Here is a 288,358-nt window from a genome sequence, read left to right on the forward strand (position 1 = left end):
GGTGGTGTGGGTGCCGATGTGGTCACCTGCGACTCCGGGAGCGTGTTGTCCTCTCCTTCGTCACCCCTTAGTGGATCTAGTGGGGGGACGGATCCTGCTGGGATGGGGTACGCAGTGAGGTTCGCTAGTGGGAGGGTGGGTGGCGCAGGGGTGAACGAGGCAACCCGGGGGGGGGGGGAGCGGTGTCAGGTCGGGGGTTGTGGGTGGGGACCCAGCGGGTACCATGTCCCGGAGGCAAACTGTGTCCGGCATTGCAGGTCTGCATGGACGAGGTGGACTTTTTCAACCAAGGGATCCGATTTATGGCTCCGCACAGGCTTCCGGAGGAGGACGGGTCGGGGAACTGTCAGCGATGTTGGAAGCTAGACCCTGGAGATGGACTTCCTAGGGAAGGCAAACACTCGTGTGTGAGGGGTCTCATTAGTAGCGGTGCACAGGAGCGACCGGATGGAGTGGAGCACGTCGGGGAGGACTTCCTGCCAGCTTGAGACCGGGAGATTTCTAGACAGAAGGGCCAGCTGTACGGCCTTCCAGAACGTCCTGTTCTCCCTCTTCACCTGCCCGTTACCCCGGGAGTTGTAGCTGGTCGTCCTGCTCGAGGCGTTGCCCTTGCTGAGCAGGAACTGATGCAGCTCATCACTCATGAAGGAGGATCCCTGATCGCTGTGGATATAGGTGGGGAAACCGAACAGGGTGAAGATGCTGTGCAGTGCCTTGATGACCATGGCAGAAGTCATGTCGGGGCATGGGATGGCGAAAGGCAACAGGGAGGACTCATCAATTACATTGAGGAATTACACGTTGCGGTCAGTGGAGGGGAGGGGCCCTTTGAAGTTCATGCTGACACGCTCAAAGGGGCGGGAGGCCTTCACCAGGTGCACTCTATCTGGCCGGTAGAAGTGCGGCTTGCACTCTGCGCAGACTTGGCAGTCTCTGGTTATGGTCCAGACCACCTCAATGGAGTAAGGCAGGTTGCGGGCCTTGATAAAATAGAAGAACCGGGTGACCCCCGGTTGGCAGAAGTCATTGTGGAGAGGCCGGAGTCGGTCCACTTGTGTGCTGGCACATGTACCGCGGGACAGGGCATCTGGGGGCTCATTGAGCTTCCCAGGGCGATACAAGCTCTCATAGTTATAGGTGGAGAGCTTGATCCGCCACCTCAAGATCTTGTCGTTTTTGATCTTGCCCCGCTGCGTATTGTTAAACATGAAGGCAACCGACCGTTGGTCAGTGAGGAGAGTGAATCTCCTGCCAGCCAGGTAATGCCGCCAATATCACACAGCTTCCACAATGGCTTGGGCCTCCTTTTCGACAGAGGAGTGCCGAATTTCAGAGGTATAGAGGGTGCAGGAAAAGAAAGCCACGTGTCTGCCCGCCTATTTGAGGGTGGCGGCCCGAACTATGTCTGATGTATCGCTCTCCACCTGAAAGGGGAGGGTCTTGTCTACTGCCTTGCATCGTGGCCTTGGCGATGTCCACCATGATGTGGTTGAAGGCCTGGTGGGCCTCAGCCATCAGGGGAAAAACTGTGGACTTGATGAGTGGGCAGGCTTTGTCCACATAATTAGGTACCCACTGGCTGTAATATGAGAAAAACCCCAGGCATCGTTTTAGGGCCTTGGGGCAGTGGGGGAGAGGGAGTTCCAGGAGGGGGCACATGTGGTCGGCGTCGGGTCCTAGGACTCCATTTTCCACTATGTAGCCAAGGATGGCTAAGCGGTTGGTGCGGAACACGCATTTCTCCTTATTGTAGGTGAGGTTAAGGAGTTTGGCAGTATGGAGGAATTGTTGGAGGTTTGCGTCGTGTTCCTGCTGGTTGTGGCCGCAGATGGTGACATTATCTAGGTGCAGGAAGGTGGCCCGCAGCCCGTACTGGTCAACCATTCAGTCCATCCCTCGCTGGAAGACCGAGACCCCATTGGTGACGCCGAAGGGAACTCTAAGGAAATGATAGAGGCGGCCATCTGCTTCGAACGCAGTGTATTGGCGGTCCACCGGGTGGATGGGGAGCTGGTGGTAGGCGGACTTCAAGTCTACTGTGGAGAAGACTCGATACTGCGCATTCTGATTGACCATGTGAGATATGCGTGGGAGGGAGTACGCGTCGAGCTGCATGTACCGGTTGATAGTCTGACTGTAGTCAATGACCAGCCTGTGCTTCTCCCCAGTCTTCACTACCAGCACTTGAGCTCTCAGGGGCTGTTGTTGGCCTCACTGATCCCCTCCCACAGAAGCCGTTTGACCTCCAACCTGATGAAGGTTCTGTCCTGGGCACTGTACCATCTGCTTCTAGTGGCGACAGGCTTACAGTCCGGGGTGAGGTTTGCAAAAAGTTAAGGTGGATCGACCTTAAGGGTCGTGAGGCCGCATGTGGTGAGGGGGGGCAGGGGTCAACTGAATTTCAAAGTAAGGCTTTGGAGGTGGCATTGAAAATCAAGACCTAGTAACAGGACCGCGCAGAGATGGGGGAGGGCGTAGAGCCTGAAGTTGCTGTACTCTATGCCTTGAACGGTGAGGGTTGCGAAACAGTACCCCCGGATTTGCACAGTATGGGATCCGGAGGCCAGGGAGATTTTCTGGGTGACGGGAAGTGCCGGGAGGGAGCAGCGCCTTACCGTAGCAGGGTGGATGAAACTCTCTGTGCTCCCGGAGTCAAAGAGGCAGGTAATCTCGTGCCCGTTGATCTTTACCATGGTCGCGAGGTTGCGGGGCCGAGACTGATCAAGAGTGATGGAGGGATGCTGCAGAAGATGTTGAGTGGTCCTGGGCTGATCAGCGGTGGCGGAGGTATCAGCGAATTGCGGCGAAGATGGCGGCGCCCTTGGGGTGCACATGCCGGGCGGCATCAAAGATGGCGGCGCCCACGGGCCGCACGTGGCCTGTGGTGGAGAAGATGGTGGTGCCCCTGGATCGCACGTGGGGGGTATAGCAATGCCAGGCCTGGAAACAGCGGCGACCAACCTGGCCTGGCAAACGGAAACAAAGCGGCCCTTCTTCCCGCACCCGTTGCAGGTCGTGCTCCGCGCCGGGCAACGCTGCCTGGGATGTTTGCTCTGGCCACAAAAATCACATTTCGGCCCTCCGGAGTTGGCTGGTTGCCGCGTGGCGCAGGCTTGCGGTGTACTCGAGTCGGCAGCTGGTGGGGCCCACGATGCTCACGAGGGTGCCACGCACTCGGAGGTGTAGGACTCCAGATTATGGGAGGCCACTTCTAGGAAATTAGCAAGCTGCACATTCCCTGCAAGTTCGAGCGTACCACCTTCCAATAGTCGCTGACGAACGTACGTAGACTTAATGCCCGTGACATAACCGTCTCTGATTAGTAGTTCAATGTGTTGGACTGCCGAAACTGCTTGGCAGTCACAGTTCCTACCGAGAATATCTTCCTACCGCAAGAAATCATCCAGAATCTCCCCCGAGAGTTGCCGTCTCGTGGCCAGGAGGTGCCTAGTGTACACTTGATTAATCGACTTAATGTAGTATCCCTTTAGTAGCGTCATCGCTTCTGTGTAGGAGGCCACATCCCGGATGAGGGGAAAAACTTGAAGGCTCACCTGTGAGTAGAGGACTTGGAGCTTCTGTGGGTCTGAGAGTTCTTCAATGGATGCTCTGAGGTAGCCTTCAATGCAGGCTAGCCAGTGCTCGAAGATGGACGTGGCGTTGGCTGCGTGAGGGCTCAGCTCCAGGCGATCAGACTTGATTAAGATGTTCATCTTTTAAAATCTTGTGCAATAAGTTGATGTACCGTCAATTACCACGAGACGAGAATGGTGAAACAATCGAGGCTTTCTTGCACAAGATGTTGTGCCTCCTGCAGCTGGAACCAGAATGGGAGCAGCGCAGGAAAGCATACACTTTTATACGTCGCCTGCTGGGAGGAGCCAGCAGGCTGGGATTTACTGTGGTACCTGTAATACAGTGGCAGTACCGTAATACATGCAATGTGTTACCAGTGGTGTTAACCACACTTTACTTTATATGCAAATCTCCTTGTGGAAAATTACATTTTAATTCATGTCAGTACCTGCAGCTTGGTTTTATGGGTGGCACAGTAGCGCAGTCGTATTTATTATTGCTTCACAGCGCTAGGGACTCAGTTTCGATTTCCGGCTTGGGTCACTGTCTCTGCGGAGACTGCAAATTCTCCCCGTCTCTATGTGGATTTCCTCCGGGCACTCTAATTTCCTCCCGAAAGACAAGCTTGTTAGATGAATTGGACATTCTGAATTCTCCCCCAGTGTACCGGAATAGGTGCTATAGTGCGGTGACTAGGGGATATTCACAGGAACATTATTGCAGTGTGAATGTAAGCCTACTTGTGATGCTGTTATTTTTTTCTTTCGCTGCTGCAAAATAAATGAAATTGCTCTCATTTTATTTCTACCATCGTCATCCTTAAATCGCAGTTCCATTGCAAGATTAAGTGTGATACCCAGCAGATGGTAAGTGTCGAACTGCCCAAATCGCAAAGGGAAACTTGAAACAGCTGCAAGAATGGTTTGGCAATTTGTGTATCATAAAGAGGTTTTTTTGAAATCAGAAAGTAACTTCTCAGAACAAATGTGATGATTTAATATTAAAGGAAAACATTTATTCTGAATATCATGACACAGTTAGCAGTACTTCTTGAACCTTTTGGAACAGACCTTGGCTTAAACAACTCGATTAAACCACCCTTTAAATGGCAACAATCCTCATAAATTGTCCTCATAAATGTATAAAATGCCAGTAACTTTAGCACTCAATGCTCTGCGGCTCTTCGGGCTCTCTGAGAGTGACAATAAATTAGCTCTCCCGGTTTGGCCTTTTCCACACTCTGGGAGGAATTCTCAATTTTGGGGACTAAATGCGGTGGCGGGCAACTCTGGCAGCGTCTTTCCCACTCACTAGAATGATAGGATTCCACAACGGATTCTATTCCTGGAATCTGATCAATTATGCACAGTTGGGTTCCCTCTCTGAAACACCTCGCAGGCCGTCAGTTGATGCATCCGCACAGCGCCGATGGTGGATTCGAAGGTCTTGGCACGATATTTAAATACCAGACGAGCGCACTCGTATCACTCACTCCTGCTCACCTGTCTTCAACAGGCCATGCAGGATGTCCAGAACCCAAAGGGAAAAGGCTAGCTGCCTCATGAAGAAGGCAGCAGGAGCCGCACGGTAGCACAGTGGTTAGTATTGTTGCTTCACAGTGCCAGGGAACTGGGGTCGATTCCCGGCTTGGGTCACTGACTGTGCAGCATCTGCACATTCTCCCCGTGTCTGCGTGGGCTTTCTCCAGGTGCATTAGTTTCCTCCCACAAGTCCTGAAAAACGTGCTTGTTAGGTGAATTGGACATTCTGAATTCTCCCTCTGTGTATCCGAACAGGCGCCGGAGTGTGCAGGCTAGGGGATTTTCATAGTAACTTCATTGTCGTGTTAATATAAGCCTACTTGTTACACTAGTCAAGATTATGATTATTTAAATGCCAGAGAGAGACCTCAAGACCCTCATTCGGGGAGTTGAGGCTCACTGGCATGTGCTCTACACCTGGGATTGCTCAAAGAAGCACATCAGCCGCACCTCTCCAGCCTGGGAGGCCATTTCCCTGGAGGTCAGCGTGCTTGCCACCTCTCCAAGATGTACCATCAAGTGCAGGAAGCTGATGAATAATCTCAACTGTGCTGCCAGGGTAATTCCACTCTTAGCTCCTTCCACAAGCAAACTCTCAGCATGGCATCATGTACTCAAATGGCTACTCTCTTCCCGGATCTCACACATTCAGTCGTGGGTGACACATACCAACAAGACTTTCAATGTGTAACCATCCCATCGGCGTATTGCTCACACTCTATTCTCTGTTCCTTCTGGGGAGGGTGCACGGCACACAGGGGACATGCATTTTACCCAGCCTCTGTGTTGTCCTGTGATGGGGATGATCCTGTAATTGCTGGACATGATGCACATAAGGAACTACGTATCCCAACTGACAAGAGCCTTCCCAATTCTCTGGTAACCAAGGATACACCTTACAGCCACAGATAAAATACGTGCCGTTATATGCGTGTCATAATGTACACTGGTATATCATGGTGCAGACACACACACTGATGGACACACAGCAAGACCAATCAACACATACAACACCGCAGCCAATCACCAGTTGGAGCACACTCACTATATAGACAGAGAGCATCAGAGTTCCCGCTCATTCGGGGCGCAGCCTCTCAGAAGGACAGAGCTTACAGCTTACAGCACAGATCTTCACTATGTGCTGAGTGCATAGACTGGTTCGGACAGGCATAGGTCTTTAGTTTAATCTAACATCGTGTTAACCCACATTGAAAGTATGTTCAACAGTTTCCAACTTAATAAAATAGTGTTGTACTATTTTAAATGTTGGTAGCCTGTATGTGTTACACGGATCCAGAGCACTAACACATCAATGCGGTCAGTTCTTCTTTTCTATCAGTCACCATTATTCTACTTGGTACTCCTTCCCAGAAGCCTCCATGAGTTTGGTTTTCAACTCCTGACCAAGCAAAGGGGAATAGTCCTTTAGCTGTGAGGTGGTTTATGGGAGGTTGCCAATTCAGGGTCTCTCTTCCCGGATCACACTGACTCACGCCTACTTGGACTGGTCCCATTTGTTTTCTGCTTCTTAAAGCATATACCTCGTTTTGGGACTCTAGCGTGATTGGGAAGGTTCAAACAGAGAGGTTGATGTGTTACATTAAACCTCGGCCACCACCATCCCTCAAACCTATTCATATCGTACCAGCTGATTTCCATTCTAACATATCCTGTGTACCTTCATACGTGCTGTACTATTTCTTCTTCGAGCCCAATCTGCTATCTCGTTTCTGGTGAATGGGATAGGTCGCACAGGGATGCCCTCCCCGAGCATCTAGGAATTTGTGTACAAACCCAACAACTGGATTTATTTACCCACTCGGCGTATGAGTGAGAAATGTTTTTTAAGGTGTTAGCATTCAGTTCACTTCCTACATGATGTTTGTATAGTATGATAATACATAAGAACAGTAGCACCTTCATTCCCTTCAGGTCAGCATTTCTCTAGTATTCTCACAGTTCCATATGATGTGATTTACACCGAGTTGCTTGTATCCAATCTGGCTTATCTATTACTTTAATGGTTGTTTGGGTTTTCAGCATGACCTGGTAGGGTCCTTTCCACCCAGGAGAAAAATAATCTTTGTTAATGCTTTCACATATACAAGGGGTGGGATTCTCCGATCCAGGGGCTAAGTGTTGATGCTGTCATAAACGCTGGAGCTACAGTCTCTCTACAGTCAGGTATCCACTGCCTGCAATATCCCACCATCCCGAGGAAGGTAAGGATTTCCTTTTTCGTGTGTGGAGTTGGAACCTTTGCTACAGGCTGTACTCTTTCAGACCCAAGCTTCCACTGCCCTTGCTGCAGCTGAAATCCCAAATACTGAACTGTCTCCTGACAGAATTGCAATTTTTCCATTGAGACTCTATGCCCTCTCTCTGCCAGATGTGAAAATAACAGCAGGGTATCCTGTTGACAAACTAGCCCCCCCTCTGAGGCTAACAATTAAATCGTCAGCATTCCGAAGGAGTGTTGAGCCCTCAGACAACTGGCACCCGTCCAAGTCTCTTTTAACTGCTGCAGCTTGCACTGCTGAGCTTTCCGTATCGCCTTGTGACAGGTGCGTCCAGGTGTACTGTTGTTTCCAATGTATGAAAGCAAATAGATATTGACTGTCCGGGTGCAATGGTATGGAGAAAAAGGCTGAGCAGAAGTTTATGACGGAGAAAGTATCCACTGTTACTGGTATAGATGACAAAATGACATTTGTGTCAGGCACCAACAGAGCCTTCGGGATGACTATTTTATTGATGGCTCTGAGATCTTGCATAAACCGCCACTCATTGGGCCTTCATTCTTTTGGAATAGGGAGTATCGGGGTATTACAGGGATTTTGTGTTTTCTTCAGTCCCCTTGCTGTAACAGTGCATTGATCACTTCCTCAATCCCTTTTTCTGCTTCCGGTGCCAACTGTATTGTTTTAAGCAGGGCAGGGTAACGTTCTTATGTAACTGCACCCAATGCGCTGGGCAGAATGACATTTTCCAACATGATTTTTATGTTGGGTCCGTGGATGTGCCGGGAGCTGGGCCAGGACAGAAGGGAGCAACTGGCGGTTCTTTCGGGGCAGCTGTTGTCTTTCAAATATAGCGGGCCATTGCTCCTCTTTCCAGGCCACTTGTTCCTCCTTTTTACTGTAAAATTCTATCAGGCAATTTTTTCCATCCATTTCAATACAAAGCTCATGGGCTACTTGTTTGCCTTTGGCTTCTTTGATCATTTCTCCTATTTGCTTTGCCTTAGCGGGATGTCTTACGGCCAATGTTAAATGGTGTCATGAAGTCAAACCCATCCTAAACAGGTCCCTCTGGATATGGGTTAATTCCTACTCCCACAACACCGAAAAATAAATAGGAAGTGACTTGCAATGAAGTCTGCTGTCCCGTGACATTGCGCATGTTCCTTGTATGCTTGCTCATCCTCACGAGCATACCAAGCCATGCAATGAGTCACTATATTTTCTCAGTTGGATTCTATCAGGTGTTTTAACAGTTGTGCCCAAGGTTCATGAACCTGGTGTAGGATTTCCTGCATTTCCTTAACAAATTTACTATAGGGGTTATCGTTCAGCTGTCAGCAATACAACACAGGCACAGAATGATCAGGCGCAGCCTCTGAATTTATTTTTGTAGCAACTGATGAGTTCGTATTTGAGGTATTTTCATAAACATTCCCTTATTTGTGCAAGGAATTACCCCTCCTAATTTGCAGAGTGCCTGTCTTCCTAATATGGGAAGGGGCAATGTTTTTGAAACATTATAGTATCTACAGGGGGACATTGTCTCTTTCCATGTTTGTTGGGCATGATAATGGCTGCATCATGGGAATACCGGCTACCCCTATAGTGACAATCGAGGATTCACCAGGTGTTTATTTCCATGGAGGAGGGTACAGAGGTCATAGCAGCACAGGTATCGATAAGAAGGTCCACATACTGATCTCCTATTTTTATCAGTGTGATGGGTCCATCTCTCATTGATTTAGACAGTCTGATCATGGTCGCCTGTACCACCTTTTCTCCGTGGCACCCCTATTGGTTTGATTAGGATTGGGGTCAGAGAACATAGAAGGAGGTGGGGGAGGAGGGATGCTGCCAGATGGGATACATCCTTCTTGGGGGTCAAAATTGACAATCGCGAGCCCAATGCCCTTTTCTCCCACATCTTCTACATTGATTCTGTGATCTATCTCTCATCTGCCATTGTCCTCTACCTCTTCCTCCTCCATTATAACGTTCTTTTCCTCTGCTTGACTGTTGACCAGGGCCCTTTCCTCCCTTTCCCTGGTAATACTGCCCTGTGACTTTAAACTTTTGATTTTTGGGGGCCACGAACCGTCCTTCTCGGTTCAAATTTCACATGACCTGTGGGGCAGCACGGTAGCCTAGTGGTTAGCACTATTGCTTCACAGCTCCAGGGTCCCAGGTTCGATTCCTGGCTTCGTTCATTGTCTGTGTGGAGTCTGCACGTTCTCCCTGTGAGTGCGTGGGTTTCTCCAGGTGCTCTGATTTTGTCCCACAGTCCAAAGATGTGTGGGTTAGGTGGATTGCCCATGCTAAATTGACCTTAGTGTCCAAAAAAGATCTCCAGACGCAATTCTGCAACTCATCCGCTTCATTCTGGATCACAACGTCTTCACCTTCGACAAGTTCTTCATCCAGACGCACGGAACAGCCATGGGGACCAAATTCGCACCCCAATACGCCAACATCTTCATGCACAAGTTTGAACAGGACCTACTCACCGCACAGGACCTTCAACCGATGTTATACACCAGATACATCGATGACATTTTTTTCCTTTGGACCCACGGCGAAGAATCACTGAAACGACTACACAATGACATTAATAAGTTCCATCCAACCATCAGACTCACCATGGACTTCTCTCCAAAATCAGTTGCATTCTTGGACACACTCGTCTCCATCAAGGACGGTCACCTCAGCACTTCGCTTTACCGCAAACCCACGGATAACCTCATGATGCTCCACTTCTCCAGCTTCCACCCTAAACACATTAAAGAACCCATCCCCTATGGAAAAGCGCTCCTTATACACAGGATCTGCTCAGACGAGGAGGAGCGTAACAGACATCTACAGACGTTGAAAGATGCCCTCGTACGAACGGGATATGGCACTCGACTCATCGATCGACAGTTCCAACGCGCCACAGCGAAAAACCGGAGCGACCTCCTCAGAAGACAAACATGGGACACAACCGACAGAATACCCTTCGTCGTCCAGTACTTCCCCGGAGCGGAGAAACTACGTCATCTTCTTCACAGCCTTCAACACGTCATTGATGATGATGAACATCTTGCCAAGGTCATCCCCACACCCCCACTACTTGCCTTCAAACAACCGCGCAACCTCAAACGAACCATTGTTTGCAGCAAACTACCCAGTCTTCAGAACAGTGACCACGACACCACACAACCCTGTCATGGCAATCTCTGCAAGACGTGCCAGATCATCGACATGGATACCACTATTACACGTGAGAACACCACCCACCAGGTACGCGGTACATACTCGTGCGACTCGGCCAACGTTGTCTACCTCATACGCTGCAGGAAAGGATGTCCCGAAGCGTGGTACATTGGCGAGACCATGCAGACGCTGCGACAACGAATGAACGGACATCGCGCAACAATCACCAGGCAGGAATGTTCCCTTCCAGTCGGGGAACACTTCAGCAGTCAAGGGCATTCAGCCTCTGATCTCCGGGTAAGCGTTCTCCAAGGCGGCCTTCAGGACCCGCGACAACGCAGAATCGCCGAGCAGAAACTTATAGCCAAGTTCTGCACACATGAGTGCGGCCTCAACTGGGACCTGGGATTCATGTCACATTACATTCATCCCCCACCATCTGGCCTGCAAAATCCAACTGTCCTGGCTTGAGACAATTCACACCTCTTTAACCTGGGGTTACCCCATCTCTGGATCTGTAAAGATTTAATCACCTGCTAATGCCCGCATTCCTAGCATTGTTTGGCATCTTTGAATTTGTCTATATATGTGTTTCTGGAACAGACCTCTTCATTCACCTGAGGAAGGAGCAGCGCTCCGAAAGCTAGTGACATCGAAACAAACCTGTTGGACTTTAACCTGGTGTTGTAAGACTTCGTACTGTCCAAAAAAGAAGGTTAGGCGGGGTTATTGGGTTACGGGGATAAAGGGGAATAGAGTGGAGGCGTGGGGCTTAGGTAGCGTGCTCTTACCAAGGGCCGGTGCACACTCGATGGGCTGAGTGGCCTCCTTCTGCACTATAAAATCTCTGATTCTATGATTCTATATTAACCAAGGAGGTAACTACTTCTGTCCATGGCTGCGTTTGCCAGGTGAGATTCATCAATTTGTAACTTTGCGCATGCTCTGGCAGCATACAATTTATCAATGTCTGAACAGCTAAGGGTCCATTTTCACCCAAGTGTTTAAGTGGTGCTGAAAAATGTGTGGACTACTCGTGGTCCCCAAAGATCAAAAGTCTAAAGTCACAGGGCAGTATTACCAAGGAAAGAGAGGAAAGGGCCATGGTCAACAGTCAAGCAGAGGAAAGTTAGAGACCTACAGGAGAACAAAGAACAATACAGCACAGGAACAGGCCCTTCAGCCCTCCAAGCCAGCGCCGATCATGTGTCCTATCTAGACCAACCTCTTGCATCCTTCGATATCAAGTCTGTTCATCTGCCTATCCAGATAACTCTTAAAGGTCACCAACGTATCTGTCTTAACCACCTCACTTGGCAATGCATTCAGGCCACATCCATCCTCTGTGTAAAAAGAACTTTCCCCACACATCTCCACTGAACCCTTCCCCCCTAACCTTGAACCTGTGCCCCCTTTTAATTGCCATTTCTGCACTGGGAAAAAGCCTCCAACTGTTCACCCTATCTGTAGCCCTAATAATTTTAGAAAGTTCTATCAGGTCGCCCCTCAGCCTCCATCTCTCCAGGGAGATCACTCCCAGTTTATTCAATCCTTCCTCATAGCTAATTCTCTCCAGGCAACATCCTGGTAAACCTTTTCTGTCCTCTCCCCAAAGCTTCCACGTCCTGTGGACCTGCACGCCCAGATCTTTCTGTGCCTCTGTGCTCCTGAAGGTTCTGCCATTGATTTGAAAGCTCCCACCAGAATTGGATCTGGCAAAATGCTTCAGCTCGCATTTGTCTGGGTTAAACTCCATCTGCCGTTTCTTTGCCCAATTTTGCAGCCTATCTAGATCCTGTTGTTGGCGGAAGAAATTGTTATATGTGTCAGGATTGGTATAATAAAGATGTCTCAAAGTATTGTAATAGCACAGGTCAAGAGCAAACCAACAGGCAAGGGGTTAAACATATACCAAGGGAAAACCAGCAAGCAAGGGGTTAAAGTCACCCACATTGGAAATGATTTAATCATCTCACAGAGCATTTGAAGATGAAAAGGGAAACACCAGGAGGGCCGAGTAAGTCTAAGGGATCCATTGTCCAACACATTCGCACCTCTTCTAGAAGTTAAATATGTTAAGCACAAACCCATGAGATTGTAAGAAAACATTGTATCCTTTAATCGTTTTCGCAATTGACGGTATCAAAGCTGACATCACAGACTTACGATTTGGATCCATCCCGCGGCATCTGTTCACCTCTCTACACAGGCTAAGTCTCTTAAATTTACAAAGGGACAGGCATGAGCTTGTGGTCACCAGGCCAGGCGACGAACCAATTGAAGGAGGGATGAGATTAATAATGGTGGTCCCTCTGGAAAATCAAACAAAGGGCACCTTTGAGGACAGTTACAGGTTCGAATCCCTGGGGACAGTACAGAAGGGCTGGGTCTATCGAACTGGATCCAGGGAGCACATTGCACACGGCGAAGGTTTGGCATAGATGAGCACTGTGGAGCGCTGTACAGAATCAATACGTTATCGTGTGTGCATGTAAAACCCTCGAGCCCCTGTCTAATACCAGCAAAGTGATGGACAACATACTGCCTTTACGGAAAGCCTTCAAAGCTATACAGGTGGGGCCGACACAGTGTTGCGCACAATGCTGGAGACGGAGATCATCTCGGGGGTTTACTCTGTGGTAGCAGCCATAGCTTCTGTTTGCACGTCACAGACTCATTGACAGTGGGAGAATTTCACCTACCAGGGAGAACATCAGGTTATTTATTCGGAGCCTGGTGGGACGATGAAATGAAATGAAATGAAAATCGCTTATTATCACAAGTAGGCTTCAAATGAAATTACTGTGAAAAGCCCCTAGTCGCCAAATTCTGGTGCCTGTTCGGGGAGGCTGTTATGGGAATCGAACCGTGCTGCTGGCCTGCCTCGGTCTACTTTCAAAGCCAGTGATTTAGCCCTGTGCTAAATAGCCCCTATTCGCACATTCGCACCTCTTCTAGAAGTTAAATATGTTAAGCACAAACCCATGAGATTGTAAGGAAACATTGTATCCTTTAATCGTTTTCCCATTACGGGGACCAGAAAATATGCATAATGATCACTTTGTATTGTTCCGAATGATTCAGTGACGTCAATACCTGCTTGTGACTCAAAAGAACTTGAAATATATATGCATGTATTTCTGAGGACAGGCAGAGCGGACAATTGGGAGCTAAAGCTAGCAGCAGAACCTGCCTCTCCTGTGTGCACAGTTTTTCCGAATTAAACAAAGTTTTACCAACACCACTTCCCTCCAACACTGTTGTATTCTCTGGCAATCTTCTTCACTATCCGCAACTCCTGTAATCTTGGTATCATCCACAAACTTGCAAATCAGACCCGCTACGTTTTCTTCTAAGTCATTTATATATATTACAAAGAGAAGTGGTCCCAAAACTGATCCCTGCGGATCACTAGTTGCAGACCTCCATTCGGAAAAACACCCCTTCACTGCTACCCTCTGTCTTCGATGGCCAAACCGGTTCTGGATCCATCCAGCTAATTCACTCCTAATCCCATGTGATCTAACCTTTTGCACCAGCCTGCCACGAGGGAACTTATCTATGAAATGCTTCACTAAGGTCACTGTTCCCCATTGCAACTTTGATGACTTGGCCGGGCTCATTCCCTAGTACTAGGTCCAATATCGCCCCCTCTCTAGTCGGACTATCCACATATTGTTTCAAAAAACCTTCTTGGACACACTTATCCAATTTCTCACCTTCCAGACACCGAGCCCTGAGAGATTTCCAGTCAATTTGAGGAAAATTAAAGTCTCCCACTACAACAAGCCTATTATTTCTACATCTATCCAGAATTTGCTTACATATCTGTTCTTCAACTTCCCATGGACTGTGCAGAGTAGTACACCCCCATCATAGTGACTGCCCCCTTCCTGTTACTGAGCTATACACACAGTGCCTTGTTACTTGATTTTTACATGGTGTCCTCCCTATGTACAGCTGCAATATGTTCCCTAACAAGTATTGCAACTCCCCACCTCTTTTACCTTCCTCCCTGTCTCGCCTAAAACACGTAAATCCTGGAATATACAGCTGTCAGTCCTGTCCTTTTTTTAACCAAGTCTCCGTTACAGCATCCACATCCAGGTTCCGCGCGTGAATCAAGGCTTTAACTTCATTTGTCTTACCTGTTATACTCCATGCATTGAAGCAGATAGACTCCAGACCTCCAGGCCCACTGAGCTCAACCTCCCACAGCCTTCCTTTCCTCTCCAGCTTGGCTCTGGTACCATGCTCATCCCCACTCTCTACACTTGCTGGCTTACAGTTCCGATTATCACCCCCACCACTGACAACTTAGTTTAAACTGTATTGGGAGTGTCCCTTTAAGAAATGTATTATCTTCTCAAATGGCTTCAGTGATGTCATTGTGTGGGTTGAGCTGGGCTGTGGCACTGGGCTTTACTTTCATTTTGAGCTGGGAGCTGGCTGTGGCTCTGAGTTTTAATTTCTTTTTACACAGTGGGAAGCTAGATTCAGACAAAGAAGGCTTCTCCTCTCTCTCTCTGAATGTTAAAAGGTGGCCAGATCACTTGATAATTATAAGTTTTAACTGTTTTCTGGAAAGAATTCAAACCTACTGTTTTGGTAAAAGTGTTTTTGTAGTTTATTGGATGCTGTTATGAAATTGAAATGGTTGAGAGTGAAGTTATTAAGGGTTATATATATATATATATATATAGAGAGAACTGTAGTTGTGTGGGGTATTTATGTTTGTCATTGATAAAAATGCTTACCGTGTGAGTTAATAGAAATTTTAACTCTATTTGTAGAATAAACTTTGTTTTGATTAACAATGTCCAAAGACAGGTTAGGTGGATTGGCCATGATAAATTGCCCTTAGTGTGCAAAATGTTAGGAGGGGTAGGAAGGGTAGCAGGACTTATTGGGTTACGGGGATAGGGTGGAAGTGAGAGCTTAAGTGGGTCGGTTCAGACTCGATGGGCCGAATGGCCTCCTTCTGCACTGTATGTTCTATGTTAATGCTTAAAGGCTCTGTTGAATAACACGTGAAAGGTAGGCGCTTATGCTCCTCATAAGCAAAATCTATAAACAGTTGGGGGTCAGGTGAACTCCATGATATACTTTTGTGTTTTCTAAATCCCTGGCCCATAACAATTTGGAGTCTCATGTGATAAAAGTCTATCTTTTGCGATTGGGTTGGCTTAGCGACCTTAAAGACAATGACGGGTGAGCATATTTGTGTTTGCTTTTCAGATGTGGTATTCCAGTTTCAGTAGGGAATGTGTTGTGGACAATGGCTATTTCAGAGGCGCAGACGTTTTTGGGGGTGGAGAAGGCCACACACAGTACCTTATAAACCAAGACAAAAAAAAGGCCTTTGGATTTGGCAAAAACGTTGCAGTTAATATTACCTGACAAAATACAAAAAGAAGAGGCAATTACGGCGGTAGCTGAGCATTTAAAATTGCCTGAGACACGGTCAGAATTATTGGAAATGGCAAGAATTCAATTACAGTTCAAGCAGCTTGAACATAAAAAAGAATAAAAGCAGTTTGAATACGAAATGAGGAGAAAAGAAGAAGAGAGAGAATTAAGGGAAAAAGAAAGAATAGCCCTCGTAGAACAAAAAGAAAGGGAAAGGGAGGTACAGATCTTGGAAAGGGAAAATGAGAGAGACTTTGAACTTCAGAAAACAGCCATGAAACATGACAGTCAGTTAAAATTGGCAGATGTAAAGAGAAACGTACAGTCTGAGGATAGTGATGAGGATAGTGAGCATGTGCGTCATAGTCGAAGGCTTGGTGGGGATCTATTTAAAAATGTCCAAGCATTGCCAAGGTTTGATGCGAAGGAGGTAGAATCCTTTTTCATTACATTTGAGAAGGTACCTATACAAATGAAATGGCCACAGGACATGTGGGTATGACTGATTCAAACAAAGTTGGTAGGTCGAGCTAGTGAGGTGTTTGCATCATTATCAGAGGAGGTATCTGGGATGTAAGAGGAGGTGAAAAAAATCCATCTTGGGTGCATATGAACTAGTGCCTGAAGCCTTCAGACAAATGTTTAGAAATGTAAGGAAAGAACCTGGTCAAACATACATGGAGTTTGGAAGTATCAAAGAGAGTAATTTTATTTGGCGGATAAGGGCTTTGAAAATAGACCAAACGTATGACGTTCTTAGAGAAATGATAATTTTGGAGGAGTTTAAAAATTCAATTCCTGATGTAATGAGAACTCATGTGGAAGAGCAGAGGGTTAAAACTGCAAGATTAGCAGGCTATATGGCAGATGATTACGAATTAGTTCATGAATCAAAGTTTGGTTTCTGACATCAGTTTCAGCCTGTGAGGGATAGAAACTCGGGAAAAGAAAAATATTCACGTGGTAAAGGTAAAGGAAATCTGATGGGAGATAATGAGGAGAGTGTACCTCAGATTAAAAAGAAATCCAGGAGGGTGGAAGAGAAATGAAAAGTTTATGATGTTTTTATTGTAATAAACTAGGCCATGTAAAGTCACAGTGTTGGGGGTTGAAGAAAAGCACTGGGAAGGCTGATGTAGTAAAACAGGATAAGCCAGTGGGGTTTGTTAAAGTGGTAAAAGAAAGCCCAAGTAAAGCGAAGGAAGTGCAAAAGATTGGAGACCCTGATCCAGAGGTAATTGATAAGAAGGTGCCAGATCTCTTTAAAGAATTTACTTGTGTGGGTACAGTTTAATCATGTGTACCAGGAGGAGTTGGGAAAGAAGTCATAATTTTAAGTGTTGCGGGAGCTAGTCAATCTTTGATGGTAAGAGATGAGCAGTTATGTAGTTTGGGAGGAATATTGCCAGAAAAGGTGGTAATATGTGGAATTCAGGATGAGAAGAGTAGTGTTTGATTATATAAGGTAAGGTTAGAAAGTCCAGTGAAGAGTGGTGCTGCTGCTTTCACGAATAGGCCCCCAAAAAATTTAGTGTGTCTCCTGGTTACTACAGGTTGTTATTCAATATTAAATCTAGCTTGCTACCCTCAAGTAGGTGCGAGAAGAAAAACACTTACCTTAGAAAATGTAACTCAGAATCTACTCCGGAATGAAAGGGATAAGGACACGAATTACCTGAATTATTGTGAACCAATCAGGAGCCACTCTCTCTTTTGCAAGTGTGATTGTCACCTGGAGCTCAATTTAAACACTTACCGATCGCTCGGCTCCACCCTCCAGACACTGCTCCCATGATTCCCAGCTGCTCCTGGAGTTCCTGTGAAGGTAAGTTCCCGTGCAACACTAAGTTACTTCCCAGAAGATAAACCCTAGCAGAGATATATGAACATCCACAAACCAAACATACAGATTCACACAGCTCGTGACTATCACAGTTAACTATTAACCTTTTCTTACAGCTACAGATTCTTAAAGAGACAGCAATTTCACAATCGCTTCATTAAAATACTAAACAAGATTCTCCATTCGCCTTCATCATAAAACTTTTATTTATTTTATTCCATATAAGTCAATTTCCAATAATTGATTTTATCGGCAATAGATATTCTTAGAGACGTAAATTCTTTTGGGGACAATTTAGAATTTCTGCTGAAATGGTTAATTTTCCTACAGAATCTAAAGTGACGCAGAGTGGGCAAAGATACTTGGAACTCCATTGCTTCCCTTCACATAATACTTTTTTGATCTTTCCTTTAATTTTACTTAAATTTCTTTCTTGTTCTTTAAACTGATTTCAATTTCCAATGTTCGCTACTTAACCAGTGTTTGAAAGAAAACTTACTCGTTTTTCTTTACTCAAATGAATTGGATTACTGCCAAGTTTATCTCGGCGGCACTGTCCTGGACGACTTGAATGCCTTAATCTCAAACTCAAATATTGCAAATTTGAAGCAATCTGAATTTCAACTTCGACAGGAACCCATTTGTTACGTTTCAAACCTTAATCTTCTGTTTGCTTAACTCCCTTTTTTGAGAGGGGGTCAGCTGCGGTGTCCAGCGTACACCAAGGGGGAGCTGTCATCCCCAGATATTTCTGGAAAAGCTTACTGAGCTTTCCAAACCTTTTTACTGTGCAGCAGAGTTTCTATTGAAATCCAGCCGGCTTCCACATTTGATCAATCGGGTGGCAATGCATCTGGGTGAGGAAAAGGGACATTGTACCTTCTCTTCCTTCCTCAATGAACCCGAGGTCTGTCTTTTAGTTTTAGTTTTATTTGATTTTTCTTTTTCTTTTTGACAAGTCAATTTAATCTAAATGGTGAATTTGGGGCGTCCCCCTCGCAGGAAACCTCCCCACTCAATAAAGTTCAAATCCGATTTAATCATCTTATCGATAAACTTTGTTCTCGCTGCCAAATGACGCATAGAGGATCATTCTTGTCTCCACTCGAGATCTATGTTTTACTTGCCATGACTGAGTGGAGCTAAAACCATAAGGAATCTACTCTCAGAGGTCCGCTTTTCATCAAGTGCAACTTGTAGTAGACATGTCTCTTGGCTTGTTGTCAGATCACAAGTCAGTCACTTATTCTTTTCACACACCTAAGCACTTTCAGACAATACCTGACAACGTCTACGTTCCTTGACTAACTACCCACCACCGTTTGACTGCTGGCCAGACCCTGTTCATGGGTTCGGAATTCGTCAGCCGCCGAATACCAGCCGGTCCCCGGGATAAGTTTATACCTATAATAAGTAAATGTACTCACCCAGGTCTCTGACGGTATCGGTCGACTGAAGAATCCGATTCATGACACCAAACTGTTAGCGGGAGAGAATCTCGAAGAAATCACTCAACGCTCAGGGCTGGTCCTCGCATCAAACACTTATTTCGCCGGCGGGGAGATGAGTCTGTTAAAGAACCAGACTGTCTGAACAAACACAGGACATCCTGATGGGGAGGCTGAACAGCCAGAGGTCGTGGTACACATAGGAACTAACGACACAGGCAGGAAGAGTGATGAGGTTGTGCAGAAGGAATTCAGAGAGTTGGGAATTAAGCTGAAAAGCAGGACCTCTGGGTTCTAATCCCAAGATTACTCCCTGTGGCACGTGCTAGTGAGGCTAGAATAAGGAGGATAGTGCAGCTAAACACATGGTTAAACTGGTGGCGTAGGAGGGAGGGTTTCAGATTTGGTTGGTTGGTTTGGTTTATTGACACCTGTACCGAGGTACAGTGAAAAAGTATTTTTGTGCTAGCAGCACAACAGATCATTAAGTACAGGAAAAGAAAAGAAAAAGAAAACACATAATAGGGCAATACAAGCTACATAATGTAACTGCATAAACACCGGCATCGGGTGAAGCGTACAGGGGTGTTGTGTAATCAGGTCAGTACATAGGAGGGTCATTTAGGAGTCTGGTAATAGCGGGGAAGAAGCTGTTTTTGAGTCTGTTCGTGCGTGTTCGCAGACTTTTGTATCTCCTGTCCGATGGAAGAGTTGGACGAGTGAGTGAGCCGGGTTGGAGGGGTCTTTGATTATGCTGCCCGCTTTCCCCAGGCAGTGGAAGGTGTAGATGGAGTCAATAGATGGGAGACAGCTTTATGTGATGTACTGGGCTGTGCTCACGACTCTCTGAAGTTTCTTGCGGTCTTGGGTCGAGCAGTTGCCATACCAGGCTGTGATGCAGCCAGATTGGATGCATTCTATGGTGCATTTGTAAAAGATGGTAAGAGTTAATGTGGACATGCTGAATTTGCTTTGTTTCCTGAGGAAGTATAGGCGCTGTTGTGCTTTCTTGGTGGTAGCGTCGACAATGGTGGACCAGGACTAATTTTTGGTGATGTGTAACCCTAGGAATTTGAAGCTGCTAACCATCTCATCTCGGCTCCGTGGATGCTGACAGGGTTGTGCACAGCTGATGTCAATGACCAGCTCTTTAGTTTTGCTGGCATTGCATGATAGATTTTTGTCGCTGCACCACTCCAATGGGTTCTCTATCTCCCTCCTGTAGTCTGACTCGTCATTGGTTCATTGGTTGAGATCCAGCCCAATACGGTCGTATCGTTAGCAAACTTGTGGATGGAGTTGGAATCAAATTTTGGCACATAGTCGTCTGTGTACAGGGAGTATAGTCGGGGGCTAAGTACGCAGCCTTGCGGGGCCTCAGTATTGAGGACTATTGTGGAGGAGATGATGTTGTTTATTCTTGCTGATTGTGGTCTGTGGGTCAGAAAGTCCAGGATCCAGTTGCGGACTGAGTAGCCAAGTTCTGGGACCTCTTCCGGGGCAGGTGGGATCTGTACAACAATGGTGAGTTGCATCTAAACTGGAGGGGCACCAATATCCTGGCTGGGGGGTTTGCTAGAGTCACTCAGGAGGATTTAAACTAGAATGCCAGGGGGGATGGGAACCAGAGCGTTAGCTGAGAAGGGATAATAATTGAAGGGGAAATAGAGAACAAAAATAAGAGAACAGCATCACCCTCAGGCAGAGCAAATAAGTGTGAGAAGGGAGGTGGTCAATGCAGGACTCAGAGTGTTGTACCAAAATGCACGCAGTGTACGGAACAAGGTAATTGAGCTTGTTGCGCACATAGAAATTGGCCGGTATGATGTAGTGGACATTACAGAGACATGGCTGCAAGGGGATCAGTTCTGGGATCTACATATCTCAGGATATTTGTTCTATCGAAAGGACAGGCAGGTAGGCAAAGTGGGGCATGGTTGCATTGTTATGAAGGATGAAGTCAAATTGATAGCAAGAAGCAATATAGGATCAGAAGGCATAGAGTTGAGGAATCGCAAAAGTAAAAAGGCCCTTTTGGAAATTATGTACACGCCCCGCAGCAGTTGACAAGATGTGGGGCAGAACATAAATCAGGTGATAGAACAGGCATGTACAAAAGTCAACATGACAATAATCATGGGGGACTTCAATATGCAGGTGGACTGGGAATATTAGGTTGGTAGTGGATCCCAAGAAAAGGAATTTGTGGAAAGTCTAAGAGATGTATTTTTGGAGCAGCTTGTGACAGAGCCTACAGGGAACAGACAATTCTGGATTTGGTGATATGTGATGAGGCAGACTTGATTAGGGAACTTAAGGTGAAGGAACCCTTAGGGAACACTGACCACAATATGATAGAATTTACCCTGAAGTTTGAGAGGGAGAAGCTACAATCAGATGTAACGATACTACAATTAAATAAGGGTAACTACAAATGCATGAGGGAGGAGCTGGCCAGAGTTGATTGGAAAAGGAGTCTCGCATGGAAGACAATGGAACAGCAATGTCAGGAATTTTTCGGAGTTATTCGGGTGGCACAACAGAATTTAATTCCAAGGAGGAGGACACATGCTAAGGGGAGGACAAGTCATCCATGGCTGACGAAGGAAGTCAAGGACAGCATAAAAGCAAAAGAAAAAGCATACAAAGTGGCGAGCATTATTGGGAAGCCAGGGGATTGGGAAGCCTTTAAAAGCGAGCAGTGGACAACTAAAAAAGCAATGAGGGGGGAGAAGATGAAATATGAGTGCAAGCTCGCTAGTAATATAATGGAAGCTTTTTTTCTATGTATAAAAGGTAAGAGAGAGGCAAAAATAGACATTGGACCACTGGAAAACGTGGCTGGAGAAGTAATAATAGAAAACAAAGAATTGCAGAGGAACTGAATAGTTACTTTGCATCAGTCTTGATGGTGGAAGACATCAGTGGGATGCCAGAGCTCGTGGAAATCAGGAGGCAGAGGTGAGTTCAGTGACGATCACTAAGGAGAAGTTTCTGGGGAAACTGAAATGTCTGAAGGTGGATAAATCACCTGGACCGGATGGACTACACCCCAGGGTTCTAAAAGAGATAGCTGAGGAGAGTGTGGAGGCATTGGTGATGATCTTTCAGGAATCACTGGAGGCAGGAAGGGTCCCAGAGGACTGGAAAGTAGCTGATGTCCCACCGCTGTTTAAGAAGGGAGGTAGGCAGAAGACGGGAAATTATAGGCTGGTTAGCCTGACTTCGGTCATTCGTAAGATTTTAGAGTCCATTATTAAAGATGATATTGCGGAGTGCTTGGAAGTGCATGATAAAATAGGACTGAGTCAGCATGGCTTCGTCAAGGGGAGGTCATGTCTGACAAATCTGGTCTTATAGGAGACTGTTAAATAAGTTAAAAGCCCATGGTGTTAAGGGTAAGATCCTTGCATGGATAGAGGATTGGCTGACTGGCAGGAGGCAGAGCGTGGAGAAAAAGGGATCTTTTTCAGGATGGCAGCTGTTGACTAGTGGTATGCCTCAGGGGTCTGTGCTGGAGCCTCAACTTTTCACAAAATACATTAATGATCTGGAAGAAGAAACTAAAGGCACTGTTGCTAAGTTTGCAGATGATACAAAGATCTGTAGAGCGGCTGTTGGTTTGAGGGAGCAGGCGGGCTGCAGAAGGATTTGGACAAGTTAGGAGAGTGGGCAAAGAAGTGGCAGACGGAATACAATGTGGAAAAGTGTGAGGTTATGCACTTTGGAAGGAGAAATGGAGGCATAGACTATTTTCTAAATGGGGAGATGCTTAAGAAATCAGCATTCTGAATTCTCCCTCTGTGTACCCGAACAGGCGCCGGTGTGTGGTGACGAGGGAATTTTCACAGTGTTAGCAGGAGAGAATCTCGAAGAAATCACTCAACCCTCAGTTCAACTATCCCAACTTCCAATGAACCCTATCAAATTAATGTTTTCTTATTCTTACACACGTGAGTTTGTATCCTGATTAAAATTCCTCATGTGTATCAAAAATACCCTGGAAACGTAAGTAATCATGGATCTAGGTTGATAACTTTTGAAAAGAAAGACTTGTTAATTACATTTCAGTTTGTTAGCGGTTTTACTCAAACCACTCAAACTATGATCTCAATGTCACAATATCAGACGACAACAAATATCACCACACTCACAAAGGAACCTAGCACTTCAGTGCTTTGACCAAAATTAATTCGGGAAACGTCCTTGTGGTTTCTGTTCTAAACTTCCAAATTATAAACTCACGGTTACTTCCCAGAAGGAGAAACACGAAGCGCAATTTAGCATGGCCAATCCACCTAACCTGCACATCTTTGGACTGTGGGAGGAAATCGTAGCACCCAGAGGAAACCCATGCAGACATGGGAGAACATGTAGACTCCACACAGTGACCCAAGCCAGGAATTGTACCTGCGATCCTGGAGCTGTGAAGCAACTGTGCTAACCACTATGTTACCGTGCTGCCCGAAACATGTTTTTTAATAATAATCTTCATTGTCACAAGTAGGCTTAGGCTTACATTAACACTGCAATGAAGTTACTGTGAAAAGCCCCTAGTCGACACATTCCGGCACCTGTTCGGGTACACTGAGGGACAATTCAGAATGTCCAAATTACCTAACAGCAGGTCTTTCGGGACTTGCGGGAGGAAACCGGAGCACCCGAAGAAAACCCACGCAGACATGGGGAGAACGTGCCGACTCCACACAGACAGTGATCCAAGCCGGGAATTGAACTTGGGACCCTGGAGCTGTGAAGCAACACTGCTACCCACTGTGCTACTGTGCTGCCCTTTTTGAGTGGCTTTGTTTAATTGTGTGTCTGTCCTCTCTGATATTTGTAATTATTAGGTTATAAAATTACACGCATTGTTTATACACTGTCTAGTCCCACAAATTGCCTCGTATACAAGCATCAAAGCCAGTGCACACCTTTTGTCAAAAAACCTTCTTTTTAAATCTGACTTCAACAACAGTAACTTCATTGCAGTGTTAACGTAAGTCTACTTGTGACAATAGTAAAGATTATTAGGTGCGGGCGCTGGGTTTGTCGTAACAGCGGGTCTGGGCCATGGAATGGAGGATGATGACGACCCGCTCTGAATAAAAGGGAGTCACTTTAGAACAGAGATGAGGAGAAATTTCTTCAGCCAGAGAGTGGTAGGTCTGTGGAATTCATTGCCACAGAGGGCGGTGGAGGCCAGGATGTTGAGTGTCTTTAAGACAGAAGTTGATAAATTCTTGATTTGTCGAGGAATTAAGGGCTATGGCGAGAGAACGGGTAAATGGAGTTGAAATCAGCCATGATTGAATGGTGGAGTGGACTCGATGGGCCGAATGGCCTTACTTCCGCTCCTATGTCTTATGGTCTTATGGTCTTACGGCATGGCCGCCTGACCCTGCAGGTGGTTGGACTCCTCCAGATTCACCTGCAGGCGCTGGATGATTGCTGACAGCCCCTCTTGTAGTCTCTGGCTCTGTGTCTGCATCTCCATTATCGATGGGACCGCTATTTGCAGAATGCCGAGTCCCACATGGTTGGCCTCTAGTCCTTGGACAGGCCGTCCTCTGACAGTCCGCCCCCTCGGGGATGCCTACCTCCACATGATGTACGTTAGCACATGTGTGGGTCGCACCAGATAGTGCCCAGCCGAGGTGAGTGCCTCTGGGATGGTGGAGGCTGTTGGAGACAGCTGAGATGGGAAGTCGGTATCGACCCCTGGACTGGTGCTCCAAAGTGTCTCAGGCTGGCGTTTGGAGCTTTCTTTCCTACCCGGACATCCTTGTTGTTGGAATCGACTTGGGGTTGGGGGCGGGGGACACCAGTAGGGCCCGCCTCACCAGGTGATCCTGCCGGACACAAGACATGATTGAAGTGGTGGTGAGGGGTTTCTGAGCGGGTGGCGTGGGGGTAGTGCAAAGGTGGTGAGCGGTGGCGTGGGATGTTGAGGTGGTGGTGTGGGGTATGTTGGGAGTGGGTGGAAGCCGTGCCACTCATGACATGGGAAACAGCAACACAGCGGGGCCTCACTTGATTACCCGATGCTGAGCTCCGCCTTGGCAACTGCCCTCTCCCTAGGCCTACCGACCAGGTACAGTGCCCGCCGTTATTTGCGATGAGGGGTCGCAGGTCTGGCGGCCTCCCTCCGATCTTCTCTTTCTCTCTCGGCGATTGTGGGCCGCATTCACCTGTGGGTGGGGGACAGACGATGCACAGTGTGAGACACTCAGAAGCGGGCAGCACAGTGGGTGGGCAGCTGATGGCCTTCGTGAGCAGGGCACCCGGCCATGGCGGCCGGTATGGGTGCTGGCACATAGTGCAGGGTAGGGAGTGAGGACCCTGCCGCGGGGGAGGTGGGGTTCATTCGCCCTCCTGGTTGGGCAGTGTGCGGGTGCGTGGGATGAGGGTTGGTGCCAGGAGCGCCATGTTGTTTTCTCACCTTGGCTGTTCTGAGGAGGAGGTGCAGCTTCTTTCGGCGCTCACAGCTTCTGCCTCCTGTGCTCAGGATTGGTGTACGGCGCAGGTTGCAGCCTCCCTCCCACCTCGGGGAACAGGGTGGCCCCCCTCTCCTCCACGGCGTCCAGCAGGATCTCCAGCTTGGTGTCTGCCGCTCTTCATGCTACCATCTTGTTGGCTGTGATGAGTGTGTGGCGAGAGGAGTGTTAATATGTGGCTACAGCTTGTCTGCCTCTCGCGTGGCAATCCCGACCCCAGAGAATCGGAGACCATTTTTCATTGTAATCAATCGTGTTCAATGTGGCGCCGGTGCTAGCCCATTAACAGTTCAAGAATTGCTCTGAGACCGCCACTAATTTAATTGGGGGGGGGTGCGGCAGAGCCGTTCCGCTGGCAAGGGAGTTGTGTTATGTACTCTGGGATAACACAGGCCGCAACTGGATGCAGCTTTAACCAAAAGATACTCCAGACCTTGAAGTTAGTTCAATCTGATTTATTGAACCAGGAGCACAGTTAACACAGTTCTCTATGAGTTCGACTCTGCTATCCAAAGTGTGGTTAGTCTGTCTGACTGAACCAAACTAGCTCTTAGCCACGTGCTGGAGGTGTGATACTGTACATACACCCTGACTCACTTTGTAGATGTTCATCAGTGGAAAGAGGCGGAGTGTGAGTGCCTCGTGCCTTTTATAATGAGATACCACCCCTGAGTGTCCTGCCTGCTCATTGGTCATGTCCTATTCTTTGTGTTCATTAGCTGCCTGTCTGTGCCTGTCTGTATATCATTATCTGCATGTCTGCGTATCATGACATCTCCCATTTTTAAAATGTTTTGTTGGCACATGGGAAAACAGAACATAGCAGACAAAACAAATAAGTCCAATCTCTGGGGCTTGCGTCTGATCCTGGGCGACCGCCGGAGAGGTGGTGGTGGTGGGAACGGCGCCTTGACAGGCGGGATGCAAGCCTGACTGGTAGCCTCGTAGTTTGAGGTATCAGGAGGTGGCAAAACAACGGACTGAAATGGCGAAGAAAGCGGTTGCGGGCAGGCAACCTTGTGCAGTGCCCGTCTGTTTTGTCGTACAACAGAACCATCAGCCATACGTACAACATACGAGCGGGGCGCAGCCTGTCGAACAACGACAGCTGGAGCAGACCAGCCACCATCCGGTATCTTGATCCTGACAGTGTCTGCCGGGGATAACACGGACAAATTGGTGGCATGAGCATCATAGCCCTGCTTTTGCTGGTTTCGGAGCTGCTGCACCTTCTGCAGGACCGGGAGGTGATCCAGGTGGGCAAGTGTGTGGCTGGAAGTGTCGTCCGCAGGTCCCTGTTCATCAGGAGTTGAGCCAGCGACAGGCCAGTGGAAAGTGGGGTCGCCCTGTACGCAAGCAGCGCGAGGTAGATGTCAGAAGCAGAGTCCGCGGCCTTGCAGATGAGCTGTTTCACAATGTGCATCCCATTTCAACCTTCCCATTGGACTGCGGATAGTGTGGGCTGGAAGTGACATGTTTGAAATGGTATGATTTGGCAAACATAGACCACTCGTGGCTGTTGAAGAACGGGCCATTGTCACTTATGACAGTGAGTGGGATACCATGCCTGGAGAACATCTCCTTACAGGCATTGATGACGGTCTGAGATGTGGGGCGTCACTCTCCGACCCCCCGCCGGGTCAGAGATTGGCCGTTGGCCGCCGTGAATCCCGCCCCCGCCGAAGTCTCCGGCACCGGAGACTGGGCGGGGGCGGGATTCGGGCCGCGCCGGTTAGCGGGACCCCCCGCTCAATTCTCCGGCCCGGATGGGCCGAAGTCCCGCCCAGAAATTGCCTGTCCCGCCGGCGTAAATCAAACCTGGTATTTACCGGCGGGACCAGGCGGCGTGGGCGAGCTCCGGGGTCCTGGGGGAGGGGGGCCCGGGGCGATCTGACCCCGGGGGGTGCCCACACGGTGCACAGGCCCGCCCACACGATCCGCGGGCGGGCCTGTGCCGTTGGGGCACTCTTTCCCTTCCGCCTCCGCCACGGCCTCCATCATGGTGGAGGTGGAAGAGACTCTCCCCACTGCGCATGCGCGGGAAACTGCCGGCGCCCGCTGATGCTCCCGCGCATGCACCGGGGAACTGTCAGCGGCCGCTGACGCTCCCGCGCATGCGCCACATTTCCGCGCCAGCTGGCGGGGCAACAAACGCCATTTCCGCCAACTGGCGGGGCGGAAATCCCTCCGGCGTCGGCCTCACCCCTCAATGTTGGGGCTAGGCCGCCAAAGATGCGGAGCCTTCCGCACCTTTGGGCCGGCGTGATGCCCGTCTGATTGGCGCTGATTTTGGCGCCAGTCGGCGGACATCGCGCCGTTGGTGGAGAATTTCACCCGTGATGTCTGAGAGCTTCACGACTTCAGGGTAATTGGAGAAATAGTCAATAATCAACACGTAGTCACGACCATTCGCACAAAAGAGGTCGATGCCAACCTTGGACCACAGGGAGGTCGTGATTTCACGCTGCTGGAATGTCTCCTTGCTGTGGGCTGGCTGGAAGCGTGACATCGCACAGTTGAGGACCATGTTCGAGTTGTCCTGGCTAATACCGGGCCAATAGACAGCCTTCCTGGCTCTGCGTCTGCACTTCTCGACGCCCAGGTGTCCCTCGTGGATTTGGCGGAGCACCAAGTTCAGCAGACTGAGTGGAATGACAATCCGCTCCAGCTTGAGGAGGATACCATCAATCACCGTAACGTCGTACTTTACATTGTAAAATTGAGGGCACTGCCCTTTCTGCCAGCCATTGGCGAGGTGGTGCATGACACACTGCAAGAGGGCGTCTTTGGCTGTCTCCTCGCGGATACGAACCACCTTCTCACCAGACGCCGGGAGGTTGCTAGCACACAGCTGCACCTGTGATTCAATCTGCCAGATGTTTTCCAGCGGTTCACTAGGCAATGTGATGGAGCGGGACGATGCATCAGCGATGATGAGCTCCTTGCCAGGGGTGTACACTAAGTCAAAGTCTTACCTTCTGAGTTTGAAGAGGATGCGCTGCAACCGAGGTGTCATGTCATTCAGGTCCTTGTGGATAATGTGGACCAGAGGTCTATGATACGTCTCGACAGTGAATGTCGGCAGGCCGTAGACATAGTCGTGAAACTTGAGAATGCCAGTGAGAAGACCCAGGCATTCCTTTTCTATTTGCGCATACCTTGTTTCGGTGGGCATCATGGCCCTCGATGCGTAGGCTACCGGTGCCCAGGATGAAGTGTCATCACGTTGAAGCAGCACCACACCAATACCGTTCTGGCTCGCATCTGTCGAGATCTTCATCTCACTGTCTGGGTCGAAAAATGCCAAGATGGGTGCAGTGGTGAGCTTGGCTTTCAGCTCCAACCACTCTGCCTGATGTGCTGCCTTCCACTCAAAGGCAGTGGACTTTCTCACCAGGTTTTGTAGGGCCGTGTCGTGTGAGGCCAGGTTTGGGATGAACTTGCCCAGAAAATTGACAATGCCCACGAAGCGCAACACCGCCTTCTTGTATTCAGGGTCCTTCATGGCTTCGATGGCCTTGATCTTGTCTGTGTCCGGGCGCACGCCCTGCTGAGAGATCTGGTCACTGAGGAACTTGAGTGTCAACATGCCAAAGCAACATTTGGACATATTCAGTTTCAGACCATTGGCATGGACACGGCAGAATACCTGCTGGAGACGGGAAACATGCTCTTCAGGGGTCGTGGCCCATATGATGATGTCGTCCACGTACACACGAACGACGGTTCCTTTAAGTCGGCGTTGCCTCATTTCGAGCACGTCATGACGTCGGCGTCCTTACGTTCCGTGCGTTGTCGCACATGCGCAGTGTGGGTGTTGGCCGCTTCGTTATCCCGTTCGCATCACACATGCGTGGGGCCCCAGGAAAGCAATGCAAAATGGCCGCATTCATCAATGCTGAGGCGCTGCATCCGGGAGATGGCCTGCACACTCACTGCCTCGTGGGAGGCAAGTTTCTCATTTTCAGCCGATTTTTACTGGACATAGTGATTTTTGCCGTGCTCATGCACTGTGCATGTTTCAATCGTGACTGGCAGGGTCATATGCTTGATTTTCAGTAGCTGCTCTCTGAGAGGATCAGTGTGAACTCCAAAAACGATTTGGTCTCTGATCATGGAGTCAGCAATATCACCAAAGTTGCAGGACAACGCTAGCAGGCGGAGGTTAGTTAAGAAGGAGTTGAAAGATTCATCTTTACCTTGTAGACGCTGTTTGAATATGTAGCGCTCGAAGATTTCATCGGTGTCCACTTCACAGTGACTGTCAAACTTGTCCAGGATGGTCTGAAACTTTGTCTTGTCCTGGCCTTCGGTGAAGTGAAAAGAGTTGAAGAGTTCGATGGCTTGATCACCCACTGTTGAGAGGAGAAGCGCGATCATCCTTGCATCAGACGCACCCACGAGGTCTGAAGGTTCATTGTACAGCAGAAACTTTTGCTTGAATGTCCGCCAGTTGGCACTGAGATTGCCGGAGGTCCTGAGCTGGTGAGGAGCCTGAATCTTCTCCATGGTGCCGGGATACATTCGCTGGTCGTCACGGAAAGGACTGAGGTAAACCATCTAGATTAAGCAGTCTCCTGGTAGCATGTTGTGTTATGTACTCTGGGATAACACAGGCTGCAACTGGATGCAGCTTTAACCAAAAGGTACTCCAGACCTTGAAGTTAGTTCAATCTGATTTATTGAACCAGTAGCACAGTTAGCACAGTTCTCTATGAGTTCGACTCTGCTATCCGAAGTGTGGTTACTCTGTCTGACTGAACCAGACTAGCTCTTAGCCACATGCTGGAGGTGTGATACTGTAAATACACCCTGACTCACTCTGTAGATGATCATCAGTGGAAAGAGGCGGAGTGTGAGTGCCTCCTGCCTTTTATAATGAGATACCACCCCTGAGTGTCCTGCCTGCTCATTGGTCATGTCCTGTTCTCTGTGTTCATTAGCTGCCTCTCTGTGCCTGTCTGTATATCATTATCTCCATGTCTGCATATCATGACAGGGGGCTTCGGCGAGTGCTGGGGGGACTGGCAGGGGGTGGTCCGGGGGTTTGGCGAGAGGGGCTATGAGGGGCACTATGTGACAGGCTGGGTTTGTGCGCAGGCAGTGCCATGTTGTACGGCGCGATCGCTGGAGGTCACCGCCAGGAATATCCACTGCCACGGACCCCGCAATTCTGCGGCCGTATCTGCAGGGAAAGCCGGGGGTTTTACGTGGCGCGGTTGCCAGCCCTCGAGGCGGAGCATCAGTGGTGGGGCGGTGCCCACCTTTTGGTCGTAATGCTAGACACATGTTCCGGACATAGTCTCAAAATCGGAGAATCCAGCCCATAGTTTCTGAAATGGGGATCCCGCCCCTTATATTTTCAATAGCAAACAATCCGAACGCCTGGTTTTACTCAGAGCTGACTGAGGGACCTGAAACAGGCTTTTGGTTCTGTACAATGATAATGTTTCTTCACAAATATGGTGGGTGATAGGCTTTTGGCAGAAAGTGTGCGTGCTCTTGCTGCCTGTTGTATTGCTTATATGGGTTATATATTTTTAAAATTCATTTATGGGATGTGGGCATCGCTGGTTAGGCCACCATTTATTGCCCATTCCTAGTTGCCCTTCAGAAGGTGGTGATCAGTTGCCTTTTTGAATCGCTGCAGTCCTTCAGGTGTAGGTACACCCACCATGCTGTTGGGGAGGCAGTTCCAGGATTTTACCACAACGACAATGAAGGAGAGGCAATATATTTCCAAGTCGAGGTGTTGAGTGACTTGGAGGGGAACCTCCAGCTGGTGGGGTTCCCAGCAATCTGCTGTTCTTGTCGTTCTAGATGGTAGTGGTCGTGGGTTTGGAAGATGCTGCCTAAGGAACCTTGGTGAGTTACTGAAGTGCATCTTGTAGATGGTACACAAGGCTGCACTGTTCATCACTGATGGAAGGTTTGAATTTTTGTGGAAGGAGCAGCAATCAGTGGGCTGCTTTGTCCTAGATGGTGTCAAGCTTCTTGAGTATTGTTGGAGCTGCATTCAATCAGTCAAGTGGAGAATATTCCATTACACTCCTGACTTCTGCCTTGTAGATGGTGGACAGGCTTCGGGGGTCAGAAGGTGAGTTACTCGCCGTAGGATTCCTAACCTTTGACCTGCCCTGGTAGCCATAGTATTGATATGGTTGGACCAGTTCAGTGTCTGATCAATGGTAACCCCCAGGATGTTGATTATGGGTGATTCAGCGAAGGTAATGCCATTGAATGTCAAGGGACGATGGTTAGACCCTCTCATTTAGGAGATCGTCATTGCCTGGCACTTGTGTGGTGCGAGTGTAATTTGCCACTGGATATTGTCCAGGTCTTGTTGCATTTTAACATGGACTGCTTCATTATTTGAGGAGTTATGAATGGTGGTGAACATTGTGCAGTCATTCGCAAATATCCTGGTTCAGTGCCGGGCAGTCCATCCAGTTCCATTTCTTTTTGTAGCGGTTGAATACAACTGAGTGGCTTGTTAGGCCATTTCAGAGGGCAATTAGGAGTCAACCACATTGATGTGGGTCTGGAGTCACATGCAGGCCGGACAAAGGGTCATCTGGACTCGAAATGTTGGCTCTTTTCTCTCCTTACAGATTTTCCAGCATTTTCTCTTTTGGTTCTGTCATCTCTCTAATCCCCCTCTCCTGCCATCCCCGGAATTTCACTTTCATTCTCTTTGGCTCGAATCTGTGATTCCCCCTGATTGGTATCACCCTCGAGCCCGCTCCAAACCAAACGTGCGGCTGGATTTGCCTCCAAATCTTCAGCAATGCCACCACCCCACTGGACATCCTGAATACTTCCCTTTACCAACGGAAATGGTGCCATTGCCAGCATCCGCACACTGGCCCCTTATGCGAACCCACCTCCATCATTACCCACAAAGCCTCCGCTTTCTATTACAAACCCACATCTTCTCTGTGTTCATCAGCCAGTCATAATACATCACATAGGGGAGGCCTAACCCCCACCCCCCGACTGCCGTCTCCACTGAAGTATGACCTCAATAAACCTGCCAACTTTCCCTGCCTCAATGAATGAAGTACAGTAAGAAGTCTTACAACACCAGTTTAAAGTCCAACAGGTTTGTTTCAAACACTAGCTTTCGGAGCACTGCTCCTTCCTCAGGTAGAAGTCTTACAACACCAGGTTAAAGTCCAACAGGTTTGTTTCAAATCACGAGCTTTCGGAGCATTCTTCCTTCCTCAGGTAATCTTTCGGGAGATTAAACTGCAACCTCAGGTTGCTGGGGGAATGGAAGCTGATTGAAACTGAAAGCAAACAGATCTCTCTCAGAGATCCACTTACAACATTGTCGGATGCTTTGGAGAGTCTTGTGTCTGTGAGGTAGCTAAATGATGGAAACCTGAAGACAGTGCTGAGCAGCAGGGATAGTAAAATAAAGTTACTGCCGCTCCTTCAGTTATTTTACCAGAGTCGTTGACGCAGTGCACATGTTACCGATTGGTCAGATGGAGGTGAATCTGGGAAATCCACACCAGCAAACCTGGTGTGAACTAAATTAAAGAAATTCTTCAGAAGTGCACATTTTTGGTGATGATCCCAACCATGAAACATGGATGGAGTAAAGCTGCTGTGTCAGAGGTGACTCAATTAACAAATGCTGCATGAAGAAAAGGAATTGATCTTTACCTGTAGAAATTAAAGTTGGGAAGGACTTGGTGACTGGATGTGGTGCCAGATGTACTTGGGGAATGGCTGGTAAATCTTTGAAATCTATCTTTGTGATATTGGTTATTCAAAGTGGTTTATTGCATTTGTTGAGTACAATTTGCCTGTTAATTAATGTTTAATTTATGTTTCTTTTAGTTTGATTGTTAAAGTATCATTTATATGAAGTGAAATCTTGTCCATTGATTTCTTCCAGTTGTTTTTCTTTTCGTTAGTTTGGTTCTTTTAGTTTATCCACAGGGAATATAACAAAATCCAGAGCTCATGTGGGATCTGATCTGTAGTCAGCAGACAGATAAAAAGTGATGTGCATTTTTTGGATGTTATTTCTCAGGGACAGCATGTAGATAAGAAACAGGAGGGGCCAAAGGTCAGATCCTGGGAGGACATCAGAGGTAACTGTGCAGCCATTTCAAATGATCACCTGGCTATGAATGTTTAGATAAAAGGGGAGTGAGTGGCTAAACCACTTGTCTGCACTTTCATTTCAAGTCTACATCCCTTGGGCATCAGGATTTTGACATGAACCAGAAAATCATAAAATGGCTACAGTACAGAAGGAGGTTATGAGGCCCATCATTGCCTTAACAGGGTGAAAAAGAGTAATGGTTTCATTGGAGACAATGGTATGAAAGGTGAATGTTCACGTGCAGTTGACCAAACCAGTAGATTCATAAATGTGGTGATGGAAGGAGGGGGAAAGACCCGACTGTGGTGTTGGGTGTTCTGACACACAGATGAGCCAACACGGTTGTATATGGTACAACGCTATTTTATTTAAACTTACTATGTACAGTTTTGTCTTGATACTCTGCACGTGGGGATTCCCTGTTTGTGATTTTGTAACAGCTCTTCTCCGTGTCTTTGTCCCCAGACCTACTGACCACCAGGTGTCGTGCTCGTGCTTTTTATGTGGTTGGTGTTCTTGTGTGTGATTGGTTGTGGTGTTGTGTGCTCTGGTTTGCCTGTTGGTGTGTCCATCATGATGTGTGTGTTTGAATATCATGACATCCCCCCTTTTTACAAAGATATGTGCCTACGTGGTAATAAATATGATCGTGTCGTGAGTGCATCTAAGAGTGTGTGTGTGTCGTGTACAGCATGTGCATATGACGGAACTATTTACATGGGGCGATGTCGGGTGCGTCACATGAACCAAGTTGTACCATAACATAACATGAATGCGAACGAGAGAAAAAAAAAAAAAACTTGAACAGTTGTCCAGTCAGACGATATCTGGAACGATAAACAACAACAGGTTATCATGTAAAATTGTGTAACTTGTTAGACATATGAACGGTATTATAAGTCCAGTCTAATGGGCTTGTGACGAGTTCGGGTTGACCGCCTCAAGGGTGGATCAAGAACCACCGGCTGCTGTGCAGGCATGGCCATGGGTGGCGATGGAAAGGGCGTGATGTGCGGCAGCTCCACAAAGTCATCCTCGGAAGCCTGTTGAGGATCTGGCGTGTGCGTACTGTGTGGCTGTGAGCGTGGAAGTCGGCGAAGGGCGCGCCGATTGCGGCGACGCACTGAACCATCCGGCATGCGAACCAGGAACGAGCGGGGAGCCACTTGTCGGAGGACTTCGGCCGATGCTGACCAGCCACCATACGGTTGATGGACGCGTACTTTGTCTCCGGAGGACAGGGGGGGCAGGTCCGTCGCTCGTGTGTCGTACCGACTTTTCTGGCGATCACGCTGCATTTGCATGTTCCGAAGAACCGTCTCATGGTCTGTTGTTGGTGCCAGGATGGAAGGTACCGTCGTCCTGAGGGAGCGACCCAGTAGTAGCTGCGCTGGCGAGAGACCCGTGGATAGCGGGGCCGATCGATAGGCCAGCAAGGCGAGGTTAAAGTCCGATCCGGCAGCAGCCGCCTTGCACAGGAGCCGCTTGGCGATGTGGACACCCTTTTCAGCCTTCCCGTTCGATTGTGGATGTAGAGGGCTGGATGTCACATGAGTGAAACCATATGCTGCGGCAAAGGACGACCATTCACGGCTGGCGAAACAGGGTCCATTGTCTGACATGACAGTCCTTGGAATGCCATGGCGAGCAAATGTTTCCTTGCAGGCCCCAATGACTGCGGACGACGTCAGATCATGGAGAGGCATGACTTCCGGGTAGTTTGAGAAGTAGTCTATAATAACGATGTAATCTCTGCCGAGCGCGTGAAATAGGTCAACACCCACCTTCGCCCAGGGGGACGTCACCATCTCGTGTGGTAGAAGCGTCTCCGGAGGATGCGCCGGCTGAAACCTCTGACAGGTTGTGCAGTTGAGCACCATGTTGGCTATGTCTTCATTAATACCCGGCCAATATACCGCCTCTCGGGCCCTTCGTCTGCATTTTTCGACGCCCAAGTGGCCTTCGTGTAGTTGATGAAGAATCATCTGGCGCATGCTGTGCGGAATAACGATCCTGTCTAATTTCATAAGGACCCCGTCTATGTTGGTAAGGTCATCTCGCACATTATAAAACTGGGGGCACTGCCCTTTGAGCCACCCTTCCGTCATGTGGCGCATCACTCGCTGCAGAAGGGGGTCAGTCGCCGTCTCTGCGCGTATGTGGGCCAGACTAGGATCATCAGCTGGCAGATTTGCTGCTGTCAGAGTTACGTGTGCCTCAATTTGACGCACGAACCCCTCCGCATCTGGTGGTGTGCTCACTGCTCGGGAGAGAGTGTCCGCCACGATGAGATCCTTCCCCGGAGTGTAGATCAGTTCGAAATCATACCTCCTGAGTTTAAGTAAGATGCACTGGAGGCGAGGGGTCATGTCGTTCAAGTCTTTGTTAATGATGTTGACCAGGGGGCGGTGGTCAGTTTCAACCGTAAATCGTGGCAGGCCATACACATAGTCGTGGAACTTGTCCAGTCCAGTTAACAAGCCCAGGCATTCTTTTTCTATTTGCGCGTAGCGCTGTTCGGTAGGGGTCATGGCTCGTGAAGCATATGCAACCGGGGCCCATGACGACGTGCTGTCTTTTTGCAGGAGTACCGCTCCAATACCAGATTGGCTGGCGTCTGTTGAGATCTTTGTAGGGCGAGTCGTGTCAAAGAACGCCAGCACTGGTGCCGTGACCAGTTTGTGCTTGAGCTCCTCCCATTCCCGCTGATGCGATTGGTGCCAGTTGAATTCTGTCGATTTTTTTACGAGATGGCGCATATTCGTTGTATGAGAAGCCAGGTTGGGAATGAACTTCCCAAGGAAGTTGACCATGCCCAGGAATCTTAGGACAGCCTTCTTGTCAGCCGGCCGTGGCATGGCTGTGATGGCGCTAACTTTGTCTGCATCGGGACGGACCCCTGACCGTGAGATGTGGTCCCCGAGGAATTTCAGCTCTGTCTGGCCGAAGGCACACTTCGCACGGTTGAGACGCAGGCCATTTTGTCGTATGCGGGTGAAGACACGTCGTAGACGATGCATGTGTTCCTGCGGAGTGGTGGACCAAATGATGATATCGTCCACATATACACGTACCCCTTCGATGCCTTCCATCATCTGCTCCATAATGCGGTGGAAAACTTCAGATGCTGAAATGATGCCGAATGGCATCCGGTTGTAGCAGAATCTGCCAAAAGGGGTGTTGAATGTGCATAGTCTTCGGCTGGCCGGGTCCAATTGGATCTGCCAAAATCCTTTGGACGCATCCAATTTGGTGAATATTTTGGCTTGCGCCATCTCGCTGGTGAGGTCCTCTCGTTTCGGGATGGGATAGTGTTCCCGCATGATGTTGTTATTCAGATCTTTAGGATCTATACATATGCGGAGCTCGCCAGAGGGCTTCTTTACACAGACCACGGAGCTGACCCATGGCGTGGGCTCCGTGACCCTGGATAGGACCCCTTGGTCCTGAAGATCCTGCAGTTGTAACTTGAGGCGGTCTTTGAGTGGCGCAGGAACCCTGCGAGGTGCGTGAACGACAGGGATGGCGTCCGGTTTGAGTCGAATCTTGTACGTGTATGGCAATGTCCCCATGCCTTCAAAAACCTCCTGGTTGTGAGCAAGGAGGGAATGGAGATTTGCGTGGAACTCAGCATCCGGGAAGTCGGATATCTCATCTGGAGAGAGAGACATAATGCGCTGTACCAGGTGAAGGACCTTACACGCCTGTGCGCCCAGTAACGAGTCTTTTGATGAGCCGACAACTTCGAAGGGGAGTGTGGCCATGTGCATCTTGTGAGTTACCTGTAGCTGGCAAGATCCTATGGACGGGATGACGTTCCCGTTATAGTCAACCATCTTGAGCCGGAATGGCGTGATGGGTGGTTTGACCTTCTTGGCCTGGACTGCAGAATATGCAATCAGGTTGGCGGATGCGCCGGTGTCCAGACGGAAGGTGACGCGCGATCGGTTGACCGTCAGGGTGGCACGCCACTCATCGGCTGGATTGATGGCATTGACCTTGTTGACATCGATGACGGAAACGCGGAAGGCATCCTGGTCATCTGCATCACTTAACTGGAAGTCTTGATGCGTGGGCTGGACGGTCCTGACTTGTCTGCGAGATTGTCGGGGATGTGCCGGATCCATGGGTTGAGCCGAACGACAGTGGGCAGCGTAGTGGCCCATCTTGCCACATCTGAGGCACTGTCGGTTTTTTGCAGGACATTGCCCTTTTAAGTGTAGAGCTCCACAATTGCCGCACGTCATGACGTCACGGCGTTCGTTGCGCCACTGCGCATGCGCAGTGCAATCTTGCGGTGGGCGCGCCTGCGCAGTGCGTCCCTCGATGTGGCCGTTATTTTTGGCGCGCACCAGCGCGGGAGACCGCGAAAAGCGCGGGAAGCGGCCGCTGTCGTCCGGGCCGTGGGTCGGGAAGTAATCGACGGCCTGGATGCGTTCGACGTCGTGGGCGGCCTGGCTTGCCGATTCGACGGCTGGGGACCCCCTCCGTGCCAACTCGGACGCCTGAAATCGGGCAAAACGGCAGGTAGCATTTTCGTGGAGGACACAGGCTTCCACAGCAGATGCTAAGGTGAGGCTTTTTATTTTAAGAAGCTGCTGGCGTAGGCCACTAGAGGCAACGCCAAAAACAATCTGGTCCCTGATCATGGACTCTGTGGTGGTGCCGTAACCGCAGGACTGCGCTAGAATCCGGAGGTGCGTCAAAAAGGGTTGAAAAAGCTCCTCCTTACCTTGCAGGCGTTGCTGAAAGAGGTATCTTTCAAAACTTTCATTTACTTCAACTTTAAAGTGCTGGTCCAGTTTGAGGATGACCGTGTCATATTTGGATTGGTTTTCGCCTTCTTCGAACACCAGTGAGTTGAAGACGTCGAGGGCGTGCTGACCTGCGTAGAAGAGGAGCATTGCAATCTTCGTTTCATCCGAGGCACTCTGTTTTTCGGTGGCTCGGATGTACAGGTCAAATCGCTGCCTGAAGAGCTTCCAATTGGTACCTAGGTTCCCCGCGACTTGCAACGGCTGCGGTTTGTCGGTGCGGTCCATGTCCAGAATGGCAGGTTAGTTGGCAGGTATCGATCCACTCCTGTACCATGTGGTGTTGGGTGTTCTGACACACAGATGAGCCAACACGGTTGTATATGGTACAACGCTATTTTATTTAAACTTACTATGTACAGTTTTGTCTTGACACTCTGCACGTGGGGATTCCCTGTTTGTGATTTTGTAACAGCTCTTCTCCGTGTCTTTGTCCCCAGACCTACTGACCACCAGGTGTCGTGCTCGTGCTTTTTATGTGGTTGGTGTTCTTGTGTGTGATTGGTTGTGGTGTTGTGTGCTCTGATTTGCCTGTTGGTGTGTCCATCATGATGTGTGTGTTTGAATATCATGACATCCCCCCTTTTTACAAAGATATGTGCCTACGTGGTAATAAATATGATCGTGTCGTGAGTGCATCTAAGAGTGTGTGTGTGTCGTGTACAGCATGTGCATATGACGGAACTATTTACATGGGGCGATGTCGGGTGCGTCACATGAACCAAGTTGTACCATAACATAACATGAATGCGAACGAGAGAAAAAAAAAAAAAACTTGAACAGTTGTCCAGTCAGATGATATCTGGAACGATAAACAACAACAGGTTATCATGTAAAATTGTGCAACTTGTTAGACATATGAACGGTATTATAAGTCCAGTCTAATGGGCTTGTGACGAGTTCGGGTTGACCGCCTCAAGGGTGGATCAAGAACCACCGGCTGCTGTGCAGGCATGGCCATGGGTGGCGATGGAAAGGGCGTGATGTGCGGCAGCTCCACAAAGTCATCCTCGGAAGCCTGTTGAGGATCTGGCGTGTGCGTACTGTGTGGCTGTGAGCGTGGAAGTCGGCGAAGGGCGCGCCGATTGCGGCGACGCACTGAACCATCCGGCATGCGAACCAGGAACGAGCGGGGAGCCACTTGTCGGAGGACTTCGACCGATGCTGACCAGCCACCATACGGTTGATGGACGCGTACTTTGTCTCCGGAGGACAGGGGGGGCAGGTCCGTCGCTCGTGTGTCGTACCGACTTTTCTGGCGATCACGCTGCATTTGCATGTTCCGAAGAACCGTCTCATGGTCTGTTGTTGGTGCCAGGATGGAAGGTACCGTCGTCCTGAGGGAGCGACCCAGTAGTAGCTGCGCTGGCGAGAGACCCGTGGATAGCGGGGCCGATCGATAGGCCAGCAAGGCGAGGTTAAAGTCCGATCCGGCAGCAGCCGCCTTGCACAGGAGCCGCTTGGCGATGTGGACACCCTTTTCAGCCTTCCCGTTCGATTGTGGATGTAGAGGGCTGGATGTCACATGAGTGAAACCATATGCTGCGGCAAAGGACGACCATTCACGGCTGGCGAAACAGGGTCCATTGTCTGACATGACAGTCCTTGGAATGCCATGGCGAGCAAATGTTTCCTTGCAGGCCCCAATGACTGCGGACGACGTCAGATCATGGAGAGGCATGACTTCCGGGTAGTTTGAGAAGTAGTCTATAATAACGATGTAATCTCTGCCGAGCGCGTGAAATAGGTCAACACCCACCTTCGCCCAGGGGGACGTCACCATCTCGTGTGGTAGAAGCGTCTCCGGAGGATGCGCCGGCTGAAACCTCTGACAGGTTGTGCAGTTGAGCACCATGTTGGCTATGTCTTCATTAATACCCGGCCAATATACCGCCTCTCGGGCCCTTCGTCTGCATTTTTCGACGCCCAAGTGGCCTTCGTGTAGTTGATGAAGAATCATCTGGCGCATGCTGTGCGGAATAACGATCCTGTCTAATTTCATAAGGACCCCGTCTATGTTGGTAAGGTCATCTCGCACATTATAAAACTGGGGGCACTGCCCTTTGAGCCACCCTTCCGTCATGTGGCGCATCACTCGCTGCAGAAGGGGGTCAGTCGCCGTCTCTGCGCGTATGTGGGCCAGACTAGGATCATCAGCTGGCAGATTTGCTGCTGTCAGAGTTACGTGTGCCTCAATTTGACGCACGAACCCCTCCGCATCTGGTGGTGTGCTCACTGCTCGGGAGAGAGTGTCCGCCACGATGAGATCCTTCCCCGGAGTGTAGATCAGTTCGAAATCATACCTCCTGAGTTTAAGTAAGATGCACTGGAGGCGAGGGGTCATGTCGTTCAAGTCTTTGTTAATGATGTTGACCAGGGGGCGGTGGTCAGTTTCAACCGTAAATCGTGGCAGGCCATACACATAGTCGTGGAACTTGTCCAGTCCAGTTAACAAGCCCAGGCATTCTTTTTCTATTTGCGCGTAGCGCTGTTCGGTAGGGGTCATGGCTCGTGAAGCATATGCAACCGGGGCCCATGACGACGTGCTGTCTTTTTGCAGGAGTACCGCTCCAATACCAGATTGGCTGGCGTCTGTTGAGATCTTTGTAGGGCGAGTCGTGTCAAAGAACGCCAGCACTGGTGCCGTGACCAGTTTGTGCTTGAGCTCCTCCCATTCCCGCTGATGCGATTGGTGCCAGTTGAATTCTGTCGATTTTTTTACGAGATGGCGCATATTCGTTGTATGAGAAGCCAGGTTGGGAATGAACTTCCCAAGGAAGTTGACCATGCCCAGGAATCTTAGGACAGCCTTCTTGTCAGCCGGCCGTGGCATGGCTGTGATGGCGCTAACTTTGTCTGCATCGGGACGGACCCCTGACCGTGAGATGTGGTCCCCGAGGAATTTCAGCTCTGTCTGGCCGAAGGCACACTTCGCACGGTTGAGACGCAGGCCATTTTGTCGTATGCGGGTGAAGACACGTCGTAGACGATGCATGTGTTCCTGCGGAGTGGTGGACCAAATGATGATATCGTCCACATATACACGTACCCCTTCGATGCCTTCCATCATCTGCTCCATAATGCGGTGGAAAACTTCAGATGCTGAAATGATGCCGAATGGCATCCGGTTGTAGCAGAATCTGCCAAAAGGGGTGTTGAATGTGCATAGTCTTCGGCTGGCCGGGTCCAATTGGATCTGCCAAAATCCTTTGGACGCATCCAATTTGGTGAATATTTTGGCTTGCGCCATCTCGCTGGTGAGGTCCTCTCGTTTCGGGATGGGATAGTGTTCCCGCATGATGTTGTTATTCAGATCTTTAGGATCTATACATATGCGGAGCTCGCCAGAGGGCTTCTTTACACAGACCACGGAGCTGACCCATGGCGTGGGCTCCGTGACCCTGGATAGGACCCCTTGGTCCTGAAGATCCTGCAGTTGTAACTTGAGGCGGTCTTTGAGTGGCGCAGGAACCCTGCGAGGTGCGTGAACGACAGGGATGGCGTCCGGTTTGAGTCGAATCTTGTACGTGTATGGCAATGTCCCCATGCCTTCAAAAACCTCCTGGTTGTGAGCAAGGAGGGAATGGAGATTTGCGTGGAACTCAGCATCCGGGAAGTCGGATATCTCATCTGGAGAGAGAGACATAATGCGCTGTACCAGGTGAAGGACCTTACACGCCTGTGCGCCCAGTAACGAGTCTTTTGATGAGCCGACAACTTCGAAGGGGAGTGTGGCCATGTGCATCTTGTGAGTTACCTGTAGCTGGCAAGATCCTATGGACGGGATGACGTTCCCGTTATAGTCAACCATCTTGAGCCGGGATGGCGTGATGGGTGGTTTGACCTTCTTGGCCTGGACTGCAGAATATGCAATCAGGTTGGCGGATGCGCCGGTGTCCAGACGGAAGGTGACGCGCGATCGGTTGACCGTCAGGGTGGCACGCCACTCATCGGCTGGATTGATGGCATTGACCTTGTTGACATCGATGACGGAAACGCGGAAGGCATCCTGGTCATCTGCATCACTTAACTGGAATTCTTGATGCGTGGGCTGGACGGTCCTGACTTGTCTGCGAGATTGTCGGGGATGTGCCGGATCCATGGGTTGAGCCGAACGACAGTGGGCAGCGTAGTGGCCCATCTTGCCACATCTGAGGCACTGTCGGTTTTTTGCAGGACATTGCCCTTTTAAGTGTAGAGCTCCACAATTGCCGCACGTCATGACGTCACGGCGTTCGTTGCGCCACTGCGCATGCGCAGTGCGATCTTGCGGTGGGCGCGCCTGCGCAGTGCGTCCCTCGATGTGGCCGTTATTTTTGGCGCGCACCAGCGCGGGAGACCGCGAAAAGCGCGGGAAGCGGCCGCTGTCGTCCGGGCCGTGGGTCGGGAAGTAATCGACGGCCTGGATGCGTTCGACGTCGTGGGCGGCCTGGCTTGCCGATTCGACGGCTGGGGACCCCCTCCGTGCCAACTCGGACGCCTGAAATCGGGCAAAACGGCAGGTAGCATTTTCGTGGAGGACACAGGCTTCCACAGCAGATGCTAAGGTGAGGCTTTTTATTTTAAGAAGCTGCTGGCGTAGGCCACTAGAGGCAACGCCAAAAACAATCTGGTCCCTGATCATGGACTCTGTGGTGGTGCCGTAACCGCAGGACTGCGCTAGAATCCGGAGGTGCGTCAAAAAGGGTTGAAAAAGCTCCTCCTTACCTTGCAGGCGTTGCTGAAAGAGGTATCTTTCAAAACTTTCATTTACTTCAACTTTAAAGTGCTGGTCCAGTTTGAGGATGACCGTGTCATATTTGGATTGGTTTTCGCCTTCTTCGAACACCAGTGAGTTGAAGACGTCGAGGGCGTGCTGACCTGCGTAGAAGAGGAGCATTGCAATCTTCGTTTCATCCGAGGCACTCTGTTTTTCGGTGGCTCGGATGTACAGGTCAAATCGCTGCCTGAAGAGCTTCCAATTGGTACCTAGGTTCCCCGCGACTTGCAACGGCTGCGGTTTGTCGGTGCGGTCCATGTCCAGAATGGCAGGTTAGTTGGCAGGTATCGATCCACTCCTGTACCATGTGGTGTTGGGTGTTCTGACACACAGATGAGCCAACACGGTTGTATATGGTACAACGCTATTTTATTTAAACTTACTATGTACAGTTTTGTCTTGACACTCTGCACGTGGGGATTCCCTGTTTGTGATTTTGTAACAGCTCTTCTCCGTGTCTTTGTCCCCAGACCTACTGACCACCAGGTGTCGTGCTCGTGCTTTTTATGTGGTTGGTGTTCTTGTGTGTGATTGGTTGTGGTGTTGTGTGCTCTGATTTGCCTGTTGGTGTGTCCATCATGATGTGTGTGTTTGAATATCATGACATCCCCCCTTTTTACAAAGATATGTGCCTACGTGGTAATAAATATGATCGTGTCGTGAGTGCATCTAAGAGTGTGTGTGTGTCGTGTACAGCATGTGCATATGACGGAACTATTTACATGGGGCGATGTCGGGTGCGTCACATGAACCAAGTTGTACCATAACATAACATGAATGCGAACGAGAGAAAAAAAAAAAAAACTTGAACAGTTGTCCAGTCAGATGATATCTGGAACGATAAACAACAACAGGTTATCATGTAAAATTGTGCAACTTGTTAGACATATGAACGGTATTATAAGTCCAGTCTAATGGGCTTGTGACGAGTTCGGGTTGACCGCCTCAAGGGTGGATCAAGAACCACCGGCTGCTGTGCAGGCATGGCCATGGGTGGCGATGGAAAGGGCGTGATGTGCGGCAGCTCCACAAAGTCATCCTCGGAAGCCTGTTGAGGATCTGGCGTGTGCGTACTGTGTGGCTGTGAGCGTGGAAGTCGGCGAAGGGCGCGCCGATTGCGGCGACGCACTGAACCATCCGGCATGCGAACCAGGAACGAGCGGGGAGCCACTTGTCGGAGGACTTCGACCGATGCTGACCAGCCACCATACGGTTGATGGACGCGTACTTTGTCTCCGGAGGACAGGGGGGGCAGGTCCGTCGCTCGTGTGTCGTACCGACTTTTCTGGCGATCACGCTGCATTTGCATGTTCCGAAGAACCGTCTCATGGTCTGTTGTTGGTGCCAGGATGGAAGGTACCGTCGTCCTGAGGGAGCGACCCAGTAGTAGCTGCGCTGGCGAGAGACCCGTGGATAGCGGGGCCGATCGATAGGCCAGCAAGGCGAGGTTAAAGTCCGATCCGGCAGCAGCCGCCTTGCACAGGAGCCGCTTGGCGATGTGGACACCCTTTTCAGCCTTCCCGTTCGATTGTGGATGTAGAGGGCTGGATGTCACATGAGTGAAACCATATGCTGCGGCAAAGGACGACCATTCACGGCTGGCGAAACAGGGTCCATTGTCTGACATGACAGTCCTTGGAATGCCATGGCGAGCAAATGTTTCCTTGCAGGCCCCAATGACTGCGGACGACGTCAGATCATGGAGAGGCATGACTTCCGGGTAGTTTGAGAAGTAGTCTATAATAACGATGTAATCTCTGCCGAGCGCGTGAAATAGGTCAACACCCACCTTCGCCCAGGGGGACGTCACCATCTCGTGTGGTAGAAGCGTCTCCGGAGGATGCGCCGGCTGAAACCTCTGACAGGTTGTGCAGTTGAGCACCATGTTGGCTATGTCTTCATTAATACCCGGCCAATATACCGCCTCTCGGGCCCTTCGTCTGCATTTTTCGACGCCCAAGTGGCCTTCGTGTAGTTGATGAAGAATCATCTGGCGCATGCTGTGCGGAATAACGATCCTGTCTAATTTCATAAGGACCCCGTCTATGTTGGTAAGGTCATCTCGCACATTATAAAACTGGGGGCACTGCCCTTTGAGCCACCCTTCCGTCATGTGGCGCATCACTCGCTGCAGAAGGGGGTCAGTCGCCGTCTCTGCGCGTATGTGGGCCAGACTAGGATCATCAGCTGGCAGATTTGCTGCTGTCAGAGTTACGTGTGCCTCAATTTGACGCACGAACCCCTCCGCATCTGGTGGTGTGCTCACTGCTCGGGAGAGAGTGTCCGCCACGATGAGATCCTTCCCCGGAGTGTAGATCAGTTTGAAATCATACCTCCTGAGTTTAAGTAAGATGCACTGGAGGCGAGGGGTCATGTCGTTCAAGTCTTTGTTAATGATGTTGACCAGGGGGCGGTGGTCAGTTTCAACCGTAAATCGTGGCAGGCCATACACATAGTCGTGGAACTTGTCCAGTCCAGTTAACAAGCCCAGGCATTCTTTTTCTATTTGCGCGTAGCGCTGTTCGGTAGGGGTCATGGCTCGTGAAGCATATGCAACCGGGGCCCATGACGACGTGCTGTCTTTTTGCAGGAGTACCGCTCCAATACCAGATTGGCTGGCGTCTGTTGAGATCTTTGTAGGGCGAGTCGTGTCAAAGAACGCCAGCACTGGTGCCGTGACCAGTTTGTGCTTGAGCTCCTCCCATTCCCGCTGATGCGATTGGTGCCAGTTGAATTCTGTCGATTTTTTTACGAGATGGCGCATATTCGTTGTATGAGAAGCCAGGTTGGGAATGAACTTCCCAAGGAAGTTGACCATGCCCAGGAATCTTAGGACAGCCTTCTTGTCAGCCGGCCGTGGCATGGCTGTGATGGCGCTAACTTTGTCTGCATCGGGACGGACCCCTGACCGTGAGATGTGGTCCCCGAGGAATTTCAGCTCTGTCTGGCCGAAGGCACACTTCGCACGGTTGAGACGCAGGCCATTTTGTCGTATGCGGGTGAAGACACGTCGTAGACGATGCATGTGTTCCTGCGGAGTGGTGGACCAAATGATGATATCGTCCACATATACACGTACCCCTTCGATGCCTTCCATCATCTGCTCCATAATGCGGTGGAAAACTTCAGATGCTGAAATGATGCCGAATGGCATCCGGTTGTAGCAGAATCTGCCAAAAGGGGTGTTGAATGTGCATAGTCTTCGGCTGGCCGGGTCCAATTGGATCTGCCAAAATCCTTTGGACGCATCCAATTTGGTGAATATTTTGGCTTGCGCCATCTCGCTGGTGAGGTCCTCTCGTTTCGGGATGGGATAGTGTTCCCGCATGATGTTGTTATTCAGATCTTTAGGATCTATACATATGCGGAGCTCGCCAGAGGGCTTCTTTACACAGACCACGGAGCTGACCCATGGCGTGGGCTCCGTGACCCTGGATAGGACCCCTTGGTCCTGAAGATCCTGCAGTTGTAACTTGAGGCGGTCTTTGAGTGGCGCAGGAACCCTGCGAGGTGCGTGAACGACAGGGATGGCGTCCGGTTTGAGTCGAATCTTGTACGTGTATGGCAATGTCCCCATGCCTTCAAAAACCTCCTGGTTGTGAGCAAGGAGGGAATGGAGATTTGCGTGGAACTCAGCATCCGGGAAGTCGGATATCTCATCTGGAGAGAGAGACATAATGCGCTGTACCAGGTGAAGGACCTTACACGCCTGTGCGCCCAGTAACGAGTCTTTTGATGAGCCGACAACTTCGAAGGGGAGTGTGGCCATGTGCATCTTGTGAGTTACCTGTAGCTGGCAAGATCCTATGGACGGGATGACGTTCCCGTTATAGTCAACCATCTTGAGCCGGGATGGCGTGATGGGTGGTTTGACCTTCTTGGCCTGGACTGCAGAATATGCAATCAGGTTGGCGGATGCGCCGGTGTCCAGACGGAAGGTGACGCGCGATCGGTTGACCGTCAGGGTGGCACGCCACTCATCGGCTGGATTGATGGCATTGACCTTGTTGACATCGATGACGGAAACGCGGAAGGCATCCTGGTCATCTGCATCACTTAACTGGAATTCTTGATGCGTGGGCTGGACGGTCCTGACTTGTCTGCGAGATTGTCGGGGATGTGCCGGATCCATGGGTTGAGCCGAACGACAGTGGGCAGCGTAGTGGCCCATCTTGCCACATCTGAGGCACTGTCGGTTTTTTGCAGGACATTGCCCTTTTAAGTGTAGAGCTCCACAATTGCCGCACGTCATGACGTCACGGCGTTCGTTGCGCCACTGCGCATGCGCAGTGCGATCTTGCGGTGGGCGCGCCTGCGCAGTGCGTCCCTCGATGTGGCCGTTATTTTTGGCGCGCACCAGCGCGGGAGACCGCGAAAAGCGCGGGAAGCGGCCGCTGTCGTCCGGGCCGTGGGTCGGGAAGTAATCGACGGCCTGGATGCGTTCGACGTCGTGGGCGGCCTGGCTTGCCGATTCGACGGCTGGGGACCCCCTCCGTGCCAACTCGGACGCCTGAAATCGGGCAAAACGGCAGGTAGCATTTTCGTGGAGGACACAGGCTTCCACAGCAGATGCTAAGGTGAGGCTTTTTATTTTAAGAAGCTGCTGGCGTAGGCCACTAGAGGCAACGCCAAAAACAATCTGGTCCCTGATCATGGACTCTGTGGTGGTGCCGTAACCGCAGGACTGCGCTAGAATCCGGAGGTGCGTCAAAAAGGGTTGAAAAAGCTCCTCCTTACCTTGCAGGCGTTGCTGAAAGAGGTATCTTTCAAAACTTTCATTTACTTCAACTTTAAAGTGCTGGTCCAGTTTGAGGATGACCGTGTCATATTTGGATTGGTTTTCGCCTTCTTCGAACACCAGTGAGTTGAAGACGTCGAGGGCGTGCTGACCTGCGTAGAAGAGGAGCATTGCAATCTTCGTTTCATCCGAGGCACTCTGTTTTTCAGTGGCTCGGATGTACAGGTCAAATCGCTGCCTGAAGAGCTTCCAATTGGTACCTAGGTTCCCCGCGACTTGCAACGGCTGCGGTTTGTCGGTGCGGTCCATGTCCAGAATGGCAGGTTAGTTGGCAGGTATCGATCCACTCCTGTACCATGTGGTGTTGGGTGTTCTGACACACAGATGAGCCAACACGGTTGTATATGGTACAACGCTATTTTATTTAAACTTACTATGTACAGTTTTGTCTTGACACTCTGCACGTGGGGATTCCCTGTTTGTGATTTTGTAACAGCTCTTCTCCGTGTCTTTGTCCCCAGACCTACTGACCACCAGGTGTCGTGCTCGTGCTTTTTATGTGGTTGGTGTTCTTGTGTGTGATTGGTTGTGGTGTTGTGTGCTCTGATTTGCCTGTTGGTGTGTCCATCATGATGTGTGTGTTTGAATATCATGACACCGACAATTGGAATTTTGAAAGCCAAAGTTTGAACTGAATTGGGGATATTTTCCCACAAGGACCAATCCAGAAGGTGCTACGTTTGGGGTGTGGAACAGGGGTGTGGTGCCCAGAAGGAAAAATAAACAGTAAAACAGGAAATAAGAATACTGGTCTGAACTGATTTTTCCTTCTGGGCGGACAGTGATACAAGGAAGTGGTCAGGGATGGCCTTATCTGTGATTGGTATACTCGGAGTAGCAAGACCCTGTGAGATGACAAGGTCAAGGGGTGGCTGTGAATATGGGTTGGAGAGTTTACATTGAGGGAGAGATTAAGGCCGGACAAGAGGACAGTGCGAGTAAATTATGAGCTGGGTGCAAACAAAGATAGGAGGCTAAAGGTCAGGATAATATTGGAACAGAGCATACACTGTGGGAGTTAATATTTGCCAAAAGCAGGCAGTAAAGAAATTTTCCAAATTTTGTGATCAAGGTCCAGTCAAGCCAAGGCAAAGGACATATCCTGATTATGAAATTCAGACTGAACCGAACTGTTACCTTTCTTTAACAGCAGGGAACAAAAGATGGCGTCTTCTATGAAACTCCTCTCCTCAGACGTTGGTCTGTATTTTAAGTCATTTAAGCTCTTCATAGAACGTTCCACGGAACATCAGTGTATGGAAAAGTTCATTGACGAGAATCTGCCAGATGTAGTGACCAGGTAAAGCTTGTTTAAGGTCGTGTTCAAAACTGGGGATTCAGAAAAGAATATGAGCCAGATAGTCTCTTACTTATTCAGTGGAAATCTTTCTTTAAATCCTGTGTTAAGTTACCTCTAAATGTTTTCTTCTATTTACACAATGGCTTGCAACAGTGGGTAACATTCTTACTGATAGTTGAAAATTTCAGATATACAGCTGTTTTTGGGATCTAACTGACTTACTAACCGATGTTGCAAGCAGGAAGAGTGCATTCATTCCCATTTATCAGTACATCACCCGGTAAATTGGGAAAGAAAAAAACAAAGCATTGTACAGGGTTGTGGACCTGTTCGACTTCTCCTCATACAGATTAGTGTATCTTGCAGTAAATCCAGACCTTAAAATCGCCAGCCACTGATAAAGGTGAATACTGGTTGGAAATGTGCTCACCTGAAAATGGTACCTCAGGCATTGGGGATGAGGGTAGTGAGGAGAGAGGAGTTCAATTTTAAGTTTCATGTTACATTTTCGAGCAACGTCAATATCTGGAAATTTGTCCGCCATGTCACAAAGGAGATGGCTAACGGAGGGGCTGGAATTCTCTGTTTGGGAGGCCAGTGTAGCTCGAGGGACTGAATTACATGTGATTCTCACTTCCATTGGGGGCGCTATTTGGTCAGCGAGTCAGGGCATGCTAATAGGCTGGCACTCTGCTGGCTCCAATTGAGAACAATCCCTGGCCCAGTGAGCGTTCGAACGACTGGGGTCTGTGTTAGCGTCAAACAGCCTGACAGCTGGAGCTGTTTTAAGTGCTCCACTTACCGCACACTCACTGCAGCCAGGAAGCTGGCTCACAGAAGATCTGCCCTCCGAGTTCGGGAATTTGAGGTGGACCCACAGCTCAATGCCAGTGAGGAGAAGACGGACACCTCGCCCCCAGGGTGGGCCGCAGACTCAAACCGACCCTCCTGAACGCCACCTGGGAGGTGGTGGAAGCGACAGTCCGTGCTGCCAGCCTCACCAAGAGGAGACAGCTGGTGTAAGCTTTGCAGATGTGAAGCAGAGACAACCTGAGTGAGAGAGCCTGAGTGAGAATTGAAATTTGGTAATTTAGAGAAGTGTGGTAATTGAAGAGTTAAGTGTTGAATTTAATTTTCCTGGTTTTCAGTGAAACGTTTAGTGGCCTAGTTAGCTGGAGCTGCCTCCACCCTAATTGCTGAGTGGCAGTTATCTGTCAATCACCTGTCGCCTGATTAGAGGCAAAGGTGAAATTGCATTCTTCTGATTGAAGCATAAATTGTGTGAGTCATCTCAGTTGAGCTGGGTTCTATGTAAGAGAGAGGCATAAAGTGCACACTCAGTGAGCTTTGTGCACGTGAAGTTAGAGACAGCCTGAGTGAGGGAGCCTGATTGAGGATTGAAATTTGGTAATTCGGAGCATTGTGCTATTCAGTGCCGAGTTTGAGGAGTTGCTTTTTCCCTTTTGTTTTGTTTTTGTTCTTCTTGTTTTGTAACTGTTAATCTGCAGGGAGAGATCCAGAGAGCATCCTGGGAAGGTAAGTGATATAAAGACCTTTTCAAATTGTGGGGGGGAAAAGTGATATCACAGTAAAGCTGTGACCTGATTGGCTGTTGAGAATCTGTTAAATTCTAATGAAAAATAACATTGAAAAAACAAATTAAAAATAATTAATTAACTGGGTAGAGGAGTAACTAAACCTGAGGGCAGAGGTTAGTATTTAGCATTTAATTTTGCATTAAAAATCTTGCGCCAGGACCATGTAGTTAATTGTGATTTAATCTGATAACAATTTTAGTATTTATTTTGAATTAATTAACGAGTGCATGAATGTCACTCAGCGGGGTGCAGTGCTCTAACTGTGAGATGTGGCAGATCTATGAAGCTTCCAACGTTCCGGTTGACTACATCTGCAGGATGTGAAACCAATGGCAGCTCCTCACAGACCGCGTGGTTCGTTTGCAGCAGCAGTTGGATGCAATTCGGAGCAAACAGGTGGTAGAACCTGTCATAGATAGGAGTTATAGAGACGTGGTCACACTCAAGGTGCAGGCAGACAGATAGGTGACTGCTAGAAAGGGCAGACAGTCAGTGCAGGAATCCCCTGTGGCTGTCCCCCTCTCTAACAGGTTTACCATTTTGGATACAATTGGGGTGGATAGCCTCTCAGGGGAAAACAACTGCAGCCAGAAAAGTGGCACGACAGCTGGCTCTGTTGCTCAGCAGCGAGGGCAAAGTGCAGGAGAGCGATAGTTTTAGTGGACTCTCTAGTAAGGGGCACAGATAGGTGCTTCAGTGGACATTAAAGAGACTCCAGAATGGTATGTTGCCTTCCTGGTGCCAGGGTAAAGGATGTCTCTGAACGAACACAGGACGCCGAGGGGGGAGGGTGAACAGCCAGATATCATAGTACACATAGATACTAACGATATAGGCAGGAAGAATGATGAGGTCCTACAGAAGGAGTTCAGGGAGTTAGGCAGCAAGCTAAAAAGCAACACCTCTAGGGTTGTAATCTCAGGATTACTTCCTATGCCACGTGCCAGTTCGGCTAGAAATAGAAGGATAGTGCAGCTAAGCACATGGCTAAACTGATGGTGTAGGAGGAAGGGTTTCGGATTTCTGGACCATTGGGATCTCTTCCAGGGAAGGTGTGACCTGTACAAGAAGGACGGGTTGCATCTAAACTGGAGGAGCAACAATATCCAGGCTGGGAATTTTGCTCGAGTCACTCGGGAGGATTTAAATGAGAATGGCAGGGAAGTGGGAAACAGAGCGTGAGCTTAGAAGGTGTAATAACTGAAGGGGAAATAGAGAAAAAAAATAAGAGAACATCACCCTCAGGCAGAGGAAAAATGGTGACAAGTGTGAGAAGGGAGGTGGTCAATGGAGGACTGAGGATGTTGTACCTAAATGCCTGCAGTACACGGAACAAGGTCAATAAGCTTGTTGTGCACATTGAAATTGGCCAATGCTATGTTGTGGGCATCACAGAGATGTGGCTGCAAGGGGATCAGGGCAGGGATCTAAATGTACGAGGATATGTATCCTATCGAAAGGATAGGCAGATGGGCAAAGGATGCGGGGTTGCATTGCTAATAAAGAATTAAGTTAAATGGATCACAAGGTGTAATAGAGGATCAGAAGGCATAGAATCTCTGTTTGTAGAGTTGAGGAATCGCAAAGGTAAAAAGACCATGATGGGAGTTATGTACCGGCCCCCTAGCAGTAGTCAGAATGTGGGGCAGAAAATAAATTAGGAGATAGAAAAGGCATGCAAAAAAGGCAATATTACAAGAACATGGGGGACTTCAATATGCAGATGGATGGAAAAAATCAGGTTGGTTGTGGATCCCAAGAAAACAAATTTGTGGAATGCCTAAGAGATGATTATTTGGAGCAGCTTGTGACAGAGCCTACTAGGTAACAGACAATTCTGGATTTGGTGATGTGTAATGAGGCAGACTTAATTTGGGAACTTAAGGTGGGAACCCTTAGGAAGCAGTGGTCATAATATGATAGAATTTACCCTGCAGTCTGAGAGGGAAAAGCTGCAATCAGATGTAACAGTATTACAATTAAATAAGGGTAACTACAAAGACATGAAGGAGGAGCTGGCCAGAGTTGATTGGAAAAGGATCCCAGCAGGGTAGATAGTGGAACAGCAATGGCAGGAATCTTTGGGAGTTATTCGGAACAGATATTCATCCCAAGGAGGAGGAAACATGCTGAGGGGAGGACAAGTCATTCATGGCTGACGAGGGAAGCCAAGGACAGCATAAAAGCAAAAGAAAAAGCATACAAAGTGGTGAGGTTTAGTGGGAAGCCAGAGGATTGGGAATCCTTTTGTAGAATCATATAATTTACAGTGCAGAACGAGTCCATTCGGTACATCGGGTGTGCGCCGACACTTGGAAAGAGCACCCCATCCAAGCCTACGCCTCCACCCTATCCCCGTAACCCAGTAACCCCACCTAATCTTTTTTTGGGACAATATGGGACATTTTTCATGGCCAATCCACTTAACCTGCACATCTTTGGACTGTGCGAGGAAACCGGAGCAAACGAAGGAAACCTACGCAGACATGGGAAGAATGTGCAGACTCCGCACATACAGTGACCCAAGCCGGGAATCGAATCTGGGACCCTGGAGCCGTGAAGCAACTGTGCTAACCCATGTGCTATCGTGCTGCCTTTATAAGCGAGCAGAGGACAACTAAAAAAGCAATAAGGGGGGAGAGTATGAAATATGAGTGCCAGCTTGCTAGTAGTATAAAAGAAGATCGGTAGAGTTTTCTTTCAATATATAAAAGATAAGAGAAATGCAAAAATAGACATTGGACCACTGAAAATTGTGGCTGGAGAAGTAAGAATAGGAAACATAGAAATGGCAGAGGAACTGAATAGTTACTTTGCATCAGTCTTCACGGTGGAAGACACCAGTGGGATTCCAGAGCTACAGGAGCATCAGGGGGCACAGGTGAGAGTAGTGGCCATCACTAAGGAGAAGGTTCTGGGGAAACTGAAAGGTCTGAAGGTGGGTAAATCACCTGGACCGGATGGACTACACCCAGGATTCTAAAAGAGATAGCTGAGGAGATTGTGGATGCATTGGTGGTGATCTTTCAGGAATCACTGGAGGCAGGAAGGGTCCCAGAGGACAGGAAGGTGGCTACTGCAACACCATTGTTTAAGAAGGGAGGGAGGCAGAAGACGGGAAATTATAGGCTGGTTCGCCTGACTTCGGTCATTGGTAAGATTTTAGAGTCCATTATTAAAGATGAAACCGCGGAGTACTTGGAAGTGCATGATAAAATAGGACTGAGTCAGCACGGCTTTGTCAAGGGGAGGTCATGTCTAACAAACCTGTTAGAGTTCTTTGAGGAGGTAACAAGTAAATTAGACAAAGGAGAACCAATGGACGTGATTTATTTAGATTTCCAGAAGGCTTTTGACAAGGTTTATCATAGGAAACTGTTAAATACGTTAAGAGGCCATGGTGTTAAGGATAAAATCCTGGCATAGATAGAGGATTGGCTGACTGGCAGAAGGCAGAGAATGGGGATAAAGGGGTATTTTTCAGGATGGCAGCTGGTGACTAGTGGTGTGCCTCAGGGGTCTTTGCTGGGACCACAACTTTTTACAATATACATTAATGATCTTGAATACAGAACTGAAGGCACTGTTGCTAAATTTGCAGATGATCCAAAGATCTGTAGAGGGACATGTAGTATGCCGAAGGACTTGGACAGGCTAGGGGAGTGGGCAAATAAGTGGCGGATGGAATACAATGTGGAAAAGTGTGAGGTTATGCACTTTGGAAGGAGTGATTGAAGCAAAGACTATTTTCTAAATGGGGAAATGCTTAGGAAATCAGGCGCACAAAGAGATTTGGGAGTCCTTGTTCACAATTCTCTTAAGGTTAACGTGCAAGTTCAATCGGCAATTAAGAAGGCAAATGCAATGTTAACATTCATTTTGAGAGGACTAGAATACAAGACCAGGGATGTACTTTTGAGGCTGTATAAGGCTCTGGTCAGACCCCATTTGGAATATTTTCAACAGTTTTGGGCCCCATATCAAAGGAAGGATGTGCTGTTCTTGGAAAGGGTCCAGAGGAGGTTTACAAGAATGGTTCCCGGAATGAAGAGCTTGTCTATGTGGAACGATTGAGGACTCCGGGTCTGTACTCATTGGAGTTTAGGAGGATGAGGGGGGATCTAATTGCAACTCACAGCATAATTCGAGGCCTGGATAGAGTGGATGTAGAGAGGATGTTTCCACTTCTAGGAAAAACTAGAACCAGAGGACACAATCTCAGACTAAAAGGACGATTATTTAAAACGGAGATGAGGGAGAATTTCTTCAGCCAGAGGGTGTTGAACCTGTGGAATTTTTTGCCTCAAAAGGCTGTGGAGGCCAAATCACTGAGTGTGTTTAAGACAGAGACAGATTGGTTCTTGATTAATATGGGTATCAGGTGTTATAGGGAGAAGGCAGCAGAATGGGGATGAGAAAAATATCAGCCATGCTTGAATGGTGGAACAGATAGTGGCCTAATTCTGCTCCTGTGTCTTATGGTCTTATGATTCGGAAGGGTGCCACGGTTACTGGTGAGGCCACTGCCCTGAGAGGGGCAGAGAACCAGCGTGTGTTCCAAAGGCTACGGTGCTGGTGTCCTTTGGGTGGGATTGTGACAGTTGAGGAGTATTTATCTACGATCTGCCTGAGTAGTCAAGGTTGTAAGCTACTAGACAAGGTCTTGTTTATATCTAAAGTAAGACTCGCTATATGGAAGATCTAATTATAGTATACACAATGTGCCTTGCGTTCACTACCTTCAGTGTACAGGAGAGACCGTGCCTTAGATGACTATCTTATCCTGAACGTGACTGAATATTTCTAATTCCTGAGAGCTAGGCATGGGCACGTGACCCTCCAGATAGCCTCAGAGGGTGAGAATATGATGAGTCTTAGTTAAATGTCATTCTTATTCATTGAAATAGACATGGGTCTGTTTGGTAAAATATATCCGCAATTTATTTAAAGAAAAAAGGGTAATACAAGTGTTTTGATAAATCATACAGTTTGACAGATACAGGATACGTGATGAGTTAGCCTCTGAGCTTCTTTAACTACATATTTGCTTAAACTAATAACATCTCATACTCACATCGACTGGTAATTCTCGGAGTTCGATACTCAATCAAGGGCAGAGCTCAACGAGTGGAGATTGCAGTTTAAACACCCAGTATTATCCTAAACAGCTCTCCAAGCGAAACTCTAACTTTCGCAGCTTTTGCTTGAATATTTATATTGTTTTTACACTCAGGGAGAACTAGGGAGTTCGAGGGGAGTTTTAGCATAGCCCTTTCTTTTGAAAAACAAGTTAGCTCCCCACAGTTATTTCGAGACAAAGAACCGTCTCTCTCTTGGTTGGCAAGGCCTTAATTTCAGGGAGGCCTATCAGGGCACCTGTTTCTAAAGATACGAGGTTGATACCTCCGGTAGCTATCTCCAGAAAAACACCAGCCTCCCTCCTTGGCAGGGTCTCTTGCCAAGCAGTCGCCTCCCTTAGTGGCAAGGCCACTAGACAAGCAATAACCTCCCTTAGTGGCAAGGCCACTAGACTTAATGAGTTCACTGCATCGAGACCTTACAAAGATAATACATATTAAAAAAAACATTATTGCAATAAGTAATGGTGTACATTGATAATGGACTCATCAGCCATCAATTTTTAATATCGGGTTAAATACATGATTTAATATAGCATCAGCTCTGATCAGCTTTTAATATAAAGTGAATATATGATTTAATATTAAATCAGTTCTGGTCAGCCTTTAATATAGGTGGATACCGCCACAGGATGTACTCTGCTGATCCCCTGTTTCCTCTGCAGTGTGGCAGCACTTCTGAGGAGTGGCAACACCTGGTGGGCACCTGATTGAGTTTGACCATTTCCAGCCAGTTGACAAAACAGCTGGGGCTCCATGGTGTCCAGAGCTGTGGCCTTTGTGAGCTCCCAGATGACCAGAGGTTCTCTGAGCATTCAAAGGATAGAGGCAGCACTCAGCAGTGAGAGTAGCCTGGAACCTGTAACTAGGGTCAGAGAGCTACATTTAAAACACATACTTTAGCAATGACGGTCTGAACCAGGCCACTCTCATCCCAAGGGGGACACCGCGTGTCCATGGACTTGGCTCCAAGTTACTTCCCGCTACCGTCCCTGACCCAGTCATCAATTCCCCAGCAAGCCTGATAATATTTTAGGCTTTTTCAGAGTTTGTTTCACCTCCCGCTCCCCCTCCACAGTCATGGCACCCAGGCCCTGCTTGTAAATACTTGCACCAATTCGCCCAGTGAGATTAAGAGGGGCAGAGCATCGCGGAGGGGTGGAGCATGAAGTGTTCAAGCTAAGATTCTCTGTCCGATCACGATTCCCGCTTCCGGTGTCGGGGAATGGACAATTCAGCCCAGGATCATCACATAATCATGCTGTTTGCTAATATTTATCAGCATTGATGCACGATCAATGACCACTAATGCGAGGTTGTAGTCCAACTGAAGGCTTTAATAAGCTAGATATTCCCCCCAGCAGCTCAGGTACAGAATGAAGGCTGCTGGGGTGGCATGGGCTATTATACCCCGCCTAGCAGGGCGGAGCTACCATACAGCTTGATCAATAGGAAGCATACAATATCTACCAATGGTGTTCCAGCATTACCAGGTACCGTAATACCTTGACGCAGACTACCACATTCACCCCCTGTTAAAAAAGTGTCCGGCGGGGGTGGTGGCCTGATACTACAAACATGGCAACGTGGTAGAATTAGTTATGGAGGTGCCATAATACCTCCGTACAGGATTTTGTAACTATTTACAATTCTATTAACTATTTACAATTTATGATTTAAATTTACAATTTAAAATGAAGCAAACAGTCGATCGGGGGCCCTGGACGTCCTCTGTGATTGTCGGAGCTTCGGTGGTGACTCCGGTGGAGGCTCGGGCGTCTGTGACTCGGGGAGAGTGGCCTCAGTCTCTGTGACAGCTTCGACAACCCTCGACGGCGCTGATGGGGAAAACGGTTGACCTGGGAAGGGAGCACCTGCAGGGTGCGTCGGTGGGTGGGGGGCCTAGACGGGGCCGGCGGAAGGACCGATCCTCCTGTAAGGTTCCCTGGTGGGGGGGGGGGGGGGAGGAGTGTGGGACTGGTGTGGGGTGTGCGTGCAGCTCCGGCGGGCACCAGGTCTCGTAGGGAGACTGTATCTTGTCGGCTGTCGGGGTACGCCACGTAGGCGTACTGGGGGTTAGCGTGGCGAAGATGGACCCCCTCGACCAACGGGTCCGACTTGTGTGCCCTCACGTGTTTTCAGAGCAGGGTGGGTCCGGGAGCTGCCAGCCAGGTCAGGAGCGAGGTCCCAGAGGAGGACATTCGTGAGGTGTCTGGTTGGTTGTGGTACAAAGCAGTGATCGGTAGGGAGTAGGGAGCATCCCGGAGGACTTCCTGCCAGCGGGAGACTGGGAGATTCCTGGACCGTAGGGCCAGTAGGACTCTCTTTCAGACCATTCCGTTCTCTCTCTCTCTACCTGTCCGTTATCCCGGGGGTTGTAACTGGTCGTCCTGCTCGAGGCGATGCCCTTGCTGAGCAGGAATTGAGGCAGTTCGTCGCTCATAAAGGAGGATCCCCTATCACTATGTATGTCGGCGGGGAACCCGAACAAGGCAACGATGCTATCCAGGGCCTTGATTACGGTTTACCAGGTTGGATATGCGGGGGAGAGGGTACGCGTCCAGCTGCGTAAACCTGTTGAAGGTCTGACTGTAGTCGATGACCATCCTGTGTTCTCCCCGGTCTTTACCACCACTACTTGAGCTCTCCAGGGACTGGTGCTAGCTTCAATGACTCCTTCCCTCAGTAGCTTTTGGACCTCTGACCTAATAAAGATCCAGTCCTGGACACTGTGCCGTCTGCCCCTGGTGGCGACGGGTTTGCAATCCGGGGTGAGGTTCGCTAACTGGGAAGGTGGGTCGACCTGAAGGGTCGCGAGGCCGCAGACAGTGAGGGGGGGTATAGGGCTGCCGAATTTGAAAGTTAGACTTTGGAGATTACACTGGAAGTCTAAACCTAGGAGTGTGGCCGCGCAGAGGTGGGGAAGGACGTAGAGCCGGTAATTTTTAAACTCCCTTCCCTGGACTGTGAGGTTTGCTACACAAAACCCCTTTATCTCCACTGAGTGGGAACTGGAGGCCAGGGAGATTTTTTGATTAATGGGGTGGATGGAGAGAGAACAGTGCCTTACCATGTCAGAGTGTATGAAGCTCTCCGTGCTCCCAGAGTCAATTAGGCAGGACGTCTCGTGCCCATTGATAAATACAGTCGTTGCAGCAGTTGAGAGTGTTCGAGGCCGAGACTGATCCAGAGTCTAATCTGGATCTGGACTGATCCACCGAGGCTAATCGCAGCAGTTGAGTGGTCTCTTCGGGCAGTGTGTGGTCAGCCGAGCTCGGGTCCGGGGGGTCCATCCAAGATGGCGGCTCCCATTGGTCGCACATGGCTGGTGGTGCACATAATGGTGGCGCCCATCCTTCCAATGTGGCGTCCGAGGGACAAGATGGCGGCGCCTGGGGGCCGCACGTGGCCCTGGAGTAGGAAGATGGCGGCGCCCGCTGGCCACACGGGAACCGTGGAGAGGTTTGTGGTGGCGGTCCGCATTCGCCGCCGGAGATCGCGGCAACCGCACGGGCCTGGCATACCACCACAAAATGGGTCTTTTTACCGCATCCCTTGCAAGTGGATGCGCGCGCTGGGCAGCGCTGGCGGGGGTGCTTGGCCTGCCCGCAAAAGTCGCAGCAGGGCCCCACGGGGTTGCCAGGCTGCCTTGCAGCACAAGCTTGTGGGGGGATGGGGGATGTCTCGGGGTCGGCTGCGGAGGAGTTCCATGCTGCCCAGGGGGCTGCCATGCGGTCAGGAACGTAAGCGTGGGCGTTTCTGTCAGGCACATCCAGGGAGCCTGCAAGGTCCTGTGCCTCCTTGAGACCAAGAGTGTCTTTTTCCAGCAATCGCTGGTGGATTTGGGAGGACAGCATACCTGCCACGGAAGCGTCCCGGGCCAAGAGGTCTGTGTGTTCGCACACCGAAACTTGCAGACAGCTGCAGTTTCTATTCAACATCAGGAGTGCACGGTAAAATTCTTCCAGCGATTCCCCAGGGATTTGTCGCCTTGTTGCTAGCAGATGTCGGGCGCAGACCTGGTTTACTGGGTGAATATAATGTCCTTTTAGCAGTTCTATTGCTGCATCGAAGTCTTCCGCTTCCCCGATGAGGGAGTAAATCTCCGGTCTCACGTTCGAGTGCAGGACTTGCATTTTCTGTTCTCCCGTGGGTGTGTTTTCGGCGGTCCCGAGATATCCTTTAAAACACGCCAGCCAGTGCTTGAAGATTGCCGCTGAGTTCGCCGTGTGGAGGCTTAGTTGCAGACACTCCGGCTTGATTCGGAGCTCCATCCTTTTAAATTTCGCTTATTAAATTGATGCACGATCAATGACCACTAAAGCGAGGTTGTAGTCCAACTGAAGGCTTTAATAAGCTAGATGTTTCACCCAGCAGCTGAGGTACAGAATGAAGGCTGCTGGGGCGGCATGGGCTCTTATACCCCGCCTAGCAGGGCGGAGCTACCATACAGCTTGACCAATAGGAAGCATACAATATCTATCAATGGTGTTCCAGCATTACCAGGTATCGTAATACCGCTACACAGACTACCACAAGCATGAAATGTTTTAAAGGTATAGGCAAAGCAAAAATAAAGGAGAAGAAAATTAATATCAATTTTGGTGCAGTGCACGAAACAACCCTTACTTAATTGAACAAAAAACTTTCCAACCAATTCCATTTAATAAAAATTTGCGTGATTGAACCACAGTGCCACGCATGAAATGCAGCGCTGCGTGGCCGCTAGAAACCGGATGACTCCCTTCCTGTGATTTGCCCGGCTGACAATGCCTTGTGAGATACAAAGCGATCTCACGAGGCATTGCGATGCAAATCCCCCCATTCTGGGCGCCCGGGGGTGCACTGCATGGGTGTTTGCGGGCGGCCAGAAACCCTTCCTTGGTGCGTTCGGGCTGGCGACGGTCAGGCATCACTTCGGGGGCCCGCAGATCGGGACTCACCGATCTCATGCTACACTGGGGAGTTCCGGTGAGCGGAGCACGCCACTGTACAAAACGGGCTATGTGCGACCCTGGGCCGTGCATCCCCCGCTGAGGCCCCTTACACAATGGGAGCGCCAGGAATCATGAGACTAAACACACAAGCTATGGGACTTTGTTCCCAATCTGTTGAATCGTGCCTCATGGTTTATTTGTAATTCATAAAGATTGAGTAAAATTCACTGCAACCAATGAGTTCAATTTTTTATTAATTCATGAATTAGTAGGGCATTCCTCATTTCCTTCAATATCCCAGTGGCCGAGAAATGGATGCCAGTGACATCTCTGTGGGCAGAACTTCACAGCTGCTCTCGCTGGCAGGAGTTTCCACTCCCGCCGAAGAAAAGGGACTTTTGAAATCTTTGCTGCATTTTACGACCCTGGCCCTGCAATATCGGGACTGTTAAATTCTACCCGGTCAATCTGGTGTCACTTACCACATTTCTGTAGATGGTGCAGGCAGAAAGAATACCAGGGGAGAGTAGAAGGAAAAATAGCTCCAGTTAACTGCTAACTGATCTGCAGCATCAGCCAAGGAGATGTTTTTAGTGGAAGCAATCAGTGCGTGGAAGACAGGTTCTTTTTACAGAAAAGGGACAGTTTGATTGGCACCTTGCTGCTGCCAGGCAGATCTCTGTCAGTTTTCATAGTTCCTGAGAGGATGCCATTGAGGTAATGCCCAGCATCATATTCCCGTTCCCCTGCCCTTCCCCCCCACTGATAACACAGACTCTGTTTGGGGCAGGCAATGGGACATAATGGAGGAAAGTGTGAAGTTATGCACGTTGGTGGGAAGAATAAAGGAGCTGAATATTATTTAAATGGAGACAGACTACAGAAAGATGCAGCAGAGAGGATTTTCGATTCCACGTGCATATATCACAAAAAGCTAGCATTTAAGTTCAACAGATAGTACGGAATGCACATGAAATGTTGACCTTTATGTCAGAGGGAATAGAGTATAAAAATAGAGAATTCACCATAATACCAGGACCAAATAAGAACAAGGGAGCCTGCCTCAACCGCTGGACCTGACGTCTGTTATCATGAAATGCTTTGAGCGGCTAGTCATGAGACGGATCAACGCCAGCCTCCCAGACGGTCTTGATCCATTGCAGTTCGCCTATCATCCCACCCAGTCCATAGCAGATGCCATCTCCCTGGCTCTACAAACAACACTCAAACACCTCGACAACAAGGACACCTACATAAGACTGCTGTTCATAGACTACAGCTCCACCTTCAACAATATTATCCCGACAAGACTTATAACCAAACTCTGCAATCTTGGACTTGACCCCTGTGCAACTGGATCCTTGCCTTCCTCACCAACAGACCGCAATCTGTCAGGATCGGTCACAGTGCCTACTCCACAATAGTCCGCAACACCGGGGCCCCGCAAGGATGTGTGATCAGTCCTCTATTGTACTCCCTATACACACACAACTGTGTGGCAAGATTTAACTCCAACTTAATCTAGAAATTTGCGGATGATATGACTGTTGTGGGTCGTATCTCAAACAACGATGAATCAGACTGCAGAAGGGAGATCGATCACTTGGTTACATGGTGTACCGAAACCAACCTCTCTCTAAATGTTAGAAAGACCAAGAAACCGATCATCGACTTCAGGAAGCATAGCACGACACACACTCCCATCTGCATCAATGGCTCCGTAGTGGAGATGGTCAATAGCTTTAAGTTCATGGGGATCACCATCACCAACAGTCTGTCCTAGTCCACTCACGTTGTTGCAAAAGTAGCCCAACTACGTCTCTATTTCCAACCGAAGCCAAAGAAATTCGGCATGTCTGCATCGACTCTCACAAATGTACACAGATGTGCCATAGAGAACATCATATCCGGCTGCATCACAGCTTGGTATGGCAACTGCTCAGCCCAAGATCGCAAGGCACTACAGAGTGAACGCATCTCAATGCATCACACAAGCTTGCCACACTCACATTTATTCTGTATACACCTCCCGCTGCCCCAGGAAGGCAGACAGCATTATCAGAGACCCCTCCCACCCAGGCTTTGCCTTCTCCTTGCCCCTTCCATCAGGCAGAAGATACAGAAGTCTGAAGACCCGCACATCCGGACATCGGAACAACTTCTTCCCCACAGCCTCTAGACTCCTCAGCGACTCTCCCTTGGACTGATCTGTTCCCTGTAAGAACACTATTCACGATGCCCTATGCAGCTCTTGCTCATGTATTTGCTTTGTTCGGCCCCTTGTTCCGCACTGTAACCAATCACTATTTGTCGATTGTTATGGGCGAGGCATTTTCAGAACCCCAAAATGTATCATGAAGTTCAACCAACCTCTCCCTTTAATGGATTTGTTGCTTTTCCTAGCACACGGCTTTTTCTCTAGGTGTGGAATTACAATTATGGACACATCGGTTTTTAAACACAAAACACTGTTTATTCCATGAACTCAACTGAACATCTTAAATAAACATTGGATCTCTTAACACCCCTTATTTCAAAGACAACTCCGAAAATATTGCAATAGTAAATAATTCCTTAACATGTTCCTTCAAACTTCCAAGAGACTTAACACCTTTAAACAAAATCACATCAGGTTAAAGGCTTCACTATTATAAGTTTACATCACCCAAATGATCCAGAGATAGTCTTTTATCTCAGAGATCCAGCTCACTGTAAAACACAGACACACACCCAGCTCTTTTCAAAACTTGCAGCTCTCTGGAAACACACAGACACACTGCTTTCTAAACTGAAACTAAAAACCTGCAAAATTAAACTGCAAAATGGCTGACCTGACCTCAGCCCCACCAACTCTCTGACTTCACTGTTTTCTTAAAGGTACATTGCTTAGACATCCATGTCTTAAAAGTACTCTCACATGACACCTCCCCCCAAGAAAAAAAAATAAACCATCAACTTCAAGATGGTTTTATTTTTCACTTTTGCACCATCCATGAAGAAATGTACACAGTAAATATACCTTTTCGTTTTTTAAAAAAACAACACATGCAAACAGGTATAATAATATCGTCCATATTTCTTTGTTCTTCTTCCTCCAACCGAAATCCTTCTCGTTGGACAGTCTCTTTGAACAAAGTCTCTGCACGGTCCATCCATTCCTCTACTCCTCGGCATTTCTCTTCGGAATCAGATAATTTAGTTCAATCTGACCACAGAGTCCCTTGCAATTCTCCAATACAGGAGCATTGTTGATCACAGCTATCAGGCAGTCAAATGGCTGTTGAAAGTCCGCTGTCCATTGAATTTTCTTACGTTTCTTCAGCAATTCCATCAGTGGAGTAATCATGCCACAAAACCTTTGCACAGCTGTTCGACCCAATCCACTCAAGCTAAGAAATCGCCTTATTTCCCTTTGTCTTGAAGATAACGGAAACTCCGCAAGGAAAGTCATTCAAGCTTCTCCTAATTCACTTTTGGCTAGGTTCATCACCAAACCCGCCTCCTGAAGTCGACCGAAGAACTCCATACGATGTTTTAAATGTTCTTTTAATATCTGGAGGTTGGAAATAAAAGCAGATTGTCCCTCTTTCTCAGTGCAATCCTTCAAACGTGGGATAGGGTAAGAGTCCATTCTTGTAACTGCATTCACCTTTCGATAATCCACACACAACCGTTTGGTACCGTCTGGTTTAGGTACCATCACTATGGGTGAGCTCCATTGGCTGCAACCCACTTCAATTATGCCATTTTTAAGCTTACTCTCAATCGCTTTGTTAACCTGTGCCAATTTTAAAGGATTAAGTCTATATGGATGTTGTTTGATAGGAACAGCATTTCCCACATCTACATCATGTGTAGCCATTTTAGTACTTCCCAATTTATCTTTAAAAACTTGCTCATGTGATATCAATAACTCTTTCAGGTCAGTTTGTTTTTCCTCTGGAAGGTAACTTAACAATTCATCGCCATTTTTAAGAACATCCTCATTTTCCAATTTAATTTGAGGTATGTCAAATTGACAGTCATCTGGATTTGGTTCGTCACTTTGAGTTAGAATCATTAAATCCTCCTTTTTCTCTCCTTCCCTTTCAAAGTAACTTTTTATCATATTCACATGACACACTCGGTGAGTCTTACTTCTATCTGGTGTTTTTAACCACATAATTCACCTCACTTAATTTCCTTTCAATCTGATACGGTCCACAAAACCTAGCTTTTAAAGGCTTCCCTACCACGGGTAACAACACTAAAACTTTATCCCCACTGGCAAAACTACGAACTTTGGATTTCTTGACCGCGACCCGTTTCATCACATATTGTGCAACTTTCAAATGTTGTCTAGCCAATTCACCTGCTCTATTTAATCGTTCCCTAAAATTTGACACGTAATCCAATAGTGTAATTTCCGATTTCTCGCCCACCAATTTTTCCTTAATCAATTTAAGTGGTCCTCTTACCTCATGACCAAAAATTAGTTCAAAAGGACTAAATTTGGTAGACTCATTAGGTGCATCCCTAATTGCAAACAATACGAATGGGATTCCTTTATCCCAATCCTCTGGATAATCTTGACAATACGCCCTCAACATTGTCTTTAATGTCTGATGCTCCCTGCAATTCTGGATGGTACTCAGTTGATTTAAATTGTTTTATTCCTAAGCTATCCATAACTTCTTTGAATAACTTTGAAGTAAAATTTGTTCCTTGATCCGATTGAATTTCTGTTGGTAGTCCATATCTGGTAAAGAATTCAAGTAACTCCTCCACAATCCTTTTAGCTGTAATATGACGTACTGGAATGGCCTCTGGAAACCTAGTAGACACCTCCATTACAGTCAAAAGATATTGATTCCCACTTTTTGTTTTTGGAAGCGGTCCTACACAATTGATTAGGACCCTTGTAAAAGGTTCCTCAAATGCTGGAATGGGTATTAAGGGTACTGGTTTTATCACTGCTTGAGGTTTCTCGATCACTTGACATGTGTGACATGATTGACAAAATTTAACTGCATCTTTATGTAGTCCAGGAAAATAAAAATGTTTCTGGATTTTAGCTTGAGTTTTCCTTATTCCCAAATGACCTCCCACTGGTACCTCATGTGCAACTCGCAACACCTCCTTTCTATCCCCTACCGGCAATACTATTTGATGAACTTTTACCCACTTTTCATCCGCCTGCATATGTACAGGTCTCCATTTTCTCATCAAGACATCATTGTTACGGTAATAACACTCTGGTATATTCTCAGATTCCTCTTCCGTGTATGCTTTCTGATATATCTGTTTTATTTCTACATCTTTCTGTTGTAACTCCGCCAATTTTCCTGAACTATACATATGAAATGAAATGAAAATGAAATGAAATGAAAAAAATGAAATGAAATGAAAATCGCTTATTGTCACAAGTAGGCTTCAAATGAAGTTACTGTGAAAATCCCCTAGTAGCCACATTCCGGCGCCTGTTCGGGGAGGCTGTTACGGGAAATATCTGCCTCATCCTCCACATGTTCTTGTTCTTTTTCAACCATCTGATCAAAAATTGTTTCTGATAATTGCACTTCAACTTCATCTTCACTCTTTGATTTCTCCTCTTGTCTTAACCTGTGACTTTGCGACCTTGTTACTACACAAACCTGAAAAATCCCAGGATATTCGTCCTTCAACACTTCAGTTGCCTGATTTTCCGCTGGCTTATCAACCACAGTAGGCTTCTCTCCCACCTGCGATCCAGCTATATCATTACCCTAGATAAACTGTGTTCCTGGACAAGATAGTTTATCTATTACTCCTACTACCATTTCACCACTCTTCACTGGACTTTCCAACCTTACCTTATATAATGGAATGCTACTCCTCTCACCCTGAATTCCACATATCACCACCTTTTCTGGCAACATTCTTCCCAAACTACATAATTCCTCTTCTCTCACCATTAAAGATTGACTAGCCCCTGTATCTCTTAAAATTGTGACTTCTTTACCTGCTGCTCCTGATACACATGAGTAAACTTTACCCACACAAGTAAATTCTTTAAATACATCTGGCACCTTCTTAACAATTACTTCTTGAACAGGCTGTACAATCGTTTGCACCTCCTTCGCTTCCCTTGGGCTTTCTTTTACCACTCTAACAAACCCCACTGTCTTATCCTGTTTTACCACATCAGCCTTCCCAGTGCTTTTCTTCAACCACCAACACTGTGACTTTACATGGTCTAGTTTATTACAGTGAAAACATTTGAAACTTTTCATTTCTTTTCCACCCTCCTGGATTTCTTTTTTAATCTGAGGTACACTCTCCTTATTATCTCCCATCAGATCACCTTTACCTTTACCACTTGAGTATTTCTCATGTCCCCAGTTTCTATCCCTCACCGGCTGAAACTGATGTCGGAAACCAATTTATGAACTAATTCATAATCATATGCCATTTCCGCTGCTAATCTCACAGTGTTAACCCTCTGTTCTTCCACATGAGTTCTCATTACATCAGGAATTGAATTTTTAAGCTCCTCCAAAAGTATAATCTCTCTGAGAGCTTCATCCGTTTGGTCTATTTTCAAAGCCCTTATCCACCTATCAAAATTACTCTGTTTGAGTCTTTCCAACTCCATGTATGTTTGACCATATTCTTTCCATAAATTTCTAAATCTTTGTCTGTAAGCTTCAGGCACTATCTCATATGCACTTAAGATGGATTTCTTCACCTCCTCATACGTTCCAGATACCTCCTCCAGTCATGATGCAAACACTTCACTAGCTCGACCTACCAGCTTTGTTTGAATCAGTAACACCCACATGTCCTGTGGCCATTTCATTTGTTCAGCTACCTTCTCAAATGAAATGGAAAAGGCTTCCACTTCCTTCTCGTCAAACCTTGGCAATGCTTGGACATATTTAAATAGATTCCCACCAAGCCTTTGACTATGACGCTCTTTCTCACTATCCTAATCACTATCATCCAACTGTACGTTTCCCTTTATGTCTGCCAAATTTAACTGATTGTCATGTTTCATGGCCATTTTCTGAAGTTCAAACTCCCGCTCTTTATCTTTTTCCATGATCTGTATCTCCCTTTCTTTTTCTTTTTGTTCTGCTAGGGCTATTCTTTCTTTTCTCCTTTCTTCTCTCTCCTTTTCTTTTTCCTCTCTCTCTCTTTCTCTTTCTTTTTCCTCCTCTTTCTCTCTTTCTCTTTCTTTTTCCTCTCTCTCTCTCTCTTTCTTTCTTTTTCCTCTCTGTCTTTCTCTTTCTTTTTCCTCTCTCTCACTCTCGTATGCCAGCCGCTTTAATTCTTTCTGATGTTCCATTTGTTTAATTAGCAACTGAATTTTTGCCATTTCCAATGAGTCAAACTCTATCTCAGGCAACTTTAAATGCTTAACCACTGCCATAATTACCTCATCTTTTCGCATTTTGTCAGATAATGTTAACTGCAATGTTCTGCCTAAATCTAACAGTCTGCGTTTTGTTTCTGTCCGTAAAGTACTACGTGTGACCTTCTCCACGCCCAAAACCTTCAGAGCCTCTGGAAGAACTATTGTTCACAACACTCTCCCCACTTAAACTAAAATACCACACCGGAAAAGAAACAATCCTTCACTGTCTTTAAGTTCACAAAAGCCAATCCAATAGCTAGGCTTTTATACGCCTCGAGCCCCCAATTGTTATGGGCAGCGGCATTTTCAGAACCCCGAAATGTATCATGGAGTTCAACCAACCTCTCCCTTTAATGGATTTGTTGCTTTTCCTAGCACATGACTTTTTCACATGGGTTTTAAACACAAAACACTGTTTATACCATCAACTCAACTTAACATCTTAAATAAACATTGGATCTCTTAACACACCTTATTTCAAAGATAACTCAGAAAATATTGCAACAGTAAATAATTCCTTAAAATGTTCCTTCAAACTTCCGAGACTTAACACCTTTAAACAAAATCACAAGAAGTTAAAGGCTTCACTCTTATAAGTTTAAATCACCCAAATGATCCAGAGATAGTCATTTATCTCAGAGATCCAGCTCACTGCAAAACACAGACACACACCCAGCTCTTTTCAAAACTTGCAGCTCTCTGGAAACAAACAGACACACTGCTTTCTAAACTGAAACATAAACCTGCAAAATTAAACTGCAAAATGGCTGACCTGACCACAGCCCCACCCACTCTCTCACATCACTGATTTCTTAAAGGTACATTGCTTAAACATCCATGTCTTAAAAGTACTCTCACATGACATGATGTACCATTTGACAATGTACTCTGTTGATTGTTCTTTATCTTGTCTACTATGTATGTACTGTGTACGTCCCCTTGGCCAGAAAAATACTTTTCATTGTACTTCTGTACATGTGACAATAAATTAAATCAAATCAAAGCCTTGATAAAACTCAGGAGGCAGTAGTTAGACCACACCTGGAATACTGTGAACAGTTTTGGACCCCTTACCGAAGGGAAGATATACCGGCATTGGAGGCAATCCAGGGAATGTTCACTCGGTTGATCCCAGGTATGGAGGGATTTTCTTATGAGGAATGGTTGAATTGCTTGGGCCTGTAAACATTGGAGTTTAGAAGAATACAAGGGAGGACAACATGGTGGTGCAGTGTTTAACACTGCAGCCGCACGACACTGAGGATCCAGTTTCGATCCCGGCCCCGGGTCACTGTTCATGTGATGTTTGCACATTCTCACCCTGTCTGCGTGCCCCACAACCCAAAGATGTGCAGGGTAGATGGATTGGCCGTGCTAAATTGCCCCTGAATTGGAAAAACAAAATTAGTAAAGAAAATTGAGAGGTGAATTATTGAGAAATATAGGATACTCAGGGGGCTTGACAGGGAACATGCTGACAGGGTGTTTCCCCTGTGAGAGAGTCTAGGACCAGTGGGAATAATCTCAGACTAAGGATTCACCCATTTAAGAGAGATGAGAAGGAATTTATTCTCTCAGCGGTCAGTGAATTCTTTACCACAGAGGGCTGTAGAGGTTGGATCATTAAGTATGTGCTAGGCTGAGATCGAAAGATTTTTAACCAACAAGGGAATCAGAAAGGTTATGGGTAGAAGGCGGGAGAGTGGAGTTGAGGATTATCATATCAGGTCAGTTATGATCTCATCAAATGGGGAAGAAGAATCCATGGGCTGAATAGCCTACATCACCTCCTATGTCTTATGGTCTTACGAAGCACAGAATCCACGCTGGGAAATTCTGAAAACTCTACTCTCAGCTTACTCCGAGGTATTTAAAAGCTCTTGCAACTTTTGAGAAGTTTTTTAAATCCTTCCTAATATGACAATCAAAAACTAACGTGATATTTTAACTATGGCCTAATAAACTGTTTGTTTAACTTCTCTTCACTTTATATAAGCACAATATGATTCCTCTTCTGTATCTGAAGTGTTACCAAATTTTCCTTTGCTATTCCTGCTTCCTAGATTTATCACAGTATATGCCTGTAAATCCCAAGTACTTTCCATATATAATTCTGGAATGTTCCAGAGCAGAATGTTCAATATGGGAGAGTAATTGTTGAGGCAATTACCTCAGACTGTTGCAACTGCACTTGTTGTTTTCCATTTTATTTTCTTTGAGGTTAAAAATCATTTTAAAGTATAAAAGTGCATAAAGGGGTGGCAAGGTGGCGCAGTGGTTAGCACTGCTGGCTCACGCCGCAAGGATCCAGGTTTGATCCCGACCCTGGGTTACTGTCCGTGTGGAGTTTGCACCTTCTCCCTGCGTCTGCATGGCTCTCACTCCCACAACCCGAAGATGTGCAGGGTAGGTGGATTGGCTACGCTAAATTGCCCCTTAATTGGAAATTAAAATGAAAATAAAGGTACATAAAATTAACCAGAATGATTGAACTTAATGTAACATCTCGAACAATGCTCTCAGTTCCCCTTAAAAATGTACCATATTCTGGCTTTAATATTGGCATTTTACTCTTTGGGCTTTTTATTGATTCTGAATCCCTTCCCCTCCTCTACTAACAATAACGATAGAATGTTATCTCCAATGTTAGTAAAGATTCTCGTGTTACTATTTGTTTTGCATTTTTTTAAAAAAATTTATTTTATTACAAACATGTATCAAAACAGGTTACAGCAAATAAACACCCCGGGAAACATACTTCACAGCAATCAACCATACAGTCTGTACAGAACTCTTCCCTTTTCCCCCTCCCCCCCTCAACGAACAGCTCCTCAAGCACGGTCACGAACATCCCCCACCTTTTCTCAACCCCCCCTGTAGAGTCCCTTAACTCATACTTTATCTACTCTAACCGCAGGAAGTCATACAGGTCACCCACCAAACCTCTACCCCCAGTGACGATGCTGACCACCACTCCAGCAAAATTCTCCGCCATGTAATCAAAGAGGCGAAGGCCACGACATCGGCCTCCCTCCTTTCCATGAGCTCCGGCTTCTCTGAAACCCCAAACATCGCCACCAAAGGCTGTGTCCTCCTCCTCCCCCATTAACCTGGCTAAGACCGCAAACACTCCCACCCAGAAACTTCCTAATTTTTCGCAACCCCAAAACATATATACACCTGATTCGCTGGCCCCCGCCCGCACCTCTCACACGCATCTGCTACCCCCTGAAAGAACCCACTCATTCTTGCCTGAGTCATATGCACCCTGTGCACCACCTTAAACTGTATCAGGCTCATCCTTGCACAAGAGGAGGTCCCGTTAACCCTACGCAGTGCCTCACTCCATATTCCCCAATTGATTTCCCCTCCCAACTCCGCTTCCCATTTCTCCTTGACCTTCACCACCCGCTCACTTCCCTGCTCCCCCAGCCACTTTTGTAAATCCCCAATTCTTCCCTCTCCTTCCTCATCCGGAAGCAGCAGTCGCTGCAGCAGGGTGTATCCCGGCAACCCAGGGAACCCCCTCCAGACTTTTCGTGCAAAGTCCCCAACCTGCAGATACCTGAACTCACTCCCTCTTGGCAGCTTTATCCTCTCCCTTAGCTCCTCCAGACTAGTGAACCCTTCCTCCAACTCCAGATCCCTCACCTTGACCAGCCCCACTTCTCTCCACCTCCTGTATACACTATCCATCCCCCCCCGGCACAAACCCATGATTCTCACATAGTGCCATTAACACCGACATCCCTTCCACCCTAAAATGCCTCTTCACTGATAATAATAATAATTTTTATTGTGACAAGTAGGCTGACATGAACGCTGCAATGAAGTTACTGTGAAAAATCACCAAATTCCAGCGCCTGTTCGGGTACACAGAGGGAGAATTCAGAATGTCCAATCCACCGAACAGCACGTCCTTCGGGACTTGTGGGATGAAACCGGAGCACCCGGAGGAAAACCACGCAGACACAGGTAGAACGTGCAGACTCCGCACAGTGACCCAAGCTGGGAATTGAACCTGGGACCATGGTGCCATGATGCAACAGCGCCAAACATTGCGCCACCGTGCCGCCCACAAGCTTCAGATGCAATAGCCATACAATTCCTGTTATCCCAGCAACACCCCTCCCCGCAACACAACTTTGAAACTTTTTGTGCCTTTACCAGGCAATGGAGAAACGGCAAGACAGTAATGAAGATGACATACCGTTATCAACGCTAACTTGGATTTAACACGTATTCCTTGAGAATACAGAGTTGATTGATTATATTTAAACTCCACTCATCTACAACTAATATCACTACTGGTTTCAACCATGATCTGCACTCACTTACACTATTTGCTCTTCTGGCCTTCACCATCTAACTCCTGCACACACTCTCCCCCTAATGCTTAGCATCACTGCCTTATATTGTTGTAACAGCAGCTCCCTCTAGTGGTTACTCTTGACACTACATTAACCCTTGCAGCACTGATAGTTATGATAATACCACAGCCTCTTCCGCTCACATCGAATCTTCCCAACCACCAGCCATGGCATCATGCCAGAAGAAATCACCACCGCTTTTTAAAAACGGGAACAAGGGACCTGTATAAGATTCCAGCCTTGGGTGACTGTCTGTGTGGGGCTTCTTCTACTCGAGTCTGCATGGGTTTTGTCCGGGTTCTCTGGTTTCCTCCCACTATCCAAAGATGTGCAGGTTAGGGGGATTGACCATGTCAAATTGCTGCGACATGTCCAAAGATGTGTAGGTTAGGTGGGGTTATGGGGATAGGGCAGGGGGTTGGGCCTCGGTAGGGTGCTCTTTTGACAGGTCGAATGTCCTCCTTCAGCACTATAGGGATTCATTGATACTATGGAGTACTGAGAGAACAGGGTTGGCTGTTTCTTATTGATTGCTTTCTGGAAGGACCACAAAAATCTGGATCTCTGAGTTTAACTGAATGTGTGGACTACAGAGGTTGCTGTCAGTTTCAGAGGAGTAATGACAGGGAATGCTGACAGTTTCACCATCATTGCTAGTGTAAATTGGAGGTCATTTTGTTCTTCACGATGAAGGGCTGCACGGTAGCACAAGTGTATAGCACTGTGGCTTCACAGCGACAGGGTCCCAGGTTTGATTCCCCATTGGGTCACTGTCTGTGCGGAGTCTGCATGTTCTCTCCCTGTCTGCGTGGGTTTCCGCCGGTTGCTCTAATTTCATCTCACATCCCAAAGACGTGCAGGTTGGGTGGATTGGCCATGATAAATTGCTCTTCGTTGTTAAGTAATGGATTAAGAGACATTGCAATTAGTTGTCTCATTTATGTTAAGTATCCATTAATTGACACTGATATGTAAAGGGGCTTCAGGTGGCCTCTGTCAGGTGATGTATAGTGAGAGCTTTGTGCAAAGGCTGTTGGAAGGAAATAAATGTGTGTTTGTTAAAAAGGAACAGAACTTTAGACTCTTCATATCACAGCAACTAAAACGCCTAACATTCGTGAGCAAAAAGGTTAGGAGGGTTTATTGGGTTACGGGGATAGGGTGGAAGTGAGGGCTGAAGTGTGTCGGTGCAGACTTGATTGACGGAATGGCCTCCTTCTGCACTGTATGTTCTATGTTCTATGAGTTAAAATAGATCAAATGCTGTGATAACTTTTGCTTTGCAGGTTTACAGATTAACTCTTAGCCTTTTGCTTATTAAAAATTAAGATCTACACAGCCACTGTTCAGTGAAACCGTTTGTTACAAATGTCATTTCAGGTTGATGCCTTTTAAAAATAAAATGTTCTTTTCTTTGCAGCATCGGGAAAAAGGGAGATTCCTGTATCAATGTCCTGGGGGTAGGAAGTGGTTCAGGTAGCTCCTGCAGTGTCCATTGTTCTGTATCTAATGGTGTATCTGTTGTATTCATGAGACATGTATGTTATCACCCATGATACAGAGTATTTAACTATATCCCTCATCAAATAAATGGACCAAACTGTACACAGAACTCCCGGTCTCACAAATGCCTTGTACAGTTGCAGCAACACTTCCCTACATTTATGGGCAGCACGGTAGCATTGTGGATAGCACAATTGCTTCACAGCTCCAGGGTCCCAGGTTCGATTCTGGCTTGGGTCACTGTCTGTGCGGAGTCTGCACATCCTCCCCGTGTGTGCGTGGGTTTCCTCCGGGTGCTCCTGTTTCCTCCCACAGTCCAAAGATGTGCAGGTTAGGTGGATTGGCCATGATAAATTGCCCTTAGTGTCCAAAATTGCCCTTAGTGTTGGGTGGGGTTACTGTGTTATGGGGATAGGGTGGAGGTGTTCACCTTGGGTAGGGTGCTCTTTCCAAGAGCCGGTGCAGACTCGATGGGCCAAATGGCCTCCTTCTGCACTGTAAATTCTATGATACTCCATTCCTTTAGCTATAAATGCCAAAATTTCATTTGCCTTTCTCATTCCCTATTGTTCTTCCATCCCAGTTTTCCATGTTTCATGCACAAGGACAGGCAATTTCCTTTGCACCAACGCACTGTGGCGTTTCTCTCCATTCAGAAAATAAGTTGCCTTTCCATTTTTCCAAGCGAAATGGATAACCTCCCACTTATCCACATTAAACTCCATCTGCTAAATGTTGGCCCTCCCACCGAACCTATCTATATCCATTAATACATTTCTTGTTTCCTAATTGCAATTTACTATCCTCTCTTACAGTCTTTCTCCACTATGCTTGTATGATGTTTGGTGCAATATGATGTTCACATGGTCTGTCCCTTCCTTTTATTTTCTGATAACAATCCTCCTCAACACTAATCTGCACTCTGACTTTTTCCTTTAAATTTGATTTCCTAATGCAACTGAACCCACGACTCTTTAGTTTAAAGATCTATCCACAATCATAGTAATGTAATGCGCCAGGACCCTGATCTCAGCTTAATTTAGGTGAAGACTGTCCCATCAGAACAGCTCCCTCCTTCCCCAGCACTGGTATCATGAATTCAACCGTTTCTCCCACACCTACCTTTCAGCCACACATTTACCTCTTTAATCTTATTGACTCTGTGTCCATTAGTTTTTGGCTCCAGTCGTAATCTGGAGATTATTACCTTTTTCTTCCTCTTTTTAAATTTAGCCCCTAGCTGCTTATATTCCCGTAGCAGAACCGCTATCCTTTTACCGATGTCATTGGTACATATGTGGTCCACGACAAAGGGGTCTTTTACCCCCCACTCCAAGTTCCTCTGCAGTCCAGATGAGATATCCCGAACCCGAGCACCAAGCAGGAAACACAACCTTTGGTCACAGACAACATTGTCTATGCCCTTAACTAAACTACCTCTGATTACCCCGGATACATTTCCTTTCTCTCCCCCACTTGAATGGTTACCTGTACTGTGCTGTAGTCAGTTTGTCATCCTCCCCACAGTCCCCGCTCTCATCCACAAAGAGAGCAAGAATCTCAAACCCTGTTGGACAAGGGCTGAGGCTCCTGCAACCCCAGCTGCTGAATCCCTCTCCCTGCCTCATTCACAGCCCTAGTCTGCTGTCACTGCCCACTGGCCGAATTCAAGGTAATTAATCTAAGGGGTGTGACTGCCCCCTGAAACACAGCATCCAGGTAACTCTCACCCCTCCCTGAGTGTCGGAGAGTCCGAAGCTCAGATTCCAACTCATCAACTCTGAACAGAAATTCTTCGAGCAGACGACAGGTGTGGTCACCAGGAACCACAATGAAACCATTGCCGATTTCCGTAAAAAACAATCTGGTTCACTAATGTCATTTAGAGAAGGAAATCTGCTGTTGTTACCTGGTCTGACCTACATGTGAATCTAGACCCACACAGAGATGTGGTTGATTCTTACCTATCCCCCACAGAAAGGCCCAGCAAGTCACTGAGTTCAAGGGTAAATGGATAACAAATACTGGCCCTGCTGGCGATGCCCATATCCCAAGAACGAATGAGAAAACATTCCCCATTACTCCTTCCAGTAGCAAATTTTCCCTTCTTGGGATTTTTACACATAAGGTTAGAAAGGAGTCATGTACACATGGCATGGATGCCATTCCCTTATCTCGTCAGCTGTCTCCACAATTCAATTAATATCAGAGTAGTTTTAATCTGCGGTGATTTTTATTCACCTAATATGTATGATCTTGAATGAAAACGTAAAATAGATTCAATAAAAATACATTTAGCTTGTTCTGTTTTTGCAAAAATACATTGCTTGCAGATAAGTGGAAATTGATTCGATTTGATCTGAACTTTTGAAATTTAAAACAAGTGAATCCTATCCGATTCAATGCAGCTGATCGACTTCTATTGAAAATGTGCTGCAATGAATTCATGGACAGAAATATTGTGTTATTTCCATTCAGGTGAAGTGGACATTGAAATTCTTGGCAAAATTCAATCCAAACATCCTGGCCTTTCTATTCACAATGAAGTGGTGGAGCCAAATCCACACCAACTCACCAAATACAAAGGTATTGATTAAACCTCAATGTTTTTATGCACTATGTGATTTCATGTGAAATCAGCAGCTTTGTTTGAGCTATTAACTCATCTTTTATCTGTTTCCTATTGTGACCATGGGGTGGAATTCTCTGTTTCGGAGACTCAGTGGGATGGTGGGCAGCTCCAGCGGTGCCTTTCCCGCCGACCAGAATGATGGGATCCGGCGCCACATTCTGTGCTTGGAAACTCATTAATTATGCACAGGAGTGTTCCCCTCGGAATCTCCCGGTGGGATGACAGCTGATTAGTCCACCCACCTTAGCTGATGGGTTTAAAGGTCCTGACGCCATATTTAAACTCCAGTCCAGCACACTCATATCACTCTCTCCAACTCACCTGTCTTCACCAGATCATGCAGGATGTCCAGGGAAAAAAGGCTCACAGCTTCAATAAGCCTGTTCCTTGATTCAACCACCTTTGCCCATGCCCATAACCTCTGAAGCTCCCATGCCCTACCTAAACTTCGACCAACTTCCTCTGGAGTCGTCATCCATCTCCAAACTGTAAATTATGTGATATCCCATATCAGCCTCCCCGAACAGGCGCCGGAATGTGGCGACTAGGGGCTTTTCACAGTAACTTCATTTGAAGCCTACTTGTGACAATAAGCGATTTTCATTCATTTTCATTTTCATATCCCTTTTGATACCCTTGTTTGTAAACTATTTAGGCAGGCGTGTAGGGGTCTAACTTCCCCCCCATTGGTCTTCCCTCCGCCTTCCATGGTTTGTGATCTTCATCCACCTCCTTACCCCTCCGCCTGCCATTATGAGCCTTTGCTTTACCCACTGCAAATTCTTGCTCAGCTCTCCTTCCGCATTGCCCACCTTGTGTTCGTCAGGTCAGCAACCTCCTCTGCCTCCACCTTCCCCTCCCGTTCACACACCCTGGTCAAACCTTGGACCTTTGTTGCAGTGGCTGCATGAGTCCCACAGCACAGTACTGTCAGATAGGCACAGGTGTGTCGCGCCAGCTGGGTGGAGAGGGGAGTAGGGGGTGTGGAGAGGTGAGTAGGGGGGTGAAAGAGTACTGAACTGAGTCAGTGCCACAGCATTGTCTATGGGTCGAGCAGAAGAGTGCCATCCATGTAGACCAACTCTGTATGGAGATGCAGATGGAGGGCAAGAACCAGTCTGCCCAGGCACAGTGGTGAATGGCACAGCAGAAGCAGTGCAGCACTGTGGCAGAAAGGTTTGTTGGCCTCACCTCAAAATCTCTTGCAAATTGTTTTTTTAAATTTAGAGTGCCCAATTATTTTTTTCCAATTAAGGGGCAATTTAGCGTAATCTTTCTATCTACACTGCACATCTTTGGGTTTTGGGTTGAGACCCACGCAGACTCCAGGTGCAGCACAGTAGCATAGTGGTTAGCACCATGGCTTCACCATGCCAGGGTCCCAGATTCGATTCCCGGCTTGGGTCACTGTGTGTGTGGAGTCTGCACGTTCTCCCTGTGTCTGGGTGGTCTAGTTTCCTCCCACAAGTCCCGAAAGACCTGTTGTTAGGTCATTCTACCTCAGTGTACCCGAACAGGTGCTGGAATGTGGCGACTAGGGGCATTTCACAGTAACTTCATTGCAGTATTAAGGTAAGCCTACTTGTGACAATAAAGATTATTAATATTATTACATAGACAGTGACACGGGGCCGAGATCGAACCCGGGCCCTCGGCGCCGTGTGGCCAAACCACTGCGCTACCATTCACCCTGCAAGTTGATGACTGCCTTGTGCATGCCACCCTTGAGCAATCGGGTTTGACAACAACATAATTTCGCGCTGGCATGATGCAAGATCGGAAGACCTGACAGTACACTGATGGGCAGCTGTTTTATCGGCATTCATGAGCTGCAAATGAACTTCGTGCCACCTGCTAGTGGGATGACTGACCTGCCATTAACGTGCCATTGGGAGAATTACAATGTAATTTTATGCCAGAGGTTTTCCGACTTTTTTTTAATCAACCAATTTGTTGAGGTATTTTTGGCATATGAAACAGCAACATTATACCGTAGTGGACAAAAAGCAAGACATAATGCAAGCATCGGCTCCCCTCTCGCAAGAACCTGCCTAAGCAACCCCCTACTCTACGCTACCCTAACCCCCCCCCTCCCCCCCCCCCTCCCCTGCTGACGATTAATTCTCCGCAAAGAAGTCAATGAATGGCTCCAGGCGAACCCTGACAGCGATCCCCTCGAGGCAAACTTAATTTTCTCCATCCCGAGAAAGCTCGCCATGTCCGAAAGCCAGACTTCAGACTTCGCAGGCTTTGAGTCCCTCCATGCCAACAGTATTCGTCGCCGGCCTACCAGGGAAGCAAAGGCCAAGACGTCGGCCTCTTTCACCTCCTGGACTTCTGGGTCCTCTGAAACCCCCAAAATTGCCACCTCAGGACTCATTGCTACCCTAGTTTTCAATACCCGGGACATGCGCCCGCGAATCCCTGCCAGTACCCCCTTAGTTTAGGACAAGCCCAGAACATGTGCACATGGTTCGCTGGTCCTCCGGCACATCTAGCACCTTTGCCCTCCAGCCCAAAGAATTTGCTCACCGGGCCACCGTCATGTGGGCCCGGTGTACGACCTTGAACTGGATCAGACTGAGCCTTGCGCATGTTGAGCTCGTGTTTACTCGACTCAAAGCGTCTGCCCATATGTTGTCCTCTACCTCCCGCCCAAGCTCCTCCTCCCACTTAAGCTTCAGTTCTTCGGTCTGTGCCTCCTCTGCTCCCATTAGTTCCTTATAAATGTTGGAGACTCTTCCCTCTCCCACCTCTCCTCTGGAAACTTTCCTGTCCTGGATCACCCTTGGTGGGAGGCGTGGGAAGGATGGTACCAATCTGCGTACAAAATCCCGCACCTGCTAGTACTTGAAATCATTCCCTCTCACCAGCCTGAACTTCTCCTCCAACACCCTGATGCTCAGGAAGCTCCCTTCCAGGAACAGATCGCCCATCCTCGCAATCCCCGCCCTCCGCCATAATTGGAACCCACCGTCCATATTCCCCAGCACAAATCGGTGGTCACTGCAGATTGGGGACCAAACCGATGCTCTCACTTCCCCTATTTGCCTCCTCCACTGGCCCCAGATCCGTAGAGCCGCCACCACTATAGGGCTGGTGGAGTATCGTGCCGGCGGGAGCGGCAGAGGCGCTGTAACCAAGGCTGCCAAACTGGTGCCCCTGCACGAAGCAGCCTCCATCCGCTCCCAAACCCACCCCGTACCCACCATCCATTTCCTTACCATGGCTATGTTAGCTGCCCAGTAGTAGTTACTAAAGTTCGGCAACACCAGCCCCCATCCCCTCGGTTCCTCTCGGGCATCGCCTTCCTCACCCGTGGGGACTTTCCCACCCAAACAAATCCCAGGATAATTTTATCTAGCCTCTTAAAGAAAGACCGCTGATTGAAAATGGGGAGACACTGAAATATGAACAAGAATCTCGGGAGAATCGACATCTTCACCGCCTGCACTCTCCCCGCCAATGACAGCGGGAGCGCATCCCATCTCTGGAACTCGTCCCTCACTTGCTCCACCAACCAGGACAAGTTTACCTTACGCAACTTACCCCAGTCTCGCGCTACTTGTATCCCTAAATATCTGAAGCTTTCTCCTACCAGCAGGAATGGGAGCCCCCTCAGCCTACTCTGCTGACCTCTCGCCTGCACTATCTACATCTCGCTCTTTGCCATGTTCAATTTATATTCTGAGAACTGACCAAATTCCCTCAGAGTTTCCATGATTCCGTCCATTCCCGTCATTGGGTCTGACAAGTGTAACAGCAGGTCATCCTCATATAACGAGACTTTATGTTCCACTCCCCCCTGGACCAGCCCTTTCCAGTCCCTTGAAGCTCTCAGAGCAATTGCCAGCTAGCTCTATAGCCAGCTCAAACAGCAGTGGGGACAGGGGACATCCCTGTCTAGTCCCGCAGTGCAGTCTGAAGTAGTCAGATGTCGTCCGGTTCGTCCTCACACTAGCCTCTGGGGCCTGATATAGCAGCCTAACCCAGTAAATGAATCCCAACCCGAACCCAAAACGTCCCAGCACCTCCCATAAATAGTCCCACTCAACCCGGTCTAAAGACTTTTCGGCATCCATTGCTACCACTACCTCTGCCTCCCTGCTCTCCGGGGGCATCATAATCACATTGAGCAGCCTCCTTAGATTGGCCACCAGTTGCCTGCCCTTTACGAACCCGGTTTGGTCCTCCACAATCACGTCCGGTGCACAGTCCGCAATTCTAGACGCCAAGATCTTGGCCAGTAACTTAGCGTCTGCGTTAATCAAAGAGATCGGCCTATAGGACCCACATGCCTCCGGGTCTTTATCCCGTTTCAGTATAAGTGAGATAGTGGCCTGTGACATCATCAGGGGTAAGACCCCTCTATCTCTTGCTTCGTTGAACACCCTGACCAGCACCGGGTTTTCCGACCTTTTGGCTCTTGCCACATTTGTTGCACCCACCTGCCATCAAAACCACCAGCCGGTTGGCAGAATACCGCCCCATGTGTGGCTGTGATATAAGTAATCTTTTGACTGATCATAGAACTAGTAGTTTGTTGTTGGCAAAAATGAGATAATCGTTTATGAATTATTATCGTCTATAATTATGTTCATGATCATTAGGTTACTATTGTTGTTTTGGGCGAGGCTTTGCATTGCACTCACTGGGCTAAAACCATGTATAATCAATTACAACAAGATGTTAAACAAAATGTTAAAAAAAACACATGGTGAGAGCACGATGTTATTCTGTGAGGAGCGTTAAAACTGTGAATTAAAAATTAAGGATCAAAATCAGTTCATTCCATTTCTGAGTTGGTCAGAAGTACAGACAGCAGTGTCTTCTGGCAGGAAAGACAGCATTTTGCAAAAGAAAGTCAGAAACAACCAGCTTCCAACCATTTCTTGGACGCTCAGGTAGTCCTCCCTGTCATAATATCCACACGTGTATATAATGAAGTGCAGACAGGCAGAGATTGACACACAGGATGACCAGTAAGCACACAGCACAGTGCAGCCAATCACCAGACAGGACACCACCACTATAAAGCCAGAGGGCACTAGGTTTCCCGCTCTCTCTGGACCCAGCCACTGAGACAGTCAGAGTCCACGAGCTAGCACAGAGCAAACACCATGTGGTAGCTAATAAGTCTGGTGAGGCTAGTACAAGGTCTCCAGTCAGTTCAGTATAGTGTCGACCCACAGTGAAATATGTATGTTAGTTCTATCGTTCAATAAAACCATGTTGGATCTTCTACAGTGTTAGAGGTCCGTTTCTCGCATCGCTGCATCAAGTGCAGTCCACACCGAACCAACCTGCCTAACACATCATGGTACCACGAAGTGATACTGAAAATTGACGGACCTACCTCGAGTGAATCAGCATTGACCAGCAAGAAGCCATCCGGTGGCATGGAAAACATCCAGCCTGCTCTGCAGCTCCGCATCTCCAGCAACCTCGGTGTAAATTGGAAGCTCTTCAAGCAAAAGTTCCTCTTGTACATCGAGGCCTCCGACCTCAAAGCAGCATTTGATGTCAGGAAGATCGCGCTAATTCTCTCCACCACGGGGGACCACGCCATCCACATCTACAACTCCCTCACGTTCGCTGATGGCGAAGCCAAAACAAAATTCAAAACTGTCCTGCTGAATTATGACAGCCACTGCGACATTGAGGTGTATGAGAGCTTTGAACAGTACATTTTCCAGCAGAGGCTTCAGGGTAAGGATGAATCTTTTCAGTCCTTCGTCACCCATCTCCGCATCCTAGCGCAGTCATGTAACTATGACTCGACGGCTGATTCCATGATCTGGGATCAGATCGTTTTCGGGGTCCACTCCGAATCCCTTCGGCAGCAGCTCCTGAAAGTCAAACAGTTGACCCTCTCTGTCGCTATCGAGACGTGCGTTGTCCATGAGCATACTAAGAAATGTTATTCCCACATCAGGGCGGCAGAAACTGCAAAGCTGGCCTCCCACGAGGCGGAACGGGTGCAGGCCATTGCACAAATGCAGGGCCTGAGCATCGAGGAGAGTGGCCGTTTCGCGCACTTTTCCCGGGTCCCTGCGCATGTGCACTACGACCGAGTGGACGATGAGCCCGACAACCCGATTGCGCAGCTGCGTACGTCGACCGACCGCACTGCGCATGTGCGATAGCGCATGGAATGCGCTGACTTTGGCGTCATGACGTGTCCGAATTGTGGCTCTGCCCACTTAAAGCGGCAATGTCTGGCAAAAGAACGGCGGTGTCTACAGTGTGGCAAGCTTGGCCACTACGCAGCCCTATGCAGATCTGCTTCACCGCTCAGCAGCCAGCGATCCCAGCTGCGGCGCAGAAGTGTCCGCTCAGTACAACAAGGCATGCCAGATTACGATCCCGACAGCCCAACGGACCCTGATGCTGAGTGCCTCAAGTCCCCATACCAGGTGGGCATCATAACTACACATGTGCTGCCTTCCACCACAACTGCGAAACACCTCTCGATCCTCAGTGTGGATCCCGACAACGAGTGGTCTGCTGTCCTCACAGTGAACAAGGCCCGCATCCGGTTCAGACTGGACACCGGCGCATCAGCGAACCTTATCTCGAAATCCGACCTCGACACCATCCGCGTCAAACCAAGCATTCTTCCACCGGCCTGCCAGCTCCTTGACTACAATGGCAACGCCATAGCTGCCAGTGGCTCATGTCAACTGGGGGTATCCAGTAAGGCGATCAAGGCGACACTGCGTATTGAAGAAAAAAATAGTCAGCATTTCGAATTTTCGCAAAAGGTCCTTTATTAAACACGAAGTTCGTGGAGGGAATTAGAATGACTGCAGTCTTTCCAAATGTCCCTGCTTTACAAAGGTAAGGCGAGTAATTTATATAATAGCATAAGCAATATCTAGGACAGAGAGGCATTCTTGAGATTAAACAAGGAGACAGAAAGCAAGCAGAGATTAATAACAGGCCTTTAAGTTCCTCGCCTAAGCAAAACAATGTGCAGCTGTACGCCTGTTTATATGGTGTGACCTTCCGACTGTTTCACACAGAACTTCAAACTTTTTGACTAAAAATAAGGCTATATACCCATCATGCTTCGCTAAGTGCCTATTTCCATGAAATATAGTCAAGCAGCTGATTAAAATAATACAAGGTATTTAAGGCAGCTAATCCGCCAACTAAAGTCCCTTCTACACTACGGTTTGAAATCGTCGGGCCTGACAGAGCATCTCTGCTCGGTGCTCGTGCCTGCAAGCTCCTGAACTTTGTTCAATGTGTCCACACCATGTCATCATCACTGGCGACGGTCTCGCCCGATGGAAACCTGCAAGCCGACATAGATGACATCATCACGCAGTACCACAGCGTGTTCGATGGAATGGGCACGCTCCCATACCGATACAAAATCCTGCTCAAGCCGAATGCCACCCCTGTAATTCATGCACCTCGCCGGGTGCCGGCGTCCCTCAAGGATCATCTGAAGAAGCAATTATACGACCTCCAAGACCAGGGCATCATATCGAAGGTTACAGAGCCCACAGACTGGGTCAGCTCCATGGTCTGCATCAAGAAGCCGTCAGGAGAGCTTCGCATTTGCATTGACCCTAAGGATCTAAACCCCAACATCATGAGGGAGCATTACCCGATACCAAAATAAGAAGGGTTGACCAGTGAGATAGCTCATGCCAAATTCTTTACTAAGCTTGACGCCTCCAAGGGTTTTTGGCAAATACAACTGGACGCGTCCAGTCGCACGTTGTGCACGTTCAACACCCCGTTTGGTCATTACTGCTACCACCGATGCCTTTTGGCATCAGATCGGCATCCAAAGTATTTCATCGCATCATGGAACAGATGATGGAGGGCATCGAGGGGGTGCGAGTGAATGTTGACAATGTTATTATCTGGTCCACAATGCCCCAGGAACACATCGCTCACCTCAAAAACGTATTCCAAAGAATCCATGAACATAGTCTTCAGCTCAACAGGGCCAAGTGCTCATTTGGTCAATCAGAGATCAAATTCCGAGGTGACCACATCTCGCAGTAGGGCGTATGGCCAGACGCCAACAAGGTCTCGGCGATCAACGCCATGAAGACCCCGGAGGACAAAAAGGCAGTCCTCCGCTTTCTCGGAATGGTCAACTTCCTCGGGAAATTCATTCCCAATATGGCATCCCACACCACGGCCCTCCGCCTTCTCGTCAAAAAGTCGACGGAATTCCAGTGGCTGCCCACACATGAAGAGGAATGCCGCGAGCTGAAAGTAAAACTCACGACAGCCCTGGTCCTAGTGTTCTTTGACCCAACCAAGGAAACCAAGATATCAACTGATGCAAGTCAGGACGGCATTGGGGCGGTGCTCCATCAGCGGGATGACTCCGCGTCCTGGCCTCCAGTGGTGTATGCCTCCAGGGCCATGACGCCCACTGAGCAACGGTACGCTCAAATTGAGAAGGAGTGTCTGGGCTTCCTTACAGGGATAGTCAAGTTCCACGACTATGTTTATGGCCTGCCAAAATTCACGGTAGAGATGGACCACAGGCCTCTAGTCCACATAATCCAGAAGGATTTAAACGACATGACATCTCGGTTACAGCGTATTCTTCTGAAGCTATGCTGCTACGACTTCGAACTGGTCTACACGCCAGGTAAAGAGCTGATCATTGCAGATGCCCTGTCCAGGTCCATTACCACACCGCATGAACAAAGTGACTTCATCTGCCACATAGAAGCCCAAGTGCAGTTGTATGCCTCGAACTTTCCGGCCTCCGACGAACAGGTGGTCCAAATTTGTGAGGAGACAGCCAAGGATCATCTGCTGCAGCGCGTGATGCAGCACCTCAGCAATGGCTGGCAGAAGGGACAATGTCCCCAGTTCTATAACGTAAAAGACGACCTGAAGGTGGTGGAGGGAATCTTTCTGAATTCCTCCGTGTAGGCGTGCTATGGTACTGGGCCAACTCCATGAGGGTCACCTTGGGGTCGGGAAATGCCGACGCAGAGCTTGGGAGGCATCAGCCAGGACATTGCCGACGCAGTCCTATATTGCCCTACCTGTCAGAAGTTTCAGCCAGCTCATCCCAAAGAAACGTTGCAGCAGCACGAGATTCTGACCTCTCCATGGTCCAACGTCGGTGTAGACCTTTTCCATGCCAAGGGGCGTGACTACGTACTCCTGGTTGACTACTTCTCCAGTTACCCAGAAGTGGTGAAACTGTCCGACCTCATGTCGAAGGAGGTAATCAAAGCCTGCAAAGAAACGTTCGCCAGGGATGGAATACCGCTCACGGTAATGAGCGACAGTGGTCCTTGCTTTTACAGCCAGGAATGGTCTGACTTCACACAGTCCTACAACTTCCGTCACGTTATCTCCAGTCCCCACTACCCGCAGTCAAATGGGAAAGCCGAAAAAGGGATCCAAATTGTAAAGTGTTTGCTGTGCAAAGCTGCAGATTCAGGCTCCAATTTTAACCTGGCGATGCTGGCATACAGGGCCACCCCACTGTCCACTGGATTGTCTCCAGCCCAGATGCTCATGAATCGCACTCTGAGGACCACAGTTCCAGCCATCCACGTTCCCGACCTTGACCGCATCACGGTCCCACAGAAAATGCAGCAGTCACGGGCCCAGCAGAAAGCCACGTACGATGCCCATGCCACGGATCTGCCCGAGCTGGCCCCAACTGATCATGTTCGCGTACAGTTGCCTGAGGACGGCTGGTCAGCCACAGCTGTTGTGCTCAAACAAGTGGCCCCAAGATCATTCCTTGTCCACATGGCTGATGGCTCCCTGCCAAGGCGCAACAGACAGGCACTGCGAAGAGTTTCACGCCCGCTACCTGACCGGCGTGTCCTGCCGCCTACGATGCCTCCTCCGGACATACCCTACTATGAGGCCACCGATCTACCAGAAATCCTTCCTGTCTACGCGCCCACCACGATGCCAGCGATCCCGCCTCTCCAAGCGCAGGCAGCTCCTAATTCGCCTCTGCGGCGATCAACAAGAATTCGTTGCCCACCACAAAGACTAAATCTATAGACTGAGCTTTTGTACATTTTTGTGACTTCACCAATTGGACCTCTGTAAATATCGTTTCCTTTGCCATGTATCTGCGCTATCGCAACCTTCCTATGTATATATGTTCGTTGAGACATCTTTCTGTACATAGTCAGGCACATGTGTGTGTGTGTATGTGTATATATATATATATATATATATATATATTTATAAGCATCCACACCTTAGTATTTTTTTTTTAAAAAGGGGAGAGATGTCATAATATCCACACGTGTATATAATGAAGTGCAGACAGGCAGTGATTGACACACAGGATGACCAGTAAGCACACAACACAGTGCAGCCAATCACCAGACAGGACACCACCATTATAAAGCCAGAGGGCACTAGGTTTCCCGCTCTCTCTGGACCCAGCCACTGAGACAGTCAGAGTCCACGAGTTAGCACAGTACAAACACCATACGGTAGCCTGGTGAGGCTAGTACAAGGTCTCCAGTCAGTTCAGTATAGTGTCGACCCACAGTTAAATATGTATGTTAGTTGTATCATTCCATGAAACCGTGTTGGATCTTCTACAGTGTTAGAGGTCTGTTTCTCGCATCGTTGCATCAAGTGCAGTCCACACCGAATGGACCTGCCTAACACATCACTCCCCACGCATCCGCTTCATAACCTTTTTTCACAGAACAACTTATGATGTTCTCGAATTTATTGTCTGATAGGACAATTGAAGCAAATTGAATAGAAACTTTCAAAATGCAATTGGCTAAACACTTGAAAAGAGAACAAAAATACCCCGATTGCCCATGTAACTTATTATTTGTGGTATCAACACAATCATAGAATCATAGAATTTACAGAGCAGAAGGTTGTTTTTCGGCCCATCGAGACTGCGCCGGCCCTTGGAAAGAACATCCTACCGAAGCCCACACCTCCACCCTATCCCCGTAACCCAGTAATCCCACCTAACCTTGTTGGACACAAAGGGCAATTTAGCATGGCCAATCCACCTAACTTGCATGTCTTTGGACGTTTTCTGTGGGAGGAAACCAGAGTACTCGGAGAAAATCCATGCTGACATGGGGAGAATGTGAGGACACCGCACTGACAGTGACTCATGCTGGGAATAGAACCTGGGACCCTGGAGCGGTGAAGCAACAGTGCTAACCACCGTGCTACCATGCCGCCCATTTAATAATGAGTTAAAGCAGCGTTCAGTTCTACTGAATAAGTCTTTTTTGTGAAGTAGGCTCAAGGCAAGTTTTTTTTAATACAAATTTAGAGTACCCAATTCATTTTTTCCAACAAAGGGGCAATTTAGCATGGCGAATCCACCTACCCTGCACATCTTTGGGTTGTGGGGACGAAACCCACGCAAACACTGGGAGAATGTGTAAAGTCCACAAGGACAGCGACTCAGAGCCGGGATTGAACCTGGGACCTCGGCATCGTGAGGCAGCAGTGCTAACAACTGCGCCACCGTGCTGCCATCCCAAGATATGTTTAAGAGTCTAAAAGGATGAGCAAGTCATTATTTTGAATATGTTTGAGTAGGTCAGTACATCTACTGGTTTAAACCCACTTTACTATTCCATATTCCAAATGTTCACCAACACCATTTGAAACTATACCTCATTTCTGATGTCTACCACCACCAATATAAATCCTTCAGAACTACCTTTGTTTTCCTAACAGTTGTTCCTACACTGGGTGTACCTATACCACAGCGGTTCAAGAAGGTGGTTCACCACCACTCTTTCAAGGGCAAGTAGGGATGGGCAGCGAATGTAGGTTCTGCTGGTTACATCCGCATCCCATGAAAGAATATAAACAATGAATGATTCCAGCACTTTCCATTAGGCTTCTCCCCTACCTGGCGGGGCGGGGGGTCCCGGCGGGATGGAGTGGCGTGAACCACTCCGGCGTCGGGCCGCCCCAAAGGTGCGGATTTTTCCGCACCTTTAGGGGCCAAGCCCTCACCTTGAGCGTTTCTTTGGTGCCACGCCAGCCGGGCCGAAAGGACTTCGCCTGGCGGCAGAAGTCCGCGCATGCACGGGAGCGTCAGCGGCTGCTGACATCATCCCCGCGTATGCGCAGGGGGGGGGGGGTCTCTTCCGCGTCGGCCATGGTGAAGACTGTGGCCAAGGCGGAGGGAAAAGAGTGCCCCCACGGCACAGGCCCGCCAGCCGATGGGTGGGCCCCGATCGTGGGCCAGGTCACCGTGGGGGCACCCCCCGGGGCCGGATTGCCTCACGCCCCCCCCACGACCCCGGAGCCCGCCCGTGCCGCCTAGTCCCATCGGGAAGAGTGGTGGTTTGATCCTCACCGGCGGGACAGGCATTCCAGCAGCGGGACTTGGGCCCATCGCGGGCCGGAGAATCGCCGGGGGGTGGGGGGGCCGCCGACCGTCGCGGCGCGATTCCCGCCCCAGCCGAATATCCGGTGCCGGAGAATTCAGCAACCGGCGGGGCGGGTTTCATGCCAGCCCCCGGTGATTCTCCGACCCGGCGGGAGGTCGGATAATCCCGTCCATTGATTGATGATGTACAATTTGACAAATCGATAAATTTTGGTCAGTAAGTGTGATATGCTGAAATGTGAAAATAAAAGCACAGTGTTTAAATCTGTGCAATTTCCCCTCAGCTGACGCTAAGTGGCAACTTCGAAGCAGTCAGGAGTGAAATGTGTGGTGAAATATGAGTTTCAGGAATCTGGGTACGGTGGAATAGCAAACAAAACGATTATGGTTCCAATTATTTTATTAACACAAAGAATTCCCTTCTAAAACCACCTTTGCACCAGATCTCGTGGCAGAAAAGACTCAAGGACTTAACATCTCCTTCACTTGGAACCAGATGTGCTCAGAAGAATATGAAAAGCAAAACAAGGAGAGGGAGGAAAGCAGAAAATTCGATTTCATTCACATGATCCAGGTAACTGCAGTTTCGATGAACTTTACAACCAGGACACAGGGAGATATTCAATCTGTCAGTCACGGTTGAGTGTGAACCTAATTCTAGTCAAATACCCAACTGTGTCACTTGGTGTCAAAGCACTGATTTATGTATGAACCATAGGCATTTTTAGAAGAAACACTCATTTTCACTTATTTTTAGTTTGTTTTTTTCAAATCTTCACGCTTCCTTCCCATGACACTTCTGGTAGAAAAGGTGCAAGTGGGTAACTCGTTTGCAGACTTCAGACAATGTTCATGAACATCTGCCATTTTATGTGGACAACATTTCAGCAGATTCTCTCTTATAATTGTTCTTCCATGTTCGAGGAAATTACCACAGTTTAAATTGGAAATTACGTGGAGAAGGAATGTGTGATTATGCCAGGATAAAGAGGTTCGAGTGATTCAGCGGACTCATGTTAAAGTCCGCTGAACGGCACGTTTAGTGGGGTGTTTCTTGGTGGCTGCAGTACCAAGAAACATCTCGCTGTCCAACAGAACTTTACAATTTATTCTGGCATCAGGGAGCTCCTGCCCACCGAGGCCGCACTTAGAGATCCAGATCACCTCAGGCAGAGTGAGTTGAATGATTTGCTCAAGATTTCACGCCGCCCACGGAGCCCGATTTTGGTCAATGCGCGATTCACCCAGTGCGCCTTGTTTTTGAAAACTCACCACTATTCTTAGAAGTCCCCCTATACCAAAAACGGACGACATTCTAAATGGTGATCAGGGATTCTCACTCACCGACTCCGATGCAAGCTTCAGTGGGTGCTATTCAGGTCAAACTATGTTTTCAAGTTATCCCCCGATATAACCCATACCTTCACCGAAGATTTCATCTACTTACCACTTAGTAGCATCGATCCTGAGTCCTGCATTGCTAAGTAAGTAAAGTAGACTTTGGAATAACCACTGTTTCAGGTTAAATTAAGTTATTTTATTATTATATTTTTTCTTTTAAAAGCTGCAATTACTGTCTTTACAGAAAGTAAAAAGATCTTGCTTCTGGATCCTTCTGGTTGGTTGAAGGGACCTTCAGGCCCAACTTGACAATCAATCTTCTTTAAAGTCTGGTCTTCTTTAGATGTATTCGCTGGTTAACTCAGTTGCTGTGTCCTATCTTTCCCATGTGCCGAGCTATGAGAGCTAACTCTGCTGGCTATCTATGAGCTGACTCTGGCTCCTCTATAAATTCTAGTCTTCCTTAGGTGTATTAGTTATTTTAGCTCGGCTGCTTTGCCCTGTCTCTTTCCCATGGCCGAGCTGACTGTAATCTGACTCCAGCTGCTTCACTTCTCTGTTTCTCTCTCTCTCCCTCTGAGTTCTGGTTCTCGTTCTGGTTTCTCGGTTTATATTCTCTTTCTAACGGTTATTAAGTTTTTATGACGTTATTGTAAAGTAACTCTTATTTTCGTTGATTGTAAAAAGTATCTTTGATCTAAACCTTCTAATCCAACTAAGTATTCATTTTGACATGAATTTATCTCATAGATCTGATTACATTGTTTCCTTTGTGATGTTCAAAATACTTTGACTTCAAGAGGTGTTACTTTTAATTCCTGTCATTTCAATAGTTTTATTTTCCAATTGTGTCCTCAGCTCAATTTTGACTTTGATTTTGGCTTTGAATTATGTTTCTCATAGACTGATAGTCTCCAGTTTTCTTTAATTTACCTGGTATTAGCAAATTTTCACACCTGGAACCTTATCCTTTCTTTTCCAGATGCTTACTAAGATAGTTAATTTCAATTATGGTGTGAGCCATTGTTTTTGGCTTCATTCAAAATCCTGTTTGTCTTGATTGCTAAGCCTGCTTGACCAAGGATATCTGCATTTTACAATCCTTCCCTGGCAGCTGCTGTTAACCCTTTGTGGGATCTTACCCTGTATTCTCTCATGTTTCTCTCAGACGGGATATTGCCAGACTTCCATGTTTCAAATGACACATCTTTCCATATTTTCAATTACAGCCTGGATTTGCAGCGTGCGCAACAGGCTCGCTGAATCGCTCCCTTTATTTCACAAGTGGAAAGTTCAATAGGGTTGTTGACCAGAAAGGATGATCTGAAATAGGCTAAAGGGCTCCATTCATCCAAACATTTTGCGAGCTGTTTTGGGATGTAACTGTGGCGGAAATTATTCTGACTCTCTCTTCCCACATTAAGGTCTGCCTGGTTGTGTTTGATTGGATTGGATTTGTTTATTGTCTCATGTACCGAGGTACAGTGAAAAGTTTTTTTTTTTTTGCAAGCAGCTCAGACAGATCATTTAGTATATGAAAAGAAAATACATAATAGGGTAACACAAGATACACAATGTAAATACATAGACACTGGCATCGGGAGAAGCATACAGAAGTGGAGTATTAATCAGGTCAGTCCATAAGAGGGTCATTTAGGAGTCTGGTAACAGTGGGGAAGAAGCTGTTTTTGAATCTGTTCATGCGTGTTATCAGACTTTTGTACCTCCTGTCCGATGGAAGAAGTTGGAAGAGTGAGTAAGCCGGGTGGAATGGGCCTTTGATTATACTGCCCGCTTTCCCTAGGCAGCGAGAGGTGTAGAGTCAATGAATTGGAGGCAGGTTCATGTGATGGACTGGGCTGTGTTCACATCTCCCTGAAGATTCTTGCGGTCTTGGGCCAAGCAGTTGCCATACGAGGCTGTGATGCAGCCAGATACCCGTACCAGCCTCCCCGAACAGGCACCGGAATGTGGCGACTAGGGGCTTTTCACAGTAACTTCATTGAAGCCTACTCGTGACAATAAGCGACTTTTCATTTTTTTCATAGGATGCTGTCTATGGTGCATCTGTAAAAGTTGGTAAGAGTCAACTCCTACTACTGGTAAGAGTTGAAACAACTACTTGTCCATCCAAAGCTTTCACATATTTCAGTCAGATGTGCGTGCTATGAGCGGAAAAGGAACTTGACATTAAAATAATAAAGTTCCTTGAGTTTGGAACTGTTGGTGCTTTTAAACAGCCTTCTTGACTGTTCCTCCTTCCACAAACGTTCAAACCCTCCACCACCGATGAACAGTGGCAGCCATGTGTATCTTCTGCAAGATGCACTGCAGTAACTCACCAAGGTTCCTTCGACAGCGCCTTCTAAATACACGACCACTACCATCTAGAAGGACAAAAGCAGCAGATACTTGGGAACCCCACTTGGAGGGATAATTGGAGGTTTGACTCCAAGTCACTGACCAAGTTGACTTATATCATTGAAATATATTGCTTTCCTTTGCTGCCGCTGGGACAAAATTCTGGAACTTCCTCCATAACAGCACAGAGGGTGTACCTACACCTTCAGGACTGCAGCTGTTCAAGAAGGCAGCTCACCACCATCTTCTGAAGAGCAGCTAGGGTTGGGCAATAAATGCTGGCCGAACCAGTGATGTATATATCCCCTAAATGAATGAAAAAGAGTGTATTGAAAATTGAAATCTTTGGGTAATTCAACAGCACACTCTGTTAGATACATTTTTGAGACTTTGTGGTTCAGATGCCCTCCAGAGAGAATCTACTCTGTATATAAGTGTTTTTTGTAAAATGTATTTTGGGGAACCTTTCCTGAAGCCAGAGATATATTGTAGGACAAACGCAGTCGATGCTGGTATCTGCTAGGATAAGACTAGAGTCATTACAATTCGCTTAAACAACCTTGGGTTATGGAGGGACGAAGTCCTGGCAGCAATAAAGCAGTTTCTATTACCTTTATTTGCATAATGAGTGCGAGGAGAAATCGGTTTGGGTGTGAGGGCACTTGTCCATTATTAATTAACCTATTGTCATTTACTGTTTATTCACACAGAGGTATAGCTGTTTAACTGTGGTGCATGTTAACCCTATGAGACTCTAACGCAGCAGAAACCAGTGTGTTTAGATTGAGGGTCAGAAATTGGGAAGAAAATACATTTATACTTTAAAAAGTGAATTTCTCACTTCCTAATAAGATTGATATCATTGGACCAAATATTCTATTATTGCTAATTCGTCACTCGCGGTTTCGAATATTTCTGAGTGGAGAATAGAAAATAATGGGATTGGCAGATTTTCTGCCACATCTCCGGCCCTACAAGTTACTGTAGTTATTTTCCTCAGCCCCTCATGGGGATTGTTTGCTCTCGACAATGCTGTCCTAATGCAGGACACTTAAAAAGCAGGGTAAGGTCAGGGATCACTGGAGCTTTCATTTTCATTCCTAAAAACTGTAGGTGGAGAGGTTCAGTTTTGCCAGTTTGTGAGGTGGCCTCAGCACTCTTTCAACACAATGATTTCAGATTGAGCTTGGCATTTTTGCCCAAAATGCAGTTTTATAAAGGAGTCTGCAGGGTCCGACCCAGTGGTCAGACTTTGTCAAAATGGATAAAATCCACAATAGCTCAAAATAATCCATCCCAACAGTTTCTGACCTATTAAGATGAGGGCAACTGAAGCATCATCACTGGAGTGGTGGTCTGGCACTGTTAATATATGCAGAGGCAGCATTTTTATAATTTGTCCTCGGCCTTTAATCACAGGCTTACTCTTCAACCAGTGCTGCATCGATCACTACAAGAAATTTGGGGCCAAGACTATTCTACCAGAAATTTCTAGTGCTACAATAGACTGAATGATCAGAGCATTATTCCAATGCTCCAGTGAAAGGGAAAAGTCCTGAAAGGAACTAGTGCAGAAGAAATCTTCAGAAGCTTTGGTGTCAAGCAGCTGATACACCCAGGGGTTCGTTACTTTGGGATTTAGAACTGGGGACTTTCCAAAGACCAGGACAGAACATAGCAGCTCTGTGCTTAGGCCTTGCCAGTGTGTTTGAATTCCAGAATGTGAAATTTCCACAGTTTGCAAAACGGCCCCTTGGACAGTGAGACACCAGAGAATATAGGGTTCAAACCCTGGCAGAAGCAGGTTCAGCCCCATGTTAATGCCCTCCTGTCAGAAATGTGCCAGGATTTCCCTTTGATCCAAAACAGAATCTCAGGGAACTTTGAGCACGGTACTGTAATTATTTTTGAGAAAAAGATTTATCTTATCTGAGGATATATTTGCATTTTCCATTTTCTTCCCTTGCCTAGATGTTGTACTATGTACAAAGTGTGCCTGATACCATCAAGTACTTCCACAGCCTTCTGGAAACCAATGGCAAACTTCTAATAATACAGCCTTCTGGTACGTGATGTTTGGCATTTCTGATATTCTTGTTTTCTTTTGCTCGACACCGTCATGCCTACGCAAACTGAGATTCAACAGGGGAAAAGATAATCAAATGTCATATCATTGCTATTCATCTTCTTCCTGATAGTTAATCCGATACAATCTGGCATTTATGCAAAAATGTTGTTTACTATCAGAGATAATACTTGAACAAAATTAAAGGTTGCATTTCACCGAATGACTTGACCTAGAATCAGAAAACAGAGTCCAGCTGTCAATGCTGACCCTAATTAGTGAGTAATTATGATCACTTAAATCACCTGTGATTGACCCTCAAACACTGTGATAATTGGTATATTCACTTTAACGTTAAAATATTCAGTGTCTCAAGAATCTGAAGGCTTACCGATGGCGCTGAAAATGTCATGTTACATGAATAATTGCACTTTAATGGGTAGCACCAAAAGTTACATGAAAGTCCCTTGAATACCTTCTTCCACTTCTTGCCACACACATTTCCCGATTTGTAGGAGCAGTCTCCGACTGTCTGATTGCAGAATGGTGTCCTTTCTCCTTGATGCACTATCAATTACTACAAAGACGAGAGTAGCGAATAATCGAGGCTTTATTGAGCAAAGATGTGTGGCCTCCTGTAGCTGCGACCAGAATGGGAGCAGCTCCAGCGAGCACACACATTTATACGCTGCCTACTGGGCGGAGCCAGCAGGCAGGGATTTACCCATGTACCTCTAGTATAGGTGTCTTACCGTGCCACATCTAATATACATTAAATACAGTTAGTGGTGACTACCACATTCACCCCCTGTTTAAAAAAAAGAGTTCGGCGGGGGTGGTGGAAACATTTACAAGTTCAGTCAAAATTTACAAGTTCAGTCTGTCGGGTGCCTTGATCCTCCACTGTGATCGCCTCGGTCCCGGTGGTGATGCGGGCGCTGACTTGGTCACCTGTAACTCCGGGAGCATGTTGTCCTAGTCTTCATCGCCGCCGAGTGGAACCAGTGGGAGGATGGATCCTCCTGGGGTGGGGGCTGCAGTGACGTGCGCTGGGGGGAAGGTGAGTGGCGCAGGGGCAACCGGAGGGGGGGGGGGGGGTGTCGTGGTGGGCCGTGGGTGGGGATCCAGCGGGTGCCAGGTCCCGGAGGGAGACTGTGTCCTGGCGCCCTTTGCGGTGCGCCACGTAGGCGCACTGCAGGTTCACGTGCAGTAGTTCTACTCTTTTGACTAACGGGTCCGACTTATGGGTCCGCACGTGTTTGCGAAGGAGGACGGGTCCAGGAGCTGCCAGCCATATTGGGAGCGAGACCCCGGAGGTGGACTTCCTGGGGAAGGCAAGGAGACGTTCATGAGGGGTTTCGTTAGTTGCAGTGCAGAGGAGTGATCGGATGGAGTAAAGCGCGTCGGGGAGGACATCCTGCCAGCGGGAGTCCGGGAGATTTTTAAACGTGGGGCCAGCAGGACTGCCTTCCAGACCGTCCCGTTCTCCCTCTCCACCTGCCCGTTTCCCTGGGGGTTGTAGCTCGTCATCCTGCTTGAGGCAATGCCCTTGCTGAGCAGGAACTAACGCAGCTCATCACTCATAAAGGAGGATCCCCGGTCGCTGTCGACGTAAGCGGGGAAACCAAACAGGGCGAAGATGCTGTGGAGTGCTTTAATGACCGTGGCAGAAGTCATATCGGGGCATGGGATGGCGAAGGAAAACTGGGAGTACTCATCGACCACATTCAGGAAGTACGTGTTCCGGCCGGTGGACGGGAGGGGCCCTTTGAAGTCAATGCTGAGGCGTTCAAAGGGGCGGGAGGCCTTCACAAGGTGCGCGAGATCTGGCCGGTAGAAGTGCGGTTTGCACTCCGCGCAGACCTGGCAGTCTCTGGTGACAGTCCTGACCTCCTCAATGAAGTAGGACAGGTTGCGGGCCTTTATGAAGTGGAAGAACCGGGTGACCCCCGGGTGACAGAGACCATCGTGTAGGGCCCGGAGTCGGTCCACTTGTGCGCTGGTACATGTACCTCGGGATAGGGCATCGGGGGGCTCGTTGAGCTTCCCGGGGCGATACAAAATCTCGTAATTATAGGTGGAGAGCTCGATCCTCCACCTCAAGATCTTATAGTTTTTGATCTTGCCATGCTGTGTATTATTGAACATGTAGGCAACCTACCGTTGGTCAGTGAGGAGAGTGAATCTCCTGCCGGCCAGGTAATTCCTCCAATGCCGCACAGAACATAGAACATAGAACATAGAAAATACAGCACAGAACAGGCCCTTCGGCCCACGATGTTGTGCCGAACCTTTGTCCTAGATTAATCATAGATTATCATTGAATTTACAGTGCAGAAGGAGGCCATTCAGCCCATTGAGCCTGCACCGGCTCTTGGAAAGAGCACCATACCCAAACTCAACACCTCCACCCAACACCAAGGGCAATTTGGATATTAAGGGCAATTTATCATTGGCCAATTCACCTAACCTGCACATCTTTGGACTGTGGGAGGAAACCGGAGCACCCGGAGGAAACCCACGCAGACACGGGGAGGACGTGCAGACTCCGCACAGACAATGACCCAAGCCGGAATCGAACCTGGGACCCTGGAGCTGTGAAGCAATTGTGCTATCCACAATGCTACCGTGCTGCCCTTAAGAACAAATAAATCTACACTATATCATTTTACCGTCATCCATGTACCTATCCAATAGCTGCTTGAAGGTCCCTAATGTTTCCGACTCAACTACTTCCACAGACAGTGCATTCCATGCCCCCACTACTCTCTGGGTAAAGAACCTACCTCTGATATCCCTCCTATATCTTCCACCTTTCACCTTAAATTTATGTCCCCTTGTAATGGTGTGTTCCACCCGGGGAAAAAGTCTCTGACTGTCTACTCTATCTATTTCCCTGATCATCTTATAAACCTCTATCAAGTCGCCCCTCATCCTTCTCCGCTCTAATGAGAAAAGGCCTAGCACCCTCAACCTTTCCTCGTAAGACCTACTCTCCATTCCAGGCAACATCCTGGTAAATCTTCTTTGCACCTTTTCCAGAGCTTCCACATCCTTCCTAAAATGAGGCGACCAGAACTGTACACAGTACTCCAAATGTGGCCTTACCAAAGTTTTGTACAGCTGCATCATCACCTCACGGCTCTTAAATTCAATCCCTCTGTTAATGAACGCGAGCACACCATAGGCCTTCTTCACAGCTCTATCCACTTGAGTGGCAACTTTCAAAGATGTATGAACATAGACCCCAAGATCTCTCTGCTCCTCCACATTGCCAAGAACTCTACCATTAACCCTATATTCCGCATTCATATTTGTCCTTCCAAAATGGACAACCTCACACTTTTCAGGGTTAAACTCCATCTGCCACTTCTCAGCCCAGCTCTGCATCCTATCTATGTCTCTTTGCAGCCGACAACAGCCCTCCTTACTATCCACAACTCCACCAATCTTCGTATCGTCTGCAAATTTACTGACCCACCCTTCAACTTCCTCATCCAAATCATTAATGAAAATCACAAACAGCAGAGGACCCAGAACTGATCCCTGCGGTACGCCACTGGTAACTGGGATCCAGGCTGAATATTTGCCATCCACCACCACTCTCTGACTTTTATCGGTTAGCCAGTTCGTTATCCAACTGGCCAAATTTCCCACTATCCCATGCCTCCTTACTTTCTGCATAAGCCTACCATGGGGAACTTTATCAAATGCCTTACTAAAATCCATGTACACTACATCCACTGCTTTACCTTCATCCACATGCTTGGTCACCTCCTCAAAGAATTCAATAAGATTTGTAAGGCAAGACCTACCCCTCACACATCCGTGCTGACTATCCCTAATCAAGCAGTGTCTTTCCAGATGCTCAGAAATCCTATCCTTCAGTACCCTTTCCATTACTTTGCCTACCACCGAAGTAAGACTAACTGGCCTGTAATTCCCAGGGTTATCCCTAGTTCCTTTTTTGAACAGGGGCACGACATTCGCCACTCTCCAATCCCCTGGTACCACCCCTGTTGACAGTGAGGACGAAAAGATCATTGCCAACGGCTCTGCAATTTCATCTCTTGCTTCCCATAGAATCCTTGGATATATCCCGTCAGGCCCGGGGGACTTGTCTATCCTCAAGTTTTTCAAAATGCCCAACACATCTTCCTTCCTGACAAGTATTTCCTCGAGCTTACCAATCTGTTTCACACTGTCCTCTCCAACAATATCGCCCCTCTCATTTGTAAATACAGAAGAAAAATACTCATTCAAGACCTCTCCTATCTCTTCAGACTCAATACACAATCTCCCGCTACTGTCCTTGATCGGACCTACCCTCGCACTAGTCATTCTCATATTTCTCACATATGTGTAAAAGGCCTTGGGATTTTCCTTGATCCTACCCGCCAAAGATTGTCCATGCCCTCTCTTAGCTCTCCTAATCCCTTTCTTCAGTTCCCTCCTGGCTATCTTGTATCCCTCCAATGCCCTGTCTGAACCTTGTTTCCTCAGCCTTACATAAGTCACCTTTTTCCTCTTAACAAGACATCCAACCTCTCTTGTCAACCATGGTTCTCTCACTCGACCATCTCTTCCCTGCCTGACAGGGACATACATATCAAGGACACGTAGCACCTGTTCCTTGAACAAGTTCCACATTTCACTTGTGTCCTTCCCTGCCAGCCTATGTTCCCAACTTATGCACTTTAATTCTTGTCTGACAACATCGTATTTACCCTTCTCCCAATTGTAAACCTTGCCCTGTTGCACGTTCCTATCCCTCTCCATTACTAAAGTGAAAGTCACAGAATTGTGGTCACTATCTCCAAAATGCTCCCCCACTAACAAATCTATCACTTGCCCTGGTTCATTACCCAGTACTAAATCCAATATTGCCCCTCCTCTGGTTGGACAATCTACATACTGTGTTAGAAAAGCTTCCTGGACACACTGCAGAAACACCACCCCATCCAAACTATTTGATCTAAAGAGTTTCCACTCAATATTTGGGAAGTTAAAGTCGCCCATGACTACTACCCTCTGACTTCTGCACCTTTTCAAAATCTGTTTCCCAATCTGTTCCTCCACATCTCTGTTACTATTGGGGGGCCTATAGAAAACTCCTAACAAGGTGACTGCTCCTTTCCTATTTCTGACTTCAACCCATACTACCTCAATAGGGTGATGCTCCTCGAACTGCCTTTCTGCAGCTGTTATACTATCTCTAATTAATAATGCCACCCTCCCACCTCTTTTACCACCCTCCCTAATCTTATTGAAACATCTATAACCAGGGACCTCCAACAACCATTTCTGCCCCTCTTCTATCCAAGTTTCCGTGATGGCCACCACATCGTAGTCCCAAGTACCGATCCATGCCTTAAGTTCACCCACCTTATTCCTGATGCTTCTTGCGTTGAAGTATACACACTTCAACCCATCTCCGTGACTGCAAATACTCTCCTTTGTCAGTGTTCCCTTCCCCACTGCCTCATTACATGCTTTGGCGTCCTGAATATCGGCTACCTTAGTTGCTGGACTACAAATCCGGTTCCCATTCCCCTGCCAAATTAGTTTAAACCCTCCCGAAGAGTACTAGCAAACCTCCCTCCCAGGATATTGGTGCCCCTCTGGTTCAGATGCAACCTGTCCTGCTTGTACAGGTCCCACCTTCCCCAGAATGCGCTCCAATTATCCAAATACCTGAAGCCCTCCCTCCTACACCATTCCTGCAGCCACTTGTTCAACTGCACTCTCTCCCTATTCCTAGCCTCGCTATCACGTGGCACCGGCAACAAACCAGAGATGACAACTCTGTCTGTCCTGGCTTTCAACTTCCAGCCTAACTCCCTAAACTTGTTTATTACCTCCACACCCCTTTTCCTACCTATGTCGTTGGTACCAATGTGCACCACGACTTCTGGCTGCTCCCCCTCCCCCTTAAGGATCCTGAAGACACGATCCGAGACATCCCTGGCCCTGGCACCCGGGAGGCAACATACCTTCCGGGAGTCTCGCTCGCGACCACAGAATCTCCTATCTATTCCCCTAACCATTGAATCTCCTACAACTATTGCTTTTCTATTCTCCCCCCTTCCCTTCTGAGCCCCAGAGCCAGACTCCGTGCCAGAGACCTGACCGCTAGGGCCTTCCCCCGGTAGGTCATCCCCCACAACAGCATCCAAAACGGTATACTTGTTTTGAAGGGGAACGGCCACGAGGGATCCCTGCACTGACTGCCTGTTTGTTTTTTTCCCCCTGACTGTAACCCAGCTATTCTTGTCCTGTACCTTGGGTGTGGTTACCTCCCTGTAACTCTTCTCAATCACCCCCTCTGCCTCCCGGATGATCCGAAGTTCATCCAGCTTCAGCTCCAGTTCCCTAACACGGTCTTTGAGGAGCTGAAGTTGGGTGCACTTCCCGCAGGTATAGTCAGTGGGGACACCGGTGGTATCCCTCACCACCCACATCCTACAGGAGGAGCATGTAACTGGCCTAGCCTCCATCCCCTCTTACCTTAAAGAATATAGCTGCTGTGTGGACTAACTAGATCTCCGCCCTCTGACTCTGCTCCCAGTCAGCTACACTTCCTGTAAACTCCAGCTTCCACAATGGCTTGGGCCTCCTTTTCGACAGAGGAGTGCCGAATTTTGGAGGCATGGAGGTTGTGGGAAAAGAATGCCACTGGCCTGCCTGCCTGGTTGAGGGTTGCGGCCAGAGCTATGTCTGATGCATCACTCACGACCTGAAAAGGGAGGGACTCGTCGACCGCGTGCATCGTGGCCTTGGCGATGTTTGCCTTGATGCGGTTAAAGGCCTGGAGGGCCTCAGCCGTCAGGGCAAAAACTGGGGAGTGAATAAGTGGGCGGGCCTTGTCCGCAAAGTTAGGGATCCACTGGGCATAATAGGAGAAGAACCCAAGGCATTGTTTCAGGGCCTTGGGGCAGTGGGGGAGGGGGAGTTCTATGAGGGGGTGCATGCAGTCGGGGTCGGGCCCTAGAATTCCATTTTCCACAACATAGCCAAGGATGGCTAAACGGTTGGTGCGGAACACGCACTTCTCCTTACTGTACGTGACATTAAGGAGTTTGGCGGTGTGGAGGAATTTGCGAAGGTTAGCGTCGTGGTCCTGCTGATCGTGGCCGCAGATGGTGACGTTGTCTAGGTACGGGAAGGTGGCCTGCAGTCCGTACCGGTCAACCATTCAGTCCATCTCACGTTGGAAGACCGAGACCCCGTTAGTGACGCCGAAGGGAACCCTAAGGAAGTGATAGAGGCGGCCATCTGCTTCGAACGCAGTGTATTGGCGGTCCTCCTTGCGGATGAGGAGCTGGTGGTAAGCGGACTTCAGGTCCACTGTGGAAAAGACCCGGTACTGTGCAATCTGATTCACCATATCAGATATGCGTGGGAGGGGGTACGTGTCGAGCTGCGTGTACTGATTGATGGTCTGACTGTAGTGAATGACCATCCTGTGTTTCTCCACAGTCTTTACAACTACCCACTTGGGCTCTCCAGGGGCTGTTGCTGGCCTCAATGATGCCTTCCCGCAGAAGCCGCTGGACCTCCGACCTGATGAAGGTCTGGTCCTGGGCACTGTACCGTCTGCTCCTGGTGCCGACGGGTTTGAATCCAGGGTGAGGTTTGCAAACAAGGAAGGTGGGTCGACCTTAAGGGTCGTGAGGCCGCATATGGTGAGCGGGGGTAGGGGTCCCCCGAATTTTAAAGTTAAGCTTTGGAGGTGGCACTGGAAGTCCAGACCAAGTAACAGGGCAGCGCAGAGATTGGGGAGGATGTAGAGCCGGAAGTTGCTAAACTCTACGCCCTGGAATGTGAGGGTCGCGATCCAGTACCCCCGGATTTCCACGGAATGGGATCTGGAGGCCAGGGAGATTTTTTGGGAACGGGGTGCACTGCGAGGGAGCAGCGCCTTTCTATAGTGGGGTGGATGAAGCTTTCCGTGCTCCCGGAGTCAAAAAGGCAGGAAGTCTTGTGCCCATCGATTTTCACCGTTGTCGTTGCGGTTGTGAAATTGTGGGGCCAGGACTGGTCGAGGGTGATCGAGGCGAGCTGTGGCTGATGCTGGGAGGCCCTGGGCTGGTCAGCAGTGGTGGCAGGCGATGAGCGGCCAGACGAGCTTCCCGACGAGCAGGGGTTCTGATGCGCCCTGAGGCGGACGGCATTAAAGAAGGCGGCGCCCACGTGGTCTGCGGATAAGACGGCGGTGCCCACGGGCCGCACGTGGTCTGCGGAGATGAAGATAGCGGCGCCCACGGGCCGCACGTGGGGGGTGTAGGAACGCTGAGCCTAGAAACAGCGGCATTCGACCGGGCCTGGCACACAGCAGCAAAATGCCTCTTCTTTCCGCAGCCCTTGCAGGTTGCGCTCTGCGCCGGGCAGCACTGCCGGGCGTGTTTGGTCTGCCCGCAGAAGTAGCATTTGGGCCCCCCGGGGTTAGCTGGCTGCCGCACAGCGAAGGCTTGTGGTGGGCTGCGGTCGATAGCTGGTGGGGCCCATGAGGGTGCCATGCGGTCGGGGACGTATGACTGGACGTTACGGGAGTCCACTGTCAGCACGTTCGCGAGCTGCCTGGTTCCCGCAAGATCAAACGTACCCCCTTCCAATAGGCGCTGGCGGATGTATGCCGACCCCATGCCCGTAACAAAAGCGTCTCTGATTACACGTTCCGTATGCTCGACTGCCGAAACTGCCTGGCAGTCACAGTTCCTCACCAGGATGTGCAGGTAACGCCAGAAATCGTTTAGGGACTCGCCGGGGAGTTGCTGTCCCGTGGACAGGAGGTGCCTGGCGTTGAGTTTGTTAACCGGCTGAATGTAATGTCCTTTCAAGAGCGCCATTGCTTCAGAGTAAGTGGGCACATCCCGGATGAGAGGAAAAATGTCAGGGCTCACCCGTGAATAAAGGACCTGGAGCTTCTGTGCATCCGAGGGTTCTTCGGCGGATGTTAGGAAGCAGCTTTCGAAGCAGGCTAGCCAGTGGTCAAAAGCAGATGTAGTGTTGGCTGCTTGAGGGCTCAGCTGTAGGCGATCAGGCTTGATGCGAAGTTCCATCGTTTTAAAATCTTTGCTCAATAAATTGATGCACTATCAATTACTACAAAGACGAGAGTAGCGAATAATCGAGGTTTTATTGAGCAAAGATGTGTGGCTTCCTGTAGCTGCTACCAGAATGGGAGCAGCACCGGTGAGCACACACATTTATACGGCGCCTACTGGGCGGAGCCAGCAGGCAGGGATTTACCCATGTACCTCTAGTACAGGAGTCTTACCATACTACATCTAATATACATTTAATACAGTTAGTGGTGACTACCACACTCCTCACAGGAACCTCCAGAACAGAATCAGAAAGTGTTTTGCCTTTCACAGCACATGATTCCCTTCATCAAACGTTTAAGAAGCATCTTGACAAATATCTGAATAGGATGGGGATAGAGGAATTCGGACCCCAGAAGTGCGGAAGCTTTTAGGTTAGTCAGGCATCATGATCGGTGCCGGCTTGGAGGGTCGAAGGGTCTGTTCCTTTGCTGTACTGATCTTTGTTCTTGGTTATTGTTCTTCAAACATCACCCTATTCACATTATGCTGCCTTACTAATGTCGGCATGGGAAAATCAGTTCACGAAGGCCATTTTGAACGTGAATAATAATCTTAATTAGGTCAGTCTTGGAATATTGTGTGCAATTGGGGGTTGGGAAGGATATAAATAACAAGGTAAAAATTGCAGCATAGATTTGTTCCAGTCGTAAAGGTGACGAAGGTTTACATTTGCTAAAAAGAGACTCCACAATTTGCACTCTTTTCTCTGGATAAGTGGAATGATGGTCTGTCAGAAATCTTCAATGCTGTTATAGAATAACTACTGCCCAAATGTTTCAATTCGTGAGATGGTAACAAGAGGCCACAGATTAAAAAACAGTTTTTGCAAAAAGATCGGCAAGCACTGATAAAAACCCACTGCGGCAACACATTCATCTTAATTGGCTGTACCCGACCTGCCAGCGACAGAGGAAGACCATCCCACCCTGCAAATCTGCTTTCACCCTCCCCACCAAACGAGTAATATTATACGTACGGAGCCCCCCCCTCCAATCCCATGCCACCTGCACCCCCCTGTATCTAAAGTGGGCCGCCACCCTTCGGAGTGGCAGCCCCCCCACCCCTGCCCCCAACCCCGGTTGGGACACGACAAAATATTTGCTTTTGTCCAAATTTAGCTTATACACGAAAAAAGACCCAAACACTCGAAGCAGCCCCAGTATACCACCCATCGACACACTCGGTTCCGACACATACAATAGTAAGTCATCTGCTTACAAAGATACTCTGTGCTCCACCTCCACTGCCCCCGCCCCCCCCCTCCCTGCACTAACCCCCTCCACACCCCCAAACTACTTAACATGATGGTCAAAGGCTCAATCGTAAGTGACAACAACAGGGGGGGACATAGGACATCCCTGCCTGGTCCCTCGGTACAGAGAAAAATACCCCAAATTCATACTATTCATGCGGACACTCGCCCTCGGCTCCCTGTATATTAATCTTACCCACTCCACAAATCACAGCCCAATCCCAAACTGCTCCAAAACCACCATCGAATACCCCCACTCTACCCGATCAAAGGTTTTTTTAAGGAAGTAGAAAAGATGATTACGTTGTTTATTTGGAGGGGGAAGGTGGCTTGGATTAGGAAGGTTCTGTTGCAGAGAGGGCACTATTCAGGGGGGTTGGGTCTCCAGAATTTACTGTTTTGTTACTGCGCGGCAAATGCTGAGAAGGTGAGGAGCTGGGTTAGAGGGGACTCTCCCAGTGGGTTAGAATGGAGGAGAGTCTGTGCAGGGGGTCGGGGTTGAGGGCCTTGGCAACAGTGCCGTTCCCGATGGTCCCGGGAAAATATTCGGGGAGTCCGGTGGTAGTGGCGACTTTGAAGATCTGGAGGCAGTTGCACCAGGACTTTAGGTTGTGGGCGGGGTCAAGGGAAATGCTGATTCAGGGGAATCATAGATTTGAGCTCGGGAAGTGGGACGGGAGTTTTCAGAGATGGGAGGAGAGGGGATAGGGTATTAAAGGATTTGATTCTGGGAGGCTGGTTTGTGAGGCTGGTGGAGCTGGTGGGGAAATATGGTTTGGGGCAGGGGGAGATGTTTAGATATATTCAGGTCCAAGATTTTGATGGGAAGGAGGTACAGAGCTTTCCAGTGGTGTCGTCCCCACACTGTTGGAAGAGGTACTTATGACAGGGGGAAACTGAGAAAGGAGTGGTGTCGGTGATTTATGGTGTGATTCTGGGGGAAGATAAGGTATCGCTGGAGGGGATTAAGGCAAAGTGGGAGGAAGAGTTGGGGGAGGGTATGGAGGAGGGATTGTGGTGTGAGGTGTTCCGGAAGGTGAGTGTGTCAATATCGTGCGCGGGGTTGGGGCTGATACAGTTGAAAGTGGTGTGTAGGGCGCACCTTCATAAGAACACGGATGAGCTGATTCTTTGAGGGGGTGGAGGTTATATGTGAATGCTGTGGGGGGTGGGGGGGGGGCCTTCAAATTATGTTCATATGTTTTGGTCCTGTCTGATGGGTTGGGTGCTCTGAAGTATAGACGAACAAACACGGTTGCGATTGGTACCACACAGTTTTATTCCATTAAATTATTTATACATCAAACTTGGTACTCAGCACGTTGTGACTGTGTGAGTGTCTTGCTTTGAGGTCCTGGCCCTGTGCCGCCTCCAGATGGACTGCCCAGGAAGTGTTGATTTTCTTGTTTTATACTGTGTCTGCTCTTGTCTGTGATTGGCTGTCATGTTATGTGTGCTAATTGGTCCTTTGCTCTGTCTATCATTATGTATGTGTTATGATGTATGTTTGAATATCATGACATCCCCCCTTTTTTACAAGATTATGTGCCTACGTGGTTAGAAATATAAATGTGTCCTAAGTGCAGCTAAATGTGCGTAATATTTACATCATGTATATGGGGCTTAACTATATACAAGGGGCGATGTCAGTTGTGACATGCTAACGAGGTTGTACCATAACAAAAAGAAGAACAACGTGGAAATTTGGAACGATCAAACGAATGCCTGTAACGAGAAAACAGAGACATGTTATAAAACAGTGGTTGCAAAAGTTCAACGTGTGAACAGTCTCATAAGGCCAGTCTAGTAGGTGTGCGACAAATTCGGGTTGACCGCCTCAAAGGTGGGTCGAGAACCATCGGCTGAGGTGCGAGCCTGGCCACAGGCGGTGACAGAAGGGGCATGGTATACGGCAGCTCCACGAAGTCGCTATCAGGAACCAGTGGAGGACACGGCGTCTGTGTAAGGTCCCGTTGCGAGCGTGGAAGTAAGCGAAGAGCCCGGCGATTGCGCCCACGCACGGATCCATCAGGCATGCATACCAGGAACGAGTGGGGAGCCACGCGTCAGAGAACTTCGGCAGGTACTGACCAACCACCGTCTGGTAGGTGGATGTGGACGTTGTCTCCAAGGGCCAGGGAGGGAAGATCAGTTGCCCGTGTGTCATACGATCTCTTCTGGCGACCGCGCTGCAGTTGCATCCTATGCAGTACCGGAGCATGGTCTATTGTTGGTGCCAGGATGGAAGGCACAGTGGTTCTAAGGGCGCGACCCATCAGCAGCTGTGCTGGTGAGAGACCAGTGGCTAGTGGGGCCGAGCGATAGACCAGCAGGGCGAGGCAGAAGTCCGACCCGGCAGCAGCAGCCTTGCAGAGGAGCCGCTTGGCAATGTGAACGCTCTTCTCAGCCTTTCCATTTGACTGGGGGTGCAGAGGGCTGGACGTCACGTGTGTGAAGCCATACGAAGCAGCAAAGGACGGCTATTCCTGGCTGGCAAAACAGGGCCCATTGTCCGACATGACAGTCATCGGAATGCCGTGGCGAGCAAAGGTGTCTTTGCAGGCCCTGATGACAGCATACAACGTCAAATCATGCAGGCGTATGACTTCAGGGTAGTTTGAGAAGTAGTCAGCTATGATAACATAGTCCATGCCAAGCGCGTGAAATAGGTCGACACCCACCTTCGCCCAGGGGGACGTCACCAGCTCATGGGGCAGAAGCGTCTCAGGAGGTTGCGCCGGCTGAAACCTTTGGCAGGTTGTACAGTTGAGCACCATGTTGGCAATATTGTCACTGATGCCCGGCCAGTATACCGCCCATCGGGCCCTCCGTCTGCGCTTCTCGACCCCCAAGTGGTCTTTGTGTAGTTGGTCGAGAACCAGCTGGCGCATGCTGTGCAGAATCACAATCCTGTCCAGCTTCAGAAGGACACCATCAATGATGGCTAGGTCATCTCGTACATTGTAGAACTGCGGGCACTGCCCTTTGAGCCATCATGTGGCGCATCACTCGCTGCAGAAGGGGGTCGGCCGCTGTCTCTCGGCATATGCGGGCCAGACTGGAGTCATCAGCCGGCAGATTTGCCGCTGTGAAAGCCACCTGTGCCTTGACCTGACATACGAACCCCTCCGCATCTGGCGGCGTGCTCACTGCTCTGGATAGGGCATCCGCCACGATGAGGTCCTTCCCTGGAGTGTAGACCAGTTGGAGGTCGTACCTCCTGAGTTTAAGTAGGATGCGCTGGAGGCGAGGGGTCATCTCGTTCCGGTCCTTGTTTATTATGCTGACCAGGGGGCGGTGGTCAGTTTCGACAGTGAACCGGGGAAGACCATATACGTAATCATGGAACTTGTCTAAACCGGTTAACAAGCCCAGGCACACCTTTTCGATCTGCGCGTAGCGCTGCTCTGTGGGGGTCATGGCTCGCGATGCATAGGCCACTGGGGCCCATGATGCCGTGTCATCCCTCTGCAGGAGCGCTGCTCCAATGCCGGATTGGCTGGCATCAGTTGAGATTTTGGTGGCACGAGACGTGTCAAAAAACGCCAGCACTGGTGCAGTGGTGCCCCCACCCCCCACAGCATTCACATATAACCTCCACCCCCTCAAAGAATCAGCTCATCCGTGTTCTTATGAAGGTGCGCCCTACACACCACTTTCAACTGTATCAGCCCCAACCCCGCGCACGATATTGACACACTCACCTTCCGGAACACCTCACACCACAATCCCTCCTCCATACCCTCCCCCAACTCTTCCTCCCACTTTGCCTTAATCCCCTCCAGCGATACCTTATCTTCCCCCAGAATCACACCATAAATCACCGACACCACTCCTTTCTCAGATTCCCCCTGTCATAAGTACCTCTTCCAACAGTGTGGGGACGACACCACTGGAAAGCTCTGTACCTCCTTCCCATCAAAATCTTGGACCTGAATATATCTAAACATCTCCCCCTGCCCCAAACCATATTTCCCCACCAGCTCCACCAGCCTCACAAACCAGCCTCCCAGAATCAAATCCTTTAATACCCTATCCCCTCTCCTCCCATCTCTGAAAACTCCCGTCCCACTTCCCGAGCTCAAATCTATGATTCCCCTGAATCAGCATTTCCCTTGACCCCGCCCACAACCTAAAGTCCTGGTGCAACTGCCTCCAGATCTTCAAAGTCGCCACTACCACCGGACTCCCCGAATATTTTCCCGGGACCATCGGGAACGGCACTGTTGCCAAGGCCCTCAACCCCGACCCCCTGCACAGACTCTCCTCCATTCTAACCCACTGGGAGAGTCCCCTCTAACCCAGCTCCTCACCTTCTCAGCATTTGCCGCGCAGTAACAAAACAGTAAATTCTGGAGACCCAACCCCCCTGAATAGTGCCCTCTCTGCAACAGAACCTTCCTAATCCAAGCCACCTTCCCCCTCCAAATAAACAACGTAATCATCTTTTCTACTTCCTTAAAAAAACCTTTGATCGGGTAGAGTGGGGGTATTCGATGGTGGTTTTGGAGCAGTTTGGGATTGGGCTGTGATTTGTGGAGTGGGTAAGATTAATATACAGGGAGCCGAGGGCGAGTGTCCGCATGAATAGTATGAATTTGGGGTATTTTTCTCTGTACCGAGGGACCGAGGGACCAGGCAGGGATGTCCTATGTCCCGCCCTGTTGTTGCAACCCCGAATATAGCCAACCCCCAGCTTGGTTCGACCTGGACCTCCACCACCTTCGAAAGCACCTTTGTCACCCCCACCCAAAACCCCTGTAGTGCCGGACATGACCAGAACACGTGGGTGTGATTCGCTGGGCTTCTCGAGCATCTCGCACACCTATCCTCTACTCCAAAAAGTTTACTGAGCCGTGCTCCAGTCATATGCGCCCTGTGTAACACCTTAAATTGTATCAGGCTTAGCCTGGCACACGAGGACGATGAGTTTACCCTACTTAGGGCATCCGCCCACAGCCCCTCCTCAATCTCCTCCCCCAGCTCCTCTTCCCATTTCCCTTTCAGCTCATCTACCATAATCTCCCTCTCATCCCTCATTTCCCTATATATGTCTGATACCTTACCGTTCCCCACCCATGTCTTTGAGATCACTCTGTCCTGCACCTCCTGCGTCGGGAGCTGCGGGAATTCCCTCACCTGTTGCCTCATAAAAGCCCTCAGTTGCATATACCGGAATGCATTCCCTTGGGGCAACCCATATTTTTCGGTCAGCTCTCCCAGACTTGCAAACGTCCCATCTACAAACTGATCTCTCAATTGTGTTACTCCTGCTCTTTGCCAGATCCCCCATCCATTCTCCCCGGAGCAAACCTATGGTTATTTCTTATCGGGGACCACACCGAGGCTCCCGTCTTACCCCTATGCCGTCTCCACTGCCCCCAGATTTTCAGAGTAGCCACCACCACTGGGCTTGTGGTGTATTTCTTCGGTGAGAACGGCAACGGCGCCGTCACCATAGCTTGTAGGCTAGTCCCCCTGCAGGACGCCCTCTCCAATCTCTTCCACGCCGCTCCCTCCTCTTCTCCCATCCACTTACATACCATTGAGATATTGGCGGCCCAGTAGTACTCACTTAGGCTCGGTAGTGCCAGCCCCCCCTATCCCTACTACGCTGCAGAAATCCCCTCCTCACTCTCGGGGTCTTCCCGGCCCACACAAAACTCATATATTCTTCTCAATCCTTTTGAAAAAAGCCTTCGTGATCACCACCGGGAGGCACTGAAACACAAAAAGGAACCTCGGGAGGACCACCATTTTAACCGCCTGCACCCTCCCTGCCAGTGACAGGGATACCATGTCCCATCTCTTGAAGTCCTCCTCCATCTGTTCCACCAACCGCGTTAAATTTAACCTATGCAATGTACCCCAATTCTTGGCTATCTGGATCCCGAAGTAGCGAAAGTCCCTTGTTACCTTCCTCAGCGGTAAGTCCTCTATTTCTCTGCTCTGCCCCCCTGGCTGCACCACAAACAACTCACTTTTCCCCATGTTCAGTTTATATCCTGAAAATTCTCCAAACTCCCCAAGTATCCGCATTATCTCTGGCATCCCCTCCGTCGGGTCCGCCACATACAACAACAAATCGTCCGCATACAGAGATAACCGGTGTTCTTCTCCTCCCCTGAGTACTCCCTCCACTTCCTGGAACCCCTCAGTGCTGTTGCCAGGGGCTCAATCGCCAGTGCAAACAATAATGGGGACAGAGGACATCCCTGCCTCGTCCCTCTATGGAGCCGAAAATATGCAGACCCCCGTCCATTCGTGACCACGCTCGCCATCGGGGCCCTATACAGCAGCTGTACCCATCTAATATACTCATCTCCAAAGCCAAATCTCCTCAACACCTCCCACAAATAATCCCACTCCACTCTATCAAATGCTTTCTCGGCATCCATCGCCACCACTATCTCCGCTTCCCCCTCTGGTGGGGGCATCATCATTACCCCTAGCAGCCTCCGTCTCTTCGTATTCAGCTGTCTCCCCTTCACAAACCCAGTTTGGTCCTCATGGACCACCCCCGGGACACAATCCTCTATCCTCATTGCCATTACCTTGGCCAGAATCTTGGCGTCTACATTCAGGAGGGAAATAGGCCTATAGGACCCGCATTGCAGCGGGTCTTTTTCTTTCTTTCGGAGAAGCGATATCGTTGCCTCTGACATAGTTGGGGGCAGCTGTCCCCTTTCCCTCACCTCATTAAAGGTTCTCATCAGTAGCGGGGCGAGCAAGTCCACGTATTTCCTGTAAAATTCAACTGGGAATCCATCCGGTCCCGGAGCCTTCCCCGCCTGCATGCTCCTAATTCCTTTCACTACTTCCTCCATTTCGATCTGTGCTCCCAGTCCCACCCTCTCCTGCTCCTCCACCTTAGGAAATTCCAGCTGGTCCAGAAAACACATCATTCTCTCCTTCCCATCCGGGGGCTGAGCATCATATAACCTTTCATAGAATGCCTTGAACACTCCATTCACTCTCTCCGCTCCATCTCTCCCTCCTCATCCCTCACTCCCCCTATTTCCCTCGCTGCTCCCCTTTTCCTCATTGGTGGGCCAGCAACCTGCTCTCCTTCTCCCCATATTCGTATTGTACACCCTGTGCCTTCCTCCACTGTGCCTCTGCAGTACCCGTAGTCAGCAAATCAAATTCTACGTGTAGCCTTTGCCTTTCCCTGTACAGTCCCTCCTCCGGTGCCTCCGCATATTGCCTGTCCACCCTCAGAAGTTCTTGCAGCAACCGCTCCCGTTCCCTACTCTCCTGCTTTCCTTTATGTGCCCTGATTGATATCAGCTCCCCTCTAACCACTGCCTTCAGCGCCTCCCAGACCACTCCCACCTGGACCTCCCCATTATCATTGAGTTCCAAGTACTTTTCAATACACCCCCTCATCCGACATTAGTCCCATGTCCATTCTCCAGGGTGGACGCCGTTCTTTTTCCTCCCCTATCTCCAAGTCCACCCAATGTGGAGCGTGATCCGAAATAGCTATGGCCGGATACTCCGTCCCCCTCACCTTCGGGATCAGCGCCCTTCCCAAAACAAAAAAGTCTATTCGCGAATAAACTTTGTGGACATAGGAGAAAAACGAAAACTCCTTACTCCTAGGTCTACTAAATCTCCATGGGTCTACTCCTCCCATCTGCTCCATAAAGTCTTTAAGCACCTTGGCTGCTGCCGGCCTCCTTCCAGTCCTGGACCTCGATCTGTCCAGCCCTGGTTCCAGCACCGTGTTAAAATCTCCACCCATTACCAACATCCCCACCTCTAGGTCCGGGATACGTCCTAACATGCGCCTCATGAAGTTGGCATCATCCCATTTCGGGGCATATACGTTCACTAAGACCACCGCCTCCCCCTGTAATTTGCCACTCACCATCACGTATCTGCCCCCACTATCCGCCACTATGGTCTTTGCCTCAAACATTACCCGCTTCCCCACTAATATAGCCACCCCCCTGTTTTTCGCATCTAGCCCCGAATGAAACACCTGCCCCACCCATCCTTTGCGTAGTCTAACCTGGTCTATCAGTTTCAAATACGTCTCCTGTAACATAACCACATCTGCCTTAAGTTTCTTTAGGTGTGCGAGTACCCGTGCCCTCTTTATCGGCCCGTTCAGCCCTCTCACATTCCACGTGATCAGCCGGGTTGGGGGGCTCTTTACCCCCCCCCCCCTTGTCGATTAGCCATCCCCTTTTACCCAGCTCCTCACCCGGTTCCCACGCAGCTGTGTCCCCCCCAGGCGGTGCCCCCCCCGCCCCGCCCACCCCACCCCATACCAGCTCCCCCTTCTCCCCAGCAGCAGCAACCCAGTAAATCCCCCCCTCCCACCCCCCCCCCCCCCCCCGCTAGATCCCCCACTAGCGTAGTTACACCCCCCATGTTGCTCCCAGAAGTCAGCAAACTCTGGCCGACCTCGGCTTCCCCCCGTGACCTCGGCTCGCACCGTGCGACGCCCCCTCCTTCCTGCTTCCCTATTCCCGCCATAATTATCATAGCGTGGGAACAAAGCCCGCGCTTCCCTTTTGGCCCCGCCCCCAATGGCCAACGCCCCCAACTCCTCCACCTCCCTTCCTCCCTCCCCCACAACCTGTGGAAGAGAGAAAAGTTACCGGGTCGCAGGATTAACAACATAAAAATCATCTCTCCCCCCTTTTTTCCCCCCTCTTCGCCCCCCATATTCGCCCCACCACTTTGTCTCGAACGTTCTTTTTTAATAACCCACTCATTCCAATTTCTCTTCAACAATAAATGTCGATGCCTCATCCGTTGTTTCAAAGTAATGGTGCTTCCCTTGATATGTTACCCACAGTCTTGCCGGCTGCAGCATTCCAAATTTAATCTTCTTTTCATGAAGCACCGCCTTGGCCCGATTAAAGCTCGCCCTCCTTCTCGCCACCTCTGCACTCCAGTCTTGATATACGCGGATCACCGCGTTCTCCCATCTACTGCTCCGAGTTTTCTTTGCCCATCTTAGGACCGTCTCTCTGTCCTTAAAACGGAGGAATCTCACCACTATGGCTCGAGGAATTTGTCCAGCCCTCGGTCTTCGCGCCATAACTCGATAGGCTCCCTCCACCTCCAGCGGACCCGTCGGGGCCTCCAATCCCATCAACGAGTGCAGCATCGTGCTCACATATGCCCCGACGTCCGCCCCTTCTGTACCTTCAGGAAGACCAAGAATCCTTAAATTCTTCCTCCTCGCATTATTCTCCAGCACCTCCAGCCTTTCCACACATCGTTTATGGTGTGCCTCGTGCATCTCCGTCTTCACCACCAGGCCCTGTATATCGTCCTCTCTCTCGGCAGCCTTTGCCTTCACGACCCGAAGCTCCCGCTCCTGGGTCTTTTGCTCATCTTTTAGCCCTTCAATCGCCTGTAATATCGGACCCAACAGCTCCTTCTTCATCTCCTTTTTAAGCTCTTCCACGCAGCGTTTCAAAAACTCGTGTTGTTCAGGGCCCCATATTAAACTGCCACCTTCCGACGCCATCTTGGTTTTTGCTTGCCTTCCTTGCCGCTGCTCTAAAGGATCCACTGCAATCCGGCCACTTTCCTCTCCTTTTTCCATCCGTATCCAGGGGGGATTCCCTTCTGGTTTACCGCACAGTGCTTTTAGCCGTTAAAATTGCTCTTATTAAGAGCCCAAAAGTCCGTTCCACCGGGAGCTGCCGAAACGTGCGACTTAGCTGGTCATCACCGCACCCGGAAGCCCTCAAAGCTCTCATTGACCTCAGCGTTGAAGTGCTTTTTGAGCTTGAGGAGGACCGTGTCATACTTAGCTTTGTTCTCGCCTTCCGCGAACACCAAGGAGTTGTATACATGGATGGCGTGCTGACCTGCGGTAGTGAGGAGCATGGCAATCTTCATTTCGTCCGAGGCGCCCTGTTTTTCATTGGCTTGCATGAAGAGTTCAAAGCGCTGCTTGAAGAGCGTCCAATTTATGCCCAGGTTCCCAGCGACTTGCAACGGCTGCGGTTTGTTGAGGGTGTCCATGGCTCAGGATGGCAGATTTGCCGGTAGGTAACAATTCACTTCTGGTACCATGATGTGTTGGGTGCTCTGAGGTACAGACGAACCAACACGGTTGCGATTGGTAAAAACGCAGTTTTATTCCATTAAACTATTTGTACATCAAACTTGGTACTCAGCACGTTGTGACTGTGTGAGTGTCTTGCTAATGAGGTCCTGGCCCTGTGCCGTCTCCAGATGGACTGTCCAGGAAGTGTTGATTTTCTTGTTTTATACTGTGTCTGCTCTTGTCTGTGATTGGCTGTTGTGTTATGTGTGCTAATTGGTCCGTTGCTCTGTCTATCATTACGTATGTGTTATGAGGTATGTTTGAATATCATGACACTGTCCAAAACTGGAGGGGTATAGGAGGGAGGTCTGTAGGGTAATCTTGAAGGTGATGCACGTGAGACTCGAACCAGGTCCCCTTGAAGCCATATTCAGGTGTCGGAGCAGCCGGGGTTGGAAGCAGGTGGGGAGGTAGATGTCTTAGCCTTTGCCTCACTGATCGCCCGAAGGTGGGTCCTGTTTGGGTGGAGGTCAGTTTCTCCGCCCTGTGCCTTGACATGGCCTCCTGGAGTTCTTCACCCTCGAGAAAGTCAAGTTCGAGTTGCGGGGTTGGATGGAAGGGTTCTACACCTCATGGGCTTTGTATATCATGCGTTTTCAAGAATTGGATGACATTGAATGTTAGGGGAGGGTTGTGGGGGGTTTGGATTGCATAAGTTATTGATAAATATGTATGGGTTGATGGTGGATTCCTGATTGTTTTTCATTTGTGTTTTGTATTTAAAATGCTGGGGGCTGTTTGGGGGTGGGTTGGCCAGGGGATTGCCATTGTATTTGTTATTGGTGATTATCTGTTGGTAGGTGTAAATTTGATGAAAATGTGAAAGAGGAAGAGAATAAAAATATGTACAAAAAGAAGAGATCACATGTTAAAGATAGTCACAAAAGTCTAAAGGTGAGAAAAATTGCTTTATGTGGAATGTAGAATTCTCTGCACAAAGCCCGGCTGAAACAGAGTTCATAGATAATTTTAACAGGGAATTAAATGTTTCAACAACGGGGCGTGTTCAAAGCAATGTGGAATGAGCAGGAATGGAATTAAATGTGGGGAGGGACGGTTGAGAAACTGATGGGCTCATTTCTTCACTTGCAATTTTCTCTAAATATGCACTAAATATGTTTTAATGGGCACGGCAAACAAATGTTACAACAGGTTATTTTCATCCCACAAATCATGAATATATTTTTCATGAATACCACCAAGAAATAATTTTCACAGAGGAAATCCACAATATCCATCGAAACATAGAGAAACATAGAGGGCCATTCGGCCCTGAAAGCCTGCTCTACCATTCAATGGGTTTATGGTTGATCCTCTATCTCAATGCCATATTCCCGTTTTCGCCCCATGCCACTTGATGCCATTAAAATCTAAATGATTATCTCGCTCTTTCTTAGAACATAAGACCATAAGATATGGGAGCAGAATTAGGCCACTCAGCCCATCAAGACCGCTCCGCCATTCAATTATATCTGATATTTTTCTCATCCCCATTCTCTTGCCTTTTCCCCTTAAACCCTGATCTCCTTATTAATCAAGAACCTATCCATCTCTGTGTTAAAGACACTCAGTGATTTGGCTTCCACAGCCTTCTGCGGCAAAGAGTTCCACAGATTCACCACCCTCTGGCTGAAGAAATTCCTCCTCATCTCTGTTTTAAAAGATCATGCATTTAGTCTGAGATTGTGTCCCCTGCGTCTAGTTATTCCGACAAGTGGAAACATCCTCTACACATCGACTCTATCCAGGCCTCGCAGTATCCTGTAAGTTTCAATAAGACCCCCCTCATCCTTCTAAACTCCAACGAGTACAGACCCAGAGTCCTCAATTGCTTCTCATACGACAAGCTCTTCATTCCAGGGATCATTCTTGTGAACCTCCTCTGGACCCTTACCAAGGCCAGCACATCCTTCCTTAGAAACAGGGCCCAAAACTGCTCATAATACTCCAAATTGCGTCTGTCCAGAGCCTTAAGCAGCCTTAGTAGTACATCCCTGGTCTTGTATTCTAGTCCTCTCGACATGAATGCTAACATTGCATTTACCTTCCTAACTGCTGACTGAACCTGCACATTAACCTTAAGAGAATCATGAACAAGGACTCCCAAGTCCCTTTGTGCTTCTGATTTTTTTAGCATTTCCCCATTTAGAAAATAGTCTACGCCTTCATTCCTCCTTCCAAAGTGCATAGCCTCACACTTTTCCACATTGAATTTAATCTGCCACTTCATTGCTCACTCTCCTGGCTTGTCCAAATCCTTCTGCAATCCCCTACTTCCTCAATACTGCCTGTTCCTTGACAGAGCTTTGTATCATCTGCAAATTTAGCAACAGTGCCTTCAGTACCTTCCTCCAGATCATTAATGTATATTGTGAAAAATTGTGGTTTTTGATTTTGATTTGATTTATTATTGTCACATGTATTAGTAGACAGTGAAAAGTATTGTCTCTTGCATGCTGTACAAACAATGCATACCGTACATAGGGAGCGAAGGAGAGACTGCAGAATATAATGTTACAGTTATAGCAAGGTGTAGAGAAAAGATCAACTTAATACAAGGTAGGTCCATTCAAAAGTCTGATAGCAGTAGGGAAGAAGCTGTTCTCGAGTCGGTTGGTACGTGACCTCAAACTTTAGTATCTTTTTCCTGACGGAAGAAGGTGGAAGAGAGTATGTCCGGGGTGCGTGGGGTCCTTAATTATGCTGGCTGCCTTTCTGAGGCAGCGTGAATTATAGATAGAGTCAATGGATGGGAGGCTGGTTTGCGTGATGGACTGGGCTACATTCACAACCTTTTGTAGTTTCCTGCGGTCTTGGGTAGAACAGGCTCCATACCAAGTTGTGATACAACCAGAAAGAATGCTTTCTATGGTGGATCTGTAGAAGTTGGTGAGGGTCGTAGCTGACATGCCAAATTTCCTCAGTCTTCTTAGAAAGTAGTCGTTGGTGGGCTTTCTTAACTGTTGTGTCGGCATGGGGGGACCAGGACAGGTTGTTGGTGATCTGGACACCTAAAAACATGAAGCTCTTGACCCTTTCTACTTCGTTCGCATTGATGTAGACAGGGGCATGTTCTCCACTACGCTTCCTGAAGTCGATGAGAATCTCCTTTGTTTTGTTGACATTGAGGGAGAGATTATTGTCGTCGCACCAGTTCACCAGATTCGCTATCTCATTCCTATACTCTGTCTCGTCATTGTTTGAAATCCGACCCACTACGGTGGTGTCATCAGCAAATTTAAAAACCGAGTTGGAGGGGAATTTGGCCACACAGTCATAGGTGTATAAGGAGTATAGTAGGGGGCTGAGTACACAGCCTTGTGGGGCACTGGTTCTGAGGATGATCATGGAGGAGGTGTTGTTGCCTATCTTTACTGATTGTGGTCTGTGGGTTAGAAAGTTCAGGATCCAGTTGCAGGGGGAGGAGCCGAGGCCAAGGCCACGGAGTTTGGAGATAAGTTTCGTAGGAATGATGGTGTTGAAGGCTGAGCTGTAGTCGATAAATAGGAGTCTGACATAGGTGTCGTTTTTATCTAGGTGTTCCAGGGTAGAGTGCCGGGCCATGGAGATGGCGTCTGCCATGGACCGATTGCACCGGCAAACAAACTGTGGTGGATCAAGGCAATCTGGGAGGCTGGAGTTGATTCGTGCCATGACTAACCTTTCGAAGCACTTCATGATGATGGATGTCAGAGCCACTGGACGATAGTCATTAAGGCACGCTGCTTGACCTTTTTTTTGGTCCAGGGATGATGGTCATCTTCTTGAAGCAGATAGGGACCTCAGATTGTTGTAAAGAGAGGTTGAAGATGTCTACAAATACCCCCGCCAGCTGATCCACGCAAGACCTGAGTGCTCGTCCGGGTACCCCATCCGAGCCAGTGGCTATCCGTGGGTTGACCTTCGTGAAGGCTGCTCTGGTGTCTGCAGTGGTGATCTCAGATACAAGTTCATCCGCGGCTTCTGGGGTGGAGCGCTCGCTCTCGCTGACCTCTTGCTCAAAGCAGGCATAGAATGCATTGAGCTCATTAGGGAGGGGTGTGTTGGAGCTGACGATTTTACATGCCTTCATCGTGTAGCCTGATATGTCTTACAGACCTTGCCATAGATGGCGGGGATCCATGTGGTTAGCCTGGGACCTGTGCTTGGTCCAGTACTGTCTTTTGGCATCTTTGATGGATCTCTTTAGATCATATTTGGCTTTCTCGTAGAGGTCAGGGTCGCCTGACTTGAACGCCTTAGACCTAGACTTCAGCAAGCAGTGGATAGCCCTGTTCATCACGCAGATTTGCATCTTTGGCACACAGTCTTCTATACACTTACTAATGAAGTCAGTTACTGGTGTACTCGTTCAGGCTGGTCGCAGAGTTTTTAAATACTGACCAGTCCACTGACTCTAAGCAGTCCCGTAGGAGATCATCCAATTCCTCAGACCAACAATGCACAACTTTCTTCTTAAAAAAAGGAGGTTGGCAGAAAGCAGGTAATTATAGGCCGGTAAGCTTAACTTCGGTTGTAGGGAAAATGCTGGAATCTATCATTAAGGAGGAAATAGCGGGGCACCTGGAGGGAAATTGTCCCATAGGGCAGACGCAGCATGGGTTCATAAAGGGTAGGTCGTGTCTGACTAATTTGGTAGAATTTTTTGAGGACGTTACCAGTGCAGTAGATAACGGGGAGCCAATGGATGTGGTATATCTGGATTTCCAGAAAGCTCTTGACAAGGTGCCACACAAAAGGTTGCTGCATAAACTAAAGATGCATGGCATTGAGGGTAAAGTAGTAGCATGGGTAGAGGATTGGTTAACTAACAGAAAGCAGAGAGTGGGGATAAATGGGTGTTTCTCTGGTTGGCAACCTGTAACTAGTGTGGTCCCTCAAGGATCAGTGTTGGGCCCGCAGTTGTTCACAATTTACATAGATGATTTGGAGTTGGGGACCATAAGACCATAAGACCAAAAGAAATAGGAGCGGAAGTAAGGCCATTCGGCCCATCGAGTCCACTCCACCATTCAATCATGGCTGATTTCAACTCCATTTACCCGCTCTCTCTCCATAGCCCTTAATTCCTCGAGAAATCAAGCATTTATCAACTTCTGTCTTAAAGACACTCAACGTCCCGGCCGCCACCGTCCTCTGTGGCAATGAATTCCACAGACCCACCACTCTCTGGCTGAAGAAATTTCTCCTCATCTCTGTTCTAAAGTGACTCCCTTTTATTCTAAGGCTGTGCCCCCGGGTCCTAGTCTCCCCTGCTAATGGAAACAACTTCCCTACATCCACCCTATCTAAGCCATTCATTATCTTGTAAGTTTCTATTAGATCTCCCCTCAACCTCCTAAACTCCAATGAATATAATCCCAGGATCCTCAGTATGTTAGGCCTACCATTCCTGGGATCATCCGTGTGAATCTCCGCTGGACCCGCTCCAGTGCCAGTATGTCCTTCCTGAGGTGTGGGGCCCAAAATTGCTCACAGTATTTTAAATGGGGCCTAACTAATGCTTTATAAAGCTTCAGAAGTACATCCCTGCTTTTATATTCCAAGCCTCTTGAGATAAATGACAACATTTCATTTGCTTTCTTAATCACGGACTCAACCTGCAAGTTTACCTTTAGAGAGTCCTGGACTAGGACTCCCAAGTCCCTTTGCACTTCAGCATTATGAATTTTGTCACCGTTTAGAAAATAGTCCATGCCTCTATTCTTTTTTCCAAAGTGCAAGACCTCGCACTTGCCCACATTGAATTTCATCAGCCATTTCTTGGACCACTCTCCTAAACTGTCTAAATCTTTCTGCAGCCTCCCCACCTCCTCCATACTACCTGCCCCTCCACCTATCTTTGTATCATCGGCAAACTTAGCCAGAATGCCCCCAGTCCCGTCATCTAGATCCTTAATATATAAGGAGAACAGCTGTGGCCCCAACACTGAACCCTGCGGGACACCACTCGTCACCGGTTGCCATTCCGAAAAAGAACCTATTATCCCAACTCTCTGCCTTCTGCCTGACAGCCAATCGTCAATCCATGTTAGTACCTTGCCTCGAATACCATGGGCCCTTATTTTACTCAGCAGTCTCCCGTGAGGCACCTTATCAAAGGCCTTTTGGAAGTCAAGATAGATAACATCCATTGGCTCTCCTTGGTCTAACCTATTTGTTATCTCTTCAAAGAACTCTAACAGGTTTGTCAGGCACGACCTCCCCTTACTTAATCCATGCAGACTTGTCCTAATCCGACCCTGCACTTCCAAGAATTTAGAAATCTCATCCTTAACAATGGATTCTAGAATCTTGCCAACAACCGAGGTTCGGCTAATTGGCCTATAATTTTCCATATTTTTCCTTGTACCCTTCTTGAACAGGGGGGTTACAACAGCGATTTTTCAATCCTCTGGGACTTTCCCTGACTCCAGTGACTTTTGAAAGATCATAACTAACGCCTCCACTATTTCTTCAGCTATCTCCTTTAGAACTCTAGGATGTAGCCCATCTGGGCCCAGAGATTTATCAATTTTTAGACCTTTTAGTTTCTCTAGCACTTTCTCCTTTGTGATGGCTACCATATTCAACTCTGCCCCCTGACTCTCCGGAATTGTTGGGATATTACTCATGTCTTCTACTGTGAAGACTGACACAAAGTATTTATTTAGTTCCTCAGCTATTTCCTTGTCTCCCATCACAAAATTACCAGCGTCATTTTGGAGCGGCCCAATGTCAACTTTTGCCTCCCGTTTGTTTTTAATGTATTTCAAGAAACTTTTACTATCATTCCTAATGTTACTGGCTCATCTACCTTCATATTTGATCCTCTCTTTCCTTATTTCTCTCTTTGTTATCCTCTGTTTGTTTTTATAGACTTCCCAATCTTCTGACTTCCCACTACTCTTTGCCACATTAGGCTTTCTCTTTTGCTTTGATGCTTTCCCTAACTTCCTTTGTCAGCCATGGCTGCATAATCCCCCCTCTGATAATGTTTCTTTTCTTTGGGATGAACCTCTGTACTGTGTCCTCAATTACTCCCAGAAACTCCTGCCATTGCTGTTCTACTGTCTTTCCCACTAGGCTCTGCTCCCAGTCGATTTTCGTCAGTTCCTCCCTCATGCCCCTGTAGTTACCTTTATTTAACTGTAACACCTTTACATCTGATTCTACCTCCTTTCTTTCAAATTGGAGATTGAATTCGACCATATTATGATCACTGCCTCCTAAGTGCTCCCTTACTTTAAGATCTTTAATCAAGTCTGGCTCATTACATAACACTAAGTCCAGAATGGCCTGTCCCCTCGTGGGCTCCATCACAAGCTGTTCCAAAAAGCCCTCCTGTAAACATTCAGTGAATTCCCTTTCCTTGGGTCCACTGGCAGCATTATTTACCCAGTCCACCTGCATATTGAAATCCCCCATGATCACTATGACCTTGACTTTCTGACATGCACTTTCTATTTCGTGGTGCATTTTGTGCCCCCGGTCCTGACCACTGTTAGGAGGCCTGTACATAACTCCCATTATGGTTTTTTGCCTTTGTGGTTCCTCAACTCTACCCACACAGACTCCACATCATCCGACCCTATGTCGTTTAGTGCTATTGATTTAATTTAATTCCTAATTAACAAGGCAACCCCGCCCCCTCTGCCCACCTCTCTGTCTTTTCGATAGGTTGTGAATCCCTGGATGTTTAAATGCCAGTCCTGAACCCCCTGCAATCATGTCTCTGTGATGCCTACCACATCATACCTGCCAGTCACAATCTGGGCCTCAAGCTCATCTACCTTGTTCCGTACACTGCGCGCATTTAAATATAGAAGCTTTAATTCTCTATTGACCGTCCCTTTTTGTTTTCTTCGTGTGGTGGACCTTGGTTTACTGAGCCTTTCCATACACTGTGTCATATTTTGTGGGATGGGGACAACCGTAACCACACTTGAGTTTTGTCTGTTCGTGTTTTTTTGTATTCCTAAGCAGCTACGGTCCCCACTGATTACTTCACCTCTTGGTTCCCTGACTTTCCCTTCCCCCCCAATCTTTAGTTTAAAGTCCTACTGACCACCCTATTTACTCTTTTCGCCAGAACACTGGTCCCAGCTCGGTTCAGGTGGAGACCATCCCAACGGTATAGGTCCCCCCTGTCCCAAAACTGATGCCAGTGTCCCATGATGTGGAGATGCCGGCGTTGGACTGGGGTGAGCACAGTACAAAGTCTTACAACACCAGGTTAAAGTCCAACAGGTTTGTTTCGATGTCACTAGCTTTCGGAGCGCTGCTCCTTCCTCAGGTGAATGAAGAGGTCTGTTCGAGAAACACATATATAGACAAATTCAAAGATGCCAAACAATGCTTGGAATGCGAGCATTAGCAGGTGATTAAATCTTTACAGATCCAGAGATGGGGTAACCCCAGGGTAAAGAGGTGTGAATTGTGTCAAGCCAGTACAGTTGGTAGGATTTCGCAGGCCAGATGGTGGGGGATGAATGTAATGTGACATGAATCCCAGGTCCCGGTTGAGGCCGCACTCATGTGTGCGGAACTTGGCTATAAGTTTCTGGCTAATCGAGTTTTGTTTTTCATTGCTAGAGGGATGAAGTTCAAGACTAGGGACGTTATGCTGCAATTGTATAAGGTGTTGGTGAGGCCACATCTGGATTATTGTGTTCAGTTTTGGTCTCCTTACCTGAGAAAGGACATATTGGCACTGGAGGGAGTGCAGAGGAGATTCACTAGGTTGATCCCAGAGTTGAGGGGATTAGATTATGACGAGAGGTTGAGTAGACTGGGACTGTACTCATTGGAGTTTAGAAGGATGCGAGGGGATCTTATTGAAACATGTAAAATTATGAAGGGAATAGATTGGATAGATGCGGGCAGGTTGTTTCCACTGGTCGGGGAAAGCAGAACTAGGGGGCATAGCCTCAAAATAAGGGGAAGTAGATTTAGGACGGAGTGTAGGAGTAACTTCTTCACCCAAAGGGTTGTGAATCTCTGGAATTCCTTGCCCAGTGAAGCAGTTGAGGCTCCTTCTTTAAACGTTTTTAAGAAAACGATAGATACCTTTCTAAAGAATAAAGGGATTCAGGGATTCGGGGATATGGTATACTGGCCGGAGAGTGGAGCTGAGTCCACAAAGATCAGCCATGATCTCATCAAATGGCGGAGCAGGCTCGAGGGGCCAGATGGCCTACTCCTGTTCCTAGTTCTTATGTTCTTATGAATTCTCCCGCTTCAGGTTTTGCTCATAAGCAGAGAGCTGGAGCACAGCCTTGTGGTCAGATTTGTCAAAGTGTGGGCGGGCGATAGAGCGGTAGGCATGTTTGATATTTGTGTAGCAGTGGTCCAGGATGTTTGGGCCTATGGTGGAACAGGTGACGTGTTGGTGGTAACTTGGTAGTACGCTCTTGAGCTTGGCCTGATTGAAGTCCCCAGCTACAATGAACAAGGCCTCAGGATGTTTTGTTTCAAGGCTATTTGTGGTGGTGAATATTTTGTGCAGTGCGATTTTCACATTTGCATGGGGTGGGATGTAAACTACCGCCAGGATAACGGAGCTGAACTCCCGCGGAAGGTAGAAGGGGCGGCATTTTAGCATCAGGTATTCCTTGTCCGGGGAGCAGAAACTCGCCAGTGTTGCTGCATCTAGGCACCAGGAGGTGTTGATTAGGAGGCAGACCCCACCTCCCCTAGACTTGCCTGAGGCCGCCGTATGGTCCATTCTGTGGATTGAGAAGCCCTCTGGTTGTAAGGCACAGTCCGGTGAAGCAGGAGTGAGCCATGGCTCCGTGAAGCAGAGCACACAGCAGTCCCTCAGTTCTCTTTGAAAAGTGAGTCTGGCTTTAATTTCGTCTGGCTTGTTTTCTAGAGATTGGACATTAGCTAGGAGTAAGCTAGGCAGAGGGGCTTTGGGGCCGCATTGTTTCACTATCACCTGCAGGCCTGCACAATTTCCACGTTTCCTGGTTCGAGCACACCCACCACTAGTCACCGGCTGCCATCCTGAAAAAGACCCCTTTATCCCCACTCTCTGCCTTCTGCTCGTCAGCCAATCCTCTATCCATGCCATAATCTTACCCTTAATACCATGGGCTCTTAACTTATTTAGCAGTCTCCTATCTGGCACCTTGTCAAAGGCCTTCAGGAAATCGAAATAAATCACATCCACTGTTCTCCTTTGTCTAACTTCCCTGTTATCTCCTCAAAGAATTCTAACAGTTTTGTCAGACATGACCACCCCTTGACGAAGCCTTGCTGACTCAGTCCTATTTTATCTTGCACTTCCAAGTATTCCACCATCTCATCTTTAATAATGGGCTCTAAAATCTTACCAATGACCGAAGTCAGGCTAACCGGCCTGTAATTTTCCCGTCTACTGTTTCCCTCCCTTCATAAGTAGCGGTGTTACATTAGCCACTTTCCAGTCCTCTGGGACCTTTCCGGCCTCCAGTGATTCCTGAAAAATCACCACCAATGCCTCCACAATCTCCTCAGCTATCTCTTTTAGAACCCTGGGGTGTAGTCCATTCGGTCCAGGTGATTTATTCCCCTTCAGTCCTTTCAGTTTTCTCACAACCTTCTCGTTAGTGATGGCCACTGCACTCACCTCTGACCCCTGATTCTTCTGGAGCTCTGGCATCCCACTGGTGTCTTCCACCGTGAAGATTGATGCAAAGTAACTATTCAGTTCCTCTGCCTTTTATTTATTTCCTATTATCACTCCTCAGGCCATATTTTCCATTGGTCTAAAGTCTATTTTTGCCTCTCATCTTTTAAATATTGAAAAAATCTCTTCCTATCTTCTTTTATATTATTAGCTAGCTTGCACTCAGATTTCATCTTCGCCCCCTTATTGCTTTTTTAGTTGTCCTCTGCTCGCTTTTAAAGGATTCCCAATCCTCTGGCTTCCCACAAATCCTTGCCACCTTGTATTCTTATTCTTTTGCTTTTATGCTGTCTGTAGCACCATCGATCACACACGAGGCGAGACGTAAAGAACTTCAATCGAGGCTTTATTGAGCAGACTTGTTCAGACTCGTTCCCCAGCAGCTCAGTCACAGAATGCAGCTGCGGGGATTAACCCAGGTTCTTATACCCCGCCTATCTGGGTGGAGCCCAGTAGGCGGCGATTCCAATCGGGATCCAGCATCTGTCCTCCAATGGCTCCTCGGCATTCATGGTGTACCGTATTGCCCTTAATACATACCACCACACTGTCCTTGACTTCTCTCATCAACCATGGATGCCTTGTCCTCCCTTCAGCATGTTTCCTCCTCCTTGGGATGAATTTCTGTTCTGCCTCCTGAGTCACCCCCAAAAACTCCTGCCATTCCTGCTCCACTGTCTTCTCTGCTAGGCTCATTTTCCAATCAACTCTGGCCAGCTCCTCCTTCATGCCTTTGTAGTTACCCTTATTTAATTGTACTACCATTACATCTGATTCCAGCTTCTCCCTCTCAAACTGAAGGGTAAATTCTACCATATTGTGATCCCTGCTCCCAAAGGGTTCCTTCACCTTAAGTTCCCTATCAGGTCTGCCTCATTACACATCACCAAATCCAGTATTGCCTGTTCCCTAGTCGGCTCTGTTACAAGCTGCTGCAAAAAAAATCTCTTAGACATTCCACAAATTATTTTTCTTGGAATCCACTAGCAACCTGATTTTCCCAGTCCGCCTGCATATTGAAGTCCCCCACGATTATTGTAATGTTGCCTTTTTTACATGTTTTCTCTATCTCTTGATTTATTTTCTGCCCACGTCCTGACTACTGCTCGGGGGCCGGTGCATAACGCCCATCAGGGTCTTTTTACCTTTACGATTCCTCAACTCTACCCGAGAGATTCAATGCCTTCTAATCCTATATCGCTCCTTGCTATCAATTTAACTTCATTCCTTTGCCTAGCTGCCTGTCCTTTCGATAGGACACATATCTTTGTCTATTTAGATCCCAACCCTGTTCCCCTTGCAGCCACGTCTCTGTGATCCCCACAACATCATACCGGCCAATTTAAATGTGCGTAACAAGCTCATTTACCTTGTTCCGTACACTGCACTTATTAAGGTACAACACCCTCAGTCCTGCATTAACCACAAACCTTCTCATACTTGTCACCTTTTTAGCTCTGCCTGAGGGTGATGTTGTTCTCTCATTTTTGTTCTCTATGTCCCCTTCAGTTATTACACATTCTCAGCTAACGCTCTGGTTCCCACACCCTGCCACACTAATTAAAATCCCCCCCGAGTGAATCTAGCAAACCTCCCAACCTGGATATTGGTGTCCCTCAAGTTAAGATGCAACCCGTCCTTTTTGTACAGATCCCAACTGCCCCGGAAGAGATCCCAATGGACCAGAAATCTGAAACCCTCCCTCCTCCACCATCAGTTTAGCCACGTGTTTAGCTGAACTATCCTCCTATTTCTAGCCTCACTGGCATGTGGCACAGAGAGTAATCCTGAGATTACAACCCTAGAGGTCCTGCTTTTTATACCTTGAATGTATTCAGTGATCAGGCCTCCACAGCCTCCTGTGGCAAAGAATCCCACAGATTCACTGTCCTTTGACTGAGGAAACTTTTCCCCATCTCAGTCTAAAATGACTGTACCCTGACACTGCATTCCCTGTATCTAAACCCCACAACCAGGAGAAACCATCCTGCCTGCATCTAGTCTGTCCAGTCCTGTCAGAATTTAATACCTTTCAAACATATCTCCTCTCACCTTTCGAAACTCTAGTGTATATAGGCCCATTCAAACCAATCTCTCCTCATAGAGCAGTCCCACCAACCCTGGTATCAGCCTATTGGACCCCCGATGCACGTCATCTATGGCAAGTATATCTTTTCTCAGGTAGGGAGGCCAAATCTGCATGCAATGCTCCAGGATTTGGTCTCACCAAGACCCTGTATAACTGCAGTAAGACATCCCTACTTGTGAACTCCAATCCTCTTGCAATGAAGGCCAGCGTACAATTTGTTTTCATAATTGCTTGCTGCACCTGCCTCTCCACTTTCATTGACTGGTGTACCACCCTTTGTGCATCCACCCTTCGCAATATAACACCTTTTGAATAATATTCTTCCCTTCTGATTTTCACACCAAAGTGTAAAACGTCACATTTACCCATGCTACACTGCATCTACCATGTGTTTGCCCAGGCACCAAACTTGTCTCGATCACCTTGAAAGCTCCTCATTTCCACATATCTGCATTTCAATTCATTTTGTTTGACAATTGTATTTCACATATTACTGTTAACAGGTGATGGTGGATGGCATTCACTTTGGAAAAAAGCTGGATCCCATTTTCCGACCAAAAGTGGTTTCCTTGGTGTCCAAAAAGTGCTTGATGAAATGAGAGTGAAGTATCAGATCTATGAGCTACCCTCTGACATGGATATCACAGAGTGTTTCATTGAAGGGAATGAAAATGGGGAACGTCTGTTGGATTTCCTCACTGAGGTAGCAGACTTCAGGAAAACTGCCCCTCCGGATCTGAAGGCTGAAGTTCTTCGTTACCTACGCCATCCTCAGTGCTCAAGAGAGGAAAATGGGAAAATTATTTTCAACAATGATTTGCATTTCATAGTGGTTGACAATTAACTTGATTTCTGTGTGTCATCCATTACCCAGTTAATTTCACTTAGAATTAGCTGAATACTTATTATCTTTTCTTGCTTCAGATTTGTTGGCATTAAGATCAAGTTAGTCTTGCATCGTGCTTGCATCAATGTTTTAAATCCATTCAAAAATGCTGCTCTTAAATTTATAAAACAGTTCTTCATAAGATTGAAAAATAAAAATCCTATGTTAACGACTGTGTTATATCGTCAATTCACTGTGAGACCGTGAGAACGAGTGAACATTAGGCTTCAATATCCATGAACTCGCCTGCCAGAGTCGGCTGTACAAATGAGTGTCACCCACAGGTGGCCGGACTATATATGGCCCCGGTGAGGGCGGAGCCAGGGGCGGAGCCCACCGGGGTTCCAGTACAGTACCTGGAAGTAGCCCGTATCATCACTTCCAGGTCATGGGTCACATCATTACAGACAGTCCAGACAGCTCATGCATTAGGTGAAATACATTCACCACAGACTGCAGGTTTAAAAACTCATCTAGTTACAGTAATTTTCCCCAGTTAGCTGGACAGTTGGTTTGTGATGCAGATCGAGGCCAACAGCATGGGTTCAATTCCGGTACTGGCTGAGGTGATTCATGAAGATCCACCTTCTTAACGTTTCCCTTGCCCGAGTTGTGGTGATTCTCCGGTTAAATCACCACCAGTCAGCTCTCTCTCTCTCAAAGGGGAGAGTATCCTATGGTCATTTGTGACTATGTCGAGTTTACTTTACTTTATATCCGAATCTCCTTGCGGAAAATCAGATTTTAATTCATGTAAGTACCAGTAGCTTGGTTTGATGGGTGGCACAGCAGTGCAGTGGTTATCACTATTGCTTCACAGGGCCAGAGACCCAGTTTCGATTTCTGACTAGGGTCACTGTCTGCGCGGAGTCTGCACGTTTTTCCCTTGTCTATGTGGATTTCCTCCGGGCGCTCCAGTTTCATCCCACATGCCCCGAAATTCATGCTTTTAGGTAAATTGGACATTCTGGATTCTCCCTCAGTGTACTTGAGGGATTTTCACAGTAACATTATTACAGTGTTAATGTAAGCCTACTTGTGATTTTCATAGATTTTCATAAACTTTACAGTGCAGATAGAGGCTATTCGGCCCATCGAGTCTGCACAGGCTCTTGGAAAGATCACCCTACCCAAACCCACACCTCCACCCTATCCCCACAACACAGTAACCCCACCCAACACGAATGGCAATTTTGGACACTAAGGGCAATTTAGCATGGCCAATCCACCTAACCTGCACATCTTTGGACTGTGGGAGGAAACCGGAGCACCCGAAGGCAACCCACGCACACACGGGGAGAACGTGGAGACTCCGAACAGACAGTGACCCAAGCCGTGAATCGAACATGGCATGGTAGTACAGTGGCTAACATTGTTGCTTCACAGCTCCAGGCCCCAGGTTCGGTTCCCGGCTTGGGTCACTGTCTGTGCGGAGTGCGCACAATCTCCCGTTTGTGTGTGGGTTTCCTCCTCGTGCTCCGGTTTCCTGCCACAGTCTAAAGATGTGCAGGTTAGGTGGATTGGCCATGATAAATTGTCGTTAGTGTCCAAAAATATTAGGTACGGTTACTGGGTTCCGGGAATAGGGTGGAGGTGTGGGCTTAAGTGGAGTGCTCTTTCCAAGGGACTTGATTGCAGACTTGATTGGCCGAATGGCCTCTTTTTGCACTGTAAATTCTATGATTCTCCCTCCGAACATGTGCTGGAGTGTGGCGACTAGCGGATTTTCACAGTAACGTCATTGCAGTGTTAATTTATGCTTACTTGTGACAGTAGTAAAGATTATTATTATTTTAATGACAGGGATCTCGATGCCCTCCTTCGGGAATTTTAGGCCCACTGGCATGTGCTCTACACCAGGGATGGCTCAAAGAAGCACATCAGCCATAGTTGTCCAGCCATTGCCCAGAAGGTTAGCATGGCTGCCACCTGTCCACAATGTACCATCAAACGCTGGAGGCAGATAAATGATCTCAACTATGCTGCCAGGGTAATTCCAATCTTAGCTCCTTCCACGAGCAAACTCTCAGCATGGTGTCATGTACTCAAATGGCTACTGTCTTCCTGGATCTCACACATTCAGTCGCGGGGGACACATACCAACAGGACCTTCAATGCTTAACCATCCTATCTGTCATGTTGCTCACACTCTATTCTCTGTTCCTTCTGGGGAGGGTGCATCACACACAGGGGACATGCATTTTACCCAACCTCTGCTCCTTCTCCTCTGAACACCATGTCAACCAGCATGGAAACCTTGGTCAAGGCTGTCCTACCAGATCTGCAATCATCATGCACTCCACGACCACACACACTGCTGGACACTGTCAGGATGTAGGCCAGATGGGGATGAGGCACCTTGACCTCCCTCCAGTTGCCCCACCTCCTTCAGGAGTCAGGTCAGGGCCCTCTGGCACCCACTGGGATGATGAGCATTAGTCGGGCCCCCAGGGACCTTCACTCAAGATACTCTGCCTTTGCTGGATATCCTGGTTGTATTGTAATTCACCGACTGACCACTAGGAATCTCATTAGTATATAAGTGAATGTTAGAGTCAGGTGGCCTCAGACTAACGAGGGAGTAGGTAGACAGATAGTGGATTGTGCATGTTCATACTGTTATTCATCTGTTGTTTCGTATATATTTGACCCACAGTTAATGTCAATAAATCGTTTAAAGCTTTAGCTACAAGTATTCTTGTAATATAAATCAGGGCATCCGAAAGAACATTACAGTGCAAACAACTGATTGTGTGTCTGCCCCTGAGCAGGAACCTTATGAGGCTGGGGACCTCCAGGGATATCAGCCGCGGATGCCTCCGAAGTCTCCCCTCTTCCACGACATCAACACACTCATTCTTGAAAAATAAATTTAGATGACCCAATTATTTTTTTGGCATGGCCACTCCACCTAGCCTGCACATCGTTTGGGTTGTGGGGATGAGACCCACGGACAGTGACCTGGATCGAACCCGGGTCCTTGGTGCCGTGAGGCAGCTATGCAAACCACTGCGCCACCGTGCCGCTCTGACAACAACGCACCCTTGTCCCTCAGCAACCCTCTGGGCAGCTGCACCTCTTCATCTTCACATTCTGAGGAGGCCTTCTGGCAGGTCTTCACCTTTCTGCATAGCCACATTGTGAAGGGCACGGCAAACTGCAATCATGTGCCAAAACCTTTGTGGTACATATTACAGCGAGCCACCAAAGTGGTCCAGGCATCACATCTTCAGAGGTCCAATCGCCTCTATGAGAGTGCATGTGGTGGTGTTGTACCTTTCCCTGGCTGGAGTCTGAAGGCTACGCACCAGAGTCATGAGCCAGTGTTTATCCCCCAGCAATCATTCTTGCCGACCTACTGGCCCCTCAAAGAGGAAACCTCCACTTGGTGTTACGTCTTTGTCGAGCAGGTGGCGTATGTGTGAACCAGATCTCTGGACAATCATAGCTTTACCTTTCACTGCCTCCCACTTTTGTGTAGAAAGGAGACTCGTTGTCGAAAGACATTCGGTCTGGATACCTTCCCCTCAGCCTGCTGTTGATGCTCAGGCTCCTCCTGGCCATGTCCCCTGATGCACGATCAATTGCACAAAGACTAAAGTTGGGTACAACTGTGGCTTTATTACAGTCAGATGCGTGGCCTCCTGCTGCAGCTGGCGAAATGGCAGGGCACTGCAGGTCATGCATATTTATACAGTTCTCCGTGGGCGGAGCCAGCCGGCAGGGACTACCGGCGAACCTGTAGTGCAGGTCCTACCTTACATCTCCTATTACAGTGGTTCACCACATCCCCAAAGTCGTGCCTCCTGCTGGAGTTGCACACGCCGACGCCTTTCCCTCCTTCACTTCCTGCATCAAATGAAGATTCTGAAAAAAGCTCCCTGGATCACTGGATCCATTCCCCCTTTTCCCTCCTCTCCGAAAAGTTATATTTAAGACCAAAATGTTTAAGGGGTGCTGAAAAATGTGCGAACGAGAGACCTACGGGGGAAGTAGGGCAGGTAAATGTTTGGCAGTTTAGATGGGATTTTTCCTCATGCTACCTTATCCCTAGAACTCTAGCACACTTATCGAGACGTAGAGATGAGCAGCATTCCATTCCACAGAAGTGGGGCTGGATTTTCCATTCTGGAGACTAAGTATCCAGGCCAGCATGAAAACGGTGGTGTTTTACGCCAGGAAAACTGGCGCAAAATTGGCACCGATTCCCTGTTCTGGGGGAGGGGGGGGGGATGCTAGCAGCCAGGCACCGTAGAATTCCCAGCTCTATCTGTCGATACGGCCTGCAGAATGGCCAGGTCCATGGCTGCGCATGCACACGGCGGCGTCCTGCAGCGGCCGTACCATGCTTCTTGGCGGATGCCACTCACAGACCCGGCCCTGCAAAAATAGCCCTCCCCTTCGGCCGGCTCGCGCACACTGGACCTCCCACCACAATGGCCCAAGCCCAGAATAATGATCCCCTGCCCGCGGGTCGGCTCTCCCCTGACTGTGACGGCGCTGGACTGAGTCCGCAGCTGCCACGCTGAGTTCCGGATGGGTGAGACCACACATGGCTCACGCCGTCGGGAACTAGAACGGTCGGTGACGGAGCATCGCGGGGGGGGGGGGCCTCAGCCGGCTTCAGGAGGGCGGGGATACGGCGCATGGCGTACTCCTAGAGTACTCCGCTTTTCAGGGGGCGGAGCGGCGCGAAAGCGGCGGCGCCCCCGATTTTGTCATCATCGGGGATTCTCCGTCGCGTCGGCAAACGCGATTTCGGCGTCGGGGATCGGAGAATCCAGCCTGTGATATCTGGAGCCATGTTTGTGGGGAGGGGGTTGGAGCAGGGTAGTGAGAACTTGTGAATTATATGATGGTTGTCCATGGTGAATAAATGGAATCCATTTGGGCACTGAATGGCATTAATTGTTAACTCGTGACTCCCCTTCACTGAGGGATTGGAGAATTGATGCAGCTTTTTCCCCTTAACTATCGCCTTCATTCTCCAAGACTGCATTCCTGTCTGCCACCATGTAGCTTTTCAAATTTGACGTGAGGCTATTGATTTATGCTATCCCTTTAATGGCACAAAATTAGAAATCTGGCTTGCTGTTGCTTCCTGGGCAAGGTGGTCTGTGAACTCTTTTCTTGGTCTGGACCCTGTCCACTGTAGCACCACTAACAAATGAGTCAGTGTCCCAAGGAGAAGCCCCAAATCCCAGATTAGCATTTCTCATTTCTCCCGTACTTGATCATTCCCCTCCCAGACATAATGGATCTTACTTTTGATTTTGGAAGGTGCCATTTTACTTCTGTGACGCGATGATGGTGCTACACCTTCATGACAGAACAGAGTTTGGCCCTCCCTCCCTTACTGTCCATATGCTTCTTATTTACCTAGAGCCTCACGATGTGCAGGTAGAGATGCCGCCTGTTATTCTGCGTCCTGTTGTTGTGGAATTGGACATTGACACATTCCCCCCGAGCCCATAACACATATGGACCTGTGCCCACCCCATCTGGAAGCTATGTGCGCCATCACTTACAGGGGATCCCACCACAACAGCCATGAAAGCTTCACATTCCACTCCCCCCCACCCGCCCCTCCGTGTGGTGAGACACGTATAGCTACGTACGGCTGTTGTATATATGTTCACTATTGTTCTACTGTTCTATTAGCATTGTTATCTCCACTGTTGTACATACTTATTGTTATTGCTGTTCTGTTATTGGTTGTTGCTGTTGTACTGTTGGAATGTTATTATTGGTGCTGCTGTTGGCTCCGCCTGTGGCTCCGCCCAGCTGTGGAGGTATAAAGCCTGTTGACCTGGGTCAGCCCTGCAGTGCGGGAGGAGCTACAGGTCGGCACATATTTAGCTTATTAAAGCATCGGTTCACTGCTTCTCAGCGTCTCGTCTGAATTGATGTCTATCACTCCGCATTATGTGTTTCTCATCTCCAGGTTGCAAATGCCCATTGTGACCATCTCCATACTCTCTGGAGCCGAGTACATAGAATGCGATCAGATGGAGAATTGGGCGTCTGGCTGAAATTGAGGTTCCCGGCGGGTTCCGAAATGACCGCTATGCTCCGGCCTACTGGTGGTGCGATCGGGGTTCACGCCAACATGCCAGCAGGAGGATTCTAATGGGTCGTAATGACCCACTTACATCCACTTACCAGACCAGCCACCAGAATCTCCAGACTCTCGGGATTCTCGGTCCTCTGGGCCGGGATCGTGTAGGCACTGATCACTATTGGTATTTACCAGTGAGTCCTCACGATGGGCCAAGGGCTTCCAAAGTCTACCCGATGGTCACCCTCCAACCCCACAATGCTTCACCTTCCCTCCCTACCAGACCCAACTCCCCCCACCACACCTGAGTAATATGGGAGACCCCCCCATAGAGACCCCTGCCGAAAGGGATCCCCACAGAGACCCATAACTAAAGGGATCCCCTAACTAAAAGGATCCCCCACAGATCCTCCAGAAAAGAGAAATCTGTCTGGAAACTCGAGAGCAGTCCAGACTTGGGGAGTCACAGAAATTACAATGGTAACACTTACGTGGAAGCACCAAGTGTCCATTTCTGGATAGAGAACAGCTGTGACCTGTGTTTAAACCCCTCGGATCCTGTAGCTGCAAGCCATTCATTCATTTCTGGCAGTGGCAGCTGCAGTGAGTGCGGGCAGCATGACCAGGGGAACCGCTCTCCAAAGTCGGAATTTTATTTTTTCAGAAATTTAGAGTACCCAATTCATTTTTTCCAATTAAGGAGCAATTTAACTTGGTCAATCCACCGACACTGCACATATTTGGGGTGTGGGGGCGAAACCCACGCAAACACGGGGAGAATGTGCAAACTCCACACGGACAGTGACACAGAGTCGGGATCGAACCCAGGACCTCGGCATTGTGAGGCAGCAGTGCTAATCATTGCGCCACCATGCTGTCCTTCGGAAGCAGCCAAATTATCTCCACCAAGCTGCAAGGATAAGTTGCCACCTCTCTCCTGGCATCAGTTCCGCCTGCCAACCCTCAAATTCTCAAACTGCCCCACTGCCTCCCCTGCAATCGACTGGCTGAAACCTCACACCCTCCCCAGATCCTATCTTCAAGCTTGTCCCTCAGAAACCCCCTGGCACTCACCATCACAACCCCTTAATATCTTGGTGTGGTGCCCACACATACCTCTTGGTATAGACTCTCCTGACACATCAAGAGCGTGGCTCACAATATCATTTCTTTGTCCCAGCAGGAGAATGATCTTTGTACAAGATTTGGCAGATCATGTTACAGTTGTATAAGACATTGGTTCAGCCACAGTTGGAATGCTGCGTACAGTTCTGGTCGCCACATTACCAAAAGGATGTGGATGCTTTGGAGAAGGTGCAGAGGAGGTTCACCAGGATGTTGCCTGGTATGGAGGGTGCTAGCTATGTAGAGAGGTTGAGTAGATTAGGATTATTTTCATTAGAAAGACGGAGGTTGAGGGGGGACCTCATTGAGGTCTACAAAATCATGAGAGGTATAGACAGGGTGGATAGCAAGAAGCTTTTCCCAGAGTGGGGGACTCAATTACTAAGGGTCATGAGTTCAAGGTGAGAGGGGAAAAGTTTAAGGGAGATATGCGTGGAAGGTTCTTTCCGCAGAGGGAGGTGGGTGCCTGGAACGCGGAGGTGGTAGAGGCGGAGGTGGTAGAGGCGGGCACGATAGCATCATTTAAGATGTATCTAGACAGATACAGGAATGGACAGGGAGCAGAGGGATACAGATCCTTAGAAAATAGGCAACAGTTTTAGATAGAGGATCTGGATCGGCGCAGGCTTGGAGGGCCGAAGGGCCTGTTTCTGTGCTGTAATTTTTCTTTGTTCTTTGTTCTTTGTTATCAGTGTCACAAGTAGGTTTACATTAACACGGCAATTAAGTTACAGTGAAGATAGCCCATACCAAGAGAGAAAGGGTGAAAATGGGGGTTGGAGTCCCACAGATCAGAATCATCAGCCCCTATGAGGAATGGGCCCTGGAGATCGCAGAGTTGTCCAAGGAGAATGCAGTGACCGACAGAGTGGTCGACTGACTGAGGAGAATCGCCCTCAGTGATGCTCGTCAGTGAGTCACTGAGTCAACCACACTCTGGAGTGCCTCAGCAAGTTCACCGCTCTGACCTATCACCTGCATCAGCTCTGGGACAATATTGTACATCTGATTGGGGCCCAGCTGTGTCCTGGGATCCAGCAGATCTCCGGCTGCTGTCTCCCTTCGATATTTCTGCCTCCACCTGATGTGCATCAGCAACTGTGTTGTTCTGACCAGATTGTGCCCCCAAAGCCTGTTCATCAATGTCGTCCACCGAGGTGTGTGCCTCTGCACTGGTGGAAGGTGCGGATGATAGCTGTGACGCATCGCCGGTGTTCTCCTTGGAGCTCTCTTCCGAGGTTATCTATCGGGTGGCAGGAGGGATATGACTACGGATGGCCCAACCTCATCGGATGGTGATCATGCAAGACAATGGAGATGAGTTCAGTGAAAGGGAAAGGTTGATTTGGTGTGACATTAACAGCTCACTTGAGACAAGTGTGACATTAACAGGTGTGTGTGGTGCAGGTGAAGCTCACTCCAGCTGCCCCTGCATCCTATGGACTCCTGTAGAGCCCAACAAGCACTGTCAGGGAGGAGGAAACTCTGGAGGCCAACCCAGGGCCTGCCATCAAGGAGACTATGACAGTCTCCAGTTCATCTAAATACCCCTCCTGACATCGACGCATCTTAAGGGCAATGGGCAGAAAAATATGTCACGGCAATGCCTGTAATACCGCTAAGTTGGCCAGGGCCCTCCTGCTCAAGGCCAACAGAGGACATCCGCCAAGGGAATCAATGGCCACAGGGTGCGGAAAGCAGCAGGCTGCCTCCATCTCTGATGTGCATGCTCGGGACGCACCTAGACGTAGTACTAGACCATGGAAGGTCAAGGAGAGTGAGGAGCACTGAGCGTGCACTGGTGAGGTCACGATCTGAATGGAAATCTGTTACATTAAAATGTTCATCACTAAAACATGTGACACCTGAAACATGTGAAGCCTGTCAGGTTAATCTTTGCAGCAGGCCTGCCCTCAGCCCCAACCCCTTTACCCCCTCCCCCCCAGGCACAATGCTCCAAGATCAAAAGCCCCCAATGAACAGTGCGGATGGGTGTGAGCGGACTGTCAGCAGAAAGGCAGGAGTTAGATTTCAGCAGATCCTGAGGCGCACCAGAGCTTTCCTCACAGTGAGGATCATCACTCTCCTGCCTTGTATAGTAACCCACTGACAGTGCCAACACAGGCCCATCACCTTGGAGTGATGTTACACAGGACCTTGAGGATGGAAACAGGGTGGTTGGGGAGGGGGCGATGTGATTGGAGGGAGGGGGTGGGAGGAATGGGGGGGTGGGGAAAATGAGGGAGCATTGGAGGGGGGGGGGTGCGATGCGGGAGGGAAATGGGTGTTGGGAGATGAGCTGATGGCCACAGCCTTGTCCTAGGAAAATCTGTAGACAATGAGAGCCTCCTTGGTCTTTCTGATATGCCAGACTGTTGCCGGAGGCTATCTTCCATTACCTGCCTCCTCCTCAGGGTCGTTCTCCAGCACCCCCTGGTCCGCCTCCTCCTTAGATGAGGCACCATGTCCGTCTGCCTCCCCTTCTCCTCATTCTATTCCTCCAGCATGTCACCCTGCTGCTGTTCCAGGTTGTGGAGGACACAGCCGACCACCACAAATCGGAAGAGTCTTTGGGGGTTTACTGCGGGGCACCACCAGAGAGGTCAAGGCATCGGAACCACATTTTCAGCAGCCCAATGCACCGCTCAGCTGCAACAAGCACAGTGAGGGACAACCTTTGCAGGATTCACGCTAACAAACATTTTTGTGTTTGGAAGGAATTGGAGAAAGAGAGGGACCGACATCAGTTATGGCTTCCTTCCTGGGACCCTCAAATCCATCAAGACCTTTCCACTCTTACTATGACTGCCCCATATTCTCTCAGAGTGCCATCCAGTGAACCAGTTGTGCTGACAAACCTTGCCTCGCATACCCACCCCTGGCCACATCAGGACACCAGACCTCCACTGAGAACATTCGGAAGGTCTTGCTTAACTGCCCTCCACACATTCAGCTACTTACCCTTTGGCCACGCGAGGATCCTTAGTGGTGAAGCTCTGCTCTTTAGTGTTTGATTGTTGGCAGCTGCCTCCATGGTATTTACGCACCAATCATCTTCTGAGACATGATCTGTGCATTCAAGGAAGTTCTGAAGTGTGAAGTGCTCTCACAACTAACAAGGCTAATTCCACATTTGAAATAGTCTTCAGCTGCGACTTTCAGGGGAGAAGCTGCAATAGTCCTCTGTCCCTGGAGAGTTTGGTAGGACAGGCAGGCTGCAGCTGTGGTTGGCCCTGTTCTGGGTCTCCACAATATTTAAAGATGGCTTGAAGGCCTCACAACGCAAAGCCTCTCCTCCCCACCTCCCCTTCCCCCAGCCCAGGAAAACCCCCACAGGAGCTCAGGGCATTTCATACAAAGCAGCAGGAGTTCAGTGTGGAGGTTTGTATCCTCCTGTGGGGAGTTCACATGGTCATCCCACGGTCAGTCCGGCACACAATCTCACAAGATTCGCATAACGGACAGTGGGGGGTTTCGAAGCTGAAAATTCGCACTGTGGTGTTCAGGGATCAACAGCGGCATCGAGCAAATGGTGCAGCAATGTGCGGCTTGCCAGGAGCTCCCTCCATCAGCTTTGCCGCACCTGTGGGAATGGCCAGGAAACCCCTGGGTGCGCTTCCATGCTGACTTTGCTGGGTCCTTTATGAGGGTCAATGTTTCTGCTCCTTAAGACGCCCATTCATAGTGGATGGATGTGTATCGAATGTCTTCCACCTGCTTGTGAATCACCATGGAAAAATCATGGCAATTATTCAGCACCTATGGATTCTGTAGGTTCTTGCCACAATAGAACTCCCTTTACCAGCTTGGAGTTCCAGGTCTTAATGCGAGCCAATGGGGTGAAACATGTCCGAACAGCTCCAAAGCATCCATCTTCTGCATCCCTGGTACCATGTTGTGTTCTGTGATACAACAGTTGTAATGATGTATTCAGAACATCTAGTTGTTTAATTAGAAAGATGATTTATTAGCAAACACATGGGAAGATAACTAACAAATTATAATACAGACGATGGCTACTGACAAATTAATTGAATTCTCCTGGAGCTACTCTGAGTGCAACTATCTTCTTGTATTACTTACTATCAACTGGCGGGTGTCTCAAGTCATGTGATAGATCTCTATTGCCACCTGCTGGTCAGAGGTCATATTGATAACTATTTGCACTGATCGACAACTATATACATTGATGTGTGCATGCATATCACCACATCCCCCTTCCTTTGTGCTATAACCTGCCTACTGACGATTGGCTGGGGGCTAATGATTATCCCACAATCCTATGGGAGTATGAACTTCCCCAATGAGGGGGGCGGAGAAACTCCTACTATAAATAAGCTGGCCAGTCCAGGAACCAGGAGGAAGGAGAAGGTAGCAAGGGAAGTTACTGCTACTGCTATGTATATATTGTTATAGTAAATAAACTTTATTATTTTGTATCCTTAAAACTCGTGCTGGATTATTCGGGGCCCTTACAAAACTTTGTAAGTATTAAGAATTACAAACGTGACTGTTCTTTATACAACACGATATGCATGATAACTTTAAACATATATTGTACACAGTTTACCACAAGTTCAGCCTGTCAGGTTTACGATGTAATCTGATTGAACTCCTGAGTGATGGCCTTCATTTGTTGTTGGTGTTCCTGCTTGTTCTGCATTCTCTGCTGCAGATGCTTCTTTGATTGCTGGCTCTGCTGGGTGGTCTGTGTCCTCTTCAAGTATTTTGGGATTACACAACAGCTCTTCTGCTGGACTCAGCATGAAAGGGCTTTGTGATTTCAATAGCGCTCTTTAGTTCCTTCGCAAGAGTGAACCATCCTTAGTAAGAACCAGAAACGAATGTGAACCTGCCTGTTGCAACACTTTCTAAGCTTTGACCAGCCATTTCCATTGGCATCCTCGCATCAGACCATATGACCTGGATGCAGTGCCTGGAGCTTCTTTGTGGATCTACCGTAGAACCCTTTCTGCCTCCTCTTTTGAAGAAGCAGTTTTAGCTCCAGTCCTCGGTGAGTTGCAATGGAAGGCAGGGTCTGTCGCAGCTGTCTATTTATTAGCAGCTGTACTGGTGACAGCCGATTGACAAGTGGCACCTAACAATAACTTAGAAGCTTTTTAGATAAATGTCTTCCTGGCTGTCAATGGCTTTTTTTAGCAGCTGTTTTACAATGTGCACACCCTTTTCTGCCTTCCCATTTCAATGGGGATATAGAGGACTTGAGGTGATGTGCCGAAAATCATAATGATGGGCAACTTCAGTCCACTCATAATTTTTGAAACAGGGACCATTGTCAGACATGAAAATGCTTGGTATGCCATGCTGGGCAAAAAGCTCTTCAGCATGTTGGATGACACACCGAGCTGTCGAGTTCGCCAACTGTGTCAGCTCCGGATCATTTGAGATGTGTTGGGTGCTCTGAGATACAGACGAACCAACACGGTTGCGATTGGTACAACGCAGTTTTATTCCTTTAAACTATTTATATAACAAACTTGGTACTCAGCACGTGGTGACTGTGTGAGTGTCTGGCTTTGAGGTCCTTGCCCTGTGCCGTCTCCTGATGGACTGCCCAGGAAGTGTCATGTTTCTTGTTTTGTACTGTGTATGCTCTTGTCTGTGATTGGCTGTCGTGTTATGTGTGCTAATTGGTCCATTGCTCTGTCTATCATTATGTATGTGTGTATGTGCTGTGATGTTCACTTGACTATCATGACATCCTACCTTTTTTACAAGATTATGTGCCTACGTGGTTATAAATAGAAATGTGTACTGAGTGCAGCTAAATGTGTGTGTGTGTAATATTTACAGCATGTACATGGGGCTTAACTATACACAAGAAACGATGTCGGGTGTGACATACTAACGAGGTTGTACCATAACAAAAAAAAGCGTGGAAATGTGGAACGATAAAATGAATGCCTGTAACGAGAAGAACATAGACATGTTAAAACAGTGGTTGCATGAGTTCAACGTGTAAACAGTCTCATAAGTCCAGTCTAGTAGGTGGGCGATGAATTCGGGTTGACCGCCTCAAGGGTGGGTCGGGAACCACCGGCTGAGGTGCGGGCCTGGCCACGGGCGGCGACGGAAGGGGCATGGTAGCAGGCAGCTCCACAAAGTCGATATCAGGAACCACAGGAGGACACGGCATCAATGTAAGGTCTTGTTGCAAGCGTGGAAGTAGGCAAAGAGCCTGGCGATTAAGGCTACGCACGGATCCATCAGGCAGGCGTACCATGAACGAGCGGGGAGCCACGCGTCGGAGAACTTCGGCAGGTGCTGACCAGCCACCGTCTGGTAGGTGGATGCGGACCTCGTCTCCAGGGGCCAGGGCAGGAAGATCAGTTGCCCGCGTGTCATATGACCTCTTCTGGCGACCGCGCTGCAGTTGCATCCTATGCAGTACCGGAGTATGGTCTATTGTTGGTGCCAGGATGGAAGGCACAGTGGTCCTGAGGGCGCGACCCATCAGCAGCTGTGCTGGTGAGAGACCAGTGGCTAGTGTGACCGAGCGATAGGCCAGCAGGGCGAGGCAGAAATCCGATCCGGCAGCAGCAGCCTTGCAGAGGAGCCGCTTGGCAATGTGAACGTCCTTCTCCGCCTTTCCATTTGACTGGGGGTGCAGAGGGCTGGACGTCACGTGTGTGAAGCCATACGAGGCAGCAAACAATGACCATTCCTGGCTGGCAAAACAGGGCCCATTGTCCGACATGACAGTCATCGGAATGCCGTGGCGAGCAAAGGTGTCTTTGCAGGCCCTGATGACAGCAGACAACGTCAAATCGTGCAGGCGTATGACTTCTGGGTAGTTGGAGAAGTAGTCAACTATGATGACATAGTCACTGCAAAGCGCGTGAAAAAGGTCCACACCCACCTTCGCTCAGGGGGACGTCACCAGCTCATGGGGCAGAAGCATTTCAAGAGGTTGCGCCGGCTGAAACCTTTGGCAGGTTGTACAGTTGAGCACCATGTTGGCAATATCGTCACTGATGCCCGGCCAGTATACCGCCTCTCGGGCTTTCCGTCTGCACTTCTCGACCGCCAAGTGGCCTTCATGTAGTTGGTCGAGAACCAGCTGGCGCATGCTGTGCGGAATCACAATCCGGTCCAGCTTCAGAAGGACACCATCAATGACGGCCAGGTTGTCTCGGACATTGTAGAACTGCGGGCACTGCTCTTTGAGCCACCCTCACGTCATGTGGTGCATCACACGCTATAGAAGGGGGTCGGCCGCAGTCTCTCGGCAAATACGGGCCAGACTGGAGTCATCAGCTGGCAGATTTGCTGATGTGAAAGCCACCTGTGCCTCGACCTGACATATGAAACCCTCCGCATCTGGCGGCGTGCTCACTGCTCTGGATAGGGCACCCGCAACGATGAGTTCCTTCCCTGGGGTGTAGACCAGTTGGAAGTCGTACCTCCTTAGTTTAAGTAGGATGCGCTGGAGGCGAGGGGTCATCTCGTTCAGGTCCTTGTTTATTATGCTGACTAAGGGGCGGTGGTCAGTTTCGACAGTGAACGAGAAGACCATATACATAATCATGGAACTTGTCGAAACTGGTTAGCAAGCCCAGGCACACCTTTTCGATCTGCGCGTAGCGCTGCTCTGTGGGGGCCATGGCTCGCGATGCATAGGCAACTGGGGCCCATGATGCCGTGTCATCCCTCTGCAGGAGCACTGCTCCAATGCCGGATTGGCTGGCATCATTGAGATTTTGGTGGCACGAGACATGTCAAAAAACGCCAATACCGGTGCAGTGGTGAGTTTGAGTTTGAGCTCCTCCCATTCCAGCTGTGGACATTTTGACGAGGTGGCGCAGAGCCGTTGTGTGAGAGGCAAGGTTGGGAATGAACTTCCCCAGGAAGTTGACCATGCCAAGGAAGCGTAGGACAGCTTTCTTGTCGGCCGGCTGCGGCATGGCTGTGATGGCGCTCACCTTGTCTGCATCCGGACGGACCCCTGACCAGGAGATATGGTCCCCCAGGAACTTCAACTCGGTCTGGCCAAAGGAACATTTGGCTCGGTTGAGGCGCAGGCTGTTTTCCCGTATGCGGGCAAAAACGCGTTGGAGACGATATATGTGCTCCTGTGGTGTGGTGGACCAGATGATAACGTCGTCCACATATACGCGCACCCCTTCGATGCCTTCCATCATCTGCTCCATGATCCTATGAAAGACCTCGGATGCCGAGATGATGCCAAATGGCATCCGGTTGTAGCAGAACATGCCGAAAGGGGTGTTGTAGGTGCATAGCTTTCGGCTGGAGGGATCGAGTTGGATCTGCCAAACCCCTTAGAAGCATCCGGTTTCGTAAATATTTTCGCCTGGGCCATTTCACTGGTGATCTCCTCCCGTATGGGATAATGTTCCCTCATGATATTATTATTGAGGTCTTTGGGGTCAATACAGATGCGGAGCTCGCCGGAGGGCTTCTTGACACACATCATGGAGCTGACCCACGGCGTGGGCTCTGTGACCCTGGATAGGACCCCTTGGTCCTGGAGATCCTGCAGCTGCTGCTTGAGGCGATCTTTAAGTGGCGCAGGAACCCTGCGAGGTGCGTGAATGAGAGGGATGGCATCCGGTTTGAGGCGAATTCGGTAGGTATATGGCAGTGTTCCCATGCCCTCGAATGCCTCCTGGTTGTGGGCGTGGAGCGATTGGAGCTGTGTGTTAAACTCTGCATCCGGGAAGTCAGATGTGCCGTCCGAAGAGAGAGAGTGGACTCGTTGCACGAGGTGGAGAGCCTTGCATAGCTGTGCGCCCAGCAGGGAGTCCTTCGATGAGCCAACTATCTCAAACGAGAGTGTGGCCGTGTGTGTGTTGTGTGTCACCTGGAGCTGGCAGGATCCCATGGCCGGGATAACGTTCCCGTTGTAGTCGACCATCCTGCACCGGGACGGCCAGATTGGTGGTCTGACCTTCTTGGCATAGAAGGCGAACCATGCTATCAGGTTGGCGGAGGCGCCAGTGTCCAGGCGGATAGTGATCGGCGATCGGTTGACCGTCAGGGTGGCACACCATTCATCACCCGGATTGATTGTGTTGCCCCGGTTCCCATCAATGACCGCAACCCGGAAGGCGTCTTGGTCATCTGTGTCATCGGTTTGGATGTCGTAATGTGGAGGCTGAATGGTCCGCACGTTCCTGCGAGGTTGTCGGAGATGCGGAAAATCAACAGGTTGAGCCGCTCACAGCGTAGGCATTGTTGGGTTTTTGCGGGACATTGCCCTTTTAAATGCGGAGCTCCACAGTTGCCGCACGTCATGACGTCATGGCGTTCGTTACGCCACTGCGCATGCGCAGTTCGGTCTTGTGTCGAGCGCGCCTGCGCATCACGTCCCTCAGTGTTACCGTAGGTTTTGGCGCGCACAAGCGCGGGAGGCCTCGAAAAGCGCGCGAAACAGCTGCCCTCGTCCGGGCCACGGGGCGGGAGAAACACGATCGCCTGGACCCGTTCTGCCTCGTGGGTGGCCTGGCTTGCCGATTCGGTCGCGTGGGACCCCCTCCGTGCCGATTCGGTCGCCTGAAATTGGGCATAGCGGCTAGTCGCGTTCTCGTGCAGGACACAGACTTCAACTGCAGATGTTAAGGTCAGGCCTTTTATTTTTAGAAGCTGCTGGCGTAGGCTGCCGGAGGCAAACCCAAAAACGATCTGGTCCCGGATCATGAACTCTGAGGTGGTGTCGTAACCGCAGGATTGTGCGAGTATGAGGAGATGCGTCAGGAAGGACTGAAAGAGCTCATCCTTACCTTGCAGGCGCTGCCGGAAGACATACCTCTCAAAGCTCTCGTTGACCTGAACGTTGAAGTGTTGGTCGAGCTTGAGGAGGACCGTGTCATATTTAGATTTGTCCTCACCTTCCGCGAACACCAGGGAGTTGTATACATGGATGGCGTGCTGACCTGCGTTGGTGAAGAGGATGGCGATCTTCCTTTTGTCCGAGGAGTCTGTTTTTTGTTGGCTTCCATAAAGTGTTCGAAGCGCTGCTTGAACAGCGTCCAATTTACGCCAAGCTTCCCAGCGACTTGCAACGGCTGCGGTGTGTTGACGGTGTCCATGGCGCAGGATGGCAGATTTGTGGGTAGGTTTTGATTCACTTCTGGTGCCATGAAGTGTTGGGTGCTCTGAGATACAGACGAACCAACACGGTTGCGATTGGTACAACGCAGTTTTATTCCTTTAAACTATTTATATAACAAACTTGGTACTCAGCACGTGGTAACTGTGTGAGTATCTGGCTTTGAGGTCCTTGCCCTGTGCCGTCTCCTGATGGACTGCCCTAGGAAGTGTTGCATTTCTTGTTTTGTACTGTGTATGCTCTTGTCTGTGATTGGCTGTCGTGTTATGTGTGCTAATTGGTCCGTTGCTCTGTCTATCATTATGTATGTGTGTATGTGCTGTGATGTTCACTTGAATATCATGACAGTCAATAACTAAAAGGCTGTCTTTTCCATTGAAGTGAAAAAGATCCATGCCCACCTTCTGCCATGGACTTATGGTGATTTCACCCACGTGCATCAGTTCTTTGCTTTGCTTGCAGTGAAATTTCTGACACGTGTCACAGTGGTCGACCATGCCGGCAATGTCTTGGATGATGCCTGGACAATAAATTGTATCCCTGGCCCTGGGCTTGCCCATCTCACTGCCCAGGTGCTCTTCATGGAGCTTCTTGAGCATGAGTGGCCTCAAGGAATGTGGAATCACAATCTTGTACTGTCACAGGAGAAGGCCATTTGCTTCACTCAGTTCTGACCACACACTGTAGTAACCCGAGCAGGAACACTTAGGCTATCCCTCTCAGAGACACTTGATGATCTTTTGTTGGACCATGGTCTTGGCTGTTTCCGCCTTTATTAGGTGTGACTTCTCATCGGAGACTGGAAACGATGTAGCCTGACTAGGCACTGACTAGGTCAGGCACTTTCAGATGTGTCTCCTGCAACATAATTACGTCCGCCTTTAGAGCCTGCAAATGCGCGAACACACATGCCCTTTTAACTGGCCCATTTAGTCCCCTGACATTCCAGGTGATCAGCCTGGTTGGGGGGCACAGTAGGCGTCCCTTCAACCAGTAATTCTCGGACCCTAGCTTGCGTTCGTGGGTCCTTTTTTCGAGACCAGCCCCTGATCCCTCACAAAGTCCATCGCTTCGTCGGGCTCGGAGAAGTAGTGGTGTTGGCCCTGATGCGTAACCCAAAGACAGGCCGGGAAGAGCAGACCAAACTCACGTGCTTTTTGAACAACACCTCCTTAACTTGTTTAAAGGCTGCTCGCCGCCTGGCCACCGATTGGCTTAGGTCGTGGTAAATGCGAAGGACACTGTTATTCCACGTGCTGCTCTTAGCGCTCTTTGCCCACTGCAGCACCCGCTCCTTCTCCACAAACCTGTGGAACCTAACCACCATCGGACGGGGGGGGGACCCCCCAGACGCACCTGTCTCACCTGCACTCTGTGTGCCCCCTCCAGCTCCGGTGGTCGCGGGCAGGCTTCAGCCCCCATCAGCTGCATCAACAGGTCCGCCACGGACGCTGTGGCATCAGCTCCCTCCGCCCCCTCCGGGAGGCCGATGATCCTCAGATTTTGTCTTCGGGCTCTATTTTCCAGCTCCTCTACTCTGTCCAGCAGTCTTCTCTGTTTCTCCTTCAACCCGTCGACTTCTAGCGCAGCAATCGTCTGCGCGTCCGCCTGCTCCTCCACCGCCTCCACCAGCTCCTTAACTTTTTCGTCCTTGCATCCAGTCTCTGGTTCAGCTGATCCACTGCCTTCTGAAGTGGGTCCAAGTTATCCCGCTTCAACGACTCAAAACTGCTCTTTATTACCTGCAGCATGTTTTCCAGCGCCTGCTGGATCGCCGGGTCCGAGGTCCGCAGGTCCGCCATCTTTGCTCCGGGTCAGCTTCCCCTGCACCTTGCCTTTGTCCCTTCCTCTCCTGTTTGCGCTGCTTTCTGCTCTCCCGCAGTTCCATTCAGCTCTGCTCACTCCTTAGCCCCCCGTGGCCGTCCTTTAAGTGCTCCACAGTCCTGCAAAACCAGGGAACCAGGTCCTCAAATCCCGCCGGAGTGAGAGCCCCAGCATGTACGACTCCCTCGCTCATTGTCGCCACCGGAAGTCCCAGGTTTCTTTTTTGACTGCGTCACAGTGCTTATGGCGCGAGCGTGTTCTTTGAAATTCATGCCAGAAAGATTTCAGGCTGTGCATGTGAGGAGTGGGTTAACAGATTTTCCAATTAAATGATGATTTGATGTCAACTGTCCAATAGAAGTCACTGATACATAAAGGGGGCACAGGTGGCACTATTTGTTGGTGGAGATTTGTGCCCGTGGGGTCGCTGCCATGCTGGCCACGGGCCATTGAAAGCCATGGCGTGCCGGCTTTCGGTGCCGGAGCAATACACAGCACTCCAACGCCATACGAGCCCCCTAGGAAGGGGTGAATGCCTGGGCCCGGAGACCCGTTGACGCCGGCGTCGCTCGCAGTGCTTTTGACGCCAGCGTCAACACTTGGCCGGGATTTCAGAGAATCCAGGCCCTTGTCTCCTTTACTGCACAGCAACCTGGAGGCTTAAAGAGCATACTAATTGACTGTGCAGCTAGCTCACTTGCATGGCAGGTCTTGACAGCATTTTCTAATTTCAGATCTTCTTCCCTCAATAACCTCTCACGTACTTTGCCATTTGATACGCTGAACACGATCTGGCCACGGATCATTGACGAGTTTAAAGTCCCAAAATTGCACGACCGCGCCTTCAACCTCAAATCGATTACAAAAGAATCAACAGATTTGTCTGCTATTGGGTATAGTATAAAATATAAAACACTCAATTGTATAATTTTTCTTCGGAGAGCAATGCCGATCAAAGTACTGTTTTACTGCAGCAAAGCTTTTGCTTTCATATTCGTTGTCGAAGGCAACGGTATTGTATGTTTCTAGTGCTTGAGGACCTGCTACCGTGAGCAGCAATGCAATATGCCTCTCATCAGGCTGTGCCTGCAGGCCAAGGGCTGCAACATAGAGTCTAAATTGTTCCTTGAAAACACACCAATTTTCATCTACGTTACCCGAGACTTGAAGCTGGTGAGGTGCCTTAAAATCTTCCATCTCTAACTTCACAGTCTTTCATTGCATTGAGTTGCAGATGGCCATAGTTCACCAGGTCAGCAGTAGAATCTTTCCTTTTTGTTCTTCTGTCTATTTTGCCCCATCTTCTCCGTTGTTATTTTTAGGTCTTCTGCACTGCTGGTACCATGTTGCATTCTATGATATAACCGTTGTAATGATGTACACAGAAAATCCAGGTTTTTAACTAGAAAGATTAATTATTAACAAACACGTGGAAAGATAACAAAAAAACTACCTTCCGGGAGCAGAGAGGAGCAGACCTGCATGGAAACTGCAACAGGGAGAGAATAAATTCAGCGCCAGGCTATTATAATTTCAATTAAATAACTATTTTAAATTTGTTGTCAGATCAAGAGGGATAAATATTCAGGTTCTTTTTTAAAAAAGCTAATTGAATAGTGTACGTGGGATTGGATATATGACACAAAAACATCTTTCTAAAGTTTAATTTCAAAAGTTTAATTTAAAGGAATAACTCATGGCAGGACAGCTCCAAGGTGTGGTTTTCTCCTCTTGCTCCATGTGGCAGACTGGGGACAGTTCCAATCCCCAGGGTCAGCATGTGTGCAGGAAGTGTCTCCAGTTACAGCTCCTGGAAGTTCGAGTTTCAGAGCTGGAGCGGTGGCTGGGGATACTGTGGAGCATCCGCGAGTCGGAAAGTATCGTGGATAGCACGTATAGAGAGGTGGTCACACCGCAGGCTCAGACTGTGCAGGCAGGAAGGGAATGGGTGACCACCAGACAGTGCAAGAAAGCGAGTCAGGTAGTGCAGGAATCTCCTGTGACCATTCCCCTGCAGAACGATATACCATTTTTGATACTGTTGAGGGGAATGGCATCTCAGGGGAAAATAGCAACAGCCAAATTCGTGGCATCATGGTTGGTTCTGCTGCAGAGGGGAGGGGTAATAAGTGTGACAGTGCAATAACAGTGTTGTATGGGGATTCAATTGTAAAGAGGATAGACAGACGTTTCTGTGGCCCAAACGAGACTCCAGGATGGTATGTTGCCTCCCCGGACCGAGGGTCAAGGATGTCTCGGAGAGGGTACAGGACATTATGGAGGGGGTAGGTGAACAGCCAGTTGTCATGGTACACATCGGTACAAACGACATAGGTAAAATAAAGGGATGAGGTTCCAAAAGCAGAATGCAGGGAGCTAAGAAGGAAGTTATGAAATCGGACCGCAAAGGTTGTGATCTCAGGATTACTACCGATGCCACGTGCTGGTCAGAGTAGAAATGACAGGATATATAGAATGAATATGTGGCTGAAGAGATGGTGTCAGGGGGAGGGTTTCAGATTCCTGGGGCATTGGGACCGGTTCTGGGGGAGGTGGGACCTGTACAAACTGGACAGGTTACACCTGGGCAGGACTGGAACTGATGTCCTCGGTGGGCTATTTGCGAGAGTGGTTGGGGAGGGTTTAAAGTAATATGCCAGGAGGATGGGAACCTATGCAAGGAGTCAGAGAAAGAGTGAGCAAGGACAAAAGCAAAAGGTAGAAAAGTGAATAAGAAAAGTGATAGGTGGAGAAACCAAGGACAAAATTCAAACATGGCAGTAGAGAAAAATATTGGGAGCAAGACAAGCATTGTGAAAAAAGACAAACTTAAAGGCTCTGTGCCTTAATGCACGGAGCATTTGCAATAAAGTGGATGAACTAATCATGCAGATATATATAAATGGGTATGATATAACTGGGAATAAGGAGGCATCGCTGCAGGGTGAACAGGGATGGGAACTGAATGTCCCAGGGTTTTCATTATTTAGGAAGAAAAAGGCATATAAGAAAAGGTGGTGGTGTGGCACTGCTGGTTAAAGAGGAAATTAATACAATAGTGAGAAAGGATATTAGCTCTGACAATGTGGAATCTGTATGGGTAGAGTTGAGAAATACCAAGGGACAAAAAACATGAGTGGGTGTCACATAAAGACCCCCAAACTGGAGTGGTGAGGTTGGGAATGGCATGAAACAAGAAATTAGAGATGCATATAACAAGGGAATATCGGTGATCATGGGTGATTTTAATCTTCACATAGATTGGGCAAATCAAATTAGCCACAGGACCATAGAAGAGGAATTCCTGGAGTGCGTACTGGATGGTTTTGTTGACCAGTATGTGGAGGAATCAACTAGAGAGTAGACCATCTTAGACTGGGTACTGTGTAATGAGAAGGGAATCATTGCCAATCTGGCTGTTCGAGATCCCTTGGGGATGAGCGACCATAACATGACAGAATTTTTTAACAAGTTGGAGAGTGAAGTAGTTGGTTCAGAGACTAGGGTGCTGAATCTTAATAAAGGGAACTTTGACGATATGTGGCATAAGTTGGCCTTGATAGATTGGGGAGAGTTACTTAAAGGGATGACAGTGGGTAGACAATGGCAGACATTCAAGGAACGCATGGAGGAACTACAGCAATTGTTCATTCCTGTCTGGCACAAAAGTAAAGGGAGTAAGAGGGCCAATCCATGGCTTAGAAAGGAAATGAGAAATAGTATCCGATACAAGGAAGAAGCATACAGATTGGCCAAGAAAAATAATAGGTCTGAGGATTGGGAACAGTTTAAAATTCAGCAGAGGATGAAGGGATTGATTAAGAAGGGGAAAGTACAGTACAATTCCCTTGCAGGGAACATAAAGACTGACACTAAGAGTTTCTACAGATATGTGAAGAGAAAGAGATTGGTAAAGAGGAATGTAGGTCCCCAACAGACAGAAACAGGGGAATGCAATAAGGGACAAGGAAATGGCTGAGCAATTGAATACATACTTTGGTTTTGTCTTCACAAATGAGGACACAAATCAGATCCCAGAAATGTTGGAGAATGAAAGGTTTAATGAGAGGGAGATCAACATTAGTGGAGAAATGGTGCTGGGAAAACTGATGGGATTGAAGGCAGATAAATCGCCAGGGCCTGCGAATCTGCATCCCAGAGTGCTCCAGGAGGTGGCTCTGGAAATAGTGGATGCATTGATGGTCATCTTCCGGGATTCTATAGACTCTGGACCTGTCCCTGCAGATTGCAGGGTAGTTCATGTCACTCCGATATTCAAAAAGGGAGGTAGAGAGAAAGCAAGGAATTATAGACTAGTAAGCCTAACATCGGTCGTGGGGAAAATGCTTGAATCCATTATCAAGGACTTTATAGCGGAACATTTAGAAAGCAGTGGCAGGATCAGTCAGGGTCAGCATGGATTAATGAAGGGAAAATCATGCCTGGCAAATCTGTTGGAATTCTTTGAAGAGGTGACCAGTACAGTCGAGAAGGGGGAGTCAGTCGATGTGGTATATTTGGACTTTCAGAAGGCGTTTGAAAAGTCCCGCATAAGAGATTATTGTGCAAAAGTAAAGCGCATGGGATTGGGGGAAATGTATTGAGGTGGATAGAAAACTGGTTGGTAGAGATGAAACAAAGAGAAGGGATTAATGGGTCCTTTTCAAATTGGCAGTCAGTAACTAATGGGGTACCACAGGGATCGGTGCTGGGACCCCAGCTGTTCACAATATATATTAATGATTTGGATGAGGGAACAAAATGTAACATCTCAAATTTTGCAGATGATACCAAATTATGTGGGAGGGTCAATTGTGACGAGGACGCAGGGATCCTAGAGCAAGATCTTGAGCGAGTGGGCAAATCAATGGCAGATGCAGTATAATTTGGATAAGTGTGAGATTATTCACTTTGGAAGCAAAAACAGGAAGACAGATTACTATCTGAATGGTTGAAAATTGGGAGAGGGAAGTGTGCAACGGGACCTGGGTGTCCTTGTGCACCATTCGCTGAAGGTAAGCATGCAGGGGCAGCAGGCGATAAAGAGGGCTAATGGTATGTTGGCCTTCATTGCAAGAGGTTTCGAGTCTAGAAGCAGGAATGTGTTGCTACAATTGCACAGTGCCTTGGTGAGGCCATACTTGGAGTATTGTGTGCAGTTTTGGTCTCCTTCTCTGAGAAAAGATATCCTTGCTCTTGAGGGAGTGCAGCGAAGGTTTACCAGACTGATTCCAGGGATGGCGGGACTGTCATATGAGGAGAGATTGACTAGGTTGGGATTGTTCTCGCTGGAGTTCAGCAGAATGAGGGTGGATCTCATAGAGACTTATAAAATTCTAACAGGACAAGACAGGGTAGATGCAGGGAAGATGTTACTAATGGTGTGTGTGTCCAGAACCAGGGGTCACAGTCTGAGAATTCAGAATAAACCATTTCGGACAGAGATAAGGAGACATTTCTTCACACAAAGAGTGGTGAGCTTGTGGAACTCATTACTACAGGAAGTAGTTGATGCTAAAACTTTGCATATATTCAAGAGGCGGCTGGATGTAGCTCTTGAGGAGAATGGGCTCAAAGGTTATGGGGAGAAAGCAGGATTAGGCTATTGAGTTGGATGATCAGCCATGATCATGATGAATGGAGGAGCAGGCTCGAAGGGACAAAAGGCCTCCTCGTGCTCATATCTTCTATGTATCTATGTAACTATAATACAGACGATGGCTGATAAATAAATTCAGTGAATTCTGCTGGAGCTACTCGAAGTGCGACTATCTTCTTGTATGTCTTACTACCAACTACCAACTGGCGGGTGTCTCAAGTCACATGGTAGATCTTTAATGCCACCTGCTGGTCAGAGATCCTACCTATAACCATGTGCACTGATAGAAAACTATATACATTGATATCTACATGCATATTACCGCAGGTGCCTTGAAGCAAATCTTGCATGGTTTTTATTCAAGTACCGAGTGATGCTGGGCATCACAAGCAGGGATTGCCGGCTGAATTGCTAAGTTGCCAATGCATCCAGAACTGCTTGAGTTTAACATTCCTGAGTCCTGGCAGAAGCAGGATCTCCAGAAGAGTGACCATGATCACCGAAGGCGTGACAGATGTTTTTAACCATGGGCACTGTTCATGTTCAGATTTTCGGGGCAGCGCCCAATCGCTCCCAGGGACTATAGTGGAGAAAATGGGACCAGTTTCTTACTTTGTCAAGACTGGAGAGTGGGCGGGCCTTGTGAAAGCACATGGACCACCCAAAGGGCCGGAATTCCACCCCGGGGGAATCCATGCTAAACGCATCTGTGCCTCACTCAGTCTGTTTGTCGTCCTTCAGTTAGGGAGCACTTTTCATCAGGGACCTATACCCAGACCTGCAGGACGTAGGTGACACAGGTTCGAATATGGACACAGAATATCGCAAACAGAGGTGGGCCCTCAACATTGCCCCTTTACATTCTGCACAAAAAAGGCGCTCCTCAACACGATATCCGTCCCCCCGACCCAGCCTCACATCTGGTGGAAGCGCAGCCACAAGCAAATTGGTGATAGAGACCCATTCAATAATCCATTGCAGGAGCACCTTTTGTCTATGTGGGGGGGAGAGTGAGGGAGTGGGGTGAGGGAGGCCGGTGGAGGATATAATAACCCGCACGAGACCTACGGGGACACATCGATCGAACTGTGAGCTGTGAGTCATGCTGCGGCCTTTACTTGGTGAATGAAATGTTGTTTAGTTTACCTCCTCAGGCCTCCTGAGCTTTTATACATATCATCTGCAAACTTCCTAATCCTGTTTCCTATATTTAAGCCTAAATCATTGATATTTATCATGTACAGCAAGGGATCTAGTTCTGAGCCCGATGGAACCATACTGGAAGCAAACTTGCAGTCATAAAAGATCCTCAACCATAAACTTGTTTTCTGCCACTTAACTAATTTTGGATCCAAGTTGCCACTTACTCTTGGATCCCATGAGTTTTTAATTTACTGATTTGTGGGACCTTATCAAGATTACGACTGTGGTATTGCGAGGCAAAGCGGCGAGGCAGTGTTAAATCGCACTAGTGATTTATTTAACAAAGAAGAACTTTACATATGGAGCAGTACAATTCCAACAGGTCCAATTCCAGTAGAATAGTGGTTAGCATGTTGCTTCCCAGCACCAGGGACCCAGGTTCAATTCCTGGCTTGGGTCACCGTCTTTGTGGATTCTGTACATTCTCACCGAGTCTGCGTGGGTTTCCTCCAGGTGCTCTCGTTTTCTCCCACAAGTCTCGAAAGACGTGCTTGTTAACTGAATTGGACTTTCTGAATTCTTCCACAGTGTACCCGAACAGGCGACAGAGTGTAGAGACTACACAAGTATCAGTCTAATTTAAATGCTTAAATCCTAGAACATAGAACATAGAAAATACAGCACAGAACAGGCCCTTCGGCCCACGATGTTGTGCCGAACTTTTGTCCCAGATTAAGAACAAATCAATCTACACCTCAGCATTCTACCGTAATCCATGTACCTATCCAATAGCCGCTTGAATGTCCCTAATGTTTCCGACTCAACTACTTCCACAGGCAGTGCATTCCATGCCCCCACTACTCTCTGGGTAAAGAACCTACATCTGACATCCCCCCTATATCTCCCACCATTCAGCTTAAATTTATGTCCCCTTGTAATGGTTTGTTCCACCCGAGGAAAAAGTCTCTGACTGTCAACTCTATCTATTCCCCTGATCATCTTATAAACCTCTTTCACGTCGCCCCTCATCCTTCTCTGTTCTAATGAGAAAATGCCCAGCACCCTCAACCTTTCCTCGTAAGACCTACTCTCCATTCCAGGCAACATCCTGGTAAATCTCATTTGCACCCTTTCCAAAGCTTCCACATCCTTCCTAAAATGAGGTGACCAGAACTGCACACAGTACTCCAAATGTGGCCTTACCAAGGTTTTGTACAGCTGCATCATCACCGCACGACTCTTAAATTCAATCCCTCTGCTAATGAACTCTAGCACACCATAGGCCTTCTTCACAGCTCTATCCACTTGAGTGGCAACTTTCAAAGATCTATGAACTTAGACCCCAAGATCTCTCTGCTCCTCCACAATGCCAAGAACCCTACCGTTAACCCTGTATTCCGCATTCATATTTGTCCTTCCAAAATGGACAACCTCACACTTTTCAGTGTTAAACTCCATTTGCCACTTCTCAGCCCAGCTCTGCATCCTATCTATGTCTCTTTGCAGCCGACAACAGCCCTTCTCACTATCCACAACTCCACCAATCTTCGTATTGTCTGAAAATTTACTGACCCACACTTCAACTCCCTCATCCAAGTCATTAATGAAAATCACAAACAGCAGAGGACCCAGAACTGATCCCTGCGTTACGCCACTGGTAACTGGGCTCCAGGCTGAACATTTGCCATCCACCACCACTCTCTGACTTCTATCAGTTAGCCAGTTTGTTATCCAACTGGCCAAATTCCCCACTATCCCATGCCTCCTTACTTTCTGCATAAGCCTACCACGGGGAACCTTATCAAATGCCTTACTAAAGTCCATGTACACTACATCCACTGCTTTACCTTCATCCACGTGCTTGGTCACCTCCTCAATGAATTCAATAAGACTTGTGAGGCAAGACCTACCCCTCATAAATCCGTGCTGACTATCCCTAATCAAGCAGTGTCTTTCCAGATGCTCAGAAATCCTATCCCTCAGTACCCTTTACATTACTTTGCCTGCCACCAAAGTAAGACTAACTGGCCTGTAATTCCCAGGTTTATCCCTATTCCCTTTTTTGAACAAGGGCACGATATTCGCCACTCTCCAATCCCCTGGTACCACCCCTGTTGACAATGAGGATGAAAAGATCATTGCCAATGTCTCTGCAATTTCATCTCTTGCTTCCCATAGAATCCTTGGATATATCCCGTCAGGCCCGGGGGACTTGTCTATCCTCAAGTTTTTCAAAATGCCCAACACATCTTCCTTCCTAACAAGTATCTCCTCGAGCTTACCAGTCTGTTTCACACTGTCCTCTCCAACAATATGGCCCCTCTCATTCGTAAATACTGAAGAAAAGTACTCGTTCAGGACCTCTCCTATCTCTTCAGACTCAATGCACAATCTCCCGCTACTGTCCTTGATCGAACCTACCCTCGCTCTAGTCATTCTCATATTTCTCACATATGTGTAAAAGGCCTTGGGGTTTTCCTTGATCCTACCCACCAAAGAATTTTCATGCCCTCTCTTCGCTCTCCTAATCCCTTTTTTCAGTTCCCTCCTGGCTATCTTGTATCCCTCCAGCGCTCTGTCTGAACCTTGTTTCCTCAGCCTTATAGAAGTATCTTTCATCCTCTTAACAAGTCATTCAACCTCTCTTGTCAACCATGGTTCCCTCACTCGACCATCTCTTCCCTGCCTGACAGGGACATACATATCAAGGGCACGTAGTATCTGTTCCTTGAACAAGTTCCACATTTCAATTGTGTCCTTCCCTGACAGCCTATGTTCCCAACTTATGCACTTCAGTTCTTGTCTGACAGCATCATATTTACCCTTCTCCCAATTGTAAACCTTGCCCTGTTGCACGCACCTATCCCTCTCCATTACTGAAGTGAAAGTCACAGAATTGTGGTCACTATCTCCAAAATGCTCCCCCACTAACAAATCTATCACTTGCCCTGGTTCATTACCAAGTACCAAATCCAATATGGCCTCCACTCTGGTTAGACAATATACATACTGTGTTAGAAAAGCTTCCAGGACACACTGCACAAACACCACCCCATCCAAACTATTTGATTTAAAGAGTTTTCACTCAATATTTGGGAAGTTGAAGTCACCCATGACTACTACCCTGTGACTTCTGCACCATTCCAAAATCTGTTTCATAAGAACATAAGAAATAGGAACAGCAGTAGGCCATCTGGCCCCTCGAGCCTGCTCCGCCATTTAATGAGATCATGGCTGATCTTTGTGGACTCAGCTCCACTCTCCGGCCCGTACACCATATCCCTGAATCCCTTTTTTCTTTAGAAAGGCATCTATCTTTTTCTTAAAAACGTTTAAAGAAGGAGCCTCAACTGCTTCACTGGGCAAGGAATTCCAGAGATTCACAACCCTTTGGGTAAAGAAGTTCCTCCTACACTCCGTCCTAAATCTACCTCCCCTTATTTTGAGGCTATGCCCCCTAGTTTCCCAATCTGCTCCTCCACATCTCTGCTGCTATTACATAAGAACATAAGAACTAGGAGCAGGAGTAGGCCATCTGGCCCCTCGAGCCTGCTCCACCATTCAATGAGATCATGGCTGATCTTTTGTGGACTCAGCTCCACTTTCCGGCCCGAACACCATAACCCTTAATCCCTTTATTCTTCAAAAAGCTATCTATCCTTATCTTAAAAACATTTAATGAAGGAGCCTCTACTGCTTCACTGGGCAAGGAATTCCATAGATTCACAACCCTTTTTGTTCTTTTTGTTCTTCATGGCTTAGGTCACTGTCTGTGCGGAATCTGCACGTTCTCCCTGTGATTGAAAGGGTTTCCACCGGCACTCCGGTTTCTTCCCACAAGTCTCAAGATGTGCTTGGTTAGGTGAATTGGACATTCTGACTTCTCCCTCAGTGTTCCTGAACAGGTGGCTCGGAGATTTTGACAGTAACTTCATTCCAGTGTTAATGTAAGCCGACTTGACAATAATAAAGATTATGATGAGTTGAAATAGTTTAAATTATTTAAAACGTTTGCTTTGCAGGTTTACAAATTAAACTGTTAGTGAAACCATTTGTTACAAATGTCATTACAGGTTTGTTCATGTCTTTTAAAAAATATATATATATTTTCTTTGCAGCATCGGGAAAAAGGGAGCTTCCAGTCTAAATGTCCTGGGGGTAGGAAGTGGTTCAGGTAGGTCCTGCAGTGTCCATTGTTCTATATCTCAAGAAACATCAAGGAGCTCACAGTCAATATTGAGGGCTCCCAGTGCATCTCCCTGCTCCCTCTATGCCATTATGCCGCCACCACCTTTGTTGAGTCTGTCTTGCCGATGGAACAGGCCATACCCAGTGATGGTGGTAGTGGTTTCTGAGACATTTTGAGGCATGATTCGGTAACCAAAGTAAGTACTGCCATTGCTTGGCTATTCTGTGGGATACTGGCCCAAATTTTGGCACAAGACCCAACATGTTTGGTAAGGAGAACCTGATAGGTTTGGCACAACTAGCTGTGCCATTGTCACTACCAGTGCCCTGGTCAATGTTCTGTAGTGTGTCCAATTTCTATTTTTTTTACTTTATAGTGGTTTGATATAATTAAGTGGCTTGTTTGGACATTTTAGAGGGCATTTCGGAGTCAATCATATTGTTGTGGGTCTGGGGTGATATGTAGGCCAGAGCAGGTAAGGAGCAGATTTCCTTCACGAAAGGACATTGGTGAACCTGATGGGTTGTTACATCAATCAATAATAATTTCATGGTCACCATTACTGACACATGATTCTAGTTTGTTGTGATCAAAGAACAAAGATCCTCACCTCTGCACCGTACGCCAACCTCTAAGTCAGGGACAAATCTCTCCGCGGTCACCCTCATGTCTTTCAGGGCTCATTGGGGGGAGAGGATACTGATGTCTGGTGCCCTGCCACCCGTCTGGTCCCTTGCCCGTCTGTTGTGGGCCAACTTCTCCTGTGGGAAGCATTAGTAATTGGGGACTCTATAGTCAGGGGCACAGATAGGAGATTTTGTGGGAGCGTGAGAGACTCACGTTTGGTATGTTGCCTCCCAGGTGCAAGGGTACGTGATGTCTCGGATCGTGTTTTCCGGGTCCTGAGGGGGGAGGGGGAGCAGCCCCAAGTCGTGGTCCACATTGGCACTAACGACATAGGTAGGAAAGGGGATAAGGATGTCAGGCAGGCTTTCAGGGAGCTAGGATGGAAGCTCAGAAATAGAACAAACAGAGTTGTTATCTCTGGGTTGTTGCCCGTGCCACGTGATAGTGAGATGAGGAATAGGGAGAGAGAGCAATTAAACACGTGGCTACAGGGATGGTGCAGGGGGGAGGGATTCAGATTTCTGGATAACTGGGGCTCTTTCTGGGGAAGGTGGGACCTCTACAGACAGGATGGTCTACATCTGAACCTGCGGGGCACAAATATCCTGGGGGGGAGATTTGTTAGTGCTCTTTGGGGGGGTTTAAACTAATGCAGCAGGGGCATGGGAACCTGATTTGTAGTTTTAGGGTAAGGGAGAATGAGAGTATAGAGGTCAGGAGCTCAGATTTGACATCGCAGGAGGGGGCCAGTGTTCAGGTAGGTGGTTTGAAGTGTGTCTACTTCAATGCCAGGAGTATACAAAATAAGGTAGGGGAACTGGCAGCATGGGTTGGTACCTGAGACTTCGATGTTGTGGCCATTTCGGAGACATGGATAGAGCAGGGACAGGAATGGATGTTGCAGGTTCCGGGGTTTAGGTGTTTTAGTAAGCTCAGAGAAGGAGGCAAAAGAGGGGGAGGTGTGGCGCTGCTAGTCAAGAGCAGTATTACGGTGGCGGAGAGGATGCTAGATGGGGACTCATCTTCCGAGGTAGTATGGGCTGAGGTTAGAAACAGGAAAGGAGAGGTCACCCTGTTGGGAGTTTTCTATAGGCCTCCAAATAGTTCTAAGGATGTAGAGGAAAGGATGGCGAGGATGATCCTGGATAAGAGCGAAAGTAATAGGGTAGTTATTATGGGAGACTTTAACTTTCCAAATATTGACTGGAAAAGATATAGTTCGAGTACATTAGATGGGTCGTTTTTTGTACAGTGTGTGCAGGAGGGTTTCCTGACACAGTTTGTTGACAGGCCAACAAGAGGCGAGGCCACATTGGATTTGGTTTTGGGTAATGAACCAGGCCAGGTGTTGGATTTGGAGGTAGGTGAGCACTTTGGGGACAGTGACCACAATTCGGTGACGTTTACGTTAAGGATGGAAAGGGATAAGTATACACCGCAGGGCAAGAGTTATAACTGGGGGAAGGGAAATTATGATGCCATTAGACGTGACTTGGGGGGGATAAGGTGGAGAAGTAGGCTGCAAGTGTTGGACACACTGGATAAGTGGAGCTTGTTCAAGGATCAGCTACTGCGTGTTCTTGATAAGTATGTTCCGGTCAGGCGGGGAGGAAGGTGCCGAGCGAGGGAACCGTGGTTTACCAAAGAAGTGGAATCTCTTGTTAAGAGGAAGAAGGAGGCCTATGTGAAGATGAGGTGTGAAGTTTCAGTTGGGGCGATGGATAGTTACAAGGTAGCGAGGAAGGATCTAAAGAGAGAGCTAAGACGAGCAAGGAGGGGACATGAGAAGTATTTGGCAGGAAGGATCAAGGAAAACCCAAAAGCTTTCTATAGGTATGTCAGGAATAAGCGAATGACTAGGGACAGAGTAGGACCAGTCAAGGACAGGGATGGGAAGTTGTGTGTAGAGTCTGAAGAGATAGGCGAGATACTAAATGAATATTTTTCGTCAGTATTCACTCAGGAAAAAGATAATGTTGTGGAGGAGAATGCTGAGCTCCAGGTAAATAGATTAGATGGCATTGAGGTACGTAGGGAAGAGGTGTTGGCAATTCTGGACAGGCTGAAAATAGATAAGTCCCCGGGACTTGATGGGATTTATCCTAGGATTCTCTGGGAGGCCAGGGAAGAGATTGCTGAGCCATTGGCTTTGATTTTTATGGCATCATTGGATACAGGAATAGTGCCAGAGGACTGGACGATAGCAAATGTGGTCCCTTTGTTCAAAAAGTGGAGCAGAGACAACCCCGGCAACTATAGACCGGTGAGCCTCACGTCTGTAGTGGGTAAAGTCTTGGAGGGGATTATAAGAGACAAGATTTATAATCATCTAGATAGGAATAATATGATCAGGGATAGTCAGCATGGCTTTGTGAAGGGTAGGTCATGCCTCACAAACCTTATCGAGTTCTCTGAGAAGGTGACTGAACAGGTAGACAAGGGTAGAGCAGTTGATGTGGTGTATATGGATTTCAGCAAAGCGTTTGATAAGGTTCCCCACGGTAGGCTATTGCAGAAAATACGGAGGCTGGGGATTGAGGGTGATTTAGAGATGTGGATCAGAAATTGGCTAGCTGAAAGAAGACAGAGGGTGGTGGTTGATGGGAAATGTTCAGAATGGAGTTCTGTCACAAGTGGAGTACCACAAGGATCTGTTCTGGGGCCGTTGCTGTTTGTCATTTTTATCAATGATCTAGAGGAAGGCGCAGAAGGGTGGGTGAGTAAATTTGCAGACGATACTAAAGTCGGTGGTGTTATCGATAGTGTGGAAGGAAGTAGCAGGTTACAGAGGGATATAGATAAGCTGCAGTGCTGGGCTGAGAGGTGGCAAATGGAGTTTAATGTAGAGAAGTGTGAGGTGATTCACTTTGGAAGGAAAAACAGGAATATGGAATATTTGGCTAATGGAAAAGTTCTTGAAAGTGTGGATGAGCAGAGGGATCTAGGTGTCCATGTACATAGATCCCTGAAAGTTGCCACCCAGGTTGATAGGGTGGTGAAGAAGGCCTATGGAGTGTTGGCCTTTATTGGTAGAGGGATTGAGTTCCGGAGTCAGGAGGTCATGTTGCAGCTGTACAGAACTCTGGTACGGCCGCATTTGGGGTATTGCGTACAGTTCTGGTCACCGCATTATAGGAAGGACGTGGAGGCTTTGGAACGGGTGCAGAGGAGATTTACCAGGATGTTGCCTGGTATGGAGGGAAAATCTTATGAGGAAAGGCTGATGGACTTGAGGTTGTTTTCGTTAGAGAGAAGAAGGTTAAGAGGAGACTTAATAGAGGCATACAAAATGATCAGAGGGTTAGATAGGGTGGACAGTGAGAGCCTTCTCCCGCGGATGGAAATGGCTAGCACAAGGGGACATAGCCTTAAACTGAGGGGTAATAGATATAGGACAGAGGTCAGGGGTAGGTTCTTTACGCAAAGAGTAGTGAGGCCGTGGAATGCCCTACCTGCTACAGTAGTGAACTCGCCAACATTGAGGGCATTTAAAAGTTTATTGGATAAACATATGGATGATAATGGTATAGTGTAGGTTAGATGGCTTTTGTTTCGGTGCAACATCGTGGGCAGAAGGGCCTGTACTGTGCTGTATTGTTCTATGTTCTATGTCTGCTGGATTCCAGAGTCCAGCTGAGCTTCTGGAGCAGGTTTACCCGGAGCTGATAGAGACGATAGGGTGCGGCCGTGATATTCAGAGGGAGATGTCAGCGACCCCCCAGCAGTCCCATAGCCGATTGGATGTGTCCCAGAGGCTACGGTTGCAGGAGATCGCGTCGGCAATGCGTGGCACCGAGGCCAACATTGCAACGGTGACGACCGCAGTGAGGAGCCTGGTGCATTCCGTCAGCACCATGAGTGATGGTATCCAAGGCGTGGCTCAGTTAGTGATGGTCATGGCTGAGCGCCTTGACAGCATATACCAGTCACTGGGGGACTTGACCCAGTGCCAGTAGACATTGATGAGGCCCTGTGGAGCATGTCCTAGTCTCAGGTGGGCATTGCTGGGGTGCTCCAGAGCATGTCCCAGTCACTGTGGAGCACCACCGAGGGCGTGTACACCATGCTGCAGACAATGGGGAGCTGCCAGGGCTGGCAGAGCCAGGTGACTGAGGTGTAGCCGGGGCTCGATCCAGCTGCCTCTCCGCACCGAGGTGACAGTCAGGGCCCTATGGGCATGTGGTATTATCAGGTATTGCAGCACCCGAGAGGCTGAAGTTCCATTGGTCAAACCTGGGTGTTTACCATTGGCTGTATACTATGTAGCTCCGCCCAGATAGGCGGGTTATAAGAGTCGGTGCTGTCCCAGCAGCTCTCATTCTGTACCTGAGCTGCTGGGGAACAGTTCTAGTCTATTAAAGCTTTCAGTCATGCTTTAACCTCGTCTTTGCTGTAATTGATCGTGCATCAATTTAATAGACTCTGCTTAAGCAGAGAAGATGGATCTCCGAATCAAGCCGGAGTGTCTGCAACTCAGCCCCCACGCGGCGAACTCAGCGGCGATTTTCAAACACTGGCTGGCATGTTTCAAAGGCTACCTTGAGACGGCTGGAGACACACCAATGGGGGAACAGAAGCTGCATCTCCGGCACTCAAGGGTAAGCCCTGGGATCTACACCCTCATCGAGGAGGCGGAAGCCTTCGATGCAGCATCAAACTTTTAAAAGGACATTATATCCGCCCTGTAAACCAGGTGTACACACGTCACCTGCTTGCAATGAGACGACAAAACCCCAGGGAATCGTTGGAGGAGTTCTACCGCGCGCTGCTGGTGCTGGGCAGAAGCTGTGGCTGCCCGCAAGTTTCGGCGAGCGACCACACGGAACTCCTAATCTGGGATGCATTCATAGCTGCTATGAGCTCCTCAGAGTTCCGCCAGCGTCTTTTAGAGAAAGATACCCTGGGACTTAGGGAGGCACAGGCCTTGGCAGCGTCCTTGGACGTTGCCTCCAGGAACGCACAATCCTATGTGCCCGACCGTGCAGCGGTCCCCTGGGCAGTGTGGAATCCCGCAGCGGCAGCCCCACAGACCTTCCCCCTGTCCCCGCAGGCCTGCGCTGTAAGGCGGCCCACCAACTCCGATGGGCCCCGCTGTTTCTTCTGCAGGAAAGAAAAGCACCCCCGCCAGCGATGCACGGCCCGCACATCCACCTGCAAAGGGTGCGGCAAGAAGGGCCATTTTGTGGGGGTCTGCCAGGCACGAGCGGTGGCCGCGGTGTCCAGCGGCGACTCCGGGCTGCCACAGCGAACTTCTCCTCGGGCCCCAGGCGGCCAGCAGTCACCGCCACCCCCGTATCCTCGGGCCAAGTGCGGCCCACGGGCGTCGCCATCTTGTCCCCCGGACACCACACTAGATGGATGGGAGCCGCCATTTTGTCCATCTCCGACCACCATGTGCGACCCATGGGAGACGCCATCTTGGATGGGGCCCCAGGACCCCAGCCCGACCGACTATACACTGCCCGATCAAAATTCACAGCTACTGCATCTGGCCTCGGTGACTCTGGACCAAACTCAACATCGAACATTCTCAACAGCAAAGACGATGGCCTTCATCAACGGCCACGAGACGTCCTGCCTGATCGACTCTGGGAGTAGGGAGAGCTTTATACACCCCGACACGATAAGGCGCTGTTCACTTTTTACCCACCCTGTAAATCAAGAATCTCCCTGGCCTCCGGTTCCCACTCAGTGGAGATAAAGGGGTTCTGCCTAGCAAACCTCAGTCCAAGGAAGGAAATTCAACAATTTCCGCCTTTATGTCCTTCCGCACCTCTGCGCGGCTACACTCCTGGGGTTGAATTTCCAATGTAACCTGCAAAGTCTGACCTTAAAATTCGGCGGCCCTATACCCCCCATTACTGTCTGCGGCCTTGCGACCCTTAAGGTCGACCCGCCTTCCCTGTTTGCGAACCTCACCCCGGATTGCAAACCCGTCGCCACCAGGAGCAGACAGTACAGTTCCCAGGACCGGACCTTCATTAGGTCGGAGGTCCAGCGGCTACGAAGGGAAGGGTTCATTGAAGCTAGCAACAATCCCTGGAGAGCCCAGGTAGTAAAGACCAGGGGAAACATAGGATGGTCATTGACTACAGCCAGACCATCAACAGGTTTACGCAGCTGGACGCGTACCCTTTTCCCCGCATATCCGACCTGGGAAACAGGATCGCGCATTATAAGGTCTTCTCCACGGTGGACCTCAAGTCCGCCGACCACCAGCTACCCCTCCGCACGAGCGACCGCAAATACACTGCCTTCGAGGCAGATGGGCGGCTCTACCATCTTTTAAGGGTTCCCTTCGGTGTCACTAACGGGGTCTCGGTCTTCCAACGCGAGATGGACCGAATGCTTGACCGTTACTGTTTGCGCGCAAAGTTTCCGTATCTCGATAGCGTCACCATCTGTGGCCATGACCAGCAGGACCACTGCACCAACCTCCGAAAATTTCTCCAGACCGCTAAAATCCTTAACTTAACGTACAATAAGGATAAATGCGTATTTAGCACCGACCGTCTCGCCATTCTCGGCTACGTAGTGCGAAATGGAGTTATAGGCCCCGACCCTGAATGCATGCGCCCCCTCATGGAGTTCCCCCTCCCTCACTGCCCCAAGGTCCTGAAGCGCTGCCTCGGGCTTTTTAGTTACTATGCCCAGTGGGTCCCTAACTACGCAGACAAAGCCCGTCCCTTGATCCAGTCCACAACCTTCCCCCTGTCGATGGAGGCCCGCCAGGCCTTCAGCCGCATCAAAGCAGTCATTGCAAAGGCCACGACGCATGCCATCGACGAGTCCCTCCCCTTCCAGGTCGAGAGCGATGCGTCCGACGTAGCTCTGGCAGCCACCCTCAACCAAGCGGGCAGACCCGTGACCTTTTTCTCCCGTACCCTCCATGCTTCCGAAAACCGCTACTCCTCAGTTGAAAAGGAGGCCCAAGCCATAGTAGAAGCTGTGCGATACTGGAGGCATTACCTGGCCGGCAGGAGATTCACTCTCCTCACTGACCAACAGTCAGTGGCGTTCATGTTCGATAATGCACAGCGGGGTAAGATAAAAAACTACAAGATCTTGCGTTGAGGATAGAACTCTCCACCTACAATTACGAGATCTTGTATCATCCCGGCAAGCTAAATGAGCCTCCTGACGCTCAGTCCCGCGGCACATGTGCCACTGCACAAGTGGACTGCATCCGAGCCCTCCACGAGGACCTCTGCCACCCCGGGGGTCACTCGCTTTTTCCACTTTGTTAAGACCCGCAACCTGCCCTACTCCATCGAGGAGGTTAGGACAGTCACCAGGGACTGCCAAATCTGCGCTGAGTGCAAACTGCACTTCTACCGGCCAGAGAAAGTGCACCTGATAAAGGCTTCCCGTCCCTTTGAACGCCTCGGCAAGGACTTCAAAGGCCCCCTCCCCTCCACCAACCGCAACACATATTTCATGAACGTGATTGACGAGTACTCCCGGTTCCCCTTCGCCATCACCTGCCCCGACATGACCGCCACCACCGTCATCAAGGCCCTCCATGGTATCTTTGCACTGTTCGGTTTCCCCGCGTACTAAGACAGTGATAGGGGGTTCTCCTTTATGAGCGACGAACTGTGTCAATTCCTGCTCAGCAAGGGCATCGCTTCAAGCAGGACGACCAGTTACAACCCCCGGGAAACGGACAGGTAGAGAGGGAGAACAGAACGGTCTGGGAGACCGCCCTACTGGCCCTACAGTCCAGGAACCTCCCAGTCTCCCGCTGGCAAGAAGTCCTCCAGGAAACGCTCCACTCCATCCGGTCATTGCTCTGTACGACCACCAATCAGACACCTCATGAACGTCTCCTGGTCTTCCCCAGGAAGTCCTCCTCCAGAACCGCGCTCCCGACCTGGCTAGCGACACCCAGACCCATCCTTCTCCGAAAACACGTGTGGGCGCACAAGTTGGACCCGTTGGTCGAGAGGGCCCATCTGCTGCATGCTAACCCCCAATACGCCTACGTGCCATTCCCTGACGGCCGACAAGGTACGGTCTCCCTACGGGACCTGGCGCCCGCCAGAACCCGACACGCACCCCAACCACCACCCCGAGGCCCCCCTCCGCAGCACCTCACAGGAGGGTCGGTCCTCCTGCCTCTCCAGTCGGGGCCCTCCCACTCACCGATGCCCCCTACAGGCGCCACCCCTGCTCCAGATCAACCGCTCTCCCCACTAGCGCCGTCAAGGGCTGACAAAACTGCCATGGAGGCCGAAGCCGCGCTCCTGGAGTCGCAGACATTTGGACACCCACCGGAATCATCACCGGACCCTCTGCTCATCAACTCCTCCTGGTGCTTGGATGTGGCGACTCTGGCGAGCTACTGCTCCCCAGACCTGGGATACCTGACCGTGAAGTGCCGCCCATATTATCTTCCACGTGAGTTCACTTCAGCCATCATCACGGCGGTCTACATCCCACCCCAGGCAGTAGTGAGGAAGGCGCTGGACGAACTATACACAGTAATAAACAACTACGAAACAGAACACCCGGAGGCCTTGTTCATCGTGGCCGGAGACTTCAACAAGGCCAACCTCAAGCGTGTACTGCCAAAATTCCACCAACACGTCTCCTGTCCCACCAGGGGCGACAACACTCTTGACCACTGCTACTCAAAAATCAAGGGCGCCTACCATTCCATCCCCCGACCACACTTTGGGAAATCAGACCATAAGACGGTGCTCCTTCTCCCGGCATACAAGCAGAAACTCAAGCGGGAGAATCCAGCTAAGAAGGTTGTGCAGTGCTGGTCCGAGGAGACAGAAGAGCTCTTACGTGGCTGCTTAGAGACAGTGGACTGGCCCATATTTAAGAACTCAGCGACCAACTTAAATGTGTCTGCCACCACCGTCACAGACTTCATCAGCAAATGTGTGGACGACTGCGTGCCAAAGAAAGCAGTACGTGCGTTCCCCAACCGGAAACCATGGCTCAATTCCAAGATTGACTCCCGACTGAAGGACAGGTCTGAGGCGTTCAAGGCAGCCGACCCTGACCTATACAAGAAATCCAGGTACGACCTCCGCAAAGCCATCCGAGATGCCAAGAGAGAATATCAAACCAAGCTAGAGTCACAGACAGACTCTCGGCAGTTGTGACAAGGACTAAACAACATAACGGGCTACAAAGCGAAGCCGAACAGTATCTCTGGCAGCAGCGCACCCCTCCACGATGAACTCAATGCATTCTATGCTCGGTTCGAGCAGGTAATCAACAATCCGCTGGCGAGTGCCCCAGCAGCCCATAATTCACCCATACCCACCATCACAGCTTCCAAAGTCAGATTGGCCTTCCTGAAAGTGAACCTTCGGAAGGAGACAGGCCCGGACGGGATCCCTGGTCGTGCACTCAGAGCCTGCGCGGACCAGCTGGCAGAGGTATTCGTGGACATCTTTAACCTGTCCCGACTACACTCTGAGGTCCCCACCTGCTTCAAGAAGACCACCATCATATTGGTACCAAAGAAGAACCAGGCAACGTGCCTCAATGACTACCGACCAGTGGCCCTGACTTCAGTCGTAATGAAGTGCTTCTAGAGGTTGATCATTAAGCGCATCACCTCCATACTCCCAGAACGCCTTGATCCACTGCAATTCACATACCGCTGTAACCGGTCCACATCAGACACCATCTCCCTGGCCCTACACTCATCCCGAGAGCATCTCGAATACAAGGACTCCTACATGAGACTCCTATTTATTGACTACAGCTCCGCCTTCAACACCATAATCCCAGCCAAGCTCATATCAAAGCTCCAAAACCTAGGACTTGGCTCCCCAATCTGCAACTGCATCCTTGATTTTCTGACCAACAGACCACAATCAGTAAGAATGAACAGCAACACCTCCTCCACAATAGTCCTCAACACCGGCGCCCCGCAAGGCTGCGTACTTAGCCCCTACTCTACTCCCTGTACACACACGACTGCGTGGCAAAACTTGGTTCCAACTCCATCTACAAGTTTGCTGACGATACGACCATAAGTGGGCCGGATCTCGAATAACGACGAGTCCGAATACAGGAGGGGATAGAGAATCTAGTGGAGTGGTGTAGCGACAACAATCTCTCCCTCAATGCCAGCAAAACTAAAGAGCTGGTAATTGACTTCAGGAAGCAAAGTACTGTACACACCCCTGTCAGCATCAACGGGGCCGAAGTGGAGATGGTTAGCAGTTTCAAATTCCTAGGGGTGCACATCTCCAAAAATCTGTCCTGGTCCACCCACGTCGATGCTACCACCAAGAAAGCACAACAGCGCCTATACCTCCTCAGGAAACTAAGGAAACTCGGCATGTCCACATTAACCCTTACCAACTTTTACAGATGCACCATAAAAAGCATCCTATCGGGCTGCATCACAGCCTGGTATGGCAACTGCTCGGCCCAGGACCGCAAAAAACTTCAGAGAGTTGTGAACACCGCCCAGTCCATCACACGAACCTGCTTCCCATCCATTGACTCCATCTACACCTCCCGCTGCCTGGGGAAAGCGGGCAGCACAATCAAAGATCCCTCCCACCCGGCTTACTCACTCTTCCAATTTCTTCCATCGGGCAGGAGATACAGAAGTCTGAGAACACGCACGAACAGACTCAAAAACAGCTTCTTCCCCACTGTCACCAGACTCCTAAATGACCCTCTTATGGACTGATTTCATTGACCCTACACCCTGTATGCTTCATCCGATGCCAGTGCTTATGTAGTTACATTGTGTATGTTGTGTTGCCCTATGATGTATTTTCTTTTATTCCCTTTTCTTCTCATGTACTTAATGATCTGTTGAGCTGCTCGCAGAAAAATACTTTTCACTGTACCTCGGTACACGTGACAATCAACAAATCCAATCCAATCCAATCCAATCACCACCAAGGCCCATACGATCCCAGAGGACGACCAGGGCACCCGACTGACTGATTGCTTCATCTTAACCGATCTGTAACTATAAATAATAAACACTGACTGTATATATCTGCCATGTCTGTAAATGTCCTCTAAACACTGTAAGGAGGTATCACGGTACCTCCATATCTGATCATGCCATGTTGAATACAGTTGTAGCCGCTGGCCACCACCCCCGCCGGACTCTTTTTTAACAAGGGGTGAATGTGGTATTATCAGGTATTGCAGTACCCGAGAGGCTGAAGTTCCATTGGTCAAACCTGGGGGTTTACCATTGGCTGTATAGTACGTAGCTCCGCCCAGATAGGCGGGGTATAAGAGTCGGTGCCGTCCCAGCAGCCCTCATTCTATACCTGAGCTGCTGGGAAACAGTTCTAGTCTATTAAAGCCTTCAGTTATGCTTTAACCTTGTCTTTGCCGTAATTGATCGTGCATCAGGGCACTGACCGGGAGGATGTGGCACTGCGTGCCAACACGGCTCCACTCTACAGAGTGGCGACAGCAGCTACCAGCTCCTCTGAATTCCATCCCCCTGACAACGGCGCGTCTCGGAGTCAACCCCCCCCCCCACCCCGCCTTCGACAGTGACCCGCTGACAGTGCAGACACAGTCCCTTCACTCTGGAGCGAAGTTTGATTTAAATGTATTTTATTACATACATGTATCAAAACGGGTTACAGCGAATAAACACCCAGGGAAGCATACTTCACAACAATGAACTCTACAGTCTGTACAGATTTTCCCCTTTTTTAACCGGCCCCCTCGCGATGAAAAGCCCCTCAAGCACGGTCACAAACATCCCCCACCTCTCCTCAAACCCCTCTGAAGAGCCCCTGAACTCATACTTTATCTTCTCTAACCGCAGGAAGTCGTACAGGTACCCGACCAAGTTGCTTCCCACGTTGGTGATGCCGACCGCCACTCCAGCAAAATTCACCGCTGTGCAATCAGAGAGGCGAAGGCCAAGACATCGGCTTTCCTCCTCTCCATGAGCTCCGGCTTCTCTGAAACCCCAAATATCGCTGGGGCTGGTTTAGCACAGGGCTAAAGCGCTGGCTTTGAAAGCAGACCATGGCAGGCCATCAGTGTGGGTTCAATTCCCGTACCAGCCTCCCCGAACAGGCGCCGGAATGTGGTGACTTGGGGCTTTTCACAGTAACTTCATTTGAAGCCTACTTGTGGCAATAAGCAATTTTCATTTCATTTCATCTCTGTTTGGATAATATGCAGACTTTTTTTTCCAAGAGAAAATGAACCCAACCTATTCATCCTTTCTTGATATGTATAGCCATGTATTTCTGACTGCACATATTGGTCAAGGTGGAATCTAACTAAGCTTCAATACAGGTTTAGTACAACTTCTCTACTTTTCAATTCTGTCTTTCTGGTGTTTGATTTGCTTTTTAATGGCTTTGGTAACCGATAATGCAACTTTTACAACAAAAGAACAAAAAAACTAGAAGCAGGGGTAAACAATTCAGCCCCTTGAGCCTGCTCCACTATTCAATACGATAATGGCTGATCTCATCTCCGTCTATCAGGGGAAAACATAACAACTTAATTATAATTCAAAGGGATATCTAAGCCAGAGATCGGAGAGTACTATAGTTAGCTATCGCATTTCTATTAGAAATCTAGTGCTAGGAAACAGATAGTTGACAGTAACTTTGAAATTTTAAAAAAAATATTTAAAAAAAAGACAAATTTTAATTTTAATTTTAATTAATTGATGCAATGTTAGTTAGAGGGCTGCTGTGCTCTGACTGTGAGATGTGGCAGGTCCGGGAGGCTTCCAGCGTCCCGGATGGCTTCATCTGCAGAAAGTGCACCCAACTGGAGCTCCTCACAGACCGCATGGTTCGGTTGGAGCAGCAATTGGATGCACTTAGGAGCATGCAGGTGGCGGAAAGCGTCATAGATCGCAGTTATGTAAATGTGGTCACACCCAAGGTGCAGGCAGAGAAATGGGTGACCACCAGAAAGGGCAGGCAGTCAGTGCAGGAATCCCCTGTGGTTGTCCCCCTCTCGAACAGATATACCCTTTTGGATACTGTCGGGGGGGATAGCCTATCAGGGGAAAACAGCAGCAGCCAGAGCAGTGGCACCACGGCTGGCTCTGATGTTCAGAAGGGAGGGTCAAAGCGCAGAAGAGTAATAGTAATAGGGGACTCTATAGTCAGGGGCACAGATAGGCGCTTCTGTGGACGTGAAAGAGACTCCAGGATGGTATGTTGCCTCCCTGGTGCCAGGGTCCAGGATGTCTCCGAACGGGTAGAGGGCATCCTGAAGGGGGAGGGCAAACAGGCAGAGGTCGTTGTACATATTGGTACTAACGACATAGGCAGGAAGGGGCATGAGGTCCTGCAGCAGGAGTTCAGGGAGCTAGGCAGAAAGTTAAAAGACAGGACCTCGAGGATTACTCCCTGTGCCACGTGCCAGTGAGGCTAGAAATAGGAAGATAGAGCAGCTAAACACGTGGCTAAACAGCTGGTGTAGGAGGGAGGGTTTCCATTATCTGGACCACTGGGAGCTCTTCTGGGGCAGGTGTGACCTGTATAAGAAGGACGGGTTGCATCTAAACCGGAGAGGCATAAATATCCTGGCCGCGAGGTTTGCTAGTGTCACACGGGAGGGTTTAAACTAGTATGGCAGGGGGGTGGGCACGGGAGCAATAGGTCAGAAGGTGAGAGCATTGAGGGAGAACTAGGGAATAGGGACAATGTGGCTCTGAGGCAGAGCAGACAGGGAGAAGTTGCTGAACACAGCGGGTCTGGTGGCCTGAAGTGCATATGTTTTAATGCAAGGAGCATTACGGGTAAGGCAGATGAACTTAGAGCTTGGATTAGTACTTGGAACTATGATGTTGTTGCCATTACAGAGACCTGGTTGAGGGAAGGGCAGGATTGGCAGCTAAACGTTCCAGGATTTAGATGTTTCAGACGGGATAGAGGGGGATGTAAAAGGGGAGGTGGAGTTGCGCTACTTGTTCGGGAGAATATCACAGCTGTACTGCGAGAGGACACCTCAGAGGGCAGTGAGGCTATATGGGTAGAGATCAGGAATAAGAAGGGTGCAGTCACAATGTTGGGGGTATACTACAGGCCTCCCAACAGCCAGCGGGAGATAGAGGAGCAGATAGGTAGACAGATTTTGGAAAAGAGTAAAAACAACAGGGTTGTGGTGATGGGAGACTTCAACTTCCCCAATATTGACTGGGACTCACTTAGTGCCAGGGGCTTAGACGGGGCGGAGTTTGTAAGGAGCATCCAGGAGGGCTTCTTAAAACAATATGTAGACAGTCCAACTAGGGAAGGGGCGGTACTGGACCTGATATTGGGGAATGAGCACGGCCAGGTGGTAGATGTTTCAGTAGGGGAGCATTTCGGTAACCGTGACCACAATTCAGTAAGTTTTAAAGTACTGGTGGACAAGGATAAGAGTGGTCCGAGGATGAATGTGCTAAATCGGGGGAAGGCTAATTATAACAATATTAGGCGGGAACTGAAGAACATAGATTGGGGGCGGATGTTTGAGGGCAAATCAACATCTGACATGTGGGAGGCTTTCAAGTGGCAGTTGAAAGGAATACAGGACCGGCATGTTCCTGTGAGGAAGAAAGATAAATACGGCAATTTTCGGGAACCTTGGATGACGAGTGATATTGTAGGCCTCGTCAAAAAGAAAAAGGAGGCATTTGTCAGGGCTAAAAGGCTGGGAACAGACGAAGCCTGCGTGGAATATAAGGAAAGTAGGAAGGAACTTAAGCAAGGAGTCAGGAGGGCTAGAAGGGGTCACGAAAAGTCATTGGCAAATAGGGTTAAGGAAAATCCCAAGGCTTTTTACACGTACATAAAAAGCAAGAGGGTAGCCAGGGAAAGGGTTGGCCCACTGAAGGATAGGCAAGGGAATCTATGTGTGGAGCTAGAGGAAATGGGCGAGGTACTAAATGAATACTTTGCATCAGTATTCACCAAAGATAAGGAATTGGTAGATGTTGAGTCTGGAGAAGGGTGTGTAGATAGCCTGGGTCACATTGTGATCCAAAAAGACGAGGTGTTGGGTGTCTTAAAAAATATTAAGGTAGATAAGTCCCCAGGGCCTGATGGGATCTACCCCAGAATACTGAAGGAGGCTGGAGAGGAAATTGCTGAGGCCTTGACAGAAATCTTTGGATCCTCGCTGTCTTCAGGGGATGTCCCGGAGGACTGGAGAATAGCCAATGTTGTTCCTCTGTTTAAGAAGGGTAGCAAGGATAATCCCGGGAACTACAGGCCGGTGAGCCTTACTTCAGTGGTAGGGAAATTACTGGAGAGAATTCTTCGAGACAGGATCTACTCCCATTTGGAAGCAAATGGACGTATTAGTGAGAGGCAGCATGGTTTTGTGAAGGGGATGTCGTGTCTCACTAACTTGATAGAGTTTTTCGAGGAGGTCACTAAGATGATTGATGCAGGTAGGGCAGTAGATGTTGTCTATATGGACTTCAGTAAGGCCTTTGACAAGGTCCCTCATGGTAGACTAGTACAAAAGGTGAAGTCACACGGGATCAGGGGTGAGCTGGCAAGGTGGATACAGAACTGGCTAGGCCATAGAAGGCAGAGAGTAGCAATGGAGGGATGCTTTTCTAATTGGAGGGCTGTGACCAGTGGTGTTCCACAGGGATCAGTGCTGGGAACTTTGCTCTTTGTAGTATATATAAATGATTTGGAGGAAAATGTAACTGGTCTGATTAGTAAGTTTGCAGACGACACAAAGGTAGGTGGAATTGCGGATAGCGATGAGGACTGTCGGAGGATACAGCAGGATTTAGATTGTCTGGAGACTTGGGCGGAGAGATGGCAGATGGAGTTTAATCCGGACAAATGTGAGGTAATGCATTTTGGAAGGTCTAATGCAGGTAGGGAATATTCAGTGAATGGTAGAACCCTCAAGAGTATTGAAAGTCAAAGAGATCTAGGAGTACAGGTCCACAGGTCATTGAAAGGGGCAACACAGGTTGAGAAGGTAGTCAAGAAGGCATACGGCATGTTTGCCTTCATTGGCCGGGGCATTGAGTATAAGAATTGGCAAGTCATGTTGCAGCTGTATAGAACCTTAGTTAGGCCACACTTGGAGTATAGTGTTCAATTCTGGTCGCCACACTACCAGAAGGATGTGGAGGCTTTAGAGCGGGTGCAGAAGAGATTTACCAGAATGTTGCCTGGTATGGAGGGCATTAGCTATGAAGAGCGGTTGAATAAACTCGGTTTGTTCTCACTGGATCGAAGGAGGTTGAGGGGAGACCTGATAGAGGTATACAAAATTATGAGGGGCATAGACAGAGTGGATAGTCAGAGGCTTTTCCTCAGGGTAGAGGGGTCAATTACTAGGGGGCATAGGTTTAAGGTGAGAGGGGCAAGGTTTAGAGTAGATGTACGAGGCAAGTTTTTTACGCAGAGGGTAGTGGGTGCCTGGAACTCGCTACCGGAGGAGGTAGTGGAAGCAGTGACGATAGTGACATTTAAGGGGCATCTTGACAAATATATGAATAGGATGGGAATAGAAGGATACGGACCCAGGAAGTGTAGAGGATTGTAGTTTAGTCGGGCAACATGATCGGCACGGGCTTGGAGGGCCGAAGGGCCTGTTCCTGTGCTGTACATTTCTTTGTTCTTTCTTTGTTCTATCATCTTATATATCTCAATTAGAGATATATATTCCAAACCTGAGCGAGTATAGACTTAAACTGCTTAATCTCTCTTCAGAAGACAAACCCCTCATCTCTGGAATTAATGCAGTGACCCTCCTCTCGACTGCCTCTCATGTAACTACATCCCTCCTCAAATAAGGGGACCAAACTGTACACAGATCTCCAGGTCTCACAAATGTCTTGTACAATTGCAGCCACACCTCCCTACATTTATACTCCATTCCTTTAGCTATAAATGCCAAAATCCCATTTGCCTTTCTTATTATCTACTGTCCCTCCATACCAGTTTTCTATAATTCATGCACGAGGTCATGCAGTTTCTTCTGCACCAAAGCACTGTGAGGTTTACCTCCATTTAGGTAATCAGTTGCCTTTACAGTTTTCCAAGCGAAATGGATAACCTCCCACATATGCACGTTAAACTCCATCTGCTAAATATTGCCCCACTTGCTGAACCTATCCATATGCAGTTGTACCTCGGTACACGTGACAATAAACAAATCCAATCCAATCCTTGGTGTCAGTCTGTAGGAGCAAGTCGTCCACATACTGAACAAGGCATTCGGGTCGGGAAAACTTTGATAAGCCGTTCGCCAATGGAGGGGGAATTGTGGAAGCCTTGTGGAAGGCGCGTCCATGTGTACTGCTGTCCCTGGAAAGTGAACGTGAATTTGTACTGGCATGCTTTGCCCAGTGGTATGGACCAAAAGCCAGCGCTGATGTCCAATACCGTGAAAGATTTTGACTGGAGTCCCTGTTTTAACATGGTCTCGGGACTCGTGGCAACGGTGGGGGCTGCTAACGGAGTCGCTTTGTTTAATTCCCTATAATCGATGGTCAGCCGCCATGAACCATCTGGTTTTCGTACAGGCCAAATTGCGGCATTGTTCGTTGATGCTACGGGCCGAATCACTCCTTGGTTCAATAAACTCTGGATTACTTTGGCTATCTCTCCCTCGGCTTGCTGGAGAAAGTCGTATTGTTTCTGGGACTTAGGATCGGGACCTGTAATGTTAACCATTCCTGGGATTTTGCCGCAGTCGTGCTTGTACTGGGCAAACGATGCTTTATGTCTTTTCAAAACTTCTCTAACTGTTTTGTCTGGGGTAATGATTTATGGATCAAACCAGTACTGTCCCACTGAGCTAACTCTGTGTGCGTAATCTCCTACTCTGAGCGTGGCGGGGGTGCGTGCTGTTCTAGCCATTTTCCATGCACATCTATTTACGGGGTCGAACGAAAGGTTGTGTGCACTCATAAAATCTATCTCCAAAATCTATTCTGCTGCCTGGGATAAATTTACCAAAATGACAGAGTGTTTTGTTTTAATGTTACCGATCTGTACATCCACAGGGGCTGTGATGTGTCCCTGCATGAGGTGACCTGTAAATCCTCTCAGGGTAATGGTGTCCGTAGTGGGCCATATATCTCGTTGATACATCGTGGAGGAGTTTAACATGGTCCGAGACCCTCCTGTGTCCCATAGGAACTCTACGGGGTGTCTTTGGACTATGCCTGCAACTACCGGTCTTCCAGACTTATCCCAAAGGGTATCGCAGACCCAAGTTGGGGAGCCTGAACATCGTCAATCGGTTCCATTTATGGCCAAATTATCTGCTCGGGCGCTAACACTGTGGATGGGTCTGGCATTGTTCCTAGGGGGGGACATTTGAGTGATGATTCCGTTGCTGTTTTGGGGGGGCACTGCATTCTCGGGCGTAATGTCCCTCGTGTCAGCAATTGTAACATTCCTGCGCTTTAGGGTGCTGTGAGTTACTTCTGCCTTCATTTACCCATGAGGCGTCTTGGTGTGCCCTTCCTGGATTCATTGTGGAGTCTACACTTTCCTGCTCTGTCTTTCTCTGTAAGCACAGTACGAAATCTTACAACACCAGGTTAAAGTCCAACAGGTTTGTTTCAATGTCACTAGCTTCCTCAGGTGAGGAAGGAGCAGCGCTCCGAAAGCTAGTGACATCGAAACAAACCTGTTGGACTTTAACCTGGTGTTGTAAGACTTCGTACTGTGCTCACCCCAGTCCAACGCCGGCATCTCCACATCATTTCTCTGTAAGGACTGTTCCCAAGCTCTCGATAATCGCTTCAGTACCCACACTTTATTGTGTGCCGGGTCTGAGGGGTCGTAGTTGGCACATGCCTTTTGGCCTGCCTCTGTGGCATGGGATACTAGAGTACGGGTCCATTTGGCCGTATCGTCTGCTGATAAACAGGCGCGGGCTAACTCACCAAATATAGCGGTAAAGTGGATCCAGAGGCGTCCAGCAAACGCTGTTGGATGCTCTTCCCTTTTCTGTCTGCAACAATTGAGTCCTTCTACCGGATCTCCTCTATTGTAGCCAATGGCGCCTAAAATGGCTGTTTTCATGTCTTGGACACTACCTCCGCCTACATTCTGTGGGTCGGGAAGGGCTGAAGTAACCGACGGGTCAAGGCACATCATTATGAGCTTTACCTCTTCCTGCTCATCCAGACCATACATGAGGGTCGGTTGCCTAACGCGTTCGAAAAAGTGGTGTGGGTCTGACATGGGGTGAAAAGTCTCACTTTTATCGCGGGCATCTCTTAACTGGGTGATAGTTAATGGGGTGGTGTACACAAAATTGGGTTGGTCTTCTGTTGTTACTCTACGCTGCGTGGTGATTCATTGATTCATTGGGTTGGGTGCTGCCTGTGCAGTCGGTGGTGCGGGTGCTTTCCTTTTCGGGACCTGGGGGGCTCTATTCTGATTTTCTGTCTCAATCACGTACCGTTGGGCCGTTTCACTAAGTTCCTGCCAATCGGGGCCATCTTCCTGATCTAGTTGTGGGCCAAAGATATCTCTGAACCCGTTCTGGACAGATAGCAGTGATTGCAATCTTGCAATTTGCTGCCTGCATTTGGTATGATCCACCGAACTCTGCCTCTGTTCAATGGTGCAACTGTGGAGTGCTCGGAGGGCTGCCTTCAAATCCTCACATTGTTTCCTCAACTGTTCTACCTGGTTCTCTGTTTCCTCTCTTACCAGTACAGCACGTTGCGTGTCCTGGTAGGCCTTATCGTATTGAATCTGGAAGCTACTGAGGTGGGCGAGACAAGATTGGTGTGCCCTCTTGACATCATCCATTTCCTTGTCCTTCGCCGCTAGCTGCTCCTGGAGTTGCACATTTAATCTCTCACATTCACTAATGTTTCCCGCCCTACTTCTCTCCTTCTCCTCAAGCTGTCTATGGAGCGTCCTCACGACCTCCTCTGTGACTCGCAATTGTGCCAAGCAGGACATGATTGCCATCGGCTTACGAACCTTACTCAAATTCTTTTTGTGGATCTCGGTCAGACTGTCCCACCAAGTCTGTCCTATGCTGCCAGGACCTGTTTCCTCATTCGCACAAAATTCCGATCATAGGGGCCATCCTTTCCCCTTTAGGTATTTCCTAATCTCTTCCTCCCATATGGGACACTGTTCTGCTCTGTTGGTCGCTGCGACCTCGGGCTCTTGTGGATGCATAAGGCGTTCCATTGCCTTCATGGCCATCCCTACAATTATCTCTGCCTCTACCGGGAACATGGAACAAGGGGGAATAAAGCGGTGGTGCAAACACGGGTACGGCTCAAGCTATTTTCTGGATTACGCAACTCCCGAAAGTTTCACGCAACAAAATCTCTCGACGTTACCTTATATCCCTTTGTTCGTATGCTTGCAAATTACACACATCTGAATTTTGGTAGTTTGATCGATACTGGTTTCGCTTGTGGTTTCTTTTACTTTGCCAATTTGGATTTCTAATGTGGGTTCTCTCGGAGTGACACGGTCACTTCTGGGTCGAGTCCCGTCAGATGTCGCCAATAACTGTTGCCTTTCTTTACCTACTGTAAATATGGCAGTCAGTGAGGTTGCCCTCCTTCCTTTGGATATCAATATTCTAATGCTCAGAGTCGGCAGGTATCAAATGATACCACTGATGTGTTAGGTACTCTGGATCTGTGGGGACTGCGTTTACCTTAGCAGTAACATAGACAGGCTACCAACACTTGTAATAGTACAACTCTATTTTATTTAACTAAGAGCTGTTAAACATACTTGCACTGTGGGTCGACACTATGTTAGATTGACTGAAGACCTATGCCTAACCTGACCAGCCTATACTGCTAGCACATGGTGGATGTTTGTGCTACTGACTGCGGGCTCTGTCTGTCTCAGAGGCTGCATCCCGAATGAGCGGGAAAACTAGTGCCCTCTGTCTTTATAGTGACCGTGCCCTAACTGGTGATTGGCTGCTGTGTTGTGTGTGTTGATTGATCTTGCAGTGTGTCAGTCAGTGTGTGTCTCTGCACCATCATGTGCTGATGTGTGTATTATGACAACCACCACAAGGTTCAACCGGCTATCGATCATAGAGCCAAACATCAGTTAGTCAGTTCAAGGTCAAGTGTACTTTATTTACACACACAATTAATCATGTAACAGAAACACAACTAGTTAAACTACACCTATCGACTAAGACAACCTGTGCTTAACTTCAGGCACCCGGCTTAGATCAGAGGAACAGTGGCCATTGTTCGAGTCTGGGTCTATCGGGTCTGGAGAAGTAACTGCTGCTCAGCTGGGCTCATCCGTCTGGTAGCGAGCGTTGAACTTGAACTTGCTTCTGGTGGTGCTGCCATTGGAGATGGTCGGAGCCGGAGTGCACAAAGAGGGTGAACACATGGTGGACTCTCTTCTTATGCTTGGGGGTTTTCGCGCTCTTTTGGGCAGTCCTTCAGTTTGGACCCCACTAATTGGGTGATCCCTGATCACTATGTTCGATTCAAACCAATAAATGGGTGTGTGCCTTGATAGCTGGACATGTCGCAAGCGGTCATTGACCCTGTTGTTTACGCTTCCCTAATACAGGGTGTGGCGCTGAAATGTCTGGGACTGCACCAGTCACTCAAGTACCAGTCCTTTGTCTGGTGGAGATGGGCCATCAAATGCTAATCGGTCCATCAAATGCTAATCGGTTGGGTTTCGATACCGTCTGGATTCCTCACTCGCAAATATACATTTCAGGCTCTGAGCCTGCCTGAATCTCGCATTGTCCATTTTTCCCACTGTGCTTTGCGACCTTCTCTGTTCCTGGTTGTAAGTGGCCATCCCAGATGGCGACAATCTTACTGAAACTTACAGGATACTGCGTGGCCTGGATCGAGTGGACATGGAGAAAATGTTTCCACTTGTAGGAAAAACTAGAAGCAGAGGACGCAATCTCAGACGAAAAGGACGATCCTTTAAAACAGAGATAAGGAGGAATTTGTTCAGCCAGAGGGTGGTGAATTTGTGGAACTCTTTGCCGCAGAAGGCAGTGGAGGCCAAATCACCGAGTGTCTTTAAAACAGAGACAGATAGGTTATTGATTAATAAGGGGATCAGGGGTTATGGGGAGAAGGCAGGAGAATGGGGTGAGAAAAATATCAGCCATGATTGAATGATGGAGCAGACTCGATGGGCTGAGTGACCTAATTCTGCTCCTATGTCTTTAGTCGTATGGTCTTATGGTCCTCTGGCATCACAAGTGTTTTTCCAATAAAGTATTCATTATATACATTAATGTCTCTGCCATCTCTTTGTTAGTTATATTCAAATGAATGGATGCAATCTATTTGGACCAGGGGCCTTACTTATTTTGTGATTGAAAAATCCATTTCGGAAATCACCTTTCTAATTTAAAATCCACTAATCTTGTTACCATGTCTATCTGTTCTATCTTTACAGTGAACAAGGAAGGAAAATAATAATTTCATTTTTCTGCCATTCTCTATCAGTATTTGTGGTATTATTCCCTCTCACCCTTTGTGATGATGTTCCCACCAGTGCCTTTCCTTTCTTAAGGGTGTATCTGAAACATATTTTACAATTTGTTTTATGTTGCTTGATAATTTAATTTCATAATCCCTCTTTGCCTTATTAATCATTTTTTGACTTTTCTATTTTGCCATCTATTTAGCACCTGATTTTCATCACATTGACAAGCTTCTCTGTTATTATCTTAAAGTATCTTGTATTAAGGCCACTATTACCTAGATGATCTCCTTTTACTTTTCTCATCTACTTTGGTACAGGGACGGGGTCACACAGTGGTATTGTCGCTGGACCAGTAATCCAGAGATGGAGATAATGCTCTGGGGTCCCAGGTTCGAATCCCACCATGGCGGAGGGTGAAATTTTAACTCCATATAATTCTGGAATTAAAAGTCTAATGATGACAATGAAACCATTGTCGTAAAAACCCATATGGTTCATTAATGTCCTTTAGAGAAGGAAATCTGCCGTTGTTACCTGGCTTGGCCTACATGTGAATCCAGACCCACACAGAAATGCGGTTGATTCTTAACTATCCTCCACTGAAATGGCCTAGCAAGCCACTGAGTTCAAGGGCAATTCGGAATGGATAAGAAATGCTGGCCTAGCTGGCGATGCCCACATCCCGAGAATGAATGAAAAAACATTCTCCATTACTCGTTGCAGTGGCAAATTTACCCTTCTTGGGATTTTTACACATCAGGTTAGAAAGGATCCCTCTGCACATGGTATGGAATCCATTCCCTTATTGCTTCAACTATCTCCACTGTTCAATTAATATCAGAGTAATTTTAATCTCCTGTGATTATTATTCACCTCATGGGCGAGATTCTCCGACCCCCCGCCGGGTCGGAGAATCGCCGGGGGCTGGCGTGAATCCCGCCCCCGGCGGTTGCCGAATTCTCCGGCTCCGGATATTCGGCGGGGTGGGAATCGCGCCGCGCTGGTTGGCGCCCCTCCACACCCCCACGATTCTCCGGCCCGGATGGGCCGAAGTCCCGCCGCTAAAATGCCTGTCCCATCGGCGTAGATGAAACCAGTCCTGGGGGGGGCGTGGGGCGATCTGGCCCCGGGGGGTGCCCCCACGGTTGCCTGGCCCGCAATCGGGGCCCACCGATCCACGGGCGGGCCTGTGCCGTGGGGGCACTCTTTCCCTTCCGCATTCACCACGGTCTCCACCATGGCGGAGGCGGAAGAGACTCCCTCCACTGCGCATGCGCGGGAATGCCGTCAGCGGCCGCTAACGCTCCCGCACATGCGCCGCCCGGAGATGTCATTTCCGCGCCAGCTGGTGGGGCACCAAAGGCCTTTTCCGCCAGCTGGCGGGGCGGAAATTCGTCTGGCGCGGGCCTAGCCCCTTAAGGTTGGGGCTCGGCCCCCCAAGATGCGGAGCATTCCGCACCTTTGGGGCGGCGCGATGCCCGACTGATTTGCGCCGTTTTGGGCGCCAGTCGGCGGACATCGCGCCGATACCGGAGAATTTTGCCCCATATGTATGATCTTAAATGAAAACGTAAAATAGACTCAATAAAATTCATTTAGTGTGATATGTTTTTGCACTGTTTCAGATCATTGGAATTTATTTAGAATTGATCTGAACTTTTGAAATTTAAAACAAATGAATCCTATCAGATTCAATGCAGCTGATGTACTTCTATTGAAAATGTGCTGGAATGAATTCATGGACAGAAATATTGTGTTATTTCCATTCAGGTGAAGTGGACATTGAAATTCTTGACAAAATTCAATCCAAACATCCTGGCCTTTCTATTCACAATGAAGTGGTGGAGCCAAATCCACACCAACTCACCAAATTCAAAGGTATTGATTAAGCTTAAATTTTTTAATGCACTATGTGTTTTCATGTGAAATCAACAGTTTTGTTTCAGCCATTAACACATCTTTTATCTGTTTCCTGTTGTGACCATGGGGTGGAATTCTCTGTTTCGGAGACTCAGTGGGATGATGGGCAGGTCCAGCGGTGCCTTTCCCGCCGACCAGAATGATGGGATCCGGCGCCACATTCTGTTCTCTCATTAATTATGCACAGACGTGTTCCCCTTGGAATCTCCCGGTGGGATGACAGCTGATTAGTCCACCTACCCTCAGCTTATGGGTTTAAAGGTCCTGACGCCATATTTAAATGCCAGTCCAGCACAAAGAACAAAGAAAGAACAAAGAAATGTACAGCACAGGAACAGGCCCTTCAGCCCTCCAAGCCCGTGCCGACCATGCTGCCTGACTAAACTACAATCTTCTACACTTCCTGGGTCCGTATCCCTCTATCCCCATCCTATTCATGTATTTGTCAAGATGCCCCTTAAATGTCACTATTGTCCCTGCTTCCACCACCTCCTCCGGTAGCGAGTTCCAGGCACCCACTACCCTCTGCGTAAAAAACTTGCCTCGTACATCTACTCTAAACCTTGCCTCTCTCACTGTAAACCTATGCCCCCTAGTAATTGACCCCTCTACTCTGGGGAAAAGCCTCTGACTATCCACTCTGTCTATGCCCCTCATAATTTTGTATACCTCTATCAGGTCTCCCCTCAACACTCATATCACTCTCTCCAGCTCACCTGTCTTCACCAGTCCATGCAGGATGTCCAGGGAGAAAAGGCTCGCAGCTTCAAAAAGAAGGATGTTCCTTGATTCAACCACCTTTGCCCAAGGCCATAACCTCTGAAGCTCCCATGCTCCACCTGAACTTTGACCAACTTTGAAACAGGTCCTGGCAGCATAGGACAGTTAGTGGGGGGTGAAGGAGTGCTGAACTGAGACAGTGCCACAGCATTGTCTATGGGTCAAGCAGCAGAGTGCTGTACATGAAGACCACCTCCGCAAGGGGATGGAGGGCAGGAACCAGTCTGCCCAGGCAGAGTGGTGAATGGTACAGCAGGAGCAGTGCAGCACTATGGCAGAAAGGTTTTGTTGCACTCACCTCAAAGTCTCTTGCAAATTGTTTTTTTTTTAATTTAGAGTGCCCAATTATTTTTATCCAATTAAGGGGCAATTTAGCGTGGTCAATCTACCTTTGGGTGTGGGGTTGAGACTCACGCAGACTCCACATAGACAGTGTCCCGGGGCCGGGATCGAGCCATTGTCCTCGACGCCATGTGCCCACCACTGTGCCACCACGTAGCCCACAAATTGAGGACTGCCTTGTGCATGCCACTCTTGAGCAATCGGGTTTGACAATGACGTGATTTCACGTTGGCTTGATGTAAGATCAGAAGTCCTGACAGTACACTGGTGGGCAGTGTTTTATCGGGTATTCATGAGATCCAAATGATGTTTGTGCCACCTGTCAGTGTGATGACTGACCTGCCATTATTGTGCCATTGGTACAATTGCAATGTAATTTCATACCATCGGTTTTCCGACTTTTTGGCTCTTGCCAGGTTATTTGCACCACCTGCCACCAATCCCATCAGCCAGTTGGCAGAATACCACCCCATGTGTAGCTGAAATATAAGCAATGTTTTGACTGATCATAGAACCAGTAGTTTGTTGTCACCAATGTGAAATGACTTAACCCTTTTTGGCAAAAAGAAGTTAATTGTTTATGAATTATTATCATCTACAATTATGTTCATGATCATTATGTTAATATTGTTTTAAATGGAGTTTTACCCTGCACTCACTGGGCTGAAACCATGTATAATCAATTGTAACAAGACATTAAAAAAACACATGGTGGGAGCACAATGTTATTTGTGAGGAGCGTTAAAACTTTGAATTGCAAATTAAGGATCAAAATCAATTCCCTGTTTCTGAGTTGGTTAGAAGTACAGACAGCAGTGTCTTCTGGCAGGAAAGACGGAATTTTGCAAAGGAAAGTCAGGAACAACCAGCTTCCAACAATTTCTTGGACGCTCAGGTAGTCCTCCCCACGCATCCGCTTCATAACCTTTTTTCACAGAACAACTTATGATGTTCTGGAATTTATTGTCTGATAGGACATTTGAAGCAAATTGAATAGAAACTTTCAAAATGGAATTGGCTAAACACTTGAAAAGAGAAATAAAATTGCAGGGCTATGGAAAAAGAGCAGGATGTGGGAATGTGGGTTTGCATTGCCCATGTAATTTGTTGTTTGTGGTATCAAAACAATCATAGAATCGTAGAATCCACAGTGCAGAAGGAGGTCTTTCGGCCCATTGAGTCTGCACCGGGCCTTAGAAAGAGCACCCTACTTAAGCCCACACCTCCACCCTTTCCCCATAACCCAGTAACACCACCTAACCTTTTTGGACACTAAGGGCAATTTAGCATGGCCAATCCACCTAACCTGCATGTCTTTGGACGTTTCCTGTGGAAGGAAACCGGAGCACCCGGAGGAAACCCATGCTGACATGGGGAGAATATGCAGACTCCGCACAGACAGTGACCCAAGCCGAGAATCAAACCTGGGACCCTGGAGCTGTGAAGCAACAGTGCTAACCACCTTGCCAGCATGCCGCCCATTCAATGTGGGAGTTCAGGGACGCGGCCGACGGTCCTGACTCCTTCATGTGCGGGAAGTGTGTCCAGCTGCAGCTCCTGTTAGACCTAATGATGGCTTTGGAGCTGCGGATGGACTCACTTTGGAGAATCCGCGATGCTGAGGTCGTGGATAGCACGTTCAGTGAGTTGGTCACACCGCAGATTAGGATTGGTGTGGGAGACAGGGAATGGGGGACCAAAAGGCAGAGAAAGAGCAGGAAGGCAGTGCAGGTGTCCCCTGCAGTCATCTCCCTCCAAAACAGGTATACCGTTTTGGATACTGTTGGGGGAGATGACTCGTCAGGGGAAGGCAGTAGTAGCCAGGCTCATGGCACCGTGGCTGGCTCTGCTGCACAGAAGGGTGGGAAAAAGACTGGCAGAGCTATAGTCATAGGGGATTCAATCGTAAGGGGAGTAGACAGGCATTTCTGTGGTCGAAAATGAGACTCTCAAATGGTATGTTGCCTCCCGGGTGCATGGGTCAGGGATGTCTCAGATTGGCTGCAGGACATACTGAAGGGGGGGGGGGGTGAACAGCCAGTTGTCGTGGTGCATATAGGCACCAACGATACAGGTAAAAATGGGATGAGGTCCTACGATCAGAATTTAGGGAGCTAGGAGATAAGTTAAAAAGTAGGACCTCAAAGGTAGTAATCTCAGGATTGCTACCAGTGCCACGAGACAGTCAGAGTAGAAATTCAAGAATAGTCAGAATGAATACATGGCTTGAGAGATAGTGCATGAGGGAGGGGTTCAGATTTTTGGGACATTGGAACCTGTTCTGGGGGCGGTGGGACCATTACAAATCGGATGGTTTACACCTGGGCAGGACTGGAACCAATTTCCTAGGGGGTGCTTTTGCTAACACTGTTGGGGAGGTTTTAAACTAATGTGGCAGGGGGATGGGAACAAGATTAGGAAGTTAGAGGTCAGTAAAGAGGCAGCAACTAAAGCTAGTAAGGTACTAGACAATAAACTCAATGTGACTGAGGGGAAGAGTAGACAGGGAAGAGATGATAAACGCAAAGAGACAGGTGGTCTGAGGTGCATTTGTTTGAATGCGATACGCGTAGCAGGTAAGGCAGATGAATTTAGGGCTTGGATTAGTACCTGGGAATATGATGTTATTGGTATCACTGAGACTTGGTTGAGGGAAGGGCAAGACTGGCAACTAAATATCCCAGGCTATAGATGCTTCAGGAGGGATAAAGAGGGAGGTAAAAGGGGTGGAGGAGTTGCATTACTGGCCAGAGATGATATCACAGCTGTGATTAAGGAGGGCACGATGGAGGATTCGAGCACTGAGGCAATATGGGTAGAGCTAAGAAATAGGAAGGGTGCAGTAATATTGTTGGGACTTTACTACAGGCCTCCCAAAAGCGAGCGTGAAGTAGAGGTACAAATATGTAGACAGATTATAGAAAAATGTAGGAGCAATAGGGTGGTCGTGGTGGGAGATTTTAACTTCCCCAACATTGAATGGGACTCATGTAGTGTTGGAGGCGTATATGGAGCAGAATTTGTAAGGAGCATCCAGGAGAGTTTTTTTTAGAGCAGTATGTAATTAGTCCAACTCGGGAAGGAGCCATACTGGACCTGGTATTGGGGAATGATCCCGGCCAGGTGGTTGATGTTTCAGTCGGTGATTACTTTGGGAATAGCGCTCACAATTCCGTGAGTTTTAGAAAACTCATGGACAAAGACGAGAGTGGTCCTAAAGGAAGAGTGCTAAATTGGAGAAAGGCCAAGTCTAACAAAATTCAGCAGGAGCTAGGGAATGTGGATTGGGAGCAGTTGTTTAAGGGTAAATCCACATTTGAAATGTGGGAGCCTTTAAAGGAAAGGTCGATTAGAGTGCAGGACAGACATGTCCCTGTGAAAATGAGGTATAGAAATGGCAAGATTAGGGAACCATGGATGACGGGTGGAATTGTGAGACTAGCTAAGATGAAAAAGGAAGCTTACATAAGATCTACGCGACTTAAAATTGATGAAGCTTTGGAGGAATATCCGGAAGTAGGACAAATCTCAAACGCGCAATAAAGAGGGCTAATAGGGGTCATGAAATATCTTTGGCTAACAGGGTTAAGGAAAATCCTAAAGCCTTTTTTTCGTATATAAGGAGCAAGAGGGTAACTAGAGAAAGGATTGGCCCACTCAAAGACAAAAGAGGGAATTTATGCGTGGAGTCAGAGGAAATGGGTGAGATTCTTAATGAGTACTTTGCATCGGTATTCACCAAGGAGAGAGACATGACGGATTCTGAGGCTAGGGCTGGATGTTTAAATACTCTAGGTCAAGTCAACATAAGGAAGGGGGGAAGTTTTGGGTATTCTAAAAGGCATTAAGGTGGACAAGTCCCCAGGCCCGGATGGGATCTATCCTAGGTTCCTGAGGGAAGCGAGGGACGAAATAGTTGAGGCCTGAACAAAGATCTTTGCGGCATCCTTGACCACGGGTGAGGTCCTGGAGGACTGGAGAATTGCTATTGTTGTCCCTTTGTTTAAGAAGGGTAGCAGGGATAATCCAGGGAATTATAGACCTGTGAGTTTGACGTCAATGGTAGGCAAACTATTGAAGAAGATACTGAGGGATAGGATCTATTCACATATGGAAGAAAATAGACTTATCAGTGATAGGCAGCATGGTTTTGTGCAGGGAAAGTCATGTCTTACAAACCTAATAGAATTCTTTGAGGAAGTGACAAAGTTAATTGATGAGGGAAGGGCTGTAGATGTCATATACATGGACTTCAGTAAGACGTTTGACAAATTTTCCAATGGCAGGTTGATAGAAAAAGTGAAGTTGTATGGGGTTCAGGGTGTACTAGCTAGATGGATAAAGAACTGGCTGGGCAACAGGAGACAGAGAGTAGTGGTGGAATGGAGTGTCTCAAAATGGAGAAAAGTGACTAGTGGTGTTCCACAGGGATCCGTGCTCGGACCACTGTTGTTTATGATATACATAAATGATCTGGACGAAGGTATAGGTGGTCTGATTAGCAAGTTTGCAGATGATACTAAGATTGGTGGAGTTGCAGATAGCGAGTAGGACTGTCAGAGAATACAGCAAAGTATAGATAGATTGGAGAGTTGGGAGAGAAATGGCAGATGGAGTTCAATCCAGGCAAATGCGAGGTGATGCATTTTGGAAGATCTAATTCAAGAATGGACTCTCCGGTCAATGGAAGAGTCCTGGGAAAAATTGATGCACAGAGAGATCTGGGAGTTCAGATCCATTGTACCCTGAAGGTGGCAACGCAGGTCGATAGAGTGGTCAAGAAGGCATACAACATGCTTGCCTTCTTCGGACGGGGTATTGAGTACAAGAGTCGGCAGGTCATGTCACAGTTGTATAGGACTTTGGTTAGGCCACATTTGGAATGCTGTGTGCAGTTCTCGTCGCCACATTACCAGAAGGGTGTGGATGCTTTAGAGAGGGTGCAGAGGAGGTTCACCAGGATGTTGCCTGGTATGGAGGGTGCTAGCTATGAAGAAAGGTTGAGTAGATTAGGATTGTTTTCGTTGGAAAGACGGAGGTTGAGGGGGGACCTGATTGAGGTCTACAAAATTATGAGAGGTATGGACAGGGTGGATAGCAACAAGCTTTTTCCAAGAGTGGGGGTGTCAATTACAAGGGGTCACGATTTCAAGGTGAGAGGGGGAAAGTTTAAGGGAGATGTGCGTGGAAAGTATTTTACGCAGAGGGTGGTGGGTGCCTGGAATGCTTTGCCAGCGGAGGTGGTAGAGGCAGCACGATAGCATGATTTAAGGTGCATCTAGACAGATATATGAATGGATGGGGAACAGAGGGAAGTAGATCCTTGGAAAATAGGCGACAGGTTTAGATAAAGGATCTGGTTCGGCGCAGGCTGGGAGGGCCGAAGTGCCTGTTCCTGTGCTAGAACATAGAACATAGAACGTACAGTGCAGAAGGAGGCCGTTCAGCCCATCGAGTCTGCACCGACCCACTTAAGCCCTCACTTCCACCCTATCCCTGTAACCCAATAACCCCTCCTGCTGTAATTTTCTTTGTTCTTTTGTTCTATTTAACAATGAATTAATGCAGTGTTCAGTACTACTGAATAAGTCATTTTTGTGAAGTACGCCCAAGGTTGGTTAGGAGTCTAAAAGAATGAGAAGGTCAATTTTTAAACACTGTTTGCAATTAAAGGGCACTTTAGTGTGGTTAATTCACCTACTCTGCATATCTTTTCGGTTGTGGGGGTGAGATCCACTCGGACATAGGGAGATGGACAAGTCATTTAAAGGGGGCTTAAATGTCCAATACATATTTTATAATCATGTTTTATATTATCGAGGATTAAAGAGCTCAAGTAAACCATAGAACCACAATCAACATCCTGGGAGTTACCATTGATCAGAAACTGAACTGAACTAGCGACATTAATACTGTGTCTACCAGGCCAGGTCAAAGGCTAGGCACTCTATGGCGAGTAAGTCACCTCCTGACCCCCCCCAAAGACGGTTCACTATCTACAGGGCACAAGTCAAGAATGCAATGGAATACTCTCCTCTTCCTGGATGAGTGCAGCTCCAACAACACTCAAGAAGCTCGACACCATCCAGGCCAAAGCAGCCCATTGATGGCTCCTCCTTCCAGAAAAATCCAAACCCTCCACCATTATTGAACAATGGAATCCATGTATACCATCTACAAGATGCACTGCAGTAACTTATCAAGGTTCCTTAGATAGCACATTCCCAACCCATGACCACTACCATATAGAAGGACAAGAGCAGCAGATTCTTGGAAACCACACCACCAGGCGGTTCCCCTCCAAACCACTCACCACATTGACTTGGAAATATATTACCTTCCTTTGCTGTCGCTGGGACAAAATCCTGGAACTCCTCCCCCCCCCCCCCCGTAAGCTAACCGGCCCTGGGGGCCAGCAACATGGGTTCAATTCCCATACTGGCTGGGGTTATCCATGAAGTCCCGGCTTCTCAACCTTGCCCCACACCTGACGTGTGGTGATCCTCAGGTTAAATCACCACCAGTCAGTTCTCTCCCTCAAACGGGACAGCAGCCTATGGTCATCTGGGACTTTGGCGACTTTACCTGACCTTCCCTTACCCTACCTTATCTTTAACATCGATGCACAATGATGACAGTGTGTACCATCTACAAGGTACATTGCAGAAATTCGCCAAAACTCCTTTGACAACACGTTCCAAATCTGTGCCTTTTCCACTGAGAAAAACAAGGGCATCATGTGAGTGGGAACATTATAATGGACCCGCCGCAGGATCCTAGGCACCACCGTTCGGTGTCTGTGGGGGGAGGTGGACGAGGCCATCAGCGCTGTGAGACCGGTTGTCAGGACAGACGAGCACTGCCTAAAAAAGCTGCACAACCTCCTCAGGGCAACCAGGGTGAGTACCCAGCACTGTGCCCCTGGTACCAACCCCCCTACCCCCCACACATGTGACCCTGTACCCTCCCTCCCCCACAGGTGGACAGTCCAACCCCCGCCCTGACCTACATTGCTGCACTCACCCATGCCAGCCATTGGCCGGGTGCCCTGTGCACCTATGTCATCAAGGACCCTTCATAGCTGGGCTGCATGCGTCGGACCGCTTCACACTGTTGATGTTTGTGTGCCACCCCCAGGATAAGAATGCCCATAACCTCAGGGAGCGGGAGAAAACCGGAGGGAGTGCACCTGAATTGCACCCCCTCACTGTGCACGAGCAGATGGCACTGAATGTCGCTGGCGGACCCAAGGACCGGGAAGTTGCCCATGCCCAGATCGGAGGTGCTCCTGCGAGACCCCCTGCCTGACCGTGTCCCCTCATCCCACCTCCTCACCCGACCCCCCTCACCCCACCCACTCCCTCACCCCACCTCCTCACCCCAACCCCTCACACATCCCCTCACCCATACCCTCAACCCCGTCTGCCTGTCTAACCATACATGCTGTCTTGTGTCTTACAGGACCAGCCTAGATGGTCCCGGCCCATCTGGTGCCCCCCGCCACCAGCCAGTGCCAGGGCCGGTGGCCCCCAGTGATACAAGTACCAATGGGGAGGGCAGTGTGGTGAATGTATAATTACTGATAATTCACCAGTGCACTGTGTTATGTTATTAACCCTGTGGGCTCTACCTATGGGCCATTGTGTGGCTTCACCCACAGGGGATATGTTGGGGCATGTACGGGCTCCGCCCATGGCTCCACCCCATTTACAGGAAGTATAAGAGCTGCTGGCCTGCGGGGCCGCCTTCAGTGTTGTACCGGTCGCAGGCAGGCTCAGTTCTAAGCTGATTAAAACCACGGTTTACTTCTCCACGTGTCTGCGAGTGAATTAATGGTTGCATCAATTTAATCAGCTTAAAATACAACTATGGAATCAGCCCTCAAACCTGGCAGACTGGAACTTGATCCACAGGCCGCGGAGGCGAAATAAATTTTTTCACATTGGCTTTGATGCTTCAAGGTCTATCTCGCCGTGTCGTCTACGCCATCCGTCACTGACGAACAGAAGCTGAGCCTCCTCCACGCACGGGTGAGCCATCGCATTTCTGTACAGATCGATGAAGCCGCTTCCTATACAGAGGCCCTCGCACTACTCGAATGCCTCTATGTGCGGCCTGTGAACGAGGTATACGCGCGACACGTCTTCACCACTCGCCGCCAGTGCCCGGGGAGTCACTAGATGATTACCTACGCGACCTCAAAGCCCTCGCACGCAACTGTAACTACCAGGCCGTTACGGCCACTCAGCACATGGAGCTCGCCGCCCGAGACGTTTACGTGGCGGGGGTCCGAACGAACTATGTGAGACAGCGCCTGCTCGAAAAAGGGGCCCAGGACCTGGACAACACGGTAAAACTGGCTACCTTCCTGGAGGCCACTTTTCAGAGCCTTACTGCGTTCCCGGCTGATCACGCGACCCCCTCGTGGGCCCCCGACCCGAGACTACCCCCGGCCTGTGCCGCGCGCCCATCATGGGGGGCTACCCTGCTACTTTTGCGGCCAGTTCCAACACCCCCGACTGCACTGCCCGGCCCGCAACGCGAACTGCAGCAGCTGCGGGCCAGGTCTAAGAACTCAAACTCACAGACCCGATCCACAGACTCACAGGCCCGCAGACCCCGCAAGGTGGCAGTGTGTCTGCGGCCGCCATCTTGGCCATCCTCCCCCATGCGGCCGGCCACGTGCGATCCATGGGGGCCGACATTGTGGATGCCATCTTCCTCACCGCCCGCCACTCTCGACTAACGGGGGCCATTATCTGCTACGCCGCTCGACGCGTACGACCAACACGGGCAGCCATCGCGGGGCCGCCCCAGCACCTCCGATCACGCTGCCGGCTACCCACACCTCAGCGCGGTCACCCTGGACCAGTCGCGACCTAAGCACCTCCGGAGCTCCATGATGGCTGTCCGGGTTAACGGGTACAAGACACCTTGCCTTTTCGACTCCGGGAGCACAGAGAGCTTCATTCACCCGGACATGGTAAGACGCTGCTCGCTCCCAATACTCACAACGCAACAAACCATATCCCTCGCCTCTGGGTCATACTCGGTGCAAATCCAAGGGTGCATTACTGCAACCCGAGCGATACAGGGCGCTGAGGACTCTAATTTTCAACTATATGTGCTATCAGACCTCTGCGCTCCTCCCCTTTTGGGACTTGACTTCCAGTGCAACCTCAGGAGTCTAACTCTTAAGTTCGGGGGGCCCCTGCCCCCGCTCACCATATGCAGCCTCGCGACCCTAAAAATCGACCCCCCCCCTTCGCAAACCTCACCGCCGATTGCAAGCCAGTAGCCACCAGAAGCAGGCGGTATAGCATGCAGGACAGGACGTTCATTAAGTCCGAGGTCTCTTGCGGGAGGGGTTCATAGAGGCCAGCAATAACCCCTGGAGAGCTCAGGTGGTGGTCGTCAAGACCGGGGAAAAGTTCCGGATGGTGGTTGATTACAGCCAGACCATTAACTGGTTTACACAACTCGGTGCGTACCCCCTTCCCCGGATTGTAGACATGGTAAACCAGATTGCGTGTACTCCATGGTGAATCTGAAGTTTGCATACCACCAGCTCCCAATCCGCCCGGAGGACCGCCACTATGAAATGAACATCGCTTATTGTCACAAGTAGGCTTCAAATGAAAAGTGAAAAGCCCCTAGTCGCCACATTCCGGCGCCTGTTCGGGGAGGCTACACAGCGTTTGAGGCAGATGGCCGCCTTTTCCATTTCCTCCGGGCCCCCTTTGGCGTCACGACCGGGGTTTCGGTGTTCCAATGAGCGATGCACCGAATGGTGAACCAGTACAGGCTGCGGGCCACGTTTCCGTACTTGGACAATGTCACCATCTGCGGCCATGATCAGCAGGACCACGACACCAACCTCCACCGATTTCTCCAAACCGCCCAAAAACTCAACCTCTCCTACAACAAGGAGAAATGCATTTTCCACACAACCAGGCTCGCCATCCTCAGCTACGTCGTGGAGAATGGGGTCCTGGGGCCCGACCCTGACCGTATGCGCCCCCTCCTACAACTCCCTCTCCCTCACTGTCCCAAGGCCCTGAAGAGGTGCCTTGGATTTCTTCTATTACGCCCAGTGGGTCCCCCAGTATGCGGACAAAGCCCACCCACTATTTAAGGCCACCCTCTTTCCACTGGCAGCCGAGGCCCGCCAGGCCTTCAGCTGCATCAAGGCGGACATCGCTAAAGCCGCGATGGACGAGTCCGTCCCCTTCCAGGTAGAGAGCGACGCATCAGAGGTCGCTCTCGCCACCACCCTCAACCAAGCAGGCAGACCGGTAGCGTTCTTTTCACGCACCCTCACCACCTCCGAAATCCGACACACCTCGGTCGAAAAAGAAGCCCAAGCCATCATGGAAGCCATGCGGCACTGGAGGCACTACCTCGCTGGTAGGAGGTTTACCCTCGTCACCGACCAACGATCAGTTGCCTTCATGTTTGACAATACACAGTGGGGCAAGATCAAGAATGATAAGATCTTGAGGTGGAGAATCGAACTCTCTACCTATAACTACGATATAGTATATCGTCCTGAGAAGCTCAACGAGCCCCAGATGCCCTGTCCCGTGGCAGATGTGCCAGCGCGCAAGGTGACCGACTACGGGCTATCCACGATGACGTCTGCCACCCGGGGGTCACCCGGCTCGCCCATTACATCAAGGCCCGCAACCTGCCCTACTCCACCGAGGAGGTCAGAGCTATAACCAGAGACTGCCAAATCTGTGCGGAGTGTAAACCGCACTTCTATCGACCGGATAAGGCCCACCTGGTAAAGGCATCCAGGCCCTTTGAACGCCTCAGTATCGATTTCAAAGGGCCCCTCCCCTCCAATAACCGCAACACGTATTTCCTCAACATCATAGATGAGTTCTCCCGCTTACCGTTTGCCATCCCCTGCCCTGATATGACCACCCCCACTGTCATTGAAGTCCTGCATAGTGTCTTCACCCTGTTTGGTTTCCCCAATTATGTCCACAGCGACAGGGGCTCATCGTTCATGAGCGACGAACTGCGTCAGTACCTGCTCAGTAAGGGCATCGCCTCGAGCAGGGCTACCAGTTATAACCCCAGGGGAAACGGGCAGGTGGAGAGGGACAACGCGACGGTCTGGAATCCGTCCTACTGACCCTGCGGTCCAGGAATCTCCCAGTTTCTCACTGGCAGGAGGTCCTCCCCGATCCACTCCACTCTATTAGGTCCCTCCTTTGCATGGCCACAAACCAGACTCCTCATGACCGTTTGTTTGTTTTCCCTAGGTGAGCTACCTCAGGGGCCTCGCTTCCGCCCTGGCTGATGACACCGGGTCCAGTCCTCCTCCGAAAACATGTTTGGAGCCATAAGACCGACCCCCTGGTAGAGAGGGTCCAGCTCCTGCACTCCACCCACACTATGTGTACGTCGAACACCCCGATGGCCGGCAAGATACCGTCTCCCTCCGGGACGTGGCACCCGCAGGCACCAACACCACTCCCACTACTGCAACGCCCACACTATGTCCCGTCCAACCTCCCACGTTCAGCGCCCCCAACCCTATATGGTTCCCGAGCTCCCTCCCACCCACCGCACCGGTCCACAGGAATGAAGCTCTGTAAGAGCCGCTCCCGGAGTCCTTGCCTGTGCCTGCTCCGGACCCACTTCCACAGCTACCCGAAGTGTCTGCAACATCAGTGCTTCGGCGGTCGCAACGTCCGTTCCGGGCACCGGACCGACTGAATCTATGAGCCCGTCACCCCCGCCGGACTTCATTTTTAAACAGGGGGTGAATGTGGTGAATGTATAATTACTGATAATTCACAAGTGCACTGTGTTATGTTATTAACCCTGTGGGCTCTACCTATGGGCCATTGTGTGACTTCACCCACAGGGGATATGTTGGGGCATGTACGGGCTCCGCCCACGGCTCCACCGCCTTTACAGGAAGTGTAAGAGCTGCTGACCTGCGGGGCCACCTTCAGTGTTGTACCGGTCACAGGCAGGCTAAGTTCTAAGCTGATTAAAACCACGGTTTACTTCTCCACGTGTCTTTGAGTGAATTGATGGTCGTATCAGGCAGCCGTCTCAGCAGTCCTGCGCCTAACACGAGCCAGGACACATGGACACAGAGTGGACAGACACACAGAGGACGGACACACAGGGGACAGACACACAGGGGACAGACACACAGGGGACGGACACACAGGGGACAGACACACAGGGGACAGACACACAGGGGACAGACACACAGAGGACGGACACACAGGGGACAGACACACAGGGGACAGACACACAGGGGACAGACACACAGGGGACGGACACACAGAGGACGGACACACAGAGGACGGACACACAGAGGATGGACATACAGGGGACGGACACAGGACGGACACACAGGGGACAGACACACAGGGGACGGACTCACAGGGGACGGACACACAGGGGATGGACACACAGGGGACAGACACACAGGGGACAGACACACAGGGGACAGACACACAGGGGACAGACACACAGGGGACAGACACACAGAGGACAGACACACAGGGGACGGACACACAGAGGATGGACACACAGGGGACGGACACAGGACGGACACACAGGGGATGGACACACAGGGGACAGACACACAGGGGACGGACACACAGGGGACGGACACACAGGGGACGGACACACAGGGGACAGGCACACAGGGGACGGACACACAGAGGACGGACACACAGAGGATGGACACACAGGGGATGGACTCATAGGACGGACACAGGATGGACACACAGGGGATGGACACACAGGGGACGGACACACAGGGGATGGACACACAGGGGACGGACACACAGGGGACGGACACACAGGGGACGGACACACAGAGGACGGACACACAGGAGATGGGCACACAGGGATCAGGAATGCAACACAAAATGACACAGGAGACCCCAGACTTTGGCTCTGATGAGGACATAGACTTTCTGTCTGAGATACCCTCAATTACGACTCAGGAGAGGAGTTCGATAATACAAGGGCTTTAATAACCAGAAAACCAGACAGCTGCTGAGAAGTGTGTTCACTGCACGCTGCCTACTGAACGTAACCTTATATACAGCTTCCTGGGGGTGGAGCCGGAGGCGGAGTCCCCCAGGGTTCCAATACCGGTCTTAAAGGGGCCCACACATTAAAGGTACATATGTATGTAGATATCATTCATCATATTCACCCCCTGTTTTTAAAAAACGCATAGTCCGTCGGGGTGAAGTGGAATTACAAGTTCAATCTTTAGGGTGGTCCGTGTTGACCTTCTCAGCCCCGGCGGTGGTGCGGCGGATATGGTCGTCCTCGGTGGTGGTACATCCAGGAGCACGGTTGTCTGAGCCTTTGCCCGTGTTGGAGCAGGGGGGGGTATCTGGGGTGACTAGGGTGATTGGTGCCGGCGCCGGCTGGGGGGAGGGGGGCGCTATGGGGGGGTGCACTGTCGGAGTCGACCGCCGGTGCGGGGAGGGGATGTTGGTGGAAGGGGGGGGCGTCGGTGGGCGAGTCAGCGGGTGCCAGGTCTCGCAGGGAAACGGTATCCTGCCAGCCGTCGGGGTGCTCGACGTAGGCGTATTGAGGGTTTGCGTGTAATAGTTGGACCCTCTCGACCAGTGGATCTGTCTTATGGCTCCTCACGTGCCTCCGGAGTAGAACTGGTCCCGGAGTCGTCAGCCAACGTGGAATCGAAACCCCAGAGGTGGACTTCCTGGGGAAGACGAACAAACGGTTGTGAGGAGTCTCGTTTGTGGCCGTACAGAGGAGCGACCTAATGGAGTGTAGGGCATCGGGTAGGACCTCCTGCCAGCGGGCGATTGGGAGACTTCTTGACTGTAGAGCTAGAAGAACAGCCTTCCAAACTGTTGCGTTCTCCCTCTCCACCTGCCCGTTTCCCTGCGGGTTATAGCTGGTCGTTCTGCTCGAGACGATGCCCTTGTTGAGCAGATACTGCGCAGCTCATCGCTCATGAACGATGTACCCCGGTCGCTGTGGATATAAGCGGGGAAACCAAACAGGGTGAAGATGCTGTGCAGTGCCTTGATTACGGAGGCCGAGGTCATATCGGGGCAGAGGACGGCGAATGGGAAGCGGGAGAATTCGTCGATGACAGTGAGGAAGTAGGTGTTGCGGTTGGTGGACAGGAGGGGCCCTTTGAAGTCCACGCTTAGTCGCTCAAAGGGCCCAGAGGCCTTTACCAGGTGAGCCTTTTCTGGTTGATACAAGTGCGGTTTGCACTCCGCACAGATCTGGCAAGCCTTGGTCATGGCCTTGACCTCCTCGGTGGAGTAAGGTAGGTTGCGAGACTTGATGAAATGGGCAAGCCGGGTGACCCCCGGGTGGCAGAGGTCATCGTGGATGGCCCGCAGACAGTCTTTCTGTGCGTTGGCACATGTGCCGCGGGACAGGGCATCTGGGGACTCGTTGAGCTTCCCCGGACGATATGTAATATCGTACGTGTAGGTGGAGAGTTCGATCCTCCACCTCAGAATTTTATCATTCTTTATTTTGCTCCGTTGTGCGTTATCGAACATAAAGGCGACCGACCGTTGGTCGGTGTCAAGGGCGAACCTCCTACCGGCTAGGTAGTGCCTCCAGTGCCACACAGCCTCCACTATGGCTTGTGCCTCCCTCTCGACTGCAGTGTCGAATTTCCGAGGCGGTGAGGGTTCGGGAGAAGAACGCGACCAGTCTGCCCGCCTGGTTGAAGGTAGCAGCCAGGGCGACATCTGATGCGTCGCTTTCTACCTGGAAGGGAATGGTTTTGTCCACCGCGTGCATGGCAGCCTTGATGATATTGGCCTTGATACGACTGAAGGCATACTGAGCCTCAGCCGTCAGGGGAAAAACCGTGGTCTTAATGAGTGGACGGGCTTTGTCCGCATATCTGGGGACCCACTGGGCATAATAGGAAAAGAGCCCCAGGCGCCGTTTGAGTGCCTTGAGTCTACGGGGGAGGGGAAGTTCCTTAAGGGGGCGCATGCGGTCGGGGTCTGGCCCGAGGACCCCGTTTTCCACGACGTAGCCGAGGGTGGCTAACTGGGTTGTGAGGAACATGCATTTCTCTTTATTGTATGTCAGATTGAGGGCCCGGGCGGTCTGGAGGAACTTCCTCAGGTTTTCATCATGGTCCTGCTGGTCATAGCCGCAGATGGTGACGTTGTCCAAGTACGGGTATGTAGCCCGTAAGCCGTACTGGTCCACCATTTGAATCATTGCCCTTTGGAAAACGGAAACTCCGTTTGTGACACCAAAAGGGACCCTGAGGAAGTGGAAGAGCCGACCGGCTGCTTCGAAGGCTGTATAGGGGCGGTCCTCTGGGCGGATAGGGAGTTGATGATAGGCCGATTTTAGGTCGACCGTGGAGAATACTCGATACTGGGTGATTTGGTTCACCATTTCTGCTATGAGGAGAAGTGGGTACGCATCGAGTTGCATAAAACGGTTTATGGTCTGGCTGTAGTCCACCACCATACGTTGTTTTTCCCCAGAGCGGATTACCAGTACTTGTGCCCTCCATGGGCTGTTTCTAGCCTCTATGACCCCTTATTTTAGTAGCCGCTGAACCTCTGACTTGCTGAAAGTCATGTCTTGGGCACTGTACCGCCGACTCCTGGTGGCGACGGGCTTACAGTCGGGGGTGAGGTTCGCGAAGAGGTGGGGTGGTGCAACTTTGAGTGTCGCCAGGCTACATACCGTGAGCGGGGGCAGGGGTCCGCCGAACTTCAGGGTCAGGCTTCGGTGGCTGCACTGAAAGTCCAGACCGAGCAGCAGGGGGGCGCAGAGGGGAGGGAGGACATAAAGTTTAAAACGGGCATATTTGGCGCCTTGGATAGCGAGGTTCGCAACACAATACCCCGTGATTTGGACCGAATGAGACCAGATGCGAGGGCGATAGTTTGGGAGGCGGGATAGGTGCGCAGGGAGCAGCGTTTTACTGTGTCTGGATGGATAAAGCTCTCCGTGCTCCCGGAGTCAAAAAGGCAGGGGGTGTCGTGGCCGTTGATTTGTACCTGCATCATTGAGTTTCGCAGGTGCTTCGGCAGAGATTGATCGAGCGTGATCGCTCCTAGTTGCGGGCAGTCAGAGTCCTCGGTTGAATCGGACTCGCAAAATGGCCGCCGCCATCGGTCGCACGTTTTGAGTTTTGAAGATGGCCGCCCCCATGACTCGCACGAGGCCGATGGCGCGTCGGAAGTAGGCGTGTCTGGCCGCCACATGGCCGCGTTGTGGGGTCTTTGGTCCTGGGAGTTCGATTTCTGGGCCCGATGAGACTTTTGTTTCTGGCCTTTGGGCCCATCCACGCAGACCTTTGCGAAGTGCCCCTTCTTTCCGCATTCGCCGCAGATAGCGGAGCGGGCCCGGCAACGCTGGCGTGAGTGCTGGCCTTGCCCACAGAAATAGCATTGGGGGCCCTCAGTGTGAGCGGGTCGCCGCGCGGCGCAGGCCTGAAGCGTGGCTGAATCTGGAGGGGATCGAGAGGGATTCGCAAGGTCCGCGGAGTACATGCGTAGATTATGGTGGGCCGCTTCCAGGGAAGAGGCGAGCGTTACCGTGCCTTGGAGGTCCTTCGCTCCGTCTTCGAGGAGCCGCTGCCGGATGTAAGTGGATCGGATACCGGACACGAAAGCATCACGAATATGTAAGTTCATGTGGACTTCTGCCGGCACCTCTTTATGGTCGCAGTTCCTGGCGAGCGCGATGGGTCTCTCCAAGTATTCATCCAGTGTTTCCCCAGAGCACTGGCGGCAGGTCGAGAGCAAATGTCTGGCGTGTACCTCGTTTATCGGCTTTACAAAGCGCTTCTGTAGGATTTCGACCGCCGTTTCGTATGTCGTAGCCTTCTCGATCACGGAGGATAGTCGGTGGCCCACCCGGGTAAGCTCAGCTTACGAGGTCCGTCAACTTCAGTCTCTGAGGAATTCAGATCGGCCTCAAAGCACCGGAGCCAGTATTTAAAAATTTCAGTGGCTTCCGGCGACCGAGCGTCCAAATTGAGCTTCTCCGGCTTTAGACCGCTGTCCATCTTGATGTAGTCTGCTAATTAAATTGAGATATCCTCAATTACGACTCAGGAGAGGAGTTCAATAATACAAAGGCTTTAATAACCAGAAAACCAGACAGCTGCCGAGAGGTGTGCTCACTGCACGCTGCCTACTGAACAAAACCTGAAAACAGCTTCCTGGGGGCGGAGCCAGAGGCGAAGTCCCCCAGGGTTCCAATACCGGTCTTAAAGGGGCCTACGTATTAAAGGTACATATGTATACAGATATCATTCATCACACCGTCACTGCTATCTCCTCCACCCTCCACCATCGCAGAGACTATCACCTTGGTTGGTCTCTTTAGTGGAGAGGCTCCTGGGACACTCACTGGTGAGCACCACACAGCCGCTCCGGCACAGCAGGTGGAAGTAGGAGCAGCCGAGGGGACGGACGGTCGGAGGGCAGCCCGGCCCAGCAAACAGCTGCTGCTCAGATGGGACCCGGGTTCCCGGAATTTCCACACCCACCCATAGACCCGATGCAGTCAGGGACCCAGGGACGAGAGAAGGGGATGTCGGCCGGCTTCCAGCACCCGCTATCGCAGGTGGAGGAGTGCATCCGCGTGCAGGAGCAGGGAGTGCTGCCAGTCAGAGAATCATAGAATCATAGAATTTACAGTGGAGAAGGAGGCCATTCAGCCCATCGAGTCTGCACCGGCTCTTGGAAAGAGCACCCTACCCAAGCTCACATCTCCACCCTATCACCATAACCCCATAACCCAGTAACCCCACCTAACACTAAGGGCAATTCTGGACACTAAGGGCAATTTAGCATGGCCAATCCACTTACCCTGAACGTCTTTTGACTGTGGGAGGAAACCAGAGCACCCGGAGGAAACCCACGCACACACAGGGAGAACATGCAGACTCCGCACAGGCAGTGACCCAAGCCGGGAATCGAACCTGGGACCCTGGAGCTGTGAAGCAATTGTGCTAACTACTATGCTACCATGCTGCCATGCTATCATGCTTGCCACCCAGGCCGAAACTGCACGGGTGGCGTCCGCAGTGGTGGCAATGGGGGTGACGGTGTCGGACATGGGTTAGGTCATGCAAGGCCGGGGCTTTCTGCGCAGGCGGCGTCCGTGGCCCAGGACAGGGCTGCCCACTCACAGGCAGCCAAAAGGCAGAACTAGCTGCAGATCGCAGGGGCAATCCTCATTGTGGCCCAGTATCAGCAGGCCAGGGAAAGGGTTGGTCCACTGAAGGATAGGCAAGGGAATCTATGTCTGGAGCCAGAGGAAATGGGCGAGGTACTAAATGAATACTTTGCATCAGTATTCACCAAAGAGAAGAAATTGGTAGATGTTGAGTCTGGAGAAGGGTGTATAGATAGCCTGGGTCACATTGAGATACAAAAAGACGAGGTGTTGGGTGTCTTAAAAAATATTAAGGTAGATAAGTCCCCAGGGCCTGATGGGATCTACCTCAGAATACTGAAGGAGGCTGGAGAGGAAATTGCTGAGGCCTTGACAGAAATCTTTGGATCCTCACTGTCTTCAGGGGATGTCCCGGAGGACTGGAGAATAACCAATGTTGTTCCTCTGTTTAAGAAGGGTAGCAAGGATAATCCCGGGAACTACAGGCCGGTGAGCCTTACTTCAGTGGTAGGGAAATTACTGGAGAGAATTCTTCGAGACAGGATCTACTCCCATTTGGAAGCAAATGGACGTATTAGTGAGAGGCAGCATGGTTTTGTGAAGGGGAGGTTGTGTCTCACTAACTTGATCGAGTTTTTCGAGGAGGTCACTAAGATGATTGATGCAGGTAGGGCAGTGGATGTTGTCTATATGGACTTCAGTAAGGCCTTTGACAAGGTCCCTCCTGGTAGACTAGTACAAAAGGTGAAGTCACACGGGATCAGGAGTGAGCTGGCAAGGTGGATACAGAACTGGCTAGGTCATAGAAGTCAGAGAGTAGCAATGGAAGGATGCTTTTCTAATTGGAGGGCTGTGACCAGTGGTGTTCCACAGGGATCAGTGCTGGGACCTTTGCTGTTTGTAGTATATATAAATGATTTGGAGGAAAATGTAACTGGTCTGATTAGTAAGTTTGCAGACGACACAAAGGTTGGTAGAATTGCGGATAGCGATGAGGACTGTCAGAGGATACAGCAGGATTTAGATTGTCTGGAGACCTGTGCGGAGAGATGGCAGATGGAGTTTAATCCGGACAAATGTGAGGTAATGCATTTTGGAAGGTCTAATGCAGGTAGGGAATATACAGTGAATGGTAGAACCCTCAAGAGTATTGAAAGTCAAAGAGATCTAGGAGTACAGGTCCACAGGTCACTGAAAGGGGCAACACAGGTGGAGAAGGTAGTCAAGAAGGCATACGGCATGCTTGCATTCATTGGCCGGGACATTGAGTATAAGAATTGGCAAGTCATGTTGCAGCTGTATAGAACCTTAGTTAGGCCACACTTGGAGTATAGTGTTCAATTCTGGTCGCCACACTACCAGAAGGATGCGGAGGCTTTAGAGAGGGTGCAGAAGAAATTTACCAGAATGTTGCCTGGTATGGAGGGCATTAGCTATGAGGAACGATTGAATAAACTCGGTTTGTTCTCACTAGAACGAAGGAGGTTGAGGGGCGACCTGATAGAGGTCTACAAAATTATGAGGGGTATAGACAGAGTGGACAGTCAGAGGCTTTTCCCCAGGGTAGAGGGGTCAATTACTAGGGGGCATAGGTTTAAGGTGAGAGGGGCAAGGTTTAGAGTAGATGTACGAGACAAGTTTTTTAAGCAGAGGTTAGTGGGTGCCTGGAACTCGCTACCGGAGGAGGTGGTGGAAGCAGGGACAATAGTGACATTTAAGGGACATCTTGACAAATACATGAATAGGATGGGAATAGAGGGATACGGACCCAGGAATTGTAGAAGATTGTAGTTTAGTCGGGCAGCATGGTCGGCACGGGCTTGGAGGGCCGAAGGGCCTGTTCCTGTGCTGTACATTTCTTTGTTCTTTGTAGGCCATCGCTGAGAGCATCGCCGCCATTGCCCAGGTACTGGCCGGCGTTGCACAGACCCAGAGGGAGATGGCGCAGTCCCAGACAGGGATGGCCCACTCCCTGAGCTCCCTGGCTGCTAATGTACAGACCCTGATCGATACCAGAGCGGGCCTCCAGGACTGGCAGCGCCAGGGTTGCCTCAGCGGGTGCCTCTGCTCGCACCCCCATCCCATGGAGAAGCCCGGGGGTCATTAGGCACACTGAAAGAGGAGGAGGTGCTGGGGCCCGTGCCGGTTGTCATAATATACACCAGTATATCATGGTGCACACACACACTGATGGACATGCAGTGGGATCAATCAGCACACACAACACCGCAGCCAATCACCAGTGAGAGCACACGTACTATAAAGACAGGGGACAGGAGAGTTCCCGCTCATTCTAGTAGCAGCTAGCTAGGAGCACAGAGCTCACAGCCTGCAACACAGACATTTTTCACCATGTGCTGAGTGCATCACCTGGTTAGGACCAGACAAGGGTCAACAGTTAAAGCTGGTATTGCATTTACCCACAGTTCAAGTATGTTAATATAGTTAACCTTATAATGAAATAGAGTTGCACCACTTCCAGTGTTGGTGACCTGTTTGTGATCCAGAACACCCAACACATCATGGTACAAGGAGTGGTTGCATACTAGCACTTCTGAGACCCACCTGCAACTAATCAGCATTCGGACATCCTGAAGTATGGAGAACATCAACCTGCCGCCGCCGCTCCGCATCGCCGGCAATCTCGTGGTAAATTGGAAGATTTTTAAACAGCGCTTCCAGCTCTTCCTCGAAGCCACGGACAGGGAAAATGCCTCGGACACCAGGAAGATTGCTCTGCTCCTCTCCACAGCCGGGCAACACTCCATCCACATCTTCAACTCCCTCACATTCGCAGATGACGAGGACAAGACAAAGTACAAGACGGTTCTCCTCAAATTCGATACCCACTTCAGCAGAGGTCAATGAAAGCTTTGAAGATACCTGTTCCAGCAGCGCTTGCAGGGTAAGGACGAGCCTTTCCAATCCTTTCTAACACACCTCCGCATCCTTGCGCAGTCCTGTGCAGGTTAGGTGGATTGGCCATGCTAAATTGCCCTTACTGTCTGAAATTTCCCTTAGTGTTGGCTGGGGTTACTGGGTTATGGGGATAGGGTGGAGGTGTGGGCTTGGGTAGGGTGCTCTTTCAAAGAGCCGGTGCAGACTCGATAGGCCGAATGGCCTCCTTCTGCACTGTAAATTTAATGATTCTATGATTCTATGATTCTATGATTCTATGCTGCCAGGCTACGGGCCCACCTTTGACTCCATGATACGCGACCAGATCGTATTTGGTGTTCTGTCGGACCCCCTGCATCAGCAGCTCCTCAAAATTAAGCAACTCACCCTCGCGACTGCCATTGAGACCTGTGTCCTGCATGAAACTGCCACCAGCCGGTACTCCCACATACAGGCGGCTGAAACGGCGCGGCAAGGTCCCCACGAGGCTGAACGGGTCCAAACAATTGAGCACCTCCAAGCCTGCAGCCTGGATGAGGGCGGCCATTTTGCACGCTTTTCATGGCCTCCCACGCTTGTACATGCCAAACGAGGGGACGGTGACGTGGAGGAACGTGATGTGCAGGCGTGCACCACGCAGGACCTCACTGCGCATGCACGGTGGCGCAACGAGTGTTCTGACGTCATGACGTGCGGCAACTGTGGCTCCGCCCATTTCAAGCAGCAATGTCCTGCAAAATCGCGACAATGCCTACGATGTGGCAGACTTGGCCACTATGCTGTCTGCTGTTGAGCAGCTCAGCCTGCCAATTCACATCGCTTCAGCCTGCCTCGCAGGAACATTCGGGCAATTCAACCCACGTTCACTGAGTCCGATTCTGACTTCCCGCAGATCAGTGACACCGAGGACCCGAGGGAGCCTTTTCGAGTCGCTGTTATAACAAAGAACAGGCTCTCCCCGAATCAAAACCACCAGCCGCTGTTGCTGCACAGCATTAATCCAGACGAGTGGTGTGCCACCCTGACGGTCAACCAGAATTCGTCACCCAACTCAGAGACTTGACTTGTGAGTTTTACAATGTTGGACTCTTTGATCTGTTCTGTTATCCTGTTTCATCGTTCCAGTAGTTTGTATATAATGTTCATTTCGTTGTTGGTGTGACACCCTATTTCTCTGCACCAGGTACCTTCCCGTGTAAATAGATAAGCTTCATGTACATAGTCATGTAAATAACATGCACACACATCGTCAGGTACATTGACTACACAATATTTATTGTTACGCAGGCACATGTTCTTTATATAAAAGAGGGGATGTCATAATATACACCAGTCTATTATGGTGCAGACACACACACACACTGATGGACATGCAGTAGGGCCAATCAGCATACACAAACCGCAGCCAATCACCAGTGAGAGCACACGCACTATAAAGACGGGACAGGAGAGTTCCCGCTCATTCTAGTAGCAGCCAGCTCGGAGCACAGAGCTCACAGCCTGCAACACAGACATTCACCATGTGCTGAGTGCATCACCTGGTTAGGACTAGGCAAGGGTCAACAGTTAAAGCTGGTATTGCATTTACCCACAGTTCAAGTATGTTAATATAGTTAACCTTATAATAAAATAGAGTTGCACCACTTCCAGTGTTGGTGACCTGTTTGTGATCAAAAACACCCAACACATCACCGGTGACTCCTACAGGGGAGGTCCAGGAACACCGCGGCACCTCGGACTCCCCCCGTACCGTCCCTGGTGCATCTGGTGCGCAGCGGGCAGAACAGGGTGGCACCACGCCAGCCTGAGGAGCAGCATGGCCCATCCAGGCCTGGCCACCCAGGAAGCGAGCGCCAACGGGGACCCTAGTCGCAGGGCAGAAGTCTCAGCAGTCCACTCCCACTTCGGGGAACCACCGAGATGTAGTGATAGGGCCCGTAAGGCAAGAAAGTTAGACAGCTGGTAAGTTGGCACAGGTGCAGGGCACAGCTTAGATATAGGTGCTCGGGCACATGTATATAACATTTCTAATTAAACACACTGTACCCACCCCACCCCCAGCGAAACGACAGGGCCATGTGATGGATTGTCCAGCCCGTATACAGGGACCACCCAGGTGGAGGGTGTTACTGTGGCCATGAGTCAGACATTGTCTAACGATGTGGAGCTCAGAGCTCATCGTAGAGCGGGTTGTCATCATCCCGCATGGCATGGACCAGACCCACTTTCACAGGCAACCATGGGAGCCTAGCCCGTTGTGCCGCAGGTGGACGTGTCATGGACAGATGGTGTGCATGCAGTTGATGCAGTGGTTTGGGAGCTAAGGTTGGTCGGTGGTGGGGGAGGTGAGTCTCATTGGTGTTGCGGGAGGTGAGGCTTGTGGGTGGTGAGGTGGTGCCATACTGTGGTGTCCGTGACCCTGCTCAGCAAAACCCCCACCCTTGTTGGTGAAACGTGCGGCAATTAGACCGTCCCTGCCAGAGGCGTAGTGCAGCCTCCCGTCCATGTCCAGCCCCCATGTCCCATCCATTGCCTCCCCACCCCCCCTCCTCCTTTGCCTCATCTGCCCCTTCCTCGTGATCCTCCTCCTCCCCTCCTCTTACTCCAGCACATCGCCCCTCTGCTGGGATGTATTGTGCAGGACGCAGCACACCACAACGATATGGCTGACCCTCCTTGAGTAGTACTGGGGGGACCCTGCAGAGTGGTCCAGACACCTGAAGCGCATCTTCAGCACCCCAAAGCACCTCTCAACAACCGCCCTGGTCGCAAAATGGGCCTCACTGTCGTGGTTCTTCGCGTCGGTCTGTGGCCTCCGTAGAGGGGTCAACAGCCACGACCGCAACGGGTAACCCCTGTCGCCCAGCAACCAGCCCTGCAGCCGGGTGGGGGGTGTCCCTCGAACATGCCGGGGTGAATGATTGCACCAGGATAAACAAGTCGTGTACACTGCTTGGGCACTGGGCGCAGACGTGCAGGATCTTTATCTGGTGGTCACAGACCACCTGAACGTTCATGGAGTAGGAACCCTTCCTGTTCATGAACACTGGCCTGTTATATGATGGCGACCGCAGGGCGACGTGCAACCCATGTTACCCCTGTACCAGGGGTATCCTGGAGACGGCAGCGAAACCCGCTGTCCGGGCATCCTGGTGGGCATGGCCCACAGGGAACTGAATGTAGCGGTCCGCAAGGACATATAGGGCGTTATACTGGGGGCTGCCATGGGTGCAGCCCTGGGTCTAACCACCAGCCGCCAGCTGTGTGGGGTGTCCCGTGAGGGGTCCGGCACCCATCCAAACGGCTGAGAGGTCTGCGCTCAGCCAGCGCCCAGGGTGGGTGCCCATCAGCATGGCCGCCGTAATGGTGTCCGTGGCATTGGCACCGCCCTGTCATGGCGGGTGGTTGCCAGCCACTGTGAACGTTTCCCCCCCTTCCACGACCCCCCCCCCCCAATGACACATCAACAATCTGATGACGGTTTTATTTTTCCCAAGCTTGCATTAATGGGCAGCACGGTAGCATTGTGGATAGCACAATTGCTTCACCGCTCCAGGGTCCCAGGTTCGATTCCGGCTTGGGTCACTGTGCGGAGTCTGCACATCCTCCCCGTGTGTGCGTGGGTTTCCTCCTGGTGCTCCGGTTTCCTCCCACAGTCCAAAGATGTGCAGGTTGGGTGGATTGGCCATGATAAATTGCCCTTAGTGTCCAAAATTGCCCTTAGTGTTGGGTGGGGTTACTGGGTTATGGGGATAGGGTGGAGGTGTGTACCTTGGGTAGGGTGCTCTTTTCAAGAGCCGGTGCAGACTCGATGGGCTGAATGCCCTCCTTCTGCACTGTAAATTCTATGATAATCTATGATGTACATGAACTATTAGATCTGGATAACTGCCAAGATGTTTCTACAAATCTTGATAATTGCCAAGATCTTTCTGCAGAACAAAGACAAAAACACAGTACTTATACAAAAATCAATAGCCCAGCCCAGTTGGATGCAATCCAATCCCTGAAGCTGCCATGTTTAAACTTATCCAATAGAATTGCAAGCAATGTTTAAACTTCATCCAATAGAATTGCAAGCAATGTTTAAACTTCTTCCAATAGAATTGCAAGAAATGTTTAAATTTCATCCAATAGAATTGCAAGCAATGTTTAAACTTCATCCAATAGAATTGCAAGCAATGTTTAAACTTCTTCCAATAGAATTGCAAGAAATGTTTAAATTTCATCCAATAGAATTGCACGCAATGTTTAAACTTCATCCAATAGAATTGCAAGCAATGTTTAAACTTCTTCCAATAGAATTGCAAGAAATGTTTAAATTTCATCCAATAGAATTGCAAGCAATGTTTAAACTTCATCCAATAGAATTGCAAGCAATGTTTAAACTTCTTCCAATAGAATTGCAAGAAATGTTTAAATTTCATCCAATAGAATTAATTGCAAGCAATGTTTAAACTTCATCCAATAGAATTGCAAGCAGCCCCATGATTGATCCTCATCCTGTCAGCTATGTACAATCTCAGCAGCCTGTGTAAGAAACAGGATAGCGTAGCTGGCATCCTCTTTACTCAGACTTCCAGAGGATACCCGGGCCACTTGATAACAACTTGCGCTTACTAGTAATAAAACATGGTCAATTTAGCTATCCTTAATCCCATTTGAATACTTATTACTGCTATGTCCTAAAAAATACATGTTTAATGGTTAATAATGATTACTCTGTACACGTCCTATAATTCATCTCAATCCTTAATGAACTAACTTTAGTAAAATTATTCTAGTGGCATCCTAGCTATTCAGATTTAAAAGGTATCATCGCTGACCGCCCCCCCCCCCCTCAACCGTGTCTGTTTTGCCAGTCCCACATCCCCCCATGCCGACCCCTACCTCCTCCGTGTGGCGTTGGGTGCTCTGGTGCACAGATGAGCCAACACAGTTGTATGTGGTACAACTCTATTTTATTTTAACTCTTATATACAGTTTGTTCTGGATACTCTGCACGTGCTGTCTCCCTGAGTGTGTCGTGTAGCAGGTCTGTCCTTGTCCTCGTCTCCAGCTAATACTGTCCACCAGGTGTCGTGTTTGTGCTTTTATATGTTCCCTGTCTTTGTCTGTGATTGGTTGTGGTGTTGTGTGTTCTGATTTGTCTGTTGGTGTGTCTATCATGATGTGTGTGTTTGAATATCATGACACTCCGGACGCCTTGTCATCAGGGGCTGATTTAGCACACTGGGCTAAATAGCTCGCTTTGAAAGCAGACCAAGGCAGGCCAGCAGCACGGTTCAATTCCCGTACCAGCCTCCCCGAAGAGGCGCCGGAATGTGGCGAGTAGGGGCTTTTCACAGTAACTTCATTTGAAGCCTACTTGTGACAATAAATGATTTTCATTTCAGCCAACACGACTGGCTGACAATTTTTTACAGATTGTTAGAACCACGCCGTCGGGACTTCAATCCATCGTTGCATCGTTGGGGGCCCGGAGAATTGCAGGAGATGGCGATTTTTGGGGTTGGCGATGGTGCGATCTTTGGGGTTGTGGAGAATCGGTCACCAGCATCGGATTGGCGTTGCGGGCTGTTTCGGTTTAAACGCCTATTCTCCCGCCAAGCGTCGGCTCGGAGAATCCCGGACCAATAGGATCCCGGACCTTTCGTCATGCCCGACCCAGTGACGCAAATTAACTGATATAGCTCACGAGAGGCCTTTTGCGAGATTTGCAACTCTCATTACTCCTCATGAGATCTATCGAGAACTCACGAGGCTTCGTGGTCTGGATCCCTCCCTCAATGAGTGGGATCCAGATTTGCATATTCAAGTGAGTAGTTAGTCTCGCTTGAATATATCTATGCCGGAATTACCCGAGGTATGGGATTGAATTGCCTTGCTTCAGAGACCCTGCCTTGACCTTTATAGAATGGTTTCCACAAATGAGGACCAGGCGAAACAGCACTTGGGGAGGTGCCTCGGCCATTGGATGCCCATAACCGGTCTCTGGGTAGGATGGCACCCTGGCACTCCCAATGCCACCTGGGAACCATAGCATTGACAGACTGGGACACTGGCAGTGGTGCCCTGTTGTAAAACATGGAAGGACACAGTCACAGGACCGCTAATTAGTTTTAATGAAAACAAACATCCATTAAACATGAAAAAAATTGGATTATAACACAATACTACTTTGCTCCCCCTTTAGCTTCACAATTATACAAAGATTTTAGGATTGATATGGATTACAAAGTGCACCTTAAGATATAATGGTCTCATTACCACACCAAGTTCCTTTTAAGCACACAAGACTGTAGTTAAATACACACTCCACTCTGAACATAAGTTAGTGTCCTTGTTTTCTCCACAAATTGCCCCCACATGATTGTCACATGATAGTTTCCAAACTCCACTCCCTAAAACACACTTGTCTGATACCAGTGATTTCCCTCAGCAGTTTACCTTCCAAAGTCCAGACCAGGTTTTCCAAATGAAACTTTGAAACAAAACTTCTGCTCCACTTTTAACAGCAAATCCATTCCATGATTTTACACCACCCCCTTTTCGGTTCCTTTGTTTTAACTGCTTTCACAAAATCTCTGAGATTCACTCATCGATTTCCATCGTTTTTTCAACTCACATTCCACAGGCTGCAGTAAAACCTCACCAAACTTGAAAATCACTTCAGACATCTTTGTAGCATTTCAGGCTTCTTCTCTGCTATGTTTTTCTTTACTGAACAGTGCTCTGTTTAAATATCTTTAAAGTCAGACTTCTTGGAGACACCTCATCATTTCTCCAGTTTCCCTAACTTTCCGATCTATGCACATATTTTCTTCATCATTATTCCATGGTATGGCCTTTCTTCTAGAAAAGCTGATCATAGAATTTACAGTGCAGAAGGAGGCCATTCGGCCCATCGAGTCTGCACCAGCTCTTGGAAAGAGCACCCTACCCAAGGTCAACACCTCCACCCTATCCCCATAACCCAGTAACCCCACCCAACACTAAGGGCAATTTTGGACACTAAGGGCAATTTATCATGGCCAATCCACCTAACCTGCACATCTTTGGACTGTGGGAGGAAACCGGAGCACCCGGAGGAAACCCACGCACGCACGGGGAGGATGTGCAGACTCCGCACAGACAGTGACCCAAGCCGGAATCGAACCTGGGACCCTGGAGCTGTGAAGCAATTGTGCTATCCACAAGGCTACCGTGCTGCCCTCTCTAACCTTCTAAATCAACTACTTATAGCAGAGTTGTGAGAGCTCTTCTCTTTCACTACCTATCTTCAACTGCATTCAAATTAGCTGAACTAAAACTTAAAAGCTTCTCGACCTTACAAGCCCCATTTCTAAGCAATGTCCATATGCTAATGCCTTTTATTTATTCTTCATGGCACAGCCCTCACTAAGCACAATAGAAACACAGTTGGGACTTAACCAACCCCCACACATACAAACACCTTTGACCAGCATGAATCAAGCTGTAGGTTTTACCTTTCCAGGCACAGAAACATTAAGCTAAATCCACTTTACTACTCCATTCTTAATCTACCTTTGCTGCAGATCTTGTGAAAGAAAAGTCTCAAGGACTTAACATCTCCTTCACTTGGAACCAGATGTGCTCAGAAGAATATGAAAAGCAAAAAAAGGAGAGGAAGGAAAGCAGAAAATTCGATTTCATTCACATGATCCAGGTAACTGTAGTTTCAATGAACTTTACAACCAATAAGCAGATATTCAATCTGTCAGTCAGGGTTGAGTGTGAACCCAATTCTAGTCAAATGCCCAACTGTGTCACTCAGTGTCAAAGCACTGATGGGTGTATGAACCACAGGCATTTTTAGAAGTGCTTTCAAAGAGCTGGCACAGACATAATGGTCTGAATTGGTCTCCTTCGCTCCTGTATGTTTCTATGAGTATTTGTTTCAATGGAATGCAGATTAAAAATAAATTAGCGGATGAATAAAACAGTTGTAAATAATATGACTTCAAAGATCAATCAACATCCTGGGAGTTACCCTTGATCAGAAACTGGACTTGACTAGCCACATCAATACTGCGGCTACCAGGGCAGGTCAAGGTCTGGGAGGCCTGCAGCAAGTAACTCACCTTCTGACCCCCCAAAGGCCTGTTCACAAGACACAAGTCAGGAGTGTCATGGAATACTCTCCAGTTGACTGGATGGGTGCAGCTCCAACAACACTCGAGAGGCTTGACACCATCCAGGACAAAACACCCCTCTTGACTGTTCCTTCTTCCTCAAACATTCAAACCACGGGCAAACTGTGGCAACCTGTGTACCTTCTACAAGATGCACTGTTGCTTGGACAGCACCTTCCAAACCCACGACCATTACCATCTAGAAGGACAAGAGCAGCAGATACTTGGGAACCCCACCACCTGGAGGTTCTCCTCCAAGTCACTCACCACGTTGACTTATATCGTTGAAATATATCGCCTTCCTTTGCTGTCACTGGGACAAAATCCTGGAACTCCCTCCCTAACAGCACAGTGGGTGTACCTAGACTTCAAGGACTGCAGCGGTTCAAGAAGGCAGCTCACCACCACCTTCTGACGGGCAACTGGTTTTGGACAATAAATGCTGGCCGAACCAGTGATGTCTTATATCCCGTAAATGAATGAAAAAAGGGAACTGAAAATTGAAATCTTTGGGTATCATAGAATCATAGAAGTTTACAGCATGGAAACAGGCCCTTCGGCCCAACCAGTCCATGCCGTCCAGTTTTTACCATTAAGCTAGTCCCAGTTGCCCGCACTTGGCCCATAACCCTCTATACCCATCTTACCCATGTAACTATCTAAATGCTTTTTAAAAGACACAATTGTACCCGCCTCTACTACTACCTCTGGCAGCACATTCCAGACACTCACTACCCTCTGAGTGAAGAAATTGCCCCTCTGGGCCCTTCTGAATCTCTCCCCTCTCACCTTAAACCTATGCCCTCTAGTTTTAGACTCCCCTACCTTTGGGAAAAGATGTTAACTATCTACCTTATCTATGCCCCTCATTATTTTATAGACCTCTATAAGATCACCCCTAAGCCTCCTACGCTCCAGGGAAAAAAGTCCCAGTCTATCCAGCCTCTCCTTATAACTCAAACCATCAAGTCCCGGTAACATCCTAGTAAATCTTTTCTGCACTCTTTCTAGTTTAATAATATCCTTTCTATAATAGGGTGACCAGAACTGCACACAGTATTCCAAGTGTGGCCGTACAATGTCTTGTACAACTTCAACAAGACGTCCCAACTCCTGTATTCAATGTTCTGACCAATGAAACCAAGCATGCCGAATGCCTTCTTCACCACCCTGCCCACCTGCGACTCCACCTTCAAGGAGCTATGAACCTGTACTCCTAGATCTCTTTGTTCTATAACTCTCCCCAACGCCATACCATTAACTGAGTAGGTCCTGGCCTGATTCGATCTGCCAAAATGCATCACCTCACATTTATCTAAATTAAACTCCATCTGCCATTCGTCGGCCCACTGGCCTAATTGATCAAGATCCCGTTGCAATCCTAGATAACCTTCTTCACTATCCACTGTGCCACCAATCTTGGTGTCATCTGCAAACTTACTAACCATGCCTCCTAAATTCTCATCCAGATCATTAATATAAATCACAAATAACAGTGGACCCAGCACCGATCCCTGAGGCACACCACTGGTCACAGGCCTCCAGTTTGAAAAACAACCCTCTACAACCACCCTCTCTGCCTTCTGTCGTCCAGCCAATTTTGAATCCAATTGGCAACCTCACCCTGGATCCCGTGAGCTTTAACCTTCTGCAACAACCTACCATGCGGTACCTTGTCAAAGGCTTTGCTAAAGTCCATGTAGACAACGTCTACTGCACTGCCCTCATCTACCTTCTTGGTCACCCCCTCAAAAAACTTATTTGTGAGACATGATTTTCCAGGCACAAAGCCATGCTGACTGCCCCGAATCAGTCCTTGCCTCTCTAAATGCTTGTAGATCCTGTCTCTCAGAATACCTTCTAGCAACTTACCTACTACAGACGTTAGGCTCACCGGTCTGTAGTTCCCAGGCTTTTCCCTGCTGCCCTTCTTAAACAAGGGCACAACATTCGCTACTCTCCAATCTTCAGGCACTTCACCTGTGGCTGCCGATGATTCAAATATCTCTGTTAGGGGACCCGTAATTTCCTCTCTAGCCTCCCACAGCATCCTGGGATACATTTCATCAGGTCCCGGGGATTTATCTACCTTGATGCGCTTTAAGACTTCCAGCACCTCCTCCTCTGTAATATGCACACATCTCAAGACATCACTATTTATTTCCCTTAGTTTCCTAACATCCATGCCTTTCTCCACCATGAATACCGATGAGAAATATTCATTCAAGATCTCACCCAACTCTTGTGGCTCTGCACATAGATGTCCTTGTTGATCCTTAAGAGGCCCTACTCTGTCCCTAGTTACTCTTTTTCCCTTTATGTATCTGTAGAAGCTCTTTGGATTCTCCTTTGCATTATTTGCCAAAGCAATTTCATGTCCCCTTTTTGACCTCCTGATTTCCCTCTTAACTCTATTTCGACAATCTCTATACTCTTCAAGGGATCCACTTGATCCCAGTTGTTTATGTACGTCATATGCCTCCTTCTTCTTTTTGACCAGAGTCTCAATATCTCGAGTCATCCAGGGTTCCCTACTTCTACCAGCCTTGCCCTTCACTCTAAAGGGAATGTGCTTACCCTGAACCCTGGTTAACACATTTTTAAAAGCCTCCCATTTACCAGCCGTCCCTTTGCCTGCCAACAGTCTCCCCCAATCTACTTCTGAAAGTTCCTGTCTGATACCATCAAAATTGGCCTTGCCCCAATTAAGAATTTTAACTCTTGGGCCAGACCTATCATTCTCCATAGCTATCTTAAAACTAATGGAGTTATGGTTACTTGTCCCAAAGTGATCCCTCACTAACACTTCTGTCACTTGCCCTTCCTTATTTCCCAAGACGAGGTCAAGTTTTGCCCCCTCTCTAGTCGGTCCATCCACATACTGAATGAGAAATTCCTCCTGAATACACTCAACAAATTTCCCTCCATCCAATTCAATAGCACATTCTGTTCGATACATTTTTGAGACTTTGTGGTTCAGATGCACTCCAGAGAGAATCTACTCTGTATATAAGTGTCTTTTGTAAAATGTATTTTGGGGAGCCTTTCCTGAAGCCAGAGATATATTGTAGGACAAACACAGTCCTTGGTGGTATCTGCTCGGATAAGACTAGAGTCATTACAATTCGCTTAAACAACCTTGGGTTATGGAGGGAAGAAATCCTGGCAGGAATTAAGCAGTTTCTATCATAAATTACCTTTTCTGGCATAATGTGTGCACTTCCTCATTATCAATTAACCTATTGTCATACTGTGCTCTTATAAAAATGAATTTCTCACTTTTTAATAAGATTGATATCATTCGACCAAATATTCTACCATTGCTAATTTGTCACCTGAGTTTTCAAATAATTCTGAGTGGAGAATGGAACATAATGGGATAGGCACATGTTCTGCCACATCTCTGGCCCTACAAGGTACTACAGTTATTTTCCTCAGCTCCACCTGGGGATTGTTTGCCCTCTACAATGCAATCCTAATGCAGGACACTTGTTAAAGCATTAACTTGGGGATCAATGGAGCTTCCATTTTCATTCCCAAATACCTCCCAAAAAGAGGTAAGAGGTCCTGAGGCCTTTCTCGGGACCTCTTATCTGAAGAAACAAGCAGGAAATTGCGGGAACAGCAGTCGGTGGGCGGAACCGAGCGGGCGGTAAGTGAATAAATCCAGTGCGGGCCAGATTCGGGCTTAGTATTTCTCGGGACCTCTTACCTGAAGAAACAGGCCAGTTTTATTTTAGGGGGCAGCAAGCTATATTTGTATCATTCAGCAGAATCACCAATTTTAGAGGGTTCATTTGAGAGAGTTGATTTGTTATGTTCTAGGTGTAACATAAGCAGCTTCCTTGTGGTGCACTTGACAAAGGAAGGTTCAGACGTGGAGATAACTTCAACACGTTTATTAAACTATTTACACTTCTATTACTCGGGTTCGGCACTACTGCTAATCCTACCATAGCTACCCAGACTGACTAACCAGTTGCTGCAATCCACGTGGTGGGTGTAATATTGAATCAACCCAGTGTCTCTACTCACTGACTGTCTCCACTGGAAAGAGGCAGATCATGTGTGTGGTGTCCTTTATATATGGGTTGGTGTAATGCCCTCCTGTGGTCGCCTCTGTGTGTATCGTGAATGTCCATTGGTCGTGTCCTATCTAACTGATCTATTGGTTGAGTGTGTGTGTGTGATGTCACTGGTGCTCCCTCTAGTGTCTAGCTAGCCCACATGCATTTACATTGATGCGCATCACCACATCCCTCCTTTTTTATATGTTACATATTTTCTGTACACTTTGAGAAAATTGAACAAAGAACAGGTTGATAAGGTAAGGTATATACACGTCATGAGAACAGTGATTAAACAATAAGTCCAAATCAAATGTGCGAGGCCAAAATCTATCAATCATCAGGAACCACAGGACAAAGGAAGAACCTTTCCTGTGCCGCAGGAACCAAGAAGTGGTCAAATCACTTCGCTGTCTGCTTTGGAGTCCCTTTCTTTTTCGATGTTTGTGATGGTGCTGTTGGATGGCATATTGTAGCTGATAAGGTGTTGACGTTAAAGAGGTACCATCAACAGTATCATTCGAGGTCATGGATGTGCCATATGTTGAAGCTGGATAAGACTGTACATACTGGTTCTGGCCACATGTTGTGCAGGAAGGGTGATCCGTTGAAGCTTGTCGAATTGGAAACAGAATTGCTGCTTGCATAAATACCTGGTGATGGTGTGAAACTAGAACCTTGCATCTGATAGGAATATGCTGTCTGGCCAGGCTGGGGTGCAGCAAATCCTGGGCTGTAACTAAGGCATCCAGTCTGTAGTGCAGATTGCACTTGCGGTAGTTCTCCTTCGGTCTTGATTCCATTAGTGGGCAATCCGTAGTGCTGGCCTGTTTGAGAATATGCTGCATAGACTGCTGGCTGCTGCATGCCTGAATACTGGGTTTGTCCAGCATGAGCTGTCATTCGCTGCACTGCTGGTGTGGAAAAAAATGTGTGGATGTAGCTGTGGTGAATATTGGTGTATTCCTCTTGGACTGTAGTGCTGCTTGTTATTACTGACCCAGTGTAATTGTTAAGTGATCCATCTCCTGTCGTTGTGGCATCTGCTGTTACCCTGAGCGTGCCATCACTGAGGTTGCGGCACTCCCTGTCTGGAGTAAAGTCCAGCTTACGCGAATCAGAGTCGGCATTTGGTTGCTTCCCATCTGGAGTCTGGTCTGTTTTAACTGAGTCAGTGTTGGTTTGTTGATGCTCCGCGTCCGGAGTCTTAGCAGGTTCACTAGAGTCAGCTGAGATTTCTTGAAGCTGCACGTCTGGAGTCGGAACATGCAGGAATGCATTGACTTGTGGAAAGGTTTGAGCGAATGAGGGTGGAAGTATCGTGGTGTCACTGGAGTCACCAATAGTCTCACAGTGATCGTCAAGTGCCTCTGTACACACTAGCCGAGGTCTGTCACTTTGCACATCTTGCATGGGAAGTGGTATGCTGTCGTCACTTGTCTCACATACTGTGGGTAGAGCCTCAGTAGCTGCATGTTGTTCACTTGGGTTGGGTAAATTGTCAGAGTCTTCGTCTGGTGGTGCAAGCAATGTGGGTGGACTGTCATTGTCTTGCTGTTGTCCTTCATTTGGGCTTGGACTGTCATTGTCGCTTTGTTCTTCACTGTAGCATGATAGACCGTCATGGTCTTCCTGCTGTGCACTGGAGCATGGTAGACTGGCATAGTCTTCTGGCTGTGTACTTGAGCATGGCAGACTTGCATCGTCTGCCGCTAGTTGGTCAGAGGAGGTTGCTGGACCTTCATGGTCCTGTTTCTGCAAGGACTGCACGTCGGAGTCTTGCGTTGCTTCTATCGTGGAGGCTGTCCACGAGCTCGCTGCGGAGGCTTATGACACCGGAGTCACGTCTTGTGTGTGCAAGGACTGTGCTCTTGAGTCTTGCGTTTCTTCTATCGTGGAATCTGTCCACGCGCTCGCTGTGGAGGCTTGTGACACTGGAGTCACTTCTTGTTCATGCAAGGATTGCGGTGTGGAGTCTTGCGTGTCTTCTTTCGTAGAGTCGGGAACCCTGAGCGGTGCGTGGACCACGCTCTGTGTGGCAGCAGGCCGCTCTCTGTGGGCTTGTACCGCTCGCTGTCTCTTGGTTTCAGGCCGCAGCATAATCCTGCACTCACGAGCATATCTGCTGGGCTGAAGATCCTCAAATCTGAAGAATCTGTCGTCGGGGTCGTCAATGTGCAACACGTCTAGTTGCAGATCGGATTTGGTACTGGGGTAGCCTCCCAAGGTAAAAGGTTCGTCTGAGTCGTTGTCTTCCAGGACCATATCATGGAGTTTGCGTCGGAGCTGGCATTGGGCTCGCGAGGTCCAGAGAAAATGTAAAGGTCGGTATCGAAGTATTCAAGGTCGGAATCATTGGTTTGGGCATAAGTAACTGCTTGTTGCAGGGTTCTTTGGAGATTAATTTCATTTCCTGGTTCAATTTGAGGCATTGTGCTGTCATTCCAGGTGAAAGAAGGTTGTTTTACAGCTTTAAAAGATTTTTTCTTTGATTTGGGACATTTCCACTTCAAATGGGCGTGGTCCAGGGCCTCTGACGTCATGACGCATGTGACATCATACGTAGGAAGCGTTTGCACATGTGCAAATCGCTGTTCCTGTACTGGGGTTGTTTTTGTGATTGTGCATGCGCGGCGACTCGCAACTGCGTAAGTGCAGCCCCTTTAGAAAGATGGCCGCCGATCAATATTGTTCTCTGCTCCGGGATGGTCCGGGATCGGCCTCGTGGTGAGTACTGGTGCTTCTCTTACCTTTTCTTTCTGGTTGGAGTGTGTTTTCCTCACAGTATTTGCCGAATTTGTCCAGGACTGCCTGGAAATCGCTCCTGTTTTGCCCTTTGGAGAACTTGAATTTTAAAAAAGATTTCTTCTGCTCTGGCCCCGGCGATGGTGAGCAGAAGCTCTGTCTTTTAAGCATCGGCCACGTCTTCTATGTCGGCTGCTACCAAGAAGATTTCAAACATTTGCCGGAATGTCCGCCAGTTTACGCGGAGATCGCCGTGGCACTGGAGCTGCTGCGGAACCCAAATCTTGAACATCTTGCCTGGGTATCATCGCTGGTTGTCACTGTACACTGAGGTATGGCTGTATGGATTGAAACAGTTCAGTCCTGGTACCAAGATTTGTTATGTTCTAGGTGTAACATAAGCGGCTTCCTTGTGGTGCACTTGACAAAGGAAGGTTCAGACGTGGAGATAACTTCAACACATTTATTAAACTATTTACACTTCTATTGCTCAGGTTTGGCACTACTGCTAATCCTACTATAGCTACCCAGACTGACTAACCAGTTTCTGCAATTCACGTGGTGGGTGTAATATTGAATCAACCCAGTGTCTTTACTCACTGACTGTCTCCACTGGAAAGAGGCAGATCATGTGTGTGGTGTCCTTTATATATGGGTTGGTGTAATGCCCTCCTGTGGTCACCTCTGTGTGCATCGTGAATGTCCATTGGTCATGTCCTATCTAACTGATTGAGTGTGTGTGTGTGTGTGATGTCACTGGTGCTCCTTCTAGTGTCTAGCTAGTCTACATGCATTTACATTGATGCACATCACCACATGAGTAGCAGCATGTATATTTTTTAAGGGCCTAATGGGTGTTTAATCTTCAATTGTTTTTTCCTTTTAAATTTCTTTTTGGGAATTCAGATCAAAGGGGATGAAAGCTAGGGCAGTTGCATGCTGCTCCTGTTGTACATTGGATATAAGGGACACCACTAGTGTCCCCACTGCAGTAAGCGTACCAACTTTGGCTCCTCGGAGACCGCTTTCGGGAGCTGGAGCTGGATGAACTTCGGATCATCCGGGAGGCAGAGGGGGTGTTGAGAGGAGTTATAGGGAGGTAACCACACCCAAAATTCAGGACAGGAGTAGCTGGGTTACAGTCAGGGGAAGGAAAGGAAACAGGCAGACAGTGCAGGGATCCCCTGTGGCCATTCCCTTTCAAAACAAGTGTACCCTTTTGGATGCTGTTGGGGGGGAGGCCTACCAGTGGAAGGCCAGAGCGGCCAGGTCTCTATGGCTCAAAAGGGAAGGGGGAAAATAGAAAAGCGATAGTGATAGGAGACTCAATAGTTAGGGGAACGGATAGGAGAGTCGGTGGTCGTGAACAAGACTCCCGGAAGGTATGTTGCCTCCCAGGTGCCAGAGTCAGAGATGTCTCGGATCGAATCTACAGGATTCTTAAGGGGGAGGGGGAGCAACCAGAAGTCATGGTGCACATTGGCACCAATGACATAGCAAAGGAAAGGAATGAGGATCTAAAAAGTGATTTTAGAGAGTTAGGTTGGAAGCTAAAGGGCAGGACGAGCAGAGTAGTAATTTCAAGATTGCTACTGGTGCCACATGCTAGTGAGGCAAGGAACAGAGAACGGGTGCAGCTGGACACGTGGCTACAGGGCTGGTGCAGGAGGGAAGGCTTCAGATATGTAGATCATTGGGACACGTTCTGTGGAAGATGGGACTTGTACATGAGGGACAGGTTGCACATAAACAGGAAGGGCACCAATATCCTGTGTAAGAGGTTTGCTAGAGCTGTTCGGGAGGGTTTAAACTAGTTTGGCAGAGGGATGGGAACCAGAGCTCCAGATCAGAGGATAGGGTAGCTGTTGAATGGGCAGAAATAGTATGCAACAAGTCTGTGAGGAAGGATAGACAGTTGATATGGCAAAGTTGCACCCAGTGGGATGGGTTAAAGTGTGTCTGTTTCAATGCAAGGAGTGTCAGGAATGAGGGAGATGAACTTAGAGCATGGATCAGTACTTAGAACTACAATGTTGTGGTAATTACGGAGAAATGGATTTCTCAGGGGTAGGAATGGTTGTTAGATGTTCCACGGTTTAGATGTTTTAAGAAGAATAGGGAGGGACATAAAAGAGGAGGGGGAGTGGCACTGTTAATTAGAAAGTTCATCACAGCTGCAGAAAAGGAGGTAGTCGAGGAAGATTTGTCTACTGAGTCAGTATGGGTGGAAGTCAGAAACAAGAAAGGAGCAATCACTTTATTGGGAGTTTTCTATAGACTCCTCAATACCAGCAGAGATTTGGCAGAACAGATTGGGTGGCAGATCTTGGAAAGGTGCAGAGGTAACAGAGTTGTTGTCATGGGTGGCTTCAACTCCCCTAATATTGACTGGAACCTCCTTAGTGCAAATGGTTTGGATGGAGCAGATTTTGTCAGCTGTGTCCAGGAAGGATTCCTGACTCAATATGTAGACAGGCCGACTAGGGACGAGGCCATGTTGGATTTGGTGCTTGGCAATGACCCAGGCCTTGTGTCAAATGTCTTGATGGGAGAGCATTTCGGGGACTGTGACCACAACTCCTTGACCTTTACCATAGTCATGGAGAGGGATAGGAACAGACAGTATGGGAAGGTATTTAATTTGGGGAGCGGAAATTCTACTGCTATTAGACAGGAGCTGAGGAGCATAAATTGGATTGGATTGGATTGGATTTGTTTATTGTCACGTGTACCGAGGTACAGTGAAACGTATTTTTCTGCGAGCAGCACAACAGATCATTAAGTACATGAGAAGAAAAGGGAATAAAATAAAATACATAATAGGGCAACACAATATATACAATGTAACTACAAAAGCACTGACATCGGTTGAAGCATACAGGGTGTAGTGTTAATGAAATCAGTCCATAAGAGGGTCATTTGGGAGTCTGGTGACAGTGGGGAAGAAGCTGTTTTGAGTCTGTTCGTGCGTGTTCTTAAACTTCTGTATCTCCTGCCCGATGGAAGAAGTTGGAAGAGTGAGTAAGCCGGGTGGGAGGGATCTTTGATTATACTGTCCGCTTTCCCCAGGCAGCGGGAGATGTAGATGGAGTCAATGGATGGGAGGCAGGTTCGTGTGATGGACTGGGCGGTGTTCATGACTCTCTGAAGTTTCTTGCGGTCCTGGGCCGAGCAGTTGCCATACCAGGCTGTGATGCAGCCTGATAGGATGCTTTCTATGGTGCATCTGTAAAAGTTGGTAAGAGTCAATGTGGACATGCCGAATTTCCTTCGTTTCCTGAGGAAGTATAGGCGCTGTTATACTTTCTTGGTGGTAGCGTCGACGTGGGAACAGATGTTCTCACGGAAATGCACAACAATAATGTGGGGGTTGTTTAAGGAGTACTTGCTGCGAGTGCTGGATAGTTTTGTCCCACTGAGACAAGGAAGGAATGGTAAGGTGAAGGAGTCTTGGATGACCAAAGAAGTGGTCAGGAGGAAGAAGGAAGCTTACTTAAATCTGAGGAAGCAAGGATCTGGCACGGCTCTAGAGGGTTACAACGTAGCCAGGAACAAACTCAAAAATGGACTGAGGAGAGCTTGAAAGGAGCATGAAAAGGCCCTGGTGGGAAGGATTAAGGAAAACCCCAAGGCGTTCTACACTGATGTGAGAAATAAGAGGATAATCGGAGTGAGAGTAGGGCCGATCAGGCATAGTGCAGGGAACCTGTGCCGAGATTCTGAGGAGGTAGGTGAGGCTCTAAATGAATATTGCTTCAGTATTCACAAGAGAGAGGGAGCTTGTTCCTTGTGAGAACAACGTGAACCAGTTTAATAGGCTCGAACAGGTTGATATTAAGAAGGAGGACGTGCTGGAAATTTTGAAAAGTATCAGGATAGATATACCCAAAGTTACTATGGGAAGCAAGGGGGGAGATTGCTGCGCCATTGGCGATGATCTTTGTATCCTCACTCTCCACTGGAGTACTACCGGATGATTGGAGAGAGGCGATTGTTGTTCCCCTGTTCAAGAAAGGGAATAGGGAAATCCCTGGGAATTACAGACAGTCAGTCATACGTCTGTGGTGAGCAAAATACTGGAAAGGATTCTGAAAGATAGGATTTATGATTATTTAGAAAAACATAGTTTGATTAAAGATAGTCAGCATGGCTTTGTGAGGGGCAGGTCATGCCTCACAAGCCTCATTGAATTCTTTGAGGATGTCGCGAGACACATTGATGAAGGGCAGGCAGTGGATGTGGTATTTATGGATTTCACGTAACAGCCTCCCCGAACAGGCGCTGGAATGTGGCGACTAGGGGCTTTTCACAGTAACTTCATTTGAAACCTATTTGTGACAATAAGCGATTTTCATTTTCATTTCATTTCAGTAAGGCATTTAATGAGGTTCCCCACAGTAAGCTCATTCAGAAAGATAGGAGGCTTGGGAGACAGGGAAATTTGGCTGTCTGGATACAGAATTGGCTCGCCGAAAGAAGACAGCGAGTGGTAGTGGATGGAAAGTATTCCGCCTGGAGGCCAGTGACCAATGATGTCCCGCAGGGATCTGTTCTGGGACCTCTGCTCTTCGTGGTTTTTAGAAATGACTTGGATGAGGAAGGGGAAGGGTGGGTTAGTAAGTTTGTCGATGACACAAAGATTGATGGAGTTGTAGATAGTGTTGAGGGCTGTTGCAGGTTACAACATGACATTGATCGGATGCAGAGCTGGGCTGAGAAGTGGCAGATGGAGTTAAACCTAGATAAATGTGAAGTAATTCATTTTGGAATGTCGAATTTGAATGCTGAATATGGGGTTAAAGGCAGGATTCTTGGAAGTGCGGAGGAAGAAAGGGTTCTTGGGGTCCATGTACTTAGTTACCTCAAAGTTGCCACCCAGGTTGATCGGGTTGATAAAAAGGAATATGGTGTGTTGGCTTTCATTAACAGGGGATTGAGTTTAAGAGCTGCGAGATTTTGCTGCAGCTTTATAAAACACTGGTTAGACCACATTTGGAATATTGTGTCCAGTTCTGGTCGCCTCATTATAGGAAGGATGTGGGTGCTTTGAAGAGGGTGCAGAGGAGATTTACCAGGATGCTGCCTGGACTGGAGGGCATGTCTTATGAAGAAAGGTTGAGGGAGTTCGGGCTTTTCTCACTGGAGCAAAAAAGGAAGAGAGGTGTACTGCCAGCGGAGGTGGTGGAGTCAGAGTCATTAGGGACATTGAAGCGACTCTTGGACATGCACACGGACAGCAGTAAATTGAAAGGGTGTAGGTTAGGTTGATCTTAGATTAGGATAAATGGTCGGCACAACACCGTGGGCTGAAGGGCCTGTACTATGCTGTTCTGATCTATGTTCTATGTTCAATGTTCTAAATTGATCTGATTGATCTTGGCAATTTTGCTCAAATGTAGTTTTATAAAGGACTCAGCAGGGTTTGACCCAGTAGTCAGACTTTGTCAAAAAGGGGAAAGTCCACAATAGTTCAAAATAATCCATCCCAACATTTTCTGACTCTTTTAAGATGAAGCATCATTACTGGAGTGGTGACCCTGCTCTGTTAATATATGCAAAGGCAGCATTTTTATAATTTGATCTCTTGAATCAGTGTTGCAACCATCACTACAACAAATTTGGGGAAAAGACTATTGTCCCAGAAATTTCTAGTGCTACAGAACATTGGACGATCAGAGCATTATTTCAAAGCTCCAGTGAAAGGGAGAAGTCCTGGATGGAACCAGTGGAGAAGCGATCTTCAGAAGTTTTGGTGTCAAGTAGCTGATTGTCGGTAGCACTGCCGCCTCACGGCACCGAGGTCCCAGGTTCGATCCCAGCTCTGGGTGACTGTCCATGTGGAGTTTGCACATTCTCCCCGTGTCTGGTGGGTTTCACCCCCACAACCCAAAGATGTGCAGGGTAGGGGAATTGGCCACGCTAAATTGCCCCTTAATTGGAAAAAATGAATTGGGTACTCTAAATTTAAAAAAAAAAGTAGCTGATTGTCTCAGGGGTCATTACTTTGGGTTTTAGAACTGCAGACTTTCCAAAGACCAGCACAGAACACAGTAGCTCTGTGCTGAGGCCCTGCCAGAATATGTTTGAATTCCAGGATGTGAAATTTCCACAGATTGCAAAACTCCCCCTTGGACAGTGAGACACCAGAGAATACAGGGTTCAAACCCTGGCAGAAGCAGGTTCAGCCCCATGTTAATGCTCTCCTGCCAGAAATGTGCCAGGAATTCCCTTCAATCTAAAACAGAATCTCAAGGCACTGCATTGCAATTATTTTTGAGGAAAGGATTTTTCTCATATGAGGACATATTTTCATTTTCTGGTGCTTTTTTCCCCTTGTCCAGATGTTGTACTATGTGGAAAGTGTGCCTGATACCATCAAGTACTTCCACAGCCTTCTGGAAACCAACGGCAAACTTCTAATAATACAGCCTTCTGGTACGTGATGTTTGGCATTTCTGACATTCTAGTTTCCTTATGGCAGGCACCGCTATGCTTCCTTTCTTATTCTTCCTTTCTGATTTTCACACCAAAGTGTATAACTTCACATTTAGCCATGCTGTACTGCATCTGCCATTTGTTTGCCCACTCACCCAACTTTTCTCGATCACCTTGAAACCTTCTCATTTCCACAAATCCACATTTCAATTCATTTTGTTTCACAATTATATTTCACATATTGCAGGTGATGGAGGATGGCAGGCACTTTGGAAAAAAGCTGGATCCTATTTTCCTGCCAAAAGTGGTTTTATTGGTGTCCAAAAAGTGCTTGATGAAATGAGAGTGAAGTATCATCGCTATGAGCTACCCTCTGACCTGGATATCACAGAGTGTTTCATTGAAGGGAATGAAAATGGGAAACATCTGTTGGATTTCCTCACCGAGGTAGCAGACTTCAGGAAAACTGCCCCTCCGGATCTGAAGGCTGAGGTTCTTCGTTACCTACGCCATCTTCCATGCTCAAGAGAGGAAAATGGGAAAATTATTTTTAAAAATGATTTGCATTTCATAGTGATTGACAATTAACTTGATTTCTATGTGTCATCCATTACCCAGTTAACTTCACTTAGAATTGTCTTAATACTTAGATATTCTTGCTTCAGATTTGTTGGCATTAAGATCAAGTTAGTCTTGCATCGTGCTTGCATCAATGTTTTAAATCCATTCAAAAATGTTGCTCTTGAATTTATAAAACAGTTCTTCATCAGATTGAAAGTTAAAAATCCTATGTTAACGACTGCAGGTTTAAAATATAATCTGGTAACAGTCATTTTCCCCAGTTAGCTGGACAGCTGGTTTGTGATGCAGAGCGAGGCTAATAGCACGGGTTCAATTCCGGTACTGGCTGAGGTGATTCATGAAGATTCACCTTCTTAACGTTTCCCTTGCCCGAGGTGTGGTGATTCTCAGGTTAAATCCCACCAGTCAGCTTTCTCTGGTCATCTGTGACTATGGCGAGTTTACTTTACTTTATATCCGAATCTCCTTGTGGAAAATCACATTTTAATTCAGTAGCTTGGTTTAATGGGTGGCACAGTAGCACAGTGGTTATCATTATTGCTTCACAGCGCCAGGGATCCAGTTTGATTTCCTGCTTGGGTCATTGTCTGCGCGGAGTCTGCGTGTTCTTCCCGTGTCTACGTGAGTTTCCTCCGGGCGCTCCAGTTTCCTCCCACAAGTCCTGAACGACATGTTTTTAGGTGAATTGGACATTCTGAATTCTCCCTCAGTGTACTGGAATAGGTGCCATAGTGCGGTGACTAGGGGATTTTCACAGGAACATTATTGAAGTGTTAATGTAAGCCTACTTGTGATGCTTTTATTTTCATCTTTCGTTGCTGCAGAATAAATGAAATTGCATTCCAAGGTGAAGTGTGATATCTGGTAGATGGTATGTGCCGAGGTGCCCAAATCCAAAGAGAAACTTGAAACAGCTGCCAGAATGGTTTGGCACTTTGTGTGTTATAAGGAGGTTTTTTTGAAATCAGAAAGTAATTTCTCAGAACAAATGTGATGATTTAATATTGAGGTGAAACCTTTATTATGAATATCATGACACAGTTAGCAGTACTTCTTAAACTGTTCTGAACAGACCTTGGCTTAAACAACTCAATTAAACCATCCTTTAAATGGCAACAATCCTCATAACATTTCCTCATAAATGTATAAAATGCTCTGTGGCTCTTATGGTTCTCTAAGAGTGACAATAAATTAGCTCTCCCGGTTTGGCCTTTTCCACCCTCTGGGAAGAATTCCCGATTTTTAGGACGAAGTGTGGTGGCAGGCAGCTCCGGCAGCATCTTTCCCGCTCTCCAGAATGATGGGTTCCACACCGGATTCTATGTTTGGAATCTCAGCAATTATGCACAGGTGTGTTGCCCCTCTGAAACACCTGGCGACCGGCAGCTGATTCATCCGCACACCGTCAGATGGTGGATTCGAAGGTCTGGGCATGATATTTAAATACCAGACCAGCAAACTCTCTCCTGCTCACCTGTCCTCTACTGGCCATGCAGGATGTTCAGAAGCCAAAGGGAAAACATTATCTGCCTGAAGGCAGCAGGGGCGGCAAGGTCACACAGTGGTTAGTATTGTTGCTTCACAGCGCCAGGCACCTGGGTTCAATTCCCACCTTGGGTCACTGTCTCTGCGGCGTCTGCACATTCTCCCTGAATCTGTGAGGGTTACCTCCCGCTGCTCCAGTTTCCTCCTACAAGGCCTGTAAAGCGTGCTTGTTAGGTGAATTGGACATTCTGAATTCTTCCCGTGTACCCGAACAGGCACCGGGATGTGGCGACTAGGGGATTTTCATAGTAACTTCATTGCAGTGTTAATTTGAATTGGATTGGATTTGTTTATTGTCACGTGTACCGAGGTACAGTGAAAAGTATTTTTCTGCGAGCAGCTCAACAGATCATTAAGTACATGAGAAGAAAAGGGAATAAAGGAAAATACATAATAGGGCAACACAGCATATACAACGGAACTACATAAGCACTGGCATCGGATGAAGCATACAGGGTGTAGTGTTGCTGAAATCAGTCCATAAGAGGGTCATTTAGGAGTCTGGTGACAGTGGGGAAGAAGCTGTTTTTGAGTCTGTTCGTGCGTGTTCTCAGACTTCTGTATCTCCTGCCCGATGGAAGAAGTTGGAAGAGTGAGTAAGCCGGGTGGGAGGGATCTTTTATTATACTGCCCGCTTTCCCCAGGCAGCGGGAGGTGTAGATGGAGTCAATGGATGGGAGGCAGGTTTGTGTGATGGACTGGGCGGTGTTCATGATTCTCTGAAGTTTCTTGCGGTCCTGGGCCGAACAGTTGCCATACCAGGCTGTGATGCAGCCTGATAAGGATGCTTTCTATGGTGCATCTGTAGAAGTTGGTAAGAGTCAATGTGGAATGCCGAATTTCCTTAGTTTCCTGAGGAAGTATAGGTGCTGTTGTGCTTTCTTAGTGGTAGCGTCAACGTGGGTGGACCAGGACAGATTTTTGGAGATGTGCACCCCAAGGAATTTGAAACTGCTAACCATCTCCACCTCGGCCCCGTTGATGCTGACAGGGGTGTGTACAGTACTTTGCTTCCTGAAGTCAATGACCAGCTCTTTAGTTTTGCTGGCATTGAGGGAGGGATTGTTGTTGCTACACCACTCCACTAGGTTCTCTATCTCCCTCCTGTATTCGGACTCATCGTTATTCGAGATCCAGACCACTATGGTCGTATCGTCAGCAAACTTGTAGATGGAGTTAGAACCAAGTTTTGCCACGCAGTCGTGTGTGTACAGGGAGTAGAGTAGGGGGCTAAGTACGCAGCCTTGCGGGGCACCGGTGTTGAGGACTATTGTGGAGGAGGTGTTGTTGTTCATTCTTACTGATTGTGGTCTGTTGGTCAGAAAATCGAGGATCCAGTTGCAGAGTGGGGAGCCAAGTCCTAGGTTTTGGAGATTTGATATGAGCTTGGCTGGGATTATGGTGTTGAAGGCGGAGCTGTAGTCAATAAATAGGAGTCTAATGTAGGAGTCCTTGTTTTTGAGATGCTCTAGGGATGAGTGTAGGGCCAGGGAAATGGTGTCTGATGTGGACCGGTTACAGCGGTATGCGAATTGCAGTGGATCAAGGCGTTCTGGGAGTATGGAGGTGATGCGCTTCATGATCAACCTCGAAGCACTTCATTACGGCTGAAGTCAGGGCCGCTGGTCGGTAGTCATTGACGCACGTTGCCTGGTTCTTCTTTGGTACCGGTATGATGGTGGTCTTCTTGAAGCAGGTGGGGACCTCGGAGTGGAGTAGGGACGGGTTAAAGATGTCCGTGAATACCTCTGCCAGCTGGTCCGCGCAGGCTCTGAGTGCACGACCAGGGATCCCGTCTGGGCCCGTCGCCTTCCGAGGGTTCACTTTCAGGAAGGCCAATCTGACTTCGGAAGCTGCGATGGTGGGTATGGGTGAATTATGGGCTGCTGGGGCACTCGCCAGCAGATTGTTGGTTACCTACTCGAACCGAGCATAGAATGCATTGAGTTCATCGGGGAGGGGTGCGCTGCTGCCAGAGATACTGTTCGGCTTCGCTTTGTAGCCCGTTATGTTGTTTAGTCCTTGTCACAACTGCCGAGAGTCTGTCTGTGACTCTAACTTGGTTTGATATTCTCTCTTGGCATTCCGGATGGCTTTGCGGAGGTCGTACCTGGATTTCTTGTATAGGTCAGGGTTGACTGCCTTGAACGCCTCAAATCTGTCCTTCAGTAGGGAGTCAATCTCGCGATTGAGCCATGGTTTCCGGTTGGGGAACGCACGTACTGCTTTCTTTGGCATGCAGTCGTCCACACATTTGCTGATGAAGTCTGTGACGGTGGTGGCATACTCATTTAAGTTGGTCGCTGAGTTCTTAAATATGGGCCAGTCCACTGTCTCTAAGCAGCCACGTAAGAGCTCTTCTGTCTCCTCGGACCAGCACTGCACAACCTTCTTAGCTGGATTCTCCCGCTTGAGTTTCTGCTTGTATGCCGGGAGAAGGAGCACCATCTTATGGTCTGATTTCCCAAAGTGCGGTCAGGGGATGGAATGGTAGGCGCCCTTGATTTTTGAGTAGCAGTGGTCAAGAGTGTTGTCGCCCCTGGTGGGACAGGAGATGTGCTGGTGGAATTTTGGCAGTACACTCTTGAGGTTGGCCTTGTTGAAGTCTCCGGCCACGATGAACAAGGCCTCCGGGTGTTCTGTTTCGTAGTTGTCTATTACTGTGTATAGTTCATCCAGCGCCTTCCTCACTACTGCCTGGGTGGGATGTAGACTGCTGTGATGATGGCTGAAGTGAACTCACGTGGAAGATAATATGGGTGGCACTTCACGGTCAGGTATTCCAGGTCTGGGAGCAGTAGGTCGCCAGAGTCGCCACATCCAAGCACCAGGAGGAGTTGATGAGGAGGCAAACCCCTCCACCCTTCGCTTTGCCTGATGACGCGGTGCGGTCTGCCCGGTGAATTGAGAAGCCTTCAGGTTGTATGGCACAGTCCGGTGAGGCAGGGGTGAGCCATGTCTCTGTGAAACAGAGGACACAGCAGTCTCTTACTTCCCTCTGAGAGGTAAGTCTGGCATTAAGTTCATCCAGTTTGTTTTCGATCGCTTGGACGTTTGCCAGGAGAATGCTGGGGAGAGGGGTCTTGAAACCGCGTTGCTTGAGTCTAACCTGCAGACAGCCACGTTTCCCTCGCTTCCTCAGTCGGCGGCTGCTGCTGGATGATCCTGGGATCCGATGGCAGATGTCAGCTCTTGTGGAAGGTAGGTGGTTGCGTCTGGCGGGGTCCAGGGCGCTGGCGGGGACCAGGGCGCTGTTTACGTATCTGGGGTCGCATCTGGCAGGGTCCCGGGCACTGGCTGAGGTAGAGGGATTGCTAGGGGGGCATGTTTGCGATCTGGATGGGTCCCGGCTTTCTGCGGGCGCTGGAATACCTTACAGCGCATTCGGGTCCTCGTGCGCGGTCTCCATCGTTTCGGGGGTCCTGGGTCGTGGGCAGGGGCTTCCTGAGGCAGGTTGGGCTGGGTTCCGTGGTTTGTTCCTTCCCTGGGCGCTCCTGGGGTCGGATCTTGAAGTAGGCCTGGTCGAGCCTCCAGGTCGATTTTTCTTTCTTCCATCACCAGGTAGGTAGGGTTGTTGGGCGGGCCTCTCCGGGTCGGGTCGCAGGGCGGGTCTCTGGGGGTCGCGTTGGGCCAGGTCTTGCCATCGGGGGTCGGGTCGGGAGCTCCGGGGACTGGGCAAGGCGATCCGGGGGCTGGCGTCGGTAGTTAGGCCGGGTTTGGAGCTCCGAGGTCCGGGTCGGCTCCAAATCGAGGTTGGGGCTTCACTTCTGGTTTGGGCCCGATCTTCTTCCAGGTCGCGGAGGTCAGGTCGGGTCGGTTCAAAAGTCTCCAAGGGCCTCTGAGGATGTTCAAGCCTGCAAGAGAGGATAAATGAGAGAGGTTAGTAATAATGTTAGTTTTAGAATTAATTTTTAAAAGATTAGAACGAGTATAAGTTCAGTAAAAATTGGATCTGTTTGGGAGAGCTCGCAGAGAGTCACCTCGCTCCGGCGCCATCTTGGAACAGCATTTATTGATTTACTTTCTATTTATTTTCTAAAAATAATTTTGAATACCCAATTCATTTTTTCCAATGAAGGGGCAATTTCCTGTGGCCAACCACCTACGCTGCTGGGGCCGAAACCCACACAAACACGGGCGAATGTGCAAACTCCACATGGACAGTTACCCAGAGCCGGGATCGAACCTGGGATGAGCGCTGTGAGGCAGCAGTGCTAACCACTGAGCTACCGTGCTGCCCTTGTAGTGTTGATTTAAGCCTACTTGTGACACTAGTCAAGATTAATATTATTTAAATGCCAGGGACCTCAAGGCCCTCATTCAGGGAGTTGAGGACCACTGGCATGTGCTCTACACAAGGGCACAAGGATGGTTCAAAGAGCCACATCAGCCGCACCTGTCCAGCCTGGTAGGCCATTGCCAGGAGATCAGCATGGCTGCCACCTCGCTACGAAGTATCATCAAGCGCAGGAAGCAGAGGAATAATCTCAACAGTGTTGCCAGGGTAATTTCACTATTATCTCTCGCCAATAGCAAACTCTCAGTATGGTACCATGTACTCAAATGGCTACTCTCTTCCTGGCTCTCACATATTTAGGGGCTGGTTTAGCACACTGGACTAAACAGCTGACTTGTAATTCAGAGCAAGACTAGCAGCACGGGTTAAATTCCTGTACCGGCCTCCCCAAACAGGCACCGGAATGTGGCGACTAGGGGCTTTTATTTTTTTTTCCTCAGAAAATATCTTAATGAAGCATTTAAAATTTTCACAGTTTAACACATTAACATTTCTTAAAACAGTCACGTGGGCCGACACATGTATATATATATATTTTTTAAAATCCCACGATGTCACCAACTGCCCGCGCCCTATTTCCTAGCTACCCGTATACTGAGTTCCCTGTCCTTATTTAACACTGCCATGCCTCCTATTAACCTTCCCCCTCCATCCCCCATCCCCACCCCCCTTAAGGCTGATGTTTAATTTTCTTTGAAGAAGTCGATGAACGGTTGCCATCATTGGCCGAACCCCTGAGTTGATCCTCTCAGGGCGCACTTGATTTTTCCTAGGCTGAGAAACCCTGCCATGTCGCTGACCCACACACCTGACTTCTGGGGCTCCGAGTCCCTCCATCCCAGCAAAATCCGTCTCCGGGCCACCAGGGAGGAGAAGGCCAGGACATCGGCCTCCCTCTCCTGCTTGGCCACCTGATCATCCGAGACCCCAAATATTACCCTCCCTTCCAGGACTTCTGACATAACATCCGCAAATCCCTGCCAGAATCCCCTCAACTTCAGACATGCCCAGAACGTATGCACATGGTTAGCCGGACTACCCCCACACCGCCCACATCTATCCTCCACCTCCTCAACAACCTGCTCATCTGGGCTACCGTCATGTGAGCACTGTGGACCACTTTGAACTGGATCAGGCTAAGTCTGGCACAGGACGAAGATGAATTAACTTTCTTCAAGGCTTTTACCACTTTTCCATTTCCAGCTCTCTTCCCAGCTCCTCTTCCCACTTCTGCTTCACCTCCATGATCGGGACCCCTTCCCATTCCATCAACTCCTTGTATATCTCCGAAGTCCTCTCTTCTCCAACCCCAGTTTTTTACATCACCTTGTCCTGTAGTCCCCTCAGGGGGAGGCGAGTGAAGCTTGGAACCTGCCTCCGGACAAAGTCCCGGACCTGAAGATATCGAAACCCATTCCCACCCCCAGTAACTCAAACTCCTCCTCCAGTGCTTCCAAGGTCGGAAAGCCCTCCTGGATAAATAAGTCTCCAAATCTCTCGATCATTGCCTGCTGGCATCTCCTGAAGCCCCCATCCAGCCTCCCTGGGATAAACCGGTGATTGTTACAGATCGGAGACCACACTGACACCCCATCTAATCCCATGTGCTGTCTCCATTGCCCCCACACCCTGAGGGCTGCCACCACCACAGGGCTTGTAGAGTACCGAGCCGGTGAAAATGGCAGGGGCGCCTTTCGGAAAGCCTCCAAGCTCGTGCCCTGACAGGATTCCGCTTCCACTCGCTCCCAGGCCTCCCCCTCCCCCACTACCCACTGCCTGACCATCGATATGTTGGCCGCCCGGTAATAATTACTAAAGCTCGGGAGGGCCAGGCCCTCCTCCACGTGACCCAGTTCCAGAAGTGCCCTCTTTACTCTCGGGGTTTCCCCCGTCCATACAAAACCTGTAATCGCCGCATTTATTTTTCTGAAAAAAGCCTTTGGGACAAAAATCGGAAGGCATTGAAAAAAGAAAAGCAGTGTTGGGAGGACTGTCATCTTCAGCACCTGGACCGTTACGCTCACGTCAGCGGGAGCATGTCCCACCTGTGAGAATCCCTTTTCAATTGGTCGACCGCTTTGCCCAGATTTAACATGTGGAGCTGCCCCCACTCTTTAGCCACTTGAATCTCTAAATATCGGAAACTCCCCGCCACCACTTTAAAAGGTAACTCCCTGTAGCGCACAAAGACTCCATGAGACGAATAGAGTGAAGTCGATGAGGCTTTATTAAGCGTGTCTGTTCCCCCGCAGCTCGATAGTAAACTGGCCTGCGGGGGAAGACTCCGGCTTCTTATACTCCGCCTTCAGGGCGGGGCTTGAGGTCAACGGCCAACCAGGACCCGGGATCTGTCAGCCAATGACATTAGGGCTTCCAGTCCCACATGACCCCCAATACATACTACCACACTCCCTCAGTCTCCTTTCCTGTCCTCGTGCCTGGATCACAAACATCTCGCTCTTTCCCATATTCAGCTTGTAGCCTGAAAATAGCCCAAATTCTCCCAGTACATCCATGATTTTGGTCTTTCCCAGCACCGGGTCTGTAACATAGAGCAGCAAGTCATCCGTATAAAGAGAAACCCTGTGCTCCAACACCCCCCCACCCCCCTCACTATTCCCCGCCATGCACGGTAGCATTGTGGATAGCACAATTGCTTCACAGCTCCAGGGTCCCAGGTTCGATTCCGGCTTGGGTCACTGTCTGTGCGGAGTCTGCACAACCTCCCCGTGTGTGCGTGGGTTTCCTCCGGGTGCTCCGGTTTCCTCCCACAGTCCAAAGATGTGCAGGTTAGGTGGACTGGCCATGATAAATTGCCCTTAGTGTCCAAAATTGCCCTTAGTGTTGGGTGGGGTTACTGGGTTATGGGGATAGGGTAGAGGTGTTGACCTTGGGTAGGGTGCTCTTTCCAAGAGCCGGTGCAGACTCGATGGGCTGAATGGCCTCCTTCTGCACTGAAAATTCTATGATAATCATCTATGATGATGCACTCGATGCTCTCAGGGATGTCACAATTTCCACCAGTATATCATGGTGCAGGCACACACACACACACTGATGGACATGCAGTGGGACCAATCAGCATACACAACACCGCAGCCAATCACCAGTGAGAGCACACGCACTATAAAGACAGGGGACAGGAGAGTTCCCGCTTATTCTAGTAGCAGCCAGCTCGGAGCACAGAGCTCACAGCCTGCAACACAGTCATTCACCATGTGCTGAGTGCATCACCTGGTTAGGACTAGGCAAGGGTCAACAGTTAAAGCTGGTATTGCATTTACCCACAGTTCAAGTATGTTAATATAGTTAACCTTATAATAAAATAGAGTTGCACCACTTCCAGTGTTGGTGACCTGTTTGTGATCCAGAACACGCAACACATCAAGGGCCATTGCTAAAGGCTCAATGGCCAGGGCAAACAGTAATGGGGAGAACGGGCATCCCTGCCTTGTCCCTCTCCCGAGATTAAAATATTCTGACTGGGTTTGGTTGGGTCTCACATTTGCCACCGGGGCCTGATATAACAGCCGGACCCAATCCACAAATCCCTGCCCGAACCCGAACCTGCCTAAGATATCCCATAGGTACTTCCACTCCACCCGGTCGAAAGCCTTCTCCGCATCCATGGCTACTACCACCTCAGCCTCACGCCCCTGTCTGACACCATTATAACATTGAGAAACCGCCTAATATTAGACGTCAGGTGCCTGCCCTTCATTAACCTGATTCTGATCCTCAACTATTACTTCCAGGACACAATCCTCTATTCTGGTGGCCAAGATCTTTGCCAGTAATTTAGCATCTACATTTAAAAGGGAAATTGGTCTGTATGATCCACAGCTCTCCAGGTCTTTGTCTTGCTTCAGGATGAGAGAGATTGATGCCTGTGATAGCATTCGGGGAAGCATTCCTAACTCCTTTGATTCATTGAAAGACTTGACTAACAGCAGTCCCACTAGCCCCGAAAACGTTTTATAAAATTCCACTGGGAATCCGTCAGGTCCCGGGGCCTTACCCGTTTGCATTGCCCCCAATCCGTCTATCACTTCATCGAGCCCAATTGGGCCCCCAAGACTTCCACCAGCTCCTCATCTACCTTCGGGAACTCTAGCCTCACCAGGAATTGGTTCATTCCCTCCTCCCCCCCAGGGGGTTCAGACTCATATAAACGGCAATAAAATTCACGGAACACGTCATTAACCGCCCCGGGTCCCTCACTACTTTCCTCCTCACATCCTTAATTTTCCCTATCTCTCTTGCCGCCTCCTGCTTCCTCAGCTGATGCGACAACATCCTACTAGCTTTCTCTTCATATTCCTACACTGCCCCTTTTATCCTCTGATGCACGATCAATTACACTCAAGACAAAGTGATTTCATAACTGAAGGCTTTAATCGACTAGAACTTGTTCCCCAGCAGCTTCGGTACAGAAAGTGAAGGCTGCTGGGATGGCACCGGTTCATATACTCCTCCGCCTGTCAGGGTGGTGCTACGTATCAACAGCCAATGGTAAACTCCTAGGTTTAACCAATGGTCATCAGCCTCTTAGGTACCGCAATACCTGTTAATACCACATTCACCCCCTGTTAAAAATAAGTCCGGCGGGGGTGGTGGCCAGTGGTAACAATCGCCTTTAACATGGTATGATCAGATATGGAGGTACCGTGATACCTCCTTAGAGGGCTGTCGAGAATATTTACAAAGTGTTTGTTCATGGTTAAAGTCACAGCGAAGCGATCAGTCGATCAGGTGGCCTGGTCGTCCTTCTGGATCGTCTGGGCTTCGGTGGTGATTCTGGTGGGGGTCCAGGTGGTTGCAACTCCGGGAGCGTGGTTTCGGCCTCCCTGGCAGCTTCGTCACCCCTAGGCGGCGCTGTTGGGGCAAACGGTTGACACGGGGGGGGGGGGGGCACCTGTAGGGGGCGTCGGTGGGTGGGCGGGCCAAGGCAGGAGCGGCGGGAGTACTGGCCCTCCAGTGAGGTGCTGTGGGGGAGGGGGGTGTGGGGGTGGTGGTGGGAGGGGGGTAATGGTTCGGGTGCGCGTGGGGCGCCAGGTCCCGTAGGGAGACCGTATCTTGCCGGCCGTCAGGGAACGCCACGTAGGCATACTGGGGGTTAACGTGCAGCAGGTGGACCCTCTCGACCAACGAGTCCGACTTGTGCGCCCGCACGTGCTTCCGAAGCAAGATGGGTCCGGGTGTCGCTCGCCAGGTTGGGAGCGAGGTCCCGGAGGAGGACTTCCTGGGGAAAATAAGGAGACGTTCATGAGGTGTCTGATTGGTAGTTGTACAGAGCAGCGACCGGATGGCATGGAGGGTCACCGGGAGGACTTCTTGCCAGCGGGAGACTGGGAGATTCCTGGACCGTAGGGCCAGTAGAACAGTCTTCCAGACAGTTCCGTTCCCCCTCTGTACCTGCCCATTTGCCTGGGGGTTGTAACTGGTCGCCCTGCTTGAGGCAATGCCCTTTTTGAGCAGGAATTGACGCAGTTCGTTGCTCATAAAGGAGGACCCCGTATCACTGTGTATGTACGCCCATTCAGGCCACGAACATTCCACGTAACCAGTCTGGTCGGCGGGGACCCTACCCCCCTCCCCTGTTGATCAGCCATGACCTTTCCTAGGCCAGCCCCTAGCCCATGGCCCGCACCCCCCCAGATCCACCAATCGGTGGCAACAGCCATCTAGTCTCCATCTCCAGCCTCCTGGAAGTCCCCAAATCGTCAGTCGTACCCCCCATCCCTATCCTCTCCCCCCACCACGTCACTTTTCAGCTCAGCCCCCACTTCGCTTCCATGAGTTAGCCTTACCAGCTAACCTAGCAGCTACACACCAGAAGCCTAAAAGTCTACAGGCTGCTGGATCTTTTACACCCCAGCTCTTAACATAAGCTTTCAGAACAATAGCCCCAACTGCAAAAAGCAAACACACCCTCCACTTAAGGCCAAACTCTTCGGCCCACCCCAACATCTTATCAATCCCATCACCTTCAAACAGAGTCCCAAACAATAGAAGTGTAAACAAACAGGGTAGATGGAGAGACAGAAAAAATTATACATGTAAAAGCTCGAACAGATGCCTTTCCCTCCTAGACCATCTTAATTTGAAAACTCTTCTTCTCCCCCCTCCATTATTTTTTCCCCTTTATTATTATTTTTCCTTTTTTCCCTTTTTTTTTACAAACAAACACAAAGGAAGAAACTGTACCTCAGTACATAACTGAAAGGTCAAATTTAGGTAACTCAAAAAGAAAAAACAACCCCCCCTTCTCTACCCGGCCATCGCAACTCAAGTTACAGTGCAGCACAGAACTTCTTAATGTAAATTCCTGCCGACCAGTTTTCTCTTTTTATTAAGTCCTTATCGGTCCCCCAGGTTGTTGTCTTTGTTATGAGCCAGGGTTTAGAGAATCCCAAAGTGTTTCATAGAGTTCACCTGACCCACACATTTTAATATGGGAAGCACACAGCCCACTCTACAGGCGTGGTACAGCAGAAATCGAAAAGTATTGTTCAAAGCAAAACAATGTTTATTCTATGAACTCAAATTAACCTTTTTAAAACATACAGTGAACACCTTAGCAACCATCAACTTAAATACAATCCCCAAAGATTACAGCACTAAGTAATCCTTTAAGCTTTCCTTTTAACATCCATAAGACTCCTTTTACCAGAAGCACATCAGCTCAAAGTCACGACTGTTATTAGTTATAAATCACCAGGATCGATTTACAGTCTTTAGATTACAGAGAGAGATTCATACACCTTCTGGCTGTGACTGCAGCTATCCAGCTCTGAAAACGAAACTAAAACACACCCTGCAGCAAACAGCCTAAAACGAAAGTAAAAAGCTGACAGACAGCCCAGCTCCACCTGCTCTCTGACATCACTGCAGTAATAAACACCCATTTCTTAAAGATACTCTCACTGCAGATACTTATAGACATACCCATTTATAAACACCCATTTCTTAAAGGTACTCTCACATGACACCTCCCCCCAAGAAAAAAAATAAACCATCAACTTCAAGATGGTTTCATTTTTCACCTTTTCACTATCCTTTAAGAAATGCACACAGTGTGTGTACTTTATCGTTTCAAAAAACAACACACGCAAACAGGTCTAATAATATAGTCCATTTTTCTTCCTTCCTCCAACTGAAATCCTTCTCGATTTATAGTCTCTTTGAACAAGAAGGTCTCTGCACGATCCATCCATTTCTCTACGCCTCGGCATTTCTCTTTAAAGTCAGATACTTTAGTTCAATCTGATCACAGAGACCCTTGTAATTCCCCAAGACAAGAGCATTGGTTATCACAGCTTTCAGGCAGTCCAATGCCTGTTGAAACTCCGCTGTCCATTGAAATTTTCGACGTTTCTTCAACAAGTCCATCAGTGGAGCAATCATGCGACAAAACGTTTGCATAAATGCTCGATCAAATCCACTCATGCCAAGAAATCGCATTATTTCCCTTTGACTTGTGGGTATCGGAAACTCCTCAATAACTGTTGGTTTCACATCACGTGTGACCCTTCGACCCTGTCCAATTGTATGGCCAAGGAAAGTGACTTGGGCTTTTCTAAATTCACTTTTGGCTAGGTTTATCACCAAACCCGCCTCCTGAAGTCGATCGAATAACTCCATCAGATGTTTCAAATGTTCTGTCCATGCCTGGCTGAAAATTACCAGATCATCGATCTATACCGCACAATTGAGTAATCCTGAAACAACTTTGTTAGATAACAGTTGAAATGTGGCTGGGGTGTTTTTCATGCCAAATGGCATAACTTTGAACTGGTATATCCCATCTGGAGTCACAAGAGCTGAAATCTCCTTCGCCCTTTCGGATAAAGGTACCTGCCAGTAACCTTTAAGTAAATCCAGTTTGGAAATAAAAGCTGATTGTCCCACTTTCTCAATGCAATCCTCCAAACGTGGGATAGGATAAGAGTCCGTTCTTGTAACTGCATTAACCTTTCTATAGTCCACACACAAGCGTTGGGTACCATCTGGGTTAGGTATCATCACTATGGGTGAGCTCCATTGGCTGCAACACACTTCAATTATGCCATTTTCAAGCGTACTCTCAATCTCTTTGTTAACCTGTGCCAATTTTAAAGGGTTAAGTCTGCATGGATATTGTTTGATTGGAACAGCATTTCCCACATCTACATCATGTATAGCCATTTTAGTAATTCCCAATTATTCTCCACAAACTTGCCCATGTAATAGCAATAACTCTTTCAGGTCAGTTTTTCCTCTGAAAGGTATCTCAACAATTTATCCCAATTTTTAAGAACATCCTCATTTTCCAATTTAATTTGTGGTATGTCAAATACACAGTCATCTGGATTTGGTTCGTCACTTTGAATTAGAATCATTAAAACTCATCCTTTTTCTCTCCCCTTTCAAAGTACCTTTTAAGCATATTCACATGACACACTCGGTGAGACTTCCTTCTACCTAGTGTTTTTACCAAATAATTCACCTCACTTAATTTCCTTTCAATCTGATAAGATCCACAAAACCTTGCTTTTAAAGGTTCACCTAACACTGGTAACAACACTAAAACTTTATCCCCACTGGCAAAACTACGAACTTTGGATTTCTTGTCTGCTACCCGTTTTATCACATTTTGTGCAACTTTCAAATGTCTAGCCAATTCACCTGCTCTATTTAATCATTCCCTAAAATTTGACACGTAATCCAATAATGTAATTTCCGATTTCTCACCCACCAATTTTTCCGTAATCAATATAAGTGGTCCTCTTACCTCATGACCACAAATTAGTTCAAAAGGACTGAATTTGGTTGACGCATTAGGTGCATCCCTAATTGCAAACAGTATGAATGGAATTCCTTTCTCCTAATCCTCTGGATAATCTTGACAATAATCCCTCAACGTTGTCTTTCATGTTTGATGCCACCTTTCTAAAGCTCCCTGCGATTCTGGATGGTACGCAGTTGATTTAAATTGTTTTATTCCTAAGCTATCCATAACTTCTTTGAATAACCTTGAGGTAAAAGTTGATACTTGATCCGATTGTATTTCTGTGGGTATTCCATATCCTTTTTTTTCCAATTTCGGGGCAATTTAGCATGGCCAATCCACCTAGCCTGCACATCTTTGGGTTGCGGGGGCGAAACCCACGCAAACACGGGGAGAATGTGTAAACTCCACACATTCAGTGACCCAGAGCCGGTATTAAACTTGGGACCTCGGCACCATGAGGCTGCAGGGCTAACCCACTGCGCCACTGTGCTGGTAGTCCATATCTAGTAAAGAATTTAAGGAACTCCTCCACAATCTTTTTTGCTGTAATATGTAGTGAAATGGCCTCTGGAAATCTAGTAGACACATCCATTATAGTCAAAAGATATTGATTCCCACTTTTTGTTTTAGGAAGCGGTACTACGCAATCAATTAGGACCCTTGTAAAAGGTTCCTCAAATGCTGGAGTGGATATTAAGGGCGCTGGTTTTATCACTGCTTGAGGTTTCCCTATCAATTGACATGTGTGACATGATTGACAAAATTTAACTATATCTTTATGTATTCCAGGCCAATAAAAATATTTGCGGATTTTAGCTTGAGTTTTCCTTATTCCCAAATGACGTCCCATTGGCACCTCATGTGCAACTCACAACACCTCCTTTCTATACCTTACTGGCAATACGACTTGATGAACTTCTGCCGACTTTTCATCTGCCTGCATATGTAAAGGTCTCCATTTTCTCATCAATACATTACTTTTACAGTAATAACACTCTGGTATACACTCAGATTTCTCTTCCGTGTATGCTTTCAAAGAACAAAGAAAAGTACAGCACAGGACCAGGCCCTTCGGCCCTCCAAGCCTGTGCCGACCATGCTGCCCGTCTAAACTAAAACCTTCCACACTTCCTGGGTCCGTATCCCTATACCCATCCTATTCATGTATTTGTCAAGATGCCCCTTAAATGTCACTATCATCCCTGCTTCCACCACCTCCTCCGACAGCGAGTTCCAGGTACCCACTACCCTCTGTGTAAAAAACGTGCCTCGTATATCTCCTCTAAACCTTGCCCCTCACACCTGAAACCTATGCCCCCTAGTAATTGACCCCTCTACCCTGGGAAAAAGCCTCTGACTATCCACTCTGTCTATGCCCTCATAATTTTGGAGACCTCTATCAGGTCGCCCCTCAACCTCCATCGTTCCAGTGAGAACAAACCGAGTTCATGAACCGCTCCTCATAGCTAATGCCCTCCATTCCAGGCAACATCCTGGTAAATCCCTTCTGCACACTGTCTAAAGCCTCCACATCCTTCTGGTAGCGTGGCTATCAGAATTGAACACTATACTCCAAGTGTGGCCTAACTAAGGTTCTATACAGCTGCAACATGACTTGCCAATTCTTATACTCAATGCCCCGGCCAATGAAGGCAAGCATGTCGTATGCGTTCTTGACTACCTTCTCCACCTGTGTTGCCCCTTTCAGTGACCTGTGGACCTGTATACCTAGATCTCTCTAACTGTTAATACTCTTGAGGGTTCTACCATTCACTATATATTCGCTACCTGCATTAGATCTTCCAAAATGCATACCTCACATTTGTCCAGATTAATCTCCATCTGCCATCTCTCCGCTCAAGTCTCCAAACGATCTAAATCCTGTTGTATACTCTGACAGTCCTCATCGCTATCCGCAATTCCACCAACCTTTGTGTGGCCTGCAAACTTACTAATCAGACCAGTTACATTTTCCTCCAAATCACTTATATATACTACAAAGAGCAAAGGTCCCAGCACTGATCCCTGCGGAACACCACTAGTCACAGCCCTCCAATCAGAAAAGTGCCCTTCCATTGCTACTCTCTGCCTTCTATGACCTACCCAGTTCTGTATCCATCTTGCCAGCTCAACCCTGATCCCGTGTGACTTCACCTTTTGTACCAGTCTGCCATGAGGGACCTTTCTGATACATCCGTTTTATTTCTACATCTTTTTGTTGTAACTCCACCTGTTCTTTTCCAGCCATCTGATCAAAAATCGTTTCTGATAATTGCACTTCAACTTCATCTTCACTCTTTGATTTTTCCTCTTGTCTTAATCTGTGACTTTGTGACCTTGTTACGACACAATCCGGAAAAATACCAGGATATTCGTCCTTCAACACGTCAGTTGTCTGATTTTCCACTGGCTTATCAACCACAGTAGGCATCACTCCCACCTGCGATCCAGCTATCTCATTACCCAAGATAAACTGTATTCCTGGACAAGATAGTTTCTCTATTACTCCGACTACAACTTCACCACTCTTCACTGGACATTCCAACCTTACCTTATTTCATTGAATACTAGAACATAGAACATAGAACATTACAGCGCAGTACAGGCCCTTCGGTCCTCGATGTTGCGCCCTCCTGTGAAACCACTCTAAAGCCCATCTACACTATTCCCTTATCGTCCAGATGTCTATCCAATGACCATTTGAATGCCCTTAGTGTTCGCGAGTCCACTACTGTTGCTGGCAGAGCATTCCACGCCCTTACTACTCTCTGAGTAAAGAACCTACCTCTGACATCTGTCTTATATCTATCTCTCCACAATTTAAAGCTGCGTCCCCTCGAGCTAGACATCACCATCCGAGGAAAAAGGCCCTCACTGTCCACCCTATCTAATCCTCTGATCATCTTGTATGCCTCAATTAAGTCACCTCTTAACCTTCTTCTCTCTAACGAAAACAGCCTCAAGTCCTTCAGCCTTTCCTCATAAGGGGCGAAATTCTCCGGAAATGGCGCGATGTCCGCCGACTGGCGCCCAAAACGGCGCACATCAGCCGGGCATCGCACCGCCCCAAAGGTGCGGAATGCTCCGCATCTTTGGGGGCCGAGCCCCAAACTTGAGGGGCTCGGCCCGCGCTGGACGAATTTCCACCCCGCCAGCTGGCGGAAAAGGCCTTTGGTGCCCCGCCAGCTGGCGCGGAAATGGCATCTCCGGTCGGCGCATGCACGGGAGCGTCAGCGGCCGCTGACGGCATTCCCGCGCATGTGCAGTGGAGGGAGTCTCTTCCGCCTCCGCCATGGTGGAGACTGTGGCGAAGACGGAAGGGAATAAGTGCCCCCACGGCGCCCCCCCCAGGACCCTGGAGCCCGCCCGCGCCACCGTTAAGGTAGGTGGTTTAATCTACGCCGGCGGGACAGGCATTTTAGCGGCGGGACTTTGGCCCAGCCGGACCTTGGAATCGCGGGAGGGGGGCCCGCCAATCAGCGCGGCGCGATTCCCGCCCCCGCCGAATATCCGGTGGTGGAGAATTCGGCAACCGGCGGGGGCGGGATTCACGCCAGCCCCCGGCGATTCTCTGACCCGGCGGGGGGTCGGAGAATCTCGCTCAAGGTCTTCCCTCCATACCAGGCAATATTCTGGTAAATCGCCTCTGCACCCTTTCCAATGCTTCACATCTTTCCGATAATGCGGCGACCAGAATTGCACGCAATATTCCAAATGGGGCTGTTTAGCACAGGGCTAAATCGCTGGCTTTTAAAGCAGACCAAGGCAGGCTAGCAGCACGGTTCCATTCCGGTAACAGCTTCCCCGAACAGGCGCCGGAATGTGGCGACTAGGGGCTTTTCACAGTAACTTCATTTGAAGCCTACTTGTGACAATAAGCGATTTTCATTTTCATTTCAAATGCGGCCGTACCAGAGTTTTGTACAACTGCAACATGACCTCATGGCTCCGAAACCCAATCCCTCTACCAATAAAAGCTAACACACCGTACGCCTTCTTAACAACCCTCTCAACCTGAGTGGCAACTTTCAGGGATCTATGTACATGGACACCGAGATCTCTCTGCTCATCCACATTGCCAAGAATCTTACAATTAGCCCAGTACTCAGTCTTCTTGTTATTCCTTCCAAAATGAATCACCTCACACTTTTCTGCATTAAACTCCATTTGCCACGTCTCAGCCCAGCTCTGCAGCTTATCTATATCCCTCTGTAACTTGTAACATCCTTCCACACTGTCCACAACTCCACCAACTTTAGTGTCATCTGCAAATTTATTCACCCATCCTTCTAATCCTCCTCCAGGTCATTTATAAAAATGACAAACAGCAGTGGCCCCAAAACAGATCCTTGTGGTACACCACTAGTAACTGGACTCCAGTCTGAACACTTCCCATCAACCACCACCATTTGTCTTCTTCCAGCTAGCCAATTTCTGATCCAAACTGCTAAATCTCCCTGAATCCCATGCTTCCGTATTCTCTGCAGTAGCCTACTGTGGGGAACCTTATCAAACGCTTTATTGAAATCCATATACACCACATCAACTGCTTTACCCTCATCCACCTGTTTGGTCACCTTCTCAAAGAACTCAAAAAGGTTTGTGAGGCACGTCCTACCCTTCACAAAACCGTGTTGCCTATGTCTAATCAAATTATTCCTTTCCAGATGATTATACACCCTATCTCTTATAAACCTTTCCAATCTTTTGCGCACAACAGAAGTAAGGCTCACTGGTCTATAGTTACCGGGGTTATCTCTACTCCCCTTCTTGAAAAAGGGGACAACATTTGCTATCCTCCAGTCTTCTGGCACTATTCCTGTAGACAAATATGACTTAAAGATCAAAGCCAAAGGCTCAGCAATCTCCTCCCTAGCTTCCCAGAGAATCCTAGGATAAATCCCATCCAGCCCAGGGGACTTATCTATTTTCACACTTTCCAGAATTGCTAACACCTCCTCCTTATGAACCTCAAGCCCTTCTAGTCTAGTAGCCTGAATCTCAGTATTCTCCTCGACAACATTGTCTTTTTCCTGTGTGAATACTGATGAAAAATATTCATTTAGCACCTCTCCTATCTCCTCGGACTCCAAGCACAACTTCCCACTACTGTCCTTGACTGGCCCTACTCTTACCCTAGCCATTCTTTTATTCCTGACATTTCTATAGAAAGCTTTAGGGTTATCCTTGATCCTACCTGCCAAAGACTTCTCATGTCCCCTCCTGGCTCTTCTTAGCTCTCTCTTTAATTCCTTCCTAGCTAACTTGTAACTCTCGAGCGCCCTAACTGAACCTTCATGTCTCATCTTTATATAAGCCTCCTTCTTCCTCTTGACAAGTGTTTCGACTGCATTAGTAAACCACGGTTCCCTTGCTCGACCACTTCCTCCCTGCCTGACAGGTACATACTTATCAAGGACACACAGTAGCTGTTCCTTGAACAAGCTCTACATTTCCTTTGTGCCCATCCCTTGCAGTTTTCCTATCCATCTGATGCATCCTAAGTCTTGCCTCATCGCATCATAATTGCCTTTCCCCCAGATATAACTCTTGCCCTGCGGTATATACCTATCCCTTTCCATCACTAAAGTAAATGTAATCGAATTGTGGTCACTATCACCAAAGTGCTCGCCTACCTCCAAATCTAACACCTGTCCTGGTTCAATACCCAGTACCAAATCCAATACGGCCTCGCGTCTCATTGGCCTACCTACATACTGTGTCAGGAAACCCTCCTGCACAAATTGGACAAAAACGGACCCGTCTAAAGTACTCGAACTATAGCGTTTCCAGTCAATATTTGGAAAGTTAAAGCCCCCATAACAACTACCTTGTTGCTTTCGCTCCTATCCAGAATCATCTTTGCAATCCTTTCCTCTACATCTCTGGAACTTTTCGGAGGCCTATAGAAAACCCTTAACAGGGTGACCTCTCCTTTACTGTTTCTAACCTCAGCCCATACTACCTCAGTAGACGAGTCCTCATCAAACGTTGTTTCTGCCACCATAATACTGTCCTTGACTAACAATGCCACCCCTCCCCCTCTTTTACCACCTTCCCTGAGCTCACTGAAATAGCTAAACCCCGGCACCTGCAACAATCATTCCTGTCCCTGCTCTATCCATGTCTCCGAAATGGCCACAACATCGAAGTCCCAGGTGCCAACCCATGCCGCAAGTTCACCCTCTTTATTCTGGATGCTCCTGGCATTGAAGAAGACACACTTTAAACCACCTTCCTGCCTGCTGGTACACTCCTGCAACTTTGAAACCTTACTCATGACCTCACTACTCTCAACCTCCTGTATTCTGGAGCTACAATTCAGGTTCCCAAGCCCCTGCTGAACTAGTTTAAACCCTCCCGAAGAGCATTAGCAAATTTCCCCCCCAGAATATTGGTACCCCTCTGGTCTAGGTGCAGACCATCTCGTTTGTAGAGGTCCCACCGACCCCAGAATGAGCCCCAATTATCCAGAAATTTGAAACCCTCCCTCCTGCACCATCCCTGTAGCCACGTGTTCAACTCCTCTCTTTCCCTATTCCTCGTCTCGCTATCACATGGCCCCGGTAACAACCCAGAGATAATAACTCTGTTTGTCCTAGTTTGTCTAAGTTTCCACCCTAGCTCCCTGAATTCCTGCCTTACATACCTGTCCCTTTTCCTACCTATGTCATTGGTACCTATGTGGACCACGACTTGAGGCTGCTTCCCCTCCCCCTTAAGGATCCCGAAAACACGAACAGAGACATCACGCACCCTGGCACCTGGGAGGCAACACATCAACCTCGAATCTCTCTCGTTCCCACAGAATCTCCTATCTATCCCCCTAACTATGGAGTTTCCAATGTCTAATGGTCTACTCCTCCCCCCTTCCCTTCTGAGCAACAGGAACAGACTCTATGCCAGAGACCTGCACCCCATAGCTTACCCCTGGTAAGACCCCCCCCAACAGTATCCAAAGCGGTATACTTGTTACTAAGGGGAATGACCACAGGTGATCCCTGTACTGACTGCTTCCTCCCAGCCCCTCTCACCGTCACCCATCTATCTTTATTCTTCGGAGTAACTACATCCCTGAAGCTTCTATCTATGACTACCCCTGCCTCCCGAATGATCCGAAGTTCATCCAGCTCCAGCTCCAGTTCCCTACCGCGGTTTCTGAGGAGCTGGAGATGGGTGCACATCCCACAGATTAAATCAGCAGGGACACTGTCGGCGTCCCTCACCTCAAACATTCTGCAGGAGGAACATTGCACTACCTTCCCTGCCATCCCCTCTAGATAAAAAAAAAGAAAACAAAAGAAAGAGGTTACCTGTTATTCACTCCCCTTCTCAGCAAGCACTCACCCAGCAACCTCTCCACCCTGCACGATAACACCTGAGGGAATATAAAATAAAAACTACTTACCAGTCACCAGCCAATCCCTTGCAGCCTGCAGGCTGTGATGTCACGGTTCAACTTCTTTCTACTTCTACCTGCCCTCGAGCCTTCCTCTTGATCTTTACAGCGGTTGTTTTTTTTGGTTAGAGGAGCGGGTAGGGAAGGAAACACTGAAGAAGTGTTTCGGGTTAAAGTGTCACTTGACAACAGCTCTTCCACAAACCACCTTCAAGTTAAGGTGACCACAACAGAGGTATGCAAATGTCCCTTGCAACAGCCAATCAGCAGCTCCGCTCACCTGCCCTCTGCTGGATGCTTGTCTTCACTTGAACAGCTAGGGTCTCTAACTCAGGTACACCTTCATATTAAGGTGACCAGAACGGAGGTATGCAAATTTCCCTTGCAACAGCCAATCAGCAGCTCCGCTCTCCTGCCCTCTGCTGGATGCTTGTCATCACTTGAACAGCTAGGTTCTCTAGCTCAGGTCCACCTTTAAGTTAGGGTGACCGCAACGGAGGTGTGCAAATTTCCCTTGCAACAGCCAATCAGCAGCTCCGCTCTCCTGCCCTCTGCTGGATGCTTGTCATCACTTGAACAGCTAGGTTCTCTAGCTCAGGTACACCTTCAAGTTAGGGTGACCACAACAGAGATATGCAAATTTCCCTTGCAACAGCCACTCCTCTCCTCTCACCCTGAATTCCACATACAACCACCTTTTCCGGCAACATTCTTCCCAAACTACATAACTCCTCATCTCTTACCATTAAGGATTGATTAGCTCCCGTATCTCTTAAAATTGTGACTTCTTTACCTGCTCCTCCTGCTACACATGAGTAAACTTTACAACACAAGTAAATTCTTTAAAGAGATCTGGCACCTTCTTATCAATCACCTCTTGATCAGGCTGTACAATCTTTTGCACCTCCTTCGCTTCACTTGGGCTTTCCTTTACCACTTTAACAGACCCTTCTGTCTTATCCTGTTTTACCACATCAGCCTTCCCAGTGCTTTTCTTCAACCACCAACACTGAGACTTTATATGGCCTAGTTTATTACAATGAAAACATTTGAAACCATTTCTGCTGCTAATCTCGCAGTTTTAACCCTCTGCTCTTCCACATGAGTTCTCACCGCATCAGGAATTGAATTTTACACTCCTCCAAAAGTATAATTTCTCTGAGAGCTTCATACGTTTGGTCTATTTTCAAAGCCCTTATCCACCTGTCAAAATTACTCTGTTTGAGCCTTTCAAACTCCATGTATGTTTGATCAAATTCTTTCCATAACTTTCTAAACCTTTGTCTGTAGGCTTCAGGCACGTGTTCATATGCACCTAAGATGGATTTTTGCACCTCCTCATACGTCCCAGATACCTCCTCCGGTAGTGATGCAAACACTTCACAAGCCCTACCTATCAGCTTTGTTTGAATCAGTAATACCCACATGTCCTGTAGCCATTTAATTTGTTTAGCTACCTTCTCAAACGAAACAAATAAGGTTTCTCCCTCCTTCTCGTCAAACCTTAGTAATGCTTGGACATATTTAAATAGATTCCCACCAAGCCTTCGACTATGATGCTCTTTCTCACTATCCTCATCACTATCCACCAACTGTACGTTTCTCTTTACGTCTGCCAATTTTAACTAACTGTCATGTTTCATGGCCATTTTCTGAAGTTCAAACTCTCACTCTTCATCTTTTTCCCTGATCCGTATCTCCCTTTCTCTTTCTTTTTGTTCTGCTCGGGCTATTCTTTCTTTTCTCGTTTCTTCTCTCTCCTTTTCTTCTCCCTCTCTCTCCTTATTTTTCCTCTCTTTCGTATTCAAGCTGCTTTAATTCTTTCTCATGTTCCATTTGTTTAATTTGTAACTGAGTTTTTGCCATTTCCAATGAGTCAAACTGTATCTCAGGCAACTTTCAATGCTTAGCCACTGCCATATTTACCTCACCTTTTCGCATTTTGTCAGGTAATGTTAACTGCAGTGTTTTTGCCAAATCTAACAGTCTGCTTTTAGTCTCTGTCTGTAAGGTACTGCGTGTGACCGTCTCCACCCCCCAAAACTTCAGAGCCTCTGAAAGAGCCATGATTCACAACACACTTCCCACTTAAACTAGAATACCTGATAACCAACCACAATATGCTCACCCCTCACTGTCTTTAAGTTCACTAAGCCAATCCAATAGATAGACTTTTATCCCGGACAAGCCCCCAATTTGTTATGGGCCAGGGTTTAGAGAACCCCAAAGTGTAGCATGGAGTTCACCTGACCCACAACTTTTAATAGATTGTGGTATGGAGAGCACACGGCCCACTCTACAGGTGTGGTACAGCAGAAATCGAAAAGTATTGTTCAAAGCAAAACAATGTTTATTCTATGAACTCAAGTTTACCTTTTTGAAACATACAGTGAACATCTTAGCAACCATCAATTCAAAGACAACCCCCAAAGACTACAACACTAAGTAATCCTTTAAGCTTCCCAAACAACATCCAGAAGACTTTTACCAGAAGTACATCAGGTTAAAGTCAATCCTGTTATTAGTTGTAAATCACCAGGATCGATTTACAGTCTTTAGATTACAGAGAGAGATCCATGCACCTTCTGGCTGTGACTGCAGCTATCCAGCTCTGAAAACGAAACTAAAACATACCCTGCAGCAAACAGCCTAAAACGAAGGTAAAAACTGACAGACAGCCCCATTCCACCCACTCTCTGACATCATTGCAGTAATAAACAGCCATTTCTTAAAGGTAATCTCACTACAGATACTTATATACACACCCATTTATAAACACCCATTTCTTAAAGGTACTCTCACATGACATCTTTCATAAAGCCCGCTACTTCTTCCGGCTGACCAAAATACAGTTCCTGTTCCTCGTAGGTTATCCAAAGACGGGCCGGGTAGAGAAGTCCAAATTTTATTCCCTTTGCATACAGCGCCGCTTTAACTTTATTGAAACGTGCCCTCCTCTTCACAAGTTCTGCTCCCAAGTCCTGGTAGACCCGGATCACAGCTTTTTCCCATACGAACCGCTTCGTCTCCTTAGCCCATCTCATGATGCGTTCCTTGTCCAGGAGTCGGTGAAGCCTCACCACCAATGCCCTTGGGGGCTCACAACCTGGGGGCTTGCGCATAAGTGCCCTGTGAGCCCCGTCCACCTCCCAACGGAGGCCTCGTCCCCCATCATTTTCTCAAACATCCTCACAATATACGCACCGGCATCCGAACCTTCCTTTCTCTCCGGGAGACCGACAATCCGAGCATTCTGTCTGTGGGAAGGATTGTCCAGGTCCTCCATCTTTTCCAGCAGCCGCTTTTGCCGATTTTGTAAAATGCCAATTTGCAGTGCCATCCCAGTAGACTGCTTCTCTTTTTCCGTCGCCTGCTCCTGTAGCTTTTCGATCGATTGTCTCTGGGCCGTCATGGTCACCTCCATCCGGTCGACAGCCTCCTTATTGAGGCAACCACCTTGGTCAGGTCCTGCACACGCTTCTTACGATGCCGGGTGAACTTCTCATCCAGGTAGGTAACTAACTGATCCATCGATCATTGAGCCGACGGGGCCGGATCTCGCTTCTCTCCCATTGCAGCTACCAAGCTCAGATCCTCACTTCCAGCCAACTTTTGATTCCTTCTTTTGCGATTATTTTTCAAGCATAATTCCACAGGATAGGGATCGCCATTTCCTCCTCTCACTTTTATCCACTTATGTCAGAAAAAATTTCTGTGAAAATCCAGCTTAAAAGCCATTAAAAAAACCACCAAGAACAGGAGCTGCTAAATGTGCGACTGTTCACAACATAGTCGGCACCGGAAGTTGACTACGGGCTTTTCACAGTAACTTCATTGAAGCCTACTTGTGACAATAAGTGATTATTATTATTATTCAGTTGTGGATGACACATACTAACAGGAATTTCAACTCGTAACCATCCCATCTGCCTGCTGCTCGCACTATTCACTGTTTCTTCTGGGGAGGGTGCACCACACACAGGGGACATGCATTTTACCCAAACTCTGCTCCACCCTCTCTGAAAACCATGGCAGCCAGCATGGAACCCTTGGTCAAGCAGGTCCTGCCGGATTTCCACTCAGCGATGCACTTCATGACCACACACACTGCTGCGCACCGTCAGCATGTAGGCCAGATGGGGATGAGGCACCTTGACCTTCCTCCGGTTGCCCCACCTCCTTTAGGAGTCAGGTCAGGGCCCTCTGGCACCCACTGGGATGATGAGCATTTTCGGGCCCAGGGGCCTCCACTCTGCCTGTGCCGGCAATAACACCAACAGTGATATCCTGGTTGTGTTGTAATTCACTGACTGACCACTTGGAGTCTCATTAGTATTTCAGTGAATGTTAGAATCAGGTGACGTCAGACAGACCAGAGAGCAGGGAAACAGATAGTGGATTGTGCATGTTCACACTGTTATTCTTACCTTATGAGGTTGAAGCCCTCCAGGGACATCAGCATGGATGCCTCCCATGTCTCCCCTCCTCCAAGACTTCAGTGCACGTATTCTTCAAAAATAAATTTAGACGACCCAATTTTTTTCCCTCCCAATCAAGGGGCAATTTGGTGTGGCCAATCCACCTAGCCAGCACATCTTTTAGATTGTGGGGGTGAGACCCACACAAACATTTTCCTCATTGCCATGTGAGAGTACCTTTAAGAAATGGGTGTTTATAAATGTGTGTATATATAAATATCTGTAGTGAGAGTATCTTTAAGAATTGGGTGCTTATTACTGCAGTGATGTCAGAGAGTGGGTGGAGCTGGGCTGTGTCAGCTTTTTACTTTCGTTTTAGGCTGTTTGCTGCAGGGTGTGTTTTAGTTTCGTTTTCAGTGTTGGAGCTGAAGCCAGACCAAGCAGGTGTACCGCTGTTCTCTCTGCCATCAAAAGACTATCTCTTGATCATTTGGTGAATTCAGAATTATAAACGTTTTTTTAAGTCTTTTGGATGTTAAAAGGAAAGCTTAAAGGATTACTTCGTGTTGTAGTCTTTGGGGGTTGTATTTGAATTGATGGTTGCTAAGATGTTCACTGTATGTTTCAAAAAGGTTATTAACTTGAGTTCATAGAATAAACATTGTTTTGCCTTAAAAAATGCTTTTCCATTTCTGCTGTACCACACCTGTCGAGTGGGTCGTGTGCTCCCCATACCACAATCGGTTAAAAGTTGTGGGTCAGGTGAACTCCATGATACACTTTGGGGTTCTCTAAACCCTGGCCCATAACACTATCAAGGCAATGTAAATTGCCAAAGGTAAGAAGGCTGTCTTATGCTTTCTTGTATTTGTTAACTCTCTCGGAAAGTTCATTTCAAATCTATCCGCAAGAACAACTGCTCTAAGTCAATTGTTCAGAAAGAACACAGAATTAATCTGGACTGACAAACATACTGCAGAATGCATTGATTTGAAACAACAATTGATACAAGCGCCATGCTTATCATTCTTTGATCCTACAAAACCAACCAAAGTTTCAACTGATGCAAGTAAAAATTTAATTCCCGTACCAGCCTCCCCGAACAGGCACCGGAATGTGGTGACTAGGGGCTTTTCACAGTAACTTCATTGAAGCCTACTTGTGACAATAAGCGATTTTCATTTTTCAAAATGGCATTGGCACTGTTTTATTGCAACAAGACCATTTTGATAATTGGGTTCCAATTGTCTATGCGTCAAGATCGAAGAATGACACTGAGTGCAGGTACACACAAATCGAAAACGGGTGTCTAGGATTAGTCACGGGATTTCCAAATTCCACGACTACATATATGGTCTACCCAAATTCACAGTGGAAGCTCACCATCGTCCACTAGTACACATCATAGAACAAAGTCCCACATTCCAAAGATGTGCAGGTTAGGTGGATTGGCCATGATAAATTGCCCTTAGTGTCCAAAATTGCCCTTAGTGTTGGGTGGGGTTACTGGGTTATGGGGATAGGGTGGAGGTGTTGACCTTGGGTAGGGTGCTCTTTCCAAGAGCCGGTGCAGACTCGATGGGCCGAATGGCCTCCTTCTGCACTGTATAGAATTAAAAAATCTTTTTAAAAAAACTGAAATGACATGACTCCCAGACTTCAACGTTTAATGATGAAATTGAGAAGATAAGATTTCACACTGAAGTATACACCAGGTAAAGCATTAGTAATCGACCTTTATCTAGGTCAGTCAACACTGACATTCTCCAAGAAGAATCCATCAATGATGTTGATTCACATTTGCAGCTATTCAAAGAATTACTACATGTATCAGATATCAAATTTCAGCAAATTCGCATTGAGACACAGAAAGATACCACTTTTGTCCACAATATCAATCCATTTAGTCAGAGCTGACTATTGTAGATAGTATACTGCTGAGACCAGATCGCATTGTAATTCTACAAAGCATGCGTTCTGAATTGCTGCTCGACAGGAGGGTCATCTAATCATTGAGAAATGGAGAAGACGTGCCAGACAGTCTATCTATTGGCCTGGTATCAACAATGATATTGCGAACATGATCTCGTCGTGTTCAACATGTCAATCCCATCAAAGTCAGCAATGCGAAGAACCACTGCAACCACATGATCTAGTAACATCACCATGGATCAAGGTTGGTGCTGATCTTTTTCACTTTTTTGGAAAAGACGATCTTGTAGTCATTGACCATTTTTCCAATATTCCTGAGTGAAACTGAACAACATCACATCCAACAATGTCATAAAGGCATGCAAGGATATTTTTGCCAGACATGGTATTCCCAGTATCGTAATGTCTGACAATGGCCCTTGTGTAGCGCACAATGACTTACGAGAGACGAGAAGTGATGAAGTCGATCCATGCTTTATTAAGCAATGCTTGGCCCCAGCAGCTCAGCAACAGAATGAAGCTGCGGGGAGAAGCTCGCGTTCTTATACTCCGCCTTCAGGGCGGAGCCAGAAGTCGGCAGATCCAACCAGGACCCGGGATCTGTCAGCCAATAGCATCTCGGCTTCACAGGTCCCACATGACCCCTAATACATACCACCATACCTTGTTTCTCAAGTCACGAATGGCATGATTTCTCCTTGAAAAACAATTTTCAACATGTTACTTCAAGCCCACACTTTCCACAATCAAATGGAAAAGCAGAGAAAGGTGTTCACATCATGAAACAGCTACTTAGCAAATCTAAAGAATCTGATTCCGATTTTTACTTAGCTTTACTCAATTACAGAACATCTCCTCGAACAACAGGCTTATCTCCATCTCAAATGTTGTACAAGAGTGTTGAGAACAATATTACCTCAATTACCCTTTCCTGATCAAGAATAACAATATCTTTTTAAAAGAATGCAACAACAGAAAATGAGCCAGAAAAGATATTTTGAGCAACATTCAAAAGAGCTGTCTGCTCTATCTGATGATGATATAGTTAGATTCAGACTTCCTGAAGGAGGTTCGTCTGACAAAGCTCACATAATTAGGCAATTCTTACCAAGATCTTATCTGATCAAAACTTCACAATTCTTACTAAGATCTTATCTGATCAAAACTTCTGATGGAACCATTCTAAGAAGAAATAGAAGAGATCTACTTCAAGTCAAAGATACTGTCAATGTTTTTCCAGATCTTGATTTGAACCAGACTGTTTCCAAACAACTTGAAAGAAGAAAGAATGCAATGCAATGTACTGATTCACAACAAACTGGAGAATTCTTCATCACCTTTGAAGTTCAGAAGATCGACAAGGAAAGGAAGTAAACCCAATGAATTTGTGAACTTTTTCAATAATCTAGTGATTACTGTATGCTCTTTACACTAGATTTCTTGTGTAAATTTTCTTTTCAAATATTTCAAAGAAAATGTTAAAAAGAAAGGGGGATGCAGTGATATTCAGATATCAATATACATGATCAATACATGTAAATGTAATACAGTCATTTCAACACTAGATGGCTGTCAGTCAGATATTATAAGAACTGGTTTCCCGCCTTTTCTAAGTCAGATGGCATGATGATGTGATTCAGAACAGTGAACAAGCAAGAGTGAGAGACGTTAGAACTAGTTTGTTATCATAGTGTATAGTTGTATAGATATCTGTATTGGACTTTCATTCTTTACTGTTAATTTAGTATTGAGTAAAAGGACTCACAGTTTATTATTTTATTACTCATTAACTAGTTCAACTTTCAACAAGAAGACTATTGGTCATTTTATCATCCTGGTGTATTCAAGAGTAATATATATATTTTCGATAAGTCATTAATTAAAATATAACAGTGCCCAGCTGAGGAGATTGTCTTTTGGATGCTGAGGCTGTTGGAGAAGCTTTGATGGGAAGTCCGTATCAACCCCGAACTGGTGCTCCAGAGTGTCTCAGGCTGGCGTTTGGAGCTCTCTTTCCTACCCGCGCCTTCTTGCTGTAGGAATCAGGATGGGGTTGGGGGTGGGGGACACCAGAAGGGTCCGCCTCCTCACCAGGTGATCCTGCCAGACACGGGACATGACGCATGATTGGATCACAAGTTGGGATGGTGGTGAGGGGTTTCTGTGGGGTGGTGTAAAGGTGGGGAGGGGTGGTGTGGGATGTTGCGGTGGTGGTGTGGGGGTTGTCTGGGAGGAGTGGGGTGGACGCCGTGCCACTCATGACATGGGAAACCTCAAACAGTGGGGTCTCACTTGATTACCCAATGCCGACCTCCACCTTGGCGATTGCCCTCTCTCCGGGCCTACTGACCAGGTGCAGTGCCCGCTGTTCCACTGCCCGTAGGTCCGGCAGCCTCCCTGTGGTCTTCTATTCCTCGCTCAGTGGTTGTGGGCCGCCTTCTCCTGTGGGTGGGGGACAAACAATGCACATTGTGAGACACTCCGAAACGGGCACACAGGGGTTGGGCAGTCGGTGGCCTTCATGAGCAGGGCACCCGGCCATGGCAGCCGGTATGGGTGCTGGCATGTCGTGCAGGGTAGGGGGTGGGAACGCTGCTGGGCAGTGGGGTTCATTCGCCTTCATGTTTGGGAGGAGGGGGTGGATGTAGGATGGGGGTTGGTGCCAAGAGCACAATATTGCCTTCTCACCCCAGCTGCTCTGAGGTAGTAGTGCAGCTTCTTTCGGCATGGCTGTCCGGTCCTGGTAGCGGGGCCCATGGCGCGCATGGCCTCTGCCACCTGTATGCAGGCCTGGAGTATGGCGGCAGGTTGCAGCCTCCCTCCCACCTCGGGGGAAAAGGGTGGCCACCCCTCTCCCCCACGGAGTCCAGCAGGTTCTCCAGCTTGGTGTCTGCAAACCGAGCTGCTGCTCTTCATGGTGCCATCTTGTTGACTGGGATGAGTGTGTGTGGCAAGAGGAGTGTTAATATGCGGCTACAGCTTGTCTGTCTCTCGAGTGGCAATTCCGATCCCCGAGAATCGGAGACCTTTTTCATTGGAATCAATCATGTTCCACGTGGCGCCGGTGCTAGCCCATTAACGGATCAAGAATTGCTCTGAGACTGTCGTAAAAGTCCACCAACTTCAGTTCCGGCATCAAAACTTTGGGCAGGATTCTCCGATTGTCGATGTCAAAATCGCATTCGGTGATTGGGCGGAGAATCCCTTTTGAAGCCGAAATCAGGGGCGGCGCCTATTTTCGGATGCTTCGCTCCCTCCAAAGCGTCATCGGTGAGCACACAGCATGCCATTGGGAAGGCCTGAGGACGTCCCCTGAAGGTCCTCCCTCGATGCTCCCCTCCTGATGGGTCAACTTCCCGATGGCGTGGGGCACATTTGACTGCTTAACAACTTCCTTACCTTGCAGGTCAGCTGTTAGTTCGGGAGAGAGAGAGAGCCGGGACCTTGGAAACAGCGCGGGAGTTTGAAAAAGCGCGGGAGCTGCGAGGCAGAGGGGACAGTTTAAAAGGTCATGGCGTGGGTGAGGTAAGTACTGCTTAACAACTTCCTTACCTTGCAGGTCAGCTGTTAGTTCGGGAGAGAGAGAGAGTCGGGACCTTGGAAACAGCGCGGGAGTTTGAAAAAGCGCGGGAGCTGCGAAGCAGAGGGGACAGTTTAAAAGGTCGCGGCGTGGGTGAGATAAGTACTGCTTAACAACTTCCTTACCTTGCAGGCCCAGTCGATTTCAGCGGGAGCGGAGCAGGTTAGTCAATTTCAGCGGGGGCAGTGCGGAAGTGATTTCTGGGAGGTAAGTCTCTCCTTTAAAAACACTTACCTGGTCCCGTTTTCGGTCCCTCTTTGCTGTTTTTATTTTAAATTTTAGTGTTTAAGGCAGGAACAGGAAGTCGACCCGCGGACTTCTGGGAAGACCCTCACCAATAAATTCTGGTGGAGAGGAAACCCGAGACACTACACGTGTAGTGTCTCCCACCCGCTCTCCTCCTCTAACCTAATAATAAAACCCATTGGTGTGAGGTAAGTACCATATTTTATTGTTATTATTATTTTTTTATAAAAAATTTAATTTAGTTGTTAGCCAGATCTTGGTAGAAAGTTAGAGGGATGGCAGGGATGGGAGTGCAATGTTCCTCCTGCAGGATGTTTGAGGTGAGGGATGCCGTTAGTGTCCCTGCTGATTTTACCTGCAGGAAGAGCTGCCATCTCCAGCTCCTCCAAGACCGAGTTAGGGAACTGGAGCTGGAGTTGGAAGAACTTCGGATCATTCGGGAGGCAGAAGGGGTCATAGATAGCAGCTTCAGGGAATTAGTTACACCAAAGATTGGAGATAGATGGGTAACTGTAAGAGGGACTGGGAAAAAGCAGTCAGTACAGGGATCCCCTGCGGTCGTTCCCCTGAGAAACAAGTATTCCGCTTTGGATACTTGTGGGGGGGGGGGAATTACCAGGGGTAAGCCATGGGGTACGGGCCTCTGGCACGGAGTCTGTCCCTGTTGCTCAGAAGGGAAGGGGGGAGAGGAGCAGAGCATTAGTAATTGGGGACTCGATAGTCAGGGGCACAGATAGGAGATTTTGTGGGAGCGTGAGAGACTCACGTTTGGTATGTTGCCTCCCAGGTGCAAGGGTACGTGATGTCTCGGATCGTGTTTTCCGGGTCCTTAAGGGGGAGGGGGAGCAGCCCAAAGTCGTGGTCCACATTGGCACTAACGACATAGGTAGGAAAGGGGACAAGGATGTCAGGCAGGCTTTCAGGGAGCTAGGATGGAAGCTCAGAACTAGAACAAACAGCGTTGTTATCTCTGGGTTGTTGCCCGTGCCACGTGATAGTGAGATGAGGAATAGGGAGAGAGAGCAATTAAACACGTGGCTACAGGGATGGTGCAGGCGGGAGGGATTCAGATTTCTGGATAACTGGGGCTCTTTCTGGGGAAGGTGGGACCTCTACAGACAGGATGGTCTACATCTGAACCTGAGGGGGACAAATATCCTGGGGGGGAGATTTATTAGTGCTCTTTGGGGGGGGTTTAAACTAATGCAGCAGGGGCATGGGAACCTGGATTGTAGTTTTAGGGTAAGGGAGAATGAGGGTATAGAGGTCAGGAGCACAGATTTGACGTCGCAGGAGGGGGCCAGTGTTCAGGTAGGTGGTTTGAAGTGTGTCTACTTCAATGCCAGGAGTATACGAAACAAGGTAGGGGAACTGGCAGCATGGGTTGGTACCTGGGACTTCGATGTTGTGGCCATTTCGGAGACATGGATAGAGCAGGGACAGGAATGGATGTTGCAGGTTCCGGGGTTTAGGTGTTTTAGTAAGCTCAGAGAAGGAGGCAAAAGAGGGGGAGGTGTGGCGCTGCTAGTCAAGAGCAGTATTACGGTGGCGGAGAGGATGCTAGATGGGGACTCATCTTCCGAGGTAGTATGGGCTGAGGTTAGATACAGGAAAGGAGAGGTCACCCTGTTGGGAGTTTTCTATAGGCCTCCAAATAGTTCTAGGGATGTAGAGGAAAGGATGGCGAGGATGATCCTGGATAAGAGCGAAAGTAACAGGGTAGTTATTATGGGAGACTTTAACTTTCCAAATATTGACTGGAAAAGATATAGTTCGAGTACATTAGATGGGTCGTTTTTTGTACAGTGTGTGCAGGAGGGTTTCCTGACACAATATGTCGACAGGCCAACAAGAGGCGAGACCACGTTGGATTTGGTTTTGGGTAATGAACCAGGCCAGGTGTTGGATTTGGAGGTAGGAGAGCACTTTGGGGACAGTGACCACAATTCGGTGACGTTTACGTTAAGGATGGAAAGGGATAAGTATACACCGCAGGGCAAGAGTTATAGCTGGGGGAAGGGCAATTATGATGCCATTAGACGTGACTTGGGGGGGATAAGGTGGAGAAGTAAGCTGCAAGTGTTGGGCACACTGGATAAGTGGAGCTTGTTCAAGGATCAGCTACTGCGTGTTCTTGATAAGTATGTACCGGTCAGGCAGGGAGGAAGGCGTCGAGCGAGGGAACCGTGGTTTACCAAAGAAGTGGAATCTCTTGTTAAGAGGAAGAAGGAGGCCTATGTGAAGATGAGGTGTGAAGTTTCAGTTGGGGCGATGGATAGTTACCAGAGAGCAAGGAAGGTTCTAAACAGAGAGCTAAGACGAGCAAGGAAGGGACATAAGAAGTATTTGGCAGGAAGGATCAAGGAAAACCCAAAAGCTTTCTATAGGTATGTCAGGAATAAGCGAATGACTAGGGAAAGAGTAGGACCAGTCAAGGACAGGGATGGGAAGTTGTGTGTGGAGTCTGAAGAGATAGGCGAGATACTAAATGAATATTTTTCGTCAATATTCACTCAGGAAAAAGATAATGTTGTGGAGGAGAATGCTGAGCCCCAGGCTAATAGAATAGATGGCATTGAGGTACGTAGGGAAGAGGTGTTGGCAATTCTGGACAGGCTGAAAATAGATAAGTCCCCGGGTCCTGATGGGATTTATCCTAGGATTCTCTGGGAGGCCAGGGAAGAGATTGCTGGACCTTTGGCTTTGATTTTTATGTCATCATTGGCTACAGGAATAGTGCCAGAGGACTGGAGGATAGCAAATGTGGTCCCTTTGTTCAAAAAGGGGAGCAGAGACAACCCCGGCAACTATAGACCGGTGAGCCTCACGTCTGTAGTGGGTAAAGTCTTGGAGAGGATTATAAGAGACAAGATTTATAATCATCTAGATAGGAACAATATGATCAGGGATAGTCAGCATGGCTTTGTGAAGGGTAGGTCATGCCTCACAAACCTTATCGAGTTCTTTGAGAAGGTGACTGAACAGGTAGACGAGGGTAGAGCAGTTGATGTGGTGTATATGGATTTCAGCAAAGCGTTTGATAAGGTTCCCCACGGTAGGCTATTGCAGAAAATACGGAGGCTGGGGATTGAGGGTGATTTAGAGATGTGGATCAGAAATTGGCTAGCTGAAAGAAGACAGAGGGTGGTGGTTGATGGGAAATGTTCAGAATGGAGTTCAGTCACAAGTGGAGTACCACAAGGATCTGTTCTGGGGCCGTTGCTGTTTGTCATTTTTATCAATGACCTCGAGGAAGGCACAGAAGGGTGGGTGAGTAAATTTGCAGACGATACTAAAGTCGGTGGTGTTGTCGATAGTGTGGAAGGATGTAGCAGGTTACAGAGGGATATAGATAAGCTGCAGAGCTGGGCTGAGAGGTGGCAAATGGAGTTTAATGTAGAGAAGTGTGAGGTGATTCACTTTGGAAGGAATAACAGGAATGCGGAATATTTGGCTAATGGTAAAGTTCTTGAAAGTGTGGATGAGCAGAGGGATCTAGGTGTCCATGTACATAGATCCCTGAAAGTTGCCACCCAGGTTGATAGGGTTGTGAAGAAGGCCTATGGAGTGTTGGCCTTTATTGGTAGAGGGATTGAGTTCCGGAGTCGGGAGGTCATGTTGCAGCTGTACAGAACTCTGGTACGGCCGCATTTGGAGTATTGCGTACAGTTCTGGTCACCGCATTATAGGAAGGACGTGGAGGCTTTGGAGCGGGTGCAGAGGAGATTTACCAGGATGTTGCCTGGTATGGAGGGAAAATCTTATGAGGAAAGGTTGCTGGACTTGAGGTTGTTTTCGTTGGAGAGAAGAAGGTTAAGAGGAGACTTAATAGAGGCATACAAAATGATCAGGGGTTTGGATAGGGTGGACAGTGAGAGCCTTCTCCCGCGGATGGAAATGGCTGGCACGAGGGGACATAGCTTTAAACTGAGGGGTAATAGATATAGGACAGAGGTCAGAGGTAGGTTCTTTACGCAAAGAGTAGTGAGGCCGTGGAATGCCCTACCTGCTACAGTAGTGAACTCGCTAACATTGAGGGCATTTAAAAGTTTATTGGATAAACATATGGATGATAATGGCATAGTGTAGGTTAGATGGCTTTTTGTTTCGGTGCAACATCGTGGGCCGAAGGGCCTGTACTGCACTGTATTGTTCTATGTTCTATGTTCTATGTGCTCTGAGTTTTCGTCAACCGTGCACAGCGGCTGCGGACTATGTCCAGCGCCGCCACAGTCAGGGGTGGGGTGGGGAGACGTTCCGCTGACTGACGGGCCTTCAGCAGGGGGTGGGGGGGGTGCTTCGGGGGGTTGCAGGTGGGCACTGTCTGGCAGGCCGGGTTCGTGCGTGGCCGGCACCATGTTATACGGCGCGGCTGCTAGCCCTACTGGGCGGAGCATCGGTTGGGGCGGGCAGTGCCGAATTTTTGGTTGTAATACTAGACACATGCTCCGGACATACCCTCAAAATCAGAGTATCCAACCCATAGTTTCTGAAATGGAGAATCCCGCCCTTATCTTTTCATTAGCGAACAAACCTAATGTCTCGTTTTACTCAGAGCTGACTGAGGGACCTGAAACAGGCTTTTGGTCCTGTACATTGATAATTTTTCTTCACAATATGGTGGGTGATAACTTTTGGCAGAAAGTGTCCGTGCTCTTGCCGCCTGCTGTATTGCTTATATGGGCTATATATTTTTTAGATTCATTTATGGGATGTGGGCGTTGCTGGTTAGGCCACCATTTATTGTCCATCCCCAGTTACCCTTCAGAAGGTGGTGGTGATGAGTTGCCTTCTTGAATCGCTGCAGTCCTTCAGGTGTAGGTACACCCACCATGCTGTTGGGGAGGCAGTTCCAGGATTTCACCCCAATGACAATGAAGGAGAAGCAATATATTTCCAAGTCGAGGTGGTGAGTGACTTGGAGGGGACCCTCCAGGTGGTGGGGTTCCCAGTATCTGCTGCTCTTGTCCTAGATGGTAGTGGTTATGGGTTTGGAAGGTGCTGTTTAAGGAACCTTGGTGAGTTACAGCAGTGCATCTTGTAAATGGTACACAAAACTGCACTATTCATCAGTGGTGGAGGAGCAATCAAGAGGGCTGCTTTGTCCTAGACGGTATCAAGCTTCTTGCATGTTGTTGGAGCTGCATTCATCCAGCAAGTGGAGAGTGTTCCATTATACCCTCCTGACTTGTGTATTTATAGATGGTGGACGGCTTTGCGGGACAGGAGGTGACTTACTCGCCGTAGGATTCCTAGCCTTTGACCTGCCCTGGCAGCCACAGTATTAATGTGGCTAGACCAGTTCAGTGTCTGATCAATGGTAACCCCCAGGATGTTGATTGTGGGGGATTCAGCAATGGTAATGCCATTGAATGCCAACGGATGATGATTAGACCCTCTCTTGTACGAGATCATCATTGCCTGGCACCTGTGTGGTGCGAATGTAATTTGCCACTGGATATTGTCCAGGTCTTGTTGCATTTTAACATGGACTGCTTCATTATTTGAGGAGTTGTGAATGGTGGTGAACATTGTGCAATCATTCGCAAATATCCTGGTTCAGAGCCGGGTAGTCCATCCAGTTCCATTTCTTTTTTGTAGCGATTGAATACAACTGAGTGGCTTGTTAGGCCATTTCAGAGGGCAATTAGGAGTCAACCACATTGATGTGGGTCTGGAGTCACATGCAGGCTGGACAAAGGGTCATGTGGACTCGAAATGTTGGCTCTTTTCTCTCCTTACAGATTTTCCAGCATTTTCTCTTTTGGTTCCTTCATCTCTCTAATCTCCCTCTCCTCCCATCCCCGGAATTTCGCTTTCATCCTCTTCACCTCGAATCTGTGATTCCCCTGATTGGCATCACTCTCGAGTGCCCGCCAAACCAAATGTGCTGCCGGAATTGCCTCCAAATCTTCAGCATGGCCACCACCACTGGACTTACCGAATACTTCCCTTTGCCAAGGGGAGTGGCGCCATTGTCAGCGTCCGCAACACTGACCCCTTGTACAAACCCGCCTGCATCCTTATCCACAAAGCCTCCACTCCCTATTGCAACCCCGTATCTTCTCCGCATTCATTGGCCATTAATAATACATGATATTCGGGAGGCCTAACCCCCACCCCCCGACTGCCGTCCCCGCTGAAGTATCACCTTCATAATCCTGCCAACCTTCCCCGCCCAAATGAATGATGACATCAGCCTATCCACATCCTTGAAAAATGCCTTGGGCAAGAAGACCGACAGACACTGAAACAAAAAAAAACGCAGCAAAATGTTAATCTTCACTGCCTGCACCCAGCCTGCCAACGGCAGAGGAAGACGATCCCACCTCTGTGGGCTGCACTGACAGATCAGGGAGAGATCCAGAGAGCATCCTGGGAAGGTAAGTGATATAAAGACCATTTCGAATTGTGTGGGGAAAACATGAAGAGACATCACAGTAAAGCTGTGACCTGATTGGTTGGTAGGGAATCTGTTAAATTTGAACAAAGAATAACATTGAGAAAACTAATTAAAACTAATTAATTAACTGGGTAGAGGAGTAACTAAACTGGAGGGTTTAGTATTTGGCATTTAATTTTACAGTACATCTCTCGCGCCGGGAACATATAGTTAATTGTAACTTAATCAAATAACAATGTAATTTTGAATTAATTAACTGGTGCATAAATGTCACTGGTGCAGTGCTCTAACTGTGAGATGTGGTAGATTTGTGAAGCTCCAGCGTTCTGGTCGATTATGTCTGAAGGAAGCGTAACCAATGGCAGCTCCTCAAAGACCATGTTGGTGCAGCAGTTGGATGCACTTAGGAGCATGCAGGTGACGGAAAGCTTCATAGATAGGAGTGACAGAGACGTGGTCACACCCAAGATGTGAAAGGGCAGGCAGTCAGTGCAGGAATCCCCTGTGGCTGTCCCCCTCTCCAACAGGTATACCATTTTGGATATTGTTGGGGGGGATAGCCTATCAGGGGAAAACAACAGCAGCCAGAACAGTGGCACCACAACTGGCTCTGTTGCTCTGCAGAAGAGGGCAAAGTGCAGGAGCGCGAGTAGTTATAGGGGACTCTATAGTAAGGAGCACAGATAGGTGTTTCTGTGGACGTGAAAGAGACTCCAAGATGGTATGGTGCCTCCCTGGTGCCAGGGTCAAAGATGTCTCTGATCGAACACAGGACGTTCTGAAGTGGGAGGGTGAACAGCCAGAGGTTATAGTACACATAGGTACTAATGACATAGGCAGAAAGAGTGATGAGGTCCTTCAGAAGGAGTTCAGGGAGTTAGGCAGTAAGTTAAAAAGGAGGACCTCGAGGTGCCATGTGCCAGTGAGGTTTGAAATAGGAGTATAGTGCAGCGAAACACGTGGCTAAACTGGTGGTGTAGGAGGGAGGATTTCAGATTTCTGGTCCATTGGGATCTCTTCCAGGGAAGGTGGGATCTGTACAAGAAGGAGGTGTTGCATCTAAACTGGAGGGGCACCAATATCCTGGCTAGGAGGTTTGCCAGAGTCACTCGGGAGGATTTAAACTGGTATGGCGGGGGGTGGGATCCAGCACGTTAGCTTAAAAGGTGTAACAAATGAAGGGGAAACAGAGAACAAAATTAAGAGAACAACATCATCCTCAGGCAGAGCACAAAAGGTGACAGGTGTGAGAAGGGAGGTGGTCAATGCAGGATTGAGGGTGTTGTACCTAAACGCGCGCAATATACGGAACAAGGTAAATGAGCTTGTGGCACACATTGAAATTGGCCGGTACAAAGTTGTGGGCATCAGAGAGATGTGGCTGCAAGGGGATCAGGGCTGGGATCTATATATGCAAGGATATGTATCCTATCGAAAGGACAGGCAGATGGGCAAAGGGGGTGGGATTGCATTGTTAGTAAGGAATGAAGTTAAATCAATAGCAAGGAGCAATATAGGATCAGAAGGCATAGAATCTCTGTGGGTATAGTTGAGGAATCGCAAAGGTAAAAAGACCCTGATGGGAGTTAAGACCAGGCCCCCTAGCAGTAATCAGGATGTGAGGCAGAAAATAAATCAAAAGATAGAGAAAGCATGTAAAAAAACACAATATCACAATAATCATGGGAGACTTCAATATGCCTGTGGACTGGGAAAATCAGTTTGTTAGTGGATCCCATGAAAAGGAATTTGAAGCAGCTTGTGATAGAGCTGCCTAGCGAACAAGCAATTCTGTGTTTGGTGATGTGTAATGAGGCAGACTTGATTTGGGAACTTAAGGTGAAGGAACCCTTAGGGAGCAGTGACCACAATATGATAGAATTTGCCCTCCAGTTTGAGAGGGAGAAGCTGAAATTGGATGTAACGGTATTACAATTAAATAAGGGTAACTACAAAGATATGAGAGAGGAGCTGGTCACAGTTGATTGAAAAAGGAGCCGAGCAGGGAAGACAGTGGAACAGCAATGGCAGGGGTTTTTGGCGTTATTCGGGAAGCACAGCAGAAATTCATCCCAAGGAGAAGGAAACATGCTGAGGGGAGGACAAGGCATCCATGGCTGACCAGGGAAGTCACGGACAGCGTAAAAGCAAAGGAAAAAGCATACAAATTGGCGAGCATTTGTGGAAAGCCAGAGGATTGGGAACCCTTTAAAAGCGAGCAGAGGACATCTAAAAAAGCAAGAAGCGGGGAGAAGATGAAATATGAGTGCAAGCTAGCTAGTAATATAAAGGAAGATAAGAAGAGTTTTTTTCAATGTATAAAAGGTCAGAGAGAGGCAAAAATAGACATTAGACCACTAGAAAATGTGACTGGAGAAGTAGTAATAGAAAACAAAGAAATGGCAGACAAACTGAATAGTTACTTTGCATCAGTCTTCACGGTGGAAGACACCAGTGGGATGCCAGAGCTCCAGCAGAATCAGGGGGCTGAGGTGAGTGCAGTGGCCATCACTAAGGAGAATGTTCTGGGGAAACTGAAAGGTCTAAAGGTGAATAAATCACCTGGGCCGGATGGACTACACCCCAGCGTTCTAAAAGAGATAGCTGAGGGGATTGTGGATGCATTGGTGGTGATCTTTCAGGAATGACTGGAGGCAGGGATGGTCCCAGAGGACTGGAAAGTGGCTAATTTAACACCGCTGTTTAAGAAGGGAGGGTGGCAGAAGACGGAAAATAATAGGCTGGTTCGCCTAACTTCAGTCATTGGTAAGATTTTAGAGTCCATTATTAAAGATGAAATTGCGGAGTACTCGGAAGTATTTGATAAAATAGGATTGAGTCAACACGGTTTTGTCAAGCGGAGGTCATGCCTGACAAATCTGTTAGAGTTCTTTGAGGAGGTTACAAGGAAGGTAGACAAAGGAGAACCAGTGGACATGATTTATTGAGATTTCCAGAAGGCCTTTGACAAGGTGCCGCATCGGAGGCTGTTAAATCAGTTAAGAGCTCATGGTGTTCAGGGTTAGATCCTGGCATGGATAGAGGATTGGCTGACTGGCAGAAGGCAGAGAGTGGGGATAAAGGGGTCTTTTTCAGTATGTCAGCTGGTGACTACTGGTGTGCCTCAAGGGTCGGTACTGGGACCGGACATTTTCACCATGTACATTAATGATGTGGAAGAAGGAACTGAAGGCACTATTGTTGAGTTTGCAGATGATACAAAGATCTGTAGAGGGACAGGTAGTATTGAGGAAGCTGGGGAGCTGCAGAAGGACTTGCGCAGGCCAGGAGAGCTAGAGCCCAGCTCCACCCACACAATGACATCACTGCAGCCACTTGAGAAGACAAACATTTCTTAAAGTGACATTCCCATGACACTACTTGTGACAATACGAAAGATTATGATGAGTTGAAATAGTTCAAATTATTTAAAACGTTTGCTTTGCAGGTTTGCAAATGAACTGTTAGCCTTTTGCTTATTAAAATTAAGATCTACGCAGCCATTGTTCAGTGAAACCGTTTGTTACAAATGTCATTACAGATTTGTTAACATCTTTTTAAAAATATATTTACTTTCTTTGCAGCATCGGGAAACCGGGAGCTTCCTGTCTAAATGTCCTGGGGGTAGGAAGTGGTTCAGGTAGGTCCTGTAGTGTCCATTGTTCTGTATCTAATGGTATGTCTATTGTATTCATAAGGCATGTATTTATCACCACTTATACAGAGTATTTAATCAAGTATCGATTGTCTCTGACAAATGAAAAGGATCAAGTAATGAATGTCAATGGGTCCCCTATTGTTCACTGAGTAACAACCACAAGGATAATGCACACAGGGTTGCTTGAAGGGACAGAAAGCCCAAGACCGGATGCTTGATATCCTGATGGACATGCAATTGCATCGATGCTCCCAGAAATGGCCGTGTTGATGTTACCCACCCTCTACATCTGTCTGGTGGGAGGGGGAGGCACTCTGTCCATGATATTCTGCCCTGGATACCTAGTATTACTACTACTACTAATAATCTTTATTATTGTCACAAGTTTTGCACTGAGTGCTGAATTTGGTGCATTTGAGTGCTATAGTGAGAATTTGGTGACTGAGGGAGTATAAGGCTTCATTTTTATCTAAAGTTTAGTCTTTCTTTTATTTAGTTAATTAACTTAAAAGTTGCTGTTTGGTTTAGAAGAAGGTGAATTTTCAATCAGCTTTAAACAAAGCTTCTACTTGTAGGCACTTGCAGCTGGAGCTTGTTAATTGGTTAATTGGATTAGGCCAGTTTTCAGAGGCTAGATTCACAGTATAAAAGTGATCCCCTACAGTGCAGACTTTGTTGCACTGAGTGCTGAATTTGATGCATTTGAGTGCTATAGTGAGAGTTTGGTGACTGAGGGAGTGCTGAATTTGGTGCATTTGAGTGCTATAGTGAGAGTTTGGTGACTGAGGGAGTGCTGAATTTGGTGCATTTGAGTGCTATAGTGAGAGTTTGGTGACTGAGGGAGTTAGGTGAGGAGGGAGTAAGGTTCTCCTTTCATTTTGTTTCCTACATTTCCGCAAAGAGTGAGGAGAGAGCCAGGAGTTTACAGAGAGTGCAGCTGACTGGGAGCAGAGTCGGAGGGCGGAGATCCAGTTGGTCCAAAGGGCAGCTATATTCTGTAAGGTAAGAGGGGATGGAGGCTAGGCCAGTTGCATGCTCCTCCTGTAGGATGTGGGTGGTGAGGGATACCACCGGTCTCCCCGCTGACTATACCGGTGGGAAGTGCACCCAACTCCAGTTCCTCAAAGACCGTGTTAGGGAACTGGAGCTGAAGCTGGATGGACTTTGGATCATCTGGGAGGCAGAGGGGGTGATAGAGAAGAGTTACAGGGAGGTAACCTCACCCAAGGTACAGGACAAGAATAGCTGGGTTACAGTCAGGGGGGGAAAAAAAAAACAGGCAGACAGTGCAGGGATCCCTCGTGGCCATTCCCCTTCAAAACAAGTATACCGTTTTGGATGCTGTTGGGGGGGATGACCTACCGGGGGAAGGCCCTAGCGGCCAGGTCTCTGGCACTGAGTCTGGCTCTGGGGCTCAGAAGGGAAGGGGGGAGAATAGAAAAGCAATAGTTGGAGGAGATTCAATGGTTAGGGGAATAGATAGGAGATTCTGTGGTCACGAGCGAGACTCCCGGAAGGTATGTTGCCTCCCGGGTTCCAGGGCCAGGGATGTCTCGGATCGTGTCTTCAGGATCCTTAAGGGGGAGGGTGAGCAGCCAGAAGTCGTGGTGCACATTGGTACCAACGATGTAGGTAGGAAAAGGGGTGGGGAGGTAATAAATGAGTTTAAGGAGTTAGGCTGGAAGTTAAAAGCCAGGACAGACAAAGTTGTCATCTCTGGTTTGTTGCCGGTGCCACGTGATAGCGAGGCTAGGAATTGGGAGAGAGTGCAGCTGAACACGTGGCTGCATGAATGGTGTAGGAGGGAGGGCTTCAGGTATTTGGATAATTGGAGCGCATTCTGGGGAAGGTGGGACCTGTACAAGCAGGACGGGTTGCATCTGAACCAGAGGGGCACCAATATCCTGGGAGGGAGGTTTTCTAGTACTCTTCGGGAGGGTTTAAACTAATTTGGCAGGGGAATGGGAACCGGATTTGTAGTCCAGCAACTAAGGTAGCCGATATTCAGGATGCCAAAGCGTGTAATGAGGCAGTGGGGAAGGGAACACTGACAAAGGAGAGTACTTGCAGGCACGGAGATGGGTTGAAGTGTGTATACTTCAACGCAAGAAGCATCAGGAATAAGGTGAGTCAACTTAAGGCATGGATCGGTACTTGGGATTACGATGTGGTGGCCATCACCAAAACTTGGATAGAAGAGGGGCAGAAATGGTTGTTGGAGGTCCCTGGTTATAGATGTTTCAATAAGATTAGGGAAGGTGGTAAAAGAGGTGGGGGGTGGCATTGTTAATTAGAGATAGTATAACAGCTGCAGAAAGGCAGTTCAAGGAGTATCAGCCTACTGAGGCAGTATGGGTTGAAGTCAGAAATAGGAAAGGAGCAGTCACCTTGTTAGGAGTTTTCTATAGGCCCCCCAATAGTAGCAGAGATGTGGAGGAACAGATTGGGAAACAGATTTTGGAAAGGTGCAGAAGTCACAGGGTAGTAGTCATGGGTGACTTCAACTTCCCAAACATTGAGTGGAAACTCTTTCGATCAAATAGTTTGGATGGGGTGGTGTTTGTGCAGTGTGTCCAGGAAGCTTTTCTAACACAATATGTAGATTGGCCGACCAGAGGAGGGGCAATTTTGGATTTAGTACTTGGTAATGAACCAGGGCAAGTGATAGATTTGTTAGTGGGGAGCATTTTGGAGATAATGACCACAATTCTGTGACTTTCACTTTAGTAATGGAGAGGGATAGGTGCGTGCAACAGGGCAAGGTTTACAATTGGGGGAAGGGTAAATACGATGTTGTCAGACAAGAATTGAAGTGCGTAAATTGGGAACATAGGCTGTCAGGGAAGGACACAAGTGAAATGTGGAACTTGTTCAAGGAACAGGTACTACGTGTCCTTGATATGTATGTCCCTGTCAGGCAGGGAAGAGATGGTCGAGTGAGGGAACCATGGTTGACAAGAGAGGTTGAATGTCTTGATAAGATGAAAAAGGAGACTTATGTAAGGCTGAGGAAACAAGGTTCAGACAGGGCGTTGGAGGGATACAAGATAGCCAGGAGGGAACTGAAGAAAGGGATTAGGAGAGCTAAGAGAGGGCATGAACAATCTTTGGCGGGTAGGATCAAGGAAAACCACAAGGCCTTTTACACATATGTGAGAAATATGAGAATGACTAGAGCGAGGGTAGGTCCGATCAAGGACAGTAGCGGGAGATTGTGTATGGAGTCTGAAGAGATAGGAGAGGTCTTGAACGAGTACTTTTCTTCCGTATTTACAAATGAGAGGGGCCATATTGTTGGAAAGGACAGTGTGAAACAGACTGGTAAGCTCGAGGAAATACTTGTTAGGAAGGAAGATGTGTTGGGCATTTTGAAAAATTTGAGGATAGACAAGTCCCCCGGGCCTGACGGGATATATCCATATGGGAAGCAAGAGATGAAATTGCAGAGCAATTGGCAATGATCTTTTCGCCCTCACTGTCAACAGGGGTGGTACCAGGGGATTGGAGAGTGGCGAATGTCGTGCCCCTGTTCAAAAAAGGGAATAGGGATAACCCTGGGAATTAAAGGCCAGTTAGTCTTACTTCTGTGGTAGGCAAAGTCATGGAAAGGGTACTGAAGGATAGGATTTCTGAGCATCTGGAAAGACACTGCTTGATTCGGGATAGTCAGCACGGATTTGTGAGGGGTAGGTCTTGCCTTACAAGTCTTATTGAATTCTTTGAGGAGGTGACCAAGCATGTGGATGAAGGTAAAGCAGCGGATGTAGTGCACATGGATTTTAGTAAGGCATTTGATAAGTTTCCCCATGGTAGACGTCTGCAGAATGTAAGGAGGCATGGGATAGTGGGAAATTTGGCCAGTTGGATAACGAACTGGCTAATCGATAGAAGTCAGAGAGTGGTGGTGGATGGCAAATATTCAGCCTGGATCCCAGTTACCAGTGGCGTACCGCAGGGATCAGTTCTGGGTCTTCTGCTGTTTGGGATTTTCATTAATGACTTGGATGAGGGAGTTGAAGGGTGGGTCAGTAAATTTGCTGATATGATACGAAGATTGGTGGAGTTGCGGATAGTGAGAGAGCTGTTGTCGGCTGCAAAGAGACATAGATAGGATGCAGAGCTGGGCTGAGAAGTGGCAGATGGAGTTTAACCCTGAAAAGTGTGAGGTTGTCCATTTTGGAAGGACAAATATGAATGTGGAATACAGGGTTAACGGTAGAGTTCTTGGCAATGTGGAGGAGCAGGGAGATCTTGGGGTCTATGTTCATACATCTTTGAAAGTTGCCACTCAAGTGGATAGAGCTGTAAAGAAGGCCTATGGTGTGCTAGCGTTCATTAACAGAGGGATTGAATTTAAGACCCGTGAGGTGACGATGCAGCTGTACAAAACTTTGGTAAGGCCACATTTGGAGTACTGTGTACAGTTCTGGTCGCCTCATTTTAGGAAGGATGTGGAAGCTTTGGAAAAGGTGCAAAGGAGATTTAGCAGGATGTTGCCTGGAATGGAGAGTAGGTCTTACGAGGAAAGGTTGAGGGTGCTAGGCCTTTTCTCATTAGAACGGAGAAGGATGAGGGGTGACTTGATAGAGGTTTATAAGATGATCAGGGGAATAGATAGAGTAGACAGTCAGAGACCTTTTCCCCGGGCGGAACAAACCATTACAAGGGGACATAAATTTAAGGTGAAAGGTGGAAGATATAGGGGGTTCTTTACCCAGAGAGTAGTGGGGGCATGGAATGCACTGCCTGTGGAAGTAGTTGAGTCGGAAACATTAAGGACCTTCAAGCAGCTATTGGATAGGTACATGGATTACGGTAAAATGATATAGTGTAGATTTATTTGTTCTTAAGGGCAGCCCAGTAGCATTGTGGATAGCACAATTGCTTCACAGGTCCAGGGTCCCAGGTTCTATTCCGGCTTGGGTCACTGTCTGTGTGGAATCTGCACATCCTCCCCGTGTCTGCGTGGGTTTCCTCCGGGTCCTCCAGTTTCCTCCCACAGTCCAAAGATGTGCAGGTTAGGTGGATTGGCCATGATAAATTGCCCTTAGTGTCCAAAATTGCCCTTAGTGTTGGGTGGAAGTGTTGACTATGGGTAGGGTGCTCTTTCCAAGAGCCGGTGCAGACTCAATGGGCCAAATGGCCTCCTTCTGCACTGTAAATTCTATGATAATCTATGATTAATCTAGGACAAAGGTTCGGCACAACATCGTGGGCCGAAGGGCCTGTTCTGTGCTGTATTTTTCTATGTTCTATGTTCTAAGTAGGCTTACTTTAACACTGCAATGAAGTTACTGTGAAAATCTCCTGGTCGTCACACTCCGGCGTCTGTTCAGGTACACTGAGGGAGAATTCAGAATGTCCAATTCAACTAACAAGTGCATTTATGGGACTTGTAGGTGAAAACCGGAGCACCCAGAGAAACCCACGCAGACACAGGGAGAATGTGCAGATTCTGCACGGACAGTGACCCAAACCTGAAACCCTGGCGCTGGGAAGCAACAGTACTAACCATTGTGTTACCGTGCTGCCCTGTTATGTTATGCACAGTCATGTTACAAGGAAGTTAGAAGAAAACTACAAAAGGAGAATAAGAAAATCTAACATTGCCTAACCATTAATTTCAGACTCAAAGAGCGAGATCCTCTGTTCCCGACGCCGATTTCGTAATCGGCGATCGGGCGTAGAATCCCTTTTGACGCCGAAATCGGGGGCGGTGCCTGTTTGATGCAGGTTTCGTATGACCCGCCCCCTCCAAAACGGTGTCATCGTAGCATGCGCCCATCCCGTTAGGATGGCATCAGCGTGTCAACTGAAGGCCCTCCCCCGATACTCTGTGCCCAATTAGGGCGGCACCGGAGCACAGTGGTGAGCACTGTGGGTTCACAGTGCCAGGGCTCCAGGTTCGATCCATGGTTGGGTCACTGTCGGTGCGGCGTTTGCACGTTCTCCCCGTGTCGGCGTGGATTTCCTCCAGGTGCTCCGGTTTCCTCCCATGAGTCCTGAAAGACGCGCTGTTAGGTAATTTGGACATTCTGAATTCTCCCTCTGCGAACCCAAACAGGCGCTGGAATGTGGCAACTCGGGCCTTTTCACAGTAACTTCATTGCAATGTAAGGCTATTTGTGACAATAACAATTATTATTGTTATAAATTGGATTGGATTGGATTTGTTTATTATCACGTGTACCGAGGCACAGTTGAAAAGCAGATCATTAAGTACATGAAAAGAAAAGAAAGTAAAAAGAAAATACATAATAGGGAAACACAAGGTACACAACGTAAATACATAGATACTGGCATCAGGTGAAGCATGCAGGAGTGTAGTATTAATAAGGTCAGTCCACAAGAGGGTCATTTAGGAGTCTGGTAACAGAGGGGAAGAAGCTGTTTTTGAATCTGTTTGTGAGTGTTCTTGAACTTTTGTAACTCCTGCCCTGTAGTGACCTCTGTATGTAGTAATACATGATCAGACTATGTTAAGCTCATACAGGGAACTGAACATGAGATGGCCACACTATCAGGACCTATGTAAAATTTCCCCACTCTTTCCTAGTGCAGAGTGTGTCTGGAGTGCAGAGAGTACACAACTAGAGAGAAGAAGTTAATAGATATCAGTATTTAGCATTATATTATTTAATGGTTTAATTTACAGGGCGTGGCCAGGGAACACTATCTGGCAGGTCGGATCCGCGCATGGCCGGCGCCATGTTTTACGGCGCAGATCGTCGGCGTGCGCATGCGCGGCCACGGAACTGGCCGTTAGTTTCCTGGAGGCCGGGGGGTTTACATGGAACAGCTGCTAGCCCCTCACCAGTCGCAGCATCGGTGAGGGGGCGTTGCCAATTTTTTCCACGTGAAATGCCACAGATCCTTCGCACTTGGCCTCAGGTTTGAAGAATCTGGCCATTGTCTCCCAAATAATAATTAACCAGCTTCTCAGTTGAGAAATTATGATGTGATACCAAGGCTGCATATATATTGTTTCAACTTATCCACGCGCTTTATAAATCTTACACACGCATGGCAATAGGAAGCAAGTCAAATTTGAGTTTGAAGCAAATATTGGTGGAATTACACAGCAAAGGAAGATTTCTTATTCTCACTTCCACTTCTGCAATTTTGCAAAGTTTTCTCAATGTGTATTGATCCAAAGCTGGCTCTATGGGCAATATTGATATTGAGCAACAGCAAGGGTGTGGGCCCACATGGCTGGGTGCAGTGCTGTAAGTACATTCGTGATCTGACCAAAAGAGTAAAAGTGAATGACATAACACTTTTTGGATTCGATCTGGCTTCCCCAGAGTTTTCCTGCACAGCGCTCCTCAGAAAAACACACCTTGAGTCTTCCCTCATGCCATTCTCTTCAGACACTCCTCATATCTTCACACTCATCCCTCAAGGTCATCCTCCACAAATGTTTTCATACCACCCTCTCCACACATCTCACTTCTCACATCCATATCTCTCTGGTTTCCCTCCTTGCCGGTCAAGAGAGTTCGCAACTCCATTGAGAGGCAGATCCCGGGTTGGTGCTGAGGCTGTTGCCACATTGACAGCTGCACAGGAACGGGCGCGTACATCACGGGGACACATTTTAAAGGCAAAGCTTGATATATTCTTGAACTCTCCCATCCAAAGTCCATCCTGCATCTTTGCCACCTTCAGCGCATCTTCCATTTGGTGTTCAATGTGTAGGAGTACAGACAATCAGCTGAGTGGTGTGTGAGTTGCAGGTGGGATACGCAGTGGATGATCATCTGCACAACGTTTCCTTGCCCATGTTTGACCTGAGGCATGAAACTTCAAGGGGCTCACAGTCAATATTGAGGGCTCCCAGTGCATCTCCCTGCTCCCTCTATGCCATTATGCCGCCACCACCTTTGTTGACTCTGTCTTGCCGATGGAACAGGACATGCCTAGTGATGGTGGTGGTGGTTTCTGGGACATTTTGAGGTATGATTCGGCAACCAAAGTAAGTACTGCCATTGCTCGGCTATTCTGTGGGATACTGGCCCCAATTTTGACACAAGACCTAACAACGTTGGTGAGGAGAACCTGGCAGGTTTGTCACCAATAGATGTGCCATTGTCGCTACCAGTGCCGAGGTTAATGCTATGTAGTGTGTCCAATTTCTTTTTTTTTTACTTTGTAGTGGTTTGATATAATTTAGTGGCTTGTTTGGACATTTTAAAGGGCATTTCGGAGTCAATCATATTGTTGTGGGTCTGGGGTTATCTGTAGGCCAGAGCAGGTAAGGAGCAGATTTCCTTCCCGAAAGGACATTGGTGAACCAGATGGGTTTTTACATCAATCAATAATAATTCCATAGCCACCATTACTGGCACTCAATTCTAGTTTGTTACAATGTGATGTCAGACCCTCAATTTTTATTGCAGTCCCAGAAGGGACTCCCAAATTTGTTAACACCCAGTCAGTCATCAGTATATTTTTGTGTCAAAGTACATAAATTAGAAATTCCTGTTACTTACAAAGATGATTGGTGCGATTTTATGGAAAGGTTTCTGTGTGGTAGCGAGTGGGAAATGCTGAAAGTTTCCTGAAACTCGGCTTCACGCCGGAAATGCCGGAAATGATGGTCCCACTGGTTCACCGGGACCACGCCCGATAGCTCCCTGCTAATCAGCAGGAGCAGCACTTAAACCGATCCTGCAAAGCAAACCCACACAGTTAGCATTCATGTTGATGTTGGGCACTCCCTACCGGCCCTGTGCGTGTAAGGTTACATGCTTGCCATCTATTACGTCCTGAACCTGGAAATCCTGGCAATGGTGGAGAATCCTGCTCCCGGGCATCTTGTTGGGCCTGGTTCATGTCAAAGTTTATTTAGTTCGCTGCCCGGGCAAATAGCGCATCCATGACCTCATGGAATCACTTGTGCGCTGTAGCTTGTAAGATGGCACACATGCTGTCAAGCCCTGGAATGACCCTGAAGTGCAGATGTTCAGGGCTGCGGTGCTGTTAATAGCCAGCAGGAGCCGGGACCCTCCTCCTCCATGTGTTGCCTAGTCTGTGAGGACATGGCAGAGTTGCCGCAACTTGTCCTTTTTGAGGCGGTGTCTCCTGTGACATATACTGTCTATCATCTGTTTGAACGATCAGCGTACACCTTGGACTGTTGCCAGCATCGCCCTCTGGTTCCATACCTGACCTGATGGGTGGTCGGGTCCCCACATGGGCCACAATCTCGAGCCTCTATTGATGCTGCTACCACCGCCTTCCCTGGGGTCTGGCCACCTGGCCTGTCAGTCGCACTGCGAGGGCAGCTCTTTGGGTTACAAGATATCATCCATCTCGTATAATATCTGTAGGGAGAGGGTGCGAAACTGACATTCAGCCGTGTCTTCCATCCCAGGGCCCTCCGTTCCCCCATTGCTCCTCCCTCCCAACCACCACATCCCCAGCCATCCAATATGCCCAACCCTCCCATCTCCGTCGCAGCGGGTCGCCTAGGCACTGGACCCCAGATCCTGTACCCCAGACTCCCACATGTAACATTACTTGGACCGGGCACTGGTCCCCTCCCCGGTGCACTTAGCCACCCTCTGGTCATGGAAGTGTCCCCGGTGCTGGGACCCAGCCTCTGGGTGATCGGATTTTGGCTGCTGCGTCCGTGATGCTGCCTTCTGCAGTGCTCAGGCACAGTGTCCAGGCATCACAATCTGATTGGGATGCTAGGCAATAACTCCGACATGTTACATGGCTCGCCCACCCACTGGAATCCACTTGGTAGCTGTGAAGTGCTTAGCTGCGCAGCCAGAGGCCTCCATGATCAGTGGGAGTTACAGCTGGTCAGTGATAAGACAGGTAGAGGCTGGTGTTACCCTGTAATGGATACACATGATCCAGAGGGTGATATGGCAGACAGGTGGGTGCTGAGACACCAATCCCCAGCTCAGGGGTGACATCTCCCCCCTCCCCCAACAAACAACGGCGGCCCACTCCGACCGAGGCTGTCGCCCGGAGACACCCAATTCCCCCCCTCCCAGGGGCAGCAACTCCAGTGCCCCCAGGCTCATTGCCTGGGAGGAAGATGGCTACCCACCTCCTTGGGTCTCCGCAGCAACCATTCCGCCAGCTTCACGTTTTTAAAAAGATGTATTAATCAGCGCCGGCATGACCACTCACTGGAGAGGCCATTAGATCACGGAAGGCCAGTAGATAGGGGGTCTTTCCCATTAATTATATGGGATTTGGGCTTGAGTGGTGATTTTAGGTTTCTTGCCATGCCATGGCGGGATCCTGATTTCGCCAATGCAAGCGGGCTGGTTAGATCGAAAACCGATCGGCGACCGGTGTTGCTCCTAATTTTGGCTTCTCCCACTCTCTAACGGCAGCATTCCAATCTCACTCAAGCGCAATGTGGTGATTAACTCGCGCAGAATAAAGCCACAATATTCCACGGGCTGGATTCTCCATTTTTGGGACGAAGTCCCCACGCCATCAGGAAAACTGTGGTAATTTACACAAGGAAGACTGGTGTCAAAAGTCTACAGATTCCCCGTTTTGCTGGAGGATAGCAGGCAGTCGTCATAGAGCTTGCAGCTCTACCTGCCGATGCGGCCCCCAGAATGTCCGGGTCATAGGTCGCGCAAGCGCACGCCGGCAGCCTACAGCAGCCACGTCATGCTCCATGGCGGACTCAGCCCATGGACCAGGACGGGGAAAGTTGTGCCCCGCATCGGCCGCTCGCACGCCCCAGATCGCCCGCCCCCGACTGTGGTGGCCCCGGACTGAGTCCGCAACCGGCTCGTAAGATTCCAGTATGACTGGGACCATGTGAGTTCCACGCCATCGGGAATTCAGCCGGTCGGCAACGGAGAATCGTGGGGTGGGCTGCAGGCAATTGCCTGAGGCGTTGGACATGGCGTACTCCACGAGTATGCCGATTTGTGGGGGGGTGGGGGGGGGGGGGGGGGGGGTGGGGGGCGGAGAATTTAAAAACAGGCGCTGCTCTCGATTTCGGCACCAAAATGGATTCTCCGCCCCATCGCCGAATGCGATTTTGATGTTGGGGTCGGAGAATCCAGCCCCACATTTTTAATCAAACAGAAAAATCTTTCTGATGTCAGAGTAAATGAAGCAAGCACTCAATATTATCTATCTAATGCTCTAATATCCAGAATTAACATGAATAAACAGACAAACTGTAATTGAAGACACCAAACTGCATGTTAAATGGTAAACACAATCAAGACAGGTCCCCCAAATTTCTAAATAATCCTTTCACACATTGGTTACCACCACGAATCGCAAACGTTCTTTGATAACCTGTCTTCCTCAAGAGTAATGTCAGCTCCTGACCTTCCAAGTCTAGTCTGACCCTCGGTACCACAGTAGAAAACAATACAGGGAAATCTATTGCCAACTTGTCGGACTATACCCTTCAACCAGACGAAATTGAAGGCCTCAGCAGAGGGCTCAATTTCTGCACCACCACCAAAATGGACCCCGTTGGTACATTGGCGAGACCATGCAGACGCTGCGACAATGAATGAACGGACATCACGCGACCCCATCAGTCTCGCGGCAGACACGGAGGAATTCATCAGGCGATTGAGGCTCCGGGAATTCTTCCACAGACCCCAAGAGGCCGACAGCGAACCCAAGGAGACCACCAATGAACCGGAACAGCAGATCGAGAGATCTGTGGTGCGGCAACCGAAGAGGAAAGTGCCGAATTGGATCCCTCCGGAAGGCCGCTGCCCTAGACTCGACATGTATGCTCAAGCCGTCAGGAGTCGCGTCAATGCCAGATTCATCAGTCGCATTCACAAGACAGCCCCGAACGTCACCCAAGCACAACGCAATGCCATCCGCGCTCTCAAGACCAAACGCAACATCGTCATCAAACTAGCAAACAAAGGAGGGGCCACTGTCATACTGAACAGAACGGACTACTGCAAAGAAGTATACCGACAACTCAAAAAACAGGAACACTACAGACAGTTACCCGCAGATCCGACCAAGGAACACATCTGCCAACCCAACAGACTGATCAAGACCTTGGATCCAGACCTCCAGAGCACCCTGCGTGCTCTCATCCCACGTACTCCCCGCATTGGAGATCTCTACTGCCTCACGAAAGTACACAAGGCCAACACACCAGGCCGTCCTATTGTTTCAGGCAACGGTACCCTGTGTGAGAACCTCTCTGGCTACATCGAGGGCACCTTGAAACCCATCGTACAAGGTACGCCCAGCTTCTGTCGTGACACAACGGACTCCCTACCGAAACTCAGCACCCATGGACCAGTTGAACCAGGAACATTCCTCGTCACAATGGATGCCTCAGCACTCAATACCAGCATCCCCCATGATGACGGCATTGCTGCAACAGCCTCAGTACTCAACATCGACAACTGCCAATCTCCAGTCGCAATTCTGCAATTCGCTTCATTCTGAATCACAACGTCTTCACCTTCGACAACAGGTTCTTCATCCAGACGCACGGAACAGACATGGGGCCCAAATTCGCACCTCAATATGACAACGTCTTCAAGCACAAGTTTGAACAAGACCTCCTCACCGCACAGGACCTTCAACCAACGTTATACACCAGATACATGGATGACATTTTTTTCCTTTGGACCCAAGGTGAAGAATCACTGAAACGACTACACGATGACATCAATAAATTCCATCCAACCATCAGACTCACCATGGACTACTCTCCAAAATCAGTTGCATTCTTGGACACACCCGTCTCCATCATGGACGGTCACCTCAGCACTTCGCTTTACCACAAACCTACGGATAACCTCACGATGCTCCACTTCTCCAGCTTCCACCCTAAACACATTAAAGAAGCCATCCCCTATGGACAAGCCCTCCGTATACATAGGATCTGCTCAGACGAGGAGGAGGGTAACAGACATCTACAGATGCTGAAAGATGCCCTTGTACAAATGGGATATCGTGCTCGACTCATCGATTGACAGTTCCAACGCGCCACAGCAAAAAGCCGCACCGACCTTCTCAGAAGACAAACACGGGACACAACCGACAGAGTGCCATCCGTCGTCCAGTACTTTCCCTGAGCGGAGAAACTACGACATCTTCTTCGCAGCCTTGAACATGTCATCGATGAAGATGAACATCTTGCCAAGGCCATCCCCACACCCCTACTACTTGCCTTCAAACAACCGCGCAACCTCAAACAGACCATTGTTTGCAGCAAACTACCCAGCCTTCAGAAGAGCGGCCATGACACCACAGAACCCTGTCATGGCAATCTCTGCAAGACGTGCCAGATCATCGACGTGGATACCACCATTACACGTGAGAACACCACCCACCAGGTACGCGGGACATACTTGTGCGTCTCAGCCAACGTTGTCTACCTCATACGCTGCAGGAAAGGATGTCCCGAAGTGTGGTACATTGGCGAGACCATGAAGACGCTGCGACAATGAATGAACGGACATCACGCGACAATCACCAGGCAGGAATGTTCCCTTCCAGTCGGGGAACACTTCAGCAGTCAGGGGCATTCAGCCTCTAATCTCCGGGTAAGCGTTCTCCAAGGCGGCCTTCAGGACGCGCGACAACGCAGAATCGCCGAGCAGAAACTTATAGCCAAGTTCCACACACATGAGTACGGTCTCAACCGGGACCTGGGATTCATGTCGCATTACATTCATCCCCCACCATCTGGCCTGGGCTTGCAAAATCCTACCAACTGTCCTGGCTTGAGACAATTCACACCTCTTTAACCTGGGGTTACCCCTATCTCTGGATCTGTAAAGACTTAATTACCTGCAAATGCTCACATTCTAAGCATTGTCTTGCATCTTTAAATTTGTCTATATATAATTTCTGGAACATACCTCTTCATTCGCCTGAGGAAGGAGCAGTGCTCCGAAAGCTAGTGTTTGAAACAAACCTGTTGGACTTTAACCTGGTGTTGTAAGACTTCTTACTGTGCTCACCCCAGTCCAACGCCGGCATCTCCACATCATAGTCTGACCCTCAGCCAACAGCAGTTATACTTCATCCAATTTACAAAGGTGCAACCCTCACCTAAAAGGCACATGTTCCAAACATCTCTCAAATTTGCTCCTCCGTCCAGCCTTCATGGTCTTCTTTTCTATCTGAGCTAACCTACTACTGACACTGTCCTCATGTGTTGGCCAGGCTATCCTCCAGCATCGAAGCAGAGGCACAATCCCAGCACCTCAGCCACACTGCAGCCAACAACTGCTTCTCATGGAGCTGCCACCTGCACTCCAGTTTCACCGATCTAACACTGCCTTTAGGCTTCCTTTGTGTCCCAGAAACCCAAGAGAGCTGCAAACAGCAACTGTTCCAGGGCCCTTTCAAAGCCCCAACTTCTCACCATTCTGAAAAACCCCAGTTTCATGATTTCTCTGCTGCACGAGTTAATACTACTCCTGGGTTCCCCTGAATCCCTGATCTTAGCAGCATGGAGCTCCGATGGCTCCCAAGGATGCTTTGAGCCCCAAGCCCAGCACAGAGCAAATGACAACTCTTCAGCTGCGTAGAGCTGACTCTCCTCCCTGTCTTTTCCTGACTCGCCTGTCACATTGGCTCATTTTTTCACCATTCCCCATTGCCTTGGTAGCTGTTTTCATGCCTTCTCCGGATGGGTTCTCCTTTGTTATGGGAGGCCTTTTCCCATGTCCCCCTTTGCCACTCTCTGCGCTTGTGCCGAAATTCCCCAGCCTGTTGGGAATCGTGGTTCTTGACCTCCATCCAGAAAACCAATGACCCCAACAATACATATTCCTCACAAATTCCAGGTTTATTTAAATTCTACCAGCTGCTGTGGGATTTGAACGTGTGTTCCAAGACAATTTGCCACGGCCTCTGGCATTACGGCTGTGCCCAAGACATGTTCTGTCCCTTCCTTTTATTTTCGGGTAACAATCCACCTCATCACTAATCTGCACTCCTACGTTCTACTTTAACTTTGAGTTTTCCATGCAACTGAACACCCCACTATTTAGTTTAAAGCTCTATTCACAGTCCTAGTTACATGATTCTCCAGGACTCTGGTCTCAGCATGATTTAGCTGAAGACCGTCCCATCAGAACAGCTCTCTTCTTCCCCAGTACTGGTGCCAATGTCCCATGAATTCCAGTCATTTCTCCCAGACCAATGTTTGACCCACGCATTTACCTCTTATTGACCCTGGGCCCATTAGCTCGTTGCTCTGGTAGTAATCTGAAGATTAGAACCTTTTTGTTTCTGCATTTTAATTTAGCCCCTAGCTGCTCATATTCCCTTAGTAGAGCCTCTATCCTTCTTCCATCTATGCCATTGGTAATGTGTAAAATGACAAAGGGGTCTTTCCCCTCCCACTCCAAGTTCCTCTGCAGTCCAGATGAGATATCCTGAACCTGAGCACCAAGCAGGCAACACAACCTTTGAGACTCTCGATCCTGGTCACAGAGAACATTGTCTATGCCCGTAAGTATACTACCCCTGATTACAGCTATATTTCTTTTGTACCCCCTACTTGAATGGCTACCTGTATGGTGCTGTGGTCTACCTGTACGGCTGTATTTATCCCCTGCCGGAGTAGAGGTGACCCTCACAGGTCAGACTGTATTTATCCCCTGCCGGAGTAGAGGTGACCCTCACAGGTCAGGCTGTATTTATCCCCTGCCGGAGTAGAGGTGACCCTCACAGGTCAGGCTGTATTTATCCCCTGCCGGAGTAGAGGTGACCCTCACAGGTCAGGCTGTATTTATCCCCTGCCGGAGTAGAGGTGACCCTCACAGGTCAGGCTGTATTTATCCCCTGCCGGAGTAGAGGTGACCCTCACAGGTCAGGCTGTATTTATCCTCTGCCGGAGTAGAGGTGACCCTCACAGGTCCGGCTGTATTTATCACTGCGGGAGTAGAGGTGACTCTCACAGGTCCAGCTGTATTTATCCCCGCTGGGGTAGAGGTGACCCTCACAGGTTCGGCTGTATTTATCCCCTGCCGGAGTAGAGGTCCCCTCGCAGGACCGGCTGCATTTATCCTCTGCCGGAGTAGAGGTGTCCCTCATAGGTCCGGCTGTATTTATCCCCTGCCGGAGTAGAGGTGTCCCTCGCAGGTCCAGCTGTATTTATCCTCTGCCGGAGTAGAGGTGACCCTCCCAGGTCCGGCTGTATTTATCCCCTGCCGGAGTAGAGGTGCCCTCGCAGAACCGGCTGCATTTATCCTCTGCCGGAGTAGAGGTGTCCCTCACAGGTCCGGCTGTATTTATCCCCTGCCGGAGTAGAGGGGCCCTCGCAGGACCGGCTGCATTTATCCTCTGCCGGAGTAGAGGTGTCCCTCACAGGTCCGGCTGTATTCATCCCCCGCCAGAGGTGACCCTCATAGGTCCGGCTGTATTTATCCCCTGCCGGAGTAGAGGTGCCCTCACAGGTCCAGCTGTATTTATCCCCTGCCGGAGTAGAGGTGCCCTCACAGGTCCAGCTGTATTTATCCCCTGCCGGAGTAGAGGTGATCCTCACAGGTCCGGCTGTATTTATCCTCTGCCGGTGCAGAGGTGACCATCACAGGTCCGGCTGTATTTATCCTCTGCCGGAGTAGAGGTGACCCTCACAGGTCCGACTGTATTTATCCCCTGCCGGAGTAGAGGTTGTCATGATATTCAAACACACACATCATGATAGACACACCAACAGACAAATCAGAACACACAACACCACAACCAATGACAGAAAGATATAAAAGCACAGACACGACCCCCGGTGGTCAGTATTAGCTGCAGAGGAGGACCAGGACAGACCTACTACACGACACACTCAGGGAGACAGCACGTGCAGAGTATCCAGAACGAACTGTATTATAAGAGTTAAAATAAAATAGAGTTGTACCACATACAACTGTGTTGGCTCATCTGTGCACCAGAGCACCCAACACCACATGGTACAGGAGTGGATCGATACCTGCCGGCATACCTCAGTGTACAGAGACAACCAGCAGTGCCCAGGCAAAATGATAGAGCTCCCGGTTCCACAGCCGCTCCAGTGCTACGGCGATCTCCGCGAAAACTGGCGGCGATTCCGGCAAGTGTTCGAATTGTTCCTGGTGGCAGCTGAACTCCAAGACCTGGATGATAGCGAAAAAATTGAATTTCTCCTCACCATCGCCGGTGCAAGGGCAAGAGAAATATTCACAAGGTTCAGGCTCTTCAGGAGGCAGCAAAGGTACGATTACCAGGAAGTCCTGGACAAATTCTCCAAGTACTGTGAAGCAAACGCAATCCAATCGGCAAGTAAAGGTAAGAAAAGCTGCAGTACTCACCTCGTGGCTGGGATCCCGGAGCCCGAATTCCCAGAGGCCGAAATCCTGGGCCTGAGAGAGGGCTGGGTCGAGGTCGGCGGCCATCTTGCTAAAGGTATCACGCTAGCACAGTTGCGCGAGCAGTGCGCAGAACCGGAAGTTTCGTTTGCGCATGCGCGAGATGCTGCGCATGCGCAGTCAAGAAAACGGCCATCGGTAAAGGAACAGCGATCTGAGCATGCGCAGTCACTTCCTACGTGCTACATACCGAGCGTCAGGATGTCAGAGGCCCCAGACTGCACCAATTTAAAGGGGAAACGTCCCAAATCCAATTTAAAAGGGAAACGTCCCAAATCAAAAAAACAAAAATCTGTTAAAGCTGTAAAACAACCTTCCCTCACCTGGAATGACAGCACATTGCCGCAAATTGACCCAGGAGATGAATTTG

General features: G+C 48.6%; 2 protein-coding genes across 2 annotated transcripts; both read left to right on the plus strand.

Annotated features, from left to right (window-relative positions):
* The first annotated feature begins 49,324 nt into the window (after nt 1-49,324).
* On the plus strand, nt 49,325-129,446 carry LOC140388207 (histamine N-methyltransferase-like). The gene is made up of 6 exons (XM_072471998.1): nt 49,325-49,533; nt 74,372-74,427; nt 76,933-77,040; nt 89,885-90,015; nt 95,115-95,208; nt 128,895-129,446. Exons 1-6 carry the CDS (start codon nt 49,397-49,399, stop codon nt 129,233-129,235), a joined length of 867 nt encoding a protein of 288 aa, XP_072328099.1. The 5' UTR covers nt 49,325-49,396; the 3' UTR covers nt 129,236-129,446.
* A 20,872-nt stretch (nt 129,447-150,318) lies between these two features.
* Nucleotides 150,319-229,241, plus strand: LOC140406662 (histamine N-methyltransferase-like). Its single transcript, XM_072494667.1, has 7 exons — nt 150,319-150,471; nt 158,924-159,063; nt 159,235-159,290; nt 184,088-184,195; nt 213,970-214,100; nt 227,720-227,813; nt 228,061-229,241. Exons 1-7 carry the CDS (start codon nt 150,319-150,321, stop codon nt 228,399-228,401), a joined length of 1,023 nt encoding a protein of 340 aa, XP_072350768.1. The 3' UTR covers nt 228,402-229,241.
* The last annotated feature ends 59,117 nt before the right edge of the window (nt 229,242-288,358 follow it).

This window comes from Scyliorhinus torazame, chromosome 2, assembly GCF_047496885.1.
Source record: "Scyliorhinus torazame isolate Kashiwa2021f chromosome 2, sScyTor2.1, whole genome shotgun sequence".
Classification (NCBI taxonomy): domain Eukaryota; kingdom Metazoa; phylum Chordata; class Chondrichthyes; order Carcharhiniformes; family Scyliorhinidae; genus Scyliorhinus; species Scyliorhinus torazame.

Coding starts and splice junctions, on each gene's coding strand:
- LOC140388207 (XM_072471998.1), top strand. CDS start 49,397: ATGGCGTCTTCTATGAAACTCCTCTCCTCAGACGTTGGTCTGTATTTT. Junction 49,534..74,371: donor CTGCCAGATGTAGTGACCAG/GTAAAGCTTGTT, acceptor TTTTCTTTGCAG/CATCGGGAAAAAGGGAGATT. Junction 95,209..128,894: donor TCTAATAATACAGCCTTCTG/GTACGTGATGTT, acceptor TACTGTTAACAG/GTGATGGTGGATGGCATTCA.
- LOC140406662 (XM_072494667.1), top strand. CDS start 150,319: ATGGGTGACCACCAGACAGTGCAAGAAAGCGAGTCAGGTAGTGCAGGA. Junction 184,196..213,969: donor CCAACTCACCAAATTCAAAG/GTATTGATTAAG, acceptor CCTTTGCTGCAG/ATCTTGTGAAAGAAAAGTCT. Junction 214,101..227,719: donor ATTTCATTCACATGATCCAG/GTAACTGTAGTT, acceptor CCCCTTGTCCAG/ATGTTGTACTATGTGGAAAG.